The 247,840-nt window shown below is 31.2% G+C and overlaps 12 protein-coding genes across 21 annotated transcripts; 4 read left to right on the top strand and 8 right to left on the bottom strand.

The window, feature by feature from the left end:
- Positions 1–33,832: 33,832 nt before the first annotated feature.
- LOC135193664 (uncharacterized) lies at positions 33,833–35,985 on the bottom strand. The gene is made up of 2 exons (XM_064217200.1): positions 35,811–35,985; positions 33,833–34,021 (listed from the first exon to the last, which is right to left on the bottom strand). The coding sequence occupies exons 1-2, from the start codon at positions 35,973–35,975 to the stop codon at positions 33,833–33,835; spliced, it is 354 nt and encodes a 117-aa protein (XP_064073270.1). The 5' UTR covers positions 35,976–35,985.
- A 13,760-nt stretch (positions 35,986–49,745) lies between these two features.
- Positions 49,746–55,503, top strand: LOC113399142 (uncharacterized). Of its 2 annotated transcripts, none has more exons than XM_026638202.2 (8): positions 49,746–50,614; positions 50,692–51,284; positions 51,361–51,720; positions 52,289–52,424; positions 52,707–52,845; positions 53,400–53,508; positions 54,528–54,661; positions 55,313–55,503. In XM_026638202.2, the coding sequence occupies exons 1-8, from the start codon at positions 49,851–49,853 to the stop codon at positions 55,454–55,456; spliced, it is 2,379 nt and encodes a 792-aa protein (XP_026493987.2). In that variant the 5' UTR covers positions 49,746–49,850; the 3' UTR covers positions 55,457–55,503. The 2 variants fall into 2 exon arrangements, with proteins under 2 accessions (XP_026493987.2, XP_026493988.2); XM_026638203.2 differs by having other exon boundaries at positions 49,748–50,614; positions 50,701–51,284; positions 55,313–55,502.
- Positions 55,504–56,254: 751 nt separating this feature from the next.
- Positions 56,255–98,674, bottom strand: LOC113399150 (sortilin-related receptor-like). Of its 2 annotated transcripts, XM_026638216.2 has the most exons (27): positions 98,260–98,674; positions 96,912–97,166; positions 94,603–94,764; positions 92,792–93,040; positions 77,362–77,624; positions 75,004–75,191; positions 72,986–73,067; positions 70,291–70,323; positions 69,529–69,792; positions 67,707–69,228; positions 67,212–67,413; positions 66,927–67,051; positions 66,088–66,306; positions 65,646–65,970; positions 65,047–65,261; positions 64,561–64,722; positions 63,883–64,049; positions 63,691–63,806; positions 63,362–63,588; positions 63,041–63,278; positions 62,670–62,927; positions 61,298–61,433; positions 58,917–59,019; positions 58,128–58,253; positions 57,649–57,794; positions 57,077–57,486; positions 56,255–56,869 (listed from the first exon to the last, which is right to left on the bottom strand). In XM_026638216.2, the coding sequence occupies exons 1-27, from the start codon at positions 98,515–98,517 to the stop codon at positions 56,808–56,810; spliced, it is 6,513 nt and encodes a 2,170-aa protein (XP_026494001.1). In that variant the 5' UTR covers positions 98,518–98,674; the 3' UTR covers positions 56,255–56,807. The 2 variants fall into 2 exon arrangements, with proteins under 2 accessions (XP_026494001.1, XP_026494002.1); XM_026638217.2 differs by lacking the exon at positions 70,291–70,323.
- Positions 79,315–103,779, bottom strand: LOC113399151 (small ribosomal subunit protein eS19A). 3 transcript variants are annotated; one of them, XM_064217138.1, is made up of 5 exons: positions 103,701–103,779; positions 102,742–102,812; positions 102,287–102,496; positions 101,905–102,104; positions 79,315–79,326 (listed from the first exon to the last, which is right to left on the bottom strand). In XM_064217138.1, exons 2-4 carry the CDS (start codon positions 102,810–102,812, stop codon positions 101,924–101,926), a joined length of 462 nt encoding a protein of 153 aa, XP_064073208.1. In that variant the 5' UTR covers positions 103,701–103,779; the 3' UTR covers positions 79,315–79,326; positions 101,905–101,923. The 3 variants fall into 3 exon arrangements, with proteins under 3 accessions (XP_064073208.1, XP_026494003.1, XP_026494004.1); XM_026638218.2 differs by lacking the exon at positions 79,315–79,326 and having other exon boundaries at positions 101,897–102,104; XM_026638219.2 differs by lacking the exon at positions 79,315–79,326 and having other exon boundaries at positions 101,897–102,104; positions 103,610–103,709.
- Positions 103,780–104,141: 362 nt separating this feature from the next.
- LOC113399140 (protein lin-52 homolog) lies at positions 104,142–106,716 on the top strand. Its single transcript, XM_026638199.2, has 4 exons — positions 104,142–104,216; positions 104,358–104,459; positions 104,711–104,809; positions 106,122–106,716. The coding sequence occupies exons 1-4, from the start codon at positions 104,183–104,185 to the stop codon at positions 106,262–106,264; spliced, it is 378 nt and encodes a 125-aa protein (XP_026493984.1). The 5' UTR covers positions 104,142–104,182; the 3' UTR covers positions 106,265–106,716.
- Positions 106,717–106,927: 211 nt separating this feature from the next.
- On the bottom strand, positions 106,928–113,580 carry LOC113399162 (probable cytochrome P450 301a1, mitochondrial). The gene is made up of 10 exons (XM_064217091.1): positions 113,158–113,580; positions 112,112–112,349; positions 111,544–111,737; positions 110,960–111,158; positions 110,181–110,251; positions 109,933–110,036; positions 108,937–109,100; positions 107,961–108,026; positions 107,584–107,797; positions 106,928–107,300 (listed from the first exon to the last, which is right to left on the bottom strand). The coding sequence occupies exons 1-10, from the start codon at positions 113,531–113,533 to the stop codon at positions 107,190–107,192; spliced, it is 1,737 nt and encodes a 578-aa protein (XP_064073161.1). The 5' UTR covers positions 113,534–113,580; the 3' UTR covers positions 106,928–107,189.
- Positions 113,581–113,865: 285 nt separating this feature from the next.
- LOC113399042 (probable N-acetyltransferase san) lies at positions 113,866–116,933 on the top strand. The gene is made up of 3 exons (XM_026638048.2): positions 113,866–114,013; positions 114,159–114,482; positions 115,854–116,933. Exons 1-3 carry the CDS (start codon positions 114,006–114,008, stop codon positions 116,050–116,052), a joined length of 531 nt encoding a protein of 176 aa, XP_026493833.1. The 5' UTR covers positions 113,866–114,005; the 3' UTR covers positions 116,053–116,933.
- Positions 116,934–121,630: 4,697 nt separating this feature from the next.
- LOC113399040 (hormone-sensitive lipase) lies at positions 121,631–144,397 on the bottom strand. 6 transcript variants are annotated; one of them, XM_026638045.2, is made up of 16 exons: positions 144,189–144,397; positions 143,823–144,116; positions 138,418–138,575; positions 133,323–133,509; positions 132,439–132,652; positions 130,903–131,093; positions 129,105–129,354; positions 128,706–128,915; positions 127,954–128,073; positions 127,151–127,300; positions 126,487–126,625; positions 125,325–125,420; positions 124,435–124,527; positions 123,850–123,994; positions 123,197–123,322; positions 121,632–122,883 (listed from the first exon to the last, which is right to left on the bottom strand). In XM_026638045.2, the coding sequence occupies exons 2-16, from the start codon at positions 144,114–144,116 to the stop codon at positions 122,779–122,781; spliced, it is 2,478 nt and encodes an 825-aa protein (XP_026493830.1). In that variant the 5' UTR covers positions 144,189–144,397; the 3' UTR covers positions 121,632–122,778. The 6 variants fall into 6 exon arrangements, with proteins under 6 accessions (XP_064073116.1, XP_026493830.1, XP_064073118.1 ...); XM_064217048.1 differs by having other exon boundaries at positions 126,592–126,625; XM_064217045.1 differs by having other exon boundaries at positions 126,487–126,622.
- Positions 144,398–145,198: 801 nt separating this feature from the next.
- On the top strand, positions 145,199–148,200 carry LOC113399041 (telomerase Cajal body protein 1 homolog). Its single transcript, XM_026638047.2, has 5 exons — positions 145,199–145,819; positions 145,929–146,117; positions 146,231–146,394; positions 146,966–147,255; positions 147,934–148,200. Exons 1-5 carry the CDS (start codon positions 145,398–145,400, stop codon positions 148,177–148,179), a joined length of 1,311 nt encoding a protein of 436 aa, XP_026493832.2. The 5' UTR covers positions 145,199–145,397; the 3' UTR covers positions 148,180–148,200.
- A 6,849-nt stretch (positions 148,201–155,049) lies between these two features.
- Positions 155,050–159,951, bottom strand: LOC113399163 (very long chain fatty acid elongase 7-like). The gene is made up of 5 exons (XM_026638238.2): positions 159,863–159,951; positions 157,349–157,536; positions 156,208–156,276; positions 155,411–155,713; positions 155,050–155,330 (listed from the first exon to the last, which is right to left on the bottom strand). The coding sequence occupies exons 1-5, from the start codon at positions 159,906–159,908 to the stop codon at positions 155,133–155,135; spliced, it is 804 nt and encodes a 267-aa protein (XP_026494023.1). The 5' UTR covers positions 159,909–159,951; the 3' UTR covers positions 155,050–155,132.
- A 45,645-nt stretch (positions 159,952–205,596) lies between these two features.
- Positions 205,597–215,164, bottom strand: LOC113399108 (G-protein coupled receptor moody-like). Its single transcript, XM_026638147.2, has 3 exons — positions 214,540–215,164; positions 207,019–207,257; positions 205,597–206,931 (listed from the first exon to the last, which is right to left on the bottom strand). The coding sequence occupies exons 1-3, from the start codon at positions 214,738–214,740 to the stop codon at positions 206,097–206,099; spliced, it is 1,275 nt and encodes a 424-aa protein (XP_026493932.2). The 5' UTR covers positions 214,741–215,164; the 3' UTR covers positions 205,597–206,096.
- Positions 215,165–215,211: 47 nt separating this feature from the next.
- Positions 215,212–221,990, bottom strand: LOC113399107 (G-protein coupled receptor moody). Its single transcript, XM_026638146.2, has 3 exons — positions 221,528–221,990; positions 216,663–216,901; positions 215,212–216,442 (listed from the first exon to the last, which is right to left on the bottom strand). Exons 1-3 carry the CDS (start codon positions 221,765–221,767, stop codon positions 215,599–215,601), a joined length of 1,323 nt encoding a protein of 440 aa, XP_026493931.1. The 5' UTR covers positions 221,768–221,990; the 3' UTR covers positions 215,212–215,598.
- Between the last annotated feature and the right edge of the window lie 25,850 nt (positions 221,991–247,840).

The following is a 247,840-nucleotide window of genomic DNA, read 5'->3' as shown; positions in this document are numbered from 1 at the left end:
GGAAGGTGCTAATGGATGGACAACTGGAAAACTTACTTCGTGGCTTAGTTTTAATGGCCATATAAATAAAGAGAACGTATGTGTTTCGTTTTCGAAAACTACATTCTATTGATTTTACGAAGCTGACTCGACTTACTTTTTGTAATTATAAAGTTTTTAAAGCGACTAGAGCAAATTTATATCACATTTTAAAGATTTAATTATTGTATACAGCAGGTGACTGGTGGACAGATTTTTCTGTTACATTATGACGAGTTAGTTGATACAGCTGTGAAGAAAGGAATTCGGAAAGAAATACCTATATATATTTTGAGATTCCAAATTCAAATAAAAGTCTATTTTAACTTAATTGCATTTTTTTTTTTGTTTTTTGACTATTACGTAATAAAAATTGCCCCTTCGATCTAATGATTATTATCAATGCTGATGCTATAAGGTTTTTGACTAGCTACTGTGGAAATTATCTCTTCCTAACTCTACTTGCATTGCGGGTAAGTTTTTGCCGCATATTTTTATTTAAGTGATATAACTTCTTATCTCATTTGAGGCTGATTTTACTTTTTTAATGTAACGGAGCAGTAACACCTTTACCATTCTCCACACAATAAGTAAGTCTGTTTCTGTGATGTGACAGAGCCACAACCGCATGGGGGAGGCTGCTGTGCACTCTAAGTTAGAACTATGTCGAATGTTGTGCCTTTTATGCCTTCTTATGTCACGCATCCCCTCCATCACTTTATTATATATGTTTGTCATGTATACTATAAACTTTTTTGCTATATTTTTTTTCTAATAATACGTTAAATACATTTATTTAATTAACAAAATTCTACGTTTATATTGATTATTTCCATATTTATTTATTGGTTTGCCTTAACTTTATATTATTACAATAGTCATCAATTTCGTTTCACTTTTGTTGGGCATCACGTGACGGTCACATTTTTTTACGTATGCAAGAGCAGATTTATTCTTTTGTCTTTATATTTGGTTATAAATAAGAAGTTAAAACAATTATTATTATTATTTTCACGAATGCCGTTTATTATTATTATTTCTGTATACGGGATGTTCTATGTCGGATTATTTATTTCTTTCCCAGAGAGGAATCCAGCAACACATTGTTATCGGCACAGCGTTTGTCACTCGCATGTCAAGTTCTATGACAGGCGCTGACAAGTTTGAATCGGCTTTGGCTTAAAAAGTCGATACTCAATCCACTCTACGTGGACAACTAGTGTATCTTACGTCGGATACTATGCATTTGATTAAATGGAAGTAGATCCCGGATATATTTCTTGTTAAGCTATCAAAAACATGACTGTATGTATATGTATATTTTTTCATTCAACGAAAAAACATGACGACGAATGAGAAAAGTATTTGACATTAATTTTTTTTTATTATTATTGTGAAATGAAATTATACACATGACTTTGACCTCCAAGGCATCAGAAAGTCTCCATTGGAGAGGGACATAAACGTTTTTCCCCTAATCGATTATCAACAATAGAATTTTAAATCATACACTAAACACGTGTCAAATGTCGTGACATCGAGTTTAACATATAAACGAGTCGTGATAAAATAACCGTTTGATATGAGATCGGTGAGGGAGACACAATGGGTATATGACTGTGCAATGCGCGTGACGAATCCGCACACCCTGTATGTCATTTCAAAGGCGGACTACCCAATGACGTAAAAAATAGAATTAAGCGCATCCATAGTTATTGTAGCGTGAATCATTCGAATATTGTTAGACTCTTGTTAGTGTCACTCCCGCTGATCCGTTTACACGTTTGATCGGATCAGTCTAATCGCATTCGCTATGGATTTTATTTATCTATTTTCATTTCAATTTATTCGAAATATTACTTAATACTTAACGTACAACATTTTATCAATATAATCGTGAAATGTTCTTTTTCTGCGGTTAACATTTTAACTCCGATTCGCATAACAAGACGCTACTATGTTTAATCGCTTAATGGTTATCAGAAGCTATTCCCCGCGTCGAATCGATTGTTTTCGTCAATATCCAATTTCACTTCGAACGAAGTGCTAATAGCAATATATGTATGTACTAATAGCAATAGTGCTAATAGAAGCGCTTATAAACTAATATGATTAGAGGATTTATAATGAAAATACTTACTGCATACTTTCGCATTTATTAATATTGTAAATCTGACAGTCAAACCTACATACAACTAATTCATTTTTGATCATAAGGCAAATTATAATTTATATTCTTTAAGGTATTCTTTTCATATTTTTAAAGCACTTACACAAATAATACGTTTAATAATTACAATGTTATAAAATAAATATATTAATAATAAAATCGAACAAATATTCGGTCTCAGTGTTTGACGAAAACTTTACCTACTATTGAAACTAGCTCAAGATTGAGTTAAATTGTTTATCAAAGGAAACAAATAGAAAGAGGATAGAGTTTCGATAAAGTATCCGACAGCAATTAAAAATCGTTGCAGATTGATCGAGCATTACGTAAGTTTCACATTCGGGATCGTGTCCCTGTCGACGCATTTAATATAAGTTTGCGTGCAAGTCCACTACAACTCGCTCTGCATATTCATGAGACAGAACAAGTTGAGAGTCACGATGGGATCTTACTGCTTAACTAATTAGTTTATAACTGTCATCGCAAACATTATTAAATACGAGTCGTGCCCGCGACTTTGTTCGCTAAAGCTATTCTGTAAGAACAAAACCGCAGGATACGGAACAAGATCGTGAAATGTCAAAATACATGATTTACTATAATATCATCGTAGTAGCGTTTACCCATACGTTGGTTCTCAACTTTACACGAGTATAATACGGAGCAAAATCCTAGATAATACTTGTTTATCGATTATACAGTATTTTAACATGTTAGCCACTGTATCTAAAAAGTAAAATATTACCTATACATATAACTCGTTCAATATACTAGATCAATTTTAAGAAAGCAAGGGACTCATCTCAATAACTTTAATAATTCATTAAATATTGACTATTTTCGACCTTAAAATTATAGACACAGTTGTTGTCGCCCGCGGCCACGCTCGCGTTTTTGGGATTGGTCGTCAGATAGGGCATAAAATAAGCTTGCTTCATACTAAGTTTCATCAAATTCGGTTTTGTGGTTTGGCCGGAAAGAGCAACAGACAGACAGAGATACTTTCACATTCATTATATTAGTATAAATAACAACATTCGTGATAAAATAGTAATCATAGAAGCTATCACATTAAACAAGCTATTTTTTTTTTCAAATATACGTTTTCAATCCTAATGTTGATCAAAGTTTTTTTTTCTTAGCCTACCCATCAACATTATTTTTTCTTTATTGCTCTTTGCATACAGGACAGTAATACCATTTAAAAAAGGCGCACAATGGCGGTCTTATCGCATAAAGACAACATTTTCTATTAAAACAGTTATTTTTGTAATTGCCCATAAACACATCGTGAAACTGTAAATAAAACTATAAATAAAGCATTGACAGTTTTACTTAAAGGTAGAGCTTCATCATCATTCATCTCATCAATTATTCTACCAATAAACACAGTAATAATCTATTTTCTACACATCCTCATTCTACACATGCGAGGACATCACTAGAAAAATAATATGAAATATAATTATATAACAATAGGTATATTTGTATTTTTATCGCACAGATTTACGTATAAATATAATAGAGCTGTTAGATTTTTAATCTTTTAAGATGAATATGTGCATGTAAGTGTTATCATTCACATGTTGTAGTGACGTCATGTTTTCCTAGCTAACATTAATATGAGAGAGATATATGTAATACTGAGAACTGTTTAGTTGCATTTTGAAGTCGAACTTGTTATTTCAAGTCAAACTCTTCTATGAAATACAGTTATATTTTCTGCTTTCATTTCACGTGTTTATTTTTATCCACATACATTCGTTATTACATTTATAACATTAAATACGATATTATACTTTCAAAGTTATAGGTTTCATTAAAATTTTAATGGTACTTGGGTTTTGGTGGTGAAATCATAGATTTCTTCTATTTTTATTAATAAAAATGTAAAAAATGATTAAAACACGGTTATTTGATTTAATCTTCACTTTTTTTTTTTTTATGTCATAGGTGGCAAACGAGCAGGAGGCTCACCTGATGGAAAGTGACTACCACCGCCCATGGACATCTGCAACACCGGGGGGCTTGCAGGTGCGTTGCCGGCCTTTAAAATTTCATTTCTATTGAATCTTTAAATCTAGTTTAAATTTTTCTGGTGCTACCAGTTAATAAATATAATCAATATGTTAATTTCATTTCGTCAGTTTTAGTTTACAAACGAACGACAGCCTCGTTGGTCTTGTGTCTATAAGGCCGCAGTAGAAGAGTTCAGATTAAGTTCATGTCAGTAACAGTCCGGATTCTGAAAGTTAGTACTCCTCCTTGCCTCGGAAAGTATCTGTTGGTCCGTCGTGTCGGATTTGTTCATCGGATTTCATCGGATTATGAGAGAGAGTTGGCTGGTCACCTGACCTCGGTCACGGTGACATCATACCAATACATAAATTTAAATAGTGCTACAGAGTATAAATCATATGAGAACGTTTTAATAGTGATGTATTTTTTAGATAAATAGCGGTTTTTCTCGCGTGAATATTAAATATATTTAGTTATCTTACGGTACATATTATCAGTTAATCGTAATTTATTTGATGTTTCGGCTTAAAAGATAAGTGAACTAATATAAAGGCATTAGGGATATATACCTAATATATAAGACAGTTAGAAGTAGTACAGTGAGTATAACACTTAATATTTCTTACGACGACAACATACGTGCGTTACTTCCTGTTCTATTGTAGCCCGCTTTCAAGATTCGAGATATTATTTTTCTTGAAATTACATAAGATATTTAGAATATATTCTTATAATAAAAAGATGATACCTTCTCAAGGGCAGAGGAGGTCTTTATCTCAACAGACATTTACAGGCTGGTATATATGTAATACCTGCTATAACATTGTACAAAGACATTTTAAAATTTATTTGCTTATAACTATATTTCGCTGCTATGAATACGAAAGTATATAGAAAAATTACAACACAAATATAAAATATATTTAAAAAGTATGAAAGGAATACTAAACTTAAACGTGTATATTACAGAATATTTTTTAGAACATTTTAAATATAAGAATTGTTATTGTCAATACAAGTAATATTAAATCAAACTATATGATTTAGCATTATTATCAACATAGGCAACCGAAAAACCTTTGTAATGTGTTATTCGACATTATTAGCTCATATACTAAATATGCTTTACGTGTTCTGTTCCGTTCTATTCTGTACTTTAATTAAGCAGTTCGTAGTTTGCTCAAACACAAACAAGACACTGTAAGGCTACCACTGAAGGAATACATTAACAACTACACATTGAAAGGAACTTCATTAAAGGTAGTCACGAGAAATGACGAGATGAAATAATGAACTACTAGCATTTTTTTATTCAAAGATTAAGTAATTAAAAAAAGGAAATAATTTATTCAGCCAAGCAAAAAAATAATTATGTTTCGCAAATTAAAAAACATTATCAACTAATAAATGTATTGTTATAATTACAATATTTTTTTATTGTGATTATGATTATAAATTTAATTGTTAGTATTTATATAGAAATCAACGTAATATTTTTATCATCGCTCATATCTTGTTTATTGATTAATATACATTATTAATTCATGGTTTTCAATGTAAGATTTTAATTTAATTAGCATTGTTAGGAAGATTTACGGATGCGGAGTTATATTATTCAATCGAATTTCTTTACCCATGAAGAGTTCTGACTACTGACTGTTCGTAGTCAGAAACGTGTTGTTATCGTGTTTAAACAATCACTTTAAATATTCTTTTTAAAATTACTGAATCAAAGCAAAGAATATTCATACATGGTTTAAATTCACCATTTCAAAAATAATCCTAACATTTGTTCTAAACAGAAAAAATCGAATTATTTTTAATATCAGTAGCAATACCTAAAAGTAAAATTCAGTAAGATATAGAACTATGAAAATAAGAAAGCTTTTGCAATTTAGATAATCCAGTTCATACAACATATTCCCTCGTTATCTTTTCCCCGTTGTCATGTTCAGTCAACTCGTGCGCGACACACAAGTCTCTCGAACAACTCACACTCACACTCACAACTCACAACTCTGTCGAAATGTCAGATCGCGATTAGAACCTGCATATGTCTCTATAATATATCAAACTGATAATAATCGAGAAGTATCAATATCATTTTATACAATTAATATTACTTTTCTAACCGCGAATGCTGCGGTACCGAAACTCTGCTAGAAATATAATTACACTGTATACGATTAACGAGGTACAACTATATTAGGACATGGTTTTAAACTAGTTCGTTGTGATTCCGAATAGTCATTTTTAAAAGGTCTATTTGAATAAGTTTAATTTATTAAGGTTGATTTAAAAGGTGTAGCTAAATCTTCAATATAAAAATTCGCGACGACTTTTCTTTTAAAAAATTACAACCCATGTAATGTATGTTTACATTTCTAAAAAGCAAAATATAAATAAGTATACATGCATACATAGTACAGTCGACTACTGCGATAAAATGTTGATACGATTAATTTAAAACATACATCGATTCCTTAGGCATATTTTATTTAAAAAATATACATAATTTAACAGGAATTATTTTGAATTAAGAACCGTAAAAAATTAAAACAAGCCAAGCGAGCAAACTCTCCGAGCTGTTTCCGTTTATTTATCAGGCTCCGAGTAGCTTTTCCAACGTTTTTACGTTTGGAAGATTCATGAATTCCCTTCCCTTTGTTATATTTTATTATTTACGCCATGAACACGAGATGTAGATTATAGTTAAGTCGTTTCAATTTTTTTATCTCATTTGATATACTCATAAAGTTACAAACAAATATATAAAATAAAGTAGTATGAGAAATGCTTGGCTTTTTCCTTTATTTATTTTTTTAATATTGTTTTGCTTTTATATCATTTACTCAATACAAAGACTAAGACTAAGATAGCAAGCATATGAATCGCTTCATGCATCAAGATCATCCAGTCAATCCTGGTCATGGGTGCGTCAAATCGATATCTGCGTACAGTTCGGTACCATCACCTTCTTTACTGACTCTCTCTAGAACTCGTCCACTCAAACGACCATCGAATCTTTGACATACATGAGCACCATTATCACTTCAGCCTAATCGCATTTTACAAGCTATGTCGACTAATATCAAACTAAACAGATAAAATTATTTCTGACCTCCGTGGTCGGTACACCGGTTTTCATGGGTACGCCACTCCTAGTTCCCCGGTTCGATTCCCGTTCGAGTCGATGTAGAAAAAATGCATTAGTTTTCTATGTTGTCTTGGGTCGTTACTTCTGATTTTCCATAACACCACTTGTATTATGGAAAATCAGAAGTCTTTAGCTACTTACTTTGAGATCAGAGTAATGTATGTGATGTTGTCCAATATTTATTTATGATTATATCCTTCAAAGATATTCTGATAATAGCACTCTACAAAACGCTGAGTTACCTTGAATTATTGAACTGGTCTCGCCGTTAATGTCCACGTTTCGGGACTGCTTCATATGCCATACATTCTGCTGTTAATTTTACTGGTATAAAGACTGAGTATTTGCATATAAGATGTTTGTTTGATGTGTGTGTTGCGTGTTCTAAAGGAGACATTTATAAATATAAAAAGCGTTAAACATTTTCCATTTCACTTCATATAGAAACCACATTTTCTATTAGATTTCCAACAACCTTACCCATATGAAGAACCTATTCATCATTATATTTCATACGATGCATATAAATATACAAATTACAAACCCGAGATAAGCAAATGTTTAGCAAATTAAGTTCAATACAGTCATAAATTATAAAGTTGATATGAAAAGGCATAAATTGTAATAAATGTATAAGCCCCTGCCAACCGCTTTCCCCAAGAAAATTTGCAATTCTAAACTCTCCGGCGCACTAAGCTGCAGTGTAGGCTCCATGTATTACGAACTTTATTTGGTTAAATTTTGTAATGTGATACTGCCCTAAATCCGTAAACCTACTTTTTAACTCACATTAATTATAAAATTCTTGTTGAATACATAAAGTTCATGATTTATGTTAAAAAAGAAAAAAACATAAATCATATGAATGATAAGTATATCATAAGATTTTTGTCATGTATAACCGTTGCCAATATAATATTAGGACTTATACATATAGGTTGTTATGTATAAGTTGATTAATTAACTATAAATTTTAAAAAAAAACATGGTCAAATATAATTTGTACACGTTTTATTGGAAATAATTTAAAGAGTAGATTAAAAACAAACTCAATCTACAAATCACTATGATCTGATACAATATTTATCAATAGTAAACGTACAAAACACACCCATTACAAACAACTTACATCGCATCATTAAATAAGTTATTTTATAAGGAGAAACTTAAGTTATATGCAGTTTAATATATATTATTAGTCTATATATTTAAAACAAATACTGTACGCTACCCAAATATAAATAAAAAGCAAATTCAATATCAGCAACATTACCATAAAATTAAAACTATAATTTTACAGGTGAAACTTCTTTAACTGAATAATCAGTGTCTTCAATAAAAATTGATTTTTAAACTATATCGGCTCTTATTATGTACGTTATGTTATATTTATTCTAAAAAGGTTACATATAATACAGTATAAAAAAAAAATCTTAGTTTTTTCTTTAATCTGCATCTCTTTGCCAAGTGTTTTCTAGTCAAAGTAATAATGATGCTAACAAAGCACGCTTTGCATTTAAGATATGAATTTCTACTTTATTCTGGATTTATTTATTTTATAAATTTTTTGTAGCTTACTTAAGCAGTATTTATATATCTTCTGCTATTAGTATGTGTCAAATATTGCAACTGAATTTTTGCACACGATTTTGGTGTAACAATACAAAAAAGTTCAATAAAGGCTGGTTTAAAATAAAAAACTAACATTTGATCAGATATATTTATTTATAACACTTTTATGTAAAATTTCTGTTTGTTTTTTTATTAAGAAAGTAAACTTAGCTTAACATAAACAATTCGATTTTAAGTCCTCAGAAAGATAATAAGTAAAGTGCTCCGAGGGTGTTTCATTTAATATTTCAGTGGCGAACACGTTCGAAGTTTCTCTTTTGGTCGATCATGTGAGAAAATCTCATCAATCTGTCTATCGATTTTCCATCATTTGTTGGCCCTTTTACTAGTTCGCTAATACATATTAATAGCGGGAAGCGTGTTATTAAAACGGTGCTAATGACGATCGAGTTTGAATTAATTACTGAAGTCGACTTGTTGACTTTCATGCGGCTGATATGTGAGTATTTAATATTATATATTTTATGTCTTGCCGGTTCTTCCCGATAGAAACTAGTAGTTAATTTACATTTAATTCAACACCATAATATGACGATTCAAAAGTGCTTTAATGAGCCTACTTGAATAACGAATATTTTTATTTTGATGAAAATTGACGAAGAATGTTATTAAAAGTATATTTACTGTTTGGTTATTAATAAGATTCGCGATATATTCTTTTTATGTTAAATTATTACAGAACATTGTGTTAGCTTTTGACAATATATTGTTGAGAAATCGTCATCTTATAAGACTTTTCTATGAAACGTCATTATTGCTTACACTTGTAAATTCTTCAATCCATCCATAAATGTTTTCTGCATAGTTTTGTTAAAATACATCAATTTTAGTATAAGTATAGTATAAATGTTAGTAAATAAAGTTTCATGCAAACAGTTACATATTAAAATTATCTATATGCAATAAAAGCTATTATTGAAATCGCATTAGATGTAAAAGAACTGAATCTCCAACTACTTCAATCTGCAACCAATTCATACAAGAATTCGTTGCCAGTTCCAATTACTTTATCCAATTTCATTTCAACCAACTAAAAATACAACAATGTATGTTTTATTTCGTAAACTTTCAATACGGCTTAAATCATTTCCGTAGCGTCCTATCCAGGGAGCAGCTCTTGAACAAAAAGGGGAGGCTGGGCGCATTTGTATCCATTACTGTCGTCAAATTAAATCTGCGTGCCGTACCGACTGCACACTTGATTTGCTAATGGATTACTCTAAGTTAAATTGATATTGCCAATACATCGAGATTGAGGTATTTTTTATAAATTTTCTGTATACATTTATAAACATAATTATGATATATGTTCTATATATATTCTCCTCGATTAAACCCTTGTTACAACTAGCTTATTACTTAAATTTAAGTTCGATAATAGACGCGAGGCTCAGTTTGCTTCGGCTTATACTTTAGTAAGCAGCCCGTACAACATTCTGCTACTGAAGCCCAGATTATATAGTTACGAACAAATTGTTCTTAGTTAGTACAATAATGAATTTATTTCTAAGAAGTTTTCAATCACTTTAATTGAAGAAAATGCAAGAAAAGAATCTCATTAGCATCGACGTTCGATTTAAGGTTACTTTTTGCATAAAATTATCCCCTTAAAGTTAATATAAAACACGATTATAATCTTAAAATGAAATTTATTTAATTGTAACCCCGAACGAGGAATAATAATAATGTTTTATTGTACACAAAAATTATTAACAATATTAAATCATTATACAATCCTTAATGAACTGAACAAACAGGCTTATTAATAAAAAAGTATCGTCAGCAAATATTCACATTTAAAGGAATATAACTAAGAAATATTTTTAAAATATGAATACTTTTTTTATTGGTGATATTGTTTACTATTAATTCTATTATATTACATTACAATTTCAATAAATATAATTACAATTAAATAAACTAAAATTTCATTTTGTTAAATCACAATAACAGTTCTAATGCATTCAAAGTTAAAATGAGAATAACTCTTTATGATAAGAAAAAATATCCAAAGATCAATAAATACATAATTGTATAAGTTAGACTTAAGTATCACCTCTAATCAAATATATTTTTATTTAAAATAGCTAGGTAGATGATGCTAAGTGGTCATCGTCCCCATAGACCACTAAACATGTTCTTGAAGTAATACTAAGTAAATCACCAAAACAACAATACTGATTATTAGATTTTAAATTAACATGGTTATTTTTATTACTAACATTATCTAAAACGGGATATTTACCATGTTTTTTATTTTTATTTGGTGGAGCTCGATATTTCGACATTATCTACGAATGTCTTGTTCATGAGACTGACGTTTTTCCGTCAAACGTCAGTCTCATGAACAAGACATTCGTAGATAATGTCGAAATATCGAGCTCCACCAAATAAAAATAAAAAACATGGTAAATATCCCGTTTTAGATAATGTTAGTAATACTGATTATTGCTGTTTGGCGGTAGAAAAGGTTGTAAACCTACCCAGGTGGGCTTTCATAAAGCCCTGACTGCAAGTAAATAATAACAATACTCGTTAACTTAATGTAACAAAATAAATTAGCTAACGTAAATTAATAAAAAAATTATCCTACTTACTATCCGAGCAATAATTTTCTCACTTATGTAGATCGTATGAAAGGATTTTAAATTTCTAAGCGTTTCTCAGGTACGCTATCAAGTTTAATATTTGAAAATCGACTCTAAAACTTTCGCATCTCGAATAGGATTTGCATGATATTGGAGATGATCTCTTAATATAGAAGTAAAGTTGGCAACATAAATGTATAAATATCGACTTTAGTAAAGTTAAATTTATTATTATAATATTTTTTTAATTTTTAATATCTGTTAACAGGCGATTGATCCCTGGAATCTTCCGCTAGTCATAAAATAATATCATATATAAAACATATTTAAATTGTAGTTCTTAACTGAGAACTCAATAGTTTTTTTTTTTTAATTTAAGTAATTTCTTATGCAAATGTAATTTACTAATTGTAAATTGTTATACGCGTAAGTAAATAAACAGTAACACCACCTTAGCTTAGAAAAATTTATCATGCTGGAAAATTGACTTTATATTTTTCCCTACCATCACTTGGCGGGGTATTTGGATTTATATCCTACCCTAAAAAAAATACTACGAACATAGCGAATGTTGTGCATTTTTTATCTTTTATGTCATAATTTAATTTTTATTTAATTATACATAAAATTAAAATAATCTGACAGAAAATAAACTTTCATTAAATAAAACAAATGATAAATATTTTTAAGTTGTCTGTCATTAAAAACATGTCATTTTACTACCAACTAATCCGTAATTACATATTATTATTATTAAGTATTCAGTTTTGCTTGGTATATTAATCACCATCGAATTTGTTGTCAACATAATTTAACGACTGCGACTCCATGATATTAGAACGAGAAATTACGAGCCTTCCTTGATAAATAACGTTAATACATCCAGAATAGTTAATTAGAATAATATTAACAAAATTCACGAAACGCATTTATTAAACACGTTCCGCAATAAAATAAAGTTGAAATCGGCTAAAACGGTCTAACCATTTCGAGTAATCGTAAATAAAAAAACGAACGTCTCAAATGTCAAGAAAAGGATAAGGTATATAACCTTTTTTACACATTTTTGAAGTAAGTTAAAATTAGAACATTATATTTTTATTTCAAAAAATTTGGCGTTCTTATTTTTATTATGATGTTCAAAATTGGAGCAGCATTCAAATAGAAGTCATTTTGAAAAAATGTAAATGTTCTTGAACGCTTTTCTCTTTTATTATAAAAGCTAAAAACAAAGAAAGATAGAATAGAATCCATTTGCAACGTCACGGCGTCTATACGTCGCGTTGAGTCGTGAAATTCGTCACGTTTTTCATAAATGTGCGAAAGGCAATAACCTCGCACCAATATCAGCGTGACATGTCGTTATAGATCGGTATCAGATATTTGTGAAGCCTACGAATTTCCTAACTTACTCTAAATGGACTATGATCTATTTGATTAAAAAACTTAACATTCCAAAAATATAACAAGACAATATTTCGTAAAACTCACGAAGTTCAAACTTTTACGTTGAAAACGACGAACTGTGATCAAAATGAGTATGGTGCAGTTTTAGATTAGTTTACAATTCAATTGTTATAACAACGTACTGGCCTTATCTCGCTTATGAGAAAGCTCAACTTCCTTAACTTGCATGTTAGTCCAGGAATCTACAAACTTTGTAACCAAAAACGAAGACACTTAAGAGGATATTCTGAAGTAGAAAATATAATGAAATAATTAAATATAACTTTTTAATTATTGAAATCTCCACATGTTATTAAGTAAGGATGTTCCTAAGGATTAAGAATTTTATATTTTTTAATGTGTCGCTTTAACACAAGTACTTCGCTACTACAACCATGTATTAAATTTTGGCAAAGGTAAAAAATAGGTAGAGAAAATTCCAGTTATTTGGGGTGTACTTTCCTAGTGACAATATGGATCGAGTTATTGAAACGTCGCCAAATCCACTTGATTTTATGACGTGGAAAATGCGATACGGAGCCATCGTAACGCTGCGCGGGGGCGCGTGTGATTATATACGATTTCTGTACTCCGTTTCCCAAATTATTTCGTAACAGCGTTCCTGTTTTCAGTTTGATGACCTTAGTAATAAAGTGGGATCATTACATTTAATATTTCACCCTCAAAGCACTTTAGCACTTAATATATATATATACTATGTATACGCACAAATTCAGAGAAGCTCCTCGGTTTTTGAGTTCGGTTTAAAAATAAAAACAAGTTTACCAGTGGACCAATCTGGGTATCTGGTGGATAACACCATACTTAGATGTGAAAAGACTATTACATGCTCAAACAAACTTTAAGCTGATTTGATCCGATTGGAAGAGCGATGTAGTATTATTTCTAGTACACGGAAGAAGCATAATATCTCAGAAATTTCAGAATTCTCAGATCCCATTGTTAAACTAAAGGACTAGCAAGTAGCCACTTAGAGGTAGCCATTTATGCAAGCCCGTCTGGGTAGGTACCACTCCCTCATCATATATTCTACTGCAAAACAGCAATACTCTGTATTATTGAATTTTGTTTTTAAGGGCGAGTAAGCCAGTGTAACTACAAGCACAAGGGTAATAATAACTTGGTTTTTAATGTCAGTGGTGCATTGGTGATCAAGGAATAATTAAAATTTTTTATGGCACCAATTTCCTTGGGCGATGGTTACCACTTACCATCATGTGTCCCATTTGGTCGTATTCCTACAAATTTAATTAAAAATCAACATTTTTTAATTACACAACAATATAAGATCCGAGATTGCCAGTGAGGGAAATTGCACGTGTAAGATGAAAATCAACCAACCCATTGCATTACAGCAGCGTGGCGAAATAAGCTTCAAAACTCAAAAAGGAGCTCCACCTTTACTAAGTAAGAAATTGTAAATGTGAGCTCCCATTTTCAGTGTTTCTAATACAGAACACAACAGACTCGTTGACAAAGTTTTAAAGATTCGAATTCGCCTTTTGTATTACAAAATCATTGTTAAATAACTACGCAAAATTATTTTAAATACATTTTTAGAATAAATCTTTAAACGCTATGTTGAATATTATTTATTATTATTTAACTTGATAGAGTAAACCATGATCCTTATAATAATCTTTATGCTTAGCATTAGGATTAGAAACCCTTTTCACGGAATTATCATACACATTGGGGAAAACCTACTCTCACGCGGATTTAAAGGTCCAACTTAACCTAACCCAAAACTTTTAGCTCTACATTGATTTTGGGAAATTATTTAATCAGCTCAACCTTTACAACGGGAATTGTATTACTATATAGAAGATAGTCTGAAATGCTTTAAAACATTATAATGCTAATATAAAAAGAAAGGTTTCGTTTGTTTGTTTATTAGAATACTGTAAATACAACTAATTCATAAAGATGTTACCTATCCAATGTGATCGTATATCTGGGTATCTGGACGGTAGATAGCAATTATTATACCGCAAAACTCTAAGTATTTATGTGCTCTAGTTTAAATGGTCAGATTTTAAACGTAATATTATTTGATATAGACAGCAAGGCACTGACAAAAGTGGCCTTAAATAGTAATTATTTACATTTGATTCACTTGGGCATCGAAAGAAATATAAATCATTCCTTACATGTGCCACCAACATTGGAAACTAATACGTTATATCTCTTGTGTTTAAAGTTATACAAGCTGTACCTTCTATTATAAAATTCTTTACACTGCATTTTAAAATGTCTATTTTCATTAAAGATTTTTTTGTTAACGTTGTAATGTTTATCTAAAGGTTACAACTTTTACAAAACTGGACTTTCTCTACTAAATATGATAAGATATTAATTTCTGTGTAATAAATAAACTCGCCCCATCATCTAATCAATTATGAACTATGTAACTATCTGGACAAATTATAACTAACGACGTCATATATTTTCACGTCCACTGGGGCAGGTGCGCGGGAGCGAAAACGCTCCAAAATATCTATTGTTAACGATCAAGCCCCACATGGGGCAGAATTCTAAATTATATCCTTAATAAGGGTTAAATTTTATCTATTTAAATATTCAATGCGTTTTTTTATGGAAATAAAAAAATTTGCACAGTTTCAAGTGAACTATGATTTTTTACAATAAATTGCGTTTTAAAAGTAAATTGTTGAAAGTGGTGAAAAGACCTCTTTGATAATGTATTGTAGGATTGTTAGTGTTTCCTGCTATATTATAACGTTGACTATACAAACTATAGTTGAACGCCTTAATCTTTCAAAGTGTGGGTAACTCATCTATACTAATGATTTATAAAGGTAAAATTTGTTTGCTTGTGTTTAGGGGAATACTCAAGAACTAATGATCCAATTCTAAAAAAAAATCACTGGTAGAAAGCTAGATTATTCCTGTATAAGGTCATTCACACGTGCAAAGCCAGTAGGTCGCTAGTCATATATAATTATGGAATATGTTTAATCCAAATATAACACGCAGGAAACCAAGGCCCGCCGATATTCATTATAAAACAGAAATTAGCTCTCTTTATGAATTTCTTTATTTCATATAAAACAAATAAAAGTCTACGATTGTCTTCTATTATAAAAATAATCTCTTCAATATTTTCAATATAATAATATATTTAAATTTATGTGCTGGAATAATAAATTCCATGAAAAATAATCCTTGTCGGACAGTAGAGTACCTAGTGGCTTTAAATTATAACAAATGGCATCATATATCTCCGTGTCAGTTTCATAACAAGGAAACTGTACTTATAATTTTATTATATCATTTCAACGTAAAGCCTGAGCATTAAAAGTAGAAAAATAAAATAAAATAGTGTTTTCATTTTGTTCATTGATATAAATAGAAATCTAAAAATTGTTTTCTTAGACAAAGACATTCAATTTATTAGAAATTCCATTTTCAATTTTTTTTTAATTCAGTACAAGATAATGTTAAAAAAATTTAACAGGTCCCTCTCTAACTATAGGGAGCCTTGGGTTTAAGACACTTTTAGAAATCAATATTCTCTAGACTCAATCATTCTGGGCATACATCAGGGGTGGTAGACATAAACTTGTGTCCCACGTGCCTAAAAAACAGAACTAATTTACCAAAAAGTAATGTTCTATATTTAAATCACCCATAATATAGAGAAATGGCTTATACATACGGAATATTAGCTTAACATAACTTTAACATTTTAAATTTAAAATTAATTTTGCCCTTGTTGTGCTAAAGTCTTAAAACAAACTGGTTAAATATGTACTCGAATAAAATATTATTTAATGGGTTAAATTGTTGCATTCACTATTATCGAAGAATAAGTATTTGGATATCTCTATACATTTTATTTAGAAGAAAGGCAAAAACTGACTAAGTATAGGAACATGTTTTAGTGTATCCACAACGTTAACTTATTTTTTTGTTATTATTATAATGCCAAACTTGTGCCTGTCGTTAACAATAGATTTGAAACAGCGTTGCGCTGTGAGCAAAAGATGCATGCGAAAAGAAAAATGCTGAAGCGAACGAACAGTGCAAATAATCGTCTCTAATTCCAAATTATATCTCTGTTACGTTTTCAGTTGATACGTTTAGAGCAGTAAAGTGCAAAAGTATGTCTAAACTAATGACACCTCATCTTATTGTATGTGTCAAGAGGCGTGGTCCACTTTTGTCCAGATAATCGTATCATAAACTTATATACTTATATACATATACAAATTAAGTTCTTAATGTAAATAGTTCTTATGGATATAAATATTTTTTAATATTCGGAATAAGTTTTAATGTTAACCGAAACACATTATTGAATAAGAAACTTGAAAAAAAGAGGAAAGTAAAAAATCCATTGAATCAACAACAAATGTCACGTCCTCCTCAGTTTACATTAGGTTTTGAGCTAAGAAAAGTAATCTTCAAGGGAAGACCCCTTATTGACAAAACGCGTTTTACTTCGAGAAAATATCAAAAATAATCCGCGCTGAGAGGATTCCGATTCGACGAATTGTAAAGAAGAGAGAACACACAAACGAAAAGGTATCAAAGCGTTATCGCCTTTGTATGTAAATAAAAAGGCATGAAGTCTTAATTATATTTCGTATTTAAATTGCGTTGCTTCTTTTATTTCTGTTGCTAGTCAAAATATTAAAAACTCGATTCAGCATTTGACTTTGCCAATATCAAAAACGATCTAAACTCTCGTGTTCTGTGAGTACTGCTGTAATAAATACTACCTCTAAACCATTCAAAATTCATAACTCTGTTATTGTATTACAAGAAACAGAAGTAAAAAATATATACTAACTGTTTTATATCCCGTGCATAACTCACAGTAGTCGCCAATGACAATAACATTTTACCTAATTCATATGGTAGTAAATCGACGACCGCGCGCTTCTCCCTACTTCCTGTTACATACTTCCGTCGTGTTCACGAAATTGGTGCCATAAATACATCGCGAAAGCTAAAAACAATCAGACTATAAACCACTATGGGCAAAAGCCTTCTTCCTGATTAATAGAAGTTTTGTACCTTTATGCTTTACTAATATAGGTATGAAGATTAGTCGTTTTGATATATTTTGACCCACATAGGTATATCGGTTATCATATTATATTTAATAAATACAAACACATAAGAATATCATAAGGAAACCACCTGGTGCATGAAAATATGCCGTGTATCCACTAAACCACATCGGAGTAGCATGGTGAAGTAAGCTCCAAATCTTCTTTTCAAAAGGCAGATGATTTTGCCCAGCAATGGGACGTTAACATACTGTTACTTTACACAAGTAGTCGGTTGTCCGTGGATTTAAAGAGTCGACAAAAATAGCAACTCTCGCTATAAAAAAAAAACATTGGATATTTAGATTAATCAGTATACAAATGGTCCATCATCAAATTCCAATTACACATAAGAAGCGAATATAGGACAATAAAACAAATCGCTTATAAGCCATGATCATTAAGTAGTTATCGTATACCGACGCATCGGCGCCACTGTTCCACGAGCCAGTGCGAAGAGTGAACGCCCCGTAGTGTCCTATTTAATAACACGTTTGCCCTAAATATGAGCTTCTAATTACACCAGATGATAAATATTAGCATTTAAAGTGATTTGTTTATATTTTAGCTTGAGAAACTGATAGGGTTATTAAAGATATTATAGGACAATTTCAAATTAGAAACTATTGTTTCCTTATACGATTATATATAACTCATATATGTCTATAATTTAACTTTGTAAGTTTACTTGACGGTAAGGCTTCGTGAAATCCAATCTTAGTGGGTACCATCCTCACATATAGAACCGCCACACAGCAATACTTAGTGTATATTTGTGTTCCAGTTTGAAGTTCGAGTGAGCTAGTGTAACAATGCCAATGCGGTGGTGACCATTAACCATCAGGTGACAGATATGCCAGTACATATTTTTGAATAAATAAAAATAAAAATTGACAAAAATATATAATTATCAAACCCAAACAAAGAATAAATGAAATTATTTTTAAGCAAACATATTAATAATTCAATATGCTTGAGATGGCCTACTTAGAATAACAATATTGCGTATGTTATTTCAATTGATAATACTTACTAATAAAAAACAATATACGAAAAATTATTAGTTTTATTATTTACGTACTAATGTAATGATTTTTTATTGCCTGTGTGTGTGTGGGTTCACATGAGTAGGTACAATTTATTAATAATGAAAAATATTTAAATATAATTTATAACCTACAGCACTCAGAAATAATGTAATTCTTAACAAGTAAAATATTTTTATTATAATTAGACCATAAGTTCTGGAGTACACTACATACAAACAAACAAATTTTACCTCTTTATAAAATTAGTTTTGATAAAAACTGTACCACAAAAGCTTATTCCATAAGAACTTTCCCCAGACACCCTAAGTAAGTAATACGTGTTCGTCATATTGAGATATAAGCAAATTCAATAATAAATTATTAAAGACGAAGTACTAACATACGAATTTTACACATAAGGTAACTGTCATTAGTACATCTTTGTCAATATTTGTTTCCACTTTCGATCTTACAAACTGTCTTTACGTATAATGTTGATAAGAACGTTTTCCGTAGGTAACATTGCCACTTATGAAAGAGGAGTATGGAGATACATGGAAATTGAAAAGTCCCCCAAGTACCTCTTACAAAGTCTTTTTCATCGTTGTAGGTCTTTCAAAATATGTGCTCGTATCTGATGAGGAGTTTATAATAAACCGAAGTACAAAGCTAAAAAGCATACATTTATATATCGTTAAATTATGTATTGATTCATTATAGACAAAAAATATGTCTTATAAATAGTGTGTTATTTATCTTTTACTTTTAAAAAGCAACTTGACAATAAACTGGCCAGTAACTTCAGTTACTGTAAATTTGATACAACAGTCTCATAGTTCTTCGGTGAAATAAATTAAAATCTTTAAAAAAATCGAACCTCTCTTTGATTTATCGTGACATATATGACTTAGGACAAAACAACTTATTAAAAATAGTACTTTTTTTCGATTTGAATCAACCGCAAAAGTACATAACATTGTGAAAATAAAAGCGGTATTCAAAATTACAATGTTCTTTCTCATCGATGAAGTAAGCAAACTTGTGCTATATAAATCATTTAAACGACACAGTCAGGACTGTGTCATTTATCATTTATTATTTTAACCTAAGACCTCGAGATCTATCCTATAAGCTAACCACTACACCTACGAAGAGAAGTGTAGAAAGAATTATTAAACATAAGATGTAATAAACAGTACGCTACTATAAATAACTATATACAAAGTCTTCTTCCGAGACATCCGATGCGGCAATTTTCAGGAAGCCCGGGACATTTATTCGTTAAGAGTGATAATTATATTACTCGCTACACTTACTGAAACGCAATCAGTAGTCTACTTTTTCTTAGTAGTAGAAAAACGTCTAATATAAGATCGGTCACCAGCAAATATTGCCACGTTAAAAATATACGAGTGTGAATATTAATATTTAAAACTTTTTCCAACAATTTCTGCTTTTATTTCTTAACTATTAAAGCGTGCATCAGAATGACTGTACAAAGGGTAAAAATCAGCTTAAAAAATTCTCTTTTTTTTGTTTTCAATATCAAACCACCAAATATTTAAACAATAGCTAAATAATAGTACTAAATAGGTGCTATATGCTGGCATTATTTTAAAGCTAATCTACCATTTAGTACATAGTAGTACTTTGTACGGTAATTCTGATGCACGCCTGTTAAAACAAACAAAACATATAATATAATCAATCAATTAATTGATTATACACGCAACAGCAAACGTGTGAGCAAACCAAATATATGTATATGCAAAATGTTAATACGAAATAAAAGCTTGTAGTACTTGAAATAAATCATTAATAAAACACGAATCCCTTCAATCTATACGATATACCCTTAAATATATATATATTAATTTAATTTGCCAACGCTCTTCGCCCGTACCTTTTTGAGTTTTTCATTTGCATAATACACGTTCATCTTTAGTGGCTTCCTTATGTTCCTATTATTAATGTCTTTAATTTTATTTACATGAGAATTAATAAAATTATTTTAAATTAAATTAATTTATAAAATAACTATCTTAATTTCTTCGACAAAGTTTTGTCTTTGTAAAACTATGAAAACCGCCAACTATGCTTACGCTGAGGAAATTCCTCGAACGCGACGGTGTCTTTGTGTTTTTGTTGTTTATTGTCAATTTGTATCTATAAGATATGATGTTTTTCCCAACATTTACTAGGTGGCAGGGCTTTGTGCAAACCCGTCTGGGTAGGTACCACCCACTCATCAGATATTCTGCCGCCAAGCAGCAATACTCGGTATTGTTGTGTTTCGGTTTGAAGGGTGACTGAGCCAGTGTATTTAGTGCTCAGAGCCTGTACAGGCGCAAGGGGCATAACACCTTAGTTCCCAAGGTTGGTGGCGCATTGACAAAGTAAGGGATGGTTAATATTTCTAACAGCGCCAATGTCTATGGGCGTTGTTGGCCACTATTACATAGCTAGCATAAAGCCCTACCACCAAGTAAGTAAGTGATCCATTAAACCATCTCAGCTCCATAAATAAATGCATAATCAACACGGATTTAATATTGAAAATATATTTCATTATATACTACATATAACAAAATAATAAACTTTTACAAATATAAATTTAATCCAACATAAAACGATGCTCTTAAACTCATCACCATTATCCACAAACAAAAGAGTTAAATACCCGAGATGATGTCATCTATTAACCACAGTCTCGCATTATAGACAGACCTTTTGAAAACCTCTTTACTATACGACCGTTTCACAAATAAAATGACACCGAGAAAGAAAAATGCTCTATCTATATTAATATACTAGCTGTGCCCGCGACTTCGTGCGCGTTTGAATTAAACAAAAAAAATATTGTTGTAGTCTAAGTTACTTCTTATTACATCAGATATATGCCAGTGAAAATCCCGTCAAAACTGGTCCAGCCGTTCCAGAGATTAGCTGGAACAAACAGACAGACAGACAGACGCAAATTGAAAAAATAATATTTTGGTATATTTACCGCGTATACATACGTATTCATTTAGTAAAATGCGGTTATTTTAATATTACAAACTCCAATTTTATTATGTATAATATATATATAGATATTTTTTCTTCCCCTGTTCCTTAAATCGCTTTTGTAAAGATAGCTCATATTTAAATTGTAAGGGTGGTTTAATGGTCTTTAAAAACGTGATGCCATGATGAAGTTACCGTCTCCAAAATTAAGTGAAATTAAAGCAACATGGTGATATAATATAATATAATGCAGAACACGGAGATAATACCGCCATTAAAAAGTAATTATATTCCTATTAAAAAAATAATTATGTGTTGAATTAAAATACTTTTATCGTTTTGATGACTTTGATGGTGCCGAGTCTCCATTCACACTGGACATATGATAGTGTACAATTACTGTCTAAGACACAGCCGGAAAGTCTTTAGGTACGGAACCAATGACTTGCGTTGGTTGCGTTTTCTGGTAAACTGGGGTGTGAGCACTTCCAACTATTCGATTTATCTGATATTTACTAAGAATTTTTTCGACGACGAACCGTATGACTTTTTTAAAAGACCAGCATTAAGTTTGAATCTTAACTCTCCAGGTAGGGCTTTTAAATTTATAAAACGCCGACAGTGCGGTTCTGTAAGAATTTACTTAGTATTTCTCTGGTAAAATATTGACAACCAACGTATGACGATCCGCCATTTTCATACGTGGATTCTATACATTTTATGATTTAATGATTACAATCAATGTCCCAAATCATATTCTGACACTTCTCGTTCGTGTTCTGCGGCGAGTTTCGAGTTTCTTCTCATGGAATGCCTCTACTATTAAGGAATTAACGTTTACAACATTTGCTAAGTTAATATATTAAGTCAGTGTTTCATTTTAAAACAAAGGGTGTTGAATACTTAAATCCCTGAAGAATAGCCCGGAGTGAATCTTAAAGAAGTTTGAAATGAATTCTTCACTCTTGCATAAACTAGTTTTTTAGTTATCCAGAAGGTTTGTTTTTCAAAGCTCTCTTGTTTGTAACTAAGGCACTTCGTCAAATTGAGTTTATCCTCAGAAGCGTCTTTAAAAGCATCGCTGAACAACTTGAAGTGTTTGTGGGATACTATTCAATAGCACAAGGTTTATTGCATTTAGTATAATTTTGCATTTTAACTTAATAAGAGGCGCTTTTCTTTTATTATATAAATAATCGACGAAGATGTGAATTTTTTTTTTTTGTTAAAATTCTGACCCGACTTTCATTTGTCATGTATTTTAAATACAAATAAAATCGCCTTTAAAGCCACAAATTATTAGACTCCAGACTTAGTAGACTTTGCGTCCCTCTTTTACCTGACTTGGCAACGACGCTTCCGCTCGACATTATCAAGTAAAAGATTAAACGGAAAAAAAATCAAACAAATTGTCTTTTATGTTGCGCAACGCTTAGGGTTTTAAATAGCAATATGTTTGAAGCTGTAGAAAATTTTATAGCTTTCATCTCGAAGATTTTCAGCTCCTATAACGTTGCTAATGTTCAATTTAGTTCTTTATTTTTTTTTATTTATCTAATCAACGTTTCTGAATTTGATTCGAACATTTTCTTTTACTCATAATAATATTTCGAATCATATAATAAATAATAAATTATGTACGTGTAAGAAATTATGCGTACCTCATGTTCTAAAGTAAGTAAATATAATTTATTTGAGTAATAGCGTGAATAACAAAAAATACATATCTATTGATACTGCTTATATTTCTGTAAAGCCAAAGATAATAACTTGTTATTACAATTATTTTTGCCACTTTAATTAGTGATAACTTAGTTCCAGAGTAACTACTACTTAACGAGCGTTAAATTTAGCTCATGAACTTCGTTAACTAAGTTTAAGATAGTAGATTATTAGGCATCAACTAAATCACTAAGATAAGAAGAAAGATAGGGTATTTCAAATAGCCTACAAGCGTTTTTGAAATGGCTCTCAAACGGCAATGTGGCTGGCACAAAAGGCTCCTTTCTTCGCCTTTCGTTCACCGCAGCGTTAAGTAGGCTAGATCATTTCCTTTTATCCCGACTACCGTGGCGGTGAATATTAAGATTCCTTGAAAATCTTTAGCTTTATTAATATTACAACAAAAAGATTAATACGAATTCGAATTCCACAAATATTGTAGTACATCTATTTTAATATTTTACTTGTATTTAAAATACCAATAATAAATAAAACTTGTGATAATATTCTGAACTATATACAATGTATTAAGTGTCCGTAAATGTACGCAAGCTGAACTCAGGCCTCAAAAAGGATTCAGTAGTTGCTTAATAGACCAAACTTCTCTCTTGGGGATTTCTATCCATGAATGTCTTAGAATGTGTTGCCGCAAATGTGGGCTGTCTTACAATGTTTTAAGTCAAGAGAGATTTCAAAACGAATAATTTATTAAGACAATTTTAATTTTACTTTGACGAAAGATATTATGCTTCTATTTTCCCCTTTTTACTGTGATCAAGAATTTCTCATATTCGCAATCCAATTGTAATGTCCAGGATAAAAAATATTAGTTACAATTAAAAGCAATTTGAATAAAAATTCATAGAATATCTTAATTTAATAATTCCATAAAAAATATCGCGTCGTTCCGTGAAATGCATTTTTCATTGGATACTTCTAAAAACGCGTTATTCAAAATGGCGGTGAATGTTCTCTTTCTTGATTTTCATTTTAATTAAAAATGGAGTATTAGGATTCCAACGCTGTCTTTTTGGTCTACGCGGACGTTATAGGTAGTAATGTAACTATTAGTTGTGGAAGGTGTTTTCATTCATTCATTTCATTTCAGGCATACCCGCCTGCAAATTATAACTTTTATTTCTATATGCAAATATTTATGAGGCACATTTATTTAAACGGAAACATGGGTAAAAAGAAATAAAACCGTTCAAGTTCGAGTCGTATTCTTGTGGGGAGGGTTTCGTAGCATCGGGATTAAAAATAAGAAAAGAAACGTTATCGTAGTCCTCAAATAGGACTATTGCCATTGAAAAACTGTTAAGAATAAAATTAAAACGTTATTATCCTGAACTACAGAAAAAGGAAGTAAGTCACTCTCGATGCTAAAGCGGAAAAAAAATACATTTAATGTAACGTATTTTCCTCAGTTCCATATGTTTTTGATTAGCATTTTCAGAATAATAGGCTGTAAACAGACATACACGAGAATAATCCTATACGAGTTTAATTTTATCATTGCGTGTACGAAACCCTAACAATAAATGTTTTCTTTAATAATGTCATCTTCAATGAAGGGTAACCAAATGTGATATGAATAGGGAACGACCCCCTATTGTCTACAGCAGTGATTCACTATTTCATTTATAGATAACATATTAATTTTATTTATATACAAGATACTTTATTATTTAGCCAAAGATTATTATCAATATTGGATTATACAAATTATATTACTAATACTTTTGAACTCTATAATAATTAATCGAAAGAAGAAATTCTAAAAACTATAATAATATTAATTATAACATAATTCTCATAACAATGCTGTTATATTTTGCAGTGCAACCGTTTTGTTACGAGGAAGTCATGTTTTGAAATTATACAAAATACTTTGAAATTATACAAACTTTCATTCATTCATTCAAAATAATGTTAATAATATAAAATATATAATAATTCCAGAATAGCTGTGCTTCTTTTCTTGTCTACACTTTTCTTTTCTCTTAGTTCTGCGATCTACTATCGGATTTGTCGCCTATCATGTCTCAGGAATATTTTTGATAGCTATGGCGAAGATATTAAACTAAATTTTGAGTATTCGCAGCTTAGACCTCTATAAATCTCAAAGCTGTAAGCATTCGTTAGGATAAACGATCTCAACCGTGAAAATGTGTTCGTCGTGTCTTAGTAAAAGGAGTTTTAAAAATCTTTATTTGCACATGAAAACACTATATCTTGAAAATTCTAGGAAATCCGGTTCTATGTAAAACATTAGATTCGTGTTCGACGTTTTGTTCCTTAATAATTGTGTCTTTATCTCTTCTTTTTTGTATCGACTAAAGTAATTTACAATTATTGGCTCTCTCAGCGTACAGAGTAGTTTCTCTCCGTACCGAAACGTAATGAATTTTTAAGCTCGATTAAGTCGTAAGTACATTACGGTCAATTTCTACTTCAATAAATTGATTCGACAGATATAATATAAAATTAAATAAAAAGTCAATTCGGAATTCGAATATACAATTTCATATTTATTTAATTTATAAATTCTCAACGAAAGTATAAAATAATAATAATTTTTAATTCCTAATTTTCGTATATTCTTAGTTACGGCACTTCGTGCGAAAACTCGTCAGCTTGATTTGGATAAAGCGATGTTTAAAATATGTACTTGGTATGTTCGTCAAATATGTACTAATCAGATAAATTAAATATGACAGTTTATTAAAACAGTTGTATGCTTGTACTGTATAGACGCTTTGATAAAAGTTTTAAGAAAAAAATAAATAAAAAAGAATATAGGGGCAATGTTGGAAATATAATAAAAATCATAACGGCTATACTTATGTTATATCATTCGATGTTAAAGCGACAAGGCTTTACGTAGTTTAAATGACGTCATAAAACACCAGTCCATTGGGAGTAAGGCTAAACATTCAGTGGATAGATTGGACAGAGAGCGTTTTTTCGCAATATACTCTTAAAAAATACTACAGTACTTTAAAAATATTAAAAAAAAAAACCAAATCTTTACGCTACAAGCCTAAATCAAGTTTGTTAGACGCATAAAAGTTCATTTAGCGTGAATTAAATTTTATTGCAGATAATTGTATCCACAGACGTATTAATATCTTTTTATAATAATTATAATACTAATAAACTGCTAGTTATAGGTAATCGTACAGCAAATGTACTATCTTTGTTGTACGATTGTAGCTCGTATCTTATAAACTTATTTTTTTCATATCACTATATACATAAATATATTTTATATCAACTGGTCAACAAAATAAGTCACGATATTTTAATGATTTATTATCTATTATCCAATAGAGAATAAACCTCAAGATGTTTGTGGAAAATCCATGAGTTTTAGCGCGAACATTTTATAACGGCCATATAACTTTATCATTTTCACTTGGACGTGGTTATTTAGGATTTTTTATCTATATAACTTATCCTTTAGGAAATTAAATTATATATTATGTTATGTACATATATTTATCGACATAGCAAATCACACGATATTTTTGGTAAAAAATTGAGACTATATTTAACATTTCATGTATGATTGTTATAGTTTTATGTAACGCTATATGCTAAACCAAGCCAAGCCTAGCCGAGCCGAGCCAAGCCAAGCCAAGCCAAGCCAAGCCAAGCCAAGCCAAGCCAAGCCAAGCCAAGCCAAGCCAAGCCAAGCCAAGCCAAGCCAAGCCAAGCCAAGCCAAGCCAAGCCAAGCCAAGCCAAGCCAAGCCAAGCCAAGCCAAGCCAAGCCAAGCCAAGCCAAGCCAAGCCAAGCCTTAGAATTGAATAGCCGACCCAGTCTTTTCCGAACGTTACTCATTAACAATTATGCAAAAGGGATTGTCGCCCATGGCAACCGATAACAGAAAAGAAAAGACGGGGTCGATATAGCAACGAGGCGGTAAAAGATAACGGAGTGAAAAAAATATAAACGATTAATAATAAAAAATATATATAACATAGTTGTTGTTATTGCCTTTCGTTTCACTCAGAAGTGGGATATGAAACGTAATCGCCCTAACGAGTTTGTTGGCAATAAAATCCGTCCGCCTGGGTGGCATAGGCAAGAACGAAATGATTCTAGTGAAGATGAAGAATCACCGCCACCGCTCGCTAGAAAACTACTGAAATATTTACTAGAAAACGAAGTTGATAGGGCGATACGGGAACTCAATCAAGATTTCTTATCACTCAGTCATTTCGAAGGTCATCGTGCAGCGTCTCTTATTCCAGAATTTGATCCCGAAGGAGAAGATTGTACATTAACGGCTTGGATAAAAAAAATTGACCAGTCAGGAGATATTCACGGTTGGAGTGACAAAGTAAACGAGATAAACTTCGTGGTCAAGCCAGTAAGTGGTATAATCGTCTTGATGAATTATACCTACCTGGGACGAATGAAAGCGTATGTTGTTAGAGCTTTTCCCAAACAACGTGACTTCAGTGCATTATTTGATGAAATGATTACTAGGAAGAAACTGCCGAATGAAACAATGACTAAATATTATCAAGATTCAATCGCAATGTGCTTTCGTTGTAATTTATCTGACACCGCTAGCGTTTTATGCATAATAAGAGGCGGCTTAACATCTTCATTGTAATCTAACGCACGTGCATTTCAATGCCAGCGTCCGGATGAATTGTACGAGGGTTTCCTTTGTGCTCTCGCGATTACCGTTCACCTATATTCGAAGCAAAGGACAAGCCGAATAAGGATGCTAAGCAGTTGCCAAACCTGGACAAGAAGATAAACTCTGAATTTGATCCCTGTCCGCGTTGGAAGAAGACTTCGACACATCTTACGAAATTGCTCATTACCTGATCAACGGTTTTGTTTTAAGTGTGGTTTACAAGGTCATATCGCTGCCCTACCTCTTTAACTACCCAAAATAAACCATATGTCGATTCGAACAGTAACATTAAAGAAATCAAACTAGTGCAAAATTATAACGAGATTTACAAAAAGGTTGTGAGAGTAAACGGATTTTTTTGAAATCATATATGGATAAGGGAAACCAAGTGAATGATATAAACATTCAAATTGTTAATATACTGACGCTTAACGTTACACCATCAAGTATTTTTCTAAATTTTTCTAGAGACCTACTAAGAAGTCGCGGTGTCATAGAATTTACCTGAAAATCGATAGCAGTAAAGTAAAATGTAACGCACATATAACACAGATTGACAGGCGATTGAAGATGGCCAGAAATTTAGGGTGGTGACAACAAACAAATAATCCTTACCACCTGGTACCTCTATCATCAAAGTTCGGGTTCCAGGCAATTCCCAAGGAAATAATGTCTGCACAACAACGCGTCATTTTGAGCTGCAAGAAGTGTCCTACTCAGTACCAGCAACATTGCTTCGAGGCGATGAGGATTACTTGAAGATTATTAACACTGGTATTAAGAACGAAAATTGAGAAGCAGGCGAGTTTCTAGAAAGAGCAGATAGCTGTGTTGAATCTGCCAATTAGCCAAGCCGGGTAAGAACAGCCAAGCCATTACTATCTAAATTGCGTAATGTTTTGCCCAACCATAAGCCAAACTATTTAAGGACTAAAGTTTTAAATTCATATGGTTCTACATTTCCGTCTGCCTCCATCTTCCTCACGAATGACATAGATAATAATAGTATATAGTGGGTAGCTATAGTTGAAATCAGTATGGGGAAATCATCAAATAATCTTGAGTTGAAATATGCCTATAATAACTAGAGAGTTATTATAGTAAGGAAAAATAACGGTGATAGTCGGCTATGTGTTCATTATCGTGCTCTTAACGCTATTACTATAAAAGAAATATATATTTTGCCAAATATTGACGATCAGATTTCAAAGTTAGCCGGTAAAATATATTTTACGAGCCTTGATATGACTCTTAAGTTATCATCAACTGTTAATTGAAGACACTCATAAGACTGCTTTTATTACACCACAGTGTTGTTATGAATATCTGCGTGTGCCGTTTGGTTTAGCGAATGCACCTTCAGTCTTAAGCGAACGATCAATAAAATAGTTAATTCGATACGCTGTACACAAATGTCACAATCTTTATAAAGTGACGTTTCAGCAAATAAGATTCTTACCTTCTTAGATGATTAGTTAGTAATCACTAACTTCTACAAATTTTACTTCCGGTATAAAAATGTAAGCATCTGTAGTGCAAAATTTAATTTCAAAATTTAAAATTAAATATAAATACTGTTTTTTTTGCAAAACTAAGTGACTAAGGCCATGAAATTTCACATGACGGTTTGCAACCAGCAAAGCCAAAGTTAAAGGCAGTTTCAAAATTTCCTGAACCTAGGAATATACATGAAGTACGTCGGTTTATACGTCTTTGTAGTTACTTCCGAAAATTTATATATAAATTTGCAGTTATAGCTCACCTTTAGCGGAATTAACTAAGAAAAATGTGCCGTGGGCATGGAGTGGTAAGCAAGTAAGTTAAAGAAACATTTGTGCTCCAAGCCAGTTTTAGCTTTGTATGATCCAAATTTAAATATAGAAATACATACCGATGCATGCAAACTAGGAGTAGCAGGTATATTGTTACAACACTAGTTCGATAGTACCTTGCGTTCCGTTATGTATATTAGCCGAGTGGCGTCTAAGGAAGAAGCTATGTATCATAGTTATGAGCTTGAAACACAAGCCGTTGTTGAATCCTTGTGTAAGTTTCGGGTATATACTGTGGGCAAACATGTAAAGGTGGTCGCAGACTGTACCACTGTCCGTGCCACTCTTACAAAACGCGACATGATTCCCCGCATCGCAAGATGGTGGTTGTAAATATGATATTAGCTTAGAATATTGACCCGGCGAACGCATGAAACATGTAGACGCGTTTAGTAGGAATCCAATTGACGCTGTAAATATTAATCGCTTAGAAGTTACTAATTGGTTTTATACTGTTCAATATCAGGATGATAAATTGAAAAATATTATCGATCAACTGAAAACCGGATCAGCAGGACCCGATATTGTTAATAATTATGTGCTGTTAGACGATATGTTATATCGGAAGGCGTTCACTGGTAATAGACTCGTAGTGCCTGGAGAAGCTAGGTGGAAAATTGTACAAATGCATCATGATGATATAGGACAGGTAGGGTTTAAGGGGGTTACAAAAACTTTACTGGGCTGGTGTCTGCAGATTCACTCTGACCCTATCGTAGTGTAGCTTCTGTATCTGACAGTGCAAGCAGCTATGGTGACCAACTAGAGACAGAAGATCAAGATTGATTTACTAGAAAGCTAATCAACATTGTGTGCCCCATTGCGGGAGCAATTGTTACAGGATGGCCGATTGTAACGCTATATGCTAAACCAAGCCAAGCCTAGCCGAGCCGAGCCAAGCCAAGCCAAGCCAAGCCAAGCCAAGCCAAGCCAAGCCAAGCCAAGCCAAGCCAAGCCAAGCCAAGCCAAGCCAAGCCAAGCCAAGCCAAGCCTTAGAATTGAATAGCCGACCCAGTCTTTTCCGAACGTTACTCATTAACAATTATGCAAAAGGGATTGTCGCCCATGGCAACCGATAACAGGAAAGAAAAGACGGGGTCGATATAGCAACGAGGCGGTAAAAGATAACGGAGTGAAAAAAATATAAACGATTAATAATAAAAAATATATATAACATAGTTGTTGTTATTGCCTTTCGTTTCATTTATTTAAGAAATAATGTATTTTTTTATTATATACGTTGGCGGATGAGCAAATGGGTCACTTGTAAGTGGTCACCATCCTCCATAGACTATGGCGCTGTAAGAAATATTTAACATTTCTTTCATCGTCATAGCGCCACCAACCTTGGGACCTGCGATGTTATCTCCCTTGTGCCTGTAGTTATCTTTTTTTTAATAATTATGTCAAATTATAAATAATATGAATTTGCGTACGGATATTTTCTTTATTAACTTTAAAAAAATATCCAAAGGAGAAAAAAAGGCCTTAAGGCCTAATATTAAAAAATATATATTATTATTATATACATATATATAAATAATTTAAATAAATATTATTTGCGTTACTTATATTTCATAAATAGCTTACCGTACATCTTTAAGTTGAAATTAGTTTAATAAAAATCCCTTAAAACATTTTGTATTTTGCTGACTCATTGCAGTCACAGTGCCCATTCTGAAGGGAGTATACATAACGGCACAGGATATACATATTATAGTGCTCAAGTGTTTGTCCGCAAATCCACACGACTGGAAATAATTCAGGCGCAAAGCCAAAATAATAATAATAACCCAAGATCGTGATCTGTGGCTTAATAAGCTACTAGAACAACAAGGCAGACGATTATAAACATATAATATATTTAGTAATATTTCTAATATCAATGTATACAACTTATCTCTGAAACATAAATCCATTTGAAAGACTTAAGTTCAAATGTTTTTCTTATAATTTTTTCTTAAAAATAAATAAATTAGGTTGATCATCAAAATTTTCTTAATGAAGCTTCCGTAAATAAAAGGACGTTTCATCTACCTTTAATTAAAATCCTTTGATATCGAGCAGTATCAACAAAGTTACATTTAAAGATTTTAAATTAAAACCATAAATATTTTATTCCAAAAAACATTTCAAAACATATTTATAAATGAAATAAAATTACAATATTAATTACAAAAGGGGTATAAAATGTTACATGATTTTTTTATAAGTATCTTGTTTGATTTAAAGAATGTAAATAGCTGTTGACTATAATGGCAAAGTATATAAAAGTGGCTGAAACAACAATACAATAAGTTAATAATATCAATGCAACAATTTATACATATGTTGTCGTTCAGTTTGATGAAACAAACTCAGAATACCAATATTATCTCTAACAACAACAAATATGCTCACCATTTATTGTTATAAGAATTTATTAATGTTAAATATTTTATTAATTCAACACAAGATTTCGATAATACGAGTATTTCTATTTTCTATAAATATTCGTAGCACAAACTAAAACATTTCTAGTAGGTCGTTTCCTATTTTATTTTTTTTAAATAAATATTGGATTTTTTTTTTTTACTTTCATTTAAATAGTTTCCGGTAGTTTTTTTATATTTATACAATTTGTATTTGTATAGTTCCTTCGAAAAGGTCTTTTGATTTGATAATAGGCGACAAAGATGTTTGTAATCAAATTGTTAAATGATAAGTTTAGCGTGCTTACATAGCTTACGAGTTTAAGCAAGGCAGATATATGTAGAAATATTAAAAACCCAAATACATGAAACTAATGTACTTCAATTCTATTTTTTGTATAAATTGGAAAAATACACAATTACTTTCGTTTTATTTATTAGTCTCACAATATTGTCAAATAAATATTATATTATTTAGATATGACAGGCACAAGGGACATAACATCTTAGTTCCCATGGTTGGTAGCGCATTGGCGATGTAAGGTATAGTTAATATTTCTTACAGCGCCAATGTCTATGAACAGGGGTGACCTCCGTCCGTCCTACAAAAAAAATATTTCATATATTATTAACATATTTTGCTTTTATTATGTAATTAGCGGTTTCTGTAATCGAAATCGAAACTTTTTAAACATCATTTTTAAAAAGGATGTCACGGGGTGAACCTATACTATTACCGATTGCTACGCCTCAACAGATACCAAGTAATATTTTTAAATACGGAAAAAAAATCTGCGGTAATAGTTTTCTATCCAATAAATTATACAAATCTAATAAATTACGCACAGCAAATATAGCAACTTGTTGTTAATTTAGCTTTTAAGTGACTGTTTTCACCGCTTACATTTCTTATATAAAAGAACAGACCACTGATCATTCCAAAGTTATAACTAAGATTTTCGATTCGGTGAATTGGATTATTCACGCATACTTAGCTGGCAAGGTAAAGGCATTACTTATGTTATAGGATGTACACTTAAGTTCTTACTCAAAAGTATTTATAATAAAAATAGAAACCTTCGTATAGAATTCCTATAAACATAGTAACGACAGCAGTAATGAATCGCTTCTTCACAAAGCAGACCACAACCTCCGCGCTGAACAGCAGAAAGTACATCGTCAGCAATGATATGTGGGACACGAACCACAGTGAACACAGGAATATGTTGCCCTTTGTCTGAAAAATCACTACTATTTACAATATTGTCATAGTAAAAATAAATAATATAAAATTAAATAGTAAGTATTAAACAGACTGTAAATACCGAGGTGAGCCCTCTCAATGAACATATTCCATATTAGTTCTCAAATTCGATTTGATACACATGTGATAGATATTCATATAGGCTTTCTCGTGATGTTTTTCCACATCGTCGAGCACGAGTTGAATTATAAACACAAAGAGAAACAACGTATCGGGTTATCTTTGAAAATTCACATGTTCAACTACTCGATCATGTAAACACACATACAATTTAATAAATAATTTATATGAATATTTCATAATATCATTCGCTTTTTTTCGCTATTAAATAATTATCATCTGTGATAGATACAGTTTAGTATCACCGCAGAAAAAATAACCCGACAGACGTTGACAGCCGACCAACTCTGCCAACTTTCCTTGGGAAAATATTTGGTTGTTGTTTTCACGTCCCCAAAACGAACACAATACCTGTATTTGAGGCATTAAATGCTTGCATGTATGAATGGTAAAAAAATCTATCAGTTAACTCTGCAGAAATATTTATTTCTGTAGTGACAACCCTTACAAGATCCATATTTTGAGATGATATTCTATTCCATTGGAACCACATAAACTAGAAAAACAAACATTACATATTGCGTATTTAATTATTTATTTTTTGCATCTAGTTATAAAATTATTTAAGAGATTAATTTCCGATATACATATATGGGTCCAGGTGCTGATTTACCCGACAGGTCGCCCATTTGCTCGTCAACTAAGTTAAATTAAAGTATTCTAACCGATTTTGTCTAACAATTTACATTTTAATTAAGACTAACTCCAGAGAGAAACGTTTTTCCGAGAATAATAGATAACAAAATACTTGATTCAATATAATTTATTTTATTTTTATTTGCTAGAAACAACCTTTAAATATTTCTATTAATAAATTATTGGAAAACATTTAATGAGATCGTTTTTTTATAATAACAATTAATAATATGAAATAATTTTAAATATAATATAAAATAAAGATTATTATTACTTATAAGCTAATCGTTTGTTGTATTTACTTATTCATCTAAAATAGATCACCACGGCCTAAATCTCAATCGCTTAATCCTCAATACTAGAACAATTATGCACACTGAAAACGGAACTAAACCGTAATGGAAGGATTTCCGACCTCGAATACTGCTGTGTCCAGGGATTGAGTAATGCACTATTGTCTATAACATATCTTGATGTAAATAAATACTTAAATATACATATAGTTCGATCTAAGACTCATAAATAGTAAATTATTAATTGGATAAGTATATTGATATAAAATTGGATGGAGACAGGGTCGGATTAACCCTGTCGCCCTAGCCAATTCATTTCTCAGACTCATGTAACCCTTTTCTAACTTCCTAAAATATATTTTTTATGACAACGTAATTTTATTCATAATGAGGGTTTTTTACTATCTGCCATCACTTTAGGATTAAAGTTGAATAAACATTTGGATTTTACAATTTCCCAATTTTGGATTGCCACGTGACCCCTAGTCAATGCGGGCCCCCTAGGCAGTTGCCTATACTGCCTAATAGATAATCTAATCCTATATAGCAGATAGGTAATACAAGAATCATTTAATGTATTGAGCAATGTTATTTAAAATATTTTTATAACTTACTTCATCAACGGTTTCGATAGGTTATTAATTTGACGTCTCGGGACAGTGGGACGACAACGACCTCATTAGCAGTTTAGGGTTAAATGTTGTACTTAATACCTTAACCGCCTGCCAAAGCAACAACAGTGTGATGATTATCTGGTAAGTAGATAAGCACGCAGCTACAAGTCCGAATATCAAATTGGCAGCGACGATCGGATTGTTGTTGTATTGTGTCTTCATACACGATATGATAAGGAGACCTGTGATCGCAGTAAACAGCATTACCAGAGATATAACCTGTGGAATTTATAGTTCGAACTTCATTATCTGTAATATGTTTTTAATATGAGGTATTTATAGTAGACTAGCAAATGGGATATCTAATGGTAACTGATCACCACCTACGCGGACACCGTAAAAATTAACCTTTACTTATTAATGCACCACCACGGAACTAAGAAAATATATTTATTTAAAACAATTATATTTACCAAAGATGTTATTCCCACAAATATTATCCCTTCCTTGAGGCTGTGTCCGAACACGGACTCCACTTCGCAACATTTGCATTTTGAAAATCTTTTCAAACACATAAAAATAAAAGTAATTTTCTATACCATATAGTTTTTATTTATAAATTATTAACTTATTTATATTGTATATATCTATTAATCTGCAGCAATTTATAACTGTATTTTGTATACTGTCAAAAACTAATTTGACAAAAATTATAGTAATTTTTAAGCTAAGAGGTTTTATGTAAATAATAAAATTTTAGTATCTAATTATTTACTGAATATAAAGTCGATTTTCAGAAAACATTGACGTCTTGGCAGAATGTTTTGCGCTCAACAAACGTAGAAACTACGTAGTAAACAAAAAAAAAACAGTTACCTCTGTTTTATTTATGCTATTGCTTCCAAATAAAAATTTAAACTTAACTTAACGAGATAATGAAAAACAAAATTTAAACCCGAAATGAGAGTCACATAACTGCTTCATATAAATATTGCCAACCTACACAATTCATATTTGTAAAAAATGCAAAACGGCATACATAAAATACAAAAAAATTTGCATAGCTTCTCACTTTGCATATTAAAATCAAAGAACAGCCAAATTTTTAACATATAAATCGGTTTATTACTGCGGAATATTATCAAATAAAAAATCTAACAAATCGTCTACATTTCCCACTGGTGTGTTTAAAATATTAGATATTAAAATCTTCAGGGAAAAACGTTTGAATCAATACATCAATCTGTAAAAAAATAGTATTCTATTTAAAGTTGTGATTGCATATTGATTAAATATTATATATTTTTTAATAAATAAAAAAAATAAAATATTAATAACATTTTTATTGGGTTTTTCTAACAGTCGGTAAAACATTGATAAACATGATATTGAATCTTTATTAAAAGGTAAAATTAAATTGTGTGTAATAGAAAAACTGTTTCATACAGGAAATATGTATTGATACATGATTAAACAAACATGACTGCAGAGCTCCTACGTTTGTTGGGGATCCAAGAGCGGAGAAAAGGCAACACAATACCCTGATAATGCTAGTACCCCTTATACTCGTTGCTCTCAGAGAGGGAAGTACGTATTTTTTACGGCGTATACAAAGGCAAAACCATGTACCTAGGTAGGTACATGGTTTTGCCTTTGTATACGCCGTGTAGGTCACGGCTTAAGTAATATCACGCATTCCATATAACCCAACATCAACTAGCAAGCAAAGTTTCTACTTAAAGTTATGAATTTACTTAGGGGCATTCCATGAGGTCTCATAACTTAACACCCAAGTCACGTTTGTCATTTCGTACTGATGTAGGCAGAAATTTTACTATAAATTTCCCTAGTAGTAAAACCAGTCATCATATCCGAGTTTATAACATTTCATAAAAGCCGAGATGGCCTGAATGGGAATTCAAAGTCAAGAATCGAATTTTCATGTGATAAATTTGTATTTTTAGCTGTCGTGCTTGGCGGTGAAGAAAAACAGCGTAAGGAACGTGTAACTTATGGCGTGAAAACCTGAATCGATATGTATATATCTATATCTATATATCTAATATGAGTGGGTGAAATAAGCTGCAGCCCTTGTCTTCAAAAGTAAAGTAGGCTTTAGACCTATAGATAGCAGGCTATAACTTTACTTTTTTAAAACGATACAAATTAATTTGGTTTTAGTAGTAATCAATAATTAACAAATTAAAATATAATCTACATACATATACTCGTATATTATTTTTTTCTATGTGCGTCAATATGCAAGACTACTGAAAGAATCGGTATGAGACTATGACCAATCAATGTGGAATCGTAAATAAATTATTATAGGCTATTATTATGACGACCTCCGTGGTCGAGTAGTGTGTACACCGGTTTTCATGGGTACGCCACTCCGAGGTCCCAGGTTCGATTTCCGGCCGAGTCGATGTAGAAAATGTTCATTAGTTTTCTATGTTGTCTTGGGTCTGGATGTTTGTGGTACCGTCATTACTTCTGAATTTCCATAACACAAGTGCTTGAGCTACTTACATTGGGATCAGAGTAATGTATGTGATGTTGTCCAATATTTATTTATTTATTTATTTCAGCAATTAAAATTTATGAATTTGTTAGTAATTCTCTCAAACTGATTTAATCTTATTTTTTGAACCAATTTTGATTGAATTTAGCGTGTAACGATGGGACCGACATATAGGCTGCCTATAAAGGCCCCTTAAAAATACTAGAATAAAAATAATAAAAAAAATTATAGGCTATTAATTTTTGAACTCCTTCGTTCATTCTCTTTTTTCCAAGTTTTTCAATGCCCAGCCAAGCGTGCGGGTAAATCTTTTGATCTTCTGTTATTTATGTTCTGTAATATATTTTTTTTATAGAATTGTCCTGGTCGCTTTTGATATTGTAGTTTAATTGTAATTTACTTTTCATTATTATGTATTGTTTACTTTTGGAAAGTGCACTAGTGAATGTATTGTCTTTGTATTTTGTTTAAAAGTGTTGCTGTGTGATGTTTGTTCCCTTAACAAAAGTAAATAAAAAATGAATAATTATAAGTTGTGTTCAAATTCGACCTTGACTTTAACCTCATCGCACTCAACGAAATTCACCGTGGAATGCACTCAGATAAATATTTAAATTTCTCAAAAAAAAAATGAACAGAAGACGTTTCTAAAATAATTTTAAATATGTATTAACATTTAACCACTGATTTTATATTAATAAAATAATAATGTTGTGTGATGTTTGTTATTTTTAATTAAAGCTCTATTTTTGAAGATAGAACTATATACATGAATACAACTGTTAAAGCGTACAACATGCCAGCGCATTTAACAATCATAGCCTTGGCAAATCCGTGTTTAAACGGAAAAACAAAACAGACAGCTGCATGAAGTCCATACCGGCAAGCTTTGTTTCGAATATTCAGTGGTCTAAGTCCAACCCGACTCATAAATACCGACCGCGTTTATCGTGTGGGATAAACAAAGCCGTAAAGAGCCAATGTTCAAAATGTTACGGCTTTCATTTTACGTATTTCTTAACACACTCACTGTATATAGTTTTACAAATATTGACTATATTTGTTATGTTTTAATATTGGCTTTGTGTTTGCTGAGTTTCATTTTCGAAATCGGTGGTAAACTATTTACAATCAATAAGCAAGTGTAACGCTCCTATATTTACTAAAGATTTTGTCTATGACTTGATTTGTGCAAGCCCGTTTGATTAGGTACCACCCAATCATCACTTATTTTACCACAAAAAACTGTGTTCCTGTTTAAACAATCAGTGAACCTGTGAAAGTGAATCAAAATTTCAGGCACAAGAGACAAAACATCTTAGTTGGCGCTAAGGAATAGTTAATTATATTTCATAGCGATTTCTGCGGGCGAATTCTGTGGGTGATCATTCACCACCAGCTCACCATGAAATCTAAATTTAAAAAAAAAAACGAACCAATACATTTACTAAGTCCAACATTGTTTAATAGTTAACATTTATTTTTGTGTAAATGTCGCTCGTATTACCAACACGTTAAATTAGCCTTTTAAGCGAAGTGAAGAAGAAGTAATGCGACTTAGTTTCGACACTGTTGATAAACAACCTAATTTTAATGTTAGAATTACAATATTTATTTTTGTTAATATCTCAGAAGCGGAGCATTTTAGGTTGGAGGTTATACCGAGAAGACCAATTTGAGTTCGAGAGTTGGGCTTTTTTAACCAATTAAAAAAAAAGGCCAAATTAATTCTAAAGCAAGTGACCCTATTCTAGAAACGGAAGATGAATTGGCTGAGTGTCATTCAGACAGCTTGTTGAACAGCGCCGTTTAGTGAAGTGGCTAGGCGTTTCATTAGTTGGCTAATTAAACCAGTTGCCTGCAACATAAATAAACCTTTATTAACAGAAACCTCCAAACCTTGTTTCAGTATAAATAAATAAATAGTTATGTATATTAAAACAAAGGTATCTGTTTATTTGATAATTAATTCAGATATATAAATCAAATATGTTCCTAAATGACCATTTAAACAATAAACGAAATTTAACAGTAATAATATGAAGTAGCGATTGAAACATAATATTTGCATCAATAAATTTTAATCACTCCCCTACAGACGCAAAATAATTAAGTAAATTTTACTGAAAAATGTTGAAAACAACCTAAAACAAATATTGTTCTCACTTTTTATATACATTGGTTGGAATCGCCTAATTTTGTAGACCTAAGAATTGTATATCTTGTCTTTGTTTTATATTATTATTGTTACGGAACGACTTTTTGACAACGTTATTATTTAGAGCGAATTTACTCAATTTTGGTATTTTGTGATCATTACAATAATTGTAATTTATATTGTTACACAATGTACAATGTTGTTTAAATATGAGCACTCGCTAAACGCATGTTTAGAGTTATATATCTTACATATTAATAAGTATGAAACAAATACATTTTAATAAAGATATATATTTTTAATTAAAAAAATAATATATCTTTATTGGCTTACACGCCTCCAGATAACGAAGCTCCGATATTTTTATCAATTATCATCACATTTCAGCTAATTTACGTTATTTATTTTACCATAATGAATTATATACCTAAACCTTCCACATAAATCACTCCGTCCATTTGTGAAAATCTTAAGTAAATATAGTCGTTTTTAAGTTTATCACGTTCAAACAGACAGACAGACACAGCTGATATTATACAATATAAATAACATAAAATTACAATAATATCAATCTCATTAAGAAACACATGTATATATGTAAATAATATATTGTAATTAAGGTGTTTGGGGAATCTAGTAAGGTTCAATCAAGCAAACAAGATACCTTGCAATATATGGGCGAAGGCGGCCTGTCGCCCGACAACCTAGTGTCAATTTGTATAACAAAGCGTACCTACTAATTCTCGGAAAACGTGTCAAAGCCATCTTGCATATTCAAACAGAATCTTACCAGTATCTATTGTCCGTTTTTAATTAACATCTACTAAATATGAGGTATTAAATGACAATTATAACTATTTATTAAATCGCAATGGTATGCGTATATAAAATGTTTTTGGAAAGATAATAAATTTTTAACGCAGGAAAAATTAAAAAAGAAATATTTCCCTCAAATTAAAAATAATTATGCATTGATATATCAAAATCAAAATAAATTAACTGATCCATAGAATAATTATATAGAATCTGAATTAATGTTTATATAAAAATATTGCACTTTTCGTTGTATCTAAGATTTTGTTATTTTACATTTTTAAACTTACTTCTAGATTTTAGTTACTATGAATCTACTGATAAAATGTAAAAGAAAAATTGGTAACTCAATAAGGTATGAGAATTCAATTCTTATAACATACCTAAAGTATGTACTAAAAAGTACACTAAATACATTATATTGACATTCAAATTCCTAATTTAAAGAACATAAAAATACCTTTGCCCTCTTGAACAGAACACACGTAATATGACACATCAACATAAATTGCAAAGATCATAAAAGTACGAGTAATTATTCTGGAAGTATTATAAAATCCTTTTGTTATGTGTAGTTCAATTTCAAACAAACTATTTCAGCTTAGCTGGTACATATAACAACTAAGTTCGTTATGATTTGCTTATAAAGTTAACAAAAGTCAATAACTTACCTGAAATTCAAAGTTATATGCAATTATATAGAGTCAGGATATAGTATAATTATTGTTAAAGTTCCGGTAAGGTTGCCTTACAAAAGCGATATTTCACCGACACAACTCCCTCGAGGGCTTTGTTCGTAATCCCGTGACTGAATAGTAGTCACTGTACGAATAATCGTAAATCACTAGCTTACTTACTTTTCAAAAGTATTTAAGTAATTCTGAACAAATATATTTTTATAAGATACAACGCTCACAATTAAAATAAATATATATATTTTATTTAATTATGCAATTCCGTTCGATTGAGTATTATTTTATGCGACTGCATATTTTTATTTCAGGCAGCATCACAATATATGTACATAATTATTACTTCAACCAACTATAACTACAAGTGAACTTCACAATTAAATCAGTATAAAAATAACATTGGTATGAAGTTGATAAAGTTCATTTGAAATTCAAACTCAAACTACTAACATGCATACGAAGCAGAATTTAAAAATTCATTTGACACGAAGCGCCATAAAAATATGATTAAAAAAGTTATTGCTGTACCATACTCCGGCAACTGGTTAAAATAAAACTATATGAGACCGATATCTCTTGCATATTTTACGGACTCCGCTATTTAAATTCACTGCAGGCGCATCTGACCCGAAAACAAACAGAAAAATATTGTTATACATCGCTTAGTTTGATCTGAACATCAAGAAATATATTGATCGCAAGCGATTTTATATTCTATAGTCTTGATTACTGAGTCCAGTTTTTTTTGGTCACGTGTCGTTTGTAGCCTTCTCAAACCCCTCTTCGCATGAGAGGATGTAAAGGACTACGTTGTACCAACTGCGGTTTACCGCCAACATGCTATCCATTTAGAATTCAGTTGAGCGGTCTACAAGTGTACTCAAAAATATATACTTTGCCAAATCGTCGAAAAGGCATTGCGGTAAAAAAAATACTCTACCGAAAATAATTTAGATGATAAACATTATACAAAAGCATAAATTTGTAATTATGATGTTTTAGGTGCTATTCTCGACAAAGACTAGCTTACTACGTAGAAAATATTACTGTGCACATGTGCAAATTTATAAATACAGATGTTCGAAGCATTCCTTCGCACCCATTATCTGATGGGGCTGCAATACGATACGACAGGGGAAACTTCAGATGCTGAACCAAGAGCTTTTACGTGCTGTAATAGCAGTGTCATAACTGCCAATTTCTAAATGTCGTGCTAGGAATTATAAATTTCGAATATCTTAGCCGAAAACCCAAAAAAATATATATTAATCAAACTCGAAGTTTGAATTCAGGACCTCGGAATTTTCTATCCTATAACTGGCTAGCCAGTCGACCAACGAAGCATCGAATAAGTAATATGGCTAATAAGTAAGTAACAGACCTACAGTTTCCGAGTTGAAAATAACTTCAACTGTAAAATATAATTCATATACGTTTGATAAACACGTCGTAATAGTTTTTACTTAATTGATTGCTTAACTACATTTGATGTCTTTATGAAATAGAATCACATAAATAGGCGAACTAAAGGCAGACTCATGATTTATTGCCAAAAAAAGTGTAATCTCACTGAATTGTGCAGTTTTTGCAAACATGCATTTTTAACAAGCAATTTGTCAAATATGAGTAACATTTATTTAGGATTTTTTTCAATAGACACTAACTCTTTATAGTAAGTTTTGTTTATGGAACTGATAAACATTTTACCCTTTTAGATAACCTGTGAAAACGGCTAATCCGGTATACACGCTGTTCATAATATTAAGTATTACTAGTGATTAAATGATTGAGCCGAGATGGCCCAGTGGTTAGAACGCGTGCATCTTAACCGATGATTTCGGGTTCAAACCCAGGCAGGCACCACTGAATTTTCATGTGCTTAATTTGTGTGTATAATTCATCTCGTGCTCGGCGGTGAAGGAAAACATCGTGAGGAAACCTGCATGTGTCTAATTTCAACGAAATTCTGCCACATGTGTATTCCACCAACCCGCATTGGAGCAGCGTGGTGGAATATGCTCCATACCTTCTCCTCAACGGGAGAGGAGGCCTTAGCCCAGCAGTGGGAAATTTACAGGCTGATTATGTTATGTTATGTTTATGTTAGTGATTAAAATTATGGAATACCATATTTCAAACAAATTTCGGCGTCTCAAGATAACCAGACTTCAATTCTGTATTTTTGAGGATATATAGGTATGTATGTATGTACGTTTTTGCAGAATATCCAATTTCTCCCGTCTCGAATATCTTGAATGACTCTAAAATAATTGCCTCCGACTCGTTTTAGTATAATGTTCCTTTGAGTAGGTTGTCATTAATATCTATTCAGCATTTTTTTTATATTAAGTCTAATAAAATGTAGATAGATTGTTTCCTCTAAAGAGTTCTAGGAAGACCCATCAAATATATCGGAAACCATTTTTTTTTTTTTATATGACGTCATTTATCACGACAGCGTTAAAATAAAAGTACCCATCCTCTCCACAAACTTTTGCGTGTCCATTTTTGTTTATAAGTATTAAGGTAAAACTATTAAATTAATATATAAATAAACAATACACGTTTGCCTCTAAATTTTACTAATTAGGTTATATATTTGAAAGATAGCTAGTATCCGAAATAAGCAATAATGTAATTCCAGCTAGCTCAAATATCACAAAGCACTATGATCAGTAATTTGCGTTCGAATCGAAGCTAAATATTTGCTGTAGATATCATATGCCCATCCATCAAAATAGATGAAATTTGTTTCGCATCACCGTAAACATTTCAAAGTGGTTTGATATTAAAATGATGTACTGATTGCTACAGTTTAAACGGAAATTGTAATATTACAAATGCAAGTGAGACCAGGATATTTATTTTATTTTCATCTCAAAACTCTTGTCTTCTTGGAAGGGCTTTGAGCCCCTCTTGTTTTAAGGAATTGCCATGCTTTTAGCTGTGGCCGATGTTGATTATTTACCATCAGTTGGGCCATTTAACCGTTCCTGTCTTTTTTTACGCTGGAAAAAACAATCTTACGCGTTTCCCCTACGTAATGGGGGGGTGTATGTGGGATGTCGCCGGTGCTGAGAACGCCTGATGCGCCCCAGCTTATCAGAATACCCCCTAAAAACCAACGATACCCACACTGACTCTTCAGAGGGACATCACGGGATCGCTTGCTTTGGCCTTCAAGCTAGAAGAGTTCCCGGCGTACAGAGAACCCCCAAACTCCTGGCGGCGCTTACAGCTAGCGGAGACGGAACGCATAGCGTCGACGCCTTCGCTCCTGATCGTCCCTGGCTACCTAAATCATAAAAAAAAACTTATATAAATATGTAAATAATCTTTTATTAAATAATTTTAAGATAAACCGCTTAAATACCATATTGCATTACAAAATTGAATTTTAAGAGATATCGTGACTGTATAATGAATGATTAATTTGAAAATATTTTGAACGAATAAATGTAATAAATCCAAAACTGAATGATTTTATACGTGTTTACTTATAACAGCTTAAACTTAAGCTATAAGTAACCTAAGCTATATTAATTAATATAATTTAATACTTTTAATTGATAGGTACTGGCCACGATTTGAACTTATTTTTAAAAAATCCATATTATTTGTAATACTGAACACGTGTATTTATTAAAACAATAATTGAAATGAATGATCATACAAAATGTTAAAATTTACTTTCCGAAAAATTGTAAAAACTAAATGGAATAATTGTACTGCATTTTAGTGGTTCGGTTCATGAATTCATGAATACCAATAGGCCGAAAACTGAATGTATTTAAATTAATTTTTGGACTTTGTAGATTAAAATATATTAAAACATTCATACATACGAGTATATAAATACAGGTAAACGTCCAGGTCTGAGCATAGTTTAACATACCGCTCGCCTAAAAATTTCCCTTCAATTTTATATACTTACCTTCATAATTGTTCGCGTTGCTACGAGTTTCTTTTAAAATATATTTAAAACCAAAATATTTCTATTGATTTGCATCTCACAATCACAATTGATGCTATAATTAGACGATATGAGTTCCATTTCCGATATGTGATCGGCATTCAGCAGGCTTACTGAACATTCATATATCCATGCATATTAAATGAAACCAAAATATATTGCCGAATATATCACCAATAAAAAGTGAAAAAGGATTTCGAGGAGAACGCAAGTATGAAAGGACAATATAATAAAATCTAATGATTCATCCTTACTAATATTATAATTACAATAGTGAGTTTCTCTATATTTTTGTTATGTTTCACGTCTTAACTCCTTAACCTATCGTTATTAAATTTTGCATATCCGTTGTGGTAACAGAAAAGGGCATAGGGTACCTACTATCCTGGCGAAACCCCTCGAGAAAAACTAGTATTCAATAAAGAGGAAAAACAAACAACGATCTTTAGTTCCATTTAAGCTGTTTCAATATTCAACATGATACACAATCTTGAGATTAAAAAAATAAAATTCCATAATAAAATGAATAGAAAATATACATGCTATCACAATTTACTGTAAATTACCTTTTAAAGCATCATTGAACAGGTTACAATCGTAGTTTACTGATTGCACCGCATTATTGAGCTCCAATCAATATAACAGAAATTGTTTCCACATCATTTTGCAAACATTATTTGCTTCGCTTGAAAACTTCAACCGAATTTGTTTGCTGTTCGTATATTGAAGTTGATATGGTAATAATTTAACGAAAACTTTAATGCGTTAAGAGTTAGTAAAGTGCTAGTAGTTATGTATTTTCGTTTACTTTTGTATAAGCATATAAGTTGTGCTAATCAGTTTCGGCCACTATGAGTATACTCAAGCAATACTAGTCAAATGTTTAAGACTTATCAAGTGCTAAAGTCTGTACACAAGCTCACTCACTCTTACAATCCAATGGGTCGGGGAATCCAACATAACCAAATATTTTAAGCTCAGGACCAACTGCAGGTAGGTAACCAATTTTGACCATAAGCATTTGATATGACTTCGGCACGTAGAATCAAAGTTAAAGAATAGAATCTAAAAAATATGATAAACACGTAACATCAGCATACAACACATCAAACACACGTCACATATATATTGTATATGTATTAAGAATAACAGAGGCCCAAAAATCACCCCGAAATCCAAAAGATTCTTTTCTCCTTTACAAAGATTTGAGAAATGTGAAAGCATAATCATTTATATGAATACTAGCAAACTACTCCCTGCTACTGGCTTCGCACGTTTTCGCTTAGTTTATCATTACAGCCAGCTTCCGACCGTTTCGTAAATATTTTTTGATTGCAGGTAATTTGGATATCTGAATATAAAGTCTTCATTCAAATTATATAGTATACAAGACAATTTTAACCTATAATAAAGGCCCAACATATTTATATGAATAAAGGTTATAAGGAATTAGAGAAAATGGCTTCGCAAATATACTATAGTTTTTTTATCAATTTGTAAAAGATAAAAAAGGTTATTATGTACCTAAGAGGTACATACTATCGATTTTACTGGATTGTTTTGATGTATCCCCTAAGGTTTAGCCAGTGTTACTCTTCTGAGCGTCTCAAACAGTATTTTGGATAAAACACCGTCATCATTCAGACATTTTATGCAAAATATTTACAAATTACACATAAGAACTTTACACTTTTTTATCGCTATTTCTATTAGTGTAAACTTTATCAAAATTTGTTAGGTGGCTTAAAAGAAGTAGGCGGAGATACAGACAAAAACAGAAAATGACTTTGTTTGATCGCGATCCCAAAATTCCACTCCTCGTGGGGGTTCCGAAATATCATGCCCTTTCTAAAAGAACCACCATACTCTATGTACCCTATATAGGACCCTATCCTATACTTGATCTAAGACAGCCTTAATTGTAGTGATTTAATGACAACGTTGATAAAGGGCTTAAATGTTCCGACTCGGAAAAGTTTTACAATGTTTTACAAATACACACTACCTTTATGCTTATTTGTTATAAAATCTCATAGACATTTTAAAATTTATTACTATAAATGTTGTTTAAATAAACATACAAGACATATTTATTAGAGCGCTGGCGTCCAGCCTAGAAATATTTCTTGTGTTCATCGCAGATCAGACAACTTTAGATATCGATTCCTCAGACATAATTGCTATTATATATATTATATTATTATTATAGCCGTCTTATCTATTTACGATTTATTAATTCAGAAGTGCCCTGGACCATGACGATCTCATAAACGAAGGCTACGCACAGCGATTCCCTGCGGGTCATCGTCGATTCAACTGTTACAGCGAAAGGGTTCATACTACTTTTTGGACTAGATGCAGCTATATGTTATGCCTGCGTCTATTGTGTCCAAATCGAGCACAATAATGACTAATAATATTATAAAATATATGCTCAGCTTAAAAAAGATATTTAGATAGACTTTAAAATATATAAACGTCTTTAACTTTAAAAAATATATATAGCTAAATGTCCAGCCTAAATTGGTTAAAATCTAACTTTTGTTATTTACCCCTATCCGGCAACCATGTTTCTGTGAGATTTGTGATTTCAAAACTGTAAATCCATATCAAATCAAATAAAAGTACACAAACTTGCGTTTACAAAAAGTCTTTAAAAGTAAACTGTCATTCTTGTATTATGCTGTGGATAAAAGCAAACGGAAATACTTTAGTTACGATAAAGTATACTTAGTTCCTCTTTGCATAATTAAAAGCGATGTATTTTTAGCAAAGCGAACTCAAAACGAAGTTATCAGTTCTTAGCTTTTCCAGTTTTAAAGTTTCAAACGAAATCAATTTGGACGGCACGGTAAGTTTTCAAGTGCCTAACTTCCATCAACTCGGAGATGAAAACTGAGTTTAAAGATCCTGTATAAATACACAAGTTAAATAACGTTTTTACCCTGCTCCTTGATATCACGAGATAATTAATCGGAGGTCATATATTCGAAAGAAGCAGTAAATCTAATCAGCTTTTAATAAATATAATTATTAAAATTCAATAACTAAAACTAAAAAGCACGTAAAAAAATCATAATATACGAAATTAAATACTAATAAAAATAATTGTTTTGTTTAATAATTTGTATTAAATATAGCCATATAAAATAATATTCATTATTAGAAAGACTCAAAATACAATAAATTCACATCATAAAACTTACAATGAGTCCAGTAACAATATTTGTGAAGTATTATAAGGAAATATTAAGTATATTTATTCGAAGTAATATAGATTGATTCACACATCATATATATATTAAATACGATTCTATAATTATTGACAGATTATTTCAATGGGGTTAGTAGGGCATGAATAATTTTTCCTTTTAATTATGTTCACTACAGTGAGCTATAATACTATAATTACAACAAAAATTATTTTTCGATCCATCATTATTTAGGCCACGACTTTATTTATCTTTTTTCTAATTGCTTAATAATACAATTGGTACAATTGAATATATAAAGCATAAGCTACGTGCTAATTTAATAAAATGTAGTAAAGCTAATATTCATTTTAGTATAAAATTAAAGTAAAGATCTTTATTTTGTATATTTATAGTCGTAATTAAGAGTATATTACATAGGATTTCAAATAATTTAACATTGTTTCAGGTATATATGATTCATTAAAAGGAATCTGAAATTGTTAATCTAAATTTGTTCCCAATAGACTTTTTAACAATAATCGATTTTAAAACACCTTCTCGGTGCATTTGTGATTAGAATAACAAAACAAATAAAAGTTGTCATGCGACGTTACTCTATTAACTGTACCGATTTCAAACTCCAGACCGTTTCGATAATTGACCGCAAATTGTCCATCGTAGTGCGTGCGAGTTCTACGCACTGATCAATCGTAATTGTCGCGGACTAACAAGTGACCTAACAGCACCTGTTATTATCGTAAATGACTCGCTAATACGTGCACTCGATGCAACATCCTGTCCTTTTAAATTTAGCCTATCACCTTTTATCCGCAGTTTTCATTTGCATTCACTCCGCCGTGAACACATTTAAAATGTTCTCGTATATTTTTATTGTTATATTGTTGTTAGAATCAGTTTCATCACAAATAAATGGTGAATTCTGGTGGTTGCATAACAAGGCTTCAGAATTACGTCAAGTTGAAGCACCTCCACCGAAATTTGATGATATTACAGAAATTGAAACTGATGAAAGTGTTAAAGTTGTTTTTAAGGATAATGATCTAAGCTCCAAAGAAATGAGAAAATTTGAAAAAAGTAAAGATATATCTATGAATCAGGGTAAGAGACTATCTGTTATTTATTTTCAAGACAAAAGTGAACTATCTAAACCGGCTTTCATAGAAGACAATACTTTTAATAATATTAAAACCAAAAATAATATCACGGTCCTTAAAGAAAACGACAAGAACATTTTTAATTCGCTTTCGAGAAAAGAAAGTTATATATTAAACAATAAGTCTCAAAACGATGGAGACGAATTTGTATTTGTTTTTCCAAAAAGTAATGAAATTTTATTGGAAGACAACACCTCATCTCCAATTGATTCATATATGACTAATCCTCATAACATACTCAAGAAACCTAACACAATTTTAAATGACAAAGTATGGTTTGAAGAAGAAACGAAGTTATCTGAATCAGAAAGCATATGTACTTTTATTACTAAACAAGAATGCATTCGAAATAACGGAACGATTCATACACCGGGGTAAGTACACGTGGTCATAACTACATAAAAAAAATATTGCATATAATATTGATTGTTTAAAATTTATTAAAATTAAGCAATTGCAGGTCATTCCATAGAAACAGCATATTCAGCACTCGTAAACTCTGTTGTATACTCCCGCTGACTTCAAACATATCATCGAGAACTCGACAGTCTAATAATTATAACAAGTTAAAACGATATAAACGTTCAAATGCCATCGAAAACTTGAATGTAGCTTTAAAACAAAGAAATGCCTTATTGGAAAGAAGACAAAATACTTTAAAGGCTCAAACACCTAAATTAACAGCTACAACTGTACGTTCTAAACCTTCTAATAAAATAGCTACGCCAGAATACGTGGATCCATATTGGAATGTAAAAAACTCTAAATTTAGAAATCCCGGACTGCAAAGTAGTATGTCCACTGATTATCAAAATACTAAGTACGACTACAACAACCCGGAATACGTAGAAGATTATGCTGTAGAATTACCTAAGCCAGGTCTAGTCGGCCTTTATTCTGACCGCGAAGATTCACGACGACAAACTAGTTGGAAAACAAAAAATATGAATAAAGGAATTTACTATGACGTCACAGACAGTGTCAGCGATGAAGATGGTGAGAGTGATTTTCCATTTGGATACTCAACTTTCGATCCGAGACTAGGTAAAATAGTATAAAGTTAAAATTGAAAAACTTTAATTCAAAAAACATAACTAATCACACAATTTATTAACTTTAGGTGATCGTGTATCAACGGATAATCCTAGACGTGTGAATCGTAAACCACAACGATTAATTTTATCAACTGAAGACAACAATGATTCCGAAAGTCAAATAATTAATTTCCATGCAACTCCAGATTTTCATGTTCTAGATGGGTTTAAGCTTATTAACTTAGGAAAAAACAAAAACAGATACGTAAGAAAAACAACAGAACAATTGTATGACAACGATGAAGACATAATATCATCATTTGACTTAACGACTTCAAAAACTACTGTTTCTAATGAAGATTATATTGATGGAATTGATCTAAGTCAACAGATTTATAAAAAATGTGGAAAAATTATAAAAAAACCCGCTTTCGACATGAACTTCGGTAATTTTTAATATTTTTTTATTCTTTCATTGACACTAAGCAAAATATTACCAAAAAGAAAATATTTAAATGTGTTATTATCATACAAAGTCTCTAGACTCGAAGTTCTTCATGTCGATATTTTTAAAAACATTTTAGGATGATCCTATAAATAATACATGTTATTGACTCATTAGACATATAAATTTATATTATATGTATAGGTAACCCAGCAATCAATTTATATTTTAAGCTACGTATGAGGCCTATTCCAAGCAAAGTTATGTATTACGTTCGTTAAATTGTTAATGTATGTTTATGAAACATATAACATTCCTTAACCATAATATTCGCACACACATATTAATAATATTTCACTTAACTACTTACATTCACGTTAATATTACTTCCAAACTTCCAATAACAGCTTCGTCGACGTTCAAAACCAATTATATCATGTCAATTTGATGAAAAATGCTGTTTATTTAGCTTTTGACCTCTCGTTGTTGGAGTAGGCTATATATATTTGCTGGTTAAGATATATCATTAAAAAAAAAATTACGCAGTGAACTTTTTTGCACATAAACAGAAAAATATGTCGCAGAAGGTGGATGTGACCCTTGGCTAGCTTTTGTCGTGTTAACTAAGAGAATGCAAAGTATCCTTTGTTACGCAACAATTATACATCAGCGGGCAGCCGTCACTGCTGCGGACTGCGTCCATGGGTTCGTAAAGCTTATAATATAAAATTTATAATGATTTAAATATTATAGTTAAGACAGAATAGGCAGAAAGAGTGAAATCAGTGTTTAACTAAACACGTACTAAAGTATGTTTTTATGTAATGCCGTAACGTATGTGATATACTTTTTAAACTAGCTCGTAATATAATACAGATAAATCAAACTAAAAATTGGTTATACCTGTAATTAAGGTTGCACAGTATAAATGTGAGACATAATAAAATTGAAGTATCTACATACTGTATTTATAATTTATTTGTGCAGTAAATCACCGGGCGAAATTACCACAATCAGCGGTGTTTGGGACTTGAAGGCAAATAAAGAAGTTTCTCAAACCAGAATGTCGACTGTTTATACTCATCTGTTTAAGCCTGGTGAACTCGATAACAATCTCGCTCTTTTGGTAAGATATTATAAAAATGTTGTATATTTTTAAATATTGCCTATTTGTTTAAAGGAATTTATTTCAATTTTCTGTGACTTTTGTTTAAAAAATTAAGATTATTTTAGTTGCAAGTAACTAATTCAAATTTTCTGAAAACGATAAAAATAAGCCAATTTTCATTTGTATAGCGTACACAGATTCAATTTAGTTATTTCTTTCTTTCTCTTATATTATTTATAAATTACCTGTAGTATATGTTCTAGTGGTTATAAGTTTACATATATATTTATCATATATATCACCACCGCCAATAGACAAAGGCGCTGTAAGAAATATTAACCATTCCTTACAACGCCAATGTGCCTCCAATTTTGAAAACTCAGATGTTATGTCCCTTGTGCCTGTAGTTACACTAGCTCACTCACCCTTCAAGCCGGAACACAACAATACTAGGCACTGCTGTTTGGCGGTAGTGGATGGTACCTACCCAGACGGGATAGCAAAAAGCTCTACCACCAAGTTATTTATACTATATTTCATTTATATTATTTATTTTTTAAATCATTTAACAGCACTGGAAACGGCCTTTAAAGATAGAGCCAAATGTCCAACCCGCGTGCCTGTCAGATCCACACGTAGGAGATGATTGTTACTTTGTCGGCTGGGGCGGTTACGATCAAGGTATAATTGTATTAATTTATTTATGAATTTATTTGCCTCATTTCAGAATTGATCCAAAACTGTTTCAAAAGTTATTAGATATGGAATGTATAAATAATCATGTACCCATCTAAAATTATCGCAATATATTTTTTTTATATTTAGTGTGAAAAGTTGGGAGTTTTATATTTTTTGAAAGATAGAACGTACTATGCGTGCATGTATCCCAGTTTCGCTTCCGTGGCTAGAACCGGTATTAGCGATACTGAGACTTTTCCGATCACTGTAGAAGTCCACCACGGTTCGACTCTTAGACCTTAGTTGTTTCGGCATGCATCCATGACCAACCTCCATGGCTGGTAATGTATGCCGATGTCATAGCGCTCGCTGATGAGAGCCGGCTGAAGGTGGAGCGTAAAGTCTTCAATTAAATGTGAAAACGTAGACCGTGTACATGGGTTCCGGGAAATTTGACTCTAGCACCATCCAAGTAGGGCTTAAACCAACCGTTAAATCGGAAAAGGTACCTTGGATCCCATCTGCAAGAGTCCGGAAGCATCGATCACAGCGTTGAAGCCCGTATAAGCGCTGCTTGAACCAAATGGCGTCAGGTCACAGGTATGGTCTATGACCGCAGAATACCGCCAAGCCCAAGGGACAGATATACAAGAGATTCATCCGACCGGTCCTTCTAAACAATATATATTTACAATAGAATGTACTAATGATAGCCCTATTGTGTCCAGTATATTTTCTATTATACACTTTATTCAACCATTCGCTATTTATCCTTATAAAATCTATCACAGTATAAATACAAAATTAATTTTTGACACGATATAATAATAACCTTGACCGAAATCCTAACAAAACATGAGTAACAAATGTAATAGATCACTTTTTACCGACCTACCTATATTTTAGAAAACCGAACAAATAAATTATTTCACTTGATAATTACTCTTATTTTACTTATAGAAGTAATATTTTATATCTTACTCTGGGTTACTATTAAACATTATTTTTTAAATTAATTTTAGCTTTACAACCGCAACCACAACGACAGCATGCGACCATACTCACTCCACAGAATTGTAACCAAAAAGTATCTGCGCCTGACGTTGATATACCCACCGGTGCTTTTTGTGCTTCTGTTAAAACTCGTGGGACCGTGGTAAAATATCTGTTTTTATACCTCTTTTATTAAATGCACATCTTTATATTCGCCATCGGCTTTACTAGAGAGGAAAAAACCTCACACAAGAAAGGGCTGTCTGTTCTCTACCAATCTGCAAGCAAACAGTTGACTGTCCAACGTGAAGGTCCGCTTACGTAAAAAACATAGAAAATAAAAATACACTTAACTCAAATTCAAGGAATTATTGACTTAGGTTAAATGCCTCGTTGATCAACTGTCTAACTTATACAGACAAAGATCCCGAATTCCTGTGCTTCAACCCCGGGTCGGGCTAATTAAAATGCTATTAAATTTTCCGTTGAAAAGTTTTCAGTATAGCAGTAGCTAGGTAGCAGTTTCTCATAAAGCTCGTATAATTGTTGGTTGTTCGTCTGAATGCAATGCAGCAAGTCGTCTGATATCAGATCTACCGGATTTTAAGAGTAAAATAATAGAGATTCGAGATGGCTCTCAGTATCTTTAGGCACAATATCTAAATCGTCTAAATTACTATGGCAATATCCTTAGTAATACTTAGTATTCGAATAGAGTAAATTGATATTATTTGAAGATAATAACTAAACATGCGGGTACTAAAGTATGAAATATTTGTAAGGTTACATTTGGTGGTTTTATTTTTATTTTTAGACGGGTATCGGTGGTCCACTTTTATGCAAAAATAATGATCGAATATCCATAGTGGGTGTAGCAGTTTACCGAGAAGACATCGTCTTACTTCTATCCACATTTGATTGGATAATCACCGCACTACAGGAGCTCCATATCAATTAAATTAATGTGTGTTATTTGTGTTCTAGAATGTTTTATAAATTTTATAAATAAATAGTTATTTTGGATTTTTTTTTTTGACATTTGTGTGTATGTACGTTATCACGTATGTAGTTAATTATTAAAAATAAAAGTCAATTTATTTTCCTTTATAGTTTATTTAATTTTATCGCTCGAAAACATTAAATACTCATTGCAAGCATCCACATGAAATTTAATATCCGTAAAAAGTATTGATCCTAATTATCTAATTAATTATAATTTTATGACAATATTAATTTTCATGGAACGCTTATAGGCATAAGAAAACGCGGGGATATTAAAAATTTCTACTTAAAGAACTAGGAATTAAAACTATTCACGAAACATGAGGAATGTCGAGATCTACCCTACATAGTAACGTTGTTCAACACAATGCGATTTACAATAATAGTTACTCTAGGTATAGCGGACAGATTTAAATACAGAGGTTTATCCGCAATAAAATTATATTGTGTAATTAATAAAATCGCTATGTTTAGTAGTCGTTCGCTATGTCTGTACTAAACATTACATACAATATGTTGTACATTTTATCTTTATACAGAGATCTTTGGTGTCGAACTTGAAATGTGGCAAGTATGTCGAATCAAAAACGAATTATCAAAATTATAAGCCTTTGCTTATTATTATTATTACTAGAGAATCGTTTTATTTTATAACAATAACAGCCATTTACAACTAAAAATAAATAAACATGATTCAATTTCATAAGACGAGTTCAGCTGTTATTTTTTGTATGTTCAAATATTTTTATGTATGTTGTATTTGTTTTCCAAACTGAAATAAATGTACAAAATAACAAGCACGATTTAATTAACTATTTATATCTTAAAAAAAATATATTAATACTCTGAGCATATTTAGTACTTACATAAATCACGGTCGAATTTACAACATTTTTATTAGATGTTAAACATGACTATGCGTAATTTTTGTTAGAGTAAAGTACGAAAAAATATTTATAAACTGTGGCTACAATTATATCTAGATAAAGACAACCACATAATATTAAAAACAATAACTGACAAATGCACAAAATTACTTCGTTTATAACATTTAATACAGATAATAAATATGTATGCAATACTAAAGATCTGGTATCATAGCTAGGTCACTGGCCGCTAGGAGAGTTATCTTAATATATGTATGTCATGAAATCTTATACTGTTATTGGTCATTCACCAATTAAATTTAAAGCTAAAGAAGACTCTCGATTTGTTTTAAAAAACTTTTCATAACAGTAACGTTTGTAGCAGCGTTTCATGAATTCTAGCCATGATACCCGGTAACAAGATCGTCTATCACATTCAGCTCAGGCTATCACGAGCGGCTCGTCGTCTGAGAAACCGTGGATCGGAGGCACATCGTCGTCATCTGGAAATTATTTATTATCTCGTTATAATTTTTAAGAGTGTTAATGAAAAATACGAGAAGTGATGAAAATATCGTAAATTATTTACTTCATTACTTTTTGTAACTCGTCATAGAAGGTGAATCCAAATCATATAACTAAAAAGTACGGTGCCAAAAAAACGGAAGATTTGACCGTTTCGATTAGCTAAATGACTAGCCGTCACTGACCGTGGTCGATGGTGGCCTGTCCGCGGCGGCTGTCGTAGCGCGGCGTGGCGGCGAGGCGCAGCAGCGAGTGCGACAGGCGGCGGTGGCGCAGCGCGGCGTGCAGCAGCGCGGCGCCCAGCGCGAGCGCGCACACGCACGCCGCGCCCGCGCCCCACCACGCCGCGCCCGCGCGCCACGTGCTCGCCGCCTCCGCCGCCTCCGAGCCCTCCATGCTCAGCACCTCGCTCAGGTCGCTGTAGTAGCCGTCCTGGGTCACCGCGCGCACGCTCACGAACAGCGGGCCGGTCGTGGTGCTGTCGGCCGTCATTATGAGGGGGGAGAACTCCGCTTCCGCTGTCCTTATGTCTTCGGTCGGATGAAGAATGTCTTCGGGAATCTCCTTTTGTGATACCAGGATTTGATATTTGTGTCTGAAAAACATTTTTTGACTATGGATATATATTTTACATTACAAAACAAAAAAACATGTAAGAATGTAGACAAATAAGCCATGCAAGAGTAGGTCATGGAAAAAAAAACATTGATAACATGTGTCGGTATTGAATGATATATATCATCGGGTCGACACTGACTTGCGCACGGAGCTGTTGTCATCGGGGTGCTGCCAGCTGACCATGACGTGGCCGTTTGGCGACAGCCACGCCATGACGGCGCGAGGCGGCTCCACCTCGCCCGCGCGGACCGGCGCGCACGTCTGCGCTGCACCCTTCTCTGACGCCTACGGATACACGGATACATTACAAATGTATCAACTTTTGGTGACTAACTAAAATATATATATACAGTTGTCATAACGATAATCGTATATTATCTTACTTAAAGTTATGTTACCTAGGCGGCGATAAATATCTTGTATTTTTTAGAAAAATAATAATCAATAAATTCCTTACGGACTTGACATTATTATAGACTTTTACGATATAAACAAAATTGATTTCGTTAATTAAGAGAGAGCACGTTCACAAAATAGTATTATGGTTTGGACCAGCGAAGATTCAATCTGTAGATATAATAATCGATTTCTTTAATGAAAATAATGATAAAAACTTACATAAACACAGATGTTGAACCGAGCGCCGAGCGGTACGTTCTGCACGACGTGCGCGAGGGACACGTTCTTGCTCGCGCGCAACTCGTAGCGACTCACTCGGTTCCGCGTTAACTCTGTTATGTCCAACTGTAAAAGTAACATTTAATAAAATCATGATTCATAAGTTCTCGTACCATCTTCAATATTTCACATTAATTTAATTTGAAGAAAATCGGAATGCAAATTATAGCTGATATAATATAAAATTTTCGTCGTAAAGAAAAATAAATATGTTTAAATATTTACTTTAGAATTTATTTATTAGATAAAATCAAATAAGAGACCAGAGAGTATTAAAATTTTAATAGACATTTTTTTGAATCGAAGTTCTTTTACGCAGTTTACAGTAGAGTGAACTGGCAGAAATAGTCACTTAAGGAAAGAACATTATGCTCCAGGCGAACTTTCTCTCTCTGTCTCTTTCTATTGTAGTGTTTAATATAACATTATTTAATTATTTTTTTTCTTTAATGATACAATAATAAGGGAAATATTAGGTTTTTAATCTGGAATTATCGTCAATAAACGTTATTTCAATCCAAAGACTAGCGCGAAAGTCAAGGCAAATATTGCACAATTTCCAAATCGCTATTACACGTTCAAGTTAATAATGCAACTTATCATTCTAAACGATATAGATTACACGAAAAAAAAACTGACATTTTTAATACCAAGGTATGGATTAAATCGATACCAGATTGAACATCTAATAGGATAAAATATTCTATTTAGATAATATCAAAAACTTACCCTGTAAGCAATTGGTTCTTTAATGATGTCGCAATTCGCATTCCAGAAGATATGAAGTTCTTTCTTTGCGTTATAGGCAAAATTTAGGTTCTTAATGGGAGCCCTGTCGAATTATAATGGGATTAGAAATTTGCTAATGTATACTTTACTAATGGGTACTTAAGAGGACAGTCCTTGCGGAACGCCAAAATAGCGCTTACTATTTTTAAAATATCTTAAAACTGGAGCATTGATTATGGATAAAAAAATACATTCAGTATCTCAATAGATATATCTCAAGTTTCACCGCATGACATTTATAAAATTTCTATCAATAACCTGGTAAATTAATCGTCAACATCACTCCAAACACTGAAATCGACCTTTTCTATTAACATTTTTTAAGCTATTTAGCGGCTAGTTTATACATGTATTTTTGGTTAAATGGGGACACAGAAGTGTAAATAATAAATTCACCGTGTTCAATTTCTATTATATCTCACAATATTATAGTAATTTTTATTTAAATATTGCTTACTTTTTGGCATTCGTCGTCCATACATTTTAGTATGGAGAAAATAATTTGACGGTTTTGACTTATTATTCGACATCGCTGTCAATAAATTTTCAGTCCCTCCCCAGAGCCCAAGGTGAGAGCACGTCAATTTTTATTTCGAGCCGACTCTTATAATTTCGCAAAACGTCTACGCACACATAGACAAGTTAGCATAAGGGTGGGGCGCGAGTGTCGTGGGACACAATTGTTAATTTTTATGCTGCGGAGCTGAGTCTTCCTGTCAGGGACGATAAATGAGGACTCCACTGAAGTTTGGAATCCAATGCTATTCCCAAAAAAAAACCGTAGTATTGGCTACATCAAGACGGCCACCATTTAAAGATATATTATAATTTTGCTTTCTAAAATTTGGTAGGGTAAAAACTACACATTTCGTTTTTGAGTATTCAAAACTAAATTATTTACTGTAAACCAATCGTGTATCTGTGATAATGCACCGTTCACATCGTCATAGTCAGTTTTTTCCTGTCTACCTTAAAAATCAGTGAAGTATCGTCAGCAAACAACATTATATCACAAATACCTTTAACATAGAAAGGAAGATCATTTATATATACTAGAAATAGAAAGGGACCCAAAATTGATCCTTGTGGAACACTCATTTATAACGTAGATCCAGAAAACTTTATGCCATTAATGAAAACTTGCTGGACTCTTTGACTTAAATATGAAGCAATGAGATCAAGAGCTTTACCTTTAATACCGTAGTATTTGAGCTTATAAAGAAGCGTCTCGTGTTCTACACAATCAAATGCTTTAGACAAATCACAGAATACTCCAATAGCATTCTGTGATTTTTGTCAAGCATCGTAAATATGTTTAAGAAGTGCTATTCTCGCATCAGTTGTCGAGCGACCTCTTGTAAAACCGAATTGCTCACTATGAAAAATAGTATTTGTACCGAAATGGACGAGAAGTTGATTTAAAATATTTTTTTCGAATATTTTACTTAAAAATAGAGTATTGAAAAAAATTATATTTAACTTCGTTATTTATATTTATAAAATTTAGGAAGTGATTATTTAATGTGTCTTTACTTTAATTTAATTCGGTATATCTACCAACCTTAAAATATCAAGCAAATAATTATTATTATTTAGTTAGACGAAAGAAGTTGAAACAAAAAAAATCATAATGAATATTTGGCATCTTATTCCACTCTGACCGCTCCCTATGCTAACAAATAATTTATAATTGCGTTTGCGAGTGACAACCTTATAGCTAATACATTACTCGTAATTAAATGTATTTTTATAAATCCTACGTTATGAACGTGCAATGAAAATTTAATTTATTCGTTGCACCGAAAACAAGCAACTAATTATCTCCGGGGATGCGTACGATACACTGCACAATGCATCTGTATTATTGAAAAGTACCTATGTGTGTGTTCTAAAATTAATTCACACGCTTACAAACTACGCTCTTAAAGTTTATGGCGCTAATGTATGTTGTGTATGTTATACGTACATAAATAAAATATTTTCTTAATCGGAGTTTTGCATATAATACATTAAACTTTCGCAATATAAATCGCTTCGTATACTCAAAAATAGATTGCAATACATAAAAGTATAGTGGTATATCTGTTTAAAATGAATAGGCTACGACAATTTGCCGATCACCATGAAAATTGGCACAAATATGTATATTAACTTGGTGGTGGGGCTCTATGCAAGCCCGTCTGGGTAGATACCACCCACTCATTAGATAATCTAACGCCAACCGCTGGTTGCGCTGCACATCAAGGTCTATACCGCTCAACCAATCGATTTATAAGAAATATGATACAAAATAAAGTACGTCTTCTATATACGCAACTTACTTGGGATTCTCCCTCGTGACGATCTCCTTGAGGCCGGCCAGCGGCCCCCCGCGCAGCGCGGCCGAGAACACGTAGGTCTCGCACGCGTGCAGCCCCTCCACCAGCACGCTCGTGTTCTTCGTCACGATACGAGTGTCTGGGAATTTATCAAATAATCGGGTGCTAATTAAGACTGCTCCATTAAAATGTAATTGTAATATAAGTACGCATTGTCAGCTTCTAATAAGTGTATCATGTATCTGTAACATTACAAATTCCTCTAATTGCATATCGTTACGTACGTTAGTGAATGTAATTTTATGGAACATAAAATTTGTCATCAATTCATGGACAAAAAATGCTCTAATTTCGTGTTATCTAACCTAACTTAACCTATCTATATATAATGTTACCATAAGTAATCGATGACTTGACTATTATATCTACCCAATTGAACATAAAAAATATATTGCCACCAAAAACAAAAATCTGCAAATCTGTTTATTTGTATTTTGACTCACATTAGGAAAAATCAAAACCAAACAGATCTCTCAAAATATATTAAGTAGCCCAGCTAATACATTAATTGCTAAGTTACCAATTCAAAAGTAAACATATTTATCGGTAACTCTGAGTCATATTAATTTACGTTTATAAATTGACGCATTTTTTTTTTATATTCTGTTGGAATAGTAAATATGATGAATTAATATGATAAGCTATTCTATTAACTCGTTACCTAAAAACAACAAAAAACGCTAGGTTGCAAGTGCTAAGGAATACTTTTGTTATTGCACTCATAATTGCATATAATTTAATCGTACAAGTGTTCACATCATTTCGTTCAATTGACCTGACCTATTTATAAGGCCAAAAATGTAATTGGCAAGGTAAGAACACAGAAAATACAAATTAAGAACTGACGTAACGGCACTTTTCTCGAATTATATAATTCATAAAGAACATGCCTCAAATTAGTCTGTACTTTTTTTGCTTTGAATTTTGTGATTTTGTAACTGTCTTATTTCTACTTATATACTATTGCAAATTTCCCACTGCTGAGCTAAGGCCTCCTCTCCCTTTGAGGAGATTTTGGAGCATATTCCACCACGCTGCTCCAATGCGGGTTGGTGTAATACACATGTGGCAGAATTTCGTTGAAATTAGACACATGCAGGTTTCCTCACGATGTTTTCCGTCACCCCCGAGCACGAGATGAATTATAAACACTATGAGTATAAAATAACAGTAAGTATTCCCTGTCTTTGTGCACTTCTGCAAACTATCTCCTACAGAATCTATATTAATTTAATTCGGCTACGATTAGATGTAGATTATAGATTGGCTAAATCTAAAAGATTCGGTCAGAAGGATATTATTTATTAGTACTCACGATTAGTCCTCCACTTCATTACGTTTGAGTAATGCACTTCATACTCGAGCTCCTTATTTTTGTAACGCGCGCCAATCGGCGGTGACCACGTAAGTTGTACGGACGTTCGTTTTTCTTTGAACAGCACCGCGGTCACATTCAATGTTTCGTCTGGAGCTCCCTCGGTCACGAGTGGAATGGTGAACGGGTCGCCAACCGTCGTGTTCTTGAACGCCTTTATGTCGATGAATAGTTTCACGCCAGGCGGCAGATTTGTGACTGAAAATCAATTCGGTTTATTATTTTTACTTTAAGTGTGAACTTATGTATTGGGTAAAAAAAATGTTCTTTTCTGGACGTATTTAGAGTAAAAAACATATCAAAATACTCACTGTTCACTTTATTGTCCTTAGTTCTTATCGCTTCTAATTTCGGATACTGGAAAGGTAATCTCGTTTCTACTATGTACCCCTCCACTCCCCTCAGCTTGTGCCACTGCAGGAACACGGAGCTGGGAGTGGGGCGGGACACGCTCGCGTTCACGACGTCGTCTACGTCGCCGGCGTCGTCGAACGTTATGTTGCAGATCTCCGTCGAGGCGGACGTCAGCGCATTGTTGGTAGCCGTCACCTTCAACGGAGTGGCTCGTTAGCGACCAGCGAACTCGAAACGATTCCAGAGATCGGAAATCTCGTCCCGCCACGGACACGTACCCAGATGGAGTAGTTGGTGTCGGGCTTGAAGTACCCCTCGAGCACGACGGAGACGGCCTGGTGGTTGTCGGGCGCCGGCACCGAGGTCTCGACGGGCGGCAGCGGCGGCACGTAGTACACGGTGTAGTGCTGCAGCTCGCCGGCCGCGCGCGCGGGCGCGTCCCACAGCACGCGCAGGCGCCGCCCCGTCTGCTGCCGCACCGACACGCGCCGCGGCGCCGACGGCACTGCGCGCCCGGAGAGCGATGTATTTACTTATGTTATATATCTTATAACGAGAACACCATGACATTTAATAAACATTCAGTTATAGTATTAATGAAACGTACTTCCTTCCCCAGTCCTAGTGCTGACGTATTTCATGGACGGATAGACCTTATTTGATTTACTGTCCTTGACATATACAGTTACGTTGTATTCCGTGTACGGCTCCAAATCTATAAACCTGAAACAAATGAATAAATAAATCAAAACGACTTTTCTTGTCTGTCCCGTTTACCGACATACATGTACGTCTTTACCTGTAAACGCTGTCGTTGGTCCACGTCATATTCCTCCAAACACCTTCGGTCACTTTAGCTATGGAGGGCAAGAAGCTGTAGAGGACCGACTTCTGTTGAGCTAACCAGCAAGAAATCAAGAAACTCGAAGAATTGATGGAAGTCTGGTCCACTCCGATGCTCAGAAACTACAAAAAACCAAAGTGTATTTAATTAAAATATATAATATTTTTAAATGATTGAATTCCATGGTATGTTTATGATAAAATATATTTTGGTTGAATAATGTTAAGCGCAAAATTTTTTAAAGTGTTTGATTTGAACTGTTTGTCGCTTAACACTAACACTTATTCCAATACCAAATCACTAAGCACTAATAAGGTTATCAGTTAATAAGTGTATTGTAGAATTAAAAATAAAATATAAATTTAATACAATGGCAAATTAAATTGTTATACGAATGAGGTTTTTCTCGTTTTCTTGTCTATGAGTGAACGGCACATAGATACTAGCACTACAAAAATGGAATGGATCTAAAACATTATGTTCCTTGTGCATATAATTCCTTGTGCATTCTATCTTCAATCATGAAAAAATGTAGCGTGTACAAAGTATTGTCTTTAGGCACAAAAACAATTTATGGTACTTACAAAAGAGGGGCCTGCAATTCACTACCACTGGTCCTTGTAAGTGACTAACCTGATAAAATTGTGATTGTTTCGCCTCGTTCGTGCAATTCGCTTCATCGCTGCCATCATAGCAGTCTTGGACACCATTGCACACCTTTACTTGCCAAAGACATTTCCGGCCGTCGTCGCACTGGAAGTACCGTGATGGGCAGTTCCCACCGCTTTTGTGTTTCTAATTACGAAAAAATGCAAGATGGATCATTTATTACTTATGAGAAAACTGTGATAATACATTAATAAGGATATATATGAAAATTCTGGGTGAAATTCTGTTTCGTACATACTCACACAATTTTTACTTATTAAGTCGGTCGATTGATTAATTATTTATTTTATAGGGTAGACACAAAATATCACCACAGCATATATGTCATAAGCATAGCACTAAGGCCAGTTAAAGTTTCATGTATTTGTGTGTAAATTTTAACCGTAGCATCGTGAGAGTATGGTAATTAAAATCACACATGTAGGTGTGGTGGCAGATGTGTGCACTCACGGAGCCGCAGTAGGCCTCGTCGCTGCGGTCAGCGCACTGCGCCACGCCGTCGCACAGCTGCTCGTCGCGCACGCAGGCGCGCCCGTCCGCGCACGGCGTGCTGTCGGCGGGACAGCGCGCCGCCCCGCCCGTCGTCGCGGGACAGCTGCGTTCGTCCGCGCCGTCCGCGCAGTCCGCCATTTTGTCGCACACCCACGACAGCGGGATGCACACACCTGCGAATTAACGGAGTATTGTTTTTATATCTTTTTTTTAGAACATCAAACGGAAGTACAATAAATATAATATATAAAAACCATTAAAAAAATAAAAAGTTAAGTTAAAATTACGATTGCATAAAAATGGCTTGCTACGGCTATAGATCTTATTGTTCTTTATTGATGCCGACTGACTATTCAATGTTAGCTTGCCAGTGATCTAAGTTCATTTAAATGATTTAGTTTTACAAATACTACATAATTGTTTTCGTTGGGTAAAATTCAATGGGTAAAATCGAACCAATTCATCATTTGTAAAGATAATGTTCTACTAAAAAATATCAATTATTCTACTATTATCTGACCACAATTAAAACACATAAGTTGTGATTTTATACGCACCAGGAGCACAGGTGAACTGATTCTTAGAGCATTTATGTTTAGTAGCGTCGTGTTCTGGGCTGACAATCGGCTTCTCAGGAACTACTAAGCCGCAAGCTAATTCGTCCGAGTTATCCCCACAGTCATCGATACCGTCGCATCGCCACCAATATGGCAAACAGTTTCCATTTTCACACTTGAACATCCAGTCCAAGCATGAACCATTGTTGGAAAAATTCGGCGGCTCTACGCTGGGTCGAGGTATTAATTTGGTATGGCCGATTGAAGCACAATTAATTTCGTCAGACATTTGTACGTCGCTGCAATCATTTTCGCCGTCGCAAACCTACGAAACAGTTACTTCTTAGTCCTTTAAGAAACCATTTGAACTTCCAAAATATTCAAATATAGAATTTAAAAAAATCAATAGATCGATGAACCTCGAAAAATGATTATCACTCACCCAAGACATAAAAATACATTTTCCACTAGGACATCTGAACATGTAAGGTGCGCATGAGGAATTCCTACACCTGTCTTCAGTTTCGTCATCTCCGCCGGGACAGTCCCTCTCTCCGTCGCACACCCATGAGTCGGGGATACATAATGGATTGGTGTCGTCGTGACACCGGAATGCATGGGAGTCACAACTCATTGACTCGGGACGCTTTGGTATATTTTGCTAAAATAGCACAAATGAAAATTTTGCAAGTCGTCTGGACACATTTCTTCCTAAACGATTTCAATGAAGGCCGTTATGCTTAACGAAGACTACCCAAATGCGCATAAGATAATATAGTGCACAAAGGTACACAATATCATTCACAGCAGTATCCTTTTCCTGACTCAACTAATTTAATAACAATACACAACCGGAGTGAGTTCACGCAAAGGACCGTAGATCCTTAGCCTGAACGTGCTCGTGCGTGTTTACGTGCTCCCAAAGTCGCTGCCAATTTCCGAATTTCTAATGAGAATGTCTCAACAAACTCGAACATATTTTTTATCAATCTGACCCAAGATTCGAACCCTCGAGATCTACAGCCTGCATACAATGAGATTACTAGACCGGTGAAGCAGTCAGTCAATATTACAAGATTAAATCTATAATATAATTTAAACTAAATACATACATGAAACTAATATAGGAATAATAATACAGGAAGTATTGAATTGCTCAATACTTCCTGTATTATTGAAGGCATTTGTGTGGCAAGTTAATCCCTATTAATTAACTAATAAGTTATCATTTATTTATAAGCATGTGTAATTATATATTAAAACTCTTGAAATTTCTCCTACCGTGCAATTGCGTTCGTCCGATCCGTCCTTGCAGTCGTTATCGCCGTCACAGACCCACCTCTTCTCGATACAATTTCCATTCGCACATTGATATTGAGTTTCGGTACAGTTCTTCTTGTTGCAATCTTAAAATAAACAAATTGAATCGTAATATTTTCATTAGCATTATTTTAAAATAAAATCATGTAACTTAAATCCTATTAATTTTGATTTTACAATGGTTCTAAACATTAAAGCAACGAAGTGTGCAAGAGAAGTGGAAGGGAGTGAGACGGAGATAGATACCCTTCTCGTCGCTCATGTCCACGCAGTCGACGTCCCCGTCGCAGCGCCAGGGCGGCAGGTAGCAGTGCGCGTCGTCGTCGCACGCCACGAGCGGCGGCGCGCACAGGCAGCCCGCCTCGTCCGACAGGTCGCCGCAGTCGTCGTTGCCGTCGCAGCGCCACGTGCTCGCTATGCACATGCCGTTTTTACATGTGAATTCGTGCTGGAGAATGACACAATACACATATATAATAGCACATACATAGATAGCAGAATGCAATTATTGTTTACATAAGGTTGCATGACCGGGCTCGTGTCGAAGAAAAATCTTTTGATTCATGTTTAAAATAAATAATTATAAAATATATTTCGAAATTAAATTCACATTTAAATTACACTATATATGTTGCCTTTGCTTTTTCAAGTATCCAAATACTAAAATAATATAATACATATGAGAGTTTCAACATTATATCAAGGCGAATTCAATTATAATTTATTATTGCGTATACATACCGTAGCACAAGTGCCGGCTTGTTTCGGACAAGTCATGTTCGGTGCCGGTTCCATTCCATTCGGACACATACATTTTCCATTGAGTCTCTTAAACCCATCGGGGCAGAGACAACTGAAGCTGTTACCGGGCCCACCGAGACACAGCGTATCACAGCTCGTATTTTTATATGAACAGGCATTGGTTCCGTGTTGCATGAAATAAGCGAAGACCTTAAGATCCATCAAGCCGGATAAATTATCGTTAATCGTAACGATATTAGCTCCAGTGTCTTTGTCGGCTATGAAAATGGACTTTGCTTTCCAATCATCCCAATACATTTTATTTTTCAAAACAGCGACAGCGAACGGATGTGAAACTTTTTCATCGTTCCATAGTATTCTTCTAAAATATTGTCCATTTAAGTCTGCACTTGCAATATAATCTTCCATCGCATCTACCCAATAGATTCTGTCCGCCATTTGGTCGATAGTAATACCATTCGGCCATTGCACAATGGGCCTCGTGAACAGCTTCTTGACATCCGTACCATCGAGATTTGATCTAGAAACGGACGGGCTGTAACGATCCCAATCTGTCCAAAATAGATAACCCGCTCGAGGATGGACAGCGATACCACGCGGCTTGGAAAGTATCGTCGAGTTCAATATAGTGGCCCTCATTCTACCTTGACTTGTGAGATCAGTCCGTACCGCTTCGATTTTTTTGCGCATACCGTCTACGAAGAACAGAACATTCGAGATCCAGTCTAAAGCCATACCTTCTATACTAGCTAAGTCGGTGTCGACGACTACTTCTTGTGTATTACCATTACCGAAGCATTGGCGGCTAATTTTATCTACTTCAATATCAGCCCAGTAAATACAGTTATTTTTCATATCAAATTCAATTGCAACTATATTTCTCTGTCCTTGTACTGGTATTACAGTCGAATTATCTGATAAATCAATTCTCGCTATTTTGTCTCTCAAAGCGACCAATATGAACTCTGTAGGCTCTTCTAATGGACAAGGTACCATTTCAGGCTCGTAAGGCATATAATACGATATTCTGCACATATCTCCATCGATCTTTCGGTAGCCCTTGGTTCGATAGTATGACGTACCCGGTCGGCAATCTGGTGAAACCGCATATGGATCATAATTTAGACTTTGATTCCGGATACAGACGTTATTAGATAGTACGAATCCAAAATCGCATTCGTAATCGCGTCTGCTGCATTCGCACACTTCCTTTTTAACCGGTCTTTCGTATCCTACGCCATTGTAACAGTTTGTATGAGCGAGGCGTCGTTGAAACGTGTCTCTAGTACCGAGAACACAAGATACCGTAGAATTCGGTGAGGTTAGGGACCAAAATTTGTAGTCATCCTCCGTACAGTTACGCGGGAAAGTGTTTAACAAGTCGATAGTAATAATTATCCATTGATGCTGCGCATTCTCGGAGCCGAACATTGTAAACGTTGTTGTATTCTCGCCTGGCTCAGTCATAAGTCCGTATATGCGTAGGTCGTCACTATTAAACCTAAAATAAAAAGGAACAATAAAATTTAAGCTCTTCCAAAAAAAAAATACTCTACATGGTTCAAAATTCATGTATACCAAAAATTATATACTATATAATACAGTATCAATTGTTGAGCCCCTTAAATTATAATGCTATATTACTGTATGATATATTACTGTAATGTATTATAATTATTTTTCTAAAATTCAAATCTGCTACACCATAGACAAATATCTATATAATCGTCAACTGCTACCTTACTCGAAAAGTAACAAAACGTTATTTAGAATAATAAATAACAAATAAATCAATACATACTCATAAGAATTCCACTCGAGGCCCTCGTTAGTCGAATACAAGATTCTCCTCGTCTCCCCTCTCGACTTGAAATACTTGACAGCTACAAGTACTCCACCATGATCACCGTAATTGAAGAAATAATAATCCTTCAATATTCTCTTCCAAGTGAGGCCAGCATCCCTACTGAGATACACTCCGGGAATACCTTTAAGGGACTTGCCCAGCACCCCAGTTGCCATTATAACGCCAGGCACTGATTTAGAACTCATTATACTTGCTGATCTGTAATTAGAAAATTAATTACAATCATTTTATAAGATCATTGAAATTAAATGACATGGACTAAACTTAATATAATTATTTAACGTAACTTAATAGTAAATAAATAAAAAACAAAGATACGATAAAGACATTCCAATATTAAAATCACTGGTATATTAGTGACAAAAGTGTAAAGCCTGTACAAATGTTTACTCACATACCGTTATTCACACAGTTTATAATACGCGATCGAATTTAACAATCTATAAAATCTATAATCATGTATATACATAATGAACGTGCATTTAGTTAAAAATACTGCATTTAGAATAAAATCCAATCAGTGATGACTAGTGATCATAAGTTAGATACGAAGTGTCGTGTATAAGCCCAAGTCGTAATCAATTCCCAAAAAAATCCCATTATATATTTTGCAGATCTAAATTATATTCTAGAAAGCACCCCGTGCTCATTGCAACCAACATACAAATACCACATTCTCTATAGCTGATCGTTTACCTCATATCAGTGTTTATCACTTTTCCTGGTTGGCTGCAAAAAATTATCTTCTATTATATTCCATTTTTAAACATAAGTATCGATTTAAGACCAGTTATTTTAAAATTTCACAATTTTATTCTAATGTGAAATTTAAATTATTTAAATTAATTTTTTAATCATATATGGCAACAAAGTGGATAACAATTCCTTATTTATATTTATCGCTATTAATCATTCAATTTATCACAACAAATTGATTGACTCTTGTTTTTGGAAATTCCACACAGATAATTTAATCATTGTACGTTAATACAACAATCACGATAAACTCTCATTCTCTGTATTTGACTGAAATTCTTGGTATAACAAGTACAGAATCCCACGCGAGTAATATGATCTTATCTCCTGTTTAATCTTAATAAGTTTTAATTCATGAACGAAATAAATTACAATAACTGTGTTAGGAATACGAGTTGAATGCAATCCTAACTGATGCTATATTCTTTGATGCTAATTATAAATAGTCTAAATTATCTTTGCCTTTGATTGAATGTTTCATTGAATGTATGTTATACTAGATAAACAATATTTATACATTGGCATACAAAGACTTTTACGGTTAAAAAAAAAGTGCCAAGATATCCCATATCCGGGACAAATGACTCTTAAAGAAAATGATTGATGCTTATTGCAAGTCACTGCTATATTTCGATTTGTCGATACCCATGTGGCTGAATTTCATCTCACACGATTTTTCTCAAGATTCTATCTTTAACCGCCTTGAATAGAAATAAATTATATGCTTGCATTAAGTAGATAAAACTCTGACAAAAGATTGCTTATCCAGTTATGATCAAGATCTTTGGTTAATATCCACGTGTTTTATTTACTGAGTAATCTCCTTAATAGAAAACAGAGACGAAATTACGAAAGTTTAGAATATACTAATATAGCTATCTATATTATATAGTGCATACATAATATATATATATATAGGCGATTATTATTCATTTATTGAATGATTTTGGAAAGCTTTATCATTTGTTTAATTATTAAGAATTATTAATTTATTTAAGAATTGATTTCGTTATTCATATTTTTTTTTTTTTAAATTAAATTATAAAATAATATGTAGTTTCACATGTTGATCTAAAATAACTTGTTATACGTTACGACGATAGCATCTACTTTACATAATATTCAAGTTTTGTCTTAGCAAAGTTAAAATCAGCAAATATCGATAAATACCAGCGACAAATCCGGTATTACGTTACTGCTTTACATATCTGCTATTATAGTGTATATAAATATAACGTAATATTTAGCCTCCACCTCTTATAGTATATCATATGTGCGTAGACCTGGAATACAGTATACACGCGCAAAACACGCCCGGCTCGCAGGCTGCAGTTTGAGGACGGCGATTGCATTTCTATGATCAAATTCAGTTCAGTAATCAGAACGATTTCACTTAAATAATATGAAAGAAGCTTTAACTAATTCAATGACTTTTTCCATAACACGAGTGCTTTAGCTACTTACATTGGGATCAGAGTAATGTATGTGATGTTGTCCAATATTTATATTTATTTATATTTATGACTGCAGCCGCGACGTAGAACGCAAAAAATAATTATGATGGTAATATTATCGTTGTTGCTATTGTCGTTGTCCTTGGCTACGCGTAGCGCCCAGCTTAGAATCGCGACGCATATTAATTCCTGGATTTCAAAGAGCACAAAGTTCTACTGTCTTGTCTCGGAAAGCACGTTAAACTGGGGATAATCTCTACGATTGTGTCACGCCATAATTCCATCGGAAGAAAACAAAATTAAATAGTGGACAAAAACCGTAGTAAAAAACCGCACCGAAGTCAGTGTAATTTTCTTTACCGTAAGAAGTGTAATTATACACTGAATAAAGATAATCGATTTGATTTTTTTGGAGTTTGAATTTCGAAATTCGATTAAAAGAACGTTATTTTTACATGGCATCGTTCATTCATCGTCATTATACATCGATTCGATTCATTCGTTTAAGTGTTGATGTTTTATAACGCTTGGCATTAAATAATGATATTTTATAGGTCACTGATTTGAACGTAAATGTATGTAAATTCATTTGCATATATTTAACATAATTAATAGAAATGGATCATATGACTAAACTATATATGAGACTTTAAATTAATTATTCAAAATATCCAAGGTGATTATTACTATCGATCTTTTTTTATTTATTTATTGATTAATTGAAAAAGTTACACCATCAACTTAAAATTAATATTTGATGTAGGTAACATTCAAAGTGATACGTCTTTAAAGGTGTAAACAATTGAAATTTCGAAACCAAATGTCGGGTATTATTTTTTATAAAACTTTTGACGTTAACACATTACATTTCAGATGTCGATAAACCATCATTGATCACAATGCAAGAACTTCCAGCGGATACGATCATTACTTAATCTATAATTGACAGCGGGTATTGATTAGCATAATACGACCACATACTTAGCAAAGTCTCTAAACAAACTAACTACCAAATAAAGTAACTACAACACTTGATAGGGCTATAGTTCACTACATATTACAGGCAATAATAGACTCAACTACATTAAAATAAAGTTCAAAGTAAATTGTACATAACAGTGCATACACTCCATTCTCAAGGTTGCGAGTATTTAAATTAGATTAGATTATAGCATCCTTACCTTGTTACTGGATACAACTGACTGAATTTCTGGCACAAGTGTAAACGGCAGGAGTTCTCTATGTGGCAGTTAAGCGGCTTTCCTGTTTTAAATATAACATTAAGTTTAAGTTTAGAATGATAATATTATTGAGACTGGATTGAATGGCCGAAAGGTTAGGATACGTTAATCTTGATTAGAATTTCTAGGTTAAAAGCTAGTTGCAGAAGAACAAACGAAAACTGACATGAACCGAAGAAGAATCTGAGACATTTACATTTATTTCGTATAGTAGGTATTAAAGACGGCTTAAGTGCCAATATCACAATAGACAATATCTACTAGTCAACTTCTATGCAAATCAGAAATTCGTAAAGGTGTTACAACGATAAAAACAATACAACTTTAAAGTCATAGAAACGTTATAAAATAAATTATTATTTAGAGACAGAATATCTTCTATTCTGTAATAAGAGTACAAAGAAAAAAAAAACAAATTTCTAGTAATCGTAGTATCAGTAGTAATTATTATTACTACGAACTACTGTAACTTGCTAGTTGTACCGATATAATCATATATTTTATCAAAAGCATAACAACATATTATACGGTTTTTTTTTTTTTATTTTAAAAAATAAAAATTAATGTAATATAATATTTTAAAAAATAAGTATTGGTCTAACCAATACTTAGGTTTAGTTAGTTTAGTTCCAGAGATTAAACAAAGAAGCTCTTCCGCGTTACTATACTAGTTTAATATAAAAAGCCATAGACATAGTATTATTTAAATCATATAACTTCAACCAAACTAAACCACTGAAACCTTCGTAATGTAATTCGACATTTATGTAGGCGGAAGATATTCTCATAACTCCTAGCACCTATACGTGAATAGGGTTTATTATATTTTTATGAATATAAATTCACGAGCCTGCTGAGAGAGTTAACATTATTTCCTTATGATTGTACGCTAATTATGTTAATTCACTATGAATAACAAAAACTAACCTACGATGTCTCAGATAATACTATCGCAACCGCAGGCTGAAATAATAAATTACGAAGAGTAGAACAAAAAGCTGGACCGAGATTCTTAGAATTTGTAATGAATAATATTTATACTTGAGTCAATATATGATGTTTCATTTTTTTATCTGTTAACTAGCAAACCTAACAAACAACGCCCCCCCCCCCTCGCCTTCTGGCTTCGCGAGTGCAATCTATTAATAAAAAAATGGTATGATATATGTAAATATACTAGAAAGCTACTTTGTACAAAGGGATAAAGTAGCTAACTATATATAAAGTGTTTTATATTAAATTTTATTTAATTAGTTATATTTTACACTAATAGCTCAATTACTCAATACAAGATTAGATAGATGAAAAAAAGCGTGGGGTACAAACTAGGTTATTTAATTAGTGGAAAAGAGTAAAATGAATTTCTTACAAATTCTTATCGTTAAGACATACACTCCGAATCGGTGGTAGCTTTACATTATTTTTATGATATAAGTAGGCCCTGCAAATGGGCCACCTGATGGTAAGCGGTAACCACAATTGGTATTAACCATTTTTTACATCGTTAATGCGCCACCGTCCTTGGGAACTAAGATGTTATGTCCCTTGTTCCTGTAATAAGCTGGCTCACTTACTACTGAGTAATGCTGTTTGTCGGTAGAATATATGATGAGTGGGTGGTACCTAGACGAACTTGCACAGAGTCCTACCACCAAGTTAGTAATTTCCGTTTAATATAAATTTGTAAAATTATGATTATGCATCATAGGAGCCTAATTTGGCAGTCTTTTGCAGAAATGAGACAACCTAAAAACACTTAAAATAGTTAAAAGTTTTTTTAAGATTTAAAAGAGTACTACATAACCTGTGTCATACATATTTTTTTATTATGTTTATTAATTTATGATGGATAGCTTGCATAATGTACGTCTTAAACTTAAACTTTTCTTAGTATTTATGGGTTGGCACATTTCTGGGCAACTCGGTCCAATTGAAAAAAAAAGTGTTCATTTATTTACCATTTTCATCTTCGGTCGGTGGTTTGATAGGCGACCACGTGACTCCGTGGTCGAATGTGATGAGTGACACCAAATGCTCCGGCTCTATGTTCGACGCCTGAGTTTTGAAGTTAACCTTAGACGCGATGTATATACCCTTCAAACCTTCAACGCGGTACAAATCAGTGAACGGATCTTCTGTCACATCTCTGGGGAAAAAGATCGGTATTTACATTACAATAAGGTAGAAATTCTGTAGAAAAAGATTATCGTTGGTGACACCTTATTATTATACTCCTAAGCCTAACTATTATTACATATTATTAACACTATTGTTACATTATACATTAACAGCCTGTAAATTTCCCACTGCTGAGCTAAGGCCTCCTCTCCCTTCGAGGAGAAGGTTTTTTGGAGCATATTCCACCACGCTGCTCCAATGCAATTATGCTCGTTGAAATTATACATACGCATATATAAACACAAATTAAGCACATGAAAATTCAGTGGTGCTTGCCTGGGTTTGAACCCGAAATCATCGGTTAAGATGCACGCGTTCTAACCACTGGCCCATCTCGGCTCTTATCACATGTGGTAAATGTTCGTATAAATATGTTATTATATCGCTTCACCTATGCCTTTCTCGAGTTTCTAAAAATACACTTACGTTATCACTAGCCATTTATTCAATAGTCATTTAAAGATATACAGTTAACTGCTTCTGCGTTTCTGAATATCAAACTTTCAACAACCATGCAACCAAATCGTTAATTCCGTTAAATGCGCCTCGACAAAAAATTTAGTCACATTTTTTTTTTATTATTTTAATTCGTCATTAATATTAGATTATAGAGAGATCCGATATGATCCAGTAATTGATAGAAATTTCTTTTTTTATGTAATAGGAATGCGGACGAGCAAATGAGCCACCTGGTAGTAAGTGGTCACCACCAGAAAAGGACATTCATTAATGTAAGAAATATTAACCATTCCTTACATCACACCAATGCGCCACCAACCTACGGATTGTCATTTTGTGACAAGTCAATACACATGACTTGTCACAAAATGACAATCATTTGTCAGCCCTACAGATCTATTTAACCACGAAGGCACGTCCCTTTAAATTATCGGTGTGCATTAGTAAGAGTGACGTGCTTATATATATTACAATCTGTCGTAGTGTGCGTAAGACGACTAACATAAAGAGTAAATACATCAAAATACAAATTTGATCATACAATTAATATAAATATGATAGTTAACGTAGAGCGGCGCGCCTTCATGGGCAAACAATGTATAATATTATAAATGCGAAAGTAACTCTGTTCGTATGTCTTTTGCTATTTCACGACAAAACTACCGAACCACATATGATATGCAGCAAGTTCGAACCCCAATGAAGGACACGAGGTATTTTTTTATGCCCAACAACTAAAATGGACGCGAAACGGCGGGCGACAACTAGTATTATCATAAAGTAAACCTTTATTAAAAGGTAACAACGATTGTCTAATGTTACGCTATTTCGAAAAGCACATTTTATTCTTCGCTAACATTTGTAACTACATACAAAACCATACAAAATTACAATAAATGTTTTTTGTTATATAAAGTATTTGTTTTATAAATTTATAATGTTGTCTCGGGGCCATGGAATATTTGAGTGTAACAGTCATACTCACTAGGCGGCGAGAAATTTATTCATACAATATTTATGGCACAGAAAAAAATAGTTGTCTTTGTACTTGTGTAATTTTATCGATATCATCTATAAGAAATTATTATCCGTCCATATATTATACATAACAATAGTAAAGTACTTTTCAGATTAATATTCTTGTGTGACAATATTTATAAGAAACTTTTTCTGGGAAGGCTGATCGCTAATGGAGTAGCAATAGTCCAAATACACAAATCTATACTAATATTATCTAAAATAAAATTCTAAAGGTGAAAGAAATTCTGTCCGTCTATCTATCGGTCAGTCTGTTGCTCCTTCACAGACAAACAAGTGTAATGAAATTTAGTATAAAACAACACGAGTTGGTATGAGCAAACACTTAACCTAAAAAAGCGACCAACCCTAAAAAAGCGAGCGAAGCCGCATGCGACAACTGGTTGTATATGTTACTGTAAAAGCTCGAACTACGGTAAATCTTAAGATTTTCCAGTAAAACCTAAGATTTACCGACATGAGTTGGTAAATGTAAGTATTTATTATAAAGGGACGACTTTTTCGGACTTTTACCATTCCAACCTTCCTTCTTTTCCTTCAATTCTTTTATATGAGTCCTTGAATTCGTTTATATTATTATTAATATTTTGTTTAATCATGACTACGCCTAAAATATATGTTAAAAAATCTATAGAACTTACTCCAACCAACTATCCTTCCAATTTCCATCGGGAAAATAGCTCAAAATATGTTCTAAGCTAAGCACGAAGTTATACTGAGTGAAATTTCTGCTTATTTCAGACACGTAGAGATTCGCCAGGTTTTCTGTGTGCATGACAGAGACAAATATACGTTTGTCAGTTACGTCTGCGATGTGGAACTTGCTCAGGTCCAACTCTGTCTGAAATTCTGCTTTGAAAAATGGACCACGTTGATGGGAGATGTAGAGATCAAGGGAGTTTTTCTGAAACAATATTAAATTTGTTATCAATAAATTCATACATAGTTTGTGATGTCTTACATTTAAATTATAACAAAATTTACTTTATTAAGTTGACTGTGTGTAATTTACTCATAAATATTTAGTATTTTCCGTTATCTATTAACAAAAATAAAGTTAACAATTCAACACTGCATTGAATTTTATTGACTAAGTTTATTTTTTTTGTCCTATAACACAAAAATAGATATTATAAATATGTACAAAAATTAAGAATTTTGGTTTTAATCAAAATGATGGCGGATAACAAAAAAAATACTAGCCAAACGCAAGTGTTGCCACCGTGCATCCGTTTAAAATATTAAAATTTTACAATAAGAAAAATATAAAATAAATTATCATATCCTAATAAAATAAAATATCCTAAATAAACTCGTACAAAACCGTACAATATCAAATTAATATTCGTTGTTGCGATAATATATGTTATACGATTACGGTTTCAGTTTCATTCTTTCGTTCACCATTTCATCGTTTGCGGATGTAATTACAGCCACAAGGAACATAACATCTTAGTTTGCATGGTTGAATTGCTTGCGAGTTATTATGGTGCTTCCACACTCATGTTATAAAATGTCATATCTTATCTCTCATATTAACTATCACTATTGTTACGATTCATTAGACGTTCCTATACTCATTAGAAACTTGCAACATTGTTTTATATAACTGATACTAATAGTTTACAATTATGTTTATACCAATAAAATATCACTAAATAGATAAATAGATAGTCTAAACTATACTTTATAGTTAAGACTATACTATTATCTATTTTCCGTGGTAGGTAATTTGTTTAATAACATGAATGTTAAATAATGTAACATGTAATCATATGATAGCGTTGACTGCAATTTGTGACAGATGTTCAATTAGGTTCTATATTACTTATAAATGCAGTGCATCAACATTACCAAAGTCTACTCTAGTTTAAGTCTAGTCTAATTTAAGTCTAGTATTTTAACTCAAGTATGACGATATTTAGGTACCAAATTCGAAAATGATTGTGAATGGCATAAATGTAAAAACGACTTTGTGTGAATGGCAAAAATAATGAATCATCCGTTATCTTTGGGTTCTTGAAGATTATAATATATAAAATATTTTTTTTTAGCATTAGCAGCCTGTAAATTTCCCACTGCTGGGCTAAGGCCTCCTCTCCCGTTGAGGAGAAGGTATGGAGCATATTCCACCACGCTGCTCCAATGCGGGTTGGTGGAATACACATGTGGCAGAATTTCGTTGAAATTAGACACATGCAGGTTTCCTCACGATGTTTTCCTTCACCGCCGAGCACGAGATGAATTATAAACAAATTAAGCACATGTAAATTCAGTGGTGCCTGCCTGGGTTTGAACCCGAAATCATCGGTTAAGATGCACGCGTTCTAACCACTGGGCCATCTCGGCGCTCTATATAAAATATATTTATAGAGAAATATTGTTTAATAAAAACACGCTTGTGTAAAAAAAAAAAAAAAACGATTTTTATCCAAAACCTCTATACATTTAAGATTTTTTTTTTACGTTAATTAATTAAATTTGAAGGATAATTGTATTGTTTATATTATAACTGTAGGGTAATTTAATTGCAATATAATAAATGCCCATATTTATGTATCGCACTAGGGTACTATTCTCGTGACATTTTTTCCTTTTTATTTTGTGAATACACCGATGGTGTTTCTTATTGCTTTAATTATTTAAAAAAATATTTAGTTAATTATATCACAGATAATTAAAACATGTTATTTATGCTGTCAAGCTATGACTTATAGTATATATATTTACATATATAGCAGTCGTGTAACTTTCAGAAAAAGGAGTGTAATGTTTTCAGGTAATGTTACCTGAACAGTTTCTGACGTATCATGTATCTTTAGAATACTCACATCACCCCGAGTGACACAGACAATTCATTAGATCATTCAACAAGACAGTCGGTATTTTTTTAATTTTTATGACAAAAAGTCTTAATTGTTTAGCCTTGATTCTAGTGTTTTTGAATTTATGCTATTGTTTTAATAAACACTTTTTCTAATGCTGTCATAAGCAAAGCAAAGAAAAAAAATAGTCGAAAACAAATTTACGTATTTTGTTTTCAAAACTTGTATGAAATAGAGTATTCAATATAATTAGAACTCCAAAAATGTAAAGTAACATTTGATTGATTCCGTTACATTCATTCTACGCTAATTAAAAAAAAGCATGCTATAAAGACATGACTTATAGAACCATTGCAAATTATAACAGTTATATAGTAGATAAAATACTGCTATAGTTTTAAAACAAAGTACAACCATTTCTGATTCTAAATCAGGAATATTTCATGACTCATTTAAAAGGCAGAGGTATGATTCACATACATATTAATACTTTAAATGAACAATATCATTCGGAACACAACATAGAGTTTTAACAACGGTTTCTTTTTAATTTCTAATTTTAAGCTTATAAAAATAAGTTATTTATTAAATTAATCGACCTCTTTGAAAAGACCTCAAACTGTGTCATCATTTTCCAACTAGCTTTTTATTTTATAGTTATTAAAGACTTAAAAAAATCTTGACGTCCAGTCTTCAGCCAGTCCAGTATTTTTAGATAACATTTTGATTGCGATTTCTAAAGTAGGATAACTATTTTAAACTGTTAAACTATAAAGGATAACTATTTTTTTTTTTATTTAATAACTTCACACTTATACAATTGCCGATTAACTAATTAAATTAAATATACTATACTTTACTAATTTAAATTATATTAATGTACTTACGACTACATAATAGTAAAAAAAGAGCACATATCGTTTAATCGGTAAAAATGAAGAAGTACCTTTATCGGTAGGATTAATATTTCGGACCCGGTTATAATAAATAGAGAACCTAAAAATACGACAGTCGCGTCAATAGACTAAATTATATACGAGTAAAACTGCAAAGTGCAGTTACTTATTAGATAACATTATGTATTCTCTGAAACTTATATAAATTTTATATGTATAGAAAAAAATCTACCCATTTATTAATATAAATATAATTTATCGGAGAAAAATTTCTTTGCCACTAATAATAAAATACATAGGTCCGTCATGTAATAATTACGTGATACCAATTTCATATATATCTTATTTAATAATACCGTTATTTTTTTCTTGTTTTTCACGTTGCGATAATTTTAATTATATGAATAATGGAAGTTCGTGGAAAGTTACTACAGCAAAAATATAATAATTATGTGCGGTATATGAAACGCAATACACGTAGAATGAATAATTGCATCTTAGTACGAAATATTTTTATTTACAGTTTCAAATACTAAAAGTAGTTTTTACATTTAAAGTTATTGGATTTTCATTACACTAACTCAAAAAAGAAGCTATAGCTCATTGGCGGCATATTATGTTGCTTATTTTTTATCGTTATTGATAGTTTCAATGACGAATAAACGAACAAAGCTTCAGTTGCCACACGGAAATTTCGTGGATCACGATGTGAGCAAAGATACAAAATAAAATACAAAAAGTAATTTCGTTCATATCTATACATATAATAAAATCTGTGTCTGTTTGTAATATTAAAATAACCGCGTTATACTAAATGCAAATGTATGTATACACGGCACATATACCTAAATAACACTTTTTAGAAATTTTGTCTGTCTGTCTGTCTATTTGTTCCGGCTAATCTCTGGAACGGCTGGACCGATTTTAACGGGACTTTCACTGGCAGATAGCTGATGTAATAAGGAGTAGTCTAGGCTAGTTTTATTTTAGACTTATATGTAAAATAATAATAAAGCCACGCTTTTTTATTAAATTCAAACGCGCACGAAGTCGCAGGCATAGCTAGTTTAATATACGTTGAAAGAAGCAAGCGTGTAATAGCTTACCAATGCCGTCATAAAATCGTTTCCCTAAACTAAATGACTGAGATAATAGTTAGCAGTTTAAGAAAAAACCTAAATTTGAACATTATTATTTGCAAAAAACTCTACATTTACGAAAACTTATATTGCATATTCAATTTACAACAATCACCATTACCTTGAACATCTAAAAGTCAAACGTCATCCTTAGTTCAATTTCGAAATCAAAAGTGAAAAAAAGATGTACCGAGTCGGTTCGGTACATTCGTATACAGTAGTTCGTGGTTGTAGTTCTCATAAAGTATGCAGTGCTTATGAGCTTCGATGAAATGTTCGCCACTTAAAACGACACTCGCTTTGTGAAATATAAAACTGTGGTCTCAAAATATCGACGACATCGAACATATTTATAATATAAATTCTTATGTGATAACTGAAGAGTAGATTGAATAGACTGTGTTTAAAGAATATAGGTAATTAAGTTATCGTATACGTAGTTTTTTTCGAGGTCAGTTTTTTTCCATTGAATACATATATCACTAAAGTTCATGTTGCCGTTTATCTAATTCTGGTACCTGGACGTACCCATTATATTCCTTCGTTTATTTAATGTTTTTGCTTAGGTGTAATAATTATATATTAAATTGTTTGCGCCTTTTGGCCATAGCAATATCTCCAGCTGGGACAAGTAATGAAAAAAACAGAAAATGGAAGCCATCATAAGATCTATGCACCGACATAAGACCGTCTATTAGTTCTTTAGAAAGTCGTTGATAAGAGATGACTGAATCCAATATATTTTTATCCTGAATTGTGTATTGTTATTACTCTGTCGGCTTTCAACGTCACCGCCAGCATGGCGGCCTATTTCTTAAATTCAGCCGAGAATGTCTTTTCTAAGCAGAGTCTCATTGCACGAGTGGAATTAGTAAAGGAAAAGATTAACGATTTCTACTACGAGAAAGGAAGGCTTAAGACGTTTTCGGATTCAGGAAAGTTCTATCCAAAACCGCCTCCGACTATCGACAAAAGGAGACAGGCCAAAGACCTCGTTTCCACCGGAGATAATTTATGTTTGTATTGGTCTTGATGTGCTACGGTGATCCTACTAGTATTGTCATTCAAAACTAGCCTAGGTAGCCTGAGGCTGCTAGCGGTAGCTAGTATGATCAGTAGATTTGAGTCATCTAAAGAATGTGTTCTATGCTGAATTCTAAAATCGAATTGCTCATTAATGATAATGTTATTGGCATGAATGAAGCTCAAGCCTATCTTCAAAAATTAATTAGTAAGAGACGAAAACCATTCTTTTAAATCACAAATTTTCTAGCAAAGTGTACGCTATGCATACACTAGTATAATTTTGGTCAAACTGGATTTGTTACGAAATGTAATACTTTAATCTTCGCCTGTATACAAAGGCTCATATCCAATGAATGTTATATACATGAATACTATAGTCAAAACACCGTACCTAATAAAATGATGGACCTGACCTTCGCAAATCTACATTCACAATAACATGAAAACAATCTTCCTATATTTTATTAAGACAGAAAACCTATTTCAAAAACATTAGTTTTTCTTTCTAACCTAATTGTATTAAAATAATGTAATCTTATTATTTAAGTATGGTGGCTTCGTTCATATGAGTAATGTATGTCATGTATTTATTTAGTATACTGCCAAGAGAATATTATTATAAAACTTGATACCTATAATATTAAACAAAAAATATTATATTACATGACGTGTTTGTATTTCATCATTTATTGATTACTAGTGTAGTAACGGCATGTGTTCAAAGGCCTCCTTAAAAATGTTCGTAAGCATTTATACGCCATTATTGTACGTCTATGACCGAAAACTTCACTCCAATACTAAAAAATAACTGTAAGTTGAAGTTTGAAGAAAACTAATATTTTGTTATATATACGGTTTCGGTAATTCCACACACATACATAATAATTTATTATAAGTATATCAACTTACAATTTAAGCATAATATGAAGACAAATATGCAACATTTGACATCGAATTTGGTCGATATGATTGGGCGATAGCTTGAATATAATCAATGATATTCGTAATGGATTCGCAAAAAATAGGCGCTTCGCATGTCGATGAAGCTGTTAACGGGACATTGAAAGTCTAATTCGAGTACATATAAGTAGTTTAGTGGAATGTTGGTTATTAATAAAGATACATTAAAAAATAACAAATTGTAAGGAGATGTAAGGTTTGTTTAACTTTATTCTTTCTTCGATTGGAATAGGTTATATATGATTTTTACGTTATGTATTGCCAAGAGCAAACAATACGAAACGTAATTTGTTAAGAATATTTCATAGATAGGATTGACATAACTTGTTTTTTTATTTATAATTGATTAATTGACCCGTCCTGGATTCGGACGAGTGTCCTGTTAACTGTGAATGATCGCGGACAGTGACCATGTGAAAAAGTTCCACTGTGCGTTATAATTGTAACTTTAACAGTGTAAGATGTTGAATATTATGTGCAATACTCATACAGATGTCTAAGATTGGCAATACCTTTTTGCTTCTGATACAACGTAGTAATATGGATACATTTTTCTGACTATGCTTACATCCGTATCCTTTTTGTCTTATTTCTGAGACTTTTTTCTGTGTGTGTGTGTATGTGTGTTAAAATACCTTGACAAATAAAAAACTTTGTTTTTCATCAGATATAACATCAATTTATACCATAGCCAATCTGCACAACATTTTCATTTTATTAACTTTCAGAAGATTTAGATGAATATTTAAATCTATCTACTTGTAAAAACAGACTGGAAATTAACACAATTGTGTTTTTGATAAACGCGTACATGATCCAGATAAATGCATGGGTGATTTTAATTTTTTTATCAGCAAAACTACCAAACTACTAGATTACCATAATACGAGATTGTGTCATGGGACGTCTCCTGATATTTGCTCAGACAGAATGGCAACATTATAGACTTCCGGAAACACGTCGAGCAATCCTCGACAGTTGAATTAAGTGAAACCAGAATATGTAGTTCATAATAATAATGTGTATTTAATTCGATCACTTGACAATACATAACATAACATAATCAGCCTGTAAATTTCCCACTGCTGGGCTAAGGCCTCCTCTCCCGTTGAGGAGAAGGTATGGAGCATATTCCACCACGCTGCTCCAATGCGGGTTGGTGGAATACACATGTGGCAGAATTTCGTTGAAATTAGACACATGCAGGTTTCCTCACGATGTTTTCCTTCACCGCCGAGCACGAGATGAATTATAAACAAATTAAGCACATGTAAATTCAGTGGTGCCTGCCTGGGTTTGAACCCGAAATCATCGGTTAAGATGCACGCGTTCTAACCACTGGGCCATCTCGGCTCTCACTTGACAATAGTGTGAATTAAATTATTCAGAAATTTAGATTACCTATACAAAAATTTACGATCAATTAAAGCTAAACCCCTTAAAGGTACATATCACGGGCAGTTTCGTGATGAGAACCCTGAATGACTTGACTTTAATATACAACGCAGAATTCAAACCTATTTCAGTGTTTATCATGTTCTTAATTTGACGTGATATGCGCGACGTCGATACAGTGCGCCCAAACCTTACCGGAAGTTAAGAGAAAGTAATGCAAATCACTAAATTCGAAACGTTACTCTGTCATGTCACCACAAAATTGAGTTCTAGAAACATTAAATCTATAGTTAATAAAAGTAATTTAAACAATTCCCGTACGATTTTAAAACAAAATAGTTACAATGACGATATTGCTGTCGTAAGACAGGAAAATATCTAAATAGTGTTTAGCATTTTAAATGACTTCTTCCTCAGATTATAAAACAAATTACCGATAGAGCGAAATATAATACTTCAAAAGTGTTGCCACTTTAATTGACTTATACTAGTAGGTACCTACTGGGCAACTACTGCCGGCAATTTGTATTCGCTTTGTTGCTTCATACAATGTTATGCGCGTGTGTATTCGCTTTTGTTGCTTCATACAACGTTATGCGTAACGTTGCATGAAGCATCTGCCAATTATTTTATAATCTGAAACTTCTACAAACTAATTCGTTAATCAGCGTATCATAAACTTGTTCATGGTTATTTTAATGAAATTATCATAAATATTATATTATTACAAAATGCTGGTGTGTTTCGAAGGAGTAATAAACTATATATAATTCTACTCAATAGACGCGGTCATACATCGTACGATAAACAAGTAGAGTTTATGATATATGCGTAATCACATTATAACAAAACAAAAAGAGCTTATGTTTCAATATTTGCTGCGTCATACAAGTGTGTACAAATAACCGTATATCATCAGTATCAGCGAATAATAATCTTATAACTGGGTCGTATAGCTTTATGCAAGCCCGTCTCATCAGATACTCCACCGCCAAACACCAATTCTTTGTATTGTTGTGTTCCGGTTTGAACGATGAGCGAGCCAGGACTTAACATCTTATTTTCCAAATCAATCATCTTATATATTTCTTTCGGCGGCAATGTGTATGGGCGATGGTGGCCACTTGCCATCGAGTGGGCCATTCAACCGACCGTCTACTAGTAAAAATTTGGTATATCTGTTTGAGATTAATAGATTTTGACCAATTCTCTTAAAAAATCGTCACTTTCGTTGTTTTACTAACACAATTTTCGTTCGAAGTTGGATCGGATTAGAATTATAACCGATATAAATAAGTAGAATTGGTCCTCGGTTACGACTAAACCGAGTTTTATTTTTGTGAGGAATAGTCGAAGTTGGATCAGAGCAGAATCGTGAAGGTATCATAAAAGTTATATCTTAAAAGAATTGGCCCGGCACAAATATTTATTTATTATAGGGTTTATATACTTTATCGTAACTTTCCACTAGATATCAGTAGCACAAACATATACAATATTTTACTAATCGCAATGGCAACTGTTATATATTATATAGGTGATACGCAGGACGTCTGTCGGATTAGCTAGTTATATTATAAAATACATATTAACTAATAAATCGTTTGAATGTTATTGATATTTAAAAAAAATTCAAATTTTCCAACTTCCAAATCAAATGCCGTACAATATTCATAAAAGAGAATCGATCATATTGTATATATTTTTATCATATCTATACAAATGTTATATTTTAAAACATTTAGTTGATACTAAATTATAAATTAACTTAGAATTATTTTTTTAAACACATTACATGTGAGTAAAATATATGTAGCACTAGTCGTAGCCCACGGCTTCGCTCGCGTTTAAGTGGTTAGTCATGACGTATAAGGCATCAGAAGTAACCTATGTCCTTCCTTGGAATTCAAGCTTACTTTATGCCAAATTTAATTTAATTCGGTTCAGTGGATCGGCCGTGAAAGAGCAACAGACAGAGTTACTTTCACATTCATAATATCAGTATAGAAATATATATTATGTCGCTATGAGTGTCTGACGTACTGTAACTCGTCATGATAAGTAAAATCGATTAATACACAGCGATTATTCGTTTTACTCTAAAATTTATCAAGAGTTATAAACATGAAAACATTACTTATATATATGCAAATTATAAAATTAAAAACAAAAACTTGTTTTAAGCTCCGAGATGTGAAATAATAAAAGTTCGTAACAAACAACACTTCATTACGTAAATATTCCATATAGTTTTCCATAAGCACCGTGCACTGGCATATACAATTGAAGTTCTTATAATATTATTATATTATTATTATAGAAATATATCTACTTCGTTATTTAATAACAATAACAATTATAAAACAGCGTTTAAATATTTACGATGAAAATCGAATACTTCCTTTTTAAAGTACGTTATAAGTTAATCGTATTCTGTGTGGAGATGAAATTTGTCAAACAAATTCTGACAAAAAACAAATTTTGAAGTTTTCATCTCGACAATGATATGCTGAAAGGTATGTTCTCTATAATGAATTTTGTGCAAAAATTCAACGCAATCGGAGGTACGGCTTTATCGAAATAAAATATGCCTTCTTAAAGTTAATTTATACAGAACTAAACTGTGTAAATTTGAGATTTTTATACACGGAAGTAACACAGATATTATAAACGTATGCAATTAAAACAACAAAAATCAAATTATAAAATAAAACCCGTGTGACTCGAGTCGGGTCGGTCACAGAGGTCATCGATGTGATTTAGCGCGAACGCTCTAGACTCGAAGGACTACAAGAGCAACGGGGACAAATTTGTTTCGTATTATTCACTTTACTAACGACTTCCTCGCGTCAAGTGGAAATTTAGTGATAACTGGAGCCACGGGCGGGACGCTATTCGAGTACCTAATCGGATAAACTAAACACTTATTGATTTTAAATAAAATAAAACTTGGTGGAAGGGCTTTGTGCAAGTCCAGATATTCTACCGCCAAAAAGCAGTTACAAGTATTTTTGTGTTCCAGTCCAAGGGGACATTACATCTTAATACCTAAGATTGGTGGCGCATTGGCGATGTATGGAATGGTTAATATTTCTTACAGCGCCATTCAAGTCAAGTGACCACATACTAGAAAAATAAAAAAACGCTTTGTTGACATTTGTGAAAAAACTATACCTAATATTTATGATGATGACAATTTTCAATGACATCTCATACAAAAAAGGTATAAACAAACCACATATTGCAAACCATTCAACGCTGAATAATATAACTTTTAACATTATCGTATTACTACTTACGGTGCAATAACTATAGGTTTAATAACATTAATCTGTACTAATATTATAAATGGAAAAATAACTCTGTATGTTACGCTTTAAGTAGGAAAGCAACAGTACAATACAATGCTTTCCCACGTGACCATAAGAAACCCCCCCCCGTCGGTTTGAGCCCTCATATTAAATAGGATTTCGTGTTCTACTAACAGTCATATTGTTTCGAAGACAGCTAATAATAACAAGCAATATTGACATTTATAATATTATTTTATTAATGGATCTCTGCAATCGTGTTTCAGCTGCCAATGTTGACTCGAGGCTGCTACTGAGAATTACCCGATAGAAAAATCTAATTACTTTTACTACCTGCCCCACCTGGAGTTTGAACACAGATCCTCGTAATTCGTGACCGGAGACGCCATGAGAGCCAGTAGTGCTAACAGCAATTATATAATATGTTTCCTATTTATTTACGAAAGTTCTTCAGTCTCCGATTAATTAATATTCGACCTCGACTATAAAGTCTGATTTTGTAATTTATAACGTATAAAAAGTAATGTTTTATATGCAAATAATAAAGGATGTTCGGATGATTAATGTCGGCGAGCTATGAAGTTCGTTGAAATGTTGATAACTAACTAGGTATATAAAACTTATAAAATTTAATATTACTTTTACAATTAACGTAAATTTAATTTCAACCTTAAATTAAAAATACTAGTATTACTTTACAATAACACGCTTTACTACGCTTACTATTCGTATGACATTTAACCGAACCGATGTGAATGGTTACATGAGACGGAAGAATAACATTATTAAAAACAATTAGTAAATTGAAATTCAATATAATAGCTGTTTTACGACATTCATAACATTTAACAAAACAGCTTGTGAAGAAATTTTACATTTGTATAATTTTAAATGTGAAGGCTCTTTTAGTCAATATGTCTGGCAGGATAAAACGATTTTAAAAAATATGTTTTAAACTTCGAGAGTTGTTTCGAAATAATTTCAAAAACTAATCTCATTTCCAGTACTACCCGTACTCATACCTGTTTGCTCTCTCTTTCTATGCAGTGATAATAGTATTAGACAAAGAGCATAGTGCGTGCATTATTATTTGCAAATTACTTGTTTTGTACGACAGAATCCGTACCAATATCAGAGTATCATAAATGAAGAAGATATAATGCATGCTACACACATCGACGATTACAAAGTAATGAATTAAACATTTTACGTCTACCTCACTATATAAATGTTGGTGTAGCGATCACGAAATCCGGATCCATGAATAGTTTAAGCATTTAGTTATTTATTAATTAATTAAAACACCTAAATGATTTGGTATACAGGACCGTCATAAAACTATAATAACTTAAGATTCATAATTAAAGATACCAGGGACGCATAAGGAAAACGGTCACATATACATTTTTATATACCTATTGTTTTTAATACCTTTTCACATGTTACAAAATTGCTTTTCATAATAAAACTAGATTGGCAACTATCCGGACTAAAAAAAAAGAAAAACTACAAATATAACTTAGCGTTTACAGTGAATTTTATGTATCTACCCAATTTTTTTTTAAAGTTAAAAAAATGTCTATATAAAAAGTCTATACAAACATATGTTTTATGTCAATTATAATATGAAATGGACAATAAACAATTGCAAAAAATATTATAATAAGGATATATTCAGTTACATAATCTTTATAAGACTTTAATACGATACTTTTATGGAAAATGTTAGCGAAACTGCAGTAGCGACGGCAAGGCTTTATGAATATCAGCAGACGTACTTATAATAAATTGTTTATAACTATTTGATTTTACTGAAATAAGTTACTGAGTAAAACCTTGATTAAGCCCGTAAACAGTCAAGTCGCGTAGCGCGCGAGTGTTGACATATAACAATAAGACTTCTTACAAAAACATTTGCTAGTAGGTTTTTAAATAGTAAGGCAAGTTAGAAAATACTTTTTGACACTTTTCGCATACGTAATATTACGACATTCTCAAGACAACTTCACACTTTTTTATATTCAATGCACCTGAGTAACTTACTACATCTATACAAACGAAGTTATATTAAAAACATCCTAAGTGATTAAAAAACTCAATAAGCGAAATCCAGTACGGAAGGACTACTATTATAAATAAGAGGTAGGTTTATAATTAGTTTAAAAGCGTCCGTTATCAGAGTATCGTACGAGGGAAATGTACTTAATATCATACAATATATTTATATGAGTCATCGGACCTTCAAACTACTGTCTGACACTGAGTAATACCTGCATGCAACGCCGGGTCGATTCTCGGATATATGTATTAAAAATGGGTCACCACCATAGATTTTGATTAGGTTAGATACCGTATATTCATTAGATAATGTGAAAACCGATCGTTTCATCTTTATTATACGTGTGATGACGTCAGCCCAGCCTTACTTGCACATATATGAATTACAGGTATTTGAGCAACAAAAGACTTAACTGTTACTAGTAGGTAATATCTCCATTGACTCGATTTACTACCCGAGAAGAGTTTTTACAGTTTATAACGGCCTAATTACTCGGATACAAACTAAAGCAGTAGCGCCTCAAACTTCGGTAGCGCTTAGTCTGACGGATTGTGGTACGCAACCTACTAAATCAGCGATCATCACACTAAGCCTCGGAAGGGATTTTAACCATTTAGTACGATTTCTATAATAGTTATTTGACAAAAAATTATGGTTAGCTTTTTGTATATCTATTTTTAAATGAAGAGTTATTGGGCTGATTATTAGGACTGGGAATTTTAGATAGAAGCAACTTTACGTCCGTACCTTGTAATTTCTCACGCCGTCAATGATTGTAGTAGAATAACTTGTTCGATATTCCAATTTGAATACACGAATCACAAAAAAATATAACATCATATAGATTTAATACAAGTATAATATAAGTAACATCCCAATCGTAAAAATCTCTCGTTGATCTCTCGTTTTCTTTTCCACGCATCTGAACTTCTACCGGTCCGTAGTAATTTTATCCATTTCTTGTTTTATATTTCATTTTTTATAACTAATTTTATATTTTTATGTAGCCGAAAAAATAAAATGAGCGGAGTAAACGCGAGACAGTCCTTAGGTTAAGTTTAGTTAAGGCGGTTGGAAAATAACAGCCAGATAGTTGAGTCCTTATACTTAATAAAAATTAATGCTGGCAATGTAGTCATGATTAGTTTAATTAAAAAAATGCACTTAAGTTAAACAAAGGCGCGGACACATAGGTTCATTAAATAAAAATAATAAAAAGAGCGTTGGCTTATTTGCATGCCTTACGAGAAATTTATGTCCAACAATGTTCGAACACATGAGGATGGTGACCATAAATTTAATCCATACTAATATTAAAATGCGAAAGTAATTCCCTCTGTTAGGTGTTCACGGCTCAATCACAGAATCGAATTTTATGAAATTTGGTATGAAGCGAGCTTGAACCCCAAGAAAAGTCATCATAGGCTATGTCCTTTTACAGGCGAAACTAGTATAAAATATGTTTTTTTAATTCATTTTTTTAAAAACGTTACAAATTCAGATTAGTTACTTATAAGAACAATGTGTTTCATGTCACATAAATAATAAGCCGCTTAACTTAAAAGGAAAAACAAATTACATATGTTGTAGGGAAATGTTACAGGATGTTTTTGAACCACAGAACCAGCAGGAAAACATAATGCTTTTTACTTGTTCAGACGACAATAATAATAAACGTCATAATTATAATTATAATACATCCATTTCATTATGGTTTAAAGTTTGTACTGTAAGTACAGTTAGCAAAACTATTAAGGTTATTTATTTTGCATTGTCTACATTTATGATACATTTTGACCAATGTTAATAGACTAAATTATTTATGAGTAAATGTTAAATGATAACTTTTTTTGTTATAAATTATATCTTTTGATACAAACAGTACTCCGACTCCTTAAACTATAAACGTTATATTCTTGTTTTAATTGTATTTATTTCTAAAATATTAAACTCATTCGATTGTTTTTGCTGCTTACATGTGATTATATGTAAAGTATTGTTGCGTAAATCAGTTTCAAAAGGTCATATCTTTAATAGCATTTGGATATGATATATGAAGCTATCTCAACAAAATTGTTTCACTGACAAGAAAAATACATGATTTAAATAAACATATACAAAAAAACGTTTTGTAAAAATAAATGTAGGTATTTGTGAATGCTTTAATTACAAAACTACGAAGGAAAAAAAAATTAAATTGAAAAACCTATGAATAAGGAAAACTCAGTTGATAAATTCTGTACCTATCGTAAGAAAGGTCTTGGACTTGAATTTGTCCTTTTTCAAGGCTTCACGATATCCGGGACAAGTTTTTAATAATATATTAGTATAATATATATATAATAGTTTAATTACTCTTATTTTTACTTATTTATCTCGTTTAATCTTTGGGCAATTACTTATTTTCTAATCAGGACAGGTGAAATTAAATTATTAAATTAGTATATTATACAAACTTACCTCTTTTGATTGTTTGGTTGCGAACATAAAATCCCCTTTTATCTGGAAGTCCTTTGCATCTGTAAACAGCTCATGAGCATTGGCCATGTTCGTCGGATCGTTGACACTGAGCACGGTACTGTTACCACCTGGCTTCCATCTCTCGACATAGAAAATCTTCGAGAAACCAGGTCCGGACGGCCAGAAGAACATCTTAACGTAACTCTGAATCATCTTGAAAGTCTTTCCTCCGTCCAAGGTCATGTATAGCTAGAAACAAGTTTGATGCATAATGACTTTTGGAATTAGCGAGCGCAAGGTCGTCTGTTACAAAACCTATTTGCATTTTTTCTACTCATTTAACAATATAATAATCGAAAGTCGCTGTATTGTAAAATGTTGAAATTAACGCTATGTTATATACACAATAATTAATCGATCCTGCTCAAATCGTGAGCACAAATCGTCAGTATTAGAAAGCTTCAAATTTTTTTCAAATAATAATAATTTGCAATTAACTATGTTCTAAATCTGAATTGATTTTCAAATGCGAAAGAGTGTTTGTTTATTACGTCTCAACAACCCAAAAGCAATCATCATGAAATTTAGCATACAGTTGTCACTGGTACAAAAAATGGACCTAGGGTACCTCAGACACCGTCATCCGAACGAAACTTCATTCGGATACTAGGACATTCATCATTACTAATTCATTATCAAAATGATTATTTCAACAAACTCTTAGTAAATAATTCCAGTTTGAAACTGAATTAACTTAAATAATAAATAATGTATATATATTTTTAACAGATATGGTCAGTCGAGCAATGGGGCCACTTAATGGGTAATTGATCACCAGCGCCCATAGACACTAGCACTGTAAGAAGTTTACAACGGTTATTTACGCCGCCCGCCTCAATGCGCCGCCATTCATGCCGGATCTAAACTATTACGTCGATTGTGCCAGTAACTGGACACAACACTGGACATCATTCTAGTAATCACAAGCCGATCTTATAGACGGAAACGAACAGCGATTTCAACAATTGTATGTAATACATATATTATGTATAATGCGTATATGCGATCCTTATCCATTCAAACGTTTGTAATGTAACTTTCGACACTTGTTCTGCGGATGTCCGAAAATTTACCTAAACAATGAGCGAATATTTTTTTATTCTATGTTTATTCTTCAAAATAGACCCTCATATTCCCTTAGTATTCAATATTTTCATGAACAATGTTTGGGTATAAATTTACGACCAAGACTTTTAGAATTTTTTTCGTAATTAAAATCCAGTAAAATGAATACATTAATATCTAGGAAATTAAAAAAAATATATATTTCTTATTCAAAAACTAAACAATTGACCATGACGTTTACTATAATAAGACATACATGTAGTATCGTCATGAAATAAATCGAAATTCTTGACCAAATCAAAAAATATAACTACAGAAAGATAAGAAGCGACAATTGCGTAAGATTAAGTTATCATGTGCAGTAAAAGTTCCGTTATTTGTTTTTAAAACATCACTCGTGTTTAACCTTGACCGCGAAATAAGTACCTACATACAGTTTTAACATTGCTTAAAATAACGGTATCACGCTACAGTAATGTTGCTTCATAGAAAATACATATACATATATAAAAACAGTTAATTCGTGCTGAGCGCCTGCCTTTCTTTTCAAATGTAAACGTAATGAAATAATATTTAAGATACGTCTAGATGTGATTGTATAGGGTAGAGTTTAACCATCATATAATTTGTTAAATAAAAATTTATCCATTATGACTAGTCTAGTATAAAAATTTTAAAATACTTACGTTACGGGTTGAATTAACCTTATCCAAGATAACGTATCTGTTTGGAATTTCCTCATCAAAAGCAAGTTCACTAGGATGGAAACTGAGGTCCGATCTGTGTATAGTCCGTCCATTGTCTTGGGTATAGTATAGTTTTTTATTAGTAGAATCCACGAAGACGCACTTAAAAAAAAAAATTTATTTATATTACAAAATTATTAAAGCATATATAATAAGTTATTTTACAAGTATTTATTGACTTTCTAGATAACAGGAAGTAGAACACAAATTAATTGGCATACAAATAGTTAGATTTACACAAAGACTAATACTGCTTATCGGAGAAATACTTTGAACATTACAAATTACAATAATTTTTAAATATACATATATACATTCCTTGATAAGGGATATATATTTCTTTTTAATTTATAATTAAAAGGCAGGCGAGTAAATGGACTACTTCGTCATCGTCCACAGACACTGAAGCTGGGGCTGTAAGAAATATAATAACTATTCCTTATACCATTAATGCACTGTCAATTACGAGAACTAAATGAATGTTGTCTCTGGAGCCAGATTCACAGGCTAACTTCACCAACATAGCTTTTTGGTGGAACAGCTAACATGTGGGTTGTAACTATACCGATGATGTTTATAAAGCGTGTTATCTTTTGTTTTGTTGTTTTGTTAGGAAATATCAAATAATGGTCTATGTTCACGAAAGAATATGACCGATATTAATTAACCGTATAATTGTATTTATTATCTCCTCAGACAGTTGAATAAGTAAATGAATCATAGCATTTATGTTTGTTGATTTTTCGAGCATTGAACTGTTAAATTGATATTATATGCTTTGATAAATAATAAGTATTTCTAACTATCTATACTTTCAATAAATTGTTCAAAATATACGTAGAAATGAATTAAAAGAAAACTGTGATAAATAAATATACTCACAAGGAAAAATAACATGACAATTTCAGTGCAGTAGAAAACAGAAGCAAAATTATGTTATAATATAAGTTTTATAATTAAACACTCATGAAAATATTAAGATCTATTGAGTTTTATATACCTTTAATTAAAGTACTAATTAGTAAAAAATATAAACTCTGATAGTATACCAATATACGAGAACATTATCTTTTTGATTGTTAATTGTAAGTTGTTTATGTATTTTATTAATCTTTTGTAGATATGTGTTTTACCTATCCAAGTGACAATGTATAGATAAAAAAATAATTCGAGCATGTTTGGATTTGATCCTAAGTAAAGGATTTCATTTGTTACCTTTGACCCCATATATTCAAAATGATAAAGAAATAAACTTGTTTTATAATAACTTTTAAACTTGATATCACGAAAAATACATATTATAAAAAAAAAAAAATTAACGGCAGATCTATAAAGACCAATAAATAATATAACAAGCAGACCATCAGTGTGATTACCGAACCCCAAAAAATACATGATAATTATTTTCAATTTACATCTTAGGCATACAATAAGATTTTCTTATAATATAGAATATAACCGCATACGGTAATTTGACACAAGTGGTAGTTAGTGCGTAGCTCAGTTCAATGACTCTTATGACGTCGCCTATCGCCGATTTGTCATTCGATTAATATTAAGATCAGATTACTTTATATTATGTTTCTTTTGGACAAAAACTTACATGCCCTTGGTAAAGTCATTTAATTTGCTATGATATTGTTGTTTGCCAATTGATATTTCACTACAATATCAGCAGCTAAAAATATTGCAAATCTTTCATTTTGTTTGCCTTTTAAGTTTATATTTAAACAGACTCTTGTTAGGTACTTAGGGTTTTTTACATTTATTCTTTACCAAAAATAATTTCATGTTAATCCACAAAGTTGTATTTTAAATTAATTAATACCATAAAAACAGCCTGTAAATGTTCCAAAGCAGCTTCAATGGGGATTAGTGGATATACATGACTCAAAACTTCATTGAATTTAGACAAATAAAAGTTTCCTTAAAAAAAATTCCTTCACCGCTGAGATGAATGATGATGAATTCAGTGGTAATAATTAAAGCCCACAGTCATCAGTTAAGATGCACAAGTCCTAACCATTCAGCCATATCGGCTTAACTGCACTAACATCACATACTGATATATTATTGAGTTCTTGAAAAAATCCATAAACATAAAATAATTATTGTTACTAGAATTATTATTGCTATTAGAAAAATATAATTTTGCTTCTATTTTAATAACTCCTATATTATTTATTATTTAATAATTACTTATGTACAACAGGCTGATAACATTAAAAAAAAATGTAAATGATACTCACAAACTCGGGATATTTAGGATGATTGAAGAACTTGTCCAATTGAGCATAACCACTGTCAGCATCATCTCCTAGTCGAAAGACCTCTGTCTTGTTAGTGAAATTCTTTCCATAATCATAAGATATATACAGTGCTGATGATGATGCAACGCCTTTGTTCCTTGAAGTGGAATCTCTAGCCAGACAGATGATTACATCAGATCCTTCTCCAACCCAATGGACCATTAGTTGCTGATGACCATCATTGAGATGAGTGGTCTACAAGAAATATATGAAACAATAGAATGCAATTTATATATAAATAAACATAATTGTTGTTTTCTATTTATAATTTTTCCCTTTGATATTGATTAATTAAAAAAACCATTGTTTATATTCTTAATATATAATATTAATTGTGTCCTATACCACTAAAAAGTAAAAATATTATGAATATATTGTGTGTCTTATTTTTAATAAATTCTAACTACCTGAATAATACAATAGGAATATTTTAAATTTATTTTATACTTATTGTTACAATACTATTTTTTAAAACAGTAGGCATATAATTTAAAATATAGATATAGATAAGTAATGAGATGAGAAAAACCATCATGGAAAAAAATTGAATTTAATCAACTTTACAAATAGAAATAGAGTAGAATTATGGATTATATTCTAACCAGAATATTTTATTTATTTTATTACAATTTACCTTATGTTTATGAAATAATAAATTAGGTATTTACTATTTCATAATAATAAATAAGAAGTGCCCTATCAATCAAAAGATAATCTGAGCCTTTGATAAAATAATTATGTATAAATTTCCATTGTCTTGACTATAATGTACCAAAATATTATCTTTGATAAGAAATAGAATTTAATTCATAACTGTATACTAAAAATATTTGAAATGGATATACAAAATTTCTAATTTATTATTTAAAAATATATTAAAATAAAAAAAATAGAGATCTATTCAATGATTTATTTTAACTTATATAAATCTTGTTTTAAAATATAGTGCACTAATTAAATAGTAGGATTGTATGTGTTTGTTTGTTTACAGTAATTAATAATTGTGCAAGTAATGATTCTTAAAATAATATCTTCACAGTAAACGCCCTTCAATAAAAATACTAAAAGTAGTCACCCTTGGTGCGACAATATACGTCGTTGTGACGTGATAAATATAGAAGAAAGTATGTAATGTAAATATGTTATATAGTGCGTGTACTCGACGTATCTAAATGACAAGCAACAATATATAAATAACTATAAGTACCTGACGAATCATACAGGCAACAAACAATTAAAAAATCAAAACAAAGGGGAGTTATTGAATTAATAAGGAAATGATTGTTACCCATGAGCTTATATTTTTATGCGTTTCCAATGGTGGCGGCGGTGTTGTGGATGCATCGCGTTTTTTTCTTTCCAAAGCTGCACTAGTATTTTCTTCTGTAATTCTATTTATTACAGTTATTTTTTGATTATGATTATTGTGTGGCTCTGCCACGTAAAGATTAACTGCCGGGTAATCATAATGCTGTACACCTAGTACACAAGATATTATATTCACAACAGCAATAAAACTAATTTTAAATCCTAATGCCGGTAACATTTTGTCATCACTGCAAATCCAAGCTCATCCGACATCGACTATAATTCGTATAAAACTGCGCTGGAACTCTCAATTCTCAAATATAAAGTGTTTAATCTATGGCTGGACCACTGACTGACTGATTAACAAAAACACAATGAAATGACAATTGAATAATGACAACAAAATTTTTTAAATTTCAAATGTCAAGCTACTGTCAAACAAGGAAAAGCGTCAAATTGTGAAATGACAAATAATCGACACTAATTTTTTACATACAACAGAGTATATACTCTACTATACAGTGAGTATCGTATTTCAAATTCGAATAGGAAAAAAAAAAATACATTTTCAATTTATATATAGCTCTGCTGTATTATATACTACATACTAGATTAATATTATTTTAGATATAATAAAACATTATTCAACTTCATTACTAATATCCAATTTAATGATACTTCCAAAGTTATAATAACAACTTCACCAATGAGCAAAACGCATTTTTTGCCAATTATGCAAGAATTACAGACATCGACACAAGGACCAGGTGTTCATTGATCTCGAGAAAGCCTATAAGAGGATGCCACGTGAAGTTTAGTTGTACGGCGGTTTTTCCGAACCGATACGACTTGGGAACCTTCAAGAAAAAAGAGTACTCTTTCCTAAAAGGCCGGCAACACACCTGCAAGCCCCCCGGTGTTGCAGATGTCCATGGGCGGTGGTAGTCATCAGGTGAGCCTCCTGCTCGTTTGCCACCTCTAACATAAAAAAAAAGTATTATGGTGGTCCATGAAAGAGAATGGTGTGGCTGAGAAGTATGTAGAGTTAGTCCATGCTATGTACAGGAGATCCTGTGCTTACGTCCGATCGTTTGTCGGAAAAACCGACCACACTGAGTGTGGTTGTAGGCTCTAAGTCTAGCTCTTCCTGCTGATGGACGCCCTGACGGTGAACATTCAGGAAAAAAACCTTATTGCATGTTGTTTATCGACGATATTATTCTGGTTGGTGAAGATGGACCTAAGATCCAGAGTAGATTGGAGGATTAGCAACAGAAACTGAAGAATGTTGGCTTGGAAATCAGCAGAACGAAGACTGAATACATGTTCTGTGACTTTGGCGGTGTCTCTGGTCCTGAAGCTATAACGCTTGATGGCGCTTCCCTTCCAGTTTGCTCCGACTTTCAGTATCTTGGTTCATTCATTCAAGGCGATGGCGAAATAGATCAAGAATGAAGCATAGGATTAAAAGAGGGTAGAAGAAATGGCGGCAGGTTACAGGAACAATTTGTGACCCCGTATCCCTCTTAAACTTAAGGGGAAGATCTATAAAATTATGGTCAGACCCGATGTCCTATATGGATCAAAGTGTTAGGCTACAAAAGGGATGAACGAAAGACAACTGCATGTAGCGGAGATGAGAATGTTGAGAGGAATGTGTGGTGTTACGCGAATGGATAGAGTGAAGAATGAGTACATAAGAGGAAGTTTGAAAGTGGCACCGGTAACCGAGAAGGTATGTGGAAACCGGCTATCATGGTATGGGCAAGTTATGCGGAGAAATGAGGACCATGTTGTGAGGAAGGTCTCAAACATGGACTTGGATGGATAAAGAGAAAGAGGACGACCAAAGAAACAATGGATGGATTGTGGATGGATATTGGAATGAATGTTACTTGTGAGATGACGTCAGACACAGAAGCATGGACAAAGACGACATGCTGCGCCGACCGCAAATAAAATTGGGATAAATACAGGAGGATGATGAATACAATGTTAGAATTACAAATGTATGCTTAAACGTATACTTTTTGCTCAATTCCATAACTTATGGCAGATGTTATTTTGACTGACTCATTACTGTTAGTTAGCCAGAAAAGAAAATCGTTTTCTAAGAGAATAAATGTTTTTTAAAGTGGAATATATATATTCCCTAATCTGGTATATTTATTTATTTATTAACTCTTTATTGCACACAAACTTAAAACTAAAAATTACAATTTTGCTACACAAAATTTGCATGAAGTGCAACAGGCGGCCTTATCGCTAAGCAGTGATCTCTTCCAGGCAACCTTTGGGCAGAGATCATAAGATTTACATATATGGGGAGGGTACAGTAATTTTAAGTCAGTTTACCTATAGTATAAATACATAATATAACAGTACATAATACACATATATAACATAAATATATACTATAATAAATACATACATAAATAAATACATAAAATATATATAATAAAAATAGAAGATTTTTTTTTATTGCATAGGACTACTTAGACCATATTATGTCCCTTTTATTTAGAAATATAGGTATGACGTTTCAAAACTCATTAAATTTCCAAAAATAAACTTACAATATTTATGAAAATCAATCAATTGCAAGGAAAATTTATCGAAAAACAATACAAATTGAAAATAAAGTAGTCCCATCTATTGTAATACATTTCTCGTTGCAATGGCGACCAATTAGGTTGTCGGCTACATTATTTTTCTTTCTAGTGGTATTGTAATTGGTTATAGTTAGTAATAGTTTGACTTGCAATATGTAGGGAACAAAAACAGACTGTGCCGGGAATTCCACTATGGACGGCATTGAATTTCATCATTGAGAAAGCCACGATCATTCTATATCTTTCTTCATACTCTTCTATATGTTCAACCAAAAGCCCCTTGCTCTGTAAATATTGTCTTTATTTAATGAATTAAGAGGGCGAATGGGCTGATGACTTGCTTGATGGAAATTGACTAGCTCCGCCATGATTTGCAGGTGCTTTGCCGGCCATAAGGTCGATTCAGAAACAGCTGACTGAAGCCGGAAATTGTTCGTCTAAGATGCAGTAGAAGATGCAGTCATCCAACATTTGTGTACAGAACCAAAGGATCGAGTCGATCAGAAAGCTTGATCGACGACAATTTGAGCCGTTGTAGGTTTATTGTGTCAAATGCAAAAGCTTTTACTGTGGAGTTCTTGCCCAGGGTGAAAGTAATATTGAATATTCGATGATTTTTGTGTTTGACACTATTTTCTAATCATATCAATATTCCTCATAATGATAATTTAGCAAAGGGGCAACGCGTATAATCCTTGCTTCTTTTTCTGTAATTCCATCAGTTCCATGGATCCGTAAAAATTCGACAAAATTTTCTAGAGATTAGCCCCACAAAATGTATGCTTGATTCCCGTAAACTGAGATTGCATACCTAAGACAACAGAAATAGTTTAACATGTTTTCTTAACTAAAAACCACAAGCAAAGCATTAAAGGATTCTTAAGCCAAATATTGAAAATGCCATAGGTGATTTTATAAAACAACAAATATTCATTGCTCTTCTAGAAAAAAATCTAATATAAAGAAATAGGGTTTTGGTACAAGCTAGAAATAATATAATTCAAATATTTTATATTTTTTATTATATTAAAATTACAGAACAATAACACTCTGTTTAGCCGCTTGTTTAGCCTTTAGACGAACTTGTGCAGCAATTCTGTCCAAATCACGTCTTCCATGAACAGTAAGGATCCGGCCACCATCAGGAATTTTCTCAACTAACTTCAAAGCCTCAAGGGCCTGAAGTGCCTTACGAGCAATACTGCCTGATGATCTAATAATAATGTTTGTTATATTAATACACATGTGTAAGAACTATTAAAAAAAAAACATTAATTATAACTATATTTTTAATAATACTTTGTCCACAATACTACCCATATTACGAAGTTCCATTATGTAGAACAATTAATATTTTAATAATTTAATTGGTAACACATTATCTTATAAATTTACCTGCAGAAGTGTGAAGGAGTGACACCATTACGTTTGCGACCACCAAAGATCTTTGTTACAGTCTTAACACCAACTGGAGAGCGAATGTAGATGTGACGTAAGATTGCAGCACACCGTACATAAAACCAGTCAGGATCGTAGGGTGCCAATTCCTTAAAACGGGCAGTTTTTACCAGATCCATATGTTCTGGAACTTTGACCTTGCCCATCCTGAAACATTAAATAAATATACACAATATCTGACATACATTTGGGAGTCTTAATAAGAGTCAAAAATGAAAAAGTACTTCATTAAAGTAGGCTTTAATAAATACTTTTGAATAGTCATTATACAGAACTGAAACTCAGTTGTTCGTTTTAACATTCATGAATAATTGTGGTTTAATAATTAAATTTGGTTTAATAATTAAATTTGGTTTAATTTTAATTTATTTAATTTAACTTGGTCAACTTACTTTTTCAAGTGGGCAGCTACGGTCTTGACGACCTTGTCTTGTTCAACATCCTTCAATGTGACGGAACGCATCTGAAATTAAAAATCAAATGTTAACAATGGAAATAGTTAAACAATAACTTTATACAGAGAACTAAATTAATCATAAAATATTTCAAAATAGTTACTATTTCTTTAGTTTTAATCTAATCCATTACATGTAAGGTAAAGAAAACAAACCAAAACAACAGAACAACCAAACAAATAATTACCAATTTGTATAACTATAACTAATAATTATATTTTTTGTGAAAATTAAAACCTCTAGGATTCATAGCGGTGTCATTATTCCCTACAAGAACTTTTATATTCAAATAAATAAATTTAAGCAAACAATAGTCTTAACTCAGTGGTTTAATATGCATAGTAATTGTTTCTAATGTAGAAAGAATTAAATTTCAATAATCTTTAAATATAATGATTTTAACACACAGCAGATTACAAGCTAAGCAAAAAATTAACATTTTCGCAAGCTTTTTGGACAATTACTCTTATTATTTTGAAGCTCTTTAGTTCATTAACTTATTTTAAATATTATTAACATCTTTGAGATTTTCGTCATCGAGACATGAGAGGTTATGTTCAATGTTGTACCAAATTAAACACTTACTGTTAGCCAAATTTTTCAGCACACCTAAAATTATAGTTACTAGTATGGTATGTGATATATGATTTTATAAAATACAGAATTTAGGATCAACAACACGGTAGTTAAAATGTGTAATGTGCATTGGTGTTGTGGCTTCATGATCTCAACATGTCATGAGTCCATTGGCCATTAAAGCCATTAGAGTTCGGGGAAGTTTTGTTCGTTATAATTAAATTTTTACCTTAATCTATTATGTGGCACTTTTTTAGTTTATTCTAATATTCACTTTTAATTTTTCACTAAAAACCATGCGGTAGAACCACGACACTTACCTTGCCTAGGGCCGATCCAAAAGAAAGAAAGAGACAGATAAACTAATTCAATGTTGTCGCTCTACTAAATTATATATTAAGTATGGTAACATTACCATTCTATTAAAATCCAGAAAAATATATAATTCTGAAAAAATTTAAAAATTATGTTCCTTAAGCCTACGTACCTATTTGATTTGGATTTGGCTAATATGTAAAAGCAAATGTAATCAATGGTGTGTCGTGAATTACAGTGTATTATTAAAGAAATTACTAAATTTTATTTAGTAATTACACTAAACATTTACGTACGCATGCGTTAATTTTATCTTTTTCGGCTTAAATTTCAGTAGAAATTCAACCCAATGCTTTTTTAATATTTAAAAATTAATGAGATAGTAAAATACTTTGTCAAGAAATGAACGCATCTTATCTATGATCAAAAGTTTCATTTATCACATATGTTTATTGTCTATGGTTATTTTGTTGTCAAATTCAAGAAAATGGCCGCGAAACAAAATTCTTTAATAAATGAAGGTAAAATTGTTGTTACTAAACATTTACATGTTTTACACACCTTATTTTAGATCTCTATCTGTTTTAGCATATTTATTTTATACAGTAGTATTTCGTTGATTTTTGAGTTTCTTAACCTCTGATAAAATACCATTATTTCAGCCCAATCTACATCTGAAGATATTCCCTTGACGTCGTTAGAAGAAAGCTTACTAAGTTTAGAGAAGCTAGATCGAGCTTCCCCTGAACTATGGCCAGAGCAAAGTAAGATTGTTTGTGTGTGTTTTATGTCATTTAATCTATTTGATAATATTTAATGTGAAAGTAAATTTTTTCAAAAGTGGCGCGATTACGTTACTTTTCTAATGTTGTCATTCCGTCCACCATTACGTTTGTTCATTTTTGGCATTTCGGTTATAACGACTGGTTTTTAAACACTGAATTTGAAATGGGAGATGGGAATAGCAATTTTTCTAATGATGAAGGTTCACGGTGTTCTAATGATTCTTTTGTAGTCCCTGGCGTGTCAGAGTTCGCACCTTTGCAAAACCCTAACCAATCGCCTCCCTCATGGAATAAAGGGCTTACCAAAGACGATTACAATTATATGCAACGTGAGTACAAGATTCTATTGATTGTTCTTATTGGAAAAATATTTTATTTAATAATACCTAAATAATATAATAAGTTTATTTGTTATTTGTTGTCTATTTTATGTAATTATACATGTTGAGTTCTTATCAGTTTTCTGTTGTGTTATTTTTAATGTTTTAAATAGAAATTTCTACACAATTTATTCTAAAATCTACTCTATTCAATCATCTGACGAACTTATGTTGCTAATAGTAAAATATATTTCTTCAATATGTATGTATTATAACATATTTATGATCTATGAAAAGCTTAGCCTTTTTCACATCTATAATTTAGCATATGTGTAATGAAATGTGTATGTAATGTTATATTTTTAGAATTATTTACATTGGTCCTGATAGCTATTCTTTTATTTTAATATTTAAATTCTTGCATGTTTTATCCAGGGCTGCCAGAAGAGCCAACTTATTTTATTCTACTGGGTCACTGAAATTATACAGTATCAAAGCTTATTATGCAAGCTACTCAAGTAGTATACATTTTAAAATATGTATGTAACAAAATAACTAAACTAAGGCATTAAAATATGTTAAAAATAATAAATTGTGATGAAGAATTAATTATACTTATGGTTTTGTAGTAGCTTCTAGCTCATCTATCTATAAACATTTTACTGTAGTTGTTCTATATTATTAAGATAAGAAAAAATACTATCTTCATCTATTTTGATTATATGTACATAATTTCTTCATTTTAAATATATAGTAAAATTGAAATTTATAAATGTATATATATATACATATCTTGTTTGTAATAATACCATTATTAGATTTATGATTCTTTTAAAATAAATTAAAACAAATTTTTAAAGCTAATGCTTTAAAAAATTGTAAAAATCTATTTATCTAGTAGTAATCTATTTTATCCAGTGATATGATAAGATATTTCAATGAAAACCTGAATAAATATTGTGGGTCATGCATTAAGATGTATTAGCCTATTATGGATGCTAAACTATGATACTGAAGATTATTTGTATAATTACATACTATTGTTATATAAATATGCAAAGACAAAACAGCTTAATACATTTTTTTCTTCCATTTGTAAGCAATTTTTTAGTAAATAAATACCTCAACCTGATAAGATTTTTAATGTCATATATTATAAATAAAAAAAATATATAAATTGTCCACATTTTCAATTATGATAGTTTAGAATTGACCTAGAATAGAATTTTTCGTGTCCAGACTGGATATATAGTTAGGTGTTAAATAAATTATAAATTGTTATTTTTAGATTAAACTATTTTAAATTGTTTTAATATTTCAGAGCTGGGGTCATTAACTACAAGTAGTCTCATCATGGAGGTAAAGAAACTTCATGATCTTGCTTATCAGCTTGGATTGGAAGAGGCCAAAGAGATGACAAGGGGGAAGTACTTAAATATATTCTCATCTCGACGGCAAAGATAATAATACCATTATTAGATGTAATGTTAAAAAATGTATATGTACATTAAATATAAAACTTATATTCCATTTCATAGCAACATAAGGTAAATCTTCTAAAATTTTAAAGAAGTTATAAAAAAAGTTAAAAATTCACTTGATGTTATTTTTGTTGTTGTAATGCTGAATTTTATGTTTGTGTTTTGGTGGGTTTATTGGTTAATATTGTAGTTGGTGAGTACTTGAATTGGCTTAAAGTGATTGCATTTTAACTTCGCGTTATCACTTCCCTGAGCCAGCAAGTAACTCAAATATGTCACAATATTTTCTCATTTGTAAAAGGGCTGTGCAATGCTAACTTACTATCTACAGATGGTTAATGTTTATTTTGAACGTCAAGCTAAGTAAACTGCCGTCATAAAACAATGAAATAAATCATTATTGTGACATTTTGGGTATGATTATTAAAGATGTATTTATATAAAAAATATAGATTACTTTGATAAATTATGTAATAGTCATTAGCTGTAATTAAAAATGTATAAAATATTTATGAAGTACTACTTTTGTTCAACAACAATGATGAAGAATATAAGTCAATTCAATATTTATTGAATAGATTATTAGGCATAATTAATAAACAAAATCAATAAAATAAAATGAATTCATAAGAGTTAGCTCTTTTGCTCTAAGGTTTTCTCAATTAGTTATGACATTCATGCAAAAAGGATTGTTTTGTAAATGTGATTGTTAAACTAAGAATATGTCATATACAAATTATAATTTATTACATTATCATATGATCTTTAATGTAAATATTAGCCTAATTATTTTTAAACTAATTGTGTTTAACAATTAAACAATATTGTACTCATTTTGTATATTTATTCCATAACTTACATAAATGCAACATCTATGAATCTAGTTTTTGTAAGAATGAAACTTTGAATTACATTCTATCAATAAATCTTATTTTTAACGGTTTATTTGGCCTTGCAATAAAACCTTGTGAAGGCTGCACATCACCATAATGATATTCAAGCCTGTATTTCTGCAATACCTAAATGGGAAGAAATTTCATATTAATTAAATCGTAATGAAATACAAACTTTTAAGTAGATATGTAAAAGAGTCACAAATTAAATCTATCCAATTTAAAATTAATAAGTAAACCAATACCTTACTTAATAAAATCATGAACTATATGTAAAGATACTTTCTACATATTATGTTGATTCAGAAACGAACTTGTTATTGAATTGAAGAAGTAAATAAATAAATAAACTTAAATCTTCCTTAATGTATGAAAATCAGTGGCTACTCAAACTGATATGTATATATACCTTAATTGTCAAAAGTGACATCATAGTCTCGGCAACATTTTGCCCAATACATTTCCTAGCTCCATATCCAAATGGAATTGAAGCAAACGCGTGGTAGTTCTTAGCCTCGGGTTTTAGCCATCTCTCGGGGCAGAACTTAGTAGCTTCATCAAAGTTTCCTTCTTTGAGTGAAGTATCTTGTGTTGACATTATTATCATAGTTCCTCGTGGAATACTATAATTATAATATCAACTATTATTTGAAACATATTTTGATTATTGTCGTACGTCTTGTAATGAATTTTCAATTTATAACGGTACAAGTACAATTTCATCTTACCACAAAATTTCGACTAACAGAAAAGTTAGGAAGTAAAATTATTACACGACAAACTTACTTGAAATTATCCAACGTTATATTCCTAGAGAGAATTCTTGTCAGCAATGGAATTGGTGGGACCAATCTAGAAGATTTCAATTAAAAATTATACGAGATACCGACAAATTAACTCTACGTTAATCAAGGCACAAGCTTTGAGAAATTTAAGCTTCTACTATTGAGGGTTATTCCCGCAATTTATATCGTGCATCGTGATTTGATATCTGCATGCGGCTGTATTATCTCGGCATATTTCGAAAACTTGTCATAAATTACCAATAGTTTTAATACACAATACAAAATATATCACACATTATAAAAAAAAATGCGAAAGCTAGATATCTTCTCTAGTCTTGATTATCCCTTTTTTCTAAAACGTTTTCATACTTGTCTCATATTTTATTATAAAAAAATTAATTACAAAATCGCTTCTATAAATATTTACGTGTACTTTTTTTACACTGTTCTGTTTTTCTATAAATATCGACCGCTAAATATTAGACTATACATTAGATCGAAAATATAAATAGAAAGAATCGCTTTTCGCTATGATAATTATCAACTGCCGAGATGGCCCAGTGGTTAGAACGCGTGCATCTTAACCGATGATTTCGGGTTCAAACCCAGGCAGGCACCACTGAATTTTCATGTACGTAATTTGTGTTTATAATTCATCTCGTGCTCGGCGGTGAAGGAAAACATCGTGAGGAAACCTGCATGTGTCTAATTTGAACGAAATTCTGCCACATGTGTATTCCACCAATCCGCATTGGAGCAGCATGGTGGAATTTGCTCCAAGACCTTCTCCTCAAAGGGAGAGGAGGCCTTAGCCCAGCAGTGGGATATTTACAGGCTGTTAATGTAATGTAAAAAATTATTAACTTCGTGGACGTGCCTATTTACGAGCAAAAGCGTGGTGGGTCCTATACTCAATGACACTATAGAAATAGAGCAATAGCCTCAAACTAAACGTATGTCATTTTACTGCGATATACCTCAATGTCTCTTTAATACACGCTTGTAAATACGGAGTATTCTCTTTAAACTTTTCGATGTCGTTTACATCTTGATATAAATTCCCTACTTCTTGGTAGAGCAACCTTTGAGTCTTTTGGTGTTTCGCGATGTGGTATAATAAGAAAGACATTGAAGATGAGATCTGCAACATAAAACGTTCACGCTCAATAATATGTAAAAAAATGTCCATACACTCTTAAATGTCCATTAAATAATATGACTAAACAGCAAATTGCCCTTATAGCAAAACGTCCAACTATCGAATTATCTATAAAGCAGTACGTCCAATGTATAGTATATCATAAAAGCATTTATACAAATAATAATTTATGCCGAGAATTTGATTCATCGTTTACTAAATAATAATTACATTTGTTCATACGGTAGTACGTGATCAAAGCCATCCGGCGTGGTGTTCGTAAAGTTAAGTCTCACGATCTCTGCTTATGGGAACCGTTGCAGCACGGAACCTGTAGCTATTTAGATGTACGTGTCGGTCGGTTCCGGCATTACCACTATGGGACCTATAGAGGCGCGCACATATTCTCCTATGATCACCGCAGTCTATGCGCAGCCAGATAATGGAAAGATCCCGGACCGGTCCTTTAAGCCTGCCGAGGCGACGAGAGTAGGTCATCTCTAACGTAAACAAACACCTTAGCCCACGGTACGAAGGAATGTTTATTTTCTATGACGTGACGTGACCGGAGCCACTGCGTCCATTATCCGTTGATGACTAACCAACTGCTTAGTAGATGCCACTGCCAACTTCCAAACTACGGGCGGCTACTGCTAATTTCTTGACCAGAAATTTCCAGTAGCAGCTCGCAGTTCAATAAGTTTTTATTGGTTTGACCCGGTACAGGAACATGACTGGTTATCTACAGCTGTATAAGCTAGTTAGTGCACTAACGATAAATACAAAATATTAATAACATAGCTTAAAGTTAAAATAAGCATTAAAATATATTAACCGTGTTAATACCGATGAGCATCACATCCATCAAAATTGTTGCGATATCTTCCGCATTAAACTTTTCCTCGCTTAGCAACATTGCACTCGTTAGAGAATTAGGGCCTGATAGGTGGAAATAGAAATATGATGTTTTAATTTCTAATTTAACCAAAATATTTATACTAAACATGACGATATATAAAATCCTATTTTTACTAAAAGTGCTATTTTGTGAAATTAATTGTATGGAATGAATTAATTACATACTGATAATATGATCGTCCTGGATCTTCGTAGATATTTCTTGCTCTATATCCAAAACATATTTGCCAATAAGGCTGCAAAAAAAACATAAAATATATGACTACGGAAACCGACAATCAAATATTTTACAAAGAGTACTAAAGCAACTGCAGAAGAGCTACAATGCGTTTAACCTATAATACCCAATAACATGTAATATCACTTCAAATAATTCTCGCATGAACAGGTGCATGAACAGGTTCTCTAAAGTACCTATCAACTTTATACAAAACAATTCTCGTTTGCCATTGTTAGTTACCTATACCGCATTAGGGACAAACACATCTTTCACCAGAGGTAGAGGTAGACTTCATGATGTTTAAGATCAATAGGAATTATAAAAGAATTATATGCAAAATGATCAAAAATTGAGGAAAGGAGGTCGTGGAAAAAATTCATTGGGTACGGATTGTCGTACCTAATCATGAGTTTGTCTAAAATATGTTATTGAAATTATCTTTTATAGGAATAAATTAGAACGGCAAAGAATATTTATATATTTCAATGAGCACGTGTCCTCTGTTGGCGATCTATCCTTGACGACATACTCGTTTGGGAGATTTAAATAAAATCTACCGACGCATAATCTAATATTCCTAATACTGCTGACAGGAAAATTGACTATAGTTTTATTAAATATGGAAAACTTTTAAAAAACTGTCTTTTTTGATACCTTGACTAAATATCTTAAATGAATAATTCCAAAGTCTCAATAGTTGATTAAAGGATAAATTTATAGTTACTTGTCCAGATTGTCACAGTACTTGACCAAGGAATACCAAGCTGGCGTGGTAAAAAACTTCCAAAAATGGATACCCGTTTCACATTTAATGATTGCATCAGCTGCCCTCTCCAAGCTGTGGTACATCCACGATTCGTCACACTGACTATACACTAACTCCGTTTCCAACAGTTGAAAGTTCTTTGAGAACAATATTAGTCCTACAATAAGTTTATTGCGAATTATTTAAAATGTCAGTTGAATGCTTAGGAAAAAATGTAATGGAAGGGAAGAATTTATTGAGATAAACCCAATAGTTTTTATGATCCAAAATCGTGAAAATAATAGCATATTTAAAACAGTAAAATTCCTCAAGTTTCAGTTGCGATGTAAAGAATGTTTAATATTTTTTACAGTGCTATTGTCTATGGTGAGTAGTGACCACTTATCATCAGGTCGCCCATTTGCTAGTCCGCCTACCTATATCATACAAAAAACCTATATTACGTTTTAGCCACTGAATCTTAGGAAATACTATTTGTATGTACATAATATAAGTACCATTAAACATTATTATTATGCCCATTCATATATTTTTGTACTTACCCATGCAATCAAATGCCCATTTGTGTATTTCCTTATGTAGATCCTTAGATAACTCATCCTGATAATTTCTAATGTTGTAAATCTTTTGCGTGAACTTTTCACATACATCGTTAAGGTTCTGGGCGTGAGGGATAAACGCATTTTGTGTGGGGTTGTGCATTACTGATCTTTGCCGTATCCAATCCTGACCTTGTCTAAAATAATTTATTGAAAGAGACCGTTATTTAAGTGGCTTTATTGCTCTAAATAAATACAATCAGTAAAGAATATTTATATGTTTAATTCTACTGTTGGGCGAGACATTGTCGGCTGATACGCTTAGAAGAATTTATAGATAATAGATTTTGCTAATAATAAATAATTAAATATATAATCTCAATTTGTCTGTTTATGTATCATTTTAATTTAACATTTTTAGGATTAGATCCGACGATATTCAGATTATCTAGATAGAGAAACATGATCATGAAATATGATATCATCAGATAAACTGCATGAGTCTGTCCAGTCGATCTTAGTTCTAAATACATTAATTAATTTGTTGCAAATACATATAATATACACTAACACAGTATAAAGTCCACCAAATATATGATTCTTGTGTTCAATCCGATATTTCTCCAGAGATTGCAACGTAGATCTAACAGGATATTCGCCTTCCATGCTAAACACTTTCTGGATGTGGTCAGGGTGGTTGATGAGCACGATGTCGCTACCGATGGGGCTAACGAATCTTACCACGGGCCCATATTTATCAAAAAGATTGGAAAAACTACGTGTAGTATTTCTATTAGATAGAATCGTTCCTAAAATTAATATTAAAATATTGATTTTGATGAAAACACAAATTTCACAGTGAAAGTATGTTTCTTTTGTATATTGCTGATACAGATTCTCATTTACTAATATCTCCGGTCAGCCTTCCTTAAACACAGGATGCACGTTTATGTAGGATTTAAATAATAATTACATACGACCATCGACATAAAAGACGCGCTCCGAGTAGGTCAAAACTCAAAAGGTCTCAGGTTCGAGTCGCGAGAGCGGGCAAGCGTATATGGCTACAAGCATATACGCTCACCCGTCGCGCTCTTTCAAAATCATACAAAAAGACAGAATCTTTGTCATTGGAAGAAAAACCTCATATTTAATTGGCGATTCAATAACTAGAATATTTTCAGCTTTAATGTATAACTTAATTGGTTGAATATTATGTATTCATATTTTTTTTATTGGTAGTGATTTTTAGCTATTATTTGGACAAATAAATTGTAAATATACAGCGTAACTAATTTATTGGAATATATTTATAAATATATTAATTCCAATTTAGCAAACAAGCAAGTGTTATTTTATTACCAAGAAGAACTATTAGTAAGCTAGGGATCAGTACATCTATACACATATTGAGCTATAAGAATTAATATAACTAATACTAGTGTATTGATAATAATTAATACACTAGTATTAATATATTTTAGTTATTTCTTAGTTTATTAAGATATTAATAAACTAATGGGTAAGAAATTAATTTATATTGATTGAATATATAGACCATTTCTTTTTGTGTTCCTCTTGTATAGATGTAATCTAAAAAAAAAAAATAATACTAACCAATATTGAGCCCAAAAGTTAAAAGACCAGCCGTAACTTGAGTTCCAATTTCTGTTATATAATTACGAAATATTGACAAATATTTCAACGACTTTGGTCCTGGAACTTCATCAAAGGGTAATACTATAGGTTCTTTAGTATTTAAAACCATTGGCACTATCCGAGGTAAAGTAGGCGAAACATTGCTTAATCCATTGTTTACTGGAGTTTGTTCGTCTATTGCCTCATTTTTAGTTTGAGTTTTTACATTATCGTTGTTTATTTCTAACGGTTTTACCGTCTGCATTTTTATTTGCCAAATGTGCAAATTTTTTCCAGTATACCTAAAATATTTAGTTAGATGGGGCTTAAGATATAGTAAATTATTTAATGCCATCTTTTACTTAATAACAACTTTTAAAAAGGATATTAAACTCTTGTAGGTTTTTTTCGTTTTTGACATAGGATAAAACAAAAGAAGGTACTCGTTTTTTAAAATTCGCGCCTTATAATTTATATTTTTTTTATAATTTATCTGTTGTGCTTTAAGGCGCAACATTTTAATAACAATGTATGAAATAGCCAAGATTTGTTTTTATTAAATAATAAATTACTAAATAAAGGTAAATTAAGACACTCCTATTTATGTTTAATAAATTTAATATGAGTGGAGTTTTTATTTTATCCTTAATAACGGAAACACTATATTATATTTGTCAAATATGCGTTCCAAGAAAACTGTCAACCCTGTGATGGTGAAGAGTGAGCGAGTTAGCTAATGTGGTAGATGGCGGGAGTGATCTCGTGTGATATAACTGTGTTAGATTAGTTTTTAAATTTTAGTGTAAAATAAAAAAATAGTTATTAAAATGACAAGGTAAATCTACATCTCTTTGTTCCATATAATGTTTTGTGTGCTACCGTTAACGTCGATATTCTTTTATGCCCGTAAGGAGAGCGATAAGTACGTCTGCTCAATATCACTCAAATTCGTTTGTTAAAAGAACACTTTGCTATTTCAGAGCTAAAATAGAACTTGGCGATGTGACACCGCATAATATTAAACAATTAAAGAAGTTGAACACAGTCGTGTTTCCAGTTTCCTACAACGACAAATTTTACAAAGATGTTTTAGAGGCTGGCGAACTGGCAAAACTTGCTTATTACAATGATATCGTGGTCGGAGCGGTCTGTTGTAGAATAGATACGTCGGATAATTCCAGACGATTGTACATAATGACACTGGGGTGCCTGTACCCTTACAGAAGACTTGGAATAGGCACTCTAATGGTGGAACATGTGCTCAAGTATGTTGAACAGGATGGCAATTTTGACAGCATTTTCTTGTGAGTACTCGGAAATATATTATTCAATTAAATTATTATAATTTTGCGTATTTATTGTTGTAGGTATGTAAAGGTTCAGTCTGTAACATTAGATGAATCAAAAGTAACCTATTAATAATAAACCCATAAATTAAATGTGTTTCGATTTTGCAACAATTGAATTGCGTTGAAATAATATACTGGAAATTAGAATGTAAAAATATTAAAAAAAAAAAACACTGAATATAACTAAGAGTATCTTGTAGGAAAATGCTTTATTAATATCTCCCCTTGCTTTCTTATAGTCTTCGAAATGTATACCACAAGACTTTTTCAACCTATGAGAATATCTATATCACTGATGCAATCCCTGACATATGATTTATGTGTGACAGAATATTATGCGTGCCAGTTTCATTGATATTTTTTAGAAAATTATTTAGTAACATTTAAGAACTCGACATTTGAAAACTGTGATTTCACTCCAGCTCACTCCATACACATCTATATCTTCTATGACCAAGGCCCACAGTTAGATGCAACTAATCGTCATATTTCTTTATATCCCTTTCTATTCCCTGGGGATATGAGATTAAGATTCTGTTTAATTTAATTTTGTCTACTAGAAAATAGTATAACAACAAAACATTTCTCAACTTCTCACTTTCAAACAGAGCTCAACATAAAATAACAAAAAACTAGGCTGAGATTTAGAAGATTAATAGAGGTTAAAATTAAAACTTTAATAGAATTAGAATTAAAATATAAATTAAAGTATAATGTCTACATGAATGCATTCTTTTGCATGGTTTTGCTTTACTTTTGCAGAAATCATTATTATCATTATATTGTTAGTAACTAAAATAAACAGTCTAAAGATACAATAATATTGCCAACAATATTTCAAGTAGTTTGGCCATTATTACCATAATAAACCAACACACAATACAATCATATTTATAGTGCTATTAAGTAAAAGCAGAACTTGCAAAAAGAACTATCTGGATATAATTTTTAATGAGATGTTTGTCAATATTATTGATCAACACTTCTAATATATGTTCAGTGTCATAATGGGCACGAGACATAGAATCCATACATGCAGGGCTAATGTCTATGGGCAGAGGTGACTATAAGGAGGTCTATTTGTTATTCTGCCTTCATGAAAAATTCCAGTAATAAACCATATAATTGAATTTGAATTTCTTCAATCCTAAAGTAATTATACTTTAGGATTGTAGAAAAGTTATTTATTTTACATCTTATTTACTATACACATAAAAAAGCATTTAAATAAATAAAACATAAATGTAAAATATAATGTTTATTTTATAAGATTGAGACTTGCGCAAAATGTAGTTGCAGAAATTGAACTAAATAATTGTTTTTCAGGCATGTACAAGTAAACAATGAAGGTGCAATAGATTTTTACAAGAAATTTGGCTTCGAAATTGTTGAGACGAAAGAGCATTACTACAAAAGAATAGAGCCAGCTGATGCACATGTTCTGCAAAAAACAATAAGACAACCTCAATCACCCCCAATGCTGAATGGAACTGTCCCTCATGCGAAAACTAATGGTCATGATTGAAAAGCTTAGATCCCCACTGTCTCAACTCAGTTGTTATTGCAAAAAGGAGCAAGTGATAAATAACATAAGAATCATAATCAAGTCACTTATATATTCACAAATGGATAAAATGATAATTGTAATGAATGGAATAATATGTAGGGTTGTGGTTGTGGACTTCTGAGGCCATAATGATAGGTATAATATGACTGATTTCATTGTAATATCAATGTCAAACCTTGTACTGTACATATATTAAGTACTTGCATGTTATTGACCAAAATAATCCAATTTGCATTTTCTCAATATGAGCCTACAATCTTGATCCTTTACAGGAATGAAACTACTGATGAATTTTTTAATAGCTTAGTATTTGTAAATTAATTCTTCTCAATTTGGATAATATGTAAAGTAACATGTAATTAGCTCTAGGCAGTGTTTTAATTAAACTTGATGGATTGCAAAATTTTGTGTCCATTTTTACGGTGTAATAATGTAAGATTTACTGTAAGTGCAGATCACTCTGATGTAACTTTCTTTTTTTTTATCTCGAATTATCCGTAAATATCTTTTAAAGATGTCACCTCGCAATTGTTTGATTTTTTTTTTGTAGATACCTCAACATGTTCATTATTTTAGCAATTTTTTATATTTCCGTGTGACAGTTGTTGTTGTTTTTATTATAACTATATTTTTATTTTATCTCCTAAGAAAGAATTGTTAAAAATATTTCAAAATTGTCTGTGTTTAAAAAAATATATGTTAAATATACTCTTCCCACTATAATCAATAGGTGTTACCAAAAGTCAATTTGTCTGCTGTCAAAATAATCAAATTAATTTGTTGATTATCATGTTTCTCTAAAACTTTTAGAATTAGTACAATAAACATGATTAACATTTTTTATCTGTTTTGATACGCTTTACCACCATTCCCCATTATTAAGTATTTATTTAATTAATTGGATTGGAAATAATTCAAATAGTTCATTATGCTTTTATTAAGGCTATATCATAGCGTCTAAGTAGTAAAATGTCTATATACAAAAAACATCTATCCAAACAACAATAATTTTTAAAGACCAACAAGCCTAAAGGCTGATGATTTTTTATGTTAATTTCTAATTATAAAGAATACTTTGACATTCTTATAAAGCGAAAAAACCTTCTCGTTGCGTTCAAAAATTTCGGCCTAAGATATCTCATTACATAGTTTTACTGATGTACCAATATTGAATACAATTGTATGCCAAGTGAGTGCTTAACCTGCTGCCTATGATACGCTCTTTTTTGTTTCAACATAAGTTGTTGAAATGCGCTCACAGGCCAATTTTCTGCTTTTGTCTTCTGTATCAGTCAAAAGGAGACCGCCAATGGCCAAATTAATTGTGTACAAATTATCTACATTTATTACTATAATTTTTTTTTTGGCAGTAACACTTATTCACTTTTTCATGATAGTAATTCAATTAATACTCTGCTTAAATAAAAATGGGAAGAACTTAAAATAATTTACATCCCTTAAAATATACAGGAACGTAAAATAAATATGAAACTCAATTATGAAACACATATTTTATTAATATAACATTAGTGCATTTTTAGAATACTGTTATGCTTTCTAAAAGCTTCAATTCACTATCACAGACTATAAAAATTTCATTAATTAAATTAAACAAACATTTAAATTATACATCGAGTGAAATAAATACACAAGCAAATGCAACTAATTATTATTTTGTTTAATAAATATTTAATATGTCCTGTTTATAATTTGACTAATATATTTATTATAACACTTTATATTCTGAGATTCTATATTGAAGGTAATCTTTAAATTGTAAGTGTAAGTATACTGGTACGGATAAGACATAGGCGTGTTTTTATTTTCAAATTCAAAACAGTAACCAGTTCTAGAAGTATAAAGATTTTTTTTTATATTGAATTAATTATTAACAATATTTTAATTTAATTATCCATAACACATTAAATATTCAAACAAGCTCAACATTTTTTAACTTTGTTATTTTTTGTTACGCGTAAAACTAAAGGAATTACGAATATGTGTGCTATATAAAAAGTATAGGTGCACGACACAGTATCCGTTTACAAATAAATAAAATGCAATGATGATTTTTGATATTAGGTAAGTATAGGAAGTTAATAAAATAAAAGGTTTGAACGAGTCATGCCAGTTTTGTCTTGTAATATAGATGACGTATCAAATTATACTAGTTTTAAATTATTTGAATTGTGAGCATTTTTTTTGTGAAATCTTATTTGCAACACCAAAATTTTCTTATATTTACATACATTGATTTCATAAAATTTATCAAAAATATTACAACAATACAATGGACAATATAATAAACTTTCATAATTATCATTTCCAATTTTATCTTTGATTAATATAGTCTTTAAATTGTAATGTTAGAGTTTCTGTTTTATTTAAAAAAAGATTTCATATTAGAAAAAATGCATCGAGTATTTTAAATTCATATTTTTTAACTAAATGCACAAATAAATATGAAGATATGTATAACCCGCATAATTTGTCTCAGGAATAATCATTTACTTAAATGCAAAATTATTTTGTTTTTCTAAGTTCGTGGAAGACCGCACCAGTTCTAGGGTTCCGATTTCATTCAAGAGACACGATCAAATGTTATTTTTTATTATGCCATTGGGAGGCAGATACGCGAATGTGTTACCTGATGGTAAGTGATGACCAGTGCCCATAGACATCACATAGACATTGGCGCCGTAAGAATTTTTAAACAATCTTTACATCGTCAATGCGTCACCAACCTTGGGAACTGAGATGTTATGTCCTTTGTGCCAGTAGTTTCCTGTGTATTTTATCCCATGCAGGTACATTTTCACTGAACTCAACTTGAATTGATAGTTTTTTTCCATGCAAAAATGACATTAAAAAAATCTTAAGTCCTTGGGAACACCGTAGGAATAAATAATTATTTTGAAATAACTTTGTCTTTTAGACTAATATAGGTTACTAAATTTAGTAATCATATTGTATATAAGAAGGAAATTATAATTACAAGTAAATTGGTTTATTTAATTCCAGTTTGTACAAAATATAAGCAAATATATATCAAAATCACTGCTGGATCTGCTTTAAATTACATGTAATTTGATTTTATTGACTATAAGCGTTTAGTGCTTGCATGCATGTATTATATATCGATCGATCGATTATATATAGATTGATAAATAATGAATGCTATGTGTATAATATTTGTGTCATTACGAGCTTATTATTATTAAATGTAAATGGTTATAAAAATTTCAATGCATAAGCAAAATTACAACCGAAAACTTATTGACTTTGTAATAAAACCGCAGTAGTTAAGTGCGAGTCGAGTGTTATATTGAGTATTCCGTAAAATACAAATAATTGCGAAAAAATAATGAAGAACTTAAACATAAACATTGTTTAACCGGTGTTGGATTGAATAATGATTTCTTTTTTAAAAAAAAACTATTCCAACCATAACAGGAAAAAAGCCAAATAAACAACATTAGACACCAAATTGATGCGATATCATTGGTCAAGAGTTTGATTAATTTATGATATTCACTGTGGATTTTTGCGAAAAAAATGGCGTTTTGAACTTGACGAAACTGATGTCGGAATTTTGGAAGTAAAATTAAATTGGAAATAAGTAGTTAAGCGCAATAGTGTTGTATTATAAATAAATATATATTAATCATAAAGTCTTAGTAGTGCACAAAGCTGAGTTACCGGCAAATTGCATGAAATACGTAAATCTAAGGTTTGTTTATCTTTTTTCTTACTTCCATTGGAATAAAGGCTACATGTTATTATTGATTTGACATTATACAGATGAACATACCAGACGATGGTTTAACTAGGGTTGCCTAAACATGGGGTCACCCATGGCGGGCCTGGCGACAGTGGAGGAGATCCGTCCCCACTTGAGTCGCTGGGTCGAGAGGAAGAAGGGCACACTCACCTTCAGGATGACACAGGTACTTATCGGGCACGGATGCTTCGGTAAGTACCTGCACGGAATAGCGCGGCGGGAGGTGTCACCCTCCTGTTACGAGTGTGGTGCGCCAGTCGACCACCGACGCACCACACCCTGAGTGTGCCGCGTGGGGGCCCACAGGCACACCCTGGCGGCGACTACGGCTCGCTGCCGAGCATCGTCAACGAAATGCTCGGTAGCGAGACGTGCTGGTCGGAGATGCGCTCCTTCTGCGAAAACGGGATGTCGCAGAAGGAAGCCGCGGAGCGGAACCGGGAAGAGGATGCCGCTGCAGACCCGCTCCGCCGAAGACGATCGGGGAGGAGGAATCGGCGCTACGCGCACCTTCTCCCCCCGCCTCAATAGGCGTCGCAGGGACTAGGGGGGGTCTCAGTATCCCGAGAACCCTCTCCAGGTATTAGAGGGCCACATAGGCGGGCCGACCGTCAGGGCGTCACGGTAGCATGCGTAAGCGATCCCGTGGCGCCCGCCGAAAGACGGAGAGGGTACCGCTGGTTTTTAATTGGGTAAACCCGGCGTACCTGGACGCACTCGGCGTCCAGGGCTCCGGGGAGTCCGCCCCCCCCACTTTCCATCACGTGGGGGAAGCGCGTAACGCGTTTTTCCAGCGAGAAAAAAAAGGGTTGTCTAAACAACATTTATAGGTGAAGTCGTAATTATAAATATTTTTGGAAGGCAAGTAGTAAAATGTAAGCAAAACTTTATATTATTATAAATATTATAGTAGCGTTTTACCTTCATTGTTTTAGTTTTAAAATATATAAAACATCAAACCCGTTTAATGTTACCACAGTTTACTCCGAAATTATTTCAATCTTTGCTAGAATACCAGCAGACTAAATGTCATACATAGTGTTTGACCATTAGCAGAGTCTTACTAAAATATGCATATTATTTCAAATCGATTGTACTTTCTCAAAAAATCGACCGTGACACACGGACGGACGGACGTTTAACTCTCACCACAAGTGTTTTCTATCTATAGACACGGAACCCTAAACAGATTTAATCCTTAATATTCTTAAATATGCTGTTATCATTACCGGTTGCTTACTATATTCATATATACCTACTTTTATTGATTTAATATACTCACCCAAAATTAGGCGGCGCTAAGACTTCATATTTTTAAATTTATAATACATTCCTTTGGGTTATATTTTATTATTTAACCTGAATATCCTAAAAATTATTTAATAATAGCTTTATAGTTTAAGAAGCATTACATTCAAAATAACAAAAAAAAATCCACACCAAAAAACATTATTAACAGATAAGTTAAGTTTACTGTTTCTTATATTATAATTATTTAAGAATATAATATTTTCTTGACACAGATTATAAATTTCAGTACACCTAATACACTATGTATTATATACACACATTTAATTTATATTAGAACAAAAAAAAACGTAGAATTTTGATATATTCTAATATATTACTAAACGAGTAATCTAGTAAGCCTGCTAATATGTATTAGAAAAAAATCAATAGCTTAATTCAATAGAATTTGCACAATAGATAAAATTAACTAAAACTGATGAGACATATATTTTGAAAGAACTGTTCTGACATAGACACTTAAATTAATTAATTTTATTAGTTTAATTAAAAATAAAAATATTCTTAAAGTAGTCACCAATAACGTGTAATGTCTAGCCTAATTAATATTACAGTGAATTGAATTTTGTACATTTTATACTTAAAAAAATATATATGATACTTCGACGTTTAGTTTATTTAATCTTTGTGCAATTCTATTGGTTTATACAATGCCTTTCATATATTTGAAATAATATAGATAAGCTATAGATTAAATAATTATTTAATGCTACCGCTAAGTCACGTCAATGTTAAAAAAAAAATATAAAGCGCAAGATCACCTGGCAAACGTCCAACCATATAGTTTGCGTAACGTATTTTCACAAACGTCATATATCGAATGCACTTAATTACGATTCACTCACATCGCGTTCAATGACTTCACTTGAAAATTTCTAACTAGAAATATTTGCATATTAACAATGTGCATAAATAGGGTTCCACTTTCTAATGTGTATTTTTAATCTATCCAGCATCCACTTCCATCTTAACTGGTCCACCATGAAGTTAGTACCGTAAATTTAAATTCGTGTAACTTTCCACAATGATATTTATATCTCACATAATGAAATAGTTTATTATTTTTTTCACTAATATAGACTTATAGCGGCTATAATCTTTATAAGCTTTAAACAGGTATTTTGTTGATTTAAAATATTTAAATATATATTTTAATGCGTAAATTACCAAGGAACTGTTCCATACAGCCTTAATAAAAACATTTTGACAAATTTAAATTCATAAAGTAAATAAAATATAATTAGTGCCATACACATACATATATATACATATTAAACAAGACTTATTATTATTTCACTCAAAATATTATTTCTTCGTTAAGAAATATGAAAACACCACACCACTTTTATTTTTTTTAAACTTCTGTTAAACAAAATCTACCCGCAGTGCGATTTCTAAAAATAAATCACAACAAAGTTCAAATCTGTTTTAAACAGTTCAATTGAAAAGTTTGAACAAAATTATACGAGAATAAAACATTTGCTATTTTTTTTTAATTGCTCTAAAGTCTCAGCGTCGTAGCCTTTTTTTATTATGTATCAGGCACAGGCACACTTTAAAGCCTAAGTTCTATGAATACCGCAAAGGCCACACATTCATAACTCCGTGTTATCGGGCGTATTCGCGTGATTTTCTAAGTCGAGTAATTGCTTTATACGTTCGACACAGAGGTTTGAGCCTTCGTGTGCTTCTTTGGCCATCTGAAAATAGAAAAAAGTTTTATAAAGGCAAATTAATTAACTCTTTATTCAAACTGAAGGCTTATTGGTTAATAATAACGAATAATCTACAAAACATTAGCTTTCCTAATAAAATGTTTAGGAAATATTATTTAAAAATCATATGATAATTAATAGCAGCTGTACTTATGTTTAATAATAAAGAAGAATATGAATTGCTTAAGTGTTATGTTACTCAAATCTCCCTTATTCTGAACTCTACATTTTGAAAGAAACTATACGAAATAGTATTTAATATTAATCAGCTTAAATATCATAATCTCTTGTAACTCACCAATGAAAAATTCAAGAAACCGTGCGGTAGACCCTCTAATACATCGAGGCCGACTTCGTTGCCGAGACCCTTCAGTTTCTTAGCGAACATCACGCAGTCGTCCAGGCACGGGTCTAGGTGCACCGTCTGAAACAGAATTGCATTTTAGTAGTACATTTTTGGAAGTATATTTACCCTTCTGTTAGCAACGTTGGGAACTTATTCTATAAAATTGGAGACCGTAGAACTGCAACCGTACAGGTCGGATGGATTACAACGTTTCGTTAGCAGACACAATAGTTAAATAATAACTAATGAATCATATGCGATTCACTCGTGATAATGGTTAAAATATAGATTTTTTATAGTGATGTCTGGCCTCGGTATTATCAAAAGTAATGTTGTTTCTTTATTGGAGCGAAGTTCTTTTACGCCGCTTACAGTAGAGTAAACTGTTAATTTATTTTATTGTGTCTGTTATTTAATACATAATATATATAATATATATTGCGAAAGCAACTTCGTTCGAACACCGTGTGTTCCATAATACCTCTTTCGTGATTGTTTTGTTCTTCAAGAGATTTTTTTCTGAAAATTATATTTTATGATGATTTTAATTATTTATATCAATTCTTAAGCAGGAATTATCTCTATTTTAATAAATTAAAACTGACCAATATCCTAACAGGTGGGAATCTTTTGAGTAGTTCGTCGTCGGCCCAGTACGGCGACAGCAGCGGGTCACGCGGCACGGAGAATATGAACTCGTCGGACGGACTGCGAGCTATTAACGCGTCCAAGTTAGACCTAACGGCTAGCCTGTAGGCAAATGCATAAAATTAATCAATCATTTTTTTATACAATCCATCGCAATCAAGAGTGTATAGAAACTTGCAAAATGACCAATCGTAGCCCCAAACCCTAAAAAAAAGTAATAAAACAAACAAATCTCAAAAGTGTGACGAAAGATTTTTTAAGTATTCAATTAAAAAAAAAAAAATCTGGATCTTTTCAACGGTTATAGATGACATAATAGTTACCTATTCAATCTAGTGTAGTAGTCTAGTGTACTTGAAATTGTTAATAACAATTAACTCTGTGAATTAAAGATTAAAAAAAAAAAAAAACAATGAAAAAATTGCTAAATCCCAAAACTACTCTTGAGCGAATATAATAGCAATAATACACATTATTACCTTTTAATTAATTACAAATTACAGGCAAATAAATTATTTTTGTCATTTTAATCAAGTACTTACTCTTCCTGGGACGGTCTTATATTATTTGAACCCGTGATAAATGCCAGGCGGGACGACATCGCACCCATTAGGCCCGTTGCTGCTTCACTTATACTAAGACAAGAATTTAAAAGTATATCAAGCCAACATAGATACTATGTCATGTACATCACACATAGCCACTTGAACAACTACTAGAAATAAATTAATATACTATTATTGAATTTACAATATTCATCTGCAAAGCGTTGTAAAAACAAGTATTGATTGTGAATACATTTGAAGAAAATATATCAACATTTACATATTGAAGTAGGATGCGATACAGTAGCTTCCGAAAGATGATAATTAAGTACAATAAACAAGTTACAATATTTTTTTAATTTCCGTCCTGACTTGAATGAGAATGTATATTGTGATTTCTAGCTATAAATTTTCATATTAAGAAGAAGAAAATACTCTTCACGATTTTCTGTGTTTAATCCATCGAGATATAAAAATATAACTTTAATGAGATTAAAAATGCCTTTGAAATCAAGTAATTTTCCTCAAGGCGTCTTACTCCACCTTTTAATACTAGACTACTAGACAGTAAATACGTTTTTTCTCAATGAACTCGTTGTTACTTTTTGTATGAACTCACAAATCACACAAAATATCCGCTACGGATTCAACGAATAAATAACTAAATATACCTTCGTATTGTGCTTAACTTTTCCTTTACGTGTGCACGTAACGTGTGTATATTTTATACACCTAACAAAAACCATGCAGAAAAACTCACACGACAAACAAACCACATGAACACACACATCCAAACATACATCTACACACAAAACATATAGCTTGTTTAGTATTTTAACGATTATATTATAATTGCACACAATTCGATATTCAAACTATCCACTTACCGTGTCTTTATTCTTTTTTTATGGTCTTTGTTCTCTCCATCGTGTAACAATGGCGGTTCACCTATCAAAGTACTTGAATTTTCAGATTCCGGTTCTCTAATGAAAATAAGAATTTCTATATCAACATTTTCATTTCATTAGCAATCTACACCCGCGTGGTCATGGATTGTCATACGAGTAGTATGAGTTCTTCATGGAGAACATGAAATTTCTTGTATTCCCCTTTGATTTATTTAATCCTCGCAACCCGTTTTGGCTTCACACGGATACGATAAGGGTCTATGTACGACATTTACATTGAAGAATAAACATAAAAAGAAGATTTTCCAGGTGGGAAAGTTGAAGTTTTCGGCTATAAAATGCGTGTATTATACATGTAAACACTCCTCTTGAATCACTCTGTTTATTGATGGAAATCGCTTTAAAATCCGTTGCGTAGTTAAAAAGATCTAAGCGTACAGACATATGTAGAGATGAAAGATATGTAATTACATTTATTTAGTGCTAGCGCTTGCATATTGGTACTGGTAATGAGCAACATTACCATTATATCCTCACGGAAAATGTGTGTGTTGGTAACATTGAATGGCCAACTCAAGCACTGCGAGTTATGTAATGTCTTATATATATTTACGATATTGTTTTTATTTCAATTACCGACACTATTATGAAAAAAAATATATATGTCAAATAATTGTCTATGCTTTCACGGTCAAGCCACAGTAACGAATTTGATGAAATTTGATATAAAGTGAGCTTCAAAACCAGATATGCGAGCGAAGCCGTGAGCGACTACTATTTTCTAATAATAAATTTTTATATAAGAGTAACGTGGGCATGACTTGTTACTCGACTCATCACTTAAATTACATTTAGCTCAAAAGAACGTAAAACTTGTATTCGTTTCGAAAGAATATAACGAGAAAGAAGAAATCAATAATTCTAGTCGTATTCTAATAAAAGTAATTAATATAAATACCAAACGAAACACTATTAAAACATAAAACAAATAATACATTTTGAGCACAAGTGTCCAAGGTTAGTTCGTTTGTTAGGTTAGTTCTACATCTACAAAAAAGAAAAGACACGTCAAGGTTGAATGGAAAAATATACGAAAACAGAAGTCCAATATAGACAAACTAAGAAACTCTTTATTGGGTACCTCTGTGAATGTAGGTTCTTGTTAGGTTTAACGACTGGAAACTTCCTCCCCTCGGAATCGGTATCGCTGTCGAAAACGTACCGCTCTAGGAAGTCTGATACGTACTGTTGTGACTTGTCCTCCGTTGGTGTTATACCTGCTGAACATTTAAGAAAAATCGCTATTTAATTATAATTCTATAAATAAATATTGGAATATTTAAACAATTGTAAATTATAACATCCATGTGGGACATTTGCTAGTGAGATAAACAGGTCGACATAATTTTTATACACATGCTTATTATTTGTAATTAAGTACTGACTAATTTTCTAATAACTATTTGAATATAATAAATACTTAAGTTTTTTTTTTCTATTAATTTTATCATCATAGTAAAAAAAGAAAAGTTTAGCTTGGTTATTACATGTTTTTTTTAAATGTCTGTAACGTGTTTGTAAATCAATACCTTTTAAACAATTATGAATTGTGCGTTATTATATATATATTTTAAATAATTAAAGATAATACTTATATAAATATATTATATTCAGTCTACGATTGTCTGTCTGGTACGCTTTTACGGCTTAAACCATTGAGTTGAATTTGATGAAATTTGGTAAATAAAAATATTAATCCTTAAAATTGGGTATTGCTAATATTATGTGGGTGACCCGTAGCGTACCGGCAGCGGTGTGCTCGCTCGTCAGCGAGGCGGCGCTGATGGTGGTGTCGGACGACTGGCGCCGCTCGGAGCCCGACTTATGTGCCTGCAGCTCCGCCAGGTCCGACGGAGACACCTCCTCGAACGACGACGGCCCCTCGCTGGCGCCCTCTGTACACGGCAGAGCAGACAATCCAGTTAGACGACCGACCCATTACAAAGCGACTTTCTCAGAATATGCGTGTCTTTGCCACTTGGCATTCACTTGATTTGGAAAGTTATTTTGTATTTTCTTAATGGCGTTAAAGTGGGAGTCCTTCTTCGTTAGTTTATTGTATGCTTTCCTACTTCCCCAAAAGACAAATTTTGGAAATATTTTTTTCTGTTCCATTAACCTTCAAAGATGTACATATATCATAGCTACACGACTGGGATGGCGAGATTCGATCCTGATCCTTGCACTATTGTGGTATATTTGTGGCAGAGCTTAGTGCAGGTTCGTCTGGGTAGATACCACCCACTCCTCAAATATTCTTCCGTTAAACAGCAAGAATTAACATCCAGTTTGAAGGGTGAGTGAGCCAGTGTTACTTCAGGCACAAGGGACATAACATCTTAGTTTGCATGATTGATTGCATTGGCGATGTAAGGAATTGTTCATATTCCTTAAAGCGCTAATATGAATGGGCTATATACGATCAGGTGGCCCATTTGCCCACCAGTCATCCTATATCATGAAATATAATTTTACCCATTCATAGCACAATTGATAATGTTTCGTATAAAGCTCAGGTTTGGTATAACAACATATGTTAATAGCTAACCTTGTGATGGACTAACTTTAAGAAAGCCGTTTCCTTCAACAGGCGTCGTGGCATTAGATGTACTATTTTCTTTACTCGATCGTTTCTCCACTTTGCCTCTTGCGTTTGGACTTGCATATGCTGTGAATACGCAACATAATTATGCATGGAATTGTAAAGGGAAGGGGTTTTTCTAATGTCTAACTGAAAAAAAAACTAAACCAATATACATAAAACTTATATCAGAAGACGCAGCGCGTTTCGGAGAAGTTTTTTATTACAATATCATAATAAGTAGCTTATCTTGGCAGTTTTACCGAAATTAAATAAAGACTATTCACATGATAAGCTTGAACTTCATGGTATCTTAATGATAATTAAAATTGATAAGCCTTCAATTAATCTTAACCCACGTATGTCGTATAAGGGCCCAAGGGATGATTTGTTAAGTATATCTATCAATACTGCACGAAACAGTCTCAATTATCATTATAAGGGCAGGACACAAAAAAAAGCAACTACACAAACAACACTCAGCAAAACCTTTGCCAAGGTAGGTTGTGATCGAAAAGACAGCTAGACAGTAAGTCTGTCAAATTATTTAACGTACAGGGTGCTCTGCACAGGTTCCAAAATGATCCCAAATAAATGGGCAAAGGGGAAGCGAATTATATGATAATGGCAGTAACGTAAATGATGAAATACAGATAATAAACTTTTAACATGGGGGTATCGTCTATTAATAAGGGGCATGTAATATCCTTTCACCTTACCTTTAAGACACCTCATCATGAATCCAAAGGGCAGAAGCGGGTCCATCAAACATAGCAGTCGGGCCGGGCTCGGGATGAAGCTCACGAGCAAGGGAGCGTACGCCATGAACAGACCCTCAGGCGGACGGAGGCCGGCTTCTAGGATCTTGAGCGTACAGCCTGCGATCAGATTTGCACCCGCCGAGTCGCCGGCGAATACTATTCGTTTACCTGTGAATATAAAACAACATTAGTATTTGTAATAATGTATATTAATATATATAATAAATCGTAAGTAGAAAGACTTAAATTCATTACTAGCGAGATGCAAATGGAAAATATTAATGCAAATGTTCGGATCCGTAAATTTTTAAGCACCGTAATGGCAGATTTAATACAATTAACATAACAAATTCTTACCAGTTGTGCCAATTTCCTTAAAATTATTTATCATCCAGCAATAAGCAAAGAAAACTTCCTCCAAGGCTCGCGGGAAGGGTGCCTGCGGGGCGAGACTGTAGTCCACCGACAGAATGGGAATGTTAAGTTTAGAGGCCCATTCCCTGAGATAAGTTTCATGGGACTTCGAACTCTGAGCCACGAAGCCACCGCCGTGACAATGGAATATTATACCCTCTGCTGGCGGAAGAGTTGAAGAACCTTCGCCGGCCTGAAATTATATGGTGCAAAAATTAATTATCTAGAAAAAAATATTTAATCCAAATTCCATATTAATTCCATAGTAACTCTGTCTGTCTGTCTGTCTCGCTTTCACGCCAAATCTACTGGTCCGATTTAAATGAAATTTGGTACACAAATAGTTTAGAGCCTGAGAAAGGACATAGGCTACTTTTCATTCGGAAAAAAGTGCTGTAAAGGGTTGAAAAGGGGGATGAAATGTTTGTAAGTTGTTGAAAGTATTGTCATTTTTAGAACTAGAAGCATAAAACTTATATTTAGGCTGTACACTTATAAACGGAAATAGACGGGTATTCGGATTTGGATATTCTACTCCCAAAGGGGTAAAATAAGGGATGAAAGTATGTATGAAGGTCCGTATTTTTTTTAATTAGAAACATGAAATTTATTTTTTGGGATACTGATTAAAAAGGAGTAGATACGTATTTAAGTGTATCCAGATAATCTACCACTAAGGGGGTGAAATAAGGGTTGAAAGTTAGTATAAAAGTCCGTCTATTTTTAAGATAGAAACATAAAACTTTATTTTTGGGATACTAATTAGAAATGATTAAATACGTATTTAAATGTTTCTAGATATTCTACCTCAAAGGAGTTTATTAGTGGTTGGCATTTCTTACATAGGTTAGCCTGGAAGTCCGTCAATTTTGAAGTTATAAGCATGAAATTTTATTTTTGGGCTACCGGTTAAAAATGAGTAAAATACGTATTTAAGCTTTTCTTGATATTTTACGCCTAAAGGGAAAAATAGGTGTTGACATTTCGTATACAGGTTAGTCTGGGAGTCCGTCATTTTAAAGTTAGAAGCTTGAAATTTTAGTTTTGGGCTACCGATTAAAATTGAATTGATTCGCATTAAAGCGTTTCTGAATATTCTACCCTAAAGGCTGAAATACACACCAATGTGGTATACAAAGAGGTCTTACATTAACGTAAAATTTTAAGTTAATTTGTATATATATTCATTTTCTCCGCGACCAAAGCCGCGGGTAACAGCTAGTATTTCTTATAAAAGGTATTGCGAAATATATGTTTCGAAAATCTTAGAAACCTCCGATCAGTATATTTACTATCAAACAAACTTCTTATCGATAAAATTTTACCTCTTATCTATAAGGAAAATCTATTTTATGAAGCTCTTTACTTGTAAATTTCATAATAAAATAGCAAAAGAAAGTATTTGTTTTTTGAAATTTTATGCCGCTTAGGAACCTTCAACAACTAATATGAACCGAAATTATCAGATTGAAATTTGAAAATCTTATCTCATTTGTTGAATTAAACAGATATTTTATAGTTTTTAAAAAGATTTTCAATTGATTAATTATTTTTAAATTCACCTTATGTTGAAAAGTAAACATCAAGAGGAAACCTGTTAATTAGATAATTTGGACGATATTCACCAACCACGCATGGTTGAACAATCACTAAAATCTCATTTTTAACAGTGGTGGTCTGTGCTCATTATTACTTTAAAAGATGACAATTTTAATTGAATTCATAAATCGAATACACTTACCATACCAATTCTCTTATTAACACTGATCAGTCTAACATTAAGTCCTTGTAATCCTATATGAACGGTCGGTGGTAGTATTGTCATTTCCTTCCCTTCATTCGTAGTCATCACTATAGGCTCCGGTGGTAACGTTATTATCTTATTAACAGCCACCGTTGATGACATTAGACTCGGAACGCGCTTCATAATCTCTGAGAGATAATTAATAAATTATTATTAATAATTAATTTTATTAACGCCTAGATTGGTTTGGCCCAAATTTGCTAAAGCATCATTGTAAATTTCTATTTTAGAACAGCTTTTGGAAAGATTTTTTAAGATATAAGATTATATTAAGATTATATTTCTAACTTTATATAAACTATAAAATACGACACCGATATAAAACAATTTTCATCTCATAAATAAACTTAAGTTTTTAGCTAATTTGCAATGTAAAACATTATGTTTAAAGAAAAAAGTATACATGTATACCCATAGTCATGACTTGTAGTATACGAAATTTTGTTAGCTTTACATAGATTAAAGAGAACTTATTTTATTATTTAATCTATAGCTTTGATTAAATATATATTTGTTCTGCTTCGTAAATGCTATGTAGTGAAAAATATTTTCTATTTTCATATAAAGTCATTTAATCTCAATATTGCCACTTAAGCGTGCGTCATACGCATAAATATTTATACGCTAATGTAATAATTTATTATTTACAATCAAGATAAATCGTATGAATGAATTTGTTATCTCGAATTTCGTTTAATTTCAAATTGGAATCGCTTATGGCTAAAGGTTATTTATTATGAGATTATTTTTTATTCAGTGGCATTTTTATGCAATTTCATTATGATCGTACTTAGATAATAATATCGTGTACAGGCGTATGGCTTGTCTTGTGTTGCTTTATTTATAAGATAGATTATTATTTTCATTATATATTGTATGGTTTATTTACACAAAAAAATAAAATAAAAATATATTTATAAACTAAAATGAAATTAATACTGTATATAAAAGGCAGTCTCGTGGCTGGGAGAGCGATCTAATATACTGATGTGCTTCAATAACAGTAATGACTGAAAAAACATACCCTATACCCATATACTATCTATCATAAAAAATATATCATTCGTTATATTGTTCGTAAATTCCACACACGAACAGTCCGGGTACAAGCAGTGTTCTGACTTCCCTCCCCCCCACAAAATATTTTTAAGAGACTTTACAAAGGGTGCCACACTGCTGGTCCCCCCCTAACGCGTGGCACCATTTTTGCATCCCTTGCATTAAGACTTCTGTCTGTAATAATTTTACTACAGTATATTAGAAGGGCACAGAAACAACAATATAAATTATTCATGTATCGTAATATAGAAGCTACTAAGGAGGGAGCTATACGCTCTTGTATCACAACTTAAATTTTATTAAAATTATTTATTAGAGTAATTTATTACTGTATGGCAACGAAACAAGAAAAAGGCCACTATTTATAAACAATTAGCTTAATTAACAAATAAAGAAAAATTAAATAGGCCTCACCGCTCTCAGCTAGAAACCAAAACGCCTTGCAGAATTCAACACTCGCAGACTGACTGATATTGACGATGCGTCTCGCTCGCATCTCTGGATCTATTAAATACTGCCCCCCCGTCCACACGGAACTGATGAGGTTACCGTGGCTGTAATAGGCTTCGGAGAAACCTGCCATGCATATGGATATACCTTTGAGTATACCACGCATTGATGGCAGGAACTGGAATTTAACACACGACAGATATATTTTACTAAAGTAGTTTAAAAACTATTTTAAGTGCATATATCCATACAACATATTTTTATCAAGCACTTTTAATTCATAATTTTCCATGATATAATAAACATAAAGGTACAACAGATTCTAGATTAAAGAACTAGGAAGATAACATTTTCTACTCTGTGGTTGTTCCGATACGGATTATAGTGGACTATCAGTCTGCGGCTTCGCTTTGCGTGTTGGGATGGTCAGGTGTCAAATTATATATGTTCTATATCGTTTCTGTATCTCTGACATCATGCATGGATAATGTTCATGATGATCGGTTGAGTAGTGAAGACGTGAAATATTCGTAATTATAATATTATTTAGCTGATAGTCATTTCTAATTTTCGTATCATGTAAACAATAATCTTTAAAATATTTTATATAATAATATATTATTCTAAGTACTACTCTAGTACATACATAAGTAGATACATATGTATCTACTTATTTGAAAAGTCTTAAATATATTCTACTTATGTTTCCATCTAAGGAATTATTTAAAGTATTATCTGAATGAATATTTATTATAGTGTGTATATAATCCGAAGTTATTGCGACAAAGTTGCATAATATATCGATACAAAAAACCATTTATTTATTATTACACTTATTGCTTACTAACCTGAAACCCAAGACATCTTCCATAGAAACAATACTGATTAATCGTGTCCGCTTGCGAGAATAATTCCTCGGGTGAATGCGGCTCTATAGGAAACAGTTCTCCCGGAGCTGCCCACGAAAGCAAAGTTTGGAGATGATGTAAACACGTTCCCAGGGACGCTAGAAGCTGGCCACATGATTCCACTTCCCTAAAAGAGAATCTCATTTTAGCATACTTTATCATAGTAAATTCTTTTACAAGGATCTTTGAAACGTCATTCACGTTTGAGCTAACAGATTATTCCTCTCTCGGTAGGTACCACCCACTCATCATGTATCAACAGCTAAACAAACAGCGATACTCAGTATTTTGTATTCCGGTGTGAAAAGTGTGTAAAACTGTGTCAAACTTGTCTGTCATTAATGCCTCTCAAGGGATATAACATCTTACTTGCTGAGATTGGCGGCGTAAGGGATGTTTAATATTTATGACAATGGCAATGTATGTAGGCGTTAGTGACAATTTACCATCAGGCGGCCAATTTGTCAGTCCACGTTTTCATGAAATAAGCACGGAGTGAACTCCGTGTTATACCGAAAAGAATCAGGGTACTGAGTAGTTCTATTCAATTGAATGTATATGTTCACGTAAGCCAACGAATACTAAACCAATTCCTTGAATTTATTAGTCAATTAGGAAATGTAATTTTTATTTATTGCTTTAGGTATAACATGTCAGTTTGTAATTATATTTACTTTAGTATATTAAATCGCAGTTTGTTACACAATCCAATAAATTTCTATATAATAATATATATCTCATATATCCTACTATGTTCGTATTAGTCAACGTCGTAGAAAAGGAAATAATTTGCATTACGCGATATCTATACGTCACTGGTAATTCTGTACACCAATTAATCGCAAGGCGAATTAGACGTACATATAAATTAAAAATAACATGTCGTTATTCTTAGTAATATGATAGATGTAAAAGTATGGTACTTGATGTGTACCATCTAATAGCGAGCCTTGTTGGTTAGACCGACTCGTATACCGTAACGGCAAGCGTTATGACGCTCTCGTATGGGGTCATGACCCCTCTCCGCACCGCTCTTAATACTTTGAGTGGGTTGCGCATATACATACTATGTGCTTCTTTGCTTTATATAATATTATTATCATTATAACAAAAAATACATTTTAATAACGAATATATATGTTTCTGTTTATTTTATTCAATATTTATATATTGGTCGTTTTTAATTATTAATTATTTCTGTAACCATAAATTTCCAAGATAAATATAAATATATATGGATTATATCCATAAATTATGGATTCGAGAGCGAGATAGGCTTCTTTTAGTTCCGAAAAAATCGCCAGGGATATAAATCTATTAGTTGAAAATATAATATAATATTGGCGTTAAGTCCACTTCTCATAACATTTACTAGGTAAGATATAACAGAAAACATATATTTGCAGTCATTTCACATTTATAATGTCTGGGACGAATCACAAGTGACCTACTTACGTGGGTATTGTTTAATCATACGTGTTTTTTTTTAATTTTCCACAATTAGTTCAGATTGTTGGCGTATACCAGCTATTTAAATAAAATTCTGGCACAGAATCAAACAGTTCTGCGTTATGGGATTATTATGGTGTAACAATCATTTGCGATTATTTTAAATCAGCTTTATAAATTACGAAAGATACTAGCTACGTTTTTGTTTATTCGAGATTTTAGTGATATTTTCATTCAAATAATTTGCACAAATTTTCCACAACCACCATTTCAATGTTCCAATGATGTAAAAAGTACTGTAAGATGTTGCTTAAGGGATAAGGGTTTTATTTGTCTTCGTATATTTTCTTGGTCTCATATGTAATAAGTATATTTTTCTTCTTTTTAAATGAACAAGTACGAAAGTAATAATAAAATAAACAGAATGGAATTTGCGATTCTCATATTGCTGGACAAATTGCTCGTATACAAATTAGGTCTATTTTTTGCCTTAAGGAACGGATTTAAAAGCAAGCGCACTTATTTTGATAAGGAACATTTTTTATTTTCTTTTAATTACAGGCAAACGTTTAAATTGGTGTATTTCTAATATAAAGTAAAATATATGATAATATACTGCGCTTTAGAACTTTAATTTTTAAATTTCCTATTTAAATCTTTACACTGTTATAATTATAATATATTTTTTTAAAGTAAAACCCAAATTGTTTAGTATAAAACAGTCGCGAGACGTTACCCAACAGTTTATGAGTTGATTTTCTTTCGCTGTATTTCAGAAGTCTACCACATCGAGGGTTCAAAATTATATGTCGAATAATATACCAAAATGGGTCTACAATTTACCAGCTTTTCCTCGGCTGTACAATACTTTCCCCTGAAAAATAGTTCCCATTTAAGCCGACCATAATAGCGTTCAAGAGACGTAAAACCCGCGTCATTAATTTCGCTTTGACAAAGCAATTCTGCTCTCCGTTGTTTGTAAGATATTTTGAGTGTTTTAAAAACATTTACATTAATATTGTACCTAAATGACATTTACATAATTTAGTATAGTTATCACTATATTGTAATATAAAAAGTTATTTATTAAAAACGTTTTAAATATGGAGCGATTTTAGACTATTCGTGCATTTGGTAGGACTTTGTAAACGTGTCTAGTTCCGTATCATTCATCAGATATTTTGCCACTAAACAACAATACTTAGTATATTTGTGGTTTTGTTTAAAGGGTTAGAGCCTGTGTAACTTAAGGTATAAGGGATAAAGTTAGTTTTTGAGGTTGGTGGCGCATTGGAGAGTGGATAATTTTACTTAAAGCCAATGTCTATCGTGACCACTAACAATAAAATGGTCTAAATGTGATTTTGAACTTATAAAAGAACCAGCTTATCTATCTTTCTTGTAGTCCGTGGCTTGTATGGCATCGAGTTCAGAAATAACGGATATTAGGTAACAATTTGTCACGCTCATCTTAGCTTGCGCTTGGTACGTTCTTCCTCAGGTGTTAAGCATAAAAAAGTTTGTCCATGGAGTTCAAGCCTAATTCATACCAAATTTAATCAAATTCGGTTCAGTGGTTTGTCCGTGAAAGAGAAACAGAAAGTTGCCTTCGCATTTATAATATTAGTATATCAGTATAGACGTGAACATTTCAATAACAATTGTATGTATTTTATAGTTTAATTGTCGGTAAATATAGACAAAATGAAGTTGGAATTCACAGTTTTTGCTGAGCCGACGCCTATTTTTGTTCAAATATAAATAATTAGTATCAAAACACACATAGTGGAACTTTTTTAGCGGAATTAATTAACTTTTCGTATTTATTTCGTCTTTAAGAATGGAATGCTGTCCCAGTATGGTAGTTTTGAATTTTCACACTAGTTTTTGTTTATCGATTAACATGTATCCCAGATTTTGAATCAATCGCAAGCATACAATTTAATCAAATTCCAAATTCTATATTTAAATTGCTCGTACGAAACATTTTTTTGTCATGTAAAACTGATCGGAGTTTAGATTCTACAGAGAAGAACCGGCTATAAATTCAGTAGTTACTGTTGTTCTTAAATAAAATCCATTGTCATCAACTATATGTCCATCATTCAATTAATAGGTCATGTATCGAAATCCACGAGCACGAACACGCTTTTTTTATCATATATATTCTCATTGTGTAATAAGCCTTATCTATTTATGGTTTTATTTAAATTTGTTATTAAGCAACGATAAAACATCTGAGGAATTTTATTTTTTACTAGCTGTGCCCGCGACTTCGTGCGCGTTTAAATTTAATAAAAAAGCGTGACTTTATTATTATTTCACATATAATTGTAAAATAAAAGTAGCCTAAGTTACTCCTTATTACATCGGCTATCTGCCAGTGAAAGACCCGTCAAAATCGGTCCAGCCGTTCCAGAGATTAGCCGGAACAAACAGAGAGACAAAAATTGTAAAAAAAAATATTTAGGTATATGTACCATGTAAACATACATATGCATTTAGCAAAACGCGGTTATTTTAATATTACAAACTCTCTCAGACACTCCAATTTTATTATATGTATAGATTATATGTTAGTATGACATTTATTGTCTCCTATATTTTAGAAGGTATATTCTCTAAGCTTCTGTAACTAATGTGAGCCGATCTAGTAAGAAAATATGAATATATTCTTAACTTCCTAAGTAATTTTCGGTTAAATTCGGTGTTGTAAATACTTATATAACAATAGCAATTATTATATAAACATACAATACCCTTAAAACTTTTAAGTAACGTAAAGTAATATCAAAATTATTTTTAATTCTAGTTTTATTATTGCTTAGATTGTTTTTAATTGATGTGACTCAAATTATTATACTTCACGTATAATGAATACACATTTGATCGTTCAATACGAGCATTCGATATTTGAATGGAAGTACTTAAGCAGCGTTGTATACGTTACGAAAGTAGTCTCAATGGCCTGTGATAGGCTATTAATTGGAGTTACAAAGAATTTGGCTAACATATGGTATTCGATTTTTGTTCAGTATCCGACCGATTACCGAATACTACAATACGCTTCTTAAATAACGAATTTATTTATTTTCTTTATTTGAAAACGTACTGTTATTGTATTTACAAAAATTATATGTTAATAGAGTAAATAGAAAACGCGCATCTTAACTGAAAGTTCCGCATTCATATTTCGGTCATTCGTATTCGGTCGAGTCGACAAACATTCGGTTTAAATAAGTTGTGATTATCATATTACTTAATAATTATTATTTAAATAAAGCTACCAAAATAATACCTTTAAAATACTAACAAACAAAAACCTTGACGTTCTAATATATAAAGTAGCAATGCCCCATTTTATGCAATTATTAATATTCCTATTTACCCTCCAATTGGGTTTAAAGCTTGTGTTATGAGTAGGGACTACAATAGCCCAAGGTATCAGGTTATATGTGATGTTGTCCAATATTATATTTATTATAAGGTCGAACCTGCCATTGACATCGTTAGGCGGCACGTAAACCATAGCGCTATTGACGCTTCAAATATATTATTAAGAAAAAAAAATTAAAAAATCACTCACTTTACAAAGTAACCTTTACGAAAGAGCAGCGCGTCTCGTCCAGTACATACTTGTCGACTCAGTTTAAGTCCGTGCAAAACACAAGAGTCAACAACCGAAACGAAACTCCGATATCCATTTCCCGGAGCCTTGGCATCGAAGTCGTATGAAGGTGCTACCTGCAATTGAAAAAATATTTAAAAACATTAATTATAAATACAAAAAATACATTGATATCAATATTGGAACACAAATATTCAATATTGGAACGCGAGAAATAACAGAAAACAGTATCAAATGTATTTAGCAGTAAATATGCACATGACTTCGTGTTGTATGTAATCAGTATGAACTAATTTTCAAAATGCAAAGTGCTATTAATATAGTTTATAGTAGTACAAATTAAGCCTGATTGACTTAGAACCATCTCCTAGTAAAACTAAAATATATTTGCTTACAAGGCTGCGCAAAATCAAACAAGTACAGACTATAAATCCTTTGGGTCAAATTGTAGAAGTTGTAAAATATTACTATGTACTAGGGCGCACTAGGTCTCCTGGACATCGGCGAGTACCACAAACGCCCCACTTCACGTGGGGGAAACGCGCTCAGCTCGGTTTATACTTATAAAGCAATATCATATAAAACTGTAATGTGTCGTAGCTTACCTATAAATAACTTTAAATATTACAAAATATTGTACCTACCGTAAGATTTATATTACCTCCTTGTGGATATTAGCAAGATCGAAAAAACTAGAATTGAAGTTAAAATACAGACAGTCAGAGTTATTTTCGCATTTATAACGTTAGTGTGGATAATAATTAAGCAAGACTTATAAATTTATAATGATAATAATACACTATATTTATGCTTAAAAAATTCATTTAAATTTAAGAAAAATCTTTTTACACTAAGTTTTTTTTAAATACCTATTTTAATTGACCTCTAAACTCTACGTCTGACGTAATCATTCGAGTTTTACTCCGAAATATTCATTAATATAAACAGATTTAGCAATATTACAACCGCTGATCGAATATTCGCTTCTAAATGATATCTAACTACCTTATTAACTACTTTGACATAATGACCTATTTATAGAAATATACTTGTATACAACCCATAAAAGTATAATATTGTCAATGACGGCCTTGAAACTTATCATAATGGGAATATTTTATAATAATAATCACTAAGTTTTTTTGTCTACACTCATAATAAAATATTACTAAATAAAACTATGTAATTCATGTTATAAGTTTATGCAGTAAGAATATTTCTGAACAAAATTTTTAATTAGATTTCTTAGTAATTTTTTCAATCAAAATCATCTTTCTGTAAAGATTACGTATGTGCACGTGGTATTTAAAAAAGTTTGTCTAGACAATGTTTGGGTCGTAATCTTAGCAATACGCCTGTATAAGATTGATAGCAGGGGTTATCTGGATGAGTAAAATAAGAGATGAGGCTTTAATTATAATCAGAACATTGTTTGGCACTCCTTTTTCGTTATAAGTGCAGCCCGTAACAGCCGTAAAGATAACGAAGAAACCTAATATTTGTTAATTTTACCGTATAATAGTAATGATTCTACATGTACGAATGAGACATTGTTTTTACTTTAATTTAGAGCTTATGTCAGAACAATAGAATTCACAGTTTGTGGGAACAACTACAATTAACCTAAGACCCCGAAAAATATTAAAAGCTAGCTACTTAGCTAACGAGGCAGTTAAAGCACGATAAATTATAATATATTAATAACAAAATATAATATTACTAATAAAATAATTATTACAAAGGCTTGGATCCATGACTAATGTCTCAAAAGCAATAAATATTAATAATTAGCACATTATATTGTACAGAATTATTTACTATCATAAACATAAAGACGTAATTGATTGCATGTAAAGGAATAACATTAAACACGTGTCAAACTTATCTGTGGACAGTGATGAACAATCAAAATTCAAATCAGGGCAGGCTGCTTAAACACGAGATTGACCTTTTTTTGTTCTCAATATTTATAAATTTAATAATTGTTTTTTTTTGTAAATTATCTTTTAAACTTGCTTTTCAAATAGGACAAAAAAAATTATGCCAGAAGAAAACACGATATAGATACCTTTCGCGACATTGAGACATCTATGTTATATTGCAATCACTATATATGCCACTAGCTGTTGCCCGCGGCTTTGCTCGCGTGGAAATTGGTTATAAATAAATTAACATACTAATAAGACTTAAAATATTACGTTAATTTAATACCTCTTTGTAAACCACATGTGGTTCAACTTTCGTGGGCTAGATCCACCAGACTGCTCGTAAATCACACCTTCGAACAGGCTATTTAGAACTTTCCTTGCGAAAAACAGTCTTCTCTTAGGTCTACTCCGGCCATATTAAAAATTTGACCTTGAGCTTTAACAATTGTCATGGCGAAACAGACTTTAAGCGCGAACCGTACTCTTTTGCACTCAATAAGGTATTCCGAGGATATCTAAGATATTTGTGGAATATACACTGTTTCGCATTCATCCATCATTCAGTGATAACTGTAGCTTCTATGACATTACGAAGGAGTGTCGTTCCTATTAGTCTGGTGCCGTTGCATAATTTTGGAGGTCTTAAATCCCTCAGTAAAATTATTGGTACGCCAATCTTTTAACTTAAAAAATTAAGGACTTTAAGACTAACCTATATACGAAATGGCAACCCCTTTTTCATCCCTTGGGGCTAGAATATCCAGAAACGCTTAAATACATATCTACTTATTTCTAATCATTATCCCAAAAATAAAGTTTCATGTTTCTACCTCAAATAACGACGGACTTCCATACTAACTTTCAACTCGTATTTCACCCCCTTAGAGGTAGAATATTCAGAATCGCTTAAATACATTTCTAATCATTACCCCAAAAATAAAATTTCATGTTTCTAACTTAAAAAAATGGCTGAGTCCCATACAAACTTTCAAAACTTTTTTCATCCCTTTAGGGTTAGAATATCCAGAAACGCTTGAATACGTATCTACTCCTTTTTTATCAGAATCTCAAAAATAAAGTTTCATGTTTCTAACTTAAAAAACGATGGACTTCCATACTAACGTTCAACCCCTATTACACTCCCTTAGGGGTTGAATTTCCAAAATTCCTTTCTTAGTAGGTGTCTACTCAACAAAACGATCCTACTTACCAATTTTCAAGGCTCTAATTTTGATATTTTAAAGCTCGGCGATGATGAATCAGTCAGTGAGTACTTGTTATGTTATATATATATAGATTAAACTAAGAATTGAATGCATGTATACTATTAAAGAAATTGAAATAATTGGGAATAATCTAAAATTTATTTTAAAATAGTTAAGAATATTTAAGCCGCGTTGATAATAATAAATTATTGAATAATTTGCTTTATTTGTTGTACGGTTCGTAATGATGCCAAAGATAATTTTGGGAAAATCAAGTATCTATAAGTATATAATAAGTACCTATACATGAAAACAAATCAAATAATCGTAAATGTCGAAGGTGTTTTGTTTGTTTTATTGAGATTATTCTTATAAATTTTTCATAAATTAATTATTAATTATGTGTCAATTCCGAATTACATTTTTTGTGTAAAGTCCGTATAATTTTAATATTATTCTCAAATAGGCTAGGTACCAGGAATAAATTGATATGTAATTTGATGTAGGAATACATAATTTCATTGCCAAAAGTTATTTTTTTGCAAATGATTAGAGCTGGCGAGCATATCGGTTTTCGATTTGATCATGTTTCGTAACAATAGGGATTAAAGTTCATATAAATACGAAATATTAATCAATCTAGTCAAATAAATTAGTTAACAGTAGTTAGTTACTATTAAGGGATCGTTTATTAATAACGTGAGCCTCAAAAAAGTGGGTAGAGGATTTGGAAAAAATCACGAAACATTAAAAAACGGGGATGTAGTGAGATATCACGTGTATTTTTTTTGAACGCTCAATTTCTAAAGCGGCACGTGACTCGACGTTGCCTAACAATTTTCCCACTAAGAATAATCGTCAGCCTCAAGTCTGTAAGAAGGATGTGCCAGCGGTGTGGACTGTACAAAGAAAAATGTTACGGTACATCTAAATTTAGGCCACAGGCAACTTAATGATTCAAGTCAGTCCAAACAATGTTAGTCTTAAGCGCCAATAGCGCATACATTTACGGGCCGCCTCGCGAAGCCGTAGGTTCGATCCTGATCCATGGACTATTATCCGCACTCCTAGCATAAGCTTAAAGCTTAAATGTATGATGAAATCAGAATATTAGTAATTCCTTAAAACGGGGCATTGCTTCTATTCTTTCACGCATCCTGACGGGACAATTGATCGCTAGATCGAGAAACATTCCCTTTCTAAGATGTTGCTAAAATATTACGTGATTAATGGATGACCCTTAATTATTTAATTTACTAATTTAAATTAAGGTGTGCTAAGCTATTGCATCTTAGGGTTATTATGTAAATTTGTAAAAAAAAATTGGTGGGTTATAAATCATTTGCTTATGTCAGTATCAAAATATAAACAAGATTAACCAAGCAGACATACAAGACTTGTCATTATTACAGGCGTTTGTCATAAAAATATAAGTTTTCTCATGGGCCTGGTTTTACAGTTTATATTTATATTTCATTTGAGAAAAAAGGGAATGATTTTATAAAAAAATATTTTTTCAAATGGTCGCAAAATATAAATCAAATCATAGAGAAGTTATGTACACTGGCTTCCTTAATATAAATTATTAATATTTATCAAACAATCGTATGCTTACAGATCAGGGTGGTAAAAATATTATATATAAATTTATAGTGAAAACAGCTCTATATGTTATGATAATGAATGGGAAAAAGTATTACTTAAATATATGCTGATGACCAATGAACAGTTAAAATAGTTGTTATTTAGTGTTTCTAATAAATTACCTAATATAATCAGTATGCCCAAAACCCAATTTAGGATTGATCATATCAATTCATAATTCATGTATATTTTGTATAATATGTAATATATAGTAACTGTTATCCAAGGGGATAAATATAGTACAGTGAAATTATATTTATAATGTACTTTAACTGTCCTTCTGTTTCAACGAAACATTTACAACACAATGGAAATTCTTTCAATTAACCATAAAAAACTTGTAATAACCTACACAGATAATGATAACATATGTCTTAAACAGACATAAAATTAACAAAGTTTAAGCAACAATATATAAATTTAATGAAGGCCACCATATTTGCAATCATTATTACCTACCTATGGCTTGATGCCTTTAATTTTTATCGCAAAATAATAGTATTAAATTTACCCTATTTTAATTAGAACAATTATTCAATTGTTCTGTTTTAAAAGTTGAAGAATAATGCGCATGATGTTTACATACCTTACGAACGTGATCAACGAGAGGCCAAACAGTATCTATGTGATCAATCAGAGTCATAAATCCTTGGTAAAGCCGCTGTCCATTTTCACTATCATCAGGATGAAAGTAGGTAGCATTATTCTGACACGAGTCTTTTAAAGCCTCGTACATAGCATACGTAGGAGGAGCACCTTCAACAGATTCCTCGCAGCATAATGACGCCTTAGCAGGCGGATCCGAAAAGTCCATCTTTTTATAAAATTTTCCGCTGCCGGTGGCAAAACGAAAACCACGACTGAACAATCTAAGTTTCATCTGCAAAATTTTCGTAAGCATAATGAAAAGGTTCGTTAAGCTCTTAAAGAAATTAGCACTCAATGTATTTACAAAATATTTCGCGAGCGAATGACATCGTATTGTTCGTAGAATACTGTTTGTAAAGGTCGGTGTCAGAAATATTTAGTTTAATTTGACAGTACTTTACGTTTAGATTTGTTGCTATTATTCATTGCTAGTTTCATTATATTACGTAGTTTTCCCGTATATAAAATGCCTGACGTCTAAACTGAACGAATGATAAACAACGATTGATTAAATGTCATTGACAGAAAATGACATATAACCAGCTGACTGCTGCTGATGTAACAAAACGATATCTAAGTAAAGCCAATACTACACATTCTCTAGATCGATAAATATATTTAATATAGTATATTATTACATTACAAAATATGCATTTTTAGTTGGGAAAATTACGTTATTGCATTTCATTTCAGTTCTCTAATATAACAACAAAGAGTACTGTAAACCACGTTACTTGCCAAAAGCTAATTATTGGCTATCGCCTATTTAAATAAAAATAAAAAATAGTTCAGATCACTTATATAGGTAAAATCTAAAAACTATTACTGCATTTTAAAGCTACGTTATGAAGCTTTTGAATTGCCTTGAAAAAAATTGCGCTCATTAAACCGTCTTCTCAAATTTTATTTAGAAAAGGTATTTTTTAATTATTTCATATCGACCATAAATTTTTCACTATGTGAAATGGTCCTTGTATTTTAGAAGAATTGTAAAGAAATAATATATCATATAATCATATAATTTTGCATATAATGGAGTTCTCATTATACTAGGTAAAATAAAAAAGGATTGATGTTGAAGGTAATGCGAAAAATACTCTTGCTAACTTCAATTTTAAAACATCATCTTTATTATATTAAAGTTAAATTATTATTCATAATATTTTTCTGTGTTATATTTAAAAAAAGGATAAGGAGAATTATATAAGAGAATCAAATATATAGAGAATATTTCAGATTTTTCATTTGCTTGAGGCTGTATGGTTAAGCGTTTGCCTATTTAGATATAAGAGAAAAAATGAGATTTTTGACTTTGAAGTTTGATAATACAAATTACAAATACAATTAAATCAATTAACATGTTTTTTAAATTAGTGTTTTGTTCATAAATGTTAACAGTTATAGTTAACATATAAATGGATTTTAACAGCTTAAAAAATATTTAGTAGTTATTGCTTTTATATCGTGTATATAATGCATTTCTTATTTATAATATTGTAATAGAAAAATCATAATGGACATAGATGCAGACTTAGCTCTTCCCAATGAATCTGAAATTAATCAAAACGATGACACAAATATTGAAACAAATGTAGCTACTGAAGCCGAATTATATCAGTACCCAAAGTTATTTTCAAGTAAAACTTTATTAGAACTATGCAACTCTTCTTGGTCTCGTTCCTATAATGCTAAGAATAATATACAACCTTATTTACGTGGATGCAAATGGTCTCCAGATGGAACATGTTGTTTAACTGTAGTAAATAACGATGGTGTTCATGTAACAGAACTTCCTAAAGATCTATACTTTGGTTCTGTCAATCCCGAAAGAAAAATAGATGTTTTAGATTCAGTAATTCATGTCAAAGAAGCTGGACTAGTGTATGACTTCTGTTGGTACCCTGGAATGAATAGTAATGTCCCTGAAACTTGCTGGTATGATATCTAATATGTTATTTAAATGTAAAACTAACAACAAATTTTTAAGCCATTGCCTGTATTATTGGAAAATACCTAAATTATTAAATATTTTACATTTTATTAGCTGGTTAACAACGAGACAAAATGCCCCAGTGCAGATGTGGGATGCTTTTGATGGATCTCTTAGAGGTTCATACCGCGGCTTCAATGCAGTTGATGAGATGGAACCAGCTTTATCTGTCACATTTAATCCAGAAGGCACTAAAATTGTTGCAGGATATAAAAAATTCTTGCGCACTTTTGATGTTGATAGGTATTATTATTAAATTTTTGTTGGCCAATAAATGATAATTTTTTATTTAGAGAACATAAATTTTATTAGTTTTTTAATTATTAATATTGAATAAGGAATTATTTTATTTCTAGACCCGGCAGAGACTTTGGAGAACACAAGATTAATTCACCAGCTTCTTGTCTGGTTACAGATAGAAATCTACTAGCTATAGGTTCATGGAATACTACTATCAGTCTTTTCAACATGAGTGAATCAGGGAATTATAAAAGCATAGGAAAAATGCATGGGCATACTGGTAATTGTGTTTCATTTAAAAATACTTATTAATCTGTACTTATAGTATGAAAGCAAAAGTAACTCTTTATGTTAAACTTTCACTGTTAAACTTATGATCATCAATTTTCCGAAGTACTTCTTTTAGCCTTTGAGGGCTTATTTTGGGGATTAAGAGTGTAAATGGATAGTCACAAACTGAATTCCAAATGGGTGGAGCTGTAGGTTCATCTAGTTTTAAATATAAATTGTTTAATATATAATAAAAATTAAAAGTAAGTTACTCATATAGTTAAATACAATTATTTTGATTTCACTTATATTAAATAATAAAGTTTTTCTATTTATTAATAATAGTTAAAATTGTAAAAGTGAAATAGTCAGTTTTCACTGTTTGCATTGTGTACCAAATGAATGCAGAATTTCAAGTAACTTGGAAAATTTATAAAGCTTTGCCAATAATATATCTAGCCCAACCAGTTAAGCTACTTGTTCTGACACAGTTATTTATTTATTATGATTATTTGTTAATCTTCTGCTACTGATTAAAATTAATTTTGATGATATTTACTATGTAACATTTTTGTTATCAGGTGGAGTAACTCACATAAAATTTACTCCAGATGGTCTTAAATTAGTTTCTGGTGCTAGAAAAGACCATAGACTACTTGTATGGGATATTCGGTACTACAGAAGGCCACTCAACATCCTTAGTAGAGTTGTGGATACAAACCAAAGAATATATTTTGATGTGTCACCTTGTGGTAAATATTTAGTTACTGGAGGGACTGATGGTGTCATCAAAGTATGGGATATTGACTCAGTTAATTGGAGTGAAAGTGTTGATGTTACTGAAGTTTCAAAGGATAATGCAACATTTAGGGTGAGTTGTATAGATCATTGGAACTACATGCAATTACTTGTTGGTTTTTTAGTGGCACATACACTAATATAATAAATAACAATACCTGAAAGTGACATACTACATGCTAACACAGCCTGGTAATATATAAAAGTGATTCACTAGTAGATCATATTAGTTTTATTTAAAAATATTAAACATAATAATAAACATATATTGTAGACATATAGTCCAGTTTATTTTCTTTGTTGATAATTGCATGATCTACAATTTTTGCCAATGCTATTTTTATCATAATAATAACCATTTTGATAAAAATAAAAACACTTGATCTTGCATAAATTTTTTGCTGCACTAGAGAATAAAATTAATATGTCATTATAATGGTATATTAAACATTAATGTGATTTTCCCAATTTTGGAAATGTATACAAAGGTACATCTATATTATGGGCTAACTTGATCAGACTATTAGTATTATTGTACAATTAACATTTAAATAAAAAAATGTTATTTTTGCTTAATTTTTTTAAGTGTGGTGTAAGTGTAACTAAATGTTTCATTTTCTATTTATAAGTCTTTGTATGGAAAAGAACTCAAAGTATAAAATGCAATATTTTTTTATTAATTTAATATTCAATTTTCTCTATCCTTGTATAGTTTTAAAGTAAATAACTCAAATATATTTTTCCCTTTCAGTTTCCTTTACACAATGATTGTTGCAACAGTATCTCAATTCATCCACTGAGGCCTATTTTAGCCACAGGCTCAGGCCAGTACCATTTCAACGATCCTGTATCAGCACTTGAAGATAGTGTGATGGATAATGACAATGTAGCAAGTTTGGATAAAGATGTATCCATAAATAGTGATATGAAATATTCATCTAATGCTGAAAATAGTTTAGTGTTTTGGTGGATTGGGGACCTTCCAAACATTACATAGACTAAGTGTGTGCTATAAACATTTGACCAATGAGTACTGTTTTATTTTTTTCCAATTTCCTTAAAAAAAATTAAAATTAAATATCTATTTTCGAAATTATTTGCCTCACATGCCTAGTAGTTACGAAATGTGAATCTTAACCAAAGCTTGTGGGTACAAACTTTATTTTACAGGTAGGTGGACTCTCGTCCTTTTTTGCCTTTTTCCTTTGCAATCTGATGGTAAGTAATTACCATTACCAATAAAAAATTGCGCCGTAAAAATAACCATTTATTACATTGCCAATGCGTCATCAACTGTGGAAACTAAGATGTTGTGTCCCTTGTGCCTGAGGTTATAATGCACGGGTCCATACCCACCCATAAGCAACTAAATTTTTATGAATTTTCAAGTGGTAATTCATGTTTATGATTCACCTCGTGCTTGGCCTTAAATTAAAGGCCTTAGAATCCTGGGCCTACCCATCGGCATTGGAGTAGCATGATGGGACAAGCTCAAAGCCTTGAATGAAATGACGGAGCCGAGTATATAAACTAAGGACAAAAGTTATTACTTTTATTATAAAAATAATTTTAAATAGTTTGAAATGGGATTGGCAAGAAAGTTTCGGAAGCTTTGGTTCGACAGTTTCTACTTAGTTATCGAATTCTTCTCCTCTTCATTTTTTGGAAATAGCTGAACTTGTGGCTTTACTAGCGCAAAATTTGTATAACTTAGAACTCCTTCGAAGGGTGAATTAGAAAATGTAGCCGATTTCCATTTCCGAAAAAAATGTATTAAATTATAACTTTTTCTTTGTATTGTAATGAAAACTTAAAAAAGACAAAAACAACTCTAGGCTTTAAGGTCTAGTTGTAAGATCTAGCCTGGCGCAGGCAAACAGGGGCCGCCAAAATCATAGCATATGTTCGAAAATAAAAATAATGGCCCCATAAAACGCCTAGCTATACTCTATTCCAACCATAACAAAAAAAAAAAAACCAAATAAACAACATTTGACAGCAAATTGACTCGATATCATTGGTCGAGCTTGATTAATCTATGATATTCACTATGAATTTGCGAAAAAATGGCGTTTTGAACGTCGACGAAACTTATCGGAATTTAGGAAGTAAATTTAAAGTGGAAATAGGTGGTTAAGTGTAATGGTGTTGTATTATAAATAAAGATATATTAGCCATAAACTGTTCGTAATGCATAATATAGCTGAGTTATTAGCAAAGCGAATGAAATACGTAAATCTAAGGTTTATTTATCTTTTTTCTTACTTCCATTGGAATAGGCTATAACTGTAGTATGGCAGATTTACAAATTATTCTGTTGTTTTTACCGTAATTCCTAGTTATCCCCAGGAAATTTTATTGACTACAATTCCAAATAAAACCACCATAAACACTAGAAAAATATGTATATTATTTTTTTACTCTTTGGCTTTAATAAAATCGAAACTTTATTTTTCTAATGTATCTAATAATACTGAAGAAACCTTAAAATTCACTAATGTTGTAATAAATGATTCCAGACATTCAAATTAAGCCTCATAAAAGTTACTCAAAAGGCAAATAAATGACCGTTTCAATCTAATTTAATATTCCAACCCCAACAAATCGTTGATCGTATTACTGAAGTTTGCTTTCTTGGGACCTCAAAGGCTGATAGAGTCCTGGCCTTAAGTCGTTAAGATAATATTTCCTCGTTTAATTGCAGTTGGTAGTCTGGTTAGCTCTGTTTATCAAGTTTTTGTTCCCTTAAAACTGGAAATTTCTGTGCGAAGTTCAATTAATTAATGACAACATTAATAATAATTTAGAGGTAGTTATGCAAACGGGAACCAACCTACATTAGTTTATATTATAAAATGATAATATTTATAACCTTTAAAATATACATAACCATTTAAAACTTTTACATATTTATTACGAAAACATACATATTTTTATATCGATATGACGAACTACTTTTTTGATTCACCCTTGTATATAGGACAGAGGACCCCTAATGTGATATTAACAATGTTAGATTTTACTTTTTGTATGATAAACACATTACTTCCGTAAAAAAAAAATTGAGCACATAGGTAGTTACCGTCACAAATAACTAAGGCGTCATTAAACTATGTAAGATTTAAATGTCGATCATTTATTAAAAACTATGACTTTTTCAGAATTTACATAAAAACATAATCAGCCTGTAAATTTCCCACTGCTGGGCTAAGACCTCCTCTCCCGTTGAGGAGAAGGTATGGAGCATATTCCACCACGCTGCTCCAATGCGGGTTGGTGGAATACACATGTGGCAGAATTTCGTTGAAATTAGACACATGCAGGTTTCCTCACGATGTTTTCCTTCACCGCCGAGCACGAGATGAATTATAAACACAAATTAAGCACATGAAAATTCAGTGGTGCCTGCCTGGGTTTGAACCCGAAATCATCGGTTAAGATGCACGCGTTCTAACCACTGGGCCATCTCGGCTCTTCAGAATTTAATTCCTTCATAACATACAATTGCCAAAATATTTTTTTATACGCATTCCGAGAGTAAGGCAATTAAAAACTATTAAATGTTTTTTAAATTTATATTTAATATTGTATAATTGGTAAATTAGGCGTCCCATACACCTACAATAATTTTGCACAGTAATAATATTTTAAAAAAGAAACCTATATATAATTTTAAAAATGGTTGAAAAAAAGGCCAATCTATACTCACGAAAGGATTTAGCTTTAACTGAAGAAATCGATTTTAAAAATTACATGAGAATGGATATTGCCAAGTTCGAAGAATAGTTACCATTAGCAAACCCTTTGATAAAGAAAAAATAACACAGTTACGAGGGAAGCGATTTCAATTTATCAACGATAATCTACAACTATGCGTTATTTAGCCACGGGAATTTTACAATACGACTATACATTACAACGTGATTGACCGAAAGACTCCAAAAACTGGAATGAAAAATATTGTGCAATGTTAAGCCAAGACAAAAGTTGTTCAATCATTGCGCAATGTTTCAATACTATCCCTACACGCTAATAATATTGTGAAATCAGATATATTGTTCAATATTATTATAGGTGTATGAGGCGCCTTATACGTGTTCAGTATTTTTTGTGTTCTAAATAACGAGGTAGGTATGTACATTTAAACGAGGGATTATTACAATGAATAGAAACAATACTTTATATAAAAGAGAAAGTTAAGAGTAAACATTTTTTACTTTTGATGTGAGTATTTCAATAGATTTTCTATTAATCAAATGCGATCAAATAAAATACGAGAATTGTTCTTGTACATGTATAAATAAAATGATATACTTGTGTAGGTATAGATAATAATTTATGAGTTATAGTGACCTTTTTTTGCTTTCGGGGAGGAAATGCATGGACCGGGACGGGTATGTGGGATCGGAGTAGAAGGCTCCGGCCTACCCACTAAAACCAAACCGAATTTCCGCCCAACCGCACGGCGGTAGGGCTACGGGAACGCTTGTGGTTGTTACAATGGCAGTTTCACCAGTGGCAGTCGCGATTACGCGACCCACCACGAAGACGCTCCGAGATGGTAGGCCGCCCCTTCCCATCCTCTACCTCCATCCTTTACTATGGCGTACTCCGAGTCTGCCAATGAAAGCTGAACGTTAGGGGTCGACGCCCCGTGGCGGATCAAAAGCTGGCTCCACCGCTAACGACACTTCAGTCGTCGTCAATGCGGCAATGTTGGCCTATGAAAAGCGCTCCGGCTGCTATTTACCAATTTTGGGGCCAAGTGCTCTTAGAACTTCCACCTGTCGTCCAGGACGAGTCCCAGGTACTTCACCGTCGACCCGATGGTAATGGACGTTCTTCCACCTCACGATAGGAGTTGTCGTGGCCCGACACGAGGGTATTATTAGGATAGCAGGTGACGCTGACCGCAACACACAGCAGCGGCCCTAATACCGAGCCCTGTGGAACACCACACGTTATTGTCTTCCTACACCATCCCTCCCTCGTCGGGTAGGCCACCGCTCTGCCCGAAGTAAACGGCAATGGTTCGCCGTAGGTAGTCCGGCACATTGTGGTACCTTAGAGCGTTCATTACCGTTTTCCAGAGCATATTGGTTATTTGTATCAATTAACAAATAAGTATACTAAATATATACTTGGTTTCTTTTTTCAGATGAGTGATTTAGGTAGAAAATGTTACAACTCTAAAAGTGTAATAATACTTGATCTTTTTTTTAAACCGGTGTTACAAGTCTTCTGTATGTATTTATTAGACTGATTAGAATGCTTTTATATTTTCTAAAGCTATTTTTAGCGGCATAGTTCTTAAATATATTTACAAAAAATATTTTGAACCCCAAGAACCCTGCCATTGACTAATAAGAATATTGCCATGAGAAGTAAGAATATATCTATTACTTTTAATGAAATCTTTTCTTCCGACACTTTTGAAATAACTTGTCTTCTACATTGACTAATTTTAAACTTTTCCAATTAATGTTTATCATCGTCAAGGAACTTGACAATTGAATAATTTTCCATTTTTCAAGGAGTTCTAATTAGTTCTGAGGGGTGAACATTTTATTAGTTGTTGCAACTACGCAATTTTATATTTATTTTTAATATTAATTATCTGAAGACTTCTGAACTTTTAACTACTTTTTAACAACCGATGTTTTGGTATACCTAATTAATGTGCTTTTTTATTTAGTTAAAGAAAAACGATATATCTTAAAACATATACCTGCGTACAATATATTTTTTTTAATTGTAAATGGTATAATGGTTCAATAGGTACATTTTATAAAAGTTGATGAAATTTCAAAATGTCATTTATTTTGTCAAGTCCAGTAATAATAAAATTTTAAATGAATATTCCATTACATGAACACTTTTTTTATGTTAAAATAAGCTCGTTTAAAAACCAATACATTTTTTCTTTTAGCGTCATGAAATACTTTAATATCTTAATACATGTATTCATTTCACGTTTTAATATAATGAAATGTAAAATGAAATAATGTTTAAGTAAAAAGTAAATTATTTCTTATAAAATAAAGCAGATGGAATCAGGCGTAGGTACAGCGCAGTATGTGCAAAAAATTTAGCAATATGCTATAACCATTTGTACGTAGCATCAATGTCGAAACTTCGACATTCAATAAATTTAGGCTCTTGAAAACAAAAATAATTGCCTACTAAGGCAGAGTAAATGAGTTCATATAGCAATTCTATTAAGTCTAATGTCATATGGAGACGTCAAATGGGAATTCAATAGCGTATTAGCATACGGCCATGTAGGGCAAGTAATTTTACAAGACGGGTATAGGCGTATTATACATTAGCATAATCACCTGAATTTTTATTCGTATAATTTTTTATCAGTATCTGCTTACCGAAATCGGGTTTGGGTTTCAATTTTATTATAATGTAACAATAATCCGTTTCGCTTTATTCCCGATAAAATAAAATAAAAAGGTTATTTGGCAAACTAAGATAATAAAAGAAAATATCTTTAACATACCAAATTATTTTGAAGTTCCGTTTTGAGCTAACATATCGTTATTTAAAAGTAATAATAGGGGAAGATTGCAATCATTGAATCGTCGCTTTGATTGAACTACTTCAAAATCTCTGAAATTGAATAGTTTTTTAAAACTTTCGGTCATCCCCTCTGACGCCAACGCGTCTTTGGAAATAACAGAAGGATGACGTGTGTCATCATGTTTCGTTCCACACCCTTTCGTTACAAATTTCACGAGTCAAATTATACGAAGTTTGTGATTTTTTGCAATAATGTTGTATTGTTACTTATAATGTTAATAATAATAATTTATGTGGTCAACATAGAAGTGACAAGGGACCAGATTGCTATCAATGGACCAGTTTTAGGTTTGGTGATTGGACCGATCCAATAATGGAGACTTCAAAAATCTTAATTTCATTTAAATTTTACTTGATTCAGCAAGGCAAACAGAGGACGATATAACACATCGAACGAAGCGCATCTCCCGGTAACAAAGAGGTCATTCCAAATTTTTAGTAACGTCCTATTTTTCTTCCTATGAGATGTGGTATGTAATTTACAGATATTACAAATAAGAGGTCCAATAGTATCAACCTTCCCCTAAATGTATAAAAAAGACTGTTTTGTAAAAAAGATCCCTTCAATATTATTCCGAGTAATATGCAAAAGAAAACTTTGATCGAACAAAAAACAGTTATAAACAAATGAGCATTTACGTGGTATATTCTTATATCATTGAAAAATAATGTTGTGATCCTATTCTCATTGCTAAAATAATAAAAATACAATACAAAATTTCTTCGCTAAAAGCTATATCAGGATTTCTCGATCGTCACGTATTTTGAAGAAAGTTTGTTTCTCTCTTAATAGTTTTTTATTTCATTTATCGTTATGAAAATATTTACTCATGTTCAAATTGAATTGTTTTTCGGTAGCAACCTTTTAAAAAACCTCTAAAAATTGGGTGTAAATATTTTCTTCGGTTCGAAAATTTCAACACAAATAAAGGCCGTGTCTCGTAATGAGCTTGGAAAACGAAAGTTGAATGTATAAAAACAAAACTCAAAGCGAATATTTTATTACACATTTTGCTAAATTGATAAAGTTATCTAAATGGAATGTTTTAAAGATTAAACGAATACCTATTTAACCTCAAAATACCCCGAACAATTTAATTATTTAAATTTGACTGATGAATATTAAATTACATTTCATTTTAAAATAATTTTGTCAACTGTAAATGTTAGCGATTTATATCGTCAACAGACTACTAGATGAGACTCGATATACTTTTTTTTATAAAATGGCCGTTGACAGAACGAAATAAATAACGAGACAATATATCGATAGGTTTTATTATCACAATTTACATATAAACATAATTAAAATACTAATTAGAATATCATTAAACGTAAAAGATATAAGTAAATTAATGAAACTTAATCATCAACCTGTCTTGTACAGGCAAAAGATGTGTCCTTCAGTTTGGCTCTGTATCTCTTGTTATAGAAGTCAGCGAAGAGGCATATGAAGAGCGAAAGATTAAATATTCCTACCCAGTAGGTAATAGATCTCATAGGGCACTGTGAAGTGTAGGTTTGAATGACCACGTGAGTAAAAATAAAAACGAATTGCAGCTGTAAGAGAGGAACTTTATTAATTAATGACGGTAGATTAATATTTGAAGATAGGGTAACTAGTACATTTTGTGACTCACCAGTTGCATTATAGTCAAGTATTTCTTCCACCAAAGATACCTCCTGTATCTCGGACCTAAAGCTGAAATACCGTAATATGTATACATGATGACGTGTATTACACAATTTACAATTGCCATAAAAGCCCAATGATCCGTAGGATCATATTTCAACGAACACCAAGTGACGAGCACCATGAAGACATGGTGATATACGTGTAAAAATGTTATTTGGTTGTTTTTCTTTCGGACTACGAAGACAATCGTGTCAACGAGATCCAAGATTTTTGTTGCCATGTATTTCCAGTATAGAACTGCTATTATCTGAAATAAATGTAAATTCCACTTACATGGTGTGTTCGATTTAAAATGTTAAGTAGTAAAAATTAAGGATATTTTTTATAAGCCCTAGAAGAAAAAGTATTTAAAAAAAATTTACAAGGTTAAATAAATTAGTACCTGACTAATTTATAGGTTAAAATATTGTGTCAATATTTATTAATTGTAGGAATATTTCAAGGTATTATTTATAAAATATAGATTGTATTTCGATAAGCATATCGATATAAATATGAAATGATTCGAAACCAAACATATTATAGTTTATTCAAAAAGGTTCTAACATTAAAAGTTTTTTTGATTTTATTATCTTCATTTTACGAGACAAATTGAATTTAGAGATACCGTCGCTTACGAATAAAGATTCAATCTTTAACTCATTCTTTTAATTATAATTTTTCATTAATTTTATTCATGGCTTGATAAAGAATTACCAACATAGCGTTTCAATTATATAAAAGTTAGTTTTTTTTACTTACGAACATAGTTTGGTCATCGTATTCACATTTTCGTGGAAACAATCCTTTATCAAGTATGTATGACAGAAACTGTAACATTTAAATTGTAATTAACATAATGTAATGGAAAGTACATTTAAAGTAGTCTTACATTTGTTTATATATGTATTCTATAAGGATTTTGATAAGTCTATAAGATTACTTATTAAAAGAAAAATATTCATAAATTTGCATATCATTATTTATCTACATTTGCGCCGTGAAGACACGTGAAACCGCACGAACACTAAAGTGAAAGGCTTTCGCGCGTGTTTAAGCGTTTCATGTATCTTCGCAACTTGTTTTACTTGTGTTCTGAGTTGGTATTTATGCCCGCGTCAAAGGGTTAATGTGCCGCGAACCAAGCGTAACAGCAAACATATTTAACAACGCTAACTTCGTGAAAACCCAATTACAAGTGTTTATTTTATATACACCTTATTGAATAAGCTGAATTATAGTGCAGCGTCACACTATACCAGAAGTAAAGATTTTAGCGTCCTGATTCGTAATAAAAGATACAAAAATCACAAAAGAGGCGTTGAGTAAATTGTTACAAAAGAAATTAAAAACTCATTACATTTCATTACAGGCAAGCCTAGGCAAGGTTTGGTTTTTTGCGGTTGTTTAGTAACATGCAACGCTTGCGTTATAAAAGGTATGTCATGCTGAAATAACGTAATTCCAGCTAAATGCTAACCAATTTTTAGGCCTGGTAACCCTAAATGCAACGCATGGTAGTGGCATATCAAATATAATATGTAATTATGTATATGAAATATAATATGTCTTAGCAGAATTAAATAATAATTGTGTCGCCCTGAAGTCGGTGTTGCTAGAACGTCTATTTTTGTTTTTATGGAAACATGTTTACGACAGACTCAAGATTCGAAATGCGAAAAGAATTTCAAAGCTTAGTGAACGGAAAAACGGACAAAGAACTCTTAAAATTCCATCGAACAATTATTGAGTAAAACATTTTTCTATACCCTGTGAGTTTAATTCTTTAATTAAATTTTGAATATTTACAGAAATATCTGAAAACACTTTTCAACGTATTTTATGTAAATAGACACTTATTTTTTATAAAGTTTTAATAAACTGGTTTTATAATTAGATTTACCTTAAATGCTAAAATGCTCGAATTTATCACTTTGACCATGTTATATACTATAAGAAATTTATTCAACTGTAATGGTTGACGCTTCTCCATTAGCATAGGTCCTATTTTAAGAATAAATGCAAAATACGTCACTATAATAAATCCCATATCGTATGGATTCATTAACGGCCATTTCTCCACGAAGCTGACTGAAACGGGAATAAAAAAATACAATAAAATACAACATAATAATACAAGACTTTAAGCGCAAAATATTTGTTATTCAAATAGATTATCCATGTGTGTGGAAGTTTCACATAATATTTAATAAAATGCGTTCAAGAAAATTATTTAAATATTAACTATCTAAGGCTTTACTACATATATAAATGTAGTTTAGAGGGTGATAAGTTAAGCAATGCTTTTGTTTTTCTTTTAAATGTAAAATCAATAATCACAGAAAGGTATACAGCGTACAGACCTGATATACAAATATTATTAATGTTAATATATTTTATTGTAAACCACAAATATAATATACAGAAATTTTTGGACTAAAAAAAAGAAATAATACTAAAAAATAAAACATTTGAAAAATATTTTATGTGTTGTACAACTGGAACTTATGGTTAATTAGCCATCTCTCCTAGACAATCCAACCTGTGAGAGATTGCTCATTAATACTTACACTTAATATATAAATATATTTGACTATTATAAACGAATAAATATCGTAATAAAGATTAATAATATTTTCTTTTTTTTAAGCATTTTATAAAATAATTATTTTTATGACTTAAATTGCAAATATACATTATACTAATCATTCAAACATGATTTGGATATTTGATAAAAGAATATATATCATGATACGATTTATATAACTACATAAGTATACTTGATTATAGCTTTTCTTTATTGGTGACTTTGTGCAGGCTCATTCTCCAGTTATTCTAGCGTCCACGATACAATGTATTGTTTTTTCCGGTTTGAAAAGTGAGCAAGATAGAGCAATAAGAGGCACAAGGGACATAACAGTTCATTCTGTGTTTGGTGGCGCACGAATAGTTGCCCATTTGCTCTCTGCATTTGCCTTCGAGAGTAAATAAAAACAACCCTAACTATCAACGATAATATTCAATTTATGAGAAGAGAGATAGAAGATATAAGAGAATACTTAGAAAAATCAATTGTAAAGTAACAGTTTGTTTGAATAGCTACAAAATGTTTATCGTTTCTTGAATTAATGTACTTAAGTTGATGATAATGATGCGAAGTAATGTACATTGTTTTCCGAGTGAGAAACGAATCTATTACCATTATGTGATGTTCATATACAACTCCGACAACGTATTTATTACATTCAAGCGATTTCCTTTTAATTTTCAGTGTAATTTCGTTACATTTATCTATTATCATACCCAATAGATTTTGTGAAGTATTCATTCCATTTAATACAACAAGTTGTTTTTCCTTGTTCATATTATATGAATTTACGAAAACAGATAAAGCCGTTTACATCCCTGGTAAAGTGTTTTTTTTATGTTACAAGTAGGCGGACGAGCAAATGAACAACCTGATGGTAAGTGGTCTCCACAGCCCATATATAATGGCGCTGTTAGAATTATTAACCATTCCTTACACCGCCAATGCGCCACCAACTTTGGGAACTAAAATGTTATGACCCTTGTGCCCGTAGTTACACTGGTTCATTTTTAAACTGGAGACTAAATGCTAACGTATAATTAACGTATAAATGAAATAAATAATTTAATTTAATAAATATAATAATAAAAATAAAATTGCGTGAACTTTTAAAACAATTTAAAACATTTTTTTAGTTTTAAGCAGCCTACGGTCTTCCAATTATGTGATCTACTGCGAAAGATAAAGCTTAAATAATAGAATTTAATTGGTAACTTTTGATTTGGTAAGCAGGTTTTATTGAAGCGTAAGTTTATTTGGCTAATTACCTAAGTTGTTGATGAAAATCGTATACTGTTTGAAAATTAGAGTAAGTCTAATTTTCGTGCATAAATAATAATTAAACTTGTTTATTGTAAACCAAATAACAAGCAAAAGATAGCGATATACATTACGTCCAGAAACAGATTGATATTAGAATAATATATGCAATATTGAACACCAAATGAGTCAAAAAAAAATACATTTATAAATAAAAATTAAATTAAAGATATCATAAGAATAAGAGACAAAAGGCGGCCTTATAGCTAAAAAAGCCATTTATTTTAAACATCTTTTCGATAAAGAATATAAGATTGATAAAGCGTTAAGGTCGAGCCATTATAGAATAAATGTTTTTAACTGGTTTTAGAACAATTTTTTGAAATGGAAAATGGTCTAAAAGCTTTAACGTAAGTTTATTAAATTATGTTCTTCAAAATGATTATAAATATTACGAAAAATTATAATAAAAAAGGCTTTCAAATACAAAAACGTCAATTAATTATAGATATAATCATAACATTTGTGTTTTTTAATTTTAGTATATATAATAAATTATTTAATACTTACGATGACCTTTAGGTAGTTGTGGAAACATTTCGAAACACAAGGTCATTAATCTTATTTTAATATTAGTTGTTAAACTTCCACATTTTCTAGATCTGAATTTGTGAAAATTGAATTTCTGAATTTGTCAAATTTGAAAGAATTATAAGTAAGATGACACAAGGTAGAGTTCAAAGAGTATTTATCACTGATTAAATACTCTTTTGAAAACCGTAGTCGTACGTGTTCGTATGTTAATATGAAAGATTAAAGGGGTAAATTTAATCATTGATTGAACCTCTAATTAGTAAATATTATCAGCAAAATTCTGACCATTTTTTACATAACCTTAGAAACTGAGATATAATGTCCCTTGTGCCTGTAGTTACATTGGTTCACTTACGTACTCAAGAAGATCAAAATTAAATAATTGAAGTAGTAAGCAGCTATGAATTGTCATGTTGCAGGCTTAAATTAAATAGCAGTACAACTACTACCAGTTTGAAATGTAGATTCTACCGAATGGAACCGGAAAGGTACTCAGTCGTCACTCCTTTGCTAAATTGAAATATGTTTTTTTTTTTTAATATAGATGAATGTTAATTACTTTAGTAACTTAATTATTGCACTTCTGCATTTAAAACGTCTTAGTGTTTCATTTGTATTCCTGTATTCAAGTTTGTGTTGGTTTTGTTTAAGCACAAAATGTATATCGACAGAAATTGCTAATTTGCTGGTCGAGAACGTTTAAGCCACATACGTTTGATGTCACTGGTCCATATATCGGAGCCTGAGAATATGAAGAATTTCATCGGAGCGGTTGATTGGACTCCAAACCTGAAAATGTAAATTTATATTCTGTTCCAGGCGATGTATAAAATTGCGTTTTCTTGGAAGTATCGTTGCGTGATTTATGTCGAAATTAATCTTGTGTGATGCTCTTGCAGTAGACGTAGAAGCGCGTTTTCAATACATTCTGTAGCGTACATATTTTACGTTTAAAATTAATGTTTATTTATATGCTGTTCGGTCGAAATTGTTCAAAGTTTTATCATGAAACCATATTTACATATATTGCCCTATTATTTGCCTTTGCAGTATTTCCAAGAAATTGATTTACAATTATAAACCCTCCATACTTTCAGTTTAAGTATATTGGCAAATTGGCATAAAAAAAACTCGGTGTGATCAGCAAGGCAAGACGGTATTTCTTGAAGGCGCATCGCCTAAAACTGTTCAAGGCGCAAATTCGGCCTCACATGGAATACTGCTCTTATCTCTGAACGGAAGCTCCCCAGTACCAGCTTCTTTTTTAAAAGTGGTTCGAATTATCGACGATCAAGCTCTTTCCGACCTGGTTGATCTTTTGGCTTTGCATAGAGACTTTAGATAACTCTGCATCTGCTACCGCATTTTTCATTGGGAATATTCCTAAGAATTGTTTGGATTAATCCCGACTACTGTTCACCTTCGGAAATCGCGTCAAAATTCAGTTTCACCCACACCACGTAGATGTCAGAAAATCTACAACATAGTACTCTGTGGAAGCAGCTTCTTTCAGCTTCATGAAAAGAGCGTACACGAGGTGAGCTTCCTGCATAAGGTGAGTGAGGTGAGTTTGTTATATAATAAAAACAAAAAACCGCACGAAGCCAATACAATACAATATCATATATTGTATAAAATAATATACCTTATATTTAAATATTTTTCAAATATATTTAATTGGTCAAGTGTAAAATTATCTGCCGGATTTTAATACAGGAATAAATACTTGCCTAGAAAGATAAATTGGCTGAAGTCAGAAACTTGTTGTACCCTTTAAGGACTAACAAAATGTTTCTATATTATAAATATTTATACAACAATTCATAGACACATACATATAGTTAGTTAAAATTAATAATAAGAAATAATATGAGGTAAAAGTAAATAAACACCACATACCACTAAATAATTACGTTAGAAACAGCTGTAGCATGTCTTTTTATTTAATTTCACCATATATTGTTTGATCTCAATCAATTGATACGTTTAAGGCATACGCCTTGACTTGGTTTTAAAGCGTATCTATCGATTGACCTCGTCTCTAACGTGAGACGAACTGCTTAAAACAGTATAAATTAATGTGAGTATTCCTGTGCAAGTGGATTGGGACCGACTCGACTTTTTCCCGAATATAAATCGAATACAAAGATTTTGAGGGTCTAGATAACAGATATTATTTGGGATGGGAAAAAGATAGTTTGAGCTAACGGAGTACTGCAGTATCTATACCATAAAAATAATTTAATTTTGCTAGACAAATAATACTACGACTGTCATATGGTTTTCTCCCTCTAAATGTTCCAACTTTCCTTTAAACGGACGAGTCAGTACATGCACGTGTCAGATTAAGTAAGAAATAAATAAAAATTAGACTATTACAAACAAGGCTTACACTATGTATTGTATGTTTTAATCAATTCTGTAATAATAATAATTTAAGTTATTTTTGAATTGTGTTGATAACATTGATATTAAATAAGAGGGTACTTTGACTTTTCTGTTACGTGATTTGTAGTGAGGCTTATATAAGTGATGGAAGCTCGGTACAAAACACTTTTACTTTACACTTTACTCTTTCTGGAGCAGCGAGTTGCTAACATTTAATGTACGATATAATTTTGTGATATACTATAATTGTTGTTATTGCTTGTTAAATTATTGATAATAATATATTAATTGTGTTTTATTTGCAATTATCAAGATACAAAGTCAGTATTAAGGTAATTGGTGTTAATGTAAATATTAATTGATACAATATTACGATAACTGCAGCTATTATAATGGTTAAATAAATATTGTGTTTCATATATAATCTTTTATTGTCTTAAAACATTAAAATATAATAAAGTAATAAAAAAATAGAAATTATATTATAATATCCTGACATAATATATTAAGTCTCTATAAAAAATAAATGGGATTTACAAGTCTATATAATATACATTCTAGGATTTTTGTTGAACATGTACAACACATTATACATACATACATGTATAATTTGTGTTTATAATTCATCTCGTCCTCGGCGGTGAAGGAAAATATCGTGAGGCAACCTGCATGTGTCAAATTTCAACGAAATTCTGCCACATGTGTATCCACCAACCTGCATTGGAGGAGCGTGGTGGAATATGCTCCAAGCCTTCTCCGCAAAAGAGCCTTCGCCCAGCAGTAGGAAATTAGCAGACTGTTATTGCAATGCATGCAATGCACATACATATAAGATGAACTTATTGGTTTGTTCTTCAATCGATTTTTAACAACAATTACTGCTCAATATTTAAGTCTTTATCGTTTAGCATGAATTATTTTATCTGAATATTACAGTCCATTAGGTTTTCGTAGACATTAAGGATGCTTGCCTTTAATAAAATACAAAAAGATTATTCTTTAATATCTTAATAATGTTCGCATAAAAGCTTTTAGTCTTCATACTAATCATATTGATATGGCTTAGAACGAGGATAATAATTGTCAAGATAAATTTCTAATCGAATTTGATGTAATAATTTATATAAATTATTTCAAAGATATAGCATAAATAATCATCTTGATATTTTTAAAATTTCAGATAATTACTTTTCTTAATGAACCAAAATATTTTCATGCATGTAGGAATTAACTGAGTACGTACAAGTCAAACGTAAAAGCGACTGAATAAATACCTACCTAGCATACCTAACATGGATTTCATAAAATAATATTATACATATATAAAAAGTGAAAAATTAAGTATAAAATTTAAATACTTAATAAATAACCTTTCGTATGAAGTTTGTTAGTTTTAACTCGCAATATCCGGTTAAGGTTTCACGTGTTCTAAAGCATGTGCTCCTGTTTATTATTTTTAATTAATATACTCTTAAAATTACCTTGGAGTTATTTTATGAAACTTGTTAACGTATATTATGTGAAAATTATTTTTATTTTATTTTTAATATTAAAATACCTACTTACATCAAGCAATATTTCTTTAAAGGTATGTATTACAGGCAATTATGAATGTTTGCCATAATTTCGCAAAACGTGCCTTGAGATATCAAGAAGGTATTGATATAGAAAATTGAAAAACGTACCTTGTTTAGCGGTGTATGTACAATCTCATTACTAAATGTTTGGCTAAAACATATAATGTTTAACATTAAAAAGAAAATATCTGTTTATATAATTTATCGGTACTTCATGCGAAAGTCTTATAATTTTGTTTGTTGACGTACCTAAAAAATATTTTGCAATTATTCCAATATTATTGTATCTTATTTTTAGGATAGAGTTATTTGGATTAGAAAAAATATGTTTTCGATATCCAAATGTTTAAAACGAGTAGATCTTCTCAGAAGATTCTAATTCCGACACGCTTTTACATTTACAATACATTTTGTGTTCGACGGTGAAGTAAAACATCGTGAAGCAACCCGTACTATAGCTATTTGATGGAACAAACTACAAGCCTCATCTGAGGAGTTTTCGTCTTAATAAGGCTGAAAGTATATATGTTGCAAGCAACCACCTTAATTAGCCTTTCAATGAACAGCCTAGCCAGTTTGCTAAACGGTGCCGTTCAATCAACTTAATGAGTGGTATTCGCCAACATATTTTCCTTTCATACAATATTAATATTTTCTAAGCTACCTGACCAATATAAATATTTTTATTTTCAGGAATCTAAGCTATATTACGCTACACACATATAATGTATATCTTTCGTTTTGAAGTGAATATTTTTGTAATATTGTTAATATTTAGAGTTACACCATGAAAGGCACAAATTTGCGTCATCGCCTTTTAACGTTGGTCTGTCGAATCCAAATATCCTTTTAGCGCTAATTGATATTGGTCTTTTTCTATAGATTAAGTTATACAAGACAGGCGATAGTAATCTCTTGAGAGTGGAACAGACGAGAATGAAAATAGTAAACGGACCGTTTATCGTACAAATAGTAACAATAGAAAAATTATTTCCTTTCCTATTGCTTTTTGTGCTTGATTTATGATTTATTTTAGGCATTTTTTATTAAATGTGCACAATTTGATTTTCTATAATAAAACTCAAGGAAGGAAAGCCTTACTAAAGATAAGGCATTGTATTGTATTAAAGATGAGACTTTCTTTCCTTAAGTATCGTTATGTCTCGTAGCGGCGTGTGATTTTGTGAAAATACGACAATTATTTAAAATTGAATTGAATTCCTTTATTTAAATCCTTTGTTGTGTAATTACGTTTTCCTGTACAAGTGCAATAACTGAATATAGGAAAATAATATTTTTTATGGGGGCCTAAGAAATCTAAAGTATATAATATAAGTACACTTACCTCATTATTTACTTTCGAGACATACAATCCGAGAGAACACAAGTGGTAGATTTTTTCTTCACCGCCGAGCGCGGCATCATTCGTAAACAACAACTTAGTATACGAAAAAGTGCTTGCCCAACTTTGAATATAAAATCTTCTATTAAGATCCACGTGTCTTCACCCCTAGGATAATTCTGCTGTTAAGAAATCTATCTAATCACATAGCCTTCTTATAATTAAACCGTCAATGTGAACGTAAACATAAAATATTTTCATAATTATTCAGTTTCAACACGATTCAATTATATTTGAATGTAGGGTTAATTAGTTCTGCAGTTGTTTTTGGTTTGAAATACAACTTCATATATAATAAAAACACAAATTTATCCAGTCACGGATACGAAATAAGTATTATTACAAGGAAATAAACGACGTTGTAGATGTGGAGATTATTCTTAACGGGAAACATCCATCATCCTTTTGATGTTGCCGTAGATTGAATGGACTATTCATCTGGTCTGCGTGACTCAACGTGAGATACCAACACAATAGATATTATAGTAAATCACGTACAAATAATTAATTACTTCCAGTGAATTTATTTTATGTGACAACCTGTCTTTTAATTATCATTCGCCCAATGAAAGATCGAAGTCACATAAAGATAAGCTCTTGAGGTTGAAGGCATTTTGATGACATTTGATATTCAATTGACTGGATTCCAGTGTCTGAAGCGCTTTTCATAGTCAGATTTACTAATCTGGCTAAAACTAAATGCTCCTTGCTCGTTGATTACGTCATTGGCTGCCACAGATCAATTAAAATTTAGATTAAAATAAAATATACTATTTTGACCTTGAATAATGTTTCAGAATTTGAAGATTAATTTTAAATTTCAGTATTTATTTATTTTAAATAGGTATTCTGATAAATGGTTTAATAGATAGTAAGTGATTATCATCGCCTACAGAAATTAGAATTTTAATATAAACTTATACCTCCTATGTAATATCATCCCTTTGAATTAAGATGTAATACCTTTGTAACCATAGTTTTACTAACTCACTGACTCACACTCATACAACAATACTAGCTGCTGCTTTGCGGTAAAATTCATATTTGTGAGACCGACCACCAAGTATATTTTAGTATTCTCCTTTTTTCAAATGGTCAATAACTCGGTCGACGAAATAAGCAGGAAAATCCTACAGGCTGAATAAGGGATAGATAGAAAATGAAAATAAAATGTTTTACATCGTAGTTGGTGTCTACTTCGTGTAAGCCCGTGTGGGTAGGTACCATCCACTCATCAGATATAATGAGATAACAAGCACAAGGGACATCTTAGTTTCCAAGGTTTGTGGCGTATTAGCGATGTAAGAAATAGTTAATATTTCTTAAAGCGCTATTGTCTATGGGCGATGGTGACGACTTTCTATCAGGTTAATTGCTCGTTCGTCAACCTATATCATAAAAATAAACGGGCAGTTGTCAAGTTGAGCAAAATGAGTTCAAAATTAGATCTAACTGCGAAATACATAAGTTATTGTTACTTTATGGGTTCGTCGTAAAACAAACTCTTTTGTATTTTTAGAATTATGTAAAAGAGTGCACTAGTTTCGAGTTTATTCTAACACAATAGCTCAACTGCTCTTCTCTGGGCTCCGGAAACTGCCTCGTCTACATGCCAGCCGTATTGTTTCAGTTTACTTGTTTCGTGAATTATTTTTATTTATTTATTAGGAAGTCTACGTAATATAATAAGAATATATTCGATTAAAACTTATATAAAAAATAATATTACAAAGTATATACCAATTACAGGCTAACTAACCATGTAAATATAATTTAATTACAAAACAGTGTGTTTGTATTTAAATGAATTTTAACTTTAACGAATAAAAATGATAATATATAAAGTAGAGTATCATCCTGTAAAGGTTTCACTGATAGCCTAAGGTTCTCTCTCTTTGAGAAGGTTTGGATCTAATTCCACCACGCTGCTACAATTTGGGTTTGTGGATACAGATGTAGTAGAAATTCATTGAAATTAGACACGTGTAATTTCCTCACCGCCGAGGCGACATGAATTAAAAACATAAATTAAGCACAGAAATTCAGTAGTGCTTGCCTGGATTTGAATCGGCGATTATCGTTTAAGATGCACGCGTTCATCTCAGCTCTAATAGATGAAGTAGTAATAATCTTTATTAATGTGTAACATCTTCCTTCTCTATCAGTAAGAGCGATTTCGTGAAAAGGGACGGAAGTACAGGAATCTAGGGAAACCATTTTCCGAGCGGATATAATGTTAATTTTGCTTATTACCAACGTCAGATGTTACACGTAACACGCGCTGCAAAACCCTTTTTGTTGTATTTAAAATCTGATATTATATTGCCAAATAATCTCGTCTGCGGGATTTCAAATAACGTTTCAACTGTGACATTTAAAATATTTTTATTGCATTCGTTTCGAATACGTACACATAAAACAATATAACAATTTCGTATCGATCTATGCAATGCAATGCAATAAATAAAACGTTATTGCTTTCCATAACTCTATTAGTTGGGCGGTGTTTGCTTATGATTCTCCTTTTTAATATTACAAAACTTCTTAAAGTTGAACATTCCGCCTCGTCGCTTCTACTGATTGGCTGCTGCGTTTTTAGAACGGAGTATCGGAAATGCATTTTGAAGAGAAAATGCTACCGACGTCCTTACAAGCATGCCGTTCGATATTTGTGCAGTAACTATTTTCATTTTGATTTGTATGTATTTCGTTATATATACTTAAAGTAAATAAATATTTTGTAAAGGTGAAGGATTCGGATTTATGTCATTCTAAAGCACAAGTTAGTTTTCTATTAGGAATTAAATATTGCAAGAATTTTTAAGCCAATGCTGGTTGCATATTTTCGACCTTCTTAACTCCTAACGCTGGGTTGCGTTCCGAAAGGAATGTCTAAAATAGTTTACCCGATACGCTCACCCGATGGAATCTCTTTCATGAGAGAGTGCATTGGGGAATCTGGAAAAGTAAAACGTAATTTAAACCTTGACGTTTTGGGGAAGTTAAAGACCTTTTTATTAAACCTGTAAACAATCACTTAATAAAACTATACATTAAAAACTTATTAATATTTAAAATATCATATCTAGGAATTGAAATGGACTCACTTTAATCTCAAAGCAAAATAATATTATGTACATTGGTTATTATTAAAAGATAAATTTAATATAGGCACGTAGGCTGGAGTACATGTGATCCAGAACGCTACAGTTTCTCATTCCAAGCATCTGTTTGCGCTTCGCGTGTTAAACTCAATTATAAGTGTCAAATAATTATGTAAAAAATAATGTTTCATTAGTAATAATCTCTACATAGAGAGACGAGACCGCTCAAGAGTCTTCAAAGTTATCTTGATTGCCATAAGTTAGACAAGAACTAAGTCAGTAAGGGCCTTCCAGCTTGTGTGATTTACCGAATGTTGCCAACTTACTTGACTGGAAAGTTTCACTTGAAGACTATAAGTCGATATTGTATCTACAAGCCTTATTACATATTATTTAATAACATTTTATACTCTCGTGAACTCAAATGTACTAATACTGTAATCAGAAATGTAACAAATTAAGGGAAGTATTTTCTAATAAATTTTGGACTAATTTAATTAAGATTGTATTGGTTTATTGGTGCAGAAGAAAATCTTTAAGAAAAATCTTTTAGAACGAGGGAATGAAATAAATTGTTAATTTCATTCCAAACGGGGCGTATACTTTTTAATAAAAAGTCTTTTTAGAGGAAGAGATTTTTAAAGGTTGAGCGAGTAGGAATAAATATAAACACGTTTAATATAGGTTCTACAGTCAATAAATGGAATTGTAGGTATAAGTTATAGTTACTATCTCTAATAATAAATTTTATTTATTTTTATTTTATTATTAAGGACAACTTACAAAACATACACCATTTATAGGTTAAAAATAAAGCTGAAGGAACATTTTTAGCGAAGTGTTGTTTCAATTAAAAGTTATCACGGCATGGAAAAGAACAGTTTTATCAATAGATAAAACTGTCCTTTTTAGGTTTTGTAGGTTAGTAAACCTAATACAACTTTTTTCTACTATGTTATACAAAAGGGGGAGAAAAATAAAAAATACTAACAATAATAATACAATATAAACAATGCAAATTACAAAAGACAAGACAATTACAAATTACCAACTAAGTACTAAACAATTAAAAAAAAAAAAGTAACTTTTTTATAATAAATATAATATCAGAAAATTAAGATGCGTCCTTCTTAGAGTTAGACTGAAAGCAATCCAAATATTATCATCAATATCGATTCAAAAATTAAAGACCACCCTAATTTAAAAAAAATGCATACTATACAGATATACATACAAAGATATGAAAACAGTCTTTCATTTTATTATGAATTATAAATTATGAATCAAAAACATTTTATATTATTAATTTAATTTTATTAAATTTATTTAATTATTAGATGCATTAAAATTTAAGCTGAATTCTACTTGCGACAAAAATGGTAATCATTTAATAGTTATTTTATAACTTAAAACAGACGTCAAATAATATATTAAAAAAAGAATAGTTGAAGTATTCGTTCAATTTATAGCTGTGAGAAATATCGTATTGAAATAATAGAATTTCTAGCGAGCCCATTACGTATTTGTATAGTTTTTCCGTTTGCTAAGTACTCGCCTAAATTAAAATATAATAAAAAGTAAAAAGCACTACGTCAATTATTATTGAAAAAATCTATGAGCACGGTGACGATTGTGACGGTGACGTACGTACGTACATACATACATACATACATACGTACATACGTACATACGTACATACATACGTACATACGTACATACGTACATATATACATACATACATACGTACATACGTACATACGTACATACATACATACATACGTACATACGTACATACGTACATACATACGTACATACGTACATACGTACATACGTACATACATACGTACATACGTACATACGTACATACATACATACATACATACGTACATACGTACATACATACGTACATACGTACATACGTACATACATACGTACATACGTACATACGTACATACATACATACATACATACGTACATACGTACATACGTACATACGTACATACATACGTACGTACATACATACGTACATACATACGTACATAAGTACATACGTACATACATACATACATACATACGTACATACGTACATACGTACATACGTACATACATACGTACGTACATACATACGTACATACATACATACATACATACATACATACATACATACATACATACATACATACATACATACATACATACATACATACATACATACATACATACGTACGTACATACGTAAATACGTACATACGTACATACGTACATACATACGTACATACATACATACATACATACATACATACATACATACATACATACATACATACATACATACATACATACATACATACGTACGTACGTACATACGTACATACATACATACATACATACATACATACATACATACATACATACATACATACATACATACATACATACATACATACATACATACATACATACATACATACATACATACATACATACATACATACATACATACATACATACATACATACATACATACATACATACATACATACATACATACATACATACATACATACATACATACATACATACATAAATACATACATACATACATACATACATACGTACGTACGTACGTACGTACGTACGTACGTACATACATACGTACATACGTACATACGTACATACATACGTACATACGTACATACATACATACATACATACATACATACATACATACATACATACATACATACATACATACATACATACGTACGTACGTACGTACGTACGTACATACGTACATACATACATACGTACATACATACATACGTACGTACGTACGTACGTACGTACATACGTACATACATACATACATACATACATACGTACATACATACATACGTACGTACGTACATACGTACGTACATACGTACGTACATACGTACATACGTACATACGTACATACGTACATACGTACATACGTACATACGTACATACGTACATACGTACATACGTACATACATACATACATACATACATACATACATACATACATTTAAATTTACAACATCCATGTGTGACGGAGTCAGATTTAGAATTTGATAAATCAAGGGTTCCTCGGATTCAAGGGATTACTCGGTTCTGGTTAGTTTAAAATACAAAGTCGTGCAAAACTACAACGCATATTTTCAGTGGTTTGGCGATCGAATCGAATCGATACCGGCCAGTCTGGCTCAAGGGTCTTTATGTAATCCCTGAAGAGCATGTTACGTAGTGGTGAAATTGTTTGACGTGATGTGATTTCATCGGTGCAAGTTTATATTTTATGTTTTCAAAGAACATCTCCAATTTATAAAATACTAATAATATAACTTACGGAACGTAACGTAACGTAGTCGCTGTGTATCAGCAGAGTAAAGCATGGGGACGCTGTGCCGAGTGCAGTAACTTCACCTTCGGTTACTAAAAACAAACTCTAAGAGTAAGAACGACGAGACTATATAGAGTCATAGCTAAAAGGTATTGATTAGTTTTATACTATATCATATCGGAATACGAAACGTTTATATTTCCTAGTATCATATCGGAATCGCATACAATTCCTAGGAAATACATGTATTACACAATTGTGTTTATTAAAGAATCTTTGAAATATTATTGTACACATATCGCAATTGGGTTTCGAAATACGATACATTTAATTATTTCCAGAACGCAGTTGAAACAATTATGTCGTATTTAATATATTTTAACACAAATATTACTTCATTATAGTAATTCATTCTCCAATAAGACTTATATGACGATATGTATATATATATATGCATATTTTATTATATATCGCATTCCTCGCCTGCACCAATTAATTATATAATGCGCCATTTTTGACTTACGTATAGAAGGCATATGTATAAATTGGTTATCCTTTCGCACAATTTAGAATGGATTTGTAAAATGTTACAGGGACAAAGCGGTTTTTATTGTCTATACATATGTACACATACTATATAATTTGTATGGAGGTCATCACAGACAGTTGTTATGTTTAATAAAGAATATAGTTATTTACACGAGCTGGCTCGTTGTTGAAAATGCCTGCGAGCGTTGATATCTCTGTTAGTTTATTGGAAAAATACACAGTGCTTCCATGTCCCCGGGATTATTGTCAGAAACACGTAATAATGTTTTTTTTATCTATCTCTACGACTGTGCAAACACAGATGGATATGACGCTATATACATACGTAAAATATTATACTATCGAATATTTTACCAAGTAAGTTTGAAAAAACTTTTAGCTCATATTCTGACCTTTTATTTGATAGGCAGATTAGTAATAATAGTATGTATTGAGGATTTGAAATTTTAATATTAAACATGTGTTCATTTGCATTTGACTTGGAATCTACATCGATTTATTTAAGCAACTATTAATTAATTCAATTTCAGTTTAAAAATAACTAATAGAGTTTCTTCAGTCTGTATTTTACTATAGTTAATAATAATAAAATCCTTGAAGTCCATAAATAATAACGTTAAATTTAGTTATTAACTATTTCATTAAAGGTAGAGTTTATGAATAATGAGAGACGAAAAGGTTCTATTTGTACAAAGATTTGTAAATGACGGCTATATCATTTTATTCCTTAGCCGTAAAATTGATTTAATTTGTCGGTTTCTTATTTAAAAATAAAAGTTAAATTTTAAACGTATTGTTGTGCTACACAAAAGTCTTACTTTAATTTTTCATTTGAATGTTTAGCAAAGTAGAAAATTGAATTGAATTTATTAAAAAATATAATTTGTAATTGCTTGAATTTCTGTGGAGTTATTATTAATATTTATTATCCGTAGAACAATCTCGAATCTCACTCAAGAGCATGATAGTAATATGCGACATATACAATTGTAACATTAAAATAACTTATCACCGTAAGTTGGGTTTCAACGTTTGTTAGCAGTTACATACAAAGTGAGTTCTTATAACACAGCACTGCTGTACGCTAAGGCAATTACAGAGCCAATAAGTGGTTTCTCCAGGATGGTTTATGTTATTTCTGCTCTTAAAATATCACTTTAGCTAAGAAGTTTTACTTCGTTTGCTCACTTGATATATATCTATAGTGTTATGTCTTATGTAATATGTCCTTTGGGAACATCAAGATAGTTTAGTTCTAAACCCTTTTAGTGTTACATCGTTACATTATCACACCAGAGCGGATATAGGCTTAGATTTATCTTTTACGCTTGGTAATTTCATAAACGCTTTCCATATTCCCAATTTATTAAAGTATCCACGACGGGCACGTTGTTCTATAGTGCTAGTTAATACAGCTGCATATTCCGAGGCCAATAAAAAGTTATTGGATTTTCGGTTGAAGTCACACACACTTTTAAACTTCAAAAGCGTAAAATTTTCAGCTGTATAGAATTTTCTGTCCCATCGGATGTTACTAGTGAAGCAATAGAGAGTGCACTTATTTTTGTGTACATACTTGTATACTATAATTTGTCCAGCGCTTGATTGATTCGCCATAAGAAGCGCTAATGTAGAGAGATGCCTTTAGAAATGCCAAATTTTGTCTATATATAGTAACAGAATGATTCACCAACCCGCATTGGAGCAGCATGGTGGAATGCTCCTCAAATGGAGAGGACGCCTTAGCCCAGCAGTGGGACATTTACAGACTGTACATGTCTACATGTCTGTATCATGCCTAATGTATTTAAATATTTCAGTAATAATGTCCTAGAACTAAAAGTTTGGATGGCTATTTTCTGCAGATTAAATATAATTTTAATATTTCCAGCATTACCCCTTCGCAAAAATTCATATGACATAAGACTATGAAAATTACTAAAATAAACTAGCCTAGCTGTACTTATATCTGTGAGTCGAGTCGAATTATTTTGATTGCATGAATTGCACTACTTAGTTTTTCTAGCTAAGGCAGACACAAGTTTAGAGTCAAGAGTAACACCTAGAAATCGATTTATCAAACTGAAACCCATCATTTTTCAAGATAAACGTACGAGAATTTAACTTACATTCGGCACAGAAAATAACACATATTTAGTCTTTTTTGCATTTAGTCAAAATAACCTAGAGCCTGTGACAGAACATTACTCACTACGTCATAATTAATTATCTAATAAATTAATCAGATTTTCAGGAACCCTAACCCTTAAATAAGCTCACAAGATGATGCTATAAGACCATTCATAGTATTTAAAGGAATATTAGAAAAATATTCTGCGAATTCTTTGGCTACATCTATGTCCTTATAATACTCCTGTTTATAAAAGATACTTGCCCAGAATCACACCTCATTCTGTCTGTCTCCGAATTTTTATAAATCCTAAGAAGATATTATCCTAAGAAGATTTTATTATATTTTTAGATTTTGTTATTCTATTTTAAATATTTAACGATCAAGGTGTTATCATGTATCAAACTTCTTTATACAACTTGGAATGTTTAAAACAATATTTAGAATTTATGTTCTTGTAGGTTCTCAAAATATTTTATTTAAATTATAAGGCTGAAATAAATTAATGAATCTAGTACTCATTATTGTACTAATATATTAATATCCCCACAAATAACCACATTCTAAATATATTTATGAACCTCGATATGTATCTGATTTTCTAAAAAACGCACTTGATAATCTATAATTGTTAATAGTAGTTGGTAGTAGATTTAATAAAATCCAATGATCTCCAAGATAAAATATATCAAATATATCAATATAATAAAATACTTTAGAACAGTTTCATTTCCTTTGTTGGATAAGTTCTGCATATTGTTTTTGATGTACAATAATTATAATATATTTAGATTGGTTGCCCGTGTTTTTATCGTTTAATTAATTCAATTTATTATTATTTGTAACACAGGTACTAATCAGTCAAATTTTCTTAGTGTAGTGTCTACAATAGAGTCAAAAATAAACGAAAATAACGAAATAAAAGAAATAAACGTAGTGTTATGTGAGGCATAATAAGTAGTTTATTTATTTGGTTACTATCAATTTAACCACGTGTATGGTTTCCTTTGCTGAAATTAAAGGTGCTTACGATTAATTTAAAAGCTTAATAAAATTTTAAAGCATACGTTAATAATTCGTTAAATTTTTAATCGATGCGTAACAGTAGATTTTTTTATAATATTGAATAAGGAAGAAAGTTATATAAGATTATAAGATATAAGAATAGCTTAGGAATACATTTTAACGTTACCAAGAAACTGGTTACTTTAGCTGTCATATATCGTAATGTGGACTGCAAGATACTGAGTAACCAGAAATTATTTATTAAGCATTTTAAGAAATTGAAAAATATTCCGACTAAAATCTTAAGAATAATTTTGATATATTATACTAGAAAATGATGTTTGCTTACTAACAATACGATTTATTCACGAAAACAAAACATCAATTTCAACTGTTTTTGGAGTAAAATATTTTGAAAGGATCTGTGAATATTTTTCACTATATTTAATATAAATATGCGTCTTACAAACAAACTTAGTATTTATAATATTGTGATGATGTTCACGAAAGCGTTTTGCTATCAAATTACACAGATTTTCTTTTTAACCTGATCACGTAAACATTTGTTTCATTAATTCATGTCACGTAGAAAAGGGACTGCTACGGACTTGGTGCAGAAACAGTTGAAATACCTCATAAGCGTATAAGATTTCTAGTATTTTATCTTGATATTGCATTGATTTTATATTAAGCTAACGTAGTTGCCCCTAAGGTAATCTTATCTTACCTCGAGGTTAGAACGCATGCAGTTTAACTGATGGTTGCGGTTGCAAGTCCAGGCAAGCACCATAGAACTTGTGTTTGTAATTCATCTTGTTCTTAGCGGTGTAAGAAAACATCGTAAGGAATCTCTGCATGTGTCTAATTTTAATGAAATTCTGACTCATGTGTATCAACCAACCCGCATTTGATGAGCGTGGTGGAATTTGTAGCAAACCTTCTCCTCAAAAGGAGAGGAGGCCTTTACCCAACAGTGGGAAATTTAGACTGTTACTTTGTAGTTGAAAATTAGTATATAGGAAATGTTACAACGATTGTCGATTTCTTTTGTAATATAAATGACATATGATATTGAGTGAATTTTGTAAAAAGCGCTTCATAAAATGGAGGTACTGAAATTGCTAAATTGTTAAATAAAAATATATTTTTTTGCTGTCAAAGTTCTGATTAAAATATGTTTATTTTAATCAGAAAATTGACTGTTTGTGTTAATACATATTTGTTTAAAAAATCTATCAGTAAATAATTAAAATTATAAAAAACAAATTAAATACTTCAACTTCGTCAACTACGTCAAACTTGAAGACATTGAAAATATACTGAGAAAGCTATATTATTCAAATTACAGTCAAGGTGAATGATTTGAACCTCTTGACATGGAACGGTGAATTCGTTGAGGCATTCAAGAGGTCTTGAGGAACATCTCTTTTACAGGTTACAACGACTAGAACGAGATTTTTTACGTTCAAAGTACTTACCCCCTTTCGAAATCTTTATATCTGAATTTGATATATATTAAATAAAACTCTATTATATGTTAATAAAATGCATTAATAAATTCAATTCAACAAATGTTATTTTTAAACTTGTAGCTTTAGCTGATCTGCTGATAGATTTTTTTCCATACTTCAATGTAAAGATAATAAATATTCATAGTGGTATTATTAAAAGTTAGGAGAATAGGAATTTAATTACATTCAAAGGGACACGTAGATTCGTTATAAAAATTTTAGCCGAACATGGCTATACCATAACGAACTTAACCGGTATAAAATTGAGTATGAAGTGAGTAAAATATAGGTTCAATCAAGCGGAACCTTTTTCGATTTACTTCAATGTAGTCCAATTATTTTGTGAGAATTCCTTGTCAAATTATTACATTATTTTTCCCATAAAATAAATTGTAACAGTTCAGAGATATTTTTATGTAATGTAGGTAAGCCAACTGGCAAATGGGCCACCTGACATTTAGTGGTCACCCCTGCAAATAGGTACTTTAATCATTATTAAAAACTTCTTATATCACACGTGCGTAACCAACCTAATATCACTAACTATAAGCGGATAAACAAAAACACTAATTATTTATTGGTGTTTGCCGATAGAATATATGATGATTGAATGGTATCTACCCAGACGGGCTTGCAATGGTACCCGGGACGGTATCGACATCGACATCTATATAAACGGTGCCGATATAATATTTTAGATTTTAAATCAAACATCATGATGCTTTAGTGAAATAATTAATTTTATTAAACTTAATTTACGTTTAATAAAACTTTGCATATGAGAATAAAAAATGTACAAATTATATTTCAAAAAAGCAAAAATAATGATATAAAATAATTATTTTAAAATATAAATATTTCCTTTAAAATCCTACTAATATTATAATTTGTTTGTATATTTGATAACAACGGAAAAAAACGGCTAGACGAAGACGGTGAGATCTGGAATAGAGATTATACTTAACAAATAGGCTATCTAACTAAAGAAAGCCTAGTATTATGTAAAACTTTAATGTAAATTTATGTAACACAATGATAAATTTTGCTATAAATCAAATTTTGATAACTTGGCTTAGCAGTATGACTTTATTATCATGATTTTTTTCTTTCTTAACAGCTTATCAGATATGCTGAGCGCTGAGGATACTGGGAACGTTCGCTGTGTTTACGATTTATGCGAGGACCAGCTGGAAGAAACGAACCATAATCTAAATTCTCCTGACGTATGCGGCGACGTATAAAAATAAATAAACAAAGCATTAGTTCCCAAGTCCTGCTGTTCTCATTTTACACTTCCTTAACTTATAATGTTGTATGAAATATTTATACATTTTGAAATTATTTCTAATTAGCGGTTGAAGTTACAAACTTTAGTTGAGTTTTATCAATGAATAGGCATATTAAACAGATGTCAGTCAGTTGTGAGACGATATCGTTGTTCATCGGTGACCATGCCACAGTTAAGAATGTTTTGGTTACAAATAAAACAGCCAACATTTTAACCATTTTATTTATTAGGTTTAATAGAGTGATTCACCTTCAATGTTTTAATTGGTTAAAAATAGGGTCGAATGTAATTTATGTTTTCGATAATTATATATTTTTGTACACAAAAACCGGCGGTGGTGACTTACCATCAGGTGGCCTATATGCTTGTCTGCCAACAAGCCATAAAAATATCTAACTGCTTTAGTACTATTTCAATATTGTTTAAAATAAATGATGAACACTTTGAAATAAGAAACAGATTGCTGAGTTGATTACCAACTTCAAAAGACATATACTTATCGCGTATCTTTTTTTTTTATTTAGATATTTTTTAATTGGGAGTGTCCCAAGTATAACTTTTATATGTGCGTCGAGTATGTGTGAGCGATGGCGTATGTAGGTGTACGAATGAGCTCACACACACGACAATATACCAGGTCCACTAAAAATACAATATGGTCCAACAAAATATACAGTAGTCCGTTTTATCGGATACATTTTTATCCGGCAACGGCGTATGTTGTTGTAGAAGCGAGTTCAAACACACAACTGTTTTCCGGATCACGTAAATACACAACTCTAAACGTTAAAAACGTTCCTGTAAATACCGTGTGAATATAATCTCTGGCTACGACGGATCTGTTAAAATTGTTCTGTAAATACGGACTTTCTGTGTGAACGTGCACTTATTCAGGAGAATTGAACAGTATTTGTAGAAAAAAATCTATATTCTTATTTAATTTCTTTATTAAAACGCTTTTGTTTAATACAGCGAAAATACGTAAACAAGTCCATTACCGTAAAACTAGTATATGTGTCTGTACGCGCGAGAGATAAGTGGACTGTATTAAGATGAATAGAAAGGGTTGTTACCTCGAAATCCGGGTTATTGCTCTCGAAGACACTTTCTTCTTGGAAGTACTACCTGGGTCTTCACTCATACGAAGAACACGAGCCAAGGGATGGGTGATATTATTTGTTGGATAGGGGAACGATAATTAATCTTTCGTTACACTAGATAACTTTAACCAGCACACGAACGATACATATGTTTTCGCGGCTCACACCACTAGGGAAGCACGTCATACGTCAAAATCTTATCATGGACATTATATGCATTAACTAAAATACGCTAGTGTCTGGTTTTGTTTACCACTTTTGGCTTAGGAGTTACTAATACGGTTACTAGGCCGAGGTTTTGGAATCCTCAGTAGCAATTAGCAGAAGCCTGAAAGTTGGCGGTTTGACTTCCGTACCTCAGAAAACAAAGAAACTGCTTGATATTGTCCGGCGGTGTCTTGACGTTCAAAGTTTTTTTTCTTTAGTTTGTTTAATAACATTTGCTTCTAGAACTACTGCCATCTAGGGGTTATTTTATTTTCAATACAGGCACAAAATTCAATAATATAACCTGTGACGTCAATAAATACCAACATAAATGTGAAATGGAATGTATATTAAAATATATACTACAAAAAGTAATATCAAAGGTTAGACAAAAGAGATACGTTGTTAAAACAATAATCTGTATTGAGTTTTGAACAAATAGATTTATGAGATTTTCTATCTGTTGAAAATATACAACGTCCAGTGAAAATGTGATGTGTTTGCATGAGTAATATTATTATTTAATATTTTTCATCTCCAATATTTATGGGAGCATTAACACTTTTAAAAATACAAACTATTTCTTATGCTACGAATACGCTGCAAACCGTGAGATCTAAGTTCTCGACTCTGTATTCAATTTTATATTTAATCTGTAAAAGAAGAATTTTGAAAGATGAAAAATCGCGCGGCAAAGGGGCTTACTGTCAACATTTTTAACGTTGAGAAGAAAGTTTTCACAATCGAAATTAAATCGAATCCTTATCGTATCTTATACATTGCTCTTTTGTCGCGATAGCTATAATATATTTAATATTACTAACAAAACGTATTGTTATAAGTAATTTAAATTGTTTTTTCACTGTCTATTTTTTATGTTACTACAGATAGTATATCTTTGAAATACTTAGAATTTATAGCTACGTCCTGTCCCTGCCTGAGTCCTAATCTGTGGGGTCTGTAATCTAGGGGGGGGGGGGGGGGGCGGTTGTGTTTTCCTTCCAACCTTCTCTATCATTCGTCATCTGATCGTTCTCATCCCTCTCTCTCATATCCCTCCTCACACATCTCATCCACGTTTTCTTAGGTCGTCTCCTTTCCCTCCCTCTACGCTCATCCATACCTACGTTTTTCTAAGAAATACTACCTGCAGTATTAGAACAGATACGGCCCAGTATATCTACTGAACGCCTGCATTAACCGAAGATTGCGCACTTAAATCCAGGCAAGCACTATTGCATTTTCTTAATTTATGTTTAAAAATCATCTCGTAGTCAGTGGGGAAGGAAAACACCGTGAGGAAATAAGCATGTGTCTAATTATAGTTTTCACACCTGTATCTCCTAATCTAATTTGGAGCAGCGTGGTATATCAGCTCCTAACCTTCGCGCCAAAGGTATAGGAGGATAGGAGGCGTCAGCCCAGCATTGGGATATTCACAGGCTGTCACATTTATAAGAAATGTTGAACATATTTTGAATCTTAATAAAAAATGAATTTCATATAATACTTTTCGTCCATAATAACATTATATGGTCGTTTTTAGTGTTGGCATCAAACTCCGAACGAATGATGTAAAGATTTTGTTCCTTTCTTTCTTGATTCAATGTTTTTTTTCTTTTTTATTATTGATGCGACAACTAAGGTTATTTATTTTTTATTTTTATTTTAAATAGGTAGACCGTCCGTCTCGTCCTGGAAATAGGGCACATGATAGTAAGTGGACACCACTTCTTCAACATTCCTTACATCGCCAATGTAGTTACACATATATGTGTAAATAACCAATGTGTAACTAACCATGAGTCAACTGAAATGTTATGTCACTTGCCACTCACTCTTCAAACCAAAACACATCAACATTAAGTGTGCATACCAAAATTGATCAGACTTATTAAATAAAAAATTGAATAGTCAATAGGTACCTACTGACTATAGGTACCTATACTGACTAAATAGCTCTTTAAATCAAACTACAAAATATATGTCTCTAACGAAATATTGGTAAAGTAATAAAAAAGGTCCACTGTTAAAATTGAAATATTAAATATGTACTCGTGTAATAATACTACTTGTCCCGTCTCTCGAGTCTTTATTTAGAATTAAAAATATATGACTAATAAACAGTTATCTGATTATCTGACAGACGGTATATCAATTAATAATATCATAGACCACTGGGGAGAACGACTGTATGAGTATTTTTACTATTGTTAAATATATCAGTGTGTTATGACTCTTTGTTACTTTTGTAAGTGTAAATTATTTATATTTTACTTGATAAAGAAAAAAATAATAATAAATTTTAAAATAGGTTATTCCATTTTTAGCGTTTGTCGGTTCTATCTTGTTTTTATTTGTTTTCTATCGAAGTAGACACGTCGATAGAATATCATGTACGTATATCTAAGGTACGTCTACAATATCAATATTTTACGCTTTAAACAATAACAAAGACTATAGTACACACTGACATATTAATCAATAATAAAAATACACAACAATCACGTATTGTATCAAGTAAGTTAAATATTAAAATATCTGATAATTACACGATGAAGGAAAAACTACATAAATACAAAAAATAAAATTATATACAAAATAAATTAATGAATTGAGCTGAGAGACTTAATAAGTTAAGTATACCCAATTATTCAACATCAATACATCAAGTCTTCATTTGCAGCTAGTAATTTTCCCACTGCTGGGCTAAAGGCCTCCTCCCTTATAGATTATGAGATGAATTATAAACACAAATTAAGTACATGAACATTCAGTGGTGCCTGCCTGGGTTTGACCCCGAAATCATCGGTTAAGATGCACGCGTTCTAACCACTGGGCCATCTCGACTCATCAAGTGTATTGATGTTGAATAATTGGGTATTATCTCTACAGGCTTAAGGAACACACAGGCTGAAAGGCTGAAAGGCAAGCACCAGTTAATTAATAAGTCTTGATTATTAAATGAGTTTAATTGGTTTCATAAAACGTATGTGTCACAATTAACACGATATGTCTGTAAATTATACAAATACCCATTGAATTTTCACCTATAATAATGGCTTTGTTTTTGTCTCATTTTGTTTGACAACCACGCTGCCTCCAGATTTTATTAATGACTCCTGTTTCGATTATATTTGAACACATATTATTATATCTTTACATACATATTTATCAATTTTTCAACGTTTTAACTTCCATTCCAGTCCATTTTACGTTTATTTACGTTTTACTTTACAAATATTAACCATTCGAATATAGTATTTGCTTGAGCAAACGAAAATATTTATTATTTTAAAGCAGACATCATTGCTTGAACTTTCTGAATTTATGTTACCGATTTACTCAGGTGTGGTAGGTTATTTCTGAACAAATTAGAATTTCTTCATAAATGTAATTTAATTATTTTTTTAATTTAATTAAATTTTTCGCTCATGGTAAATAAGCAAGTGTTTTTATTTTGAATAAATTTGACTTTGACTTTCGCAATATTTACTAAGGCCTTAAGTAAAGATGATCTTTGACTTGATTACGTTTATCTTCAGATAAAACATAATAGACAATTTTATAATATTCGATGAGTTCAGTAATATTCTATATTTATTAAAATGAACATTTTAACTTCCTGTATACGTTTAACATTTATCCTAAGGCAGTTTTGAGAATATTAAAACATTAATCAAACGTTATAGCTGAAATTGTGTTTGTTTCGAAACAAATGCCAAGAATGAAAATGTATCTGTACCATTCATTCATTCATTCTTTTGTTTTAAATGGAATTACGAGGTAAATGTAGGTAGAGAGTAGAGATGAATTTAATTTCCGACGTTCATTGTGATGCGTTTGTTTTACAAACGTCATGGAATATTATTTCACTTTACCATTTTTAATATCTATGGAATATGATCATGCATACTTGAGTATTAATTACGTATTAGTAACAGTCCAATTATTGTCGACACTCTTTTCCTGTCTAAAAAAAATATTACGAAGACATAATTTGTATAACGAAAAATAATAAAACAAACACCATTTTATTAATTTAAAAGGAAAAATACAGTTACATATATTTTATGTTGTATGGTTACTATCTTGTTTTTTTTTTCTTGAGAATGTTTATAAGAAATGTATGCACTCTTGGCTTATTATTTGAGTGAATTTATATTTAAAATCAATAATATAATCTTTCAGGAAAATCTCAATACTTGATAATAACCTATTTGAGCATAAATATTATAATATAACTCTTTTACGATGGCAAGACCTATTTATATGGAAATCTTTGTTTCTTTTGAACCCTCGTGACAGTTTTTGTAGATCTTTTTTGATTTGACGAATAATAAATATAAGGCGTATTGATCATACGTTCGTGAAAGTTTTATTATTTATTGGTTATTTATATATAAAATAGACTTGACTTAATCCTATTTATGATATACATAGTTTGAAACACAATATTGTTGCCGAGAATTTTGTTAATATTTACGTTTTACATACATAATTTCCAGTTTTTATGAGTTAAATTATGAATGCTAAAATTTAAAGAAGAGTGTTAATAAGTTTTTAGCTTATTTTATTATTTAGAATCCATAATCTGTGTGGTACTTTGGTAGATATCACGCAGTGGTCCGATGAACCAACAGGAGCCTAAACCTCAACCTGATACTCTACCGGCGCGAAATCAACAGAAGGTCTAGTAGAAAAGGCACTTGCCTTTATCTGGAATCCTGGTGGGTGATTAACCAGTTGAGTCAAGTCATGCGTGAAAACAAATACATGGGCTGTCCATCCAGCATGGTCAATTTTGGATGAATTCAACCATGATCTATGGTGAGCATTGGAATCTTCTATAAACACCACTTCCGCGTTGTGAAACTGTTCTTGCGTAATATCTAAGATGGTCAAACAGTCGGCTTGTTTCCAAGTCACCATTGTGGGATCTGTAGGTTTTCGTTTATTTATTTTTCTTAATCAACGCAGTAACTAGAACTTTGTGGTATTTATCCATTTTTAAACCCAATGTTCGGTATATATACGGTCTATCTGGATAGAAATCCAGTTAAACATATTGGTTTATTATAAATAGTTTTTTAAAATATCTCGAGCGAAATTCAGCAAAGTACAGATTTAGAAATGTGTCGTTTCATAATATTGTTATTTTAACAGAAGAGTTTTATTTGAGCAGATAAATTGCTCCTATATATAACAAATCATTGTCCATTAATATAAAAAAGCAATTTCGCATCTCAAAATATTCTCATATTATGTGCTGTAATAATCTAATCAGCGTTTTGTACTACAAAAGGCGTACAAGTTGCGTGGGAATTCGTTATTTTCTAATTATCAAAGACAGGACATAAGATATTTTACGACGAATTATATTTCACGATATAAGATAGCTTATCTTATATATAAGGAACATGTTTCTACACCAATATTATATTAATACCCGCAGTGTATATCAACGACAATTTATACTTTTGATTTGATTTTTTTTTTTGGGTTACTAGTAGCCGTATCCGTATATATAGTATCCGTATGTTTAAATATAGTTTTTTTAATTTAATTGAATATTTTTTTATTTTTATATTGAATTTTGCAATTTATACTTATATAATCGTCTTTATAGAACAAATACATAGACTAGACCAAATAGTCATAACATTTGTCAGGAGGACATATTATTTAAATAAGTAGTAGTATTTGAAGTTATTATTATATCACTACTTATATATATATAGGTGATAATATAATAATAATATCTTATATACATAATAAAAAACATCGAATAAATGTTATTGTATATTAATAAAGGGCACAAAAAATGTTTTTTCTTTCTTTTATTCACGTACTATAGTTTTGAATACATTGCTTACCGATCGTTTTTGTATCAGGGAATTTTTTGACTATCAGTACAACAAAGCGAATTCTTGTAAACGGATGCGAAGCAAGCGGCCACCGTCGTACATGTTGTATTTGACATTTTAATGACTAACACATAAAAATGGGTAAATATAGTACTGGCATGGATTGTAATAAAATTAATAGGGTAGCTTACAATAAAAATATTCATTAAAATTTAATTATAGTAGCATTTCGTTATATTCACATTGAAAAAAAATTACTAGAAATTTATACAATGTTGCGAAAACGATCTAAACTAAAACACATTATAAACATATAAAATATATAAAGTTTTAATTGCATAGCTCTTATTTATACTTTTGATTTTATTGATATCTAATAAATCCTGATTTCGTCACTGACGTACTGATGATCATCAAAATTTTTAGGGCATTTCCTAATATCTTAGAAAGCTGATTCTTTTGAATTTTATAATTGAATAATTTTGAACGTTTTCTGGGATCCTGTTGTAAAAACGTATACATTGCCCCAAAAAAGAGCTACTAACCCTGTGTAATCGGGTACTTGGAGTAACAAGTTTATTCTTGTTCCTAGTGTTAATAGAATGTACGTCACAATTTCTGGGAAAATCGTTTATGTTTTGGCGAACATACATAACATTATCAAAAACAAATTGAGAAGCGACAGTCATTATTTTAATTTCTTTAAATTTATCTCTTAACGAATCTTTTGGGCCCAGGTTATAAATTGCACGAATAGCCCTCTTCTGCAGTACAAAAATAGTATTAATGTCAGCTGCATTACCCCAGAGTAGGATGCCATACGACATTATACTGTGGAAATAACTGAAGTACACAAGGCGAGCCGTATCCACATCAGTATTCCTCGCTCAGGTCGGGGGCGAAAGTGCTCGTAGCGCTTTTTCCTCCTTCCTTCGGCGTCTTCTTCGGTGGATCGTGGATGTGGGTCTGTAGCAGCATCCTCCTCCCGCTCCTTTCATCCTCGTTCCACTGCCTCCTTTTGTGACATGACGTTTTCGCAAAAGGAGCGCATTTTCGACCAACACGCTTCGATACCGAGCATAGCGTTGATAATGCTAGGCAGCGAGAGGTCTCCGCCCATATTTGTCTACTGAAGGGGAAAGAAGACTATTGATGGCGTTTGTCGGCTAATCTACGTGTTTTTAACCAGTATCAATATTACTTATAAAGATTAAAAAAATCAGTTTCTGGTGATACCACCAATCCACTGTTCATTTTAGTAATTTAGTAAATTTTATTACGTTTTTTTATATTTACCTGATGGGCTTACGATTCCACTCCACCAGATTGTAAGTGGTAGTGTGAAAATTTATTTTTCAACCACTCCACTTATTTATCAAGTCACAATATTTTTCCAAAAATTATTTTATTGTAAATATACATAATTTTGATAGAATCAGCGACGATTATTGCATAAACACGAGAAGTAACTTATAACACCAAATTTCCGACTCCGCAAAGTCAATGCGTCTTCCCTGTGGCAAGGTTTTCCACGATATTTCCACGATAAACTCACATATGTGACGATTTAAAAGCTCTTAAAAAAATCTATTCGAATGAAGAATATTTAAATTTTGTATTTTTTTTTAATGTTTTATTATATAATGCTTTTATGTATAAAACAATATGCAATAGTAATAACACATACTTGATTTGCTGATTAGCAAGCCTCTTTTGATATAATATATTTCTTCGAAGCTAAGTTTAGTTTCTACGTATTGTAATTTATTGACACAGATTCCTGATCTGCCATGTGCCCATGGATATTATTAGTTTTTGCTGATATGAAAAAATGTTTTAACATCGTATCATGCTTTTATATCTATTATTTACCCAAAAATATAGAATAATGTTTTTTGCTAAAGATTTAACTTCGAATAGATATTATAAATAAAATGATGTTGAATAGAACATCTTATCACAACATTTACATTTACTTATATTTATCACAGTTTTATGTATCAATTTCAAAAAGGGCGACCTTTTCTATAGGCCTTTAAAACGACGTCTTTTGATCTTGATTGATGTCACTTAGTCGCCATTATGCGAAACATTGCTTTCACATTTTCATCTTTTGTGTTCATTGGTTTTGTTGAATGAATGAATGAACTTCTGCAGCATTGAGAATAACATTCCAAAATTGAATTAATTGCTTATTGTATATGTAACGTTAGAGTTTAACGTATCATATAAAAAGGTATGTTGGTAAACAGTAATGTTTGTTAAATAATTATTTTTTTCTAAATTTTCACTTTCATATAAGTATTGAAAAATATACAAAATGTAATTCGAATTTTTATTATTTATCTAAGTGGAATTATAGATTAACATAAGTAGCCAAAATAACTGTACATAATATACATTATACATAAAGCACACAGAAAAGTAAGTGCAGTGTTGCGCACAGTTTTATGCACAATAATTAATGCCCAGTTGGCTCGTTTCCGTTGAGAAATATCGCCGGGACAGGAATCGTCAGGAAAATATCATCACCACAGTTTCATTTTACTTTTGAAAGATAAATTATTACATTGTAATTAGACAATATAAATAGCATAAATTTTATTTTAAGCAATATTATACAAATAATGACGACACTATCTAAAAAAATCTTATATATTAATAACGTAAGCCGTTTTTTGTCCCAGTGATTATTGCCCCAGGGACGATAGTTGCACGTAGTTGATGATAGACGAGCTCTGGAGCTTTCTGGAATTTTCTGCAGAAAATTAAAGAGGATTCTTGATTGCAATTTACTAAATATATAGGATTTAACAAATAATTAATTTTAGAGATCGGAAAAAAATACTGGCCGGGTAGAAAGCGGCGCTGTCTGTATAAAAAGAAAAAATAAATTTAAAACGTGCGAACAGACGTCATCAGTTTAGAAGGAAATTAAATCAAAATCAAACCTGTCATAGGTTTCGAAATTCCTAAAAATCTGTTAAATAAACGCGAAGTTTCGCGGGCGACCCACTAGTAATAATAAAAGAGTACAATTTAACGTCAACGTCAAAATTAATTCAATTAAGTTATACTTGCATAATCATTGTCAAAACTCTACCACCAGTTTGGAAATAAACACCATCCTGAGAAGGGCTGGTGAAAGAAATTCAGCCGGTATTGAATTCCTCCAGGCCATTTCAAATAGCACAAATATAAATATAGTCTATATATATTTGTGCTATTTGAAATGGCCTGGAGAAGATCGTTTTATTCTCATCGGTTTTTTTATATACTTTAGAATGTTTCTTTACGACTCTTTTAAATTTTACAATTGAGAATTGAATGTTTTCTGATATCCTGTCCTAATATTATATACATTGTTGTCCCACAAAATAGTACTAACCTTATGTAATCGGGTATTACGTTATGTTTATGCCTGTACCCATTGTTAACATGTTCGTCACATTTCTGAAAAAAAACTTTTATGATTTTGTGTACTCATATAAGATTATCAAATAAATTGCGAAGCGACTTTTCTAAGGGATTATTTCAAGGTATATTAGTGAAATAAAATACTATATAGTAACACAATAATAAAGCTTTCTAAAGTTTATTGAACCTCATGATTACAAACAACGTATTCTAAACGACGCGACCCTTCCAAATATGTGAGAAAAATGATATATTATTAAAAAATGAAGTCACATAAAGTAGCCGTGAGGTATATTATATTCGTTAGGTTGTGGAAAAAGTTTATGGAAAATCTTTCGAGGAATTATTTCATTAAAATAACTATAACTTCAAGTATAATAAGCATTTTTCCATACTATTTACTTCACATGTATAGGACATATAGGCTTATAGATTTATTGATGCGAAACCTCAGTTATCGTACCTTGGGATTGAGACCGATTTTTATGTCGTGCCGGCAAATTATATGACGTTCTCTTATGCCGTCATGCCAGCTCTACGTCGCTGCTTTTAACTAAAATACGTGACGCGTATACAACAACTACATACTTCGTTAGTACATAATATTATTATAATATTAAGAAAAATATATTTATTTTATAAATTAAATCCTATGTTTGTGTTTATTTTGCTATTTATTTATCGTATTCTTTGATTATAAATTCGTTCAATGACTATTAATTTCGAGGTTTCACTTTTGTCGGGCGACCCGTGAAGGCTACATTTTTTTTCAAATATATTCATTATTGATTTCATCTTGTGGAAATAATATGTGTCATTTTTAATTCATTATATTAATCGTGAAACAAATCAATTTTCATCAAGTGTAAACGTGTATTCCGATCATAAGATGTTATGAAAAATCGAATGAGGTCAAGATGAAATCAGAACGCGTAAACACAATACATCCTTACTGTGTATTGTTTCTCATATTTATTGTTCTCATTGTGTTTGTGATAAAGTTGTACCGATTTATGACAGCAACTAGGAATGAGGCTATTTTTTAATGATTTTTATCCCACTATGATCTTAATCGATTTTATTTTCCAACAAGCTTTTCAATTCTGCCATATTTTTCAACTTCGAATCATTGAGCGATATTTGCTTTTAATAATAGTAAATGGTTAAAAATCTGCATTTAAAGAACCCATAGAACATTACAAACAATAAAAAAAAAAACAAATATTTTCTATTAAAACCTATTAAAATTCTATTCAAATTAATAGAATTCGACACAACTTAACCGTTCACCATGAACACTGCAGACAAATGTATCATGGAGGTTTTTGTACTATCCACTGTAATTTGACAATACATAGATGGCGTTATAGCTTGTCAATTTCTATACCATTCAAGAAATTGTCATGAAAATTGGTACACATTCGAGCTCAAAAAATATTTTAGCGCTAGGCGTATCGGAAAATATATTTACAAAAAAAAATATATTACTTTATATTATTAAAAAAAACTGAAGATTATGTTTCGTATGTACACTGTGTTTGTTCTCTTTGATTTAATGTCTAACTAAGTGGTATTTATTACTGAAGTGAAAGAAAAAGTTATTTATTTTAATTAGGATGAAAGCAGTGTTAAATAACATATTTCATTCTTATTTCTGGAATTATTTTCTTTACCTAAATTTCTTTTCGACTAGAAGAATAAGGTATTTATGTGTAATTTATTCCATTGTTCCATAATTATTCCATACAAATTAACAATTAGTCGATAAAATAAAGTCCGGATAATTTCAATGTTACTTAAAAGTAGTAATATACTTTCAGTATAAAGATTTTATAATTAAAGTATATTATTAAGTATATATATTTTTAATCAGTACAATATAAATAAGTATTAAATTGATTCTACTTATAAGATTTTTATTATTTTTTTAATTATAGCTAATGTAACTTGATAATCTGCAAATTCTTCATTTTCCACATATCCAAAAGTTATATTTAATCTTGGCCGAAATTTTTGGGTTTGAACCCAGTTAAGCAGCACTATTTCCCGTTCCAGTTGTGTTCGTAATTCATATTGTGCTCGGCGGTGAAAGAAAACGTCACCAATAAATTAGAATGTATCAGATGAAAATCTGTCACACATGTTTCTGTCGAGTCTCATTCGAGTAGCGTTGTGGAATAAGATTGAGAGCTTTGCCCAGCAGTGGGATAATTACAGTTAGTTATTTTACGCTTTATTAGAATACCAAAAATATTGATTATTCAATAAACGATGAGGAAGAATTGTATTGCGTTAATCAATTGTTTATTTATTTTTAAAACATATGGCAAAGCGAACGAAGGTCATTGACCGGTTAATATTATAAGGCCAGAGTTTCCTATCAAATAAACGAGGAACTTCATTCAATTCGGTCTACCAATTGTTTGTTTAAATGTTTTACAATCACCATTCGACGAATTGCCATTTAAGTATTTCTAAGGATTATGGGGCACACTCCATTTCATCAATTTTATGTTATTTGATTTCATCTCTTTGTAATTAAATTGTTATCATTTTTTTATATTGTTTACTTTATGATTTTAAATGTACTTGTGTTGGTTGATAAACATAGGGTTTTTATATATGTAGTCGTAATTGGAGTAGGGAGTCATATTTTAATATATTTAATGTTTTATAATTGTGTGCAACTATTAGTCCGAAAAGTTAAAGTATCATTGAAAATTATGTTTTTGAAACATTTACAGAAAATTTTCATATAATATAATAAAAGAATAAAGTCCATTTATAATTTGTTATACATAAGTATTAAGCCGTAGGAAAACATTTTGATTGAAAGTTCTTGATTCAATAAATGTATTATTATTTATTGTTTTTAAACCCGAGCAACTGAATTTACATGTTCTTCATTTGTGTTTACTTAATTAATATTTGATTTATTAAAACATATCGTGCTCGGCGGTTTAGGAAAACATCGTGAGGAAATATGTGTGTAATCAAAATCCGTCACGTGTGTATCCACCCAACCGCATTGGAGCTGCGTGGTGAAATAAGCTCCTTACCTTGTCATCAAACGGAGGGGCTTTAACCCACAAGTGGGAAATGTACACCATCTAAAATATTTAGCTTAATTTATATCAGTTAGTTTTATTTTCATAAAATTGTCTAGACGGCATTACTAGTCTTTTAAATCCCGCTGATCTATTGTACAAATGAATTGATTTGCGCAAAAGCTTTTTGTTGGTAACAATAAAATATAATGTACTAAATCTTAGTAATTTTTAAATATCAATATTATTCATGATTAACTCTCTTAATATATTATATTTTCCGCTAATATAAAACTTGAGCAATACCGATTAAAAATGTTCCGTTCAGAATAAAAAATGGGTGTAATTTCACCGTTCCGGGTTATTTAACAAGCGGCCATTTATTATCCAAACAAATTCAATCGCGGTAGATTTTGTTGTTTTTATTAGCTATTTCCTTTGATGGATAAGCGAATGATTTTTTTTTATTACAATATCCAATTTTAGAAGAGTTATCGGAAATTAGTAACCGACTTAAAAAAAGAGGTTCTCGATTTGTCTTAATACATACTTTTAGGTAATGATCTTATTTTATTGATTAATTTTGCGTTGGGTTTAATATAGCTCCGAGTTGGCCCAACAAAATTTCATTGGAATCGTCCAATCAACTAGATTTTTTAATTCGGTTTTTAAAGCTAATTGTTTTTTTTTATTAGATGCATATGTAGCTACAAAAATTGTTTGACATATAATACAAAGCCAAATATTTAGGTTTGGTTTTGGGTGTAACGGTTCGAAGTTCTGAAAACCGGTAATGACTACTGATTTTGTTAAAACCTATTTGTTTAAGTCTAGTTTTAATGGAATTTGGATTTGAGTCAAAATAATATTGATCGTACAGATGAAATTAATAATATTCATTGGTATGAAATATGTAAACACTGTTCTTGACATAAAGATTGTTCTTTAATGAAGGCATTAACTTATTATACGTATTATAACTGGTTAGTAATAAATCACGTATGAGGAAAAAACCGATTCATTATACAAATATTTTCAAAGCTCGGGTTCATAACCGATAATGTCCTTTACAATTCCCTCTAAGTTGATTGTATTCTGATCGGTTCCAGAGATAAGTCACGTTATAAACAACTCAATTTCTCAATTTAAATATCTGTTAATAATTTACCGAAAATGATCTACGGAATGAAATTTATTTTCCCAAGCGAGCCTTCAGAACTATATCTTTTGGGTTATAAATAAAAATATGCACATGTTTTATTTTAATCACTCTAATATTATAAAGACGAAATTGTCTGTATTCGCTTATCCGTATTTCACGCAGCATTGGAGTATCGAGTCGAATTTAGTTTGTACATAGTTTATGAGCCGAAGCTTGACAAAGGCTTTTATACTAGATTATTGAGTTAAAACATATTTACGTTGGCTCTTAGTGGACGAGGTCTTCGTGAACAACCCTGGGGATATAATAATGGCGATAAAGATCAACGATATTACCTTGCTTATCTGTAATATCAATTTGTTGTTATTAATGAACCGTTATAACTCTTGAAATTGAAATAATAGTTATTTAATTTAATAGAAAAACATTAAAATTGATACTTTAGACAAAAACCAAGTTACTAAACCTGAGTAAGATACTTGTATCATTGCCTAGTAATCATCCGCAGACAGAACATAAATATTATGAAATTTTAAAAATAGAACAAGAACACACTACTTTACTAGTCAACGTAGGACTATAATGTACTTGGTTTATACGACTTAGAATGGTAGTGAGTGTGTTTAATTTTAAATGCATATTTATTTTAACCGTAAACACACTCATCTTCATAAAAAATATACGTGAGTACCGTAGAGACATATTCGTTTACCGTAAAGACATTTTATATTCAAATTACGCAAATATGAAACGGAAGTTGCGTTACAATTTATGAACGAGTTGTGCTTATTTGCTTTTATGTATTTTTTTACGAGAAATTATCATAACACGAGAAATATGAACGATTATCACATTTTCGTCTTACTGTAATGACTGTTTCAGAAAAGTATCCTTGCCGGTGATAGAGGGTGCACATTTTCTTTACCTCTTTTATATACAACTAATAGTTTACTACATTTTATTGAAGTGATAACTTCTTATAGTGATACCCTCCCATAAGAAGAATATTCCCATATTCAAGAATAATAACCAAGATTTTTTTTTTTTAAATCAAATAAATAATTTATTAATAAATAACCTTTCCTTACATTGTTATATTAATATACATAAAATTTAAGTAATAAGTCAAGCTTTTCTCAAGTTAAACAATTTCAATATTAAATAGTTCAACTTGGAAATCTTAACTTAGATAAGTTATATTAGTTTGAAGATTGAAGCTGGACATAGAGGCATTTTGTGAGTTTCGAATTTTTGCTAGTCCAATGTTTTTTTCTTATCACTGCAAATATAATTAATATTGTTTTTTTTTGTTCATTTTATCGTTAATATTGTTAGCATGTTTTTTACCGCTGCAGTGCGATTCTGTAATAATTCACTTCGTATCTCACTGGTGAAATTTCATAACGGAGTTACAGTAATACGTAATTTTGATGAGTGTGTCCTTTATAATCATTTTAGTAAAAACAAAATTAAAATATTCTTTGTTCAAGTAAGCTCATAAAAGCACTTTTGCAACCTCATCTAAAACTACCACATAGACAATATCACATTTTGACATTCAGCGCTCTTGTTTTGTGGTGAATTTCTAGTTTCTAACTATACTGATGTCAAATAATGATATTCATGATGTTACTTTCAAAAATAATTGATGCTAAAAAGTATGAGAAACAGAAAATAAATTATACTCATAATTTGTTAAATATTAAACTACATGATATAATGTTTTTTTAACTTTAATTTAGTAGATATACTTTGTAACTATTATAATCACTAAAATGTTACATGACACTGACATTGGTCGAGATTGATTGATCTTGGTGTTTAGAAGAATTCGTCAATCATGATGTAGCTTCGAAAGGGTCTCTTGTTTATTTCTTTTGAAGCAAACTAAATGGAGCATCTGAAGGTAAGCAATCATCTTTCCTAATATATCGGATTTGAAATTTTCTTTATTGTACATCAATCGAAAGATAGATCTTTTAAGATCTTCTTATTCTTGGTAATTTAACACATCACCCGTTTTTAGAGGAAAATAACAGCGGTACAATTTGTTATAAACCAGCTAATCTTTTAACAAATACTCCGCTGGTTGTAAAATGTCTTAATAATTAAGAATACATTTTACAGGAAATTACTCGATCGTTGTTATATTAAATTTGCCAAAATGCATACTCCGATGCGATACCATCTCAGCTCCTCTATCCAAGGTTTCCATCAACCATCATTTTTGAGTATTATCGCATGAGCGAGTTGAAGAGAATTTATCGCATGAGCGAGTGTTTCGTCTGCGTGTGCGTATGTATGATATCTAAAAAAATATAGTGATGGCATGAAATATATTGGACGTACATAGCATATACGATAGACTTATTATTCCTTGAAATTGGATTTCCGGATATACTGGTATCACTGAGCATCTTAGCTCCCAAAGTTGGTGGTACATTGGCTATGTAAGGAATGGATAATATTTCTTACCTAGTGCTAGTGACCACTTGCCCCAGACCCATTTGCCCGTCTATCTACCGATACCATAAAATGGTTATATTAAAAATACTTTCGTTTGTAACAAAGTATTATATAGACACGGATGCTTCTTGATATTAATTGTGGATAGATTCAAAATATATTTCATTTTGAGAGTGTGAAAGAGATTACGCGTTGTACGTATATTAATATTACGGTTAAAATTAAGGGCGTATTTATCGTTTATATTTAGAAGTAAATGTTTTATAATGTGTTTGGTAAGAATTATTATCGTAATTATATTTTACGCCCCGAGAAGCGATCGTTTTAATTAACATCATTATTAATGCTTGTGTTAATATAAAATTATTTACCAATTACAATATTTATACTAATTTTTTTTTAAATATTTAGGAACTGTTATATATTTATTAATATTTAATAATATTTTGATCGTTCAAATGTTGAAAATTTATAAATGTTTTCAAAACTTTATAAAATCTGAATTTTACATTTGAAGATATTTAAATGAACAGAGAAGACAGTTTATACCGTTTATATATATATATGTTAAATAAATATTACTATATATAAAATTTTATAAAAAAAATATATACCTATTTTTAATAGGATATGTATTATGATATGACGTAATAAATAATCTAAATAATTATTAATTATATTTTCATGAAGAATCTACTGCGTGGTTCCGGCAGATTAAAATGGAACTAACTTCTCTACACTATAAGAGTCGTCGCATTTATTGATTTTACTGAGTATCATCGAATATCTAAGCACCTTATCCATCGTGGTCTCGAGAACCATTTAATGTAATACTCTAATAAATATAAAAGGCCAAGCAAATTATGAAAATGTTTTTATAGAGATCTTCTTAGGGAAAATGAAATATTATTTGTAGACTCGTGAAAGACACGTCAGTGAGTTAATACGCACTCATGTGCACGTGTATATGTACGTAAATATACGCTTAAAGACCAGAACGCAAACACATACATGAGTATACGACAATTTATTGTTTCACATTTCTAGAAAAAATCATCACAATTCTATTTTAATTATTTATATGTATTCGTGATTCAGGTGCCCCTTTTTCTGTCACGATATAACTTATGTTCAGTCACGTAGGCCTTAGATGAATAAGAAATATCCGCTAACAGTTCAAAGGCAAGGCGAATATTCTTTAAGTTGTAGAAATTGCGAGCAATTTTATCTATAAAAATTTAAATAACGATAAAAATATTAGAATTGGTAATAATTTAGACTTTATTTATTTATATTATTTATAAATAATTTTGCTTATAAACACAATCATCTTCAGCACAGGATATATAGCAGGACAAATGTATGCATAAGCGATAAACTTTTGTTTTGTTTTTGTTTTGTTTGTTTATATTAACTTATGAAATGGGACACACTGCATTGTTGAAGGACAAAAAATATATAGAAACGAAACAAAGTAATAACAGTGGACGTAATATGATTACAGAATAAAATAAATCTTTACTAATATTATAAATGCGAAAGTAACAATGCCTTGCTGTCAGTCAGTCTGTCTGTTTGTCTGGTATAAAGCAAGCTTGAACATAGACTACTTTTTATACCTGTTGACAACCAAGCTCTAAAGCGCGAGCAAAGCCGCGGGCAAAAACTAGTTTAATGTGTTATCTAAATGCTTATTACTAATAAAAACAATGACGTGATTCTTATCGAGCTCATGGTACAAAGTCCATTACAAACACACTATAAATACGTCATGTATGGCCAGGAATTGTTATTAAAATAATATTAGTTATCATTCATAAATTATTAACAATGCATACCAAATTTGAATACGAATAAAACAACACGAATCACAAAATATTAAAGTAATGTTATATTTATTCAATTGATGATGTCGTGGTATATGTTAAGATTGATTTGTAATAAACGTTTTCGTGCCCTCGCATTACTAATTCGATACTGTTTTCGCAAAATAAACAAGAGTTGGAAAACAAAAGCGCGACAGTCACAAATTGTTTCCACCTTAAATTACCCTTAAACTTTTTTAATAAAACCCTAATGGTTTTAATAAAACAAAGGATTCTAGCGTTCGTTTGGTAAAAACGAACATAAATATAAAAGTAAAATTATGAACTTGCTAAGTACGTAGTTATCAAACTTTCACTCCAAGAAATTCTTAGGCCTAATAATTAAACAAGATGTCAGCAATTAGCACAATATGCTTAAGAAAAGAATGCTTTGTTCCATAACAAGTGATTAATTTCCGGTCACATTGTTCAAGAATTTTGCTTACGAATATGAAGGCTACTCATATCGGATAGTAAGGTGAAACTATGAAAATTACTAATAGTATTGTTTTTAAAAAATATATAAACGTAATTTAAAGAATTCGACTATCGAACTATAAATAATTTTATTTTGTAATGATAGTAATGTAGATGTAGGAAACTGTAAAGGGATGTGAGTATGTTAAAGCTGCCCCGAGTAAGTATATAGATGAGGAGGGCCGTTAAGATGGCGTCCAGTCTAGCGATCCTTCTCACGTTCGTCGCCTTCATCAGATGCTTAGACGTGGATTCCTAAGAAATAAATGCGTAGTTATTTCTCCAAAATGGCCCATCTATTAAGGACCCTTCGATATAAAGCTGACTTCAAGAAATATATGTAGACAATTGAATTAATTAATTGTACTATATTCTATTACAGATTTTTAGTCAATTATTAAACGAGCGATATCAGGGAGTGTTTTTCATACATACGTTAATTAATGAGTTTCTAATCCAAATGTAAGGTAATGAAGGCGCAAGACAGCGTTATGTAATCAATCAAATTGTCGAGCATAAACGACTGAGAACTTGTCCTTAGTATTTTGAACTAATATTAATGAATGTACATTAACAGGATCCGATCAAATTAAATACCTCGACATATTTACTAGATATTCCGTAACGACTTGCATGGGATATCTTTTTTTGCATATTCGTTACATTATTTTATGTATAAAATATAGAAGTTTTCAATTCATAAAAATGATAAACAAATATTTTTGGATATCAAAGTATAATAATCTTCTAGGTACAATCATTGAAATATATATAAAAGATAACAAACTGTCACTGACATGGTGCGCTGTTGATATTCCGTCTTCTTAAATCAAAATCAGATGGCAGCCCCGCCACTATAAAGCAACGTTCTGCTAGAATGTCAGTAACAGTAACTTAGACGCGTCGTCTAATATTTTGATTTATAGCAAGCAAATTTATACAAAAGTACTTTGAAACGTGTATGGATATGATTATATATATAATTGGCATGACGTAATTGTTTTATTTAAAATTTTAATTCGAAGCTAGACTCCACTCGAGCATTGAATCGACACACCGTTTGGAGCTAGTGTAAGTGTTTACGGATTCAAATGTTATAAATAAAAAATGGTTTCAAATAAATCGTATAACAGCTTACAATTAAGTTTATAATATGAATAATATTGGTACAGTTTTATCAAAAACGAATAGCGCAACTTCTAGTGAGAATTTTAGTAATTATTTATAGTAACAATTAAGATAAATATTGCACTAAATAATTTTGCATTTGACAAAAAGTTGTTTAAGATGCTTTTAATTGATATTAAGAGCTCTTTGATTTACTAGATGAACTCGTTTTTTATTTTGTTGTACAAATAGAAATAGAAAAGCCAAATTACTGTTTCACAAATGTGTGGATCATTTTACTTTAAATTTGGAACCAAGATTTTACGTCTTTATACACTTAATGACACTGAGTCACTCACCTTGCAAACTAGTACACAGCCTTTTATAGTATCACTTTTAGGTAACCCTAGTGCCATCAGCAAGAAAATGTTTTTCTGAGTAAGCACTAGATTTCCTAAGGGACGTCCTTTCTTCTCTTGAACAATTGAAATCGCTATAAAGTAAAAGCAAACTTTAATTCTTAAAATAAAATAATAGGACACTGATAAAATATCATATTTAAATAAAAACATTCTCAATTTTTTATATTTTTTTAAATGTGAATATATTGGTCTTGAAGTAAAAAATAATTTATTCTATTTAAAATATTCGTTTTCTATGTCAATATTTTTTGTCCCGTTTGCTGTTGAAACACTTGGCCCTTGGAGTAGTAATGCAAAAAGCTTCATTAAAAGTATAACATCTCGCCTTATTGCCTCTACTGGTGACAGGAGATCTGGTTCGTTTTTTGCCCAGCGGATCAGAATTGCGATTCGACGGGGAAATGCTGCTAGAATTCTTGCCACCATTCAACATGGTCAACATTTATACAGTAACTTAACTATTTTTAATTTACATTTATATATATAGGACTCAATGTTAATAATTCTTACGTAGCTTTCGGAACAAATTTCAATTCTGTTTTAGCATAAATAAAACCAATGTTGTTTCAATCATTCTTTCCATTTGAATTTGGTATGATTGAATACAAATAGACATAATTTATCACATACAAATAATGAATTTGAAATAAAGCTTGATTTATGATCACGTTTTTGTATTATACCTAAGCGCGAAAGGATTATTTTCGACGGAACCAAACAAATGGTGTCCGGTGTATGAATTATTGTTTGTACTCTCTTCAATCGTTTAGCATTTGTTTACAATTATAGTAGTCGTATTTGTACCTATACTTGCGCTCTGTTGCCTATCTTAGTGGGCTAGTTGCCGAAATCGGTAAGAGAACATCAAAATTAATAAGTTTTACAGTCATTACAGTCGATTTATCCATAATCATTTATTAATCCCAGATTCACAGCATGAGATAGCCGTAAAGTTTACCATTATTCATGCCAATTAATCATGTGTTACCGAGCATCAGAGGGCCCAAAGTTTCCGAACAGCCTTTGTTGTACCCTTTCCAGTAGTGACTGGCTACTTATTTAATTACTTTACGATAATTGATTTATATAGTTTGCGTTTGGTTACATTGTTTTGTGATGATGATGGATCAAACTTATGTTAAAGTGTATGTTAAGGGTTAGTTTCAGTCTTTAGCTCAGTTACACCTAATTATGTTACGAAAACTTAGTTTTGAGATAGTAGACTTATAATGAAAAGGAAATATGTCTGGAAGGCATGAACGACCTATATATATGGACTTCATATTTCGACTGCGTACTAAAATTATGTATCCATAGATCAATGAAATAGTTGTTAATACCTTTACGTCGAAATCAACATATCCTATTATCTTAGTCTATTATGCTCAAACACCTTATCTCAAAGAGCGGTTAACAATTCTCTCTCGACTCTAATACACCTCAGAATCTCAGATAATTGATAAAGTGCTAATGGCCTTGAATCGTATGCCGTTAAATAGCGTTTACCGTTAAATCTGTCTAATTATGGAATACCTTTCCTTGTGGAATCGTCAAGTGCAATCTATTCTTATTTTTAACTCTATTATTATTTATTACGTAAATCAAAATACATGTGTGTGTGAATGTACACATTAACATATGTATGCATGTCGGTAGTTGTTAGAATTTAATGTAAATTCAATAATCAAAATCAAAATATACTTTATTCAAGTAGGCTTTTACCAAGCACTTTTGAATCGTCATTTAAAAGACATGTATTAAGTAACACTATCATTGGTTCGGAATGAAGACTATACCGAGAAGAACCGGCAAGAAACTCAGTAATTACTCTTTTCCAAATTTTAAAATACAAAGTTACTTTAGATAAATACTAATATACATATAAAATTCCTAGCTGAAAGTCAAGAAGTATTAGCTCCACGCGTTTTTTTATCTATATAATCTTGTATTGAATAATATGCCATTTTTTTTAATGATAATTGTACTATTAATTTGAAACGTGTAATTACCATTTTTTTCCCCTTATTGCTCTTGTTGAGAGTGATGGGACTATTGTTAATTAACTAAAGAATTCATTACCAAAATATAACTTTTTATTGTCCCGGTAATATAACCTTTAGGAACCTCTGCAGACCGACAAGATAAATAACATATATACATTAGAATATCACTAATGTACATCAATGTTCTAAGTAAATGATCGAATTACGGAATATAATCTTACACGTCCTCTTAGTCTATAGAACACGCGACGTGGATCATCACTAGAACGACAGACGCCCATGCTATAATTATGTTGGATTAACCTAACCAAACGTACAATTAGTGTAATTATTTGATTGAATTGTTGGGTCAAATATTAAATATATGTGTACAATGTATAGGTATGAAATATTTAATAAATGTAAAATTTATATCGTGTAAATTGTTATATAGTTTATTAAATTGAGTATGTTGAAATTATTGAAGAATATATTTTATAAAAAATATTAAGTTTATTCGAATATTGTTTCGTTAAGAGTAATTTTATATCATTAATATTTATTTAAGACAATTTTGTTATAAATAATACATAAAAATATCAAAATAAACATATTAGACTTTTATTTTTGTATAAAAGAAATGAGGATACGTGTTACCCCTAGGTAGCTTATTGCATATTCCGTCACATCTTGTTGTGTTGTTGTGTTACAGTTTGAAAGTTAAGTGTACCAGTGTTACTACAGGCACACGGGACATAACATCTTAGCTCCCAAGGTTGGTGTAGCATTAGGGATATAAAGGATACTTAATGTTTCTTACAGTATTAATGTCACTTTATAAAAAAAAGTAAACCAAGCTAAATATTATCATAACACAAAACAATCTGTTATTTTATCTGACTCACTAAGCTGTTTGTTGGCCATTAAAGAAAATCCGTTTCGTAGTAAATAATGATTTTAGATTGTTTTAAAGATCAGAGGGGCTCTGTTATCCTGTCGTCAAAAAGGCCTACAAGTTTTGCTATTCTGGATACCAAGTCACTCAGGTATTATTGGTAATGAGATGGCAGACTCATATCTAATGATTTCATCAAAATCGGTTATGGGTAAGTTTTATTTGGCGATACTCCCTGAAATTCTAAGGCGAACTTGGTTTTCACTTGTTGGGGTCACTTCCAATATTACGACCGGTTACGCCACGGCCATTCATCCACTCCAACTCACCTAAGTAAAATAAGAATTCATGACCACTCTCTGTGTGAATTAGGCTTAGACGAAGGTTCCGCAACCGATATCATGTTCGTTTATCCTAAATTATTTCATCCTGCTTACGATATTCCCCTATTCCATAAAGTCCATACCCTAAAGTGTCTCGTCCAAAAACGTTGAATTGTTAGTGACGTTTGTGTTAAATCCAATTTGTTCATTCTTATGTAAATATTATTTTTACATTAACAACATTTCATAAAATTAGAGTGTCTGTTTGTAATATTAAAATAATAACTGCTATTTACTAAATACATATGTAAGTATACACGGTACATATACCGAAATAACATTTTTTACATTTTTTGTCTGTCTGTTTGTTCCGGCTAATCTCTGGAATGGCTTTTACTGGCAGATATCTGATGCAATAAGAAGTGACTTAGGCTACTTTTATTTTAGAATTATATTTATATATAAAATAATAATAAAGTCACGCTGCAATATCCAAATACTGTCCAGTACCGCGCGCAGTCCTCGATCCGCCGTCACGTCGCGCATCGGGTTCCTCCCACCAATCACTTAATATCACAAAAACTGCCTAATACAGTATTAATAAGTAATACTAAAATCTGCGAACTATAATAACTTTTTTATTAAATTCAAATGCGCACTGAGTCGCGGGTACAGCTAGTATTAAATGTAATAAAATAAAATTGTGAATAGTCCAATTATATTGTATATAGTTTAGAATACTAACAATTATTTTTAATTCACTTTATTATTAACTCTTAATGTTTGTGTTGATTGTGATTAATTAGGAAGCTGCTACTACTGTGCTTGCCTTCAAAATTTAATTGATTTTGTTATCTCAATCGTACCGATCAATCTCGTGTCTTCTCAATCCTAAATGATATGTGCGAAATAATCTGTGCCCGGTCGGCACACAGTTGATTTGAATTAATAAATAATTATAATATGTCGTATATGTATTTTGGGTTTAAATTAAAATCATTTGTATTTGAAGTTCGTTTTATTATCTTTATTTATCTTTGGTAAGTACAATGGCTTAGGGTTCTGTGGCCCCAGGAGAGTTGGTTCTTTGGTACATCACTACATCTCCAAAAACTTATATCATAAAGAATACAGAACATTTTTGAACACAACAGTTTTGAATTCATAAGCAAGGAAATATTAATTTTGATATAATATCGGTTATATATGTGATAAATATTGAATATTTTTATATGACATTTTGATTAAATAATTTTGTGCATTAAATAATTCTACATAAGTTTCCTTAGTGACAATCCTTTGGTGTTGCTACATCTATTTCCCAATACTAGATTAATTTATCGTAGAAAACTTTACACCTAGCAACATTTTTTGTAGATCAGACCCAAATTAATTACTTTTCTACTTAATATAAAATCATTGTAACTTTATTTATCGACAAATTAGTTTTCTTTTTCAATTGCTTTATAAATCTTCGAAATCTTTAAGATTCTTATGTAAGCAAAAAGGCGAATAAATAAAGAAATTTTCGTATTTTAAAAATTTGTTTGGCTTATACAATAGAAAATGAACAAATATTTTATTTATATTTTGTATAAAATGAAACAGCTGTGTTTGTCAAAAGACAGTGCTCTTATCTAACTCGAGTTTCACAATTGAATTATGCGTTATCGAGTTTCGAGTTTATTCATACAGAATATGTCTTCAGATCCGACTCTACCGGAATAAAATATCAGAGAATCGAGTAATTATATTTTAGGAATATACTCATCAAAATAGCATAGCATCGTAAGTGGATTTAAAATTTATTCACAAGTAGGACGAGAATCGAGTGTCAGTATGTTTCCATAGAATATCATAACGGCAATTTAAAAACACCTAAATTGTTTTATTTACAATGAAATATCCTTAAAAAAACATTATTATTCATCGTTCCAATTTAACGTCTAATTCTTTATCAACATCGTCTACATTTTATTGATAAAAAACACAACATTAATTATCTTATTGATAATATGAATATGCATTTTGCTACTGTGAAAATTCTAAAAGTTTATTGTTGAGCACTTTGTTGCTTTAATTTTATGTTTTAGTTTATAAAGAAGTTATAGATGCATAATTCATTCAGCGTAGCTCTAAAATAATCTGTTGACAATGTAGATTTCATGTCAATACGGCAGCACCTTATATAATAACAATTATAATAATTTTACATGCCTTTGACATTTTGTTAAGTAAAAAATATCACACCACGACGTTGTATACTCAGTACGACACAGTTCTTATTTAACTGTGCCAATATATGTTTCCTTTGATGTTACCGTTTCAAATATACATACATTATATTAAAAAGAAATGTGCTTGCAACTCTGTGCGAGAAGGACCGAAGCTGTGTATACTTTCTCGCTCACACATCTTCGTTGTTATTGCACGACGGAAGCTTCGATTATTGACGAGACAGACAAAATTAAACAAAGGCGCTTAATTTACCTACAGATCATTTCACAAATGTGATACATATACTAGATTTAAGATGTGAAGATAAATTATCGACATGCCCGTAACCTTCCCCTTAACATTTAATTTACAATACCATTCGATTGCTTTCTCGTATTATTGTACCAATCTCCATGCCACACATATTGCTTAACTTTAAATAGATTATTGTTATCTTATCAATTATAACCTACATTTAATTTGAATGATATTTTTAACATTGGAAACAGATTATAACGCAGTATTTCTGTATCACGCACATTAGTCGTGACACGTAAGAAAAATAATTGATGAAACCTAAGACACACATCGTTAAATTTAAATTGGCCGTCTATGATTAAAGGAAGAGTAATCACTAGACAGTTTTTTTTAAAGTAGATGCAAGCAGCTGTGGAAAACAGTCTTTTTTTATTTCAGAAAGTAGCATTGCATTGCGAACTTGCTATTGTTTTATTTAGTTCATAAATATAAGAACACAAAACTAATACAATAAATATCTTCTTATAAAACAATGCTAATTAAATTAGTAAGTGTGTAAGTGACATGAAATCGCTGTAGAGTTTTTACTTGTTAATGTCTCGACTAGTGTGCGCGTGCCTTAATATAATATTAGTGATTTATATTATATCATATAACGGAATGTCAATAATAATTGTTCTTGGGCCCCATTTATTAAACAATCATACTGGTCATCTTATATACTAATGATTTTCTACATAACCGTATCGTTATATAACATTATATTATTATTCTTTGTCTATAACAGGTAAACGTGTATGATTACTCCTAAGATATTTCTAATCCAAGCCTAGTCCTAATCTACAACAATAAATTACTGAAAAACAGCTACTTTAATCATAATTTTAATGATGAAGCCTCATGTAACCTTTATTACGTAAATAACATTTATCAATATTTACAAAAGACAAAAAAATATGACACACATAATTCGCAAGATATAAGTATTCTAACCTTAACCTAAATAAATATTAAAATGAGTATTAAATTCAAATCCTACGTGATATTCTAAGGAATTATTTCCCAATTAATTCTATACGCTATGATTGATTTCTGATTTCCTTTAAAGATAACGAAGCTCTGCTTCGCCGCCTAAATAGATTCTTATAGGCTTTTCTGTACTCATTTGACATGACTACGTAAATTACAGGATTAATACTAGACGATAAATATAAAAGAATGTAGGCAGCTATATTAGATGCAGGGTGGGGGTTAATCTCGCGTAATACTTTTGTAATCGTTATAGGTAAATGACACAAACAAAATGATATCATTATAGCAATGATCAGCGTTCCCAGTCTTCTATCTTTTCGTGTTGGCAGGGAAAGTTTCAGGAGTGCCATGGATTTCCTTAATGCGGTTCTTCGAAGTCTGGTTGGTTCTTCTCTTAAATCTTCAGGATGTCTCACGACGTCGTCTCTCGTGCTAAGTTTGAACGTCGTCGAACGTTGAATTTCCGGACTTTGATCAGTCCTTAGTGGTATATCATGATCTATGGTCTGTTCCATAACATAATTGCTACTAATTTCCGCTGTTATTCGTGCTGATACCGAGGAGGACGTATCCGCCGATGACAGCTCATCTGGGTTCGGTAACCGTTTGTTAGTGTTCATAGACTTTTTCGTCGCTTTACGAACGATGAAAAATATCCGTGCATAACAAAGTATTATTGCTATACAAGGTAGTATAAAAGCGGTAAGAAAAAGGACTTTCTTTGGTGATCTGTTCTTTTTATCTGGAAGAATAGAGCAGGATCCTATATTTGTGTCTAATCCAAATCGACCCCATTTTTCGAACCATGTAGCTATCATGACTCCAAACGACAGAATCCATATGAAGATCAGCATTATTGCTATGTTTCGGTTCTTGTACAACCTGTTAATGAAATATTTCGTTTTCAAAGCAATAAAGATATAATAAGATACAAGAAAATTGAATATTTAGCTGGTTATAAGTACTCACTTAGGATATAATCTTGGATGTGCAATCATGACATATCTGTTGACTGTGATAGCTAAGACAGTGAACAGTGAGGCAGCAACGAGCGCATATCTTGCCAGCGGAAACATACGGCACAGGAGGCCGCCGTGGTTCCAAGAACGATGCCAAAAAGTGGAAGCGGCGAGAGGCAGATTGAAACAGCAGAAGAGCAGGTCCGAACAAGATAGACCCATTATGAATATGGCCGTAGCGTTTCGCACCTGCACAAAGAAAATCACACGTAAACACTACTATTATAATTATTTTAGTGATGTAATGATTAAAAAAAAATATAGTATGTAGTGTAAAAGTTTTTATTTTTTATTTTAACTCGATTTAGATAAAAAACAAAGAATATATTACTACGAGATCACAATATTGTTTTCAAGTTACAAGAACGAATAAATAATTCGATCATGACGTTGCTTATGACGAAATTGACCATTTTTTTTGCAAGTTAATTGCACAGTATCTACATTTCGAATTATGTTTTTTCTCATTTCACAATCAAAACTGTATTTCCTTATTTTTATATGATGAGCTAGATGAATAATATATATATATATACATAAGTAATACATTTATTGTCAATTAATCTAAATGTTAATTATATGTTAACGAATGACTAAACTTATAAATTATATAGAAATCGAATCGATTCGACTTCCTCATTGGCTTACAGTTGAGAGATTATTTAATTAGTATGAAATATACCTAATTATTGAAATGTCAAAATAACCACCTAGTGACAAATTATGTTCGGAAATAATAATATATTATTGTTATATTTTAACGGTTTTAAAACCTATGGTTATAACCAGCTTTATATTTTATAGTAATTTGGTTTAACATTTCAAATATATTATATATTGAAATAAAATCAACAATTTATTATGTATTCTTTCTGAATAAACGAATAACCAAGTTATAAGTAAAATATTTACAAATCTATCAAGGGACTATATTGTATCATTTTCAAGTTCTCAGGCCAAGCGTGATAAGATAAGAAATCATTTCCTTAGTCACTTAGTCTATCTACATGTTGTGTCTAACGTTTGTAACGGAATCCTTAGAAATACGTTAAGTTAGTATGGTATATATGTATATATCAAAAGTGTTTTATCATATCGTAATCACGTATTTCATTTTTTACTAAAAAACTTAGTTCCGCTCCGATAAATCATAAATTTTATATTGCATATTAGTGCAATGATGTCTTAAAGGAATAAACTAACGGCAAGAATTAAATTGTTCATTGGAATCATTATAAAGCAAAGTCGCTTACCGCTGTCTGACCCTGTGTATGCTTAGATCTTTAAAATTACCCAACAGATTTTGATGCGATTTTTTTAATAGACAGATTGATTCAAGAGGAAGGTTTATATGTATATTACATGTACAATATAGGAGAGAAACCCTGACAATTTTCGAGTGATGTAGTAAATAAACACATTTTTTTTGCGCTTACATTATAAACGCTGGCTTAAACTTACGAGATAGATCAAAATATTATAATATTTTGATGTCTATATTTTAGGGATAACCCACAATAACAATTTTTTATCATTATCCAATTAAGTACCTTAAATACATTGTGCATTTCATATAGATGAATATAGCCCTTTACAGCATGTAATTGTTAAATGAATATTTTCGAAGATATTACAGATTTAAAACGCAGGGACGTAGCAGTTTGTATTGTCTAATGACTGTGAACGTTGGAAGACATTCTGTAGTATATATAGTATCATCATTGCACCCGTGCGAAACCGGGGCGGGTCGCTAGTGAATATTTAAATAATAATTATGTTAGTTCCATTATTAAGATTATTATTAAAAAAATATAGCCGTCATTCGATCTATATTGATAAATGCTTTTGAAAGTTTACACTGAGTCAAAACACTATGTTTTGCGTCGTTCAGTATTCTCTGAGCGTTTTATTCGAAAAATTTATTTCGTTTAATGGTTATCTAATCTGAAATCAACTTATTGTCTCGACAATTTGACGTTATGAATTGAATTTATTATCCAAGTGAAATACAAAATATATAATGAATAAAAATATGATTTATGGTGTAATGAACATTTTCAACCTTTTGCCAAAACGAGTACTTATGTGAATAAAAATTTGTAAAAGTTCTGGCAGCTTTTAATGAATAAATAAATCATTCGGTATAAAATAAGAAATTTGTCGCGACGTTCGCGAAAAAGACTTATAAATCAAAACTGTCATAGTGATATTGTTATAAATTTTTCGGAGGACAGCAGTGTATATACAGCCTGACTGGATTTATTAACAAACTAACGATCACCGAGTTAATATTTCTAGTTCGATAATTGTATAATTTATGATTTGTCGAAATTTAGAAATTCTTAGTTCAAAAATATGTTATTATGCAATAACCTCCATTTGCAGAAACATTGGTCAAAATCAAAATTATACTAATTTGGATTTTTATTTAAACCCTCGGATTTGAGACAAATTAGTTAATTGGACTTGAATCAGCATTTCAAAAACCTGAGGTAAGTAAACAGCAATAATTACTATTGCTGTATCATCAGTTCTCAAGGGTGGTACATCTTATTTGGCGGTAATTTATTGGTATTAATAATAGCAGTGAGCTGCTATCCTGTTTACTTATCCTGTTACCCTAAGTCCTAATATGATTTATTGAAGCAATATTTGCCTACAGTGCGTTGCTAAAAATTACTATGATTGCTTAACGGTTCCTCAATTAAAATATAAGTATAAAGAAACGTTGAATCACATTAAAAGACAGCGAGGCAAATGAAAAAATAACAGCGCTTAACTTTTTTTATAAAATTTATTGAAATCAAAATTGAATACAATTAAAAATGTAAGAAATTGAATATTAACGAAATGTTGTGCATGTTATATATATATATATATATATATATATATAGGTATATATACACATATAAATACTTTTTCGTTTCATTAGACGACTCTCACGTTAAAAGCACGTACGCTCTATACGGTATAGTGACATTTTCGTTATTAAATTTTTGCTTTGTGTCTCAGAGCAGTAGAATATTCTAATCGGTCACACATTTATGATATAGATAGGCGAACGAGCAAATGGGCCATAGACAATGGCGCTATAAGAAATATTAACCATTCCTTACATCAGCAATGCACCACCAAACTTGGGAACTAAGATGTTATGTCCCTTGTGCCCGTAGTTATACTGACTCACTCACCCTTCAAACCGGAACACAACAATACTGAGTACCGATGTCTAGCGGTAGAACATAATATATAACAATTCATAAAGCAAATACAGAAGCGTTGTTGAGAGGTTTTTGTAAGTAATAGACAACGGGCAACAATTAAAGTGGTTTGTACTGCATTTTTATAGACAACACAATGATAAAAAAATCTGTAGATCGTTGTCTCTGAGGCTGACGTTCAAAATCATTGTAAAAGTGAAAAAAGGACCAATCAAAGAGATCTATTTTTGTATTATTTTTAACGTCTTACTATGATTTAAGAAAAATATAACACGCAAACAGGACAGTTATCTGATATTTCGAAGGCACACTATACTTTTTCGATCTGTGAGAATAAAAACTGACAGTCATTTTTTCGTAAACAACGTAAACAACGTATAGATCTATCCACTCACGAAGGCGCGCCCTTCCACGCTAAAATTATCGGAATGTGACGCTCGTACTTACAAAAGTTCTTAGTGTGCGTGAGACAGCGAATAGCAGAGACAGCATAAGAATATAAATTAGATTGTTATTTGCTAAGTGTATTTTATTAAAAATTAAGTAAATAAACGTGGCCTTAAGCCCTAAATATTATTAGCCCTATATAGCTAATGTATTAAAACTTAACATAATTGTATTAATCTGAATTTTCTATTTGAAATATTAGCAAATCTTATATCAAAATCCTCATCATCTACCTAACTTTAATTACTAAGAGTGATGCTGTAGTCAGCATTTCAACGATTAAGTATTAATTTTTAAGGTAAAGAATGACGTATTCAAATGACGATCGTACAAATTATACGAATGAACGCGTTACGTGTTTTGTTGGGATCGACATAAATGCGTATAAGGTATCCACCAGTTATTTTGTTAAATATCATCATTTCGTACTACTGTGTTCTAGTTTGATAAGAGAGTAAGTGTTATTACAGGTACAAAGGATATTACATTTTAGAATTTGTATGATATAATAATCAAAAGGATAACAAATTGTCTGTTATAAATAATTAAAAGCAAAAACATTATAAATTTCAGATTATTACTCAAATATTAAATATGTGTTTAACTAAGCCGATTATTTTATCTTTTATTCGTAACACTTCAATTCATCACGTCGTATCACTATCCGGTATTGCGGAACTTTCTTCTAAGAGTCACGCTCGCAGGTGTGTCATATACCTTATTCATTTGTGCTAAATAATGTGATTACGTCACAAAGGCTCATTTCAATTGCCCTGTATCTGTAATTTTTTATAATTTCTAGCGGTCAAAGTTAAAGATACTTTAAGTTTCATATAACTATAGGCCAGTTTAAAAACATGCGTTATTACTTGATTAAAATAATCGATTTGAATATGTGCTAGATAAAGTAGGTTGTTTAATAGTTTTTGAAAGTTTATACGAGTGACTTAGTGATTTGATTTGCAAGTTCTAATTTCGAATATCATTGTAAACGATTAATTTTAGAAATTATTTTATAAAAGCGTTTTTTCATTGTGATTCATTCTTAAAATTATATTATTAAATAAGATATTAACACATTTGTTCGAATTCAATATATATCTAATCCACATATCACTAAAATTCCACAAATAATATTACAGTAAAGTTTGTTATCGTGATTATTTCCTGAGAACACTCATCGTCAAGCTCTAGTCATACTGTCCTGGAAGCGGTCTCAAGAAACTTTCTTCAAAGAATGACTCTCGATTACAGAAGTTACTTACGTATTCACATGCGTCATACTGTTAACATTACGCATTTCAATACGGTAAATAATACATTGTTTATGTTTTACACAAATGTTGAAATCTTAAATGTGTTACCCTAACAGTATGAAATGGTATTTTAAGTCGTATTTTGTTTTAAATACATGTATACTATTATGTGAAGGTAAAAATGTTTGTTTGAATGCACTAATTGGAATATTTTCCAGTCTGACAAAAAAAAAAATTCTTAAGAAAGAATTTAGAACCTTTAATGCAAGTAAGTCGCGAGAATTAGCTGTTATATATTTAGAAAGAGCCTAAATGCATTGAATTCATACTTCCAAAAATTGGGTATTCTAAAATGATCGACGACACATGAAAAAACACAATTATTTAATTACATTACTGCTTAAAGTTTAAATTGATAGATATGTAACCTAGCTGTTTAAACTGAATTGACAGTTTTTGCCTATGGCGTCATACCATGGAGGCTCGTGTATTAGGTCACGTGATATATAGATTAAAAATTACGACTTTAAATTTTAATAAAATAAAACAATAATATTTAAGCTCTTATGTTTCAAAATCAGATTATTTAAGTATATTTCTACGTCAATTTATTTTTTTATGAAATTTCATAATGTATTTTTCTTTACCGTAGTGCCCTATTCATATTTGTGTTATTTTTTCCTAATTGCTTGATTTCATGAAAGTTATTTTAAAAATAATATAATATATACTTATGTATATTTTAAAATATATATGTATATGTAAATATATATAAAAAAATATAAGACAAATGATATATGTCAAATAAAAAATACGAAACAAAATATATCAAATCGACTGTTGAGATTATGTGATTATTTGGATAATTTTATCGGTAATAAATTAAGGCATTTGATTAGACGAAAATATATTAAAAAAGCAATTATAATTGCGAATAAAATTGAAACAAAAATACAAGTAAATAATACAATTTATAATGAAATTAAATTAATTCATTTTGGTTTACCTCAAGCACTTAACTGTGTCATTTTAATATTATTTACCGTTTTATAAGAGCAGTAAATAATAATTTCAAATGTGAGTAAGCTTCAATACATCACCCTGAGGTAGGAATGTACACGATTTAACTGCAGCGGGATAAATAAAATAAGTTTATCCATTGAAAACAGAATTACTAATAATGTTTAATATAAACCCAGTCTAGAATTTACAGAAGCGTTAGCTCTCTATAAAAATATGTCAAAACCTAGTATCAGAGAAATCTACGTAAAAAATAGGAATCTTATTTTAAAGTCGGTTAATAAATATTAACATGTTATTTAACCGTGTTGACGGATTTTCAAATAAAAGGGATTAAATTAATTAAAGAATAAACGGAAACATTAATATGATAATACAATCAGTTTTAGTTTACGCAAAGTTGTAATCAGTACCATCCCGTACTGATTGTGGCCGGACGACGTGCGGTCTGGTGGATTACGACTTGATTACTTTTAAAGGTCACGTATTAACATGGAGAGTATGTTCTGCGGTTATATATTACATGGTACATGATCTACAATGCAAATTAAACTTTATATTTTCGGGATTAGATTCAAATTCTATAGAAATAAAGTGTGTCTAACAATATCTTCACATTCGTTCATTCTTACACTCAAACTTTGTCACTTGATTTAGGTTTTTTCTGAAAATATATTTTCAATATATATATTATAAGCATTTACCAGATGCGTTGTGTATATTTATCGAAAATAAACGTTCTTTTATTCTTTTAATTGAAAATAAAATATCATATTATACATAATGCGGGTAGTAATAATTTTATTTTAATAAAAATAATGTAAATTAAAATATTGAATTAAAACCATAGAAGGTAACTTTTTTTATACTTTTAAAAGCACAATTTATTATAAAATGAGAATGAAATCATTATAAAAAGAATTAAATTAGTATAAAAAGCACTAAATTATAAATTTTATTAAAATTCCACTTTGTTAAACTGTTATATTGTTTGCAAGAATTAAGTGTATGGTATTAAGTGCGTATTACCCAAGTGCATTGTACAATGAACAATTTGTCATAATTATTATTTCCTTAGTGTCCAGTTAGTTTTAGAAATAGACTGCTCGGTGATTATAGTTGTGACGAAAATGGCAATTTTTGCATTATTAATTATTTGATATGATAAGAATATGTTTTAAATGTTATAAAACATCTTAGTTGTGTGTTACATATATACACTTTAGTTAAGGAAAACTTATGTAACTATCGCATGTTATAAAATTAATCAATGCTGTCAATTTATATGTGAATCTATATGAACGAAAAGTCAAATTAATACTCATATACTTAAAAATATATTACGTTTTTAGTATTGAACATAATATAAAAATAAAATTTAGTTTATGATGCTGGCTCGAACTAGGAATAATGAACTAAACAGCCACTCAATAATGAATAAATAAACAATAGACAACAGATTTTTTTTTTTGAAAAATATTGTTATCCATTCCTTTATTCATTCACGAAAAAAACTATAATACTTACTTTTTCGTACCGCGCTAGAGCCAAAATAGTGATGATATTCCCTGGAATTCCAATTATCATGAAGACAATGCAGCTAGCTGTTGCAAATTTCATCAGACCATCCGGATATCCCTTGAAAAGTTCCACTGATGCCAGATCCGCATCAGATATAAACGCACTTCCATTCACAAACACATCACTTTTGTTCTGTACTAATTCCATCTTAAACTGAAATTACACTTCACACGTCATACATCCACAGTTATAACATTACAAATGAGTGTTTATTGTAAACATCATTGCGTTGATTCTTTTTCCTAGAATGAGTTTCCCTAATGACTCAGTTTTGGATATTCGACGGGTTTCGCCCAGTTGATTTTCAGTCATTTGCCTTTAGTTACACTTATCAATAACGTCATTATGTCCACACAATATCTAAGAACGGTTTAGGATGCACATTCGTTATTCCTTATTATATTATTTCATAGATTATAAATGGAAATACACATAAAGTATCAACGTATAAGTAATATTATCATAACAAGGAAATTATCTTGCGGAATGTTGTTCAATAACACTATTATTTACTTCATATTCAAATTAAAATGAAACATAAATCGATATTAATTTAACCTGAGAAGATTTAATACGTCATAAATCTAAGTGGTTTTTGTCCTTACATACGAGTATGTGACGTTATAATTAAACACAAAATCAGTTGTGAACAAATGAGAAAATTACTCTATGCCAGATTTAACTTACATTTATAATTATTCATTTATATATATTATATTAAGTATTTTGTATTAAACTTTATCATCAATACAAATCTTTCATATAGCACAATCACGGACGGCTCGCGATTATAACGTATTGTATGTACAAAACATGGACAATCATACATATATATACTACCATACAATAAATGATTAATATATAATTATTAAACAACAGTGTTCAAAGTTCAACTATCGTAACTTCTCTTGAACATTGAAACGTCCACTTTAAAATGAATTCACAGTATTTGTTTGCGGATAATTACGGCGGGCGCTTCTCGGAGACACCTTCGCCGGACGAACGTCACGCTCGTCTTCTACACATCAGAAGATTCTTATAAGCCTGTCGATACTCACTCGACATCACCACGTAAATTATGGGATTGATGCATGTCGTCAAATATATCAAAATATATCCCGCTATATTTGCTGCGGGATGAGAAGTGAACTCCCTAAAGAGTTTTGTTAGGGTTATTGGCAAATAGCATACCCAGAATGAGAGCATTATTGCCATTATCATCTTTAAAAGTTTTCTATCTTTTGGTGTTAATCGGGGTGGTCTCACTGGAGCCGGTGATCGCCTCAGCGCTACTGCTGCTTGACGAAGTCTTTTGGCTGTATCACCGCCGCTCGGAGTTCTCGGTTTTGCGTCAAGAGCGCATTCATCATCGTGACCATCTAATGTATCCACACCAGAAGACGATGAACGTTCCGGTCCTGGAGTAGGAGGATAATGAAGGGAAGGCGGTGCAAGTAAAGCTTTTTTAGTTGGTGCGACATAATTGTACCCGTTTTCTGGGCCTGGAGATCGTTCTAATGCTGTCGAAGCTGATCCAACAGCTGAATCTTCCAGACCTGGTCTAGCTCTTCCTCTACCAGGTGCACGTGAACGCCGAGCAGCTTCTCTTACTATACAAAATATTCTAGCGTAGCATATGACAATTGCTAGACAAGGCAGCATAAATGCTCCTACAAATAGAAATTCTTTTGGGGAACGGTGGTTCTGATCAGGAAGTATTGAGCACGATCCGATAGAGGGGTCTAGGCCAAAACGACCCCATTTTTCGAGCCATGTCGCAATAAGAGCTCCAAAAGAGAAAGCCCACGTGCTGGCTACCATCACAGCCAAATACTGCTTTTTGTAGAGTCTGCAATAAAAGGTATTTTAAATAATACGTATTGGTTTACTACAAATCATTTTGGATTAATTTTATATACACATTTAGACTCACTAATAAAATTAGTGAATTTAATCAAATTAATTGTGTGGAGTAAAGACGTGTTCAAAGATGATTTTGAATAAATTAAGAGACTTGGAGTTTTAATTTTAATTTTTTGTCAATCATTTTAATAAATTATCTTACTTACTTAGGGTAAAGCCTTGGATGTGAGATCATAACATATCTGTTGATAGTGATCGCCAGGACAGTGAATAATGATACTGCGACGAGCGCATATCTAGCGAGGGGAAACATCCTACAGAGCGTCCTGCCGTGTGCCCACGAACGCTGCCAGAAGGTGGAAGCAGCGAGCGGTAGGTTGAAGCAGCAGAACAGCAAATCGGAGCATGACAAATTCATTATAAACACAGCTGTCGCGTTGCGTACCTGGAATTGTTTTGACAATAGTTAGAACTCTTTAATAAAAAAAAATTATGCAGCTAATGATTATAATTTTTACAAAATTATATATAAGTAATTGTTGAATATGAAATACGTATTATTCTATTATCTTTACTTTTATTAGTTATTGTTATTAACTTAATATACGTTGTTTATTAAATTTACGTTTTTGTAAGTGCACGTTATTGCAAGTAGGAGAATTGTTTGTATATATTTGGTAATTTTAAAATAAAAAACTAGTATACTCATTACATGTTAACGAGCCGATACGATTTAGTAGCTAAAATATATGAATCTTAACAAAGAACGCTGGTTGAAAAAAAAGCAAGTACCGCATGAGTTATCATGTGCTTAATTTTCAACTTATAGTCCGCGGTGATTTAAAATATCATAAGAAAAGTGTCGAGTAAAAATAGAAAGTGTGGAATGAACTCCAAGCCTTCTCTTTAATATGAGAAGAGATATTTAGAAGAGACTGAGAATGTTTATGTATATGTATATACTCGTAGCTCAAGAATAATTGATTTTTTTTTAATTGCTTTCAATTTACCTTTAAAATGGAAACATAATAATATAACAATATCTATTTAATAATATCTCCGTGATTTTCAATGTAAATCTCTTAGTTGCTATCGCTGTTTACAATTGCCTATATTGTTGAATTACGTTCGTTTTATTTTATAAACGTTAGTCAAAGATTACCAAAGGAATTATTAATTACGTAAAATTTCAAGGTCGATTCTAACCGAATAAATGTTTCTCTTTCTTAAGGTATATTATGTTGCTAGCGCTATGTTAAAATATACAAATAAGAATCGTATATAAAAAATCCATTAAAATGCCTAGCGCTCGTAACTTGAGATTATTTAACGCCGCCGTAGAGATAAACTATGCGTCGATAAATTTAACTATTTTAATTTATTTCAAAATCTCTCATTCACAAATGTGTAATAAATGTCCATATTTAAGCAAGATAAACTAACGTCGTTGCGTTATCGCATCCTCATATTGTAACTATTTATTATAATAAATACAATGATCACTGACCTACGGCAAAGTAGATATGACTATAAATATTTCCAACTTGTTAATGATATCTTGTTACTAAATGAGTCGTAAGTTTTCATTGTATTATTATTGAATGTCCGTTGGTTTGCTAGGTTATATTATTATAGGCCAAGGCTTCAAATCCCAGGTCGTACCAGTAAAATATTATTGAGGTTATTCTATGAAGGGATTCCCAATAGCCGACGGGAATCGTCAAGTTGACTGTGTTTAAAATCCTGTGCTTCGGGAAGCACGTAAAGTCGTTCGTAAAAATAAGACCCATATTATTTTAAACTGACACGAACTATTTAAAAAACTGAAATTTTAAAGTCAATAACCTAAATACAACAATTATTGAAATATAATTGAGACATATTTTAATTGATAAACTGGATAAACGTAAAAGAAAATGCTTTTGAATAAATGTATCGTTATAATGGGTAACATATTATAATGGGTTAAGTATAATATATTTCTATCGCAATTATTTTAATCTGTTGACTTCGTGTTATATAAATATGTATTTTATAGAATAATTTTTCGTTGATGTCGATTTTGGATATGCTTAAATTATATGAGCGGTCCAGCATTAAGCTTACACAGAATAAATTAAAGTAGCGTGACAGGTGGATAATATTCAGCTTAAAGCGTTTTCAGGTTATTACTGGAATAACTCATATAATCGACGTGATTTAGTTTAGAAGTAAATGACATGGAATGGATTTAGGAAACTAAATCACATTATATTTGTATGCATGCGGTAAATAGTCAAATGCGGTTTACAATTTAGATACAAAATGAAAATGAAAACATAAAAACTTTTCATACAGGCTCAGACTGTAGGTTTCGAAATATTAATATTTTAAGTAAAACCAAATATTTAATGGAACGCAAGCCTTTTTCATAATTTTGACCTAAAGGTTTTAATAATATAAGGTAATAAACTATAATTTGGCATTAATAATCATATTTTAAACTTTAATACATCTTAAATTATTATTAGATTTTATAAAAGTTTTAAATTCAAAATCCATGATAAAAATACAACTAGAAATCTGTTTTGCCACGATAGTAAGGAAACGCCAAGCCACTGGGAAATACTAATTTCGTGATGCATTGCAAAGGTTTAAATATATTTTTAACTTAAAAATATTGGTACCTATATTTATTTACTAGGTACTCACTTTTGTCCTACACGCTGATTCTAAAATTAAATAATTCAAATGATAGTCAAACAAATATACAAGATAGCGCAGCGCTAATGTTGCAGAATACGTCAGATGTATATCTACAAATATAGTGTTATTAAGCACGTCGGTGACGCGAACTCACGATGTTTTACCCATCCAAAAAGACGGAAACCAAATATTCATGAATATTGGTCGAGATATTTGTTATTTATACCTTTGGTTCTGGGTGATAATTATTCTACTTCTAACATCGATAGTTAAGACTTGATGAATTTTGATTAAAGAGATCGTCGAGTTAGCCAGTAATGATGTTAAATTTTTGCTACAAAATTAGTGTATTTTTTATTCAGTCCCTAAAAGTAACAGTCAGTTAATATCCTTCATATCTTGGAGTTTATTCCAGTACGGTGTTCCAATGTACGATATATACTAAGACTTTCATAAAATATATGCAGGTTTACTTTACTACTGACTACGAGATGAATTATTTACACAAATTAATCACATAAAAATTCACTGGCGCTTACGGGAATTGATACAATGTTCGGTTAAGATTCATGTGTTCTAACCATTGGTCCATCTCAGCTCTAATATTTATAACTTACCGATGTAATTATATATCTAATGTACAGTTTTATTTGTATTTGTTTGCTTATTGAAAATTTAATGTAATTTTTTAAACATTTTGAAGCATTCCTTTGTTATCTATACGATAAAAAGTATTTCAGTAGTCTCGGCTGTCGTTTGGGTTGAAAGCGTTATCTTTAATGTGACGGACAGACATGACAAAAATTATCTTTTCAACTTCATGTTATTTTAATTGTTGATTTGGTACGTAATTTTTTTCGTATCAATTCTATTAGTTAAACAAATGAAAGGTTTTATTTAAAAAAAAATGACGATACATGAAATAAAATCGCTACCGATAATAAATCCGTCTGTTTGTTTGTGTTTGAGCTTCTTGCTGATAAGTTATAGTTAAATAAAAGGAGCGATGGTAAACTAAAAGTTTAATTAAACGTTCAAAATTGATTGTACGAGTACTACTAGAAGGTTAGATTGTCATATATATGGATAAATTAAATTAACAATTAAATAGTACTAAGCAGCTTTCTTTACTATTTTCTTGTATTGTGCAATAAAGTGATGTCCTCCTGAACAAGGAGGAAATAACAATACATAACTTTGTATTGGTCAAAACCGAGCTTGTGAATAATGAACCTTGGGATCTGCAGCTGTATAAGCTAGCCACCAGATAAAGGAGGTTGTTAAACATAAAGTAATCAATAATAAAGTTCACAAATCACATGGTGGTAAACCTTTATGCGAGCCCTTCTGGGTATGTACCACCTACTCAGATATTCTACCGCTAAGCAGCAATACTTTGTATTGTTGTGTCCCCGTTTGAAGCATGAGTAAGCCGGTGTAACTACAAGGAACAATAATTTAGTTCCCAAGGTGTGATGGTGACCACTTTATACCATTTGCTCGTCCACCTTCGTACTACATAAAAAGTAAATAAAGTACTTATATAATAATAAATGTAAATAATTCTAAGAGTCTACCTTAATGAGGGATATTTCTTCGAACTTATAGTTTAATGCAACATTGACTATCGCAAAGTCCTTTCAGGGCACTACTTGCATTTCATGCACTCCCGGACAACTTCCGTGAAATAAAATTCTTATTTTCTATTAAGTTAGCGTCCGACAATTCTATTTGCAATGTATGTCTATTTACTACGCTCTAGGTTTTAATGAGAAAAAGTATTAAAGTATAACACTTTCAGACAAGTGGTGTAGAAATAAAATATTTGCACAGAAAAGCTTTCGTTTATATTTTATGGTTACTGTAAAAATAATGTGATTAAATACTATTTTTAATATATAATAATATAGAATTAGAATACCTTTTCAAAGAATATTTTCGTAATCATTTATTTACGTCTGCCTTTATACATTTTAAATATTTATCTAGAAAAAGTTTTTTTAATTTGTAATGCTGATTTATGTACAGGTATAAATAAATATACGTATTTGTATAAAATATGTAGATAAATATATATACATTGAATTAAGCAGGGTTGAACATATATTTTCTAAATAATATAAGAAATATATATATTATTGTTTAACCTACTATTTCTTTATGGAGACTCAACATCGCCCACATTTCCCTCATCTTCAGTTCAAAAAAAGTTCCAAATATATTCAGGAGATTCGGATTTGTGTGTTCTTAAAGTTTAGTAATGAATAATAAGTATGTAGACCCAAAATGATTTATATTGTTACATTATTTAAATTCCAACCGTGATTTTTTATTAAAAGAAATATAAGTACGCAAGGGAAATTAAAATAAATAAATAAAACCTTACCTTCTTACATCTTGCCAGAGCAACTATAGTGATTAAATTTCCGGGGATTCCAACAAGCATAAACAGCACACAGCACGCTGATGCGAAACGCAGCAGACCTTCCGGGTAGTCCTTGAACAGTTCGACCGCTGCCAGCTCTTCATCTGTATTATACGCGTCCAGTCCCACCACGCTCCAATTGTATCCGTCTACCTCACTGGCCAAAGTACTCTTCGGTATACTCGGTAAAAGATCACCCATTGTAAATTATCACTCATCATTTGCGCGCAATGTATCAAGCATGATCTAACGGTTAGGTCGGAATGCTAGCGGGTTTCGTCCACGACTGATAAGTGTCCCAGAACTTTGACTGAAGAGGGTCCGATAAGGCATTTTGTTAGGGCTGTTGGGTCACAGCTGGCCAGGAAGTGCGCGTATCAGTCCGGTACGGTCTCTCGCTATACGATGACCTGTAGATAGACAATACGTTCATTACATTTACTAATTGTGAGGCTAATATTGATATACTAATTGTGGGACAGCTTGAGATAGCGAGAAAGATAATTTTAAAGATATATTTAAGATAACGTTTCTTTTAAACGATAACATTGTTGATTTAACTAATACGACATATTAATACTCTTTGGTTTACGATGATAAAATAGATTATTTTATTTATAATTTGTTTTAATTTAAAATTAACTTATTATGATAATGTAAGAAGGTATGTTCTTTGTGACTTTAAAAGAAATTGTTTATATTGTTAATTAATACAACTATAAACGTATTATCTATATTACAAAAACTTATCGATGTTATGAAAATTTAGGTTTTTCATATTTATATAATGTGGTCTCACCTGTGTTTAACGTTAATTTATTTTATTATCCTACCTCTGCGGGTGTTGGTGTGATGTTACAGACTACAAACTTTACTGCGGAAATATTAAAGATAACCGCGCTCAAACAAACAAACAAAATCTTCAACTTTATAATATTTATATAAATTCGAAACAATTAAACAAAATTACATTAAATTTCTATTACAACGCAGAGGGGGTTCCGATTACGCTTTGATAAAAATAAATTGGTAGAGTTTTAGAACAAAGTTACTTTTGAATCCGACCAGATATTTTGTAATAGAATATAAGTTCTTTCAGGCCTTAAGTGGTTTTGCATAACATAATGATGGAATATTATTTACATATTTATATTTTAGGCTTTTAGAACAAAGGTTTTGATAAATTTCATGATGTTTTTGGTTCATTCAGATCGTGTTTGATTGTTTATAGAGTAATCATAAAAATAAATAATAAGCTGTTAATAAAGTGTTATTATATGAATAATGCATTTCCATCCAAACCTTTAATAAAACAATGTATTATGAACTGGTTATTCGGTCAGTGATTGTATTCGTTCTTTGTGTCATAACATATATTACACACTTGAACAAATACATACAAAATCATAAAAGTATGAATTATATCGACCAAAAATATTACTACTAATTATATTTTTTTGGTAAATATTTAAAATACTTGTAATGTGACTCAAATAAGTAAGTACACATTTTTGTAATTATATATCGGATTCTAGCCAGGAATCGGATTCCATAAATACGAAGAAAAATAAATATACTCGTAAAAACCAAATAAAACACGCGAATTAAGCAGTTTGTTATTTAAGAAATAAATAAACATTTTTTATTTAACGATGTCGAATAATGAGTTTTTTTCTATTAATCTCATTCCATTTTACATAATGTTGAGTCTGTAAATGAAGATACAAAACGTAATTTTCTTTTGAGAATGAATAACTGTATCTGAAATTTGCAAACATCGCGAACTTCATTACAATTTAACGATGATCATTAAAATTTCGTCTAATACGACAGAAAAAAATAAAATCCTAAACTATAAATATATATTTTTTTTACATAAAAAAAAAATGGTTAATTTCCACGATTAATCATTATTTTGACATAGCAATTTAAAAAAAATAATTAAATATTAATGTTTTGTAAAAAATATCTGTATTTTATAATAGTGTAGTTGAATTTCAGCATTGTTTGTACTAAGCTCCATTGCCGTCATAAATTTTACACTCTGTTTTTTATAAATATTAGACTATTTCATGGATTATTATTATTATTATTGGTTTATTCACTTAAGTTTAAAGTATAATCATGATACTATACGACTATATAAATTAAATTTACAATTATAATTAAACATATTATTATTCAATTAATATTAACTGCAACACGCTTGCGGTTCTATAATGCGTCACTGAAAACCACCAACAATGAAAGAACGAAGCCATATGAACGAAGAATCGAAATAACAACCTTAAGTTTGGTCATCTCTTCAAATATCGCTCTTTAATGTAATCCTACAGGATAGCTATAGAGACAGATCAGAGTCGCCTTGGCTGTATTCGCTCTGATCGAGCACGGAGCAAGGCCTGCTGGTTTGTAGTAAGTAGAATTAAAAGAATTACTGATTAATTATTTTTTATATAATATTTATTATAGATTATTTAAATATTATTTTAAAAGGAAAGAAATGTTAGTGTGGGCCATCTCTCTAGAAGACGACAAGCTTGAAGTCCAGCGAAGATCTGCTGATGTTTAGTAAAAATTTAGTAAAAAAAATGCAAATAATTACGAATTCATGTTTCTTTAAATTACATAAGAAAGTCATACAAAATCAAATCTACATAGGATCAATGATCGTGATAACATTAAAGTAAAATGATTTACTAATAACAAACAAATTTTGATCTGTATTTGCGTTAAAAATGACTTGGCATACTCTCTGTAGATAATGTTGGGTACATTACGTATTAAGTAAACGGAAGTGGGCCACGACAATCAAATATGAAACTGCCACTTACAATTAAGGTCGAAAAAAGCCCGGGGTGTTAACTAGACCCTGAATTCGTAACATTATCTTATTGTTTGCGGGGAGGGTGGGGATGAACGACCCGATTTGTTTTTGGGTCGTGCAGTTAATGAAATATTGTTTACCATCGCAATGACTGCTTATTGGGTTACGATGACGTTTGTAATGACGTCAAGATGTTGGAAATGTATGTTTAATGAAATTCAGATCCGGATCTTATTCGATATATTTCTGAATTCTTTTGCAAATATTGTGGGAGAAATGTCTAACAGTTTACTTATTCGTTTGTATATAAATATACAAATGTATGAAAAATTAAACATAAGTATTATGTTTAATGCATATTCTGAAACGTGTGAACGCATATCATATTGTAGTATTTACGATTTTCATCGAAATGTAATTATTAAATAACGTTGACGTACAGGATAAGTAATAACAGGAAAATGTTGTTATATTATCTGTAAACCTAGTTATTTTTGGAATATATTGTCTATCATATATTGAAATGAACCACCTTTCCAAAAATAAGAAGAAAACCATAATACGATGCCATATAAAAAAATACCATGTGGTTTAAATACAAAATTGTCTATCGTTTTTTTTGGTTTAGAAACACATAGTCGTATAAACATTGCAATTATTATTGTTAGAATGAACTATTCAGTCCGAATAATATATACGAAATATTCTGGTAGATTATTTCAATATTCGTTTATACAATAAGGAACGAAGGAACGGATCATCTAGTCTCCTTATAAATAACGATACGGTATGCGGAGAAGCGATGTATTTCCATGTAAATTCGATGCCGAATCACGATTCGAATGGATACCGTACCGAATTAACTCGATATTGACAGGTTCATTCGAATGATGACGTTATTATTCCACCTACATACAGAATACTGTGTAAACTGATTCCAATCAATTCTAATACAAATTGGACCGCCATTACTGCATTAAACTCCGTCATATAATATATATTAGTATTTTGTATGAGTATATCTAAATAGATAAAGACAAAACAATTCAATAAAAAGTTATGGAATTTGTTTATCAAACGACTTTTTGTTTCAATAAAAAAAGAGGTGTCGTTGGACAATCGGTTGGAACGAAGTTATTTTCGCTATATACATATATTATGTATTAAATAACAGATAAAATAAAAAAAATTAACAGAGTTTGAGAATTATTAGGCCGAATGGTAATTTTTTTATTAAAAATCTCGTGTCTGCATTAAAATAATAACCAAAAAGAAGTATTAATAATATTAAATAAACCGTATACAACAGAAAGAGAGAGAGAGAGAGATCGCCTGGAAGAGGTATAAAGCTTTTGTACTTGAGTGACAATTTATGCCAGTTAACTCTTGTGTAAGCCGCGTAAAATAACTTCTTTCCAAATACGGTAAAGAAGAGAGAAAAGTTCCAATTAAGGTTGTGTTTGTAAACGAATGACTGCGGATAGCCTTAGATTATTTATATATCTAAAAATAGACAAAGAACTAAAACAAACGAACCAACTTTAATATCTTGGTTGCGTGACAGCTACGCTTGACACTCGTCAAATGTCATACTGCGTGTACTTATATAGTGGCCAACTGTTGGATATTATGTTTTTAAATCGTTCTAACCTTTGACAGTTTATATACAAATACTAACAGAAATAATCAAATAGCAAATATCGTAAAAAATATAGTTTATAAAATGTTATTTATTTTTGAATATTATAATTAATTAGTGAAACCATATATGTATTTGTATATGTATTTAAATAAATAAAACCGTACTTTTCTTAAGTTATACAAAACGTATGAAAGAATTTAGAGAACCTGAAAAGCCATTTCCATATTGAGGCACGAACAAATATCTGCGAACCTTTTCATTGAGTAATGGCAATAAGAACCATTGAATGCTTACGGAATCTTTGTTCACCTCGTTTTACTTGAGTTAATTATATAAAAAAAATATTACGAACGATTTACTTCGTCGGAGTTCAAGTTTTTCTGAGTGTTTGAGAAGACGCTGCAAAAGTTCTTTCATTATTAAAGGAATCACGCCTCGATTATACTTGAAAGTTGCTTTGCTATTGCTAATTAGGTTACCCTACAAAGCAATTTTTTTTAAATCCATTGTAAGTTTATTTGTACAAGGTTTTATTATTTTCCTTTCTTTATTTGTTATATGTAAGTTGCTTTGAAAAAAAATTCATATATATATATATATATTTAACAAATTTTCAGCACCTATTTTTATGGAAGTTTCTTAAAAAGACTATTGGTTTTTAAAACTTATTTCTTGTTAAAAATAAAAATGGAATATTTTTCTGTTAGGTTCGTTCTCTTTTATTGTTTTATTAAAACGAATTTCTTGTATTATCTACAATGTGGTTAAGAAATGACGTATGTATTTATATTGGTCATACATTTATTAACGTCGTAGTTTCCTTAACTTGATTTATGCACATATTAATTTATTAATATTTAGTTACAAAAAATATTTTAAATAAATACATTTTTATTTGTTGGAGAGCAAATTAGGTTGGATTCGATTTTTAGATCTCACATCAATATGAGAGAAGCCTGAACGAATGGTGTTTGTTCTGCGCGTAACAAGCGATTTTAATTAGATTTTGTTACGCAAATATTTGTATTCACAGATAGTATTTACTTTATTATATATTATATATATATATTTATAATTCTAAGACTACAATCAATACCAATGCTGCTATTTTATATAAAAAAATAATATACCTAAATAATTATATAGAAAGTATTATATTATTTTGATTGATATCAAATCTATAGAATGTGTGAATATAAAATTTTATGTATATTAAAAATTCATATCAGAAAATTTGACCCGCATAAACTAAAAATGACGCTCAAGATTTACCGTCAATTTTTAACCAAGGGGAGACAACTATTATAAGTTATTATACTAAGCCGAGCTCATAATGGTCCTTAGGATGAATGATGTTGTACAATGATATAAAATGGGACCAGGTGTTTAAGATGCGAGTACATCTAAAACACTGTTCTGACATTGATTGATGGTCCATTAAGTATTATAACGACGATGAAAATTTGGTAACGAGAAGTTGAATACGCTGTCGGAAAGGTTTTTCACGTAATTATGCAGCAGTTTTGACATTGAGTAATATGTTTTTTGAGGATAATATGTATGAATTACCTTAAAAATGCATTTTTATATAAAATGTTGATGTATGTATACATAATATATATATATTATACATGACAATCTTGTACTTTGTGACCATTTGAACGGAAAATGTATTATATATTTTTTGTTCCTTATTTACATTAATAATATACAGGAAATCGATTTGAATGGAGATATTGCCCTCTATGCTGACGATACAACTCTATTCTAGTTTGGTGAATCTATAAATATTATTATAGAAAAAGCCCAAAAAAAAAACTCAATAAACTCAACGAATGGTTTCAATACAATTTATTAACAATCAATATTAAAAAGGTTAAATGTGTTATATTTTCTGGTAAAAATAAAATAATTGAAAATTACCAACCCCTCACAATAAATAATGAAATAATTTATAAAATTAAAACAGAAAAATATCTCGGCTTAATCCTTGATAGTCATCACACATAGAAACCGAATCTAGAAAATTTTATTCGATGTCTTCCAAAACAAGTTAAATACTGAACATATATAATATTATAGCTAAACCTCATATTGATTGTCTGGGGTACAACCACTAAATCTTATATAAAATTATTCCAAGTCGCTTAGAATAAACTCACTAAAATATTATTTCATTATGATTCCTAGCATCATCAGAATTTATTTTTTAAAGAAAAGGAAATAATGAGCGTACCGCAAACGTATACATAATATATAATGTAAGGAAAGTAAATAATAAGGAAAGTGCTGAGTGGAGAGAACTGCGCTGACATTATAAAAAAAAAATATTAAAAAACTACAATTTCAAAAACACTTCCTCAAAAATGCTAACGTCTTAGTCTAATACACCCCGAAAACTAATTAAGATAAAAATAATATAATAGGTTAAGGAACAGAATCGAAAGCAATCACAACATTAAAATAAATTGCTGAAATGTTATATTTAAAAAAAAAACATCTTTACAACTTCCCAGACTGCTCTACTACTTACTATCTACTCTTTGCACTTTCCTATGCATTGTTTCGTAAATTTGTTTAAAACTTTTGATGTTATTATTTTTAAAGAGTACCCACATGCTATGTATTAAAATTTAAATGTAACCTGTACGTACTCGAAATAGGTTGAAATAAGTTAAGAATGTTCTATTTATTGTGTTTTCTCTATATATTTTTTATTAATGTATGTAATTGTACGTACAATATCACCTGAGGCTTAGTGGTCGCCACCGCCCAGAGATATCGGCGCTGTAATAATTATTAACAATTTCTAACATTAGCAATGCGCCTCTGAGGAGCTATTATTTCCTTTGTGCCTATAGTTATACTGGGTCACTCAATCATTAAACCGAAACACAAAAATACTAAGTATTGCAGTTTAGCGGCATAATATCTGGGTAATGGGTGGTAGCTATCCCAATTACCAAAATGTAAAATCTATATAAGATTTTTTTTTTCGTTTCGTTTGTAAAACACGGGGTCGAGTTTCGAGTGTAAATAAAACAAATAGTAGGGGTGAAAGTGACAGTGGTAGTGGTAACCAGTGTTTACGCAGCAAACGTACGAGAAAGGAGGTAGTCCGATATGGACACTTCTAATGCCGTCAACATCTACCCGCAAACGTCAGTCTCGTGAACAAGACATTCGTAGATAATGTCGAAATATCGAGCTCCACCAAATAAAAATAAAAAACATGGTAAATATCCCGTTTTAGATAATGTTTGTAAAATCTATGTTTTTAATAATATATTCAATTCAATTTTTATTGTTGAAAGTGTTAGAAAAAGTGTTGTTGGTAGAATCTACGCTCCGTTTGGTGGAGGCTTTCAATTTAAGGTTATAATAAAATAATTCGAAAGTACTTTTAAGAACGTATTCGAAAAAAAAAATATCGATATTTAAATTATTAAAACGAAAATACAGCGGAATTGAAATGGATCACTCCATTCAAAGAGCAGCTTTATGTCTGTATAAAGTTATATATCAAGCTTATTACAAATATACATGATAATGACTATGTATTGCGATTCTATCGTAGGTATATCTACTCTGGTAAAAACATCCCAAAGGGAGTACTGAGCTCTAAGATTACAAACAGATCGAAGCCCCTTTATCCCGACTTCAATAAGACGGGGGTTCCTTTTTTTTTTTACTTTTTATTCCTTGATAGCTTCACCGGCCGTAAGCTGATTTTGATAATTGTTTTTTAAAGTGTTTGATGTCGGAACCGATATTGAAATATCATTGATGTTTATGTTTGTTGTCTAAGTGACAAAAAGTAAATAACATAACGCAGACCAGGCACTGTAACGCAAGTCAAACCGTAGGACATTTTTTTTAAATATAGTAGGACCGTAGACACTGGCGCTGTTAGAAATATTAACTATCCCTTAATTCGCCAATGTGCCTCTAACCTTGGGAACTAAGATTTTATGTAATTTGTGGTTACACTGGCTCACTCATCCTTCAAATCGGAATACAACAATACCAGGAATATATTGCTGCTTGGTGGCAGAATATCTGATGAGTGGATGGTACCTACCCAATTGGGCTTGCACAAAGCCCTACCACCAAGTAAACGATCGTTTTACGTAAAAAAGTTTCAACAAGGCTTCAACATATAATAGTTATGACTATAGTTTAATATTTCCAGCAATAAGCGTCAATCAATATCAAATATCGGTTATTCCGGAAGTTTTTTCTTCCCGAAGGTTTCCACCGCTTGCGTGATGTCACAGTTGCTAGCAAAAATATGCCGTGGCATTTTTCGTTATTGTTATAACAAAAGTTGTCACAATGTTTTTAATATTATTAAAAAAAGAACCGCCTTATCGCCTGGAAGATATTGAGCTGCTATATTTATGGAATTGTTTAGAAATAACTTTGAAAGTGAAATTGTGTGTGTGTGTGCGCGTGTGTTTGTGTGTGTGTGTGTGTTTGTGTGTGTGTGTTTGTGTGTGTGTGTGTGTTTGTGTGTGTGTGTGTTTGTGTGTGTGTGTGTGTCGGTGCGATTTCGATTGCGGCTACTGCGGTTAAGTTACACTTAAAGGGGACTAGCGCGTGACATTAATCTTAAAAGAGTAACTTCTGAGTTTCTTGTCAGTTCTTCTCGGTAGAATCTACATTCTGAACCGGTGGGAGCTCCACTTAAAAAAACCAGTTTGTAAAATGATGATTCAAAAGTACTTGTAAAAGCCTACTCGTAAGAAGCCTATTTTAATTTTGTTGTGGTGATAAATTTCGGAAAAATTGGCCATTGTTAAGAAAGCAAGAAAGCCAAACACAAGGCACGCGATATTATATTCACCAACAAGTGCCGCCTCCATTTGTTTATTCTTATAATCCGCTGGGACAGAACATCTGATACGACGATAAAATACTTTTTAGACAGGTTGAATATGCAATATTAATATTAGGTATATAAACTACGCAATATTAATGTGAGATTTGAACATGAATGGACAGAATTCAAACGCCATGACAATTTTTCTCTCTCTCGATAAAAATATATTCAAAATTTTAAATAACACACTCGCAAAATATTTAAGGAATCATAAATAATGATAGTATTATTTAAACGAAACAAACATATTTTTTGTTGCTTATTTATGCTATATTTCAAATATGTAACGAAAAATAACAAGAAGGAGATAGACCATATGAAGTTTGTATCAGACGAATGTGATGAGGATTCATTTGAAATAAATAGCGATAAGAAAGATCTGTTATTTTATTTTTCTTGTAAAAACTTCATGATCTACTTTAATATGACATAAAAAAATGTCACTTAAATATGCCGCTGCTAGAAGAGTCTCTAATAAGAAGAAATCGCTTTCTGCATCTATACGGATTGATTGATATAAATCGAAACCAAAACGAACTTTATTCAAGTACTTTTGAATCTGCGTTTTATATAATTGTATTAAGTTTAAAGCTACCACCGGCTTGGAACGTACCTAGATTCTACCGAGAAGAACCGGCGAGAAACTCACTCATTACTCTTTTCCAACATTTGAAATACAGTGTCAGTCAATCCAATGGACATTTATATAATATATTCTACGTGAAAGTCAACAAATAATTGAAACATAATCCTTTAAGCACCAATTTCGACATGGTTTACGTCCCCGAAAAAATCAGTAGCACTTATCCGAATTGGAATCCGTGACCTTCGGTTAAGGTTCATGTGTTTTTACCACGGAGCAACCTCAACTATTTTATAATTTAGATACAAACTAAGATATACGAAAAAATGAAAGAGAAAAATTTATACAGCTTTTCTTCATCGTAAATAAAAATCTTTTTGTATTTTTATGAGAATAGCCATGTTATGAGACTCATGTGATTATTCGGATTATACGATTACGTCACAATGAAACGAGTGAATGCCCGACGTAGTTTCCATTGTAAGGAAAAAGCTTTATCAAACTCGCTGAGACTTAGAATTTTGCGAGGAACAGATTCTAGACGAATGATTAATTATATCAATTCTCTATCATCAAACGGCAGTATGAAATAATTACGTTTTATTAACGGATTACCGTTCTAAGAGTAAAGTAATTACCTAAAATATTTTTCTTTAGAAATATATAAATAATTATTATTTAACTGTATAACCAGTGTTTATTTAAATTAAATTAAATTTTTCAACTGTGCGCATATTAGGCGCGGTGTTTTCCTTCACCGCCGAACACGAGATGAATTTTGAACATATAAAATCAAATTTGTTTATTCAATATAGACGGAATTCGCTTACTCATTAAATTTCAAATTTAACAATCGCAACGATTTGGAGAAGAAAAAATACTGACCTAAGTACCAGAGAAATAAACTCAGCGAGTTCTAATTTTAAATTAATCACATGCAGATTTAGTTGTTTCAACCCAAAATCATTCGATCTCAAAAACATACCAATATATTTAAATAGTTTAATTTAATAAAAGTATGAAATTACAATAACAGGTTTTCCTAGTGTGTTTCAATTGTTTAACTTACGCGTACGACAACAAGCGATTCCCAGAATCTTCGCAATGAGTGTAGCAAATCTGTCTTGAGAGAGATCTTTAAACAAAGTAAGTTCATCTTATATACCGAGTAGTATGTAAAACGTAACAGTGTAAGATAATTACTTTAAATACTTACTTACTTACTTTACTTTAGCTGGATTTACTTGACAATTTCAGTACTCTTAATTTTTTTTAACTCACATTCGTAAATATATTAAAAAAATGATTTTTAATTAAAATTTTACATACAAATGATAAATTGATACATCTAATAATCAACTGATTATACTATATGTATAGATTTTTATCATTTAGCTATTATATTGTGCAAATCGCACATCATATCCATATATATACTCACAAATCCATGAATATAAAAATCTGCCTCTTTTCGTGTTTCGCGAAATAATCGCTTCATATAGTTTCGGATGCATGACTTGAACTTGCGACGAGTAAAAAATAACAAAAAACAATCTCATTAAAGTTTCAAAGTAATAGCATCTTTTTTTGTAGTTAGTTGGATAGTCTTGATAATAGTTAGATCATTATCATTATCACTATCATTGAATATCCAATATCAATGTTTATGGCAGAAGAATCTACTACCCCAGACAAGTAATACAATATAAGATCATAAAATAGATCCCCAATAACCCATATTGAATGTGCCTTTACGTATATTGCTGAATTATTTAAATTGAAATTTCCTAGACGTATTGGTCCTCCATGGGATGTTATTTTGTGGATAGGTGAAATATATGAAATACATATGTATATATTTACTTTTTGGATAACAACGTGTTCACTGCTCAAAGCAGACGCGTTGATTTATTTAATTTATTAATGTTTCATTGTTTTTATGTATTAAAAATATTATTAGTAGATTTTTTTTTTAATTTTGATTTTGCGTAAACAAATTTGTATTTAAATTGATCAAAACCGGATGTTGCTACATTGGGAGGCGGGGCTTGTTAACGTTTAATATTATGAGTGGGCAATATCAATTGTTATTATGATTTTAGTCGTGAAGATATAGGGATCGAGCGAAGACTCTTTTTGTATCAGTTTTTATTGTGAAACCACTTCAGGGTGAATAAATTTTCGCATGTATTTTTTTATTTAATTAACCATTAGCTTACTAGACTAGCTTTTAAGAATGTAAGTGTTGATGGCATGGGTTCAAAACCCGGTCGGTCATATCAAGTTGTTGGGTATAGAAAACTATAAAAAAAGTTCTCAGTTCCAGACCGGAGATTTTGATACACTATCGTAACTCGAAAAGCGCTTTGTTTGTTGAATCAAACTGAGTTCACACGTACATCTATAGCTAAGATGGCTGAATTCGATCAGGAGAAAATCTTTATTACTTTTATTTTCCCCGAAAATGCTCACCGTCTTAACGCATTAATGATCAAACGCTCCTATAACACTTTAAGGTTGATTAAAGCTTTAGAAAGGTATATTTTTATCTGTGAAAATTGGCCCATTTTGTAATAAATATATTTACTATGAAAAGTGATCTAAAGAAATATCACTATAATACATTAATAATTGTATTGAATAAACTAAGTAGATTAAATATATCTCTGTGTAATGCGTTTTATCATACATTTCTGTAGTTCATGTAATGACTTGAGTCTTTACGTCGTTAAGGCTTTGCACAATGGAATGCATTTATGTGACCAATTTGTACGTGATTACAAATTTCTTACATAAATGCATTAGACTGGGGTTAGAATGCCACAAGAGTAATGTCCGTCTACGAGTATATCTGTGTGTATAAGTTCGCCTTTGTATAATATAATATGTAAATTTTAACTTAAATATATACATGTATATTGGGTGTGTTAAAGACTATTCAATAAAAAAAAAAAACTAATTTCAAATTTAATATTAAAAGACAAGATTTACTGATGTCGCGATATGTGATTTTATATTACTTCTCAGTAAATCACTTATCAGTTATCTTTTGAAATATATTTATTTTATATTGGTTTTGTAGTTTTTTTTCAGTTACAAACTTTAAAATAAAACACGCGTCCTTATTAAATTTGTATGTAACTATTTAATACATTCATTAAAGTATTACACGCAACATACTCACACATCTAAGTGACTTTAAGCGTTGTGTTTTCAAACGAAACGCATTTATTTTAAGTCGGAAACGATAACGGACCGCAATTAATCCATAGCACTTTTAAAAAGCAATTTAAAGCCGCATTATATCAATGTCTTAGTTAACGGGTCATTTATTGCAATATAAACACGTATTTGACTAGACTATACGGCGTCTGCGAACGCAGGAGCATGACTTTGATAATTGCATGACGATGAAAAAAATCTATTCTCATGTGTTGTATTTTACTCAATTTAAGTTGAATAACAATATTTATATTTCAATAATGTATACTTTTATATAATTTATAATTTCAGCATAGTTACTGTTTAAGCTTATTCGTTTTTTATCTATATTCTCGTTTCAAAGATAAAAATACTTCGTAAGGTAAAGTAATCATTACAAAACGGTACATTATTTTATTACCAGTTTTACTTAATATATTCATTACTATTTTTTTATTATGTTTTTTTTTTTTAAACAATTAAGGTGCAAAGATACGAAATAAAACATGTATAACCAGTGAACTGTGATGACATTTATGTATTTAATTATTTAAATGTGAAATATAAACGTGATACCTCTGTTTAAAAAGGTTCGTGCATATCCATTAAAGATATCATAATGTAAATACAGAAAAAACCATTACACAAAAAGTGTTGAAAGTGTATAAACAGCTGTTTATAAAAGCAGACTATTTAAAAAAAAAACACCAAACACAAATAAAACCAGGAAAACCGAGTCGTATTCAATATGAAGATTAAAAAGGTAAATCAATTTAACAGTTAATGAACAGGAAATAACTAAATAAATTTGTTGTTTTGTTATTATTGCCTTGAAGTATAATTAATAAACTCGAATATTATAAAATAATAATAATAAATATACGTGTAGATATGTTAGGGACGTCTTCTGGAAACAATTACATTATTAAAATATCTTTAGTACACAAGAACATATATTCTACATTAATAATAATGGATAAAGATTACGTAGTGTTGCAACGGGGTGCCGTCTCTTAGGCGCCTGCTAGGAAAATGAGCTCGGGTCAATGGACGGAGATCCGTCTCCAATATTGTTTATCGTTTGCAATCTGTGATACCGGGACTAGTGTAAGGGAAAAGATCGTTAAATCCCTGCATGTTTATTGAACTTTCGTTATCATTTCCCAATTTTTATAGCTTAAAGACGTGCTAAAATAGTAATTAAACCCCACGTTAAAATGTGTTATTAATTTTATGTTCTTAATCTATAAATGAAGTTTCATTTTTTTTATAAAACGATTTATAGATTATAAATATTCATATATGAAATTTGTAAGTAGTCAATATAAATACACAATTAGTTAATGTCATGAATATTTTTCTGATTTTTGTATATTTATGTAAAAAAAAAAAATCTACATACACAATAGTTATTTTATTTGGAAATACTGTGATATGTAAACACACAGTAGATAATACTGATTTCTTAAAACATGTTAGTTTAAAAGCGAAAATATATATGTAAATGTATTCATGATAGTTGAAAAGACCTTTCACAATGTTCTGTAAGTCGTACCGTGTACCATAAAAGAATATGTTACAGATAAAAGATGTCTGCCCTCTAAATACTCCATTTATTTTTATTTAAATAGTTACATTGTTTTTCGGCACACATAGCGATGGTTTAGTTATTAATTCCTTGATTAATTTTATTGAGATCATGATGTATCGCTAGTTCTAATCTGACTACACCTTTGAGACTTTCCATTAGTTTCTATGAAGTTTATGTACGTAACAGAGGACAATAAAACTATATATTTTATATAAATCAATCAAACCAATGCAAGGGGTTTCCAGTTTTTCTCCTTAAAATGATGAAAGTTCTTAGCCCAGTCGTGGGATTTACGGGCCCGTACTAAAGTCTTGCATCATTTAGTACTGATTGTAAAATAATAACGTTAGAGATGTAATAAAGATATGTTTAAATAGGAAACACGATTGAATGTACTATGTGTTTGTGGAGTGCATCCCGAAACTGCGGAAGGAGGTGAGGGCCACACTCAGCTCCTAACTAGAACATTTGAATGGGCTCTGAGTGCTGTAGACTTACTGATCGATGCGGCAAAGTATTTTGACACATATTCCTCAAAAATAAAATGAATCAATGAAGATAATTAATTTTTAGGCTTTTTAAATTTAATTTAATTATAAATACGAAAGTGAGCTTGTCTATTTGTTTGTTTGTTAAGCTCAACACATGTCTTATGTTAATCAAAAAAACATTCGATAAAAAAAAAACACTACAGGTTTATTGTGTAACTGTTATGTTTATTAACTTTAAATGGCAACGGATTTGCGGAAACGAGTACTTCAAAGTTACAGACGTACATTTTCATTTAGTCTAGGTTGAATAACGACTGCATAGAACCTAATATATTCCAGTTGATGCTCGTAAAAGTAAATTTTTGTTACATTATCACACATAGACCGGGGTCAGCGATGTATCTTTGGTAGATAAACTGAATATCTTCTAACTTTATGGCCTTCTTAAAACTTAAATGATACTGTACATCTTCCTTCGTCTGTAAATGGGTGTTCTTGTTTTACGACTACTGAACAATTTAACACAACATCGGTCGTTACTGACTGGATAGAATATGTCGTAAAAAGGTTTAACTTTTATGGCATATCGATACACCGTTTTATTTTAGTCGCCTGTTTAGTTACATAAATAGAAATCTCATATAAATATTGTTTATAATATCATATTTATAGATTTTATATTAATTTTTTTGGAGTAATGTTATTTGAAGTCAGTGAAAAAATTACAAGACGAGAGGTTTTGATATTCTATTCAAAGGTACATAGACAGTTCATTAAATAGTTAATTCGATGTAAAAAAATTGTTTAAGATGTGTCTACGTTGGCTAACTTATTATTTAAAACAACATACAGCAATATCATTACGTAAATGTTTCTAATATAATCCAAGTTAATGTTTAAAAAAAACTCAATTTCGTAGTATTTTTATTTAATAGAGCTAAATAGTTTGTTTTGGTGAATCGTGGAGGCTATGGAATTTTCACAATTTTTATGGCCTTAAGACTTAGTAAACTCAATTTAACAATTTCTCTTATCTTCCTTAAAAACGTTTTAATGGTGATTATGTCGTTTGATATTCTGACAGTGTAGCGTTGTAGACTCAGCGTAGAGCCCCGTAGACACGTAAGCCATTAGTGTAAGTATGCCCTTAAAGTGCTTAGATTTAGCATTATGTGTAGATAAACTTCGAGACGCTGAAAGGCTTAGTAAGAAGGATTAGATACAAAGACTGTCGTTTGATGTATTGATATTATTGTTAAAGTTATAAGTAGTTAAGTTTTAAACGCGAATTGTTATTGAGTGGTTTCTCCACAATATCCATACATACAAAAAGTATGTATTGATTTCTTACAAAAAATTAGCTTACAATAATTATTATTATTTGCATAATAATAAATTGTAATTATTGTAAGCAGAATTTTGATAAAGAGAAAGAATCTTAGAGGGAATCTTCTAAGATTCTTTCCCCAATTTGTTTCAGTTCTGTGAAAAATGTACATTTATAAATAATAAAACACATTTAAAATACAGCGTAACGATTTTGAATGTTTAACTAATTTTATATGTAACAATTGTACAATTGTTTTAATATGAATTATACACGGACATACTTTTTTAACCAGTGTATAACACGATTTTTATTTATTTATTTTTTTTAATTTGGTTTTGTACGCTACTTTTATGAGTTTTTTTAAGAAAAGTAAATTGTTATTTTAAATATAAATCAGAATCTAGCTACGAGTACATAAGTTGTAAAAAACACTTAAGAATCATTCTTTAATTAATTAAACTATATTCATTTTAATAATTTATAAAAAAAATAACAAGAAATTAAGAGTTATAAAACAAAAAATAGTTTTCTTCACACAACCCTTCCTGAGTTGAAACATATGAAATTAATTTAATCATTTTAAAGTCGTGTTACAGTGTTTTTAAAAACTTAATGAAATGCCTGTCACTATAGAAAATTAATACAATCTAACAATTAATTTAATTTCAATCAAAATTGCAAATAAAGCTTACATTAAATTCAAATCCATTTCAAAATTGGTTGTAAATTTGATTTGCCTGAAACTTTTTAACATTTCATTTTATTACCCTCTCTAATTTTCGTAATACCTGTTAGGTACTTCAAGTACGTAAATATAAAGAAAAAGCTAGGAAAGCAACTGGTGATTTCAGCTTGGTTATGGACCAAGTCAAGTTAAAACTCGTAAAAATAAAGTTAATCGAAGAAAGTAATCAAAATTCGTTTTGCCGACGTAAATATACGATCCAAACGTGAATGTACTTATCGAGTTGAGAAGTAATCGATTCTTAATTTGCAGTCGAATATAAATCAAGTTTCACTACTACGTCTCTCAATTCACATTATTGGCAAAGTGTTGTAGATCGATCATTGTGATTGATTTCATTCGCGTGTGGCTCACCCACTAAATATGCCTAAACTTTGATATCAGATTTACGTAGCTGCGAATTTGTCTTTCGAAATAGCTCAGTTGTAAAACGCAACTATTTCATAGTTATCAGCCGAGACATGCAACAAGAGTTTTATAAACTTTAATACCATTAAAAATGTTTGTAATATACAATTATATCACAAAGCGCTTTAAGCCTAAAATAGAACACACCTTTACCAATAAAAGAAATTCGTGTAAGCGCTGATTCTGATACCCTTACCCCGTGTTTAATAACGCCAAGAAACCTGCAAACGATAAAGTACTCGAATAAATCTAGCCAAATGCTTTCCTTACAGATTTTCACGTAATAACAAGTCCACTTCGGGTATAACTCTGTAATTTATATCCTTCGAATAATCGATGTGTGACGCACTATTATACGAAGAAGTCGAAAACGAGCATGATTTATTGATTCGAAGTTATTCTTAGGTCAACTTTATCTTATGTGGTTATATTGCAACTTCAACGCAAAAAAAATATATGAATTATGTTCATAAGATTTGTAAAGAAATTGGGTATTTAGAGACGCTTATATACAAAACGAAAGTTCATATAACTGAGTGAATATAAATTAGGATATATTTATCATTAATACTAGATGTTTAGCATTTTATTTTACCGAACTCCACATAGAAATGAAATAGAAATATCAATATGAATAACAGTTAATTGTATTGAACGTTGGTTTTGACTGGATTTTATATTGCTGAACGGGCAACCCGGAATAAATGATTATTATAAAAGCAATGATTGATCTCATTGATTCATTCTACCATAACGTTATAAACTATATTATACTATTTAATTTTATATAAAATTACATTATTTCTATTTCAATTGAACCTCTGCAATTAATTTCACACCCCTATTCTCACATTTTCAATATGAGATAAATACCTTGTGTATTGTGTACCCTGAATATTATATCTATGTAAAATAAATAAACAAAATTATTTTTGTTAAAACGATATATTTGTTTGTTTTAACGCGGAATCTTTTCAAAAATTTTATTCTAAATAAAGATAGTTTCTTCCTTTATCCTTTACTCAAGCGAGGTTTGGGGTCACAACTTTTACATTTCTTGTATTGAGATAGTCATTCCTCACATATATATAAATTTTTATTTTTCAAGTCATACATTTATTAAAAATATTTATACTAAAATGCAATTCTTTTATTTTTTCATAGAAAATTTAAAAAGTTAATACTTTACTTTGCGGGCCTTTTGCAAGCTTGTGTGGGTACCACCCACTTATCATATTCATCATCATTCTACCACCAAGCAGTAATACTTTGTATTGTTGTGTTCCGTGTAACTACAGGCACAATAGACATAACGTCTCAGTTTCAACGGTTGGTGGCGCATTAGTTATGTAAGAAATGATTCAAATGAGTAGTGGTGACCACTTGACCATCCGACAACTGATGCCATCAAAATAAAATAGTACACATATGGATCATTATAATTACAAATACGATTATTATACATAATGTGAAAAAAAATCCTGGTCATTTTGTACAGCTACAGTTGAGTTGTATCCCAGGAGATTAAACCATAGATTTAATATAGTAATATACAAATAAACATATTTTTATTTATGGCTCGTACAATAATTACCGGTCCGATATCCGCCTTATATCGGAAATTCCCTCCGCACCTCCCTGTACCTACATAACACCTATTATAATTCAAAGACTTGGTTAAAAAAAGGAATTATAGGCGGCATTTAAAAAATGGTAATACTTCAAATATTTAATATTAATAATAAAAACTAAATGTCCCAAATAAATCATGGTAAAGTAAGTCTCAACCATTTTGAAATACCTTTTAAATTATATACCAGCCATAACTGCGAATTCATATTTAAAATATAACTAAAATTTCCCTACATTGATTTTGTGTATTTTTTTTTCGTCTCCTTGAATTAATATTATAATAATATTTCATAGATTATAATAATTTACATTAAAAATATATTATTTTTTAGGAAAATCCCAAATAGATAATAAGTAGGTATTTTTGAATTTTTTACACTATTAGCTATATTACTATATGAGAATCACTACATACTATAAAACAAAGTCGCTTCACGCAGTCTGCTAGTCCCTGCGTTTTTTTTAATAGATAAAGTGATTCAACGTGTAGATTTATATGTACATATAATACAAGCATAATAATATAGTAGAGAAACACTGATCATTTTAGAGGTTAGAAACCTTAGAGAAAATGTGATGTCGTAAATGAATATATTTTTTTGCTCTAATCTATCTAAACTCTACAAGATAGATCAAAATAATGTAGGTACTACAGTATTGTGCACCTTAAAAAGGTCTACAAAAAAGTCCGCGATGGCATATGTCTATCTCTTAGGGATAAACCACATTACCCATTTTTTATCCTTTACTTTTTACGAGAAAAAAATGACTTATTTACGAAGCGATTTTAAGCAACACAGCATTAATCCTTATCCAATTAAATACGATAAATGCATTGTGCATTTAATATGGCCCTTTATAGCATATAATTTAAATGAATATTTTCGAAGATATTACAGATTTAAAATGCAGGGACATAGCGGTTTGTATTGTCTAATGACAAAAAAGTAAACGTTGTACATACAGACACTCTATATTACATTTAGTATTAGCATTGCACCCGTGCGAAGCGGGCGGGTCGCTAGTTATTGGTAAATTAAAATAAATAATGTTTACGTTGGCGTATTTAATATTGAATGAATAAATAAACAATGACATCGGTATGATAAAAAAGGTCAAACTTCTTACTCCGATTTCAGTGTAAATTGAGCCGAAATTGTGAACCTACCCTCATACCCACGTGATGAGGGTCTGAGGTTTCATATTGAATTTCTCCTAAGATTTTACCGATGTCTGTCAGATCTCACAATACCTATTAGTACGTTGACCTCTGACAGACGATTTCTAAGCCTGCTTGATCAAGCATTAAGTAAATGACAAATTAGACGTGAATGTAGTTCTTTTATTATTTGTATTGAGTATAAATGTGTATTTATTTCTTTTGTTATATTATACGTTTTATTTTCAACATCACCGTGTATTCGTATACATATGTGAAAGAAAATGTCTCGAGAACATTTTAAAAAAGAACTCTCAGAAATCTCTCTATTGCCATAGTTTTATTTCTGGTTCAAAATTCATTTTCTCAAAGAATAGTAACATCCACTAAAAGAGAAAACATCAATTTTACTTATTAAATTAAACTTAATATTAATTTAATTTTGTAAAAGATCTAAAAAATATTAATTCAAAAATACAGGTATCACTAATTCTCTCATGGTTCGGTAATCACAATTAACGATATTAATTATTATCAATTTACAAGTTATTACACCAGTTGAAGAGTACGAGGTCACAATTATACTAAGAAATTTGCTTAAGTAAAATATGCGTATACGTTGATCGATCCTGGATTCTCAACCTCTTTGGATAATTTATCATATTTAACAACAACAACGTACTACATGAGATAAAAAAAAGTTTAATTATTATATTATGCTATCACATATATTGTAGGTGCGCGGAGTATATTCTATATTCTAACTTCAGAAGCTGCAGTGCAGCCAAAACAAGCGGTTAGTGCTTATCTTTATTGAAAGTCAGTATTCGGTCAATAATTTGTGTATCTTTTAGATTATAACCCGTGAGTCAAATATGATACATGGTAATTGTAAAGATATGATTGGTAAGTTCAAATAAACACATGTGATTTTATTATAAGCAGTATCGAGTCGCTAAAGAAATATTTCGAAATTAAACCCTTACCTAAAAGATAATTAAGATATACGACGTTGTGCTCACCAAACATGGAGTAATATTTAAGAAGTTAAAGGTATTAGACATAATTATTATGAATATTGTTTTATTTATTAAAATTCTTTTATGTTTATTTATATCCGTGTACATTGAAAGTTAAGTGGTGCTTTAAATCGACAAACTCAGAACTTAAACAATATAGCAAACAAAAATTGAAGTTCACATAAAAAAAATACAGTATATCGTCAACTGTGTTGGTATAGTCGGAGGTTTATAAATTGCACCTGAAAAATGCTTAATAAAGGTAAGAATTCAATTTTCTTACTACTAGGATAACATTTTATTAATAATTTATTTTCTTGGTGTTAGGGCTTTGTGTAAGCCTGTCTGGGTAGGTGCCACCCACTCATCAGATATTCTGCCGGCAAACTACAGTACTCCGTATTGTTGTCTTCCAGTTTGAATGGTGAGCGATGATTTCTGACAGCGCCGAACTCTATGAGCGGTGGTGATAACTTACCGTCAAGTAGGCCCATATGCTCGTCCGACTAACATCGACGATAAATCAAAGTACAGAGAATATCATTATTTCTATGTTATTATTCAATATAAGACTATACATAGTACCTGTAACTCAAAACACAAAAACATGTACACAAAAAAAAGCGTGGTATTAATATCTAACTATTTAATAAATGTATTTATAGTAAAAGTGTATAATAATATGTATACTATACGGCAGGGCTGTACTTATAATATGATCTTGTATCCTGACTCAAAGTACTGATAACGGCCTACTTGAGTAAAGTAAAAATTTGATACCAGATACTTCCGCATATAGCGTACAAGAGAAGGTTATATTAAAAAATGATTTTCTATCAATAATGTTATATCGTTTTTTTTTATTACAACTTACCACTTATATTTTTTTTTATGTATCCTATAAAATCTTTAACGGATGTTCAATATATCAAAACAATTAAATTAGTAACAGTTTTGCTACCGAGATTATTTTTTTAAGTATGGTAACATTTTTTGAAACTTTTTAGTGTATATTTTTTTATTTATCTTAATAATGTCAAAATTCGTAGGAAATTATGAAATTAATCTACATGTTTTCAATAGACTTCATGTCGTTATGAAATACAAGCGACGAGATTGGATCGGATATCGAAATATTAATTTCCAATCAAATCAGGTAAAGGAATATCCTTAGAAAGGAGGTGTTCGGATTTACAATAAGTAACAATAATACGAACCATATTTCCTCCTGGTTTAAAAGATAGAAAAAGTTGTTACAAGTTTTCAATAGTGGTTGTTTCGTTCCTATACATGTATTTTCGAAGTAACACGCAAATGTATCCGACAAGAAATCATGTCGATCGATTGCTCCGTTGCTATGTGAAAGAAAAACAAACTAAAGAAGTCACTTTTGCATTTATTATTAGTGGGAATTTTTTGAATATTTCGTAATAATAATTATTACTTCCAATTTGATAATGAATGGGATATATTCTAGTTGTCAATATTGTGGAAAAAATATTGAAATAATAAAAATGTATATAGTTTCTCGTCTCGCATTTTTAAATTTGGACCGATAATTATTGTTTTAATATTGATAAATAGTCAGTGTTTAATCTTTTTTATAAATCAGAAGAAAAAAAAATAGATTTAAATTGATACTTTTTTTAATACATTTTTGAAGTGGCATTTATGACTTATTTTGAAAAAAGCTAAATACGTGATAATTCAAAAAAGATTCATTTTTGCACTATGCATATGGGGGTTAAAATTATTAACTCCTAACGGGAATACGTCGGATTACCAATAATCCTGTATACTACATCATACATATACTAATCTCACGAACTCAAAGAATTCGATTAATTCATCATAACAAATAAATCGTTATAATTTTTTTTAAGTTACTTTTATTTAAACAATATTACATCTACCTTTTTTACTCAATTTGTTCAATACTGTCATTTAGGAGAAATATTACAAAAAAATATTATGTCAAAAAAAAACTTTTCTAAAAACAGGTAGTTATTCTCATTTCCATCCATGGACTAAAATGGAAAGAAAAATATTGAATATTGTGTTGTCATCGACATCAAAAGTGTTATCAAAATTTTATATAAATTGCTTGGTTGACAATAGTTTAAAATTTAGTTACCAGACCTATACATACATAGCTTGTGAAAACGAATTATCGGATTTAAATTAAAAAAGTCAAACAAATGCAAGGCTATATGAAACTTTACGGGTTTTAATACTTATTGAGAAACTAAACTAGTTGTGGATTCTAATTATAGATAAATGTTTGGTTGATTAGATCTGGTGAGGCCCAGTGGTTAGAACTCGTACATCTTAACCGATGATTTCGAGTTCAAACCCAGGTAAACACCATTGAATTTTCATGTACTTAATTTGTGTTTATAATTCATCTCGTGCTCGGCGGTGAAGGAAGACATCGTGAGGAAACCTACTCGTGTCTAATTTTAACGAAATTCAGCTCACATGTACACATACTCACATGTGTATTCCACCAACCCGTATTGGAGCAGCGTGGTGGAATATGCTCCAAATCTTCTTCTCAAAGGGAGAGAGTAAAATGTTTGATTGGTTTTCTGTTAAAAGAAATAATATCAGCCAGCAAATCCGTATTTATGTTAGACAATGTATTATTCTTAATTTTGACTGCTTCGCTGGTCTAGTGGTGATATAAGGCTACCGATCCCGAGATTCTGGGTTCAAAACCCAGGAAGGGCCCGATGAAAGGTATTGGATTTTTCTGTTGAAACATATCAATAACATCCCGAAGACTGGAAGTTGAAAGTACATTCCAGTTCTTTGGAAAACACGTGAAGGCGTTTGTTCCGACGCCTGAACTCTTTCTGGTCATGTCGGATTTGCCATCTCTTCGGATTATGAGAGTGACGGAATGAAGAGAGCATCTGTGTTGGCGCACACACTTGTGCATTATAATATGTTCTGCGTAGTTGGATGAATTGTCTTGAGATTAGCTGCCGTGACCTTGAAATCGGTAAGGATGACATCATTCTTTATTTATTTTAGTTGGTCGTTTACGCATGGATCATCTCATTGCTTTGAAACTATCTATGGTTGTTGATAGAACTTACGTGCAGTATGTACTTCTGAATATATATCAGGCGATTCTATCTAAAGTCATATAAAAAAGAGCTATCTGAACTACATTAAAGTCTTTCATAATCAAATCAATAGAATTCTAAAAGGAAGTAATCCAATTTAGTCCTACAACCTAGTCGACGTTACGCAAAGTACATTAAATTATTATTAAATGAAATACGGGCACATATATATCTGATTCTGCGAAATGCTTTACCTTGACAGAAGATATCCATCACTGAGCCCTCGAGAATAAAACAATGTAGCCAAGCTTTTAAGTGCTGCAAAACATAATACTCTTTTTATGCTAAGTTTTTTGTATTGTTTATTAAGGCTAAGGGTATTATTTATTAAGGTATTTCTAATAAAGACGAAACTACTAACTCATTCTCCATGGTCTGACCGTCAGTTATGGCGTTTTCTTGTCGTGGGCGATAGTTTAATCGTGTGTTTTTTAATCGTCTCTCACTTTTCACACTTTCTCAATATTTTTTTGTAATCTATGGCTTTTTAAGCTTTAATGTACTGGCATATCATGCCTTTGAATAGTTATCGGGGCTGCTAATTGTCAACACAATTTGACATTTTTTAATTTTATTTATTATGGTTTTTATTCAAAAGTATCGTCTGGTTTTAAAAGTCGGTTTTCATACAGAAAAAAAGTCGTGAACGACCGGATAGTCGCCGTCGAGTCGTGATGTATGAAATAACTAAAAATTTAATAATTATACGCCACGACAATTGAGGTTGTACGAATATTTATCATCACATCGTGAACCAGCTCTAAAAGTCCGGTAATTGTTAATTTGTATTTGCGACAGAAGCGCTTGTACAATTAATCCCTAAACTAATTTTATTAAACAATCTAAAATTCTACATTATTTAGAAATAAATTGCCCAAATAGGCTTTTTAATGAAATAAATATAATTCAGTAATAGCTTTAAACTTAAAAAAATGTATGAAAAGTAAAATAACAATTTGGTTTTATTGTAAAGTAAGTATTAATACGATTTTAATTAAATAAATTAAACCTCATTTTATAAAAAGCGTGAACTTAGTATTTGTTAATTTTTAGACAGGACATAAAAAAATGAATTGACATGCTTTGTAATTAAAATAATGGACAAGAGTACCTACTGAGTTTCTTGTCGGTGGTCTTCGCGGTGGAATCTACTTTTCTAAAATGCTTTTATATACTTGAATAAAGAATACTATGTTTTTGATTATTTCAATTTTAGTTTGAACGTAAATAATATGAACAAAAAACTGAAGGAACAACGTTTGACCCTTCGTCACGTCCAATAATTTCTATTGTGTTTTAGACATATACCGACAAGATGAAATTATCCGTGAAAACGAACCCCGAACAATAAATGGTAACGACGCAGAAATAATGTATTGATGTTAACATTATAATACTTATCGCAACTCAAATCACAAATTGGTACCCGTCTTTTACTGTACAAATTATACCATGATGATGAAAATAGAAGTGATCATAGTTGTACTGATGTTTCGTTGAGGTTTTATTTGGAAGCACACACATAAGAGGAGTAATATAGTATATAAAGTGATTCCTTATTGTACAACGGGGCTCCAAATTTAGACAAAAATGAAATTTAATGAGATTTTATGTGCTTAATTTAATTTTATTA

This window comes from Vanessa tameamea, chromosome 15, assembly GCF_037043105.1.
Source record: "Vanessa tameamea isolate UH-Manoa-2023 chromosome 15, ilVanTame1 primary haplotype, whole genome shotgun sequence".
NCBI lineage: Eukaryota > Metazoa > Arthropoda > Insecta > Lepidoptera > Nymphalidae > Vanessa > Vanessa tameamea.
The sequence above is the reverse complement of the archived record's forward strand: the minus strand, read 5'-3'. Positions and strand labels throughout refer to the sequence as shown.

Excerpts from the sequence above, each read along its gene's own strand:
- LOC135193664 (XM_064217200.1), bottom strand. The coding sequence starts at position 35,975 with ATGCTGTTTACTGCGATCACAGGTCTCCTTATCATATCGTGTATGAAG. Across the intron at positions 34,022-35,810 it reads TGCTTTGGCAGGCGGTTAAG|ACAAAGGGCAACATATTCCT; the intron begins GTATTAAGTACA and ends GTGATTTTTCAG.
- LOC113399142 (XM_026638202.2), top strand. The coding sequence starts at position 49,851 with ATGCAACATCCTGTCCTTTTAAATTTAGCCTATCACCTTTTATCCGCA. Across the intron at positions 51,285-51,360 it reads AACTTTCGATCCGAGACTAG|GTGATCGTGTATCAACGGAT; the intron begins GTAAAATAGTAT and ends TATTAACTTTAG. Across the intron at positions 51,721-52,288 it reads CGCTTTCGACATGAACTTCG|AAAAATATGTCGCAGAAGGT; the intron begins GTAATTTTTAAT and ends GCACATAAACAG.
- LOC113399150 (XM_026638216.2), bottom strand. The coding sequence starts at position 98,517 with ATGTTACCGGCATTAGGATTTAAAATTAGTTTTATTGCTGTTGTGAAT. Across the intron at positions 97,167-98,259 it reads ATAAAAATATAAGCTCATGG|ACCACTCATCTCAATGATGG; the intron begins GTAACAATCATT and ends TATTTCTTGTAG. Across the intron at positions 63,807-63,882 it reads ACCAACGACAGCGTTTACAG|GTTTATAGATTTGGAGCCGT; the intron begins GTAAAGACGTAC and ends CATTTGTTTCAG.
- LOC113399151 (XM_064217138.1), bottom strand. The coding sequence starts at position 102,812 with ATGCGTTCCGTCACATTGAAGGATGTTGAACAAGACAAGGTCGTCAAG. Across the intron at positions 102,497-102,741 it reads GTAGCTGCCCACTTGAAAAA|GATGGGCAAGGTCAAAGTTC; the intron begins GTAAGTTGACCA and ends TTAATGTTTCAG. Across the intron at positions 102,105-102,286 it reads ACTCCTTCACACTTCTGCAG|ATCATCAGGCAGTATTGCTC; the intron begins GTAAATTTATAA and ends CATTATTATTAG.
- LOC113399140 (XM_026638199.2), top strand. The coding sequence starts at position 104,183 with ATGGCCGCGAAACAAAATTCTTTAATAAATGAAG. Across the intron at positions 104,217-104,357 it reads AAATTCTTTAATAAATGAAG|CCCAATCTACATCTGAAGAT; the intron begins GTAAAATTGTTG and ends CCATTATTTCAG. Across the intron at positions 104,810-106,121 it reads CGATTACAATTATATGCAAC|AGCTGGGGTCATTAACTACA; the intron begins GTGAGTACAAGA and ends TTAATATTTCAG.
- LOC113399162 (XM_064217091.1), bottom strand. The coding sequence starts at position 113,533 with ATGGCATTAAATAATTTACTATATCTTAAGCCCCATCTAACTAAATAT. Across the intron at positions 111,738-112,111 it reads TTTGGTGGACTTTATACTGT|ACAAGGTCAGGATTGGATAC; the intron begins GTTAGTGTATAT and ends AAATTATTTTAG. Across the intron at positions 109,101-109,932 it reads TGCTCATCGGTATTAACACG|ATCTCATCTTCAATGTCTTT; the intron begins GTTAATATATTT and ends TTTATGTTGCAG.
- LOC113399042 (XM_026638048.2), top strand. Across the intron at positions 114,483-115,853 it reads AATTTTGACAGCATTTTCTT|GCATGTACAAGTAAACAATG; the intron begins GTGAGTACTCGG and ends ATTGTTTTTCAG.
- LOC113399040 (XM_026638045.2), bottom strand. The coding sequence starts at position 144,116 with ATGAAACTTAGATTGTTCAGTCGTGGTTTTCGTTTTGCCACCGGCAGC. Across the intron at positions 127,301-127,953 it reads TAAAGTTAGTCCATCACAAG|AGGGCGCCAGCGAGGGGCCG; the intron begins GTTAGCTATTAA and ends TGCCGTGTACAG. Across the intron at positions 123,995-124,434 it reads ATAAGACCGTCCCAGGAAGA|GCTAGCCGTTAGGTCTAACT; the intron begins GTAAGTACTTGA and ends ATTTGCCTACAG.
- LOC113399041 (XM_026638047.2), top strand. The coding sequence starts at position 145,398 with ATGGACATAGATGCAGACTTAGCTCTTCCCAATGAATCTGAAATTAAT. Across the intron at positions 146,118-146,230 it reads CGCACTTTTGATGTTGATAG|ACCCGGCAGAGACTTTGGAG; the intron begins GTATTATTATTA and ends TTTTATTTCTAG. Across the intron at positions 147,256-147,933 it reads AGGATAATGCAACATTTAGG|TTTCCTTTACACAATGATTG; the intron begins GTGAGTTGTATA and ends TTTCCCTTTCAG.
- LOC113399163 (XM_026638238.2), bottom strand. The coding sequence starts at position 159,908 with ATGACCTTGTGTTTCGAAATGTTTCCACAACTACCTAAAGGTCATC. Across the intron at positions 156,277-157,348 it reads CGAGCATTTTAGCATTTAAG|TTTCTGTCATACATACTTGA; the intron begins GTAAATCTAATT and ends TAAATGTTACAG. Across the intron at positions 155,714-156,207 it reads ACGATGACCAAACTATGTTC|ATAATAGCAGTTCTATACTG; the intron begins GTAAGTAAAAAA and ends CATTTATTTCAG.
- LOC113399108 (XM_026638147.2), bottom strand. The coding sequence starts at position 214,740 with ATGGAATTAGTACAGAACAAAAGTGATGTGTTTGTGAATGGAAGTGCG. Across the intron at positions 207,258-214,539 it reads CTCTAGCGCGGTACGAAAAA|GTGCGAAACGCTACGGCCAT; the intron begins GTAAGTATTATA and ends TTCTTTGTGCAG. Across the intron at positions 206,932-207,018 it reads CATCCAAGATTATATCCTAA|GTTGTACAAGAACCGAAACA; the intron begins GTGAGTACTTAT and ends TTTCATTAACAG.
- LOC113399107 (XM_026638146.2), bottom strand. The coding sequence starts at position 221,767 with ATGGGTGATCTTTTACCGAGTATACCGAAGAGTACTTTGGCCAGTGAG. Across the intron at positions 216,902-221,527 it reads CTCTGGCAAGATGTAAGAAG|GTACGCAACGCGACAGCTGT; the intron begins GTAAGGTTTTAT and ends AAACAATTCCAG. Across the intron at positions 216,443-216,662 it reads CATCCAAGGCTTTACCCTAA|ACTCTACAAAAAGCAGTATT; the intron begins GTAAGTAAGATA and ends CTTTTATTGCAG.